General features: G+C 41.8%; 7 protein-coding genes and 2 pseudogenes across 14 annotated transcripts; 7 read left to right on the top strand and 2 right to left on the bottom strand.

Moving 5' to 3' along the window:
- Positions 1-24,834: 24,834 nt before the first annotated feature.
- On the top strand, positions 24,835-24,934 carry LOC112428231 (U6 spliceosomal RNA; annotated as a pseudogene).
- Positions 24,935-29,755: 4,821 nt separating this feature from the next.
- Positions 29,756-52,917, top strand: LOC105490848 (glial cells missing transcription factor 1). Of its 2 annotated transcripts, none has more exons than XM_011756804.2 (6): positions 29,756-29,894; positions 32,876-33,087; positions 45,634-45,886; positions 47,820-47,932; positions 48,976-49,104; positions 50,958-52,917. In XM_011756804.2, exons 2-6 carry the CDS (start codon positions 33,013-33,015, stop codon positions 51,696-51,698), a joined length of 1,311 nt encoding a protein of 436 aa, XP_011755106.1. In that variant the 5' UTR covers positions 29,756-29,894; positions 32,876-33,012; the 3' UTR covers positions 51,699-52,917. The 2 variants fall into 2 exon arrangements, with proteins under 2 accessions (XP_011755106.1, XP_011755108.1); XM_011756806.2 differs by lacking the exon at positions 29,756-29,894 and adding an exon at positions 41,528-41,607 and having other exon boundaries at positions 33,022-33,087; positions 50,958-52,911.
- On the top strand, positions 30,718-30,823 carry LOC112428230 (small nucleolar RNA U3; annotated as a pseudogene).
- Positions 52,918-81,553: 28,636 nt separating the features above from the next.
- Positions 81,554-115,255, bottom strand: LOC105490850 (F-box protein 9). The gene is made up of 13 exons (XM_011756815.3): positions 115,124-115,255; positions 109,764-109,850; positions 107,264-107,422; positions 104,683-104,740; positions 102,662-102,761; positions 100,478-100,608; positions 98,973-99,087; positions 87,330-87,448; positions 87,054-87,144; positions 86,317-86,412; positions 85,900-85,993; positions 84,249-84,400; positions 81,554-82,155 (listed from the first exon to the last, which is right to left on the bottom strand). Exons 1-13 carry the CDS (start codon positions 115,124-115,126, stop codon positions 82,047-82,049), a joined length of 1,314 nt encoding a protein of 437 aa, XP_011755117.1. The 5' UTR covers positions 115,127-115,255; the 3' UTR covers positions 81,554-82,046.
- On the bottom strand, positions 115,243-115,527 carry LOC139363386 (uncharacterized). The gene has a single exon (XM_071096940.1). The coding sequence runs from the start codon at positions 115,510-115,512 to the stop codon at positions 115,243-115,245; it is 270 nt and encodes an 89-aa protein (XP_070953041.1). The 5' UTR covers positions 115,513-115,527.
- A 558-nt stretch (positions 115,528-116,085) lies between these two features.
- Positions 116,086-140,005, top strand: LOC139363387 (uncharacterized). 5 transcript variants are annotated; one of them, XM_071096943.1, is made up of 3 exons: positions 116,086-116,183; positions 127,242-127,380; positions 139,733-140,005. In XM_071096943.1, exons 2-3 carry the CDS (start codon positions 127,362-127,364, stop codon positions 139,873-139,875), a joined length of 162 nt encoding a protein of 53 aa, XP_070953044.1. In that variant the 5' UTR covers positions 116,086-116,183; positions 127,242-127,361; the 3' UTR covers positions 139,876-140,005. The 5 variants fall into 5 exon arrangements, with proteins under 5 accessions (XP_070953044.1, XP_070953043.1, XP_070953042.1 ...); XM_071096942.1 differs by lacking the exon at positions 127,242-127,380 and adding an exon at positions 123,957-124,041 and having other exon boundaries at positions 116,096-116,183; XM_071096941.1 differs by lacking the exons at positions 116,086-116,183; positions 127,242-127,380 and adding exons at positions 119,032-119,307; positions 123,957-124,041.
- On the top strand, positions 139,869-179,630 carry CILK1 (ciliogenesis associated kinase 1). 2 transcript variants are annotated; one of them, XM_011756808.3, is made up of 13 exons: positions 139,869-140,005; positions 143,146-143,200; positions 148,293-148,414; positions 149,674-149,753; positions 161,007-161,139; positions 161,864-162,035; positions 164,588-164,755; positions 166,864-167,184; positions 168,638-168,828; positions 168,948-169,096; positions 171,438-171,566; positions 174,480-174,602; positions 175,609-179,630. In XM_011756808.3, exons 1-13 carry the CDS (start codon positions 139,905-139,907, stop codon positions 175,761-175,763), a joined length of 1,899 nt encoding a protein of 632 aa, XP_011755110.1. In that variant the 5' UTR covers positions 139,869-139,904; the 3' UTR covers positions 175,764-179,630. The 2 variants fall into 2 exon arrangements, with proteins under 2 accessions (XP_011755110.1, XP_011755115.1); XM_011756813.3 differs by having other exon boundaries at positions 174,546-174,602.
- A 3,834-nt stretch (positions 179,631-183,464) lies between these two features.
- On the top strand, positions 183,465-199,414 carry LOC105490851 (glutathione S-transferase A4). Its single transcript, XM_011756818.2, has 7 exons — positions 183,465-183,571; positions 184,527-184,631; positions 189,949-190,000; positions 191,792-191,924; positions 192,790-192,931; positions 194,663-194,794; positions 198,793-199,414. The coding sequence occupies exons 2-7, from the start codon at positions 184,545-184,547 to the stop codon at positions 198,913-198,915; spliced, it is 669 nt and encodes a 222-aa protein (XP_011755120.1). The 5' UTR covers positions 183,465-183,571; positions 184,527-184,544; the 3' UTR covers positions 198,916-199,414.
- Positions 199,415-221,732: 22,318 nt separating this feature from the next.
- On the top strand, positions 221,733-235,650 carry LOC105490852 (glutathione S-transferase A4-like). 2 transcript variants are annotated; one of them, XM_071096084.1, is made up of 8 exons: positions 221,733-221,880; positions 222,884-222,934; position 223,667; positions 223,699-223,831; positions 226,772-226,913; positions 231,556-231,690; positions 233,141-233,150; positions 235,378-235,650. In XM_071096084.1, exons 1-8 carry the CDS (start codon positions 221,794-221,796, stop codon positions 235,485-235,487), a joined length of 669 nt encoding a protein of 222 aa, XP_070952185.1. In that variant the 5' UTR covers positions 221,733-221,793; the 3' UTR covers positions 235,488-235,650. The 2 variants fall into 2 exon arrangements, 1 of the variants encoding a protein (XP_070952185.1); XR_011623118.1 differs by lacking the exons at positions 221,733-221,880; position 223,667; positions 226,772-226,913; ... (1 more) ...; positions 233,141-233,150; positions 235,378-235,650 and adding an exon at positions 224,018-224,127 and having other exon boundaries at positions 222,880-222,934.
- The last annotated feature ends 18,399 nt before the right edge of the window (positions 235,651-254,049 follow it).

Raw genomic sequence — 254,049 nt, forward strand, 5'->3', positions numbered from 1 at the left:
GCTGGTCTTCAACTCCTGTCATCCTCTCACCTTGGCCTTCCAAAGTGTTGGGATTACAGGCATGAGCCACCACGCCCAGCCTTTTTTGCTTTTTCGTTTCTAAAACAAATAAGATCAGACTGAATGAAAAGAGGAAGGTTGAGCCTTAAAATATGCATCGGATAGGTGTGGTTGGTACTGTAAGGTTGTTCTAAGGAGGGCTAAGGGAGAGAGGTCAGCAAGCCCTTGGTCAGTGACCTGAACAGGGAGAGGTGTAGGTTCACGCCCCTCAGGAGAGGGAAAGAGCAAGCCAACATTTTTTACTAATTACGAACTCTGCACTGCTTAAGTGTGCACACGTCCCCCTTCCACATCGTGTATACAGGATGTGACTGGGATTTGGAAACAAACTGGAAGTCAAAGGAGGACACGGAGGGGGCTTTAGAGAAGTTAGGTTTCCAAATGACAGTTTGCTCTGCAAGATGTTAGGCTAAGATGTGTGGCCACTTAAGAAAAAGTAGGCCAGTCACGGTGGCTCATGCCTGTAATCCCAGCACTTTGGGAGGCTGAGGCAGGCAGATCATCTGAGGTCAGGAGTTCAAGACCAGCCTGGCCAAAATGGCGAGACACTCTACTGAAAATACAAAAATTAGCCAGGCGTGGTGCGTGCCTGTAATGCCAGCTACTCTGGAGGCTGAGGCAAGAGAATTGCTTGAACTCGGGAGGCAGAGGTTGCAGTGAGCCAAGACTGTGCCATTGCACTCCAGCCTGGGCAACAAAGCAGGACTCTGTCTCAAAAAAAAGAAAAAGTAATATCCATTTTGGCATCCAATCACAAATGGAAAATTATCTTTCCAACTTATTTCCATAAGTTATTTGCGTAATTATAAGATAAAATAATTTCAGGAAAAGGCTACAGACTTAGCAGGAGTGGAAAACCAACAGTATCTACAGACATTCTTATGGAGCCTGGAGGGGAAGCAAAGCCTTCTTGAAAGGGAACAGGTGACTGTCAAGAACTCTCCAGTCTAACCCTAGGGACTAAGTTCCCAGAGGACAGAGGAGACGTTTGTGCACAACTATGTCTTCAACTGCACAGAGCTCCTGGCACAGTTAGGAGGACTATCTATATAATAATAATAATATATATCTAAAAATGTTTTTTAAAAATATATATATATATTTTTTGAGACAGGGTCTCACTTTGTCATCCAAGCAGGAGTGCAGTGGTGTGATCTCAGCTCACTGCAGCCTTGACCTTCTGGGCTTAAGTGATCCTACTGACTCAGCCTCCCAAGTAGCTGGGACTACAGGAGCACACGACCATGCCCTAGCTAATTTTTAAATCTTTGTAGATATAGGGCCCTCCCTATGTTGCCCAGGCTGGTCTCAAACCCCTGGGCTTCAGCAGTCCTCTCACCTCTGCCTCTCAAAGTGCTGGGATTACAGGCATGAGCCACCATGCCTGGCTAATAAATACTTTTTGAGTGAATTAATGAGTACAAAATAGTGAAAGAATACCTTAGGAATCTCCTAGGCTAGCTTTGGCCATTTACCCGGATATTGGCCTTGGGCAAGTTAATTAGCATCTCTGAACCTCAGTTTCCTCATGTGAATGAGACTAATTTGGGCCAATATCTCTTGGCCTTTTGCAAACATTAAATGACACAGCACCTAACACTTACCAGTAGTGATTGTTCTCGTTACTGATAGGAAAAGAGAGGGGGATTGCCAGATTTCACCGGTGTTCAGGGAGAGGGCCCTTGCCTACAGCCTTGGCCTTTGCTTTTAGCTCCTGGGTTTCTTCTGCTTCTCCTTTTTTTTTCTGTTTGGAGGCCTCATGTTCCTCGTCCATCCCCTTGGCTTGCTTCTTGGGTTGTTTCAGGGGCTTCTTCCCACCTTTGAGGCCGGACATGGCACCTATCACCCATTCCCCAGGCCCTGCCATTGGAAATCAGAATTTTTTTTTTAAAGGAAAACTTTGAAAACTTTTGGAAATCTTAGAACCTAGGAGAAAATTTTCCAAGTAAAGTTTATTATTTATTTTCTATTATATGTCAACTCATATGGAAGACAGTTTTATATACATTATTTCATCTGATATTAGAAAAAATCCTTGGGGATAGGCAACATCCTAAAAAAATGTAACATATGCAAAAGGCTAACCAGGGCTGGGCATGGTGGCTCATGCCTGTAATCCCAGCACTTTGGGAGGCCAAGGCAGGCAGATCACGAGGTCAGGAGATCGAGACCATCCTGGCCAACATGGTGAAACCCCGTCTCTACTAAAAATACTAAAATTAGTCGGGCATAGTGGCACTCGCCTGTAGACCCAGCTACTCAGGAGGCTGAAGCACAAGAATCGCTTGAACCCGGGAGGTGGAAGTTGCAGTGAGCCGAGATCGTGCCGCTGCACTCTAGTCTGGTGACAGAGTGAGACTGTCTAAAAGAAAAAAAAAAAAAAAAAAGGCTAACCAGAAGCAGGCTAAGTGATGGATGGAAGAGGATTTCAAACCCAGACTGCCTGATACTAAAACCCATACTATTTCTACTATATCAAAATGTAGGCTAATATCTTAGAATATTAAAGTTAGGGTTGGCTTATGAGGTTTAATTTAACCTCCCATTCAGTGCCCAAATCTTCTCAGTAATAATTATTTCTAGATTTGGGACAATCGTTGCACCTCTTAAGACAGTCCAATTCATTTTGAATGGAGCTGGTTATTCAAAAGTTCTTCTTTCCAAAAAAATTGAAATCAGTTTCTATCAATTTCATACTTTTGACACCAGGGCTGCTCTCCGGAGCTGCACAGAGGAAACCCAGTACCAGCCCGAAGGTGAGGCTAGGTCCTAGTGATGGCTCCCCGCAGACATGTGCGAAAGTTACAGCCTTGCACACAGTGGACACTCAGAAAATGCTTGCTGCATTGAATCTAGCTTTGCCCTTTCTTGCAATGATTACTAACAAACAAAATAGCTCCCATTTCAATCACACCAAGGTCACTGCTGCTGTTGTGCTATGTGAGACGCTGGCTCTGAGCCCTGACCTGAAAACCCTCTGGGAAGATTGATTTAATCTCTCATTACTTTGTTCAGTCCAGAAGTGTTTATTGAGTACCTGCTATGTACCAGGCACTGTTGTAAGTGTTGGGCCCATATTGCCAAACAAAATAGACACCTTCCCTTGCAGAGCTTATCTCTAGTGTGAGAAAACAGAGAGCACATCATGAATATACACTCTTTTAGAAGGTGCTAAATGCTAGAGGGAGAAATAGGGTGCGAAAGAGGAATTAGGAGTGTCAGAAGGGGACGTGTAGTGGCTATCATTTAAACTGGTTGACCATGTGAGCAAAGATGACAAGATGTGAAGAAGGCAGCTCTATGGATATTGGGGGAAAGAGCAGTGGAGACGGAGGGAACAGGCAGTGCAGTCTCAGGCATACCCCTTGGCTGGAGCAGAGTGAGCCAGGCAGAGGGTAGCTGAAGGCACGATCAGAGAGATGATCTGAGAAATGTGGTCTCCGACTGTATAGCCTGATACGGTCATCTCTGGCCACAGATGCCGCTCAGCACTTGAAATGTGGCTGGTCCAAATTGACATAGGCTGCATGATTTTTTTCCTTTCCTTTTTTCTTTTTTGAGATGGAGTCTCTCTCTGTCACCCAGGCTGGAGTGCAGTGGCATGATCTCGGTTCATTGCAACCTCCACCTCCCAGGTTCAAGCAATTCTCCTGCCTTGGCCTCCCGAGTAACTGGGACTACAGGCATGTGCCACCACACCCAGATAATTTTTGTATTTTTAATAGAGATGGGGTTTCACCATGTTGGCCAGGCTGGTTTCAAACTCCTGACTACAGGTGTGAGCCACTGGGCCTAGCCTGGCTGCATGACTAAATAATACACCATGTTTCAAAGACTTTGAATGAGAATTAGTCGTAATTTTTCTCAATTTTAGGTTTTATTCCATGTCAAAATAATGTTTTAGCGATATTGGGTTAAATGAAATACATTATTAAAATTCATTTCATCTGTTTATTTTTACTTTTTCATTGTGACTCCTGGGAAATTTAAAATGCCCCGTGTGACTTGCATTCTATTTTGATTGGACTTTGTTGGTCTAGAATCTTGCATGCCTTTCTAAGGATTTTGGCTTTTATTCTGACTAATGTGGGGAGGCCGTAGATAGTTTTGAGCAAAGGAGTGACGTGGTCTGGCCTTTCTAAAAGAGATCACTCTGGATTCTCAATTGACAATAAATTGGAGGAGATGTAGGAAGACTACTTCGGAGGCTATTGAGTAATCCAGGGGAGACATATTGATGGCTTGTCCCAGAGTGGTAGTGGGTGTAGGTGGTGAGACATGGTAAGAATTCATATATATATATTTTTTCTTTTTTTTCTTTTCTTTTCTTTTTTTTTTTTTTTGAGATGGAATCTTGCTCTGTCCCCCAGGCTGGAGTGCAGAAGCGCGATCTTGGCTCACTGCAACCTTTGCCTCATGGGCTCAAGCACTTCTCCTGTCTCAGCGTCCTGAGTAGCTGGGATTACAGGCGCACGCCACGACGCCCGGCTAATTTTTGTATTTTTAGTAGAGATGAGGTTTCATCATATTGGTCAGGCTGTTCTCGAACTCCTGACCTCAGGTGATCCGCCCGCCTCACCCTCCCAAAATGCTGGGATTACAGGCATGAGTCACGACGCCTGGCCTAATTTTTTTATTTTTAGCAGAGACAGGGATTCACCATATTGGTCAGGCAGGTCTCAAACTCCTGAACTTAAGTGATCCACCCGCTTCAGCCTCCCAAAGTGCTGGGATTACAGGCATGAGCCACCACACCCAGCCTGAATCCCAATATATTTTGAAGGTACAGCCAGCAGGATTTCCTGAGGGAGCTGATACGGAGGGTGAGAGAAAGAAAGTGGTCACCACTGATGCCTGCAGTGATTCTGGCCTGAGAGCCTGGAAGGATGGGTAGCCATTAACTGAGACAGGAAGACTGTGGGCAGAGCAGGGGAATATCAGGATAACAGTTTGGGGGCCGATTAAATGGTCATGTAGAGAAGTTGAACAGTTGGGTGTCAGAGTATGGAGAGAAGTCTGAGCTAGAGGTATAAATAAGTGCAAGGACCATGCCTTAGAGAACTTGGTAATGATAGACTGGGGAGAAAAGGCAGACTCCACAAAGAACTAAGAGGAGAGGAGAAACCAGTTGATGGTGCCCTGGGAGTCGGTGAAGTGAGGAGCTAGCAATCAAGTGCTGTTTATAGATAAAGTGAAGATGAGGACAGGGTTGGCCAATGGATGTAAGTGATGCAGAGGTCAAGAGAAGTTCCTTTGGGATGGTCTGAACAAAAGCTGATTACAGTGGGTGTAGCTGAAAATAGCAGGGAAGGCTTTGGAGTTGGTGAGTATCAGCAAGTATGGAAAACCCCAGGCATTTTACTGCAAAAAAGAACAGAAATAGGGTCATACCTGATAGAAAATTGGGGCCCAAGAGGAATGATAAATAACGATGGGAGAGATAACAGCAGGTTTCTGTGCTAATAGGAATAACCTAGTAGAGAAAGGAAAATTGATGATGTGGGGAAAAAGGTGAAAATTTTCTGGAGTCATGTTTCTGTGGAAGTGAGAAGGGGTTTTATCTCTTCTCACGGGAAGGGTTTCCCTTAGGAGCCAGGACAGTTCACCTACCTTCACTAGCAGGAAGGCCGACCATACCGGTGTGGTCATGGTAGGGCACTGTGGAAGTTCCATCTATCTGTTTCGTTTTCTCAGTGAACTGGAAAGCAAGACTGTGAGCAGAGTGAGGTGTCAGAGCTCAGCTGAGTGAGTTGCAAGTGTGAAACAGTGTGAGAATGAGCAGACGGGGGGATACAGGGTAACATTCACGGACATGGGTGTAAAGTGATGACCCAGGATTGTGGTACCTGCAAAGGTGTTGAGGGTGCATTCAAGAGAGTGATCTTAATGATTGACATAGAGTCAACTCACTCAAACAAATATTTGCTGAGTGCTTATCACAGTAGCAATGCATTATAATAAAAACTGCTTTTTAGGCTGAGTTGCTACACATCTGCGTGCTCCTGCACTGCCTCCCGATGGCCCTGACAGGAACTGCGGCTGAGGCACCACCCGGGACAGTGCTGCCATCTCCCGGCCAGTCCCTGCTACTGCAAATACAGCAGGTTCACAGGCGCTGCTGGACTTTCTCAGTGCCCTGGATTGGTGACTGGTAGAAAAGAGGACCCAGCCAAAGGCTAGTCCTGTGTGGCCATTACCTCTGCCTTTGCCTACCCTTCACTTTTCCATTCTTGTTCTATTTTACTTATTTTTAAAATAAGCTTTTAATAGAAATTTCTTTTCTCATTTTATTTTATTTTGTTTTATTAGAGACGGGGGCCTTGCCATGTTGCCCAGGCTGGACTTAAACTCTTGAGCTCAAGCTATCCTCCTGCTTCAGCTTCCCAAGTGACTTGGATTATGGGCACAGCTGCCATACCTGGTTCCCTTCTTATTCTCAGTTACAAGCAGGTTACCCCCTACTAAGGGGTGTTCCTTTCCTGAGAAAGTTCCCATCTCAGAAAGTTCCTTTCCTGAGAAAGTTTCCATCCCAACTCTAAATATCAGAAAACCCTCGAGAACCAATGAAATGAAACTGTCATTGAATTTCAAGCATCTGTGGAATATAAATGCAGGAAATCTTTTAGATGCAAGGGTCCACACTGCCCCCAATATCCTACCCCGTAGGTAGGGTACCACACTCAGGGTAATGAGTTTCGTGCCCTTCTGTCACAAATCCCATTAGATGTGAATTGAGAATCCATGATGCTCTAGGCTCTGGATAATGTACTCATTGCCCAGTGATTTGGTTTCGGAAAACTCAAATATTCCCCACTCTTCACACTTATTTCCTGTGTTGATTAAAATTTTTACAATTAGTCATTTTAGCATAGAAGTATTGGAGCCCTTGAAAAATTAAGTAAATTGGCCGGGCGCGGTGGCTCATGCCTGTAATCCCAGCACTTTAGGAAGCCGAGGTGGACAGATCACCTGAGGTCAGGAGTTCGAGACCAGCCTAACATGGTAAAACCTTGTCTCCACTAAAAATACAAAAATTAGCCAGGCGTAGTGGGAGGCGCCTGTAATCCCAGCTACTCAGCAGGCTGAGACAAGAGAACTGCTTGAACTCGGGAGGCGGAGGTTGCAGTGTGCCAAGATCGTGCCTTTGCACTCCAGCCTGGGAGACAGAGTGAGACTCAGTTTCAAAAAAGAAAGAAAGGAAGGAAGGGAGGAGGGAAGAAGGCAGGCAGGCAGGCAGGCAGGCAGGCAGGCAGGCAGGCAGGCAGGAAGGAAGGAAGGAAGGAAGGAAGGAAGGAGAAAAGAAAAGAAAAATTAAGTACATTATCTTATAGGGCTAGACAATATTATCAGGCTTTATTTTGCTAATATGTCGAATTAGTTACCTGACACTACAGTCCAAAAGAGACAGAGCTGTAAGTGGGCAAATATTTTTCATTTCTATCAAAGCAATACCTGTATATAAATTCAAGTAGTGAAAAAGGCTTGTCATGAAAAACTGCAGATAGCTAACTGCCTTTTCTTTTCTGTTTTGTTTTGTTTTGTTTTTTTAGACGGAGTTTCACTTTTCTTGCCCAGGCTGGAGTACAATGACGTGATCTTGGCTCACTGCAATCTCTGCCTCCCGGGCTCAAGTGATTCTCCTGCCTCAGCCTCCTGAGTGGCTGGGATTACAGGCATGCACCACCACGCCCAGCTATTTTTTGTATTTTTAGTAGAGATGAGGTTTCACCTTGTTGACCAGGCTGGTCTCGAACTCCTGACCTCAGGTGATCCTCCTGCCTCAGCCTCCCAAAGTGCTGGGATTACAGGCATGAGCCACCATGCCTGGCCAGCTAACTGCCTTTTCTTATCTTGTAGCCCTGCACCCACAGAAAATTATCCTTATCTCTTTTAGGAATTTCCCTAAGCATTTATCTCCATGTTTCTGAATAATATGCTTATATTGTGTTTCTCAATTTGTTAGTTTTAGACTTTACTGATTCATTCGCCCCTCCCAAGGTAATTATATAAATATTTTTGTTAGTGGTTGGCATTTACACTACTTTGACAAATATTGTTCATTGCTAAGATATGATTCTTTGTTTTTCCTGGAATTAATAATTGCCTCACTTTTTCATTTACCTCCTTTTCCATGTAGTCATAATTAATTTAATTTTGTGACTCTCTGACACACATTGAGCAATGATCTTCCTTCCTTCCTTCCTTCCTTCCTTCCTTCCTTCCTTCCTTCCTTCCTTCCTTCCTTCCTTCCTTCTCTCCTTTCTTTCTCTCTTTTTTTTGTGAGATAGAGTCTTACTCTGTTGCCCAGGCACAACGTTCTAGGCTCAGGTGATCCTCGCACCCCAGCCTCCCAAGTAGCTGGGACTACAGGCCGCACCACCATGCCCTACACCGTTTTGTTTTTTTTTCTGTTTGTTTGTTTGTGTGTTTTTTGTTTTTTTAATGGAGTCTCACTCTGTTGCCCAGGCTGGAGTGCCGTGGTGCGATCTCAGCTCACTGCAACCTCCGCCTCCCGGGTTCAAGCAATTCTTCCTGCCTCAGCCTCCCAAGTAGCTGGGATTACAGGCGTCTGCCACCACGCCTGGCTAACTTTTGTATTTTTTAGTAGAGATGGGGTTTTGCCATGTTGAACAGACTGGTCTTGAACTGATCTCGGGTGATCCACCCGCCTTGACCTCCCAAAGTGCTGGGATTACAGGCATGCACCACCACACCCAGCTAATTTTTGTATTTTTAGTAGAGACAGGGTTTTACCATGTTGTCCAGGCTGGTCTTGAACTCCTGACCTCAGGTGATCCACCCGCCTCAGCCTCCCAAAGTGCTGGGATTACAGGCATGGGCCACTGCACCTAGCCAAGTTTTGTATTTTTTGTAGAAACAGGGTGTCACTATGTTGCACAGGCCCGTCTCAAACTCCTGGGGTCAAGCAATCCACCTGCCTCACCCTCCCACAGTGCTAAGATTACAGGCATGAGCCACCATGCCCAGCAATAATATTTTCTATATTCACAAAGCTTTGCGTTCCATTTTTTTCCTGTATGTAGTACTGGTCAGAGTTCTCCAGGGAAACAGAACTGATGGAATGTGTGTTACGGGAAGGTGGAGCAGTGTGAGGGTGTGTGGGGGTGGTGGAGGGAGAGGGGAATTCAGTTTGAAGAATTGGCTTACATGATTGTGCAGGCTGGCAAGTCTAAAATCTGCAGGGTAGGCTGGCAGGCTGGAGACCCAGGGAAGCGTGGCTGCTGCAGCTCCAAAGGCAATCTAGAGGCAGAGTTTGTGTTTCTTTGAGGGTCATCAGTCTCTGAAGGCTCTTAGGGCCTTCAACTGATTGAATGAGACCACGTGATGGGGGGTAATCTGCTTTACTTAAAGTCTACTGATTTAAATGTTACTCTCGTCTAAAAATGCCTTCACAGCAATGTCTAGACTGGTGTTTGACCAAATATCTAGTTATCATGGCCTAGCCAAGTTGACACATAAAATTAACCATCGTAGCTTTAAAAAAAATTAACCATCATGACCTCTCTCCCAGATTCTCTGTTCATGAATACGGCCTTCTGCATTCCTGCCCTGCTGGAACATCCTGAGCTTTTCTTTCTTGCTCTCTGGAATGCTTTTTTTCATTCACTTGCCCCCACTTTGATGGAACATATCCTCCAGTAGCTTCCAGTGCACAGAAAGTGGATTTTCAAAGCCATAGTATGTTTCAAAATGTTTTTATTCTTCCCTCACACTTAACTGACATGGGTCACTCCAGAATCGTGGCTTACTCTAACAACTCTGGGTTGTACATACTTTTCCCTTGGAATTTTGGAAGCAATATGCCATTTTCTTCTCGTTTTCTGAAGTTGATGCTTTTGAACAATCCAGTGAAATTCTGATTTCCCACCTTTTGCTTATACTTTCCTTTTTCTCTCTGGGAGTTTAAGAATGTTCTCTCTTGATTCCCAGTGTCCTGAACTTTCACAGTGATGTGTCCAGGGCAGGTCTTTTTTCACTTACTGTGTTGGGCACTCAGTAGAATTTTCATTCTGGAATCTCATGTCCATCAAGAAAATGTCTTGTATCACTTTATTAATTTCTTTTTTCCACTTCCAATGATTTTGTTTTCTGGCAGCTTTTAATTTTAGCTGAGTGGACTTTCTGCCCTGATCCTCTAAATTTGTTTCTGTTTTTCTTCCCTTTGACTTTCTTTCTTTCTTTCTTTCTTTCTTTCTTTCTTTCTTTCTTTCTTTCTTTCTTTCTTTCTTTCTTTCTTTCTTTCTTTCTTTCTTTTCTTTCTTTCTTTCCCTCCCTTCCTTCCTTCCTTTTCTTTCTTTCTTTTCTTTCTTTCTTTCCTTCTTTCTTTCCTTCTTTCTTTTCCTTCCTCCCTCCCTCCCTCCCTCCCTCCCTCCTTTCCTTCCTTCCTTCCTTCCTGCCTGCCTTCCTTCCTTCCTTCCTTCCTTCCTTCCTTCCTTCCTTCCTTCCTTCCTTCCTTCTTTCCTTCCTTCTTTCGAAATGGAATCTCACTCTGTCACCCAGGCTGGAGTACAGTGGCATAATTTCGGCTCACTGCAATCTCCACCTCCCGGGTTCAAGTGATTCTCCTGCCTCAGCCTCCCAAGTAACTGGGATTACAGGCGCCCACCACCATGCCCAGCTAATTTTTGTATTTTTAGTAGAGACGGGGTTTCGTCATGTTGGCCAGGCTGGTCTCGAGCTCCTAACCTTGTGATCCGCCCACCTTGGCCTCCCAAAGTGCTGGGATTACAGGCGTGAGCCACCGCACCTGGCCCCCTTTGACTTTTTAGTTAACCTTTTGGTTGGTGGGTTTCCCTGATTTAATTTTCCTACTTATTATGAATTTTTTATTTACACTGTTACATTTACAGTTTTCCAGAACCCTTTCTTGGTTTCTGCTGTTTGTGTGTGTTTTTTTTTTCCTTGTTGTATCTCAGTTGCTCCATTCTCAAGGACCTTAATGGCATCATTGCTGCGTCTTCTTGCACTATTTCTCTTTCCTCCAAGGCTTAGTTAGTTAGTTGGTTATAAATCTTTCTCTTTTATGTTGGAGACTTTTCCCAAATGTGTAGTCATCCCTGACTGTCTGTTTCTATTTAAGACAGTGAGGTCGTTTTTTAATAAGCAGATGTGAAGTTCTATGTGGGACTTACTCACGCGTTAGTGGGTTCTCTATTAGGGAATCAATCAGTGAGCCACCCTTTTCATGGGGGAGCCCTAAGCTCTTTGCCCCTGATCTTCCGAGGATGGGATGAGGGAAAGAACTGTGGTCCCCACAGTTTATCAGGAGACTTTCATCATGCTGAATTCAGTCTGCTGCTCATCCCAACCTTTTTTTTTGAGATGGCAGGGGGGTGGAGTCTCGCTCTGTTGCCCAGACTGGAGTGCAGTGGCACGATCTCGGCTCACCGCAACCTCCGCCTCCTGGGTTCAAGCGATTCTCCTGCCTCAGCCTCCTGAATAGCTGGGATTACAGGCACACGCCACCATCCCCAGTTAATTTTTTGTTTAATTTTTAGTAAAGACAGGGTTTCACTAAGTTGGCCAGGCTGGTCTCGAACTGACCTCGTGATCTGCCCGCCTCAGCCTCCCAAAGTGCTGGGATTACAGGCATAAGCCAACGTGCCTGGCCTTCCCTGTTCTTTATGTCCCTAAATTCAGAACTTTTCCAAATCCAAAGCTTTGGTTATTCAGCTTTTTCCTACGCGTCAGGGAGGGACTGTTGTCTTATGAGTGGATACAGGAGAATGACCCAACTGCTCAGCCCTTCAACATTCAGCCAGTGCTTTAGTTTCATTGAAGTCTTTCTTCATGGTACTTGGGAAATCCAGGCACTAAGTCTATGAGCCAACTGGCTTTCTTCTCTTCCATATCTGCCTCTGCTTAGGTTGTAACATTCTCCCTTGTTAAGTTGATTCCTCTGGTATCTACTTTGTCTTTCAAAAATTCATTGAAATCTTTCTTCCACTGTGATCCTGTAGGCTCTTTTGGCAGGGGCTTGACATTATTTTTTTAGAAATTAGATTCAAGGGGCACATGCACAGGTTTATTACATGTGCAGTTATATTGCGTGATGCTGCAGTTTGGGCCTCTGTTGATCCCGTCACCCAGGTAGTGCACACAGTACCTGATAGGTAGTTTTTCAGCCCTTTCTCCCTTCCCACCCTCCCCTCTTTTGGAGTCCTCAGTATCTATTGCAGTCTTTTTTTTTTTTTTTTTGAGATGGAGTCTCACTCTGTCACCCAGGCTGGAGTCAGTGGTGCGATCTTGGCTCACTACAACCTCCGCCTCCTGGGTTCAAGCGATTTCCGGCTAATTTTTGTATTTTTAGTAGAGGCGGGATGTCATCATATTGGTCAGGCTGGTCTCGAACTCCTAATCTCAGGTTATCCACCTGCCTTGGCCTTCCAAAGTGCTGGGATTATAGGCGTGAGCCACTGCGCCAGCCTATTGCTGCCATCTTGGTGTCCATGTGTACTCAATGTTTAGCTCCCACTTATAAATGAGACTATGCAGTATTTGGTTTCTGTTTCTGCATTAATTCATTTATAATAATGGCCTCCAGCTGCATCCATGTGGCTGCAAAGAATATAATTTCATTTTTTATGGCTGTGTAGTATTCTATAGTGTATATGTACCACTTTTTAAAAAATACAACCCACCATTGATGGTCACTTGGGTAGATGCCATGTCTTTGCTACTGTGAATAGTGCTGCCATAAACATATGAGCGCAGGTTCCTTTTTGGTAGAACAATTTATTTTTCTTTGGTTATATACCCAGTAATGAGGCTGCTGAGTCAAATGGTAATTCTATTTTTAGTTCTTTGAGAAGTCTCCAAACTGCTTTCTACAAGGGCTAAACTAATTTACATTCCTCTCAAGAGTATATAGACATTCCCTTTTCTCTGCAACCTTGCCAACATCTGTTATTTTCTGACTTTTTAATAATAGCCGTTCTGACTGGTGTGAGATGGTATCTCATTGTGGGTTTTCTTTGTTGTTTTTTTTCTTTGTAGAGATTGGATTTCACTATGTTGACCAGGCTGGTCTCGAACTCCTGGCCTCAAGTGATCCACCCGCCTCAGCTGCCCAAAGTGCTGGGATTGCAGGCGTGAGCCACCATGCCTGGTCTCATTGTGGTTTTGATTTGTAACTCTCGATTAGTGAAAGATGTCAAGCATTTTTTCATGTTTGTTGGTCACTTGTATGTCTTTTTTTCAGACAGAGTGTCGCTCTGTCACCCAGGCTGGAGTGATATCGGCTCACTGCAACCTCCACCTCCCAGGTTCAAGCAATTCTCCTGCCTCAGCCTCCCACGTAACTGGGATTACAGGCATGTGCCACCACACCTGGCTAATTTTTGTATTTTTAGTAGAGATAGGGTTTCGCCATGTTGACCAGGCTGGTCTTGAACTCCTAACCTCAAGTAATCCACCGCTTCAGCCTCCCAAAGAGCTGAGGTTACAGGCATGAGCCACCATGCCCCGCCTGTATGTCTTCTTTTGGGAAGTGTCTGTTTATGTCCTTTGCCCACTCTTTAATGGGGTTATTTTGGTTTTCTCTTATTGGTTTGTTTAAGTTCCTAGATTCTGGATATTTGTCATTAGATGAATAGTTTGCAAATATTTTCTCCCATTCTGTAAGTTATCTGTTTGCTCTGTTAATTTTTTTTTTTTTCTGTGCAGAAGTTTAATTAGGTCCTAATTATCAATTTGGTTTTATTGCATTTGCTTTTGAGAGCTTAGTCATAAATTCTTGGTCTAGGCCAATCTCCAGAAGAGTATTTCCTGGGTTTTATTCTAGGATTTTTATAGTTTGAGGTCTTGCATTTAAGACTTTAATCCATCTTGAGTTAATTTGTGTGTATGGTGATAGGTAAGAGTCCAGTTTCATTCTTCTTCATATGGTTAGCCAGTTTTCCCAGCACCATTTATTAAATAGGATATCCTTTCCCTCAGTGATTATTTTTGTTGACTTTGTCAAAGATCAGTTGGTTGTGGGTATGTGACTTTTTGTGTGTGTTCTCTATTCTGTTCCACTGGTTTGTGTGTCTATTTTTGTACCAGTGCCATGCAGTTTTGGTGGTTACTATAGCCTTGTAGTATAGTTTGAAGTCAAGTAATGCGATGCCTCCAGCTTTGCTCTTTTTGCTTTGGATTGCTTTGACTATTCACGTCCTTTTTTAAGTTCCATATGAGTTTTAGAATTTTTTTTTCTAATTCTGTGAAAAACTGTGGTTGAGCCTGGTGGCAAACACCTGTAATCCCAGCACTTTGAGTGACTGGGGTGAAAGAACCACTTGATCCTAAGAGTAAAAGACCAGCTGGGCAACATTTTGTAGAGACTTTGTCTCTACCAAAAAAAAAGAAAAAATTGTTGGCCAGGTGCGATGGCTCACGCCTGTAATCCCAGCACTTTGGGAGGCCAAGGCAGGCAGATCACGAGGTCAGGAGTTCAAGACCAGCCTGGCCAACATGGTGAAACCCCATTTCTACTAAAAATACCAAAATTAGCTGGGCGTAGTGGCAGATGCCTGTAATCCCAGCTACTCGGGAGGCTGAGACAGGAGAATTGCTTGAATCCAAGAGGCAGAGGTTGCAGTGAGCTGAGATCGTGCCATTGCACTCCAGCCTGAGCAACAAACCAAGACTCTGTCTCAGAAAAAAAAAAATTGTTAAATTAGTTGGGTGTGGTGGCATGCACCTTAGTCCTAGCTACTCAGGAGGCTGAGGAGAGAGGATTGCTTGAGCAAGGGAGGTCGAGGCTGCAGTGAGTTATGATCACGCTACTGCACTCCGGTCTGGGCAACAGAGCAAGTCTCTGTCTCAAAAAAACTTATGTTGGTAATGTGATTGGAATACCATTGAATCTGTAGATTGCCTTGGGCGATATGGACATTTTAACAATATTGATTCTTCCAATCCATGAACATGGAATGGTTTTTCCATTCCTTTGTGTTGTCTCTGATTTCTTTCAGCAATGTTTTGTAGTTCTCCTTGTAGAGATCTTTCACATCCTCGGTTAGATACATTCTGAAGTGTTTATTTTATTTTATTTTATTTATTTTATTTTATTGTGGCTATTGTAAATAGGATCGCTTTCTTGATTTGGTTCTCAGCTTGAATGTTATTGGTGTATAGAAATGCTGCTGACTTTTGTATGTTAATTTTGTATTCTGAGGCTTTACTACAGTTGTTTTTTCATGTCTAGGAGTCTTTTGGTGGAGTCTTTAGGGGTGTCTTGGTATCAAATTATATAATCAGTGGAGAGAGAGAGTTTGACTTCCTCTTTTCCAATGTGGATTCTCTTTATTATTTTATCTTGCCTGACTGCTCTGGCTAGGACTTCAAGTACTGTGTTGAGTAGGAATGGTAACAGTGGGCATCCTTATCTTGTTCCAGTTCTTAGGGGGAATGTCTCTACCTTTTCCTGGTCAGTGTGATGCCTAACACTATTTTACCCTGTTTTACAGTTACTCTAGCAGGGTTTTGGGAAGGAGGGGAAATAAATGTGTGTGAACAATCTGTCATTTTTAACCAGAAGCTCTAAGTAGCCAAGTTTTCATGAGGAAACAGAGGGTGGGGCTTTATCTGGGAAGAGGGCTCAGATGGTGCATCGCGGGGCTGGGCACACTGGGTAGCTTGAAAGTATAGAGCCCCTGGGTAGAGCTGAGAAAGGTACATTCCAAGGATCGGCAGAGAGGAAACCCAAGAAGGCTGGAGCACTCGAGGAGCACTCATAGTTTTGCTCTAAGTAATCCTGCTTGAACCAATCACCATACCTATAATGAATTTAATACCTACCTTTTCTAAACTAAGCACAAGAATCAAAGAGCAATCAATGTTCTTCCTATCTAACCTATATAACCCCTCCTTTCCTTGTCACTTTTTGTTGGTTTTCTCTCATTTTGCAGGGTCTTTCACAGAAGTTGAGGTCATTTTATTATTTTCTAAATATACGTTAGTAGGTCTGATCTCACATAGGCATACCTTCATATTCAAAAATAAGTATTTGCTCTCAGGGAGACTGTCACATAAAATTGTATGATCACTGCGTGCAGGGGCTCACGTCTGTAATTCCAGCACTTCGGGAGGCCGAGGTGGGTGCGTCACTTGAGGTCGGGAGTTCAACACCAGCCTGGCCAACAATGATGAAACCCTATCTCTACTGAAAATACAGATATTAGCTGGGTGTGGTGGCACATGCCTGTAATCCCAGCTACTCAGGAGGCTGAGAATCACTTGAACCGGGCAGGCAGTGCTTGCAGTATGCCGAGATCACACCACTACACTCCAGCGTGGGTGACAGAGTGAGACTCTGTCACACACACACAAAATTTCATGATCAGAAGGATCTTAAGATGTTGTCTAGCTTATGTTTCTGTGTCTGAAGATGAAATGATACTTAGGAAGTGACTTTACATACTCATTCACAACTGCTGAGAAACAGAGGGACAGAGCTGGGAATGGCATTACAAACCTCCGTTGGCGTCCGTGCTCTCACATTGCCTGGAAATGAGCTAATGGCTGAGATCCTCAGCTTCTTTGTCCACAAGATTGCACAAATACTTGCCGTGCCCATTTTGTCAGGTTGTCGTAAAATCAAATGTGGTAATTTAGATGAAGATATTTCTTAATTGTACACTATGCTGGTGTATTTATAGATAAGTTAATGGTGTTTTCCAGGAACTTCGCAAGGTGTAATATGGAATGTGCAGTTAAAAGTTGTACAGTCTCTGACCTTATGAAACTTACAATTTAGTAACATCCCTTTAGAGAAAAACAACAGACAAAAATCTGGCTTCATTTTTTTTTTTTAACACTGGAATTTCCTTTTCAAACTTGAAATAACTCAGTGCATACTTCTCTGATTCATGCCTACTGCCATTAACTCTATTTTGTTTTTTTCTTTACCTCTGTACAGCACATTATATTAGTACTAGATTGTACTTCAACAGTTTTCAGGAGTTGCTCTAATCTGCAAATGAAGGCTTTAAAATAATTAAATGCAATAGAAACAACCCAAATGTTCATCCATGGGTAACTGGATAAACTAAATGTGGTATATACATACAATGGGATATTATTCATCCTTAATAAGGAAGAAAATTCTGATACATGCTACAAGCATGGATGGACCTCAAGGGCATTATGTGAAGTGAAATAAGCCACTCCCAAAAACACAAATACTATGTGATTCCAATTATCTGAGGTACCTACAGACATAAAGTAGAATGATGGTTGTCAGGCACTGGGAGGAAAGGGGGGTTATTTAATGGACTGAATCTCAGTTTTACAAATGAAAAGAGTTCTGGAGGTAAACAGTGTTGATAGTTGCACAACAATGTGAATGTGCTCATTACTGAACTTAAAAATGTTTAACATAGTAAGTTTTATGTGATTTTTATTTTGCCACTTAAAAAAAAAATGAAGTACTGATACATGCTACAACATGGGTGAACTTTAAATACATTCTGCTTGGTGAAATAAGCCAGATGCAAAAGATCACATGTTGTATAATCCACTTACACGAGATACCTAGAATAGGCAAATTCATAGAGACAGAAAGTAGAATAGTGGTTCCCAGGGGCTGGGGACTAGGGGGAAGTGGGAGATTGAGAGTTATTACTAATGGGTACAGAGTTTCAGTTTGGGTTGATAAAAAAGTTCTGGAGATGGATGGTGATGATGGTTGTACATCAATTTGAGTGTAATTACCGCCACTGAACTGCCACTTAAAAACGTTTCAAAGAGTAAATTTTATGTTGTGTATATTTTACCGTAATAAAAAATGAAGAAAAAGCTTAGAAATAAAATCAAGTGGCTGGATGCGGTGGCTCATGCCTGTAATCCCAACACTTTGGGAGGCCGAGGTGGGTGGATCATCTGAGGTCAGGAGTTTGAGACCATCCTGGCCAACATGGCGAAACCCCGTCTCTACTAAAAATACAACAATTAGCTGGGTGTGGTGTCATGCGCCTGTAATCCCAGCTACTTGTGAGGCTGAGGCAGGAGAATTGCTTGAACCCAGGAGACGGAGGTTGCAGTGAGCCAAGATTGCACCAATGTACTCGTCTGGGCAACAGGGCGAGACTCCAAAAAAAAAAAAAAAAAAAAGAGAGAAAGAAAAAGAAAGAAAATGAAGTGTGCATGACATCTGCTACAACATTACCGAACTTAAAACTCGTGGGATGTGTTGAATTGCATTGGATTCCTACATACCTGCTTTTCAAGTGATTTCAAGGCTGAAATTATTCTGAAGCCTGAGTTTTCTGGACAAAATTTGAAGGAGTTAAAGAAAAGCTGACTAAAATTGCTTTCAATAAATCCTAAATTCCAAATTTTACATTAGAGAAAACAGCAAAATTATGGGGACTACACTTTCAAAAGGAGAGTCCATCTCAGTTGAATTATATTCCTAACCTTCTAAATGACTGGGATTTTTGGTAAATGACAGCCTTTCCACTGGGAGGGATCTTGGGCAATCATCCGATCCAGCCCATGCCTTCAGGCTGGTAAGAGATCATCAGCTCATTTTTCAGATTAAGCAATCCTAGTGCCCAGAGAGGTAAAGCCACCTGTCTCAAGTCACACAGCAAATGGGGGACTGGCATCCAGACTTCAGGACTCCTGCCTCCCAAGATTTGTGCTTTTTTTCGGTTGTCATGCTGTTTAATATAACTTCTTTGGATCTCTATTTTTCTACCACATTCTAGAGTTAAAATATTAGCCATTCTAATCATTGTGTAAAAATTCCTTGAGTTTCCCAGGCAGTTGCTTATCTAGGTAAAGGTGAGTGATCAAAAAGCTTTTACAGGGGAGATGTCGTAGTTATCTGGAATCCAGCCCTAGATTCAGAGTATAAACACAGAAATCTGAGCTTGTGATCTGGATGAACTGGTTAATCTTTCTAAGTCTCAGGTTCTTCATCTGTTTCAAAACATGCCCAACTAAAATATTTTTGGGAGAGTTGAATGAAATTTGTGAATGTATTTTGTAGAGCATAAAGCAATGGTGTGGTCCAGGGAGTCTTGGGGCTCCCCAGACCCTTTAGGGAGGTTTCTGAGATCAAAACTTTTTTTTTTTTTAGAGATGGAATCTCGCTCTGTCACCCAGGCTGGAGTGCGGTGGCGCAATCTCAGCTCATGACAACCTCCGCCTCCCGGGTTCAAGCGATTCTCCTGCCTCAGCCTCCCAAGTAGCTGAGGTTACAGGCGCGCACCACCACGCCTGGCTAATTTTTTGTATTTTCAGTAGAGTCGGGGTTTCACCATGTTGGCCAGGCTGGTCTTGAACTCCTGACCTCAAGTGATCCACCCGTCTTGGCCTCCTAAAATGCTGGGATTACAGGCATGAGCCACCATGCCTGTATTTTTTTTTTTTTTTTTTTTTTTTGGTGACAGGGTCTCTTGCTGTCACCCCAGCTGGAGTACAGTGGTGTGATCACAACTCACTGCAGCCTTAACTTCCCCAGGCTCAAGTGATTCTCCCACCTCAGCCTCCTAAGTAGCTGGGACTACAGGTGTGTACCACCAGACTCGGCTAACTTTTGTATATTTTGCAGAGACAGGGTCTTGTCGTGTTGCCTAGGCTGGTCTCAAATTCCTGGGCTCAAGCAATCCTGCCTGGGCCTTCAAGTGCTGAGATTACAGGTATAAGTCACTGCACCTGGCCCCAAGATCAAAACTACTTTTGTGATAATATTAAGATGTTATTTGCCTTTCTTTTTATTTTATTATTATTATTTTTTGAGACAGAGTCTCACTGTGTTGCCTAAACTGGTGTGCAGTAGCATGATCATGGCTCATTGCAGCCCCAACCTCCTAGGCTCATGTGATCCTCCCACCTCAGCCTCCCAAGTAGCTGGTACCACAGGCATGTGCCACCACGCCCAGGTAATTTTTTGTAGCTTTTGTAGAGACGAGGTCTTGCTATGTTGCCCAGTCTGGTCTCAACTGCTGGACTCAAGTGATCCTCCTGCCTCAGCCTCCCAAAGTGCTGGGATTATAGGTGTGAGCCATCCCACCTGGCCTAGTTGCCTTTCTTCACAAGTATGCAACAGAGTTTCCAGAAGCTATGGGACATGTGATATTTGTAACAGATTGAATGCAGAAGGAGATGGAAGATATCCAACTGTCTTCTAATAGGTCAGACATTCAAGATATTTTGCAAATATGTTAAACATTGTTACTCTTCTCATTAATTCTTTTGGAGATAAAATATTTTCCAGAAAAATGTTATCTATGTTAAAATGTAATGTGTTATTACTATTGTTTTAGATTAATTAATAATCTAAAAACTGTTGCTTAAAAATTTTTCTTTTTTTTGAGACGGAGTCTTGCTCTATCACCCAGGCTGGAGTGCAGTGGCGCGATCTCAGCTCACTGCAACCTCTGCCTCCCGGGTTCGAGCAATTCTCTGCCTCAGCCTCCCAAGTGGCTGAGATTACAGGCACACACCACCACGCCTGGCTAATTTTTGTATTTTTAGTAGAGACAGGTTTCACCATGTCAGTCAGGCTGGTCTTGGACTCCTTTCCTCAGGTGATCCAACCGTCTCTGCCTCCCAAAGTGCTGGGATTATAGGTGCGAGCCACTGCGCCCAGCCTAAACATTTTTTCAATTCTAATTTCTGTTATGGTACATATTGTCAGGTATAACCATATAAGCGAAGTTCTTTAAGGCTCTCAAAGCCTTTTTTTTTTTTTTTTTTTTTTTTTTTTTTGAGACGGAGTCTCGCTCTGTCACCCAGGCTAGAGTGCAGTGGCCGGATCTCAGCTCACTGCAAGCTCCGCCTCCCGGGTTCATGCCATTTTCCTGCCTCAGCCTCCCGAGTAGCTGGGACTACAGGCGCCTGCCACCTCGCCCGGCTAAGTTTTTGTATTTTTAGTAGAGACGGGGTTTCACTGTGTTACCCAGGATGGTCTCGATCTCCTGACCTCGTGATCCGCCTGTCTCGGCCTCCCAAAGTGCTGGGATTACAGGCTTGAGCCACCGCGCCCGGCCTCTCAAAGCCTTTTAAGAGTGTAAACTGATCTTAAGACCAAAAAAATTAAACACTGCTGCTATAAGGTACCATGTAAATAGTATATATTTTTACTTTATACCATTGATTTTTAAAAAAGTATCACATTATTAAAAGGGGTGCATGCTTCTTATAGAAAATTTAGAAAATTATAGAGAAATATAAAAAAGGAAATAAACATTATCTGTAATCTCATCATGCAAATAACAAGATACTTTTGTGTTTTTTTTAGATGGAGTCTTACTCTGTCGCCCAGGCTGGAGTGCAGTGGCATGATCTCGGTTCACTGCAACCTCCGCCTCCTGGGTTCAAGCAATTCTCTTGCCTCAGCCTCCCAAGTAGCTGGGATTACAGGTGCATGCCACCACACCCAGCTAATTTTTGTATTTTTAGTAGAGACAGGGTTTTGCCATGTTGGCCAGGCTGGTCTCGAACTCCTGATCTCAAGTGATCTGCCCACCTTGGCCTCCCAAAGTGCTGAGATTATAGGCATGAGCCACCATGCCCAGCCAAGATGCCATTTTGAAAGCATTTTTCTTAATATTCTTTAATTGTAAACACCTAATCTGTAATTTAACCAGGCTTCAGAGTTGAAATTGGGGTAGGAGTTTTAGACTGCATTTTGCTGGCTCTAGGATCCACCTTCAGGACCTCATCTCTGTTCCAGGAATTTTAAATTTTGTCTTCAGTGGATATCTCCTATGTGCTCGTCAATGAGTCTTCTCAGTTACCACGTGGCGTCCACCCTTTTATTCTTCTACTGTTGTAGCCCTCTTTGGTGATGTTGGTTGCTAAGGTCTCAATGGCCTGCCAAAGGAGATACCTTGGTTGCCCTTGGTGATGCCATCTCCTATGGGCTGTGCTGGGCACCTCCACTGATGATAGTTAGGAGCTTGGACTATGGGAATGATGGGGTGCTATGTCTATTGGAATCAGTCCTGGGTGTCCCAAAGCCTTGCTGTGGTCAGGCCCTCCCTCCCATTGATGGAAATTTTGTCGTATAGGTATTGATAGTGTGCAGTTTCACTGAAAACATCTCTTTTTCCTTGTCTTGATTCTTGTGTCTTTCTAGTCCGGAGATAGGAGCCTATGGAAGGCAGGAGATGGGGCAGTTTGCACTCAGAACACTGAATATCATCAGAAACAGCCCTCTTCTTTGATGATCAAGGCTTAATATTGTAGTACTTAGAGCTGGGCGCAGTGACTCACGCCTGTAATCCTGGCACTTTGGGCAGCCGACATGTGTGGATCACTTGAGGTCAGGAGTTTGAAGCCAGCCTGGCCAACATGGTGAAACCTTGTCTCTACTAAAAATACAAAAAAATTAGCTGGATGTGGTGGCGGATGCCTGTGATCCCAGCTACTTGGGAGGCTGAGGCAGAGAATTGCTTGAACCCGGGAGGCAGAGGTTGCAGTGAGCTGAGATCACGCCACTGCACTCCAGCCTGGGCAACAGAGTGAGATTCTATCTCAAAAAAAAAAAAAAAAAATTAGTACTTAGTACTTTATAGCACCAGTTCTCAAACTTTTTCTTTTTTGGTCTCAGGACCAGTTTGTACAATTAAAAATTCATGAGGACCTCAAAAAGCTTTTACTTATATGGCTATCTCTATGTTTAGCATATTAGAAATAAGAAAAATATTTTGAAGTATTAATTGATCTCAAGTAACAGTAACAACCCATTTTTATATATATATATGTATATTTATGCGTATATATGTGTATATATGTATATATATGTGTATATATGTATATTGTTTTTGTTTTGTTTTTTGAGATGGAGTTTCGCTCTTATTGCCCAGGCTGGAGTGCAATGGTGTGATCTTGGCTCACTGCAAACTCTGGCCCCTGGGCTCAAGTGATTCTCCTGCCTCAGCTTCCCGAGTAGCTGGTATTACAGGCACGTGCCACCATGCTCAGTTAATTTTGTATTTTTAGTAGAGATAGGGTTTCTCCATGTTGGTCAGGCTGGTCTCGAACTGCCAACCTCAGGTGATCCACCCACCTTGGCTTCCCAAAGTGCTGGGATTACAGGAGTGAGACACTGTGTCTGGCTCAACCCATTATATTTTAGCATAAATAATATTTGTATGAAAAATAGCCAGGACTGGATAGCTTACTGCCTCATGGAAATGGTAGGATCATATTCCAGCTTTGCAGTGAGCTGAGATCCGGCCACTGCACTCCATCCAGCCTGGGCGACAGAGCAAGACTCCGTCTCAAAAAAAAAAAATAGTTGGTGTTGATTTCCCAGTTTGTAAAAATATTTAAGAAATGGATTCAATTCTGATTTTAGCTGCATTTTTATTAACTTATAGGACACCCCATTTTTTGCCTTTTAGCACAAAACAAAAGGACAGCAAAGAATTTACAGGAAATTAGAAATCTACCACTATGAATTTGGGAGCTTGTTTTTTATGTTTTCCTTTTTTGGGGTTGACTCTTGGGTTCATGGTTCATGATTTTGATGTTGCATATACGTATGTTAGTCATAGTTTCTATTGGTAAAACAGTTCTCAAGTCTTATAATTACATATTTTAAAGTTTCACAATATTTTCCAAAGAGGACCATGACATTCAGGAACATTCCCACAATCATCTAAGGATTTTCACAGTCAGCCAGGCTTGTCTTGTCTGCCCAGAGATTTAGAAAGAGAACACTTCTTGTTTCTCAGAACAGACACAGCTCAGAATCCAGTTTAAGATGATACAATTGGGTCTTGAGCACTGAAGTAAATTATATAGAACTTGTGGAAAGTCCACATGAGAGCCACGAATGGCTTCCAAATTGAGAAACCCTAAAGGAAAAATCCAAAGTTCAGTTTTACACAACACAGAAAAGTGATCTCTGAGTGGTACCTTGATTACCTGCTTTAGCAACTGCGCATGCTGGGTAGGTGTAAACTGAGGCCTACAATGACTATTCCCTGTGTCCTGCACATTGATCCCAGTGAGACATTACAGAGAATTTTCCAATTTTAAGCAGTGTCAGAGAAGTCACTTTTGATGCCCACTTCACTTTCATCACTTTCATTGAAGTATCAATGAAAAGGAGAGTGGTTTACTTTGAAATCTGGGCGAGATGCAGGCTTACCGAGATTAGGAGGGTGGGAAGTGTGTTAGTAGATCTCTCATAGGGGTAAGTTGAAGATACCCACTTCCAAGGAATGAAAGCATAAATGATATTTGTTGGGTCACATAACTGGAAGAGAGAGGATTGGAGCTGGCCTCGGGCTTGGCTGTGTTCAGTGCTCCCTCCTTCCTTCCTTTTTCCATCACTCGTCTCTTGTTGTCTCCATTCTCTCAGATTCTGCCATGTACAGCAGAGATGACCATCACAGGACTGAGGTCAGGCTTACAATTTGGCATCTGAGATGAAAGAGCAATTCCTCCACCTCTAATTTGGAAAATTCCAGGGAAAGACTGAATAGGTCAGGCTCTATGTCAGAAGGGACAGAACGTTCTAATGGACAGCCTTGGGGGAAAGGCAATTTCCTAAAAAATGGTGAGGTAAGGAGGCAGGGGAATGTTGACACCAGAAGGGATCAGAATGTTAGATAGACATACTCTCCCACGAAGGAAATGACTTTTAACATCATTCTTCTCCAGTTCATATTTTTCCTTTGACTTATGTCAGTTTGCTGATGCCAAAAGTTTGGTTACACCACCTTGTAAACATCAAGCTACTTTACCTCTCTGTGCCTCAGTTTCCTTATGCTATTTTCATACTTATATAGCTTAATAATACCAGTACTCCCTTCAACACATATGCTAATTGGAATGATAGAGAAGGTTAGCATGGCTTCTGTACAAGGATGGCATGCAAGTCAGTGAAACATTCCATGTATTTCTTAATATATTCAGTAGCAGACTACGCTGACTATAGTTAATAACCATGTATTGTATGTTGCAAAATAGCTAGAAGAGAGGACTTGAAATACTCCCTAACACGTGAAACAGTAAATACTCAAGGTGAGGGATACCCCAAATACTCTGACTTGATCATTACACATACTATGCGTGTAGCCAAAATATCATATGTACCAACAAATATGTAGAACTACTACAAATTTATAGTACATTTCATGAAGAGGTTGTGAGAACTAAATGTTTGGAAAGATGCCAGATACACAATAAGTGATAAATAAAAGTCCACAGTAGAACAGCTGGGCACAGTGGCTCACGCTTGTAATCTCAGCACTTTGGGAGGCTGAGGTGGGTGGATCACCTGAGGTCAGGAGTTCGAGACCAGCTTGGACAACATGGTGAGACCCCGTCTCTATTAAACATACAAAAATTAGCTGGGCATGGTGGCACATGCCTGTAGCCCCAGCTACTCAGGAGGCTGAGGCACAAGAATCGCTTGAACCGGGGAGGTGGAGGTTGCAGTGAGCCAAGATTGCGCCACTGCACTCCAGCCTGAGCGACAGAGCAAGACTCTGTCTCAAAAAAAAAAAAGTCCATAGTAGAAGAACTGGGCAAATGGATGAAACTAGATAGGGTAGATACCAGAAGGATAGAACTGTAGGTATAGAAGTTCATCCATTAGGTAGAACAAGGTATCTCGTAGGCTGTGAATTGGAAACCACAGGCAATAGTCTAGGCAAACTTGTCAGCCCTGAGAGTCTGGCATGGTCACCCCAAACCAAAGGCAGCACAATAATGCTCCCTCCCTGGTTCCCGAACATGTAGAAATATGAAGGTGTGGGTTATGGTTGATATTGTGACTGGGATGTGGCTGGCATCTTGCGTCTGGGAATTCTGTGCATGGGACAGTCTGACCCAAATAATTATCCTGCTTAAAATGCCTAAAGCATCACTATTGATGAAAAAAAAAACAAAAAACAAAAAACAAAACCCCAGAATGATCTCAATAGGCAGGCCTCAGAGTGTCAGGGAATGCAAGAGTAGAGATACTGAGAAATCCAATCATTAGTGGTTGAGGTCAGTTCCCAAGTAATAGGGCCTCTAGCCACCTGGCTTAAGGCAGGATTCCTGTCTCTAGGGGAGGAGGCACAGGGTGGAAAGAGTGACGTAGAACTCAGATTTTATAGGAGTGGAGACAAAGACTCCAGATGCCGAACACGGCTCCAGGGCTCTTCATGCAGTACCGTGGTCAACAGGCATGTCTCTGAGTTCTACCCCAGCTCTGCTACTACTTACATTTCTGTGTGATATCATTTGTCTGAGTCTTGATCTCCTTCTCCACAAAAGAGATATAAGAATAGTACCTATTTGATAGGGATGCTGTATGGATCAAGGGTGATAATACAGACAGGTGCTTAAGCGTGGCGCCTGATTCATTCTAAGTGTGCAATCAAGGGAAGCTACTAAGATTATTGTTATTAATAACAATGACAGAGATCCAATTAGGGAATGTGGCCAGGCAAGGTGGCTCACACCTATAATCTCAGCACTTTGGGAGGCTGAGGCAGTGGAACACTGGATCCCAGGAGTTCGAGCCCAGCCTGGGCAACACAGTGAGACCCTGTTTCTACAAAAAGTTTTTTAAATTAGCTGGGTGTGGTAGCATGTGCCTGTGGTCCCAGCTACTTGGGAGGCTGAGGTGGGAGGATAGGTTGAGCCTGGGAGGAGGAGGCTGCAGTGAGCTGAGATTGCGCCACTGCACTCCAGTCTGGGTGACAGAGCAAGACTCCGTGTTAAACAACAAAACAAAACAAAAACAATTAGGAGAATTTGGGTAATAAGTTGGGACCTTGGCCTTAAGAAAGCAAAAATACCCTTACTAGACTGGGACATCATGTTCACAGCTCTATCAGAATGTGGAGCCAGAGCTTCTCAGCGCCCTCCTGTGTCCGAGCAGGGTTGGTGCTTGGGACAAGGATGGCTGTGATGCTGCAGCTGGAAACCCAGCAGGTCTTTCTATGAGGAGAGGGAAAGTGGAATATCCCAACTTGGTCGTGAAGGAACTAGCAGCCTCGCTGGGGAGCCAGAACCAACACTCATCAACAATGAAAAGCAATAGCCCAATGTGGTGGTGGGCACCTGGAATCCCAGCTGCTTGGGAGGCTGAGGGGGGAGAATGACTTGAACCCAGGAGTTTGAGTCTACCCTGGGCCACACAGGGAAATCCTATCTCCAAAAAAAGCAAAACAAAACCAATCAACCGAACAAATAAAACAAAACAACTAAAAGCAATAGCATGTAAAATAGGATTGCAAATAAAAATGATATCTTTTTGTTCTGTATGGGAACAAAAAGATATAGGAAAACAAAAGTTTGAAAGGACATGCCCAATATGTTAACAGTGGAAACCTATGGGAGATGAAAATATGAGTTTTTTAAAAATCATGAATTTATTTTGTAATTTTAAAACACTATTAGTTCCAAGTGATACAAGACAGCATATAATTCAGAGTTAAGAGTTCAACATGGCCGGGCACCGTGGCTCATACCTATAGTTCCAGCACTTTGGGAGGCCAAGGCAAGCGATTTCTTGAGCCTAGGAGTTCAAGACCAGCCTAGGCAACATGGTGAAACCCCATCTCTACAAAAAATACAAAAATTAGCAGGATAGCGGGACGTGGTCAGGTGCACCTGTAGTACCAGCTACTTGGGAGGCTGAGGTGGGAGGATCACTTGAGCCCAGGAAAGCAAGACCATAGTGAGCGATAATCACACCACTGCACTCCAGCCTGGGTGGCAGAGTGAGATCCCGTCTCAAAGAAGAAACAAAAGAGTTCTACAGCATCACAGAAATAAGAAATCATGTGTTCTAGAATAGTGTGGGAAGCTCTCATAAGGAGCTCTCGTAAGGATTTATTGCCTGTTGACACTAAATCCACTCTTTACTCTGCTTTGTGATTCTGGTGCTAGACCCTGTAGACATCCTTTTTCACCAGCTGGCATAATTTTAGGCTTTGTCCTCATACAATGTATCTGAGGGATGGAGAAATGTCCTCCTGACCAACAAAGGGATTACAGAAAGGAGACCAAGACTGGCCAGATAAAGTACAATAAGATCAAGCAGGGTTGGCCAGGCGTGGTGGCTAACTCCTGTAATCCCAGCACTTTGGGAGGCTGAGGCGGGTGGATCACCTGAGGTTAGGAGTTCAAGACCAGCCTGACCAACATGGAGAAACCCTATCTCTACTAAAAATACAAAATTAGCTGAACTTGGTGGTGCATGCCTGTAATCCCAGCTACTCGGGAAGCTGAGGCAGGAGAATCACCTGAACTCAGGAGGCAGAGGTTGTAGTAAGCCAAGATAGCGCAATTGCACTCCAGCCTAGGCAACAAGATCGAAAATCCATTTGAAAAAAAAAAAAAAATGAAGCAGGGTCTTAAACTTCAGGCAGGAAAGGAATTTGTTCATGAACTGAAAGACAAATGGGAACTCTATTAGGGGCCGCTGAATGCAACTATGAGGCGTTCCAAGCCTTTTGCCTTCTGGTCTTCTCATCTCTGCCTCCTAATCCTCATCCTTGAGAGTCTGGACCTTCCTGACAGGTACTGATCCCTCGTCATGTTGTCCAAGATATTGTCACTCCCCTAAACACCCTCTTCCAGTCCTTCGTGCCTTGATAAATATCTATTTGTCCTTCAAAAGGCTCATCGAGCATCATTTTGGTGGTTTTCTCTGGTTCTCCTCCCTCCAGCTTAATAGCCTTCTCATTTATATTACTTCTATTCTATGCATCAATTTTAAATGGCCTTATTTAGTAGCTTTGTTCATCTTTTCTACTAGAATGAACTTCTTAATGGCTTTCATTCTCTCTTGTGTTGCCAAGGCCTAGCAGACTACCTAGAACAAAACAGATGAACTGAACTGATTTAGGCTGTACTGCGGATGTCACTGAAAGGAAGAATAGCACTGAGGGTGTCTCTAAAAGAAAGAATTGGGGTTTTTTTGTTTGTTTTTTTGTTTGTTTGTTTGTTTTTTGAGATGGAGCCTTACTCTGTCATCCAGGCTGGAGTGCAGTGACGCGATCTCAGCTCACTGCAACCTCCGCTTCCCGGGTACAAGCAGTTCCCTGCCTCAGTCCCCCAGGTAGCTGGGATTACAGGCGTGTGCCACCACACCCGGCTAATTTTTGTATTTCTAGTAGAGACGGGGTTTCACCATCTTGGCCAGGCTAGTATTGATCTCCTAATCTCATGATCCGCCGACATCAGTCTCCCAAAGTGCTAGGATTACAGGCGTGAGTCACCACGCCGACCAAGAATTGTGTATTTTTAGGGGATTAGAACACTCAGAAGTAGTGGGACATTATTGCTAGGGTTAAGATAGCATTTCAGTATTTCTGGTAGAGAGGATGTTGGCTGTCCACTGTCTATACCAGTAAATTTCCTCACCATAATCTCTCTCTCTCTCTGTCTGTCTTCTCTCTCTTGCACACACGAGAGAGAACTATGACCTGCCGCGTAAACAGTGGGAGAATTAGGACCTACTGTGAATCGTCTGCCTGGGGCCCAACCTGTAACATCACAAGAAGAAAAACTCTGTACTTCCTCATGAGGTTCTTTTCAACGTCCATTTTAGTTCGAATGTCCTCATAACATAAAGGGAGGGGGAAGTTCAGAGATACATCATAGAATATTCATCACATTGCTGGCATTCTGAGAAGAATCAGGCTGGTTAAGTGACTCCCAGGCTGCTCTTACCTATCCAGAGCCTAGAGCATCTAGATTTTGATTGGACCATTGCCAGAACTCATTAGCATAGTGTACCCTGACCTGGAGTAGGGAACAGCGTCTGCTCAGAAAATGACCAGAGCCTGCTGGGACTTGAACCAGCAGTAAGATTTTCACGACACAGTTCTGTCTGCTTCTCCGTAAGAAGTTAGAAGGTAAGGAAGCCAGAAATCCCGTGGAGAGGCAAATGTAAGGGATGCGGCAACGACCACTCCATTCCTACAGGGTTTCATTTGTTCTAGTTCATTTTTCTGTAGAAATGATGAAAATTGAATATAGTTTGCGCAAGTCGCTTTTAAAAAAGTAGTCTTGACAAGTGTAGTTTTTCAGTCCTAGAAGAGGAAAACAGAGTTTACTTAACGGCTGTAAAATGGTTTTTTCTTCTTTCCTATGTTTTGTTCTTAACTTTTAGGGAAATATTAAATTAATGCTCATTCGCTTAGCAAATGTTAATATCGGGAGAAAATCTAAAAAATAACATAGTTGTTCTGTAATGAAATTTTCTGTATTATTCTTCCCTTAATTTAAAAACAAAAGAGTTATGTCTATATTGCCTAGGCTTTATAGCAATGTTTTTGATTTTTGAAAATATGAATCTTATTTCCCAAGGTTTTTAAAAAGTAGATCTATTCTAATTAGTTATAACAAAATTTGCAGCATCAGAGACGATATCGTTACTGTTCGGGGTAAGTACATGGAACTGCTGCTTGATATCTGCTTCTTCTATACCTGTTATTTAAGTCCTTTGAATTAGAATCAGTTTGCGGCAATATTTCTTCAGTAACACAATGTTTGTTTCCTAAACATAGAATTTTACTTAAAATCCATGAGGATTTAGTCTTGAAAATCAACATTCAGTTGGGGAACAGAAACTTCATGCTCTGCAACCACTAGGTTGTAGCTCAGTACGGGTATGTGGAACAGAAAGGAAGAGACTCTGATTAGCTTGTCATTTAATGGTCAAGAATTTCATTTATAAAGACTGTACTTTCAAGGATCATTTCTATAGTTTGTTACTAGAGAAATTTCTCTGGACATCTAGAGCACACACGTAAAAGAAAAAAAAAAAAGGACTTCATTCTTATGTTCAGGTCAACAGTCTTCTATATACATACACTTTCCCTTGGTAGAGTTCAGTGATTGACAAGTACTAGGATCATATAACACTAAATAACTAAAGAACAGGCCAGGCACGGTGGCTCATGCCTGTAATCCCAGCACTTTGGGAGACAGAGACGGGTGGATCACCTGAGGAAAGGAGTTCAAGATCAGCCTTTTCGACATGGTGAAACCCTGTCTCTACTAAAAATACAAAAATTAGCTGGGTGTGATGGTGCGCGCCTGTAATCCCAGCTGCTGGGGAGGCGGAGGTAAGAGAATCGCTGGAACCCCGGAGGTGGAGGCTGCAGTAAGCTGAGATCGTGTCACTGTACTCCAGCCTGGGTGATAAGAATGAGACTCCATTTCAAAAAGTAAAACAGAAACGAAAACAATAAAAACTAAAGAACAGAGTTCATGGATCTTGCCAAAGCTTAGGCTATTAATCTGCCTTGCAGTTTGAGTTCCCTATTAAATAGCTCTACATAACATCATTATGTCTTTTGTTTTATAAGAGTACCAATAAATGAAATGTTACACATGTGAACATGTTTCACTTCATAGCCTACTAACAAGTACCTTTCATCTGCAAAATTATTCATTTTTTTCCTCAGGGTAGAACATTTCAAATTTTCTTTCTTTTTTCTTTTTTTTTCTTTGTAAATCTCCTTTAGCCAATTATAGTTAGAAATTAGAGCAGTATTTCTCGTGAGGGAAGAAATGCCATTTGAACAAACTTTTACTTATTCGTTCATTTATTTACTTATTTTTTGAGACAAGGTCTCACTCTGTCACCCAGGCTGGCTTGCAGTGACACAATCTTGACTCACTGCAGCCTCAACCTCCTGGGCTCAGGTAATCCTCCCGCCTCAGCCTCCCAAAGTAACTGGGACTACAGGCACGCAACACCACGCCCAGCTAGTGTTTTGTACTTCTTATACAAACAGGGTTTCTCCATGTTTCCCAGGCTGGTCTTGAACTCCTAGACTTAAGTGATCCATCTGTCTTGGCCTCCCAAAGTGTTGGGATTACAAGTTGCTAGCACCTAATGGGTAGAGAACAGGGATGCTGCCAAACAGTTTACAACATGCAAAATCTCCCAACAGCAAAGAATTATCTGGTCCAAAATGTCAGTAGTGCCAAGGTTAAGTAACCCTGTTTCAGATGAATCAGATATAAGCATATTAGTTGATAATATTTGAAGATATATAGTGCACACAGGATTTATTGCAGGGACCAAAACTAATCTTTATGGTGATTTGGATTTTCAAATATATTTTTTTCTGGCCATGTGCGGGGGCTCACGCCTGTAATCCCGACACTTTGGGAGGCTGAGGTGGGTGGATCACTTGAGGTCAGGAGTTCGAGATCAGGCTGGCCAAGAGGGTGAAACCCCGTCTCTACTAAAAATACAAAAATCAGCTGTGTGTGGTGGCACATGCCTGTAATCCCAGCTACTGGGGAGGATGAGGCAGGAGAGTTGCTTGAACCCATGAGGCGGAGGTTGCAGTGAGCCGAGATCGCACCATCACACTCCAGTCTGGGTGAATAAGTGAGATTCTGTCTCAAAAAAAAAAAAAAAAATATATATATATATATATATATATATATATGTATGTATATTTTTTCTAGATAAATTCAATGTGATGTTCCCCTCTTGCAGCTTCAACCACACATTAGCTAATTTATGAAGGCATTTCTGTGGAAACAACTCCAAGCTAGTATCCTCCTGCCCTAGCAGGAAAAGGTCCTAGCCATTGTTTACAGATGACAACTGTCTCTGCTAAGGCCTTCACTACTCTGCTAAGGATCTTGCAATGAGAAAGTAAGCCCAAACCCAAGGGTGAAAGCAATGATCACATGCTTGTAATTCCCGATGGCCAACTTTTAAGTAAAATCACTAATGGCTCCTATGTTTTGCTTTTTATTAGTATGTTGGTACTTGCAAAAATGTCAGTGAAACAGGTTTTTCTGGCAGAGGAGCACTGATTTTTTTAAATCTCTTTAATGGCCAATACTAATATAATTTATTTTTTAGCCCTAGAAAACAATCTCCTGGTCTAAGGTGCTTGAGTGGGCCAATCCAGCTATATCAAGAACCTTTGAGAACAAAATTCTCAAGCACTTCTGAGGGGGAGTCGAATAGGTGAAAACCTTGGCTGGCCTGACCTTATCATGGAACCTGATGACTTTGATTCTGAAGACAAAGAGATATTAAGCTGGGATATTAATGATGTGAAGCTGCCACAGGTACGTACTTGCTATAAAAATCTGCCTTCAACGTTGGGCTATGAAGTCTTGACTATTAACATGCGGAGACCTGGAAGGCAATTGGTGAGGGTTCGCTGGGTAAATTCCTCTCCCCCAGAGCTTCAGCTGGACAGCTGACTGAGGGATTTTAAGAAGAGACGGCAAGACCTATGATTGGAGTGGGTCTTTACTTACCAGACTCCCACACTTAGAGACTGATGCAAAGAAATTTCTACTTCCATTGTCTTTAAAAGTTGGCTTGACTCAGGTTGCCCTCGCTCTGGCTAGATGGTATGATAAAACCCATGATAATTTATTTGGCCATAAATTGACTCTTTTTTATGCGCAAGTCCTCATACAACCTTATTTGCTGTAGTGATAGTTTTAACTCAGATTCATGTCTAACTGGAATGTGCTGGAATCCAGATGATATTGTTCTCTTGTGGAATACAGCATGCTCTTCTTCCTTTTGTCTTTTTCCTCTTCTTTCTTTCTTCTCTTTCCTTCGCCTTGCCTTGCCTTCTTGTCTTCCTTCCTTCCTTCCTTCCTTTCTTTCTTTCTTTCGCTCTTTCTTTCTTTCTTTCTTTCTTTCTTTCTTTCTTTCTTTCTTTCTTTCTTTCTTTTCTTTCTCTTTCTTTCTTTTCTTCCTTCCTTCTTTCCTTCCTTCCTTCCTTCCTTCCTTCCTTTCTTTCCTTTTCTTTTCTTTCTCCACTTTTTCTTTTTTTTTTTTTTTTTTGAGGCAGGGTCTGGCTCTGTGAACTAGGTTGGAGTGCAGTAATGCGATCTCAGCTCACTACAGCCTCAGCCTCCTGAGTTCAAGTGATTGTCCCACCTCAACCTCCCAAGTAGCTGGGACCATAGGCACATGCCAACACACCTGGCTAATTTTTGTATTTTTTGTAGAGATGGGGTTTTGCCGTGTTGCCCAGGCTGGTCTTGAACTCCTGGGCTCAAGTGATCCCCCTGCCTATCTGGGACAACAGGCACACCAAGCTAATTTTTTTTTTTTTGGAGACGGAGTCTCGCTCTGTTGCCCAGGCTGGAGTGCAGTGGCCGGATCTCAGCTCACTGCAAGCTCCGCCTCCCGGGTCTACGCCATTCTCCTGCCTCAGCCTCCCGAGTAGCTGGGACTACAGGCGCCCGCCACCTCGCCCGGCTAGTTTTTTGTATTTTTTAGTAGAGACGGAGTTTCACCGTGTTAGCCAGGATGGTCTCGATCTCCTGACCTCGTGATCCGCCCGTCTCGGCCTCCCAAAGTGCTGGGATTACAGGCTTGAGCCACCGCGCCCGGCTAATTTTTGTATTTGTGTGTGTGTGTATGTAGAGACAGGGCTTCGCTGTGTTGCCCAGGCTGGTCCCGAGCTCCTGGGCTCAAGCAATCCACTCGCTTCTGCCTCCCAAAGTGCTGGGATTACAGGCGTAAACAGCCTGGCCTCTTCTCCTCCTATTTTGTAAATACCATACATGCACTGAAAATAGAGAGACTTCATTTCACATTTTATTTGGCAACTGACTTTTTTTTTTTTTTAAGATGGGATTTGCCTGGTCTCCCGGGCTGGAATGCAGTGGTACCATCATAGCTCACTGCAGTTTCAATCTCCTGGGCTCAAGTGATCCTCCTGCGTCAGCCTCCTGAGAAGCTGAGACCACAGGCATGTGCCATCACTCCTGGCTAATTGAAAAAAAAAATGTTTTTTGAGAGGAGGGTTTCACAATGCTGCCCAGGTTGGTCTCAAACTACTGGCCTCGAACAACCCTTCTGTCTCAGCTTCTCAAGTAGCTGGAATTATAGGCACACATTACTTGTTTAATACTGATTTTCCATATGTATCATTGTTTACTTCCTTGGCTTCCTTTATTAACATTTAAGATATTTTCACTAGAACTTGTTTGAAAAGGTGACTAGACCAGTACCAAGTCATGAAAAAGTCAGTCCCATCTGCCTGATTCTGGGTGATAAGGAATCTGAGTTATCAGAAGCAGAGGAGAGGGAATAGAGATTCCCCTATCTTTGTAACTGATCCAGAATTTCTAACGAAGACTTCCTTTTGTTTCTCTTTATGCTTTTTCTTAACTTCCAACCTCACCCCCTCTACCCCTCCCACCACCCCCGACCCCACATCTATATCCTCTCTTGGTAGGTCTTGGGACAGATCTGGAGAACAAAAGTGTGCCCCACTTTCCATCCATGGTTCTAGAAACCACAGTTGAATCATATGCAAATATCTATTTTAGGGATTTGTGTTTGTTGTTGCTCTTAATTAGTATTACAATTATTGTCACTGTTGTGGAGATACTTTAAAGTAAACCTTAATTGCTCTTGGCTCCAGGACCCATATTTTCACCTATTTCTAACTTCATGATTGCAACACCCAAATAGAAGTTGGACAGACATGAAATCAAGAGTTGAAGTAAACAGATACGTAGAAGACTTTACAGTGTCACATTCTATAGCAAGAGTTTTAGTGAGTTTGAGAACCCCATGAAATGGTGGGTGACACTGTGTCTTAACAGGCATTTTTTTCTGGGACACAATTCCTCATCAGATCCATAAAAAAGAGATGAAGACCTCTTTCCTATAGGGAAACCTGAGGCTCATAAAAGTTCATGTTCCAACGTGAATTTCCAAAAATGAAAGTATTTGCAGCTACCTAGGACATTAAACTGAGAAATTTATAGCAAAAACTGCACATTTGGTTTTAGAAATGTATTTATAGTTCATTAAAAAGTACTAAGATTGCTCATGGAAATAGCTAAGTGTCTTCCAATTTGTTAAATATGTCAGGGAAATGATTAAAAATGCAAATATTCCTTAGTATTTTCTGAGTAGAGAGAATACCAGCCTCATCTGGGTTTATGCTAGCTTTATCATAGGACCAAGAAACACTTGAGCTCTTGGAAAGATTTCCAGGCATTAGATTTTATATTGTGTGAGCATATCTGGAGACAGAGGGGTATACTATGAAAAGTACAGGACTTGGAGACAAATGCCCTAGATTTGAATTTCTAGCTCCACCTCCTTTTTTTTTTTTTTTTTTTGTAGAGCCTTGAGTTGTTTACCTTTTCTGAAACTTCCTTTCCTCTCTGAAAATGAGGGGGTTGCGCCAAATGGTCTGGTATGTACCTATTAGTTCTAATAGTCTAGAATTCTAGAAATGTCAGCCTTGTGCCTAGCACAGTGCCTGACGTGTATGAAACAACAAATGTTGAATATGGAATTCGTTAATAAGTGGCTCCATTGTTTAGAATCTGTGTGAGACTGGAGAAATTGATTTTCTTAAGTCTTAGCTACCTCCTGTAGAATGAAAATAGTAATTCTCCACATATCCTGCCTCAGTCTCTAAGATGTTTAGAATACTGTTCCCTAAATATATTCTGTAGAGTACAAGTTACATGGAATTTTAATAGGTACTGTGAAGAAAGAAAAAGAGCAATACGAGGTTCAACAAGGTTAACCAGATTTCTTGACTGCAGGCATGGAGTCTTTCTCACCATCCTGTGCATTGGTGGGTCTCCCAAGGAGGCTGTGTTAGGCAGTGTAAACCCAACTTATTTTTGACCAGGAAATGTTTTTCCTGAAGCCCTTCAGGAGTTGATGTTCCCCAGACTACATATTTGGCATTTAACAAATGTGGTTTAAAGGATCAAATGTAATGGCTTATTATGATTATAAATTTTTCTAATTGCACTCTCTGCCCCATCGATCCAAATCATTTATAATTTATATTTCATAATTTTATATTCTTGCCAGAATTATTAGTTATAAAACACGTAGGAGAATTCCTTTTCTGTTTATCCTTTCACATGCTTCAAGTTTCAAGTTTCTTTTCCTTCCTTCCTTCCTTCCTTCCTTCCTTCCTTCCTTCCTTCCTTCCTTCCTTCCTTCCTTCCTTCTCTTTCTTCCTTTCTTTGTTTCAGATGGAGTCTCATTCTGTTGCCCAGGCTAGAGTGCAGTGGCGCTGTCTAGGCTCCCTGCAAGCTCCACCTCCCGGGTTCAGGCCATTCTCCTGCCTCAGCCTCACAAGTAGCTGGGACTACAGGCGCCTGACACCACGCCAGGCTAATTTTTTGTATTTTTAGTAGAGACAGGGTTTCACCATGTTAGCCAGGATGGTCTCAGTCTCCTGACCTCCTGATCCACCCACCTCGGCCTCCCAATGTGCTGGGATTACAGGCGTGAGCCACCGCGCCTGGCCCTTCAAGTTTCAAAATGATTACCAGTTGCATCTTCTGATCTGAGAAACTCCATGTGTCTTTAAATAGTTCAGATACATCAAGGTTTATGGGTTAATTTTGACAACAGTGAGCAGTAATATCCTCACTAAGATATCAGACGTTTTTGAGAAACTGAAATGTGGGAGACACTGCAGTAGGCTCAGGGATACTGGGGCCATTAAGCTACGTTAACTTCCTTGGAAATGCTCATGATCTTCTGGGCTAGTGGAACAAGATTACTGCTTAAATAGAGAATCAATGCCTTGTAGAGAAATGCTAGAGGAGTTTGAAAGAAGGAGTGTTTAATTCAACATGACCCTGGCATGGGGAACAAGGCCAGAAGAGTTTGTGTAAGGTTAGAGAAAAAAAAAATTAAATCAATCATCTATTACTTATGTCATTAACTGCAACAACAGTCTGAATTCAGCAACAGTCTGAATTTAGGAAACATGCTGGCCTGGACAACAGGAAGGAAACATAATGTAATGAGTTGCATTACTCTCTGCTTGATACTACACAAGCCATTTCCATATAACCATCCTGGCAGGGGCGTTGACTTTCAAGGTCCTTGTAGGGAACCAGGGTCTGAAGACTCAAATGTTCACATTTTAGAGAGTTGTGCACAAGTGTTCAGCATGAAGATTTTGGGGACTACTGGTGGTTTGGAAGCAGGCCATCCTAAGAGGACTCTGTTGTTTTACAGGTAGTAGAAAGCCGTTAATCTTGGGCTGGAAAATGTCAAGATCAGATCCTAGGGCTTAGAAAGTCCTCAATTCTTCCAGCTTCACTTGTCCTTAGTAAATCTTTCCTCTCTTGTATTTGTTTCCTGTGTGTTGCCTCCTTTATGTTGTGTGTGTCTTTACAAATCCTCATTTCACTTTTTTCTGGCCATTCCTCCATTTTGATTCCATTTCTCTTCAATATAACCTGTGGGAAACCAGCCCAGAAATGCAGGCACTTGACTTAAATTTTTTTTTTTTTTTTTTTTTTTTTCTTGGAGACAAGAGTCTCTCTTTTGCCTGGGCTGGTGTGTGGAGTGGTATGATCTTGGCACACTGCAACCTATCTGTCTCCCGGGTTCAAGCAATTCTCGTGCCTCAGCCTACCATGTAGCTGGGGCTACAGGCGCACACCACCACGCCTGGCTAATTTTTATATATATGTATTTTTTTAGTAGAGATGGGGTTTTACCATGTTGGCCAGACTGGTCTCGAGCTCCTGGCCTCAAGTGATCTGCCTGCCTCAGCCTCCTGAAGTGCTGGGATTACAGGCATGAGCCACTGTGCCCAGCCAGCTTAAACCATTATTGATAAAACTGTCTTTATTTCAAGCCAATTTGCTTTCCCTTCCTATTCCCCTTAAATTACATTTGCACCTAGAAAGTTCAAATCTAATTGCTTTAAGGTTTGCTTGATCCAAGCAGCAAATGTCTGGTGTTGATTTAGTCTTGATTTAAAATGTGGATTACATGGTCCTGGAGAGTGTCACACTCTTATTAGTACTGATTGTAATACTTTAGAGAACTTTGAATCTCTACGAATTATTTTCTTCTGGTTGAAAATTGGGAAGAAATTCAGTTCCTTTTTCTCTTAAATAGTACCCATTTCACTAGTGAGAGGAGAGCACCCACTGTGTTTCAAATACCAGCCAGTTTCTCTCAGTTCAGATTGTGCCAATAGCACTACAGCCAACAAACACCCTGGATCATTTTGTTCCTACACACTGAGCAGTTTGCAGATTAAACCCATGGCCAAAGCCACCCCAAGCCATTAACTCACAAAATTATAAGGTTTAAGTACTTTTTTTTTTTTTTTTTTTGTAGAGAGAACATTCTCTAGTATAGAATAGTAAAGTCAACTGCAAAGGGGCCACAGTTCTGATTAGTTCATTCCTGGACTATGATTTTAGCCAGCTAAATCTGAGTACTACAACTGGCTTGTTCTGATTACATGTGGACACATGGATTCACAGAGAGAGCTCAGATATTCATGTTTGTTTACAATTTTGGGCTTCTCTTTTGCAGAGACAAACTTCCTTTGTGGCATGCAGTGCAGTGGCATGATCTTGGCTCACTGCAATCTCTGCCTCCCAGGTTCAAGCAATTCTTTTGCCTCAACCTCCTGAGTAGCTGGGATTACAGGCATGTGCCACCATGCCTGGCTAATTTTTGTATTTTTGATAGACAAATTTCCTTTGTCTCTGTCCTTGACCTCAAGTGTCATTTGAACTTCCCTGAGACAGCTCTACCTATATGGGCTCCCATGATCACTGGGGCCTCTGCAATTTGGACCAGAATTCTTCTGCCACTTTGTGCTTCTGGTGTGATGCAGATAGGAGCATTACTGCATCTGCTGGTACCCTGCAGCAGGTCCCTTGCTTAGCTGGGTGGAGTGGAAAAGGGAAGCGAAAAGAGAATACAGACAGAGTTTGAAAGCTGGGGTAACGGCCGGGCGCGGTGGCTCAAGCCTGTAATCCCAGCATTTTGGGAGGCCGAGGCGGGTGGATCACGAGGTCAGGAGATCAAGACCATCCTGGCTAACATGGTGAAACCCCGTCTCTACTAAAAATACAAAAAAATACTAGCTGGCCGTGGTGGCGGGCGCCTGTAGTCTCAGCTACTTGGGAGGCTGAGGCGGGAGAATGGCGTGAACCCGGGAGGCGGAGCTTGCAGTGAGCCGAGATCACGCCACTGCACTCCAGCCTGGGAGACACAGTGAGACTCCGTCTCAAAAAAAAAAAAAAAAAAAAAGAAAGCTGGGGTAACTTGGCATAGTTTAGTGTTTTCAGAGTAAATAAGGAACTTTGTCCTGAGTCTTTTTTTTTTTTTTTCAGACGGAGTCTCGCTCTGTCGCCCAGGCTGGAGTGCAGTGGTGTGATCCCAGCTCACTGCAACCTCTGCCTCCTGGGTTCAAGCGATTCTCCTGCCTCAGCCTCCTGAGTAGCTGGGACTACAGGTGCCCGCCACCATGCCTGGCTAATTTTTTGTATTTTTAGTAGAGACGGGGTTTCACCGTGTTAGCCAGGATGCTCTTGGTCTCCTGACCTTGTGATCCGCCCACCTCAGCCTCCCAAAGTGCTGGGATTACAGGCCTGAACCACTGCACCTGGCCTGTCCTGAGTTTTGATTTCTTGACTAAGAAATACCAGGATTAGTCTAAAGAGTAATCAGTAATTTTTTTTTTTTTTTTTTTGAGATGGGGGTCTTACTATCTTGCCTAAGCTGGTCTTGAACTCCTGAGCTCAAGCAACCTTCTGCCTTAGCCTACTGGGTAGACATTCCCCACCATGCCTGCCCTAAGGAGTAATTCTTGAACAAACACAGAAGCATTTTGTTGAATTGAATTTCTTTGCTTGGTAACACTTCAAGTTTTATTTCCAGTTGGCCCAGAAGAGATAAGTTCTTGAAAAGTTGTGTGTAAATCAAAACGTTGGTTGAAGATTTTTTTTCTGTTTTCCATAATATCTGATTTTTGTACCTCTATATAATTTGCTTTAAAGTATGTTTGTTTGCTATTCCTGTTCTACTTGGAAACATTTATTTATAAGTAATGAATAAGCTATATAATTAATGAAAATCTGGAAGGTAATTGCTTTATACAAGTGCAGACTATATTCCAAATGAAAATCAATTTCATAATATGATCGTATGATAATGTAGATATTTTTGATACTTTATTTCAGAATTTGTATTTTACTTTATTAGTTTTATATAACAATACTTAATTTCTTCAGGTACCCTCTTAAAACTTCAAGTAGTTGAACAAATTAGAATGAGGTGAGGATGAAGGGTGTTCTAGGAGTGCATAGAGCTACAAAGATTTTGATTGAGTTAGAGGATTAAACACGTTAGTAAAAAATTGTACCCAGAAGTCATCAAAATATCAGTTAAGCCCCCAATGATGTTACCCAGGAGATTATAAAATATAAATTAGTTAAGTCTACCTGTTGGAAACCTTAGAAATATTCCCTTTCAATTATAAACTTCTTAACTAAGAGGAAAAACAAAGAGTTACTCATGAAAAGTTAGAAATTAAAACAAACAAAGGATCTAAAAAGAAGAAAGTATTTTGTGGGGATTTGCTAAACATGAAGAAATGATTATTGTTTCTTATTAAATTTTACCTCTCTGAGGCCTTGGTTTAAACAGGTTTCAGAAATCACAATCATCCGTCTGACACTTGAGTTCCTTTGCATTATTGAGAGCTGGGTTTTCTCTTAATTTCAGTGTAAAAAGACATCAAAGACCCCACTAAACGTCCAGGTCAAAGACCAGGCATGAATAAATGGCCCAGAGACTAGCTTGATGTGAGTACATTTACTCCTAGTAATGTTCTCAGTCCATACATTGTCTAAATTATTACTGCTTTTTTTTTTTTTTTTTTTTTTTTTTTTTTTTAGACAAAGAACTCGTCACCCAGGCTGGAGTGCAGTGGCATGATCTTGGCTCACTGCAATCTCTGCCTCCCAGGTTCAAGCAATTCTTTTGCCTCAACCTCCTGAGTAGCTGGGATTACAGGCATGCGCCACCATGCCTGGCTAATTTTTGTATTTTTCATAGAGATGGGGTTTCACCACGTTGGCCAGTCTGGTCTCAAACTTCTGGCTTCAAGTGATCCACCCACCTTGGCCTCCCAAAGTGCTGGGATTACAGGGGCGAGTCACTGCACCTGGCTATTACTGCATTATTAATAGAACAGGAAAACTAACATACCAGTGGAGGGACTATCAGAAAAAAGCTTAAAGGATGGTAGAGACCAATTCTTCCTCTACAAGCAAGGAGTCTTTGCTTTAATCAGAACATCTGAGATGTTCTCACAAATACATTCCACTCCTTCTGGTTCTTGAGGTCTATGGCTCTGACCAACCTAAAGAGGCCACTTACCTTTAAAGCATGAAAATCTCAGCTTTCCTCTAAGTCTACCTTGCCCTCATCTCTGCTATCCTGACAACTGTGCTTTATGTTGGAATAATTCAAGTGCACCAGTAGTTTTTTACAGTTCAATATTAGAGGAAAGTACACTCAGAAAAAAAATCTATTTTTAGGGGAGACAGTCTCACTGTGTTGCCCAGGCTGGTCTTGAACTCCTGGGCTCAAGAGATTATCCAGCCTTGGCCTCCCAAAGTGCTGGGATTACAGGTGTGAGCCACTATTCCTGGCCAAAAGTACACATTTTAATGTTTTAACCTACATTATTATTTCAAAAGGTAAGATACTCTATTATGCTTTCTATGGTATTTCTGTGACAGAAAACAAGAGAGCATTGTTTGCAGCTTTGGGTCAGAAAAAGGAAGGAAGGAAGGGAAGATAAGGTGGGTGGAGAGAGCAGGAGGCATGCTGCCTGGGGAGCTTCTCTCACCCCGGGCATTGAGTCTCAGCAAGCCCAAAATTACTAGGGAACTGGGGAGGAGAAGGGACAGTCTGGGAAAGCAAATGGTCCAACCAGCATTCTGGCCTGGCCATCTGGGAATCTCTGCTGCAACTACCTAAAGGACCACAGGGAACTTCTCCAGATGTAACCCTCCTAGTATTTATACCCTTCCCCCTCCCAAACCGCAGTAGTTACAGCACAGCACACAAAGGGCCAGCCACTGTCATGCCGTGAGAAGGAAGTTTGTGGAACAAGAGGTGTACTAATTAAGCTTTTATTTTATAGGGACTTGGACTCTTTTATTATTATTATTTTTTATTGAGACAGAGTTTCACTCTTGTTGCCCAGGCTGGAGTGCAATGGCACGATCTTGGCTTGCTGCAACCTACACCTCCCAGATTCAAGTGATTCTCCTGCCTTGGACTCCCAAGAAGCAGGGATTACCGGCGCCCACCACCACACCTGGATAATTTTTTGTATTTTTAGTAGAGATGGGGTTTCACCATGTTGGGCAGGCTGGTCTTGAACTCCTGATCTCAGGTGATCCACCCATCTCAGCCTCCCAAAGTGCTAGGATTACAAGCATGAGCCACCTTGCCCAGCCGGGACTTGGACTCTTATCTTGCATTCGGCTTGGCAAGGTTTAAAGCATGAAGTGACCTCTACTGGGTCTTCTCTCTCCCGAAAGCCAGTGACTCTTAAAACTGCATTGACTGGCTGAGGGCAGTTCCAGATCTGATAGAATAACAGTTAATATTGAGGAGGAACCTGCTGCATGCGAGGCACTGTTTTAAGTGTATCGTGTATGTTAATTCAGTAAGTCCTCAAAACCTCCCTCTGGGGACTCATGTTACCCCATTTTACAGAGCTGGAAACAGAGGCACTGAGGAGAAAATAACTTGCTTAAGACTCATACCCAGAAAGACAGTGTACCTCCAGAGTCCAAGCTTGCAGCCAGGAATCTCAGACTCTTTGTGAAGCGTCAGATAGTAAATATTGCAGTCTTTGTGGGCCATAGAGTCTCTGCTGTGGTGGTGTAAAAACATCCATAGGCAACACTTAAGTGAATGAACATAGATCAGTTTCTATAAAACTTTATTTACAAAAACAGGCAATGGGCAGGATTTGGCCTATGGGTCCTAGTTTGCTCACTGCAGCTCTTAACCACCAAATAGTACTACCCTGCATGTACCTAAAACCTCTCATTTATATTTCCTCAGACCACCTCAGGCCCTGTGACATTCCATTCAACAAGTATCATTATATGGAATCTATAGTTTACAACACATCTGCTCTTCACAGCACTTTTGTGAGGCAGGTTTAATCAATGTTCCAGTTTTAGAGAAGAGCAAAACAGGCTTTAAAGACAAAGTTACTTGCCCAGAGTCTCAAGTTACAAAGTTCTTTGGCACGTTCTAAATTTGAATTCTAACTCAATAAATGCCCATCAATCCTGACACTTTTACTTTTTTCTTCTAAAATTTGTCTTCTTTTATATTGTGGGCTATGCTTTCTGGTTGGGAAAGCAAAGAAGAAGCAACCTAGTCTCTTCTTCTGGACCTTCTAGAATCTTCTATTTTGACCTTCTAGAACCTTCTAGATGAAAAATGTTCTTACACCATGCTAAGTCTCTGAAAGCCATAGGGCATGGACACAGCCTAAGTTTGACTGCTGACACTGCTTACTGATTCTCATTCTAAGAACAAGGGAGGGTCTGTCAAATGCAGCATCTGTGCACCAATGTAGGGCCTAGGAATATGAGCCACAGCATCAGTGACTAACAATTATTTAGAGCTTACAGCATGCTAGGTGCTGTGCTAAGTATTTAATATATATAAAATCGTATTTAATCTTCAGAACAACTCTTCAGGCAGGCAGGTCTCATCCCTATATTACAGATGAAGAAACAGAGGGACAGAGAGCAAAACAATGTGTGCTATAAGGACTGAGTGTCCTGTGTCCTTGGCCTTTCTTAAATTATTATTTTATTTTGGTCAAAAACACAACTTAAAACTTACCATCCTAACCATGTTTAAGTGCATAGTATAGTCATGGTAATTATATGTACACTGTTGTGCAAAGGAGCTCTAGAACCTTTTCATCTTGCAAATGGAAACTTTGTCCATTGAATGACAACTCTCCTTGTCTCTGATGTTTTAAAGGAGAGTTTAGTCAAATGTTCATACACAGGGCATAGCGCCAATCCCGGGCAATAACAGAGACGCTTTCAGTCAAAACAAGCTCTTTCTTACTCTCCATCATGTTTGAGGCACATGAGTGTAGGGTTAAAGATAAAGGAAGAAAATCTCTGGGGGAAAAGTGGCTCTTTGATCTCTCTGAACCAGGGCTTTTCCTCCCTCCCACTGCTTATCTCTGGTGATATTGCATAAACCTGTGTGACTCCCAGCAAGGTAACCACAGCGTGGTACGAGACATTATCTCACTATCCCACCACAATGTTTTCCACAGTTTATTTTGAGTTTTTAGAGAAGGGGTCTTGCTACATTGCCCATGCTGGTCTTGAACCCCTGGCCTCAAGTCATCCTCCCACCTCAGCCTCCTGAGTTGCTAGGACTACAGGCACACCCCACCACACAGGGCCCTGTTTTCCACTGTTATTGTGTCAGAGCATAGCATTACTTAACCTTCAAAAATTCGTACTGAGAAATGGTCATTACTTGTGTCACTGAGGGCTAGGGAAGCGTCAATCAGATGGAACTCACAGGGGCTACCATTTATTTTGATCCAGCGGCTGAATGCCTGACAGACATAGCACTCAGTTGCCATGTTGTGCTGGGCTCCCTGATCCCACTGTCAGAATTAAATGTAGGGAGGCTTTTGCCAAAGGTCTCTTGCCCAGCTCCTGAGTGCCAAAACATCCTTCCCATCTACTCCCTCCACAGTGGGTGACAGCTGTGTTTTCTAGCTTAAACTATAGTCGTATCTTTTGTGTTTCTATCAGAACGTGAAAAAGACTGACTGGTTCCAGGAGTGGCCAGATTCCTATGCCAAACACATCTACAGCTCGGAGGACAAGAATGCACAGCGGCACCTGAGCAGCTGGGCCATGCGCAACACCAACAACCACAACTCCCGCATCCTCAAGAAGTCCTGCCTGGGTGTGGTGGTGTGCGGCCGCGACTGCCTCGCAGAGGAGGGACGCAAGATCTACCTGAGACCTGCCATCTGTGACAAGGCCCGGCAGAAGCAGCAGCGTGAGTAGAGCTTGGTGGCAGCAGCAGAAAAGCTGGCATCCCTCAGACGCCCCTACCGGATGGGTCACTATGTCCCAGCACCGCCCAAGGGCACAACGCTCACCCTGGAGTGTAGTGGCAGCCAAGGCTGTTCTGATACGGAGCATATGGAGGGGAACCAACCAGACCCCTTGTGCTCCAGCAAGGACCCCCTGTATCTGCCATACCCAGAGCACCTACCATCAAAAATGCCCCCTTTGGTTAAGGCAGTGGACTGAAGTCTCCTGTTAAAGGGTAGATGGCAGGCGTGGTGGCTCACACCTGTAATCTCAGCACTTTGGGAGGCCAAGATGAGAGGATAAATTGAGCCCAGGTGTTCCAGACCAGCCGGGGCAACATAAGGAGACCCCAACCCATACAAAAAAAATTTAAAAATTAGTCGGGTGTGGTTGCACATGCCTGTGGTCACAGCTACTCTGGAGGCTGAAGCATAAGGATTGCTTGAGCCTGGAAAGTCAAGGCTGCAGTGAACCATAATGGAGCCACTGCACTCCAGGCCGAGCAGCAGAGTGAGATCCTGTCTCCAAAAAAAAAAAGGGAAAATGGCTGGGCGCGGTGGCTCACGCCTGCAATCCTAGCACTTTGGGAGGCCAAGGTAGGCAGATCACCTGAGGTCAGGAGTTCGAGACCAGCCTGGCCAACAAGGCGGAACCCCATCTCTGCTAAACACACACACACACAAATTTGCCGGGTGTGGTGGTGTGCACCTGTAATCCCAGCTACTCGGGAGGCCGAGGCAGGAGAATCGCTCGAACCCAGAAGGCAGAGGTTGCAGTGAGCCAAGGTTGCACCACTTGCACTCCAGCCTGGGTGACAGACTCCATCCAAAAATAAAATGAAAAATGTATCACTGAAGGGGTTAATGTTAATTTGTCAATGACCCATGTAAAATTTAGAAGAAAGTAGTTTATTGGACTTGCCACTGGACCTCTTGTGGGTCCCTAAGTGATCTCAATGTGTGCATTAATGTGGAATGGCAGCTGTGAAAGGTTAGACTCAATTCCATTCATTTAGGTTCACATCATAATCACGTGCTGAGATATTTGTTCATTTTCTTAGACACGTTCACTGGATTATGAAATAGATACATTCAGCGTGCCCTGTACCTCGCCCACTTCAAACCTCAAGTTACCTTATATTTTTCCCAGTAGTTTGTCTTCCAAACTTGCTCTTAGATCAGGACCTGGCATCAGTCATTTACACCTCTGTGAAAATGTAGTAGCTGCATTCACTCTCCCATGTAGCTTGGCCCCTTGACCCTTAGTTCTAATTGTGAGTTGAAAGAACTTCTCTTTTTTATTTTTTGAGACAGAGTCTCGCTCTGTCACCCAGGCTGGAGTGCAGTGGCGCGATCTCAGCTCACTGCCACCTCCACCTCCCAGATTCAAGTGATTCTCTTGCCTCAACCTCCTGAGTAACTGGGACTACAGTTGTGCACCACCACGGCCGGCTAATTTTTGTATTTTTAATAGAGACGGGATTTCACCATATTGGCCAGGCTAGTCTTGAGCTTCTGGCCTCAAGTGGATCCGCCTGCCTTGGCCTCCCAAAGTGCTGGGGTTACGAGTGTGAGCCACTGTGCCTGGTCAAAATTTCAAATATCACTAAATAAGTAGGGAGGGATTTTCTGCTCAGAAGAGCTCCTCCCTGACCTGTGAAATATCCTACTTGGTAGGCAACCACTTCCCCTATGTATGTGTGAGACCCATCTGGGCCATTTTGGGGGCCAGGCTTCCGAGGGTCAGGGGTAATATCTAGTGGATGGGAGCTCATGAGACTGTGCCCAGATTTATCCTCTACCATCCTGCAGTCGGGGCTAAAATCTTCAAGGCTGCCCAGGAGTCAGCCGACATGGTTCAGCCAGGTGTAGTCATTTTCCTCTGCTCTTTTGTAGGGAAACGCTGTCCCAACTGTGATGGGCCTCTGAAGCTCATCCCTTGCCGAGGTCACGGGGGCTTCCCGGTCACCAACTTCTGGAGGCACGACGGACGCTTTATATTTTTCCAGGTTGGATTTTTGAGTTAGTTACGTGAGAGTTTCATTACTGAGGAGTTTCACCAGAGGCTAGAGATACACTGGTGAATGAGATCCTGCACCATCCCCGAGGGCTCACACTCTGAGAAAGCAAGTTTGTCTGTCCCCTGCACTTCTAATAGATGTTTGAAGTGCTGGGGAGCTCTAGAAGGGGAGCTGGCTGCTTCCACTCCTCAGGAGAAGTGGCAGCTAATCTAGTCACATTGAGGTTAGCACAGTGCTTCTAAGCATGCCACATGCCACTGGTAGCCTTCAGCAAATCTGAGTTCGAACACCAGCTCTGACTTTTTACTTGCTCTGTAAACCCGAGCAGGTGACTTTCCTCTTCCACGTCCCAGTTTTCTGTAGAATGTGTAAGAGTACTAATGGGGCAGTGGCACCTACAGGGGTGAAGAATGGACCCTGACTCAGACTGCCTGGGTTTGAATTAGTGGGATGCTGGTAAACCAGCTCTCCAAAAAGAAAATGTCCTGATTTGTAGCATTTGCCAGCTTGGGCAATGGAAATATTCCCACGGTGGCTGATTTCAAGCCTGCAGTCATTTTTAACAATCAGCCTAGAAAATTCCTGAATGTTTAACTATTGACTCTCAGCTTTGGCCAGCTCCAGGTAGGGGAATCCTATCTCCCTCACTTCTAGAGGAGGTTACCCAGCTGGCATAACCACTCCGTGCCTCAGTTTCCTGTTCTGTAAACTGGGGGTGATAATAATAGTATGTACCTCAAGGGTTGTGCTGAAGACGAAATGAGATATAAGGCGCACAGGGTGTTTATTAGTGTCCGGCACATACCACAGGAAGCATTTAATAAGTGTTACTTAGCACTGTGATTATGGCTTTGCTGGGTGGGTGAGAGGCAGGCAGGCAGGAGCGTGGTGGGCTTGGGAGCGTCTTCAGAGGTTCATCCAGTCTTGTTACCATAGGAGACTGCAACACCACTCCGGGGGCAGGACACAGAGTGAAGCACAGTCTAGTTAGTGTTATATCGTTTCTTTTCTACTTCCTTGTCTCATTTCAGTCAAAGGGAGAGCATGATCATCCAAAACCAGAAACCAAGTTGGAAGCGGAGGCAAGAAGAGCCATGAAGAAAGTGCATACAGCACCTTCCTCCGTCTCCTTGAGCCTGAAGGGGGGCACAGAGACCAGGGTAATCCTTCATTATGTATGTTCAACACATGCAGTACCTTGCCACGCCTGTGCTGGGAGCGATTTCCTGGGTCCCTTGCTGACACAGGAAAAGCCAGAAATCATGGATTATCAGGCTCATCTGCAAACAAACATGTGCCAAAGAAATTAAATCTGAGGCTTTACTCTTACTTTCTACCATCTTTGTAGCATGCTCTGAACCAAGTCCATGTAGTTGGAGAATCATCTTCCCTACTACAATTACAAAGAGAAAGTTGAATTAGCACTTAACTTATATTTGACAAGAACCAAAAACAATTGAAACGATCTCCACAAAATAGTAACCTCATGCATTTCACCGCCCGCCCCCTCCCTGCCCTCCTGAATTTCCATACATCCCCAAACAGATCGTTTTCTTAGCGTATTCTATCAAGATGAAATAAGCAAGCAGTTTCCGAAAATGATGGCTGTCCTAGGGTGGCAATAGTGGAGTGGAGGCTCTTTCCCACAGACAAACTGTGATGTGAAGTCCACTGCTTTATGGGCAGCAGTGCATAGGTTTTCTTGCATTTGTCTGTTTAATATTTATAGTAGTTCCCATACTTTTTCTACTGTTCAAAGTTGCACATGTCTTTTTGGGAGAACAGAGATGGAGCTGGTCCATCCCTAGAGGCTCTAAATGTACTTTATTTAAACAAAAATTGTAATGTGGGTCCGTTGTAGGGAAATGCGAGCCCCCCAAACCCAAATGGCTATTTCCTCATCCTTTCTCCCAGCCATGGGACAAGTCAAGTGGCATTTCAGTCTCTCATCCAATCTACCTGGTCACAGCCCTTTTTCTCTACCCCCTAAAAGTATCCCCTTAACAGCAAGTACTTTTACCTAAACAAGAGCATAACTTAATTCTCAACCAGATCCTTTTTTAAAATAATTAACTAAAGAATAATATACTTCTTCCATTTAGAAAAATAAATGAATGTACCACTCATGTTCTAGAGGTCTGATTTATGGTTCAACAAAATTCCCATGAATTCACAGAAAAATCTCTTGAGGAAAGGAAAAAGAAAAAAACAACAGCAACCATGGTCTCTCACACTCCAACGAGCACTAAGAAACAGAAAAGTCAAGGGAGGAAATGATGAGAGCGAGAGACCCCTGAGAGTTGTGCTGAGTATAATATAAATCTTTGAAGTTATACTTTGATATTTTGTGAATAGTTCCTTATAAGTCTCTCAAAAAGGCAATTAGAGGCCAGGCGCTGTGGCTTATGCCTGTAATCCCAGCACTTTGGGAGGCCAAGGCGGGCGGCTCACTTGAGGTCAGGAGTTCGAGACCAGCCTGGCCAACATGGTGAAACCCCATCTCTACCGAAAATACAAAAATTAGCTGGGCGTGGTAGCAGGCGCCTGTAATCCCTGCTATTGGGAGGCTGAGACATGAGAATCGCTTGAACCCGGGAGGTGGAGGTTGCAGTGAGCTGAGATCGCACCACTGCACTCCAGCCTGGCTGGGCAACAGAGCGAGACTCCATCTCAAAAAAAAAAAAAAAAAAAAAAAAAAAAAAGGCAATTAGGATATCAGATTTGTGTTTGAGTGTGAGACATCCTAAGTACCCTCATGTCTCCACAGAATGTAGGGAAATGTGGCTCTTACTGGTTAGTAAGCTTTAACACGGAAACAGGCAGCCTTTGCCTTTTTCAATGTGTCGTGGTTGTGGTCAAGCTGCTGCATGTATTTCTGCGTCAAGTATTAATGTGTAAGGAATGAGGAAAATCTGACGGAGCTCTTATTTGTACAGAGTAACTCGTGGATGCCTGTGGTAGTGGTTTGGATTTGCTTAACTTATTAACACGAGCATTTCACTTTCCTTTCCAGTCTCTTCCAGGTGAAACACAAAGTCAGGGGAGTTTACCTTTAACTTGGTCTTTCCAGGAAGGCGTCCAACTGCCTGGTAGTTACAGTGGACATCTAATAGCTAACACTCCTCAGCAGAACTCACTAAATGATTGCTTTTCCTTCTCCAAGAGTTATGGTCTGGGAGGAATCACAGATCTCACTGACCAGACTTCCACTGTGGACCCCACGAAGCTCTATGAAAAGCGTAAATTGTCCAGTAGCAGAACCTACAGTAGTGGAGACCTGCTTCCTCCTTCTGCCTCCGGAGTCTACTCTGATCACGGCGATCTGCAGACGTGGAGTAAAAATGCTGCTTTGGGGAGAAATCATCTTAATGACAACTGTTATTCCAATTATCCTTTTCCTCTGACCAGCTGGCCTTGCAGCTTCTCTCCTTCCCAAAACTCTTCAGAACCCTTTTACCAGCAGATTCCACTGGAGCCACCTGCAGCCAAAACTGGCTGTCCCCCATTATGGCCAAATCCAGGGGGGAATCTTTATGAAGAGAAAGTACATGTGGATTTTAACAGCTACGTCCAGTCCCCTGCATACCATTCACCTCAGGAAGACCCCTTTCTCTTCACCTATGCCTCTCATCCTCATCAGCAATATTCACTGCCAAGCAAGAGCAGCAAATGGGATTTTGAGGAAGAAATGACATACTTGGGTTTGGATCACTGCAACAGTGAGATGCTTCTGAACCTGTGTCCTCTGAGATGACCCGAATCTTTCACTATGTGCACCTCCGCCCCTCAAAAATGGGGAAGGGCTGAAAGAATTTCTGTAGGAAATAATTTTTAAAACATAACCATAGATAAATGAGAATCACGATAAGCAGTAGACAAGGCTTTTTTTCCTTTTCTTTTTCTTTCTTTTTTTTTCTTTTGAGACAGAGTCTCACTCTTTTGCCCAGGCTGGAATGCAGTGGTGCAATCTCGGCTCACTGCAACCTCTGCCTCCCGAGTTCGAGTGATTCTCCTGCCTCAGCCTCCCGAGTAACTGGGGTTACAGGCGCCTGCCACTGCGCCCGGCTAATTTTTCTATTTTTAGTAGAGACAGGGTTTCACCATGTTGGCCAGGCTGCTCTTGAACTCCTGATCTCAAGTGATCCGCCCACCTCAGCATCCCAAAGTGCTGGGATTACAGGCGTGAACCACTGCGCCTGGCTGACAAGGCTTTTTTTTTCATATGAGTAATTTTTTTGGCTCCTTCTCCTCCACTCTAGTACTTCCACCCTCAGTAAGGAATGGAAACCTGTCCCGTCTGGGATGTGAAATGCCCTCTGCTTTTTCCCCCACATTGTTTGGGGCTCCCAGCACCTCAGCCACATTGCATGCTGGATTTTCATTGTCATTGTTGCAAATGAAATGGAGCAGACATTTGACATGCCCACTTATGCAGGACCTGATCTATGCCTTCCTGGGAACTGAGAATGAAGAAACAGAAGTAGATGGTAGAAGAACTGCATAAGGTGTGAAAAGCTGAAGATTCTACCACTGCAGTACTGAATATGTTATCTAGTTGTGAGATTAGTGTGTAAAATACATGTTTTCTAGATGATTTCTAAGACTTGTGATGACAAGGAACCTGACCTAACCCCATTATTCATAAAGGCAAAGAACAGCAATGTTAAATTGCCATACGAAGAGAAATACTAGTGATGTGCATGGTCTCCTTGCCTCTCACTGACTTCCCCTTGCACAGGGGCTTCTGTTTTGTCCCATTTATTATTTCTGGCACCTATATGAATGTGGGGTTTGTAATAGGTGAGAAATATTTGCTTAGAGAAGCTCTTGGGCAATTAGCCTGGCAGTGATTGGCCGGCCATGTTTGAATGCCAGTTTCTCTTCTTTGCTGAAGTACTTCATAATAAATAAAAGTAAGCCTAGACACAAAATCTGGAGAGAACCATGCAATAAACAAGTATTTTTAAAATAAATGATTCCTTCTCCTTTATTAGAATAGTAACAGATGCACATGATACAAAATTCAAAAGTGAAAAAGAAGTCTCCTATTTCTATTCTCCTCTCTCTAACACTGACAAGTTTCTTGTCTATTATTCCAGATAGTAGAGATGTTCTCTGCATATATATAATTATATGTAATGTGTATGAAATACATTACATAAAATACATACACATAAAATATGTTTTTATATATATATATATGAGAGAGAGAGACGACATAAGTGGTATCATATCAGACTCATTTCTAACATGGTTTTTGTTGTTTTAGGACCCAATTTGAGCATTAGGTTCTTATAAGCATATAGGATCACAACTGCTTCATTTTTAATAGTGCATTATGCATTACATGACTATTATAATTAAATAGTCCCTATTGATAAACATTTAGATTTGTTCAAATCTTCTAAATTCCTTTGTTTAAGTGGCAAGACTATATATAAAACTTCTATATTGGCCAGGCATGGTGGCTCACACGTGTAACCCAGCACTTTGGGAGGCCAAGGTGGGTGGATCACTTGAGCCCAGGAGTTCAAGACCAGCCTGGGCAACATAGCGGGACCCCGTCTCTACAAAAAATTAAAAATTAGCTGGGTGTCATCATGCATACCTGTAGTCTCAGCTACTTGGGAGGTGGGAGGATCACTTGAGTCAGGGAGGTCGATGCTTATCAAATCAGTGAGCCATGATTGTGCCACTGTATTCCAGCCTGGATGACAGAGTCTCAATCAATCAATCAATCGACAAAAACCTTATATATTCAGTTTAGCAGAATTGTAAAGCGAATACTTTGGTAAACACTATCTGGACCAAGAAATAAGATCTACTGGCACTGCAGATGTTCCCCTTATTGTGGATTTCAGTCCCACCCACTGTTGATCACAACCCTCTCCCTGTATCCCAAAGGTGATCACTAGACTGGCTGTTTACATTTTTACTACCTTTGTATATATTCCTAAACTATAGTTTGGTTTGGTCTTTTTGGGGAGCCTAAGAAATAGAATCGTATGGTGTACTTTAAAGAATTAATTGAAGTATAATGTGCATATAGAAGAGTGCACAGGTCATAGCATAGAGCTCAATTGTTGTAAGAACACACCAGTCTAGCCATCATCTAGTTAGTGTACATTTTTTTATGATCTTGCCTTTTCTGGTCAACACTGTATCCATAAGAGGGTAGCTGTAATTTGTTATTTTCATTGCTGTAATACATTTCTTTATTCTCACCCAAAATGAAATGAAAGAGCTAAGGAAACAGTAACTGTCTGAAGGAAACTTTAGCTCCTGTTGGTCCAAGGCTTTCTGGGTATTGCAAACATTTTGCCTCCACCAGACTAGGCATCCTGTTATTCCAAACCTTTTCTCATTTTCAAAAACTAATCTTGGCCAGGCATGATGGCTCATGCCTGTAATTCCAGCACCTTGGGAGGCCGAGGTGTGAGGATCGTTGGAGCCTAGGAGTTTGAGACCAGCCTGGGTAACATAGCAAGACTCTAAAAAATATTTTTAAAATTAGCTGGGCATGGTGGTGTGCACTTATAGTCCCAGCTACTCGGGAGGCTGAAGCAAGAGGATTGCTTTAGCCCAGGAGGTCGAGGCTGCAGTGAGCCGTGATTGTGCCACTGCATTCCAGTCTGCGCGACAGAGCCAGATTCTGTCTCAAAAATAAATAAACAAAATCCAAAAAACTATTCTATTGATATTTATCAAAGTGAGAACATATACGTAGCTCAAAGGTCAGCTAGTATCACAAAGCTTACTATGAACAACAGCTGTCTCTGCTCCCAAGTCCTATTCCCAACCCTCCAAGAGGTTTCCACTTTTTAACTCCTTGAGTTATTTCTAGTACTTACTTCTGTATTATTAGAGAATGTGCTTACACGTCTTTTAGTTTTATATGTCTATTGTTTTCTGACTATAGGATTTAGGACATATGCACCACTCCCTGCCTAGATCATGCATTCTTCCAGCAAATTACAAAGATCAGTTGTATTGAAAAACAGTTTACATACAATAAAACTCAACTCGGCCAGCATGGTGGCTCACGCCTGTAAATCCCAGCACTTTGGGAGGCTGAGGCAGGTGGATCACCTGAGGTTGGCAGCTCAAGACCAGCCTGACCAACATGGAGAAACCCTGTCTCTACTAAAAATACAAAATTAGCCGGGCGTGGTGGTACATGCCTGTAATCCCAGCTAATCAGGAGGCTGAGGCAGGAGAATCGCTTGAACCCCGGAGGTGGAGGTTCAATCTTGCGGTGAGCTGAGATTGCGCCATTGCACTCCAGTCTGGGCAACAAGAGCGAAACTCTATCTCAAAACAAAAAAACAACAAAAAAAACTCAACTCATTTTACAGAGTTTTGAACACTGTACATGTGGTCATTGTATACAGTGAAACCTCACCAAAATCAATATATGGAAGTTCCCCTGAAAAGTCTTTTGCAGCTAATTCCCTCTGGGATCCCCAGCCCCCAGCAACTCCTGGAGCCTTTTATCTCTGAACAAGTGTGGGCAGGCTGCTCTCTGATCCTGCTGCTCCTTCGTCTTTGGGCTTACTTTCCTCTCCTCTCGATTGGGTTCGTGTCTTTCTCATTCTGGGTGTATTCCATCATTTTGGTAGCGCACACACCCCACTAGTTCTCTAAGAAAAGTTGCATGGGAGATACATTTTTGAAGCACTTGAATGTCTGGAAATGTCTTAATCATATACTTGGTTTTTGTTTTTGTTCTTTTACTTGACACAGAGTTTACCTGAGATTAGAAGTGCAGGTTGAAAGTAGTTTTCATTCAAAATGGCCAGGTGTGGTGGCTCATGCCTGTAATCCCAGCACTTTGGGAGGGCAAGGTGGGTGGATGACCTGAGGCCAGGAGTTCGAGACCAGCCTGGCCAACATGGTGAAACCCCATCTCTACTAAAAATACACAAAAAAATTAGCCGGGTGTAGTGGCACATGCTTGTAGGCCCAGCTACTGGGGAGGCTGAGGCGAGAGAATCGCTTGAACCTGGGAGGCGGAGGTTGCAGTGAGCCGAGATCGCTCCATTGCACTCAAGCCTGGGGGACAAGGCAAAACTCTGTCTCAAAAAAAAAAAAAAAAAAAAAAAGCCGGACACGGTGGCTCATGCCTGCCTGTAATCCCAGTACTTTGGGAGGCCGAGGCAGGCGAATCACAAGGTCGGGAGTTCAAGACCAGCCTGGCCAATATGGTCAAACACCGTCTCTACTAAAAATAATTTTTAAAAAATTAGCTGGGTGTGGTGGCCCATGCCTGTAGTCCCAGCTACTCGGGAGGCTGAGGCAGAAGAATTGCTTGAACCCAGGAGGCAGAGGTTGCAGTGAGCTGAGATCGTGCCACTGCACTCCAGCCTGGGCAACAGAGTGAGACTCCTTCTCAAAAAAAAAAAAAAATCATTCAAAAATCTGAAGTTACTGCTCCACTGTCCTCTAGTATTCAGAGCTGCTGTTGAGAAATCTGGATATCATTTAGATTTCTGGTCCTTTGAACATGGCCTACTTTTTCTTTCTAGGAGCTTTCAGATAGTTTTATTATTTCTTGTTACTTGAAATTTCATGACAATAAGGCTTGAGATGGGCCTTTTCATTTCTTATTCATTGTATAAGGCCCTGAGGCTTTTAATATAATCATTCATATTTTTTAGTTCTTGGATATATTCTTGTATTTTTCAAAAATATTTTTTTTCTTTCTTTTTTCTGGTTGTCTTTTTGGAACTTTTTTCAGAAGAGTATTGCATTCAACAAATTTTCACGGAGCACCTAAGAATGCTGTCATCCTGGGCACTGTGCTTTTGTGGGCTGCTCTGCCAGGCAAAACTGCATCTGCTCTGTTTAGTGAGCATTGACTGAGGGCAAGAACCACACTTGGGCCTAGAAAATGTTACAGGATATTTCACCTGACTGTGAGGATTCAAACCTGTTACGGTTAAGATAAAATACAAACAGAAAAATATAATAGGGACCAGGCATGGTGGCTCATGCCTGTAATCCCAGCACTTTGGGAGGCCGAGGTGGGCGGCTCACCTGAGGTCAGGGGTTTGAGACCAGCCTGGCCAATGTGGTAAAACCCATCTCTACTAAAAAGAAAAAAATTAGTCAGGCATGGTGGCTCATGTCTGTAATCCCAGCTACTTGGGAGGCTGAAGCAGGAGAATTGATTGAACCCAGGAGGCGGAGATTGTAGCCGAGATCGTGCCACTGCACTCCAGCCTAGGCAACAGATTGAGACTCCGTCTCAAAAAAAAAAGAAAAAAGGAAAGGAAAAATATGAAAGGTAAATAAAATGGGAACATGGATATTACTACAGCACTAAAATGTATTATATTTGATACTGTCTTGATTTGTACGTGTAAATCATTTCCTGTTTAGCACCTGGCTCAATGCCAGACTCCTAGAGATGCTCAGTGTGCATAACTGCCTCAGAATGGACCAAATGTAAAGAATTATCAAAGGCCAATCAAAAGCAACTGTTGGACTGGGTGCAGTGGCTCACACCTGTGATCCCAGCACTTTGGGAGGCCGAGGCGGGCTGATCACTTGAGGTCAGGAGTTTGAGACCAACCTGGCCAACATGGAGAAACCCTGTCTCTACTGAAAATGCAAAAATTAGCTGGGAGTAGTGGTGTGCACCTGTAATACCAGCTACTCGGGAGGCTGAGGAAGGACAATCGCTTGAACCCAGGAGGTGGAGGAGGTTGCAGTGAGGTGAGATTGTGCCACTGCACTCCAACAAGTCTGGGTGACAGAGCAAGACTCCGTCTCAAACAACAACAACAACAAACCACCGTTGGGACTATTACTCTGATCTTAATAAAAATATAGTATGAATAAAATATCCAAAGTAGGGACTTGTTTCACTGCCTATTTCGTATAAAAAGTCATTTATTATTTAGCTTAAGGTAGCAGACCAAATGTATGCCTTTGCTGGAAATCTTAATTGTCAATAATGAGGCATAAAAAAATGAACCAAGAGAACATAAGGGAGATAATAAGTGCATCAGAAATGTTGACAAATTTCTGGGAGATGGGAAATGGATGGAGTATATGGACCTATAATGAGGAGTCACAGAGAAGTGAAATGGAAAGGCAGGACCCTGGAAAGGCTGTGGGCTGACGTCACTGAGCTGAAGGGTAGGAATGAGGAGAGATGGGCACGGGAAACAGGACCAATACTTGAAAGTTTCTGCAGATCAACTGCTACCAGTCAGGACTTCACCCAAACATGCATCCCAGGGAGTACAGTTAAAAATAATAAAAATATAAAAAAAATAAAAGTAAGACTTGTCTCGAGAGAAATTGAATTAACTATTCTAGGGGAACTGAGGCTTCTACTTGGGTTCTTGTTCCTGAGAATAAAGCACTTTGTATTGTTGCATTTTGGAAGTGAAGGTCTAAAGGCACCCTGAAGTGAAGTCTGTCTGACATTTGATCTTGATGCTGGAACCTTTAAAGCCACAGATAAGAAAAGATGGCCCTTGCTACTATGTAGCTGTGTCCTAAGCTACTTGCGTAGACACAATTAATGGCTTCCAACTTTTTAATTAACTGCAGATGAAATACAGAAGACCCCATAATAGTTCCAGCACAGAATGTTACTGTGGTAAAGGTGTAGTTGACAGAGGCAAAAGAGAAAAAAAAGTGGAAGAAGATCTGGGTAGGGTCAACACATCTGTGTGTGCTGGCTAAGGATAGAAGAATAAACAGTGGTTTAATGTTACTTTAAGTTGCAAAGATATCTAGCAGAGGCATGGAGAATAATCATACAACAGCATATGACTGCAAAAAGTCAAGAAGAAGAAGGTAGAGACAGGGAAAGGAACAAAAACACAAGTGAGGAAAACCCCATTTTTCATCCTGGGTAATCACTAGAGATCCAGATTTGATACATTAGGAAACTGAGGAATGAGCATGTGATTTAGAAAGATGAGGGTTACCTCAGAAAAACCAAAGTTAGAAAAGGTTTAAATTTGCTTTGTCTTGGGGAGCACTGGGGGAGGGGCAGTACTTTTTAGTATAAACTCTGTGTGTACTATCGTATTTCTTTACCATGTACAAATGTTTTTGATCCAAAAATGAAATAAAAATCACTAGATGAACTTATCTTAATGTGAATTTGTCACACATATTTTTAATGGCTTGTGTTGTTAGTTGCATATGATTAGTATATTTGTGGAGGTTGTTTTGTTTTGTTTTGTTTTGGTAGAAACAGGGTTCTCCCGTACTGCTCAGGCTGGTCTGGAACTCCTGGGCTCAAGGGAGCCTCCAGCCTCAGCCTTCCAAAGCACTGGGATTACAGGCATGAGTCACCACACCTGGCCAACATTTGTGTTTATATGCAGGTAGTAACAGCTGTACTACTATTCAGTATTTTTCTACGAACTACTGACATATTAGCTGATCCCAAGGGCACTAATGGCCCTCCATTTAGGGGAGTGCTTTGCTGTTCACTTGTGGGTACTATTTAATTAGGAAATGGGTAAATGGAGAGGACTAAGCTCAGAGAGGCAAGGGAGAAGATATTCCTGGCCTGGTCAATGGGGTAGGATGGGGGTGAAGGCAATTGGCTGAGGTGCTGCCAGACTGTATGTGGCCTTGACCCCAGATGGCACCTTAACAGTCGTTGCTTTTGTCCACCTGCCTCTGCCATGGAGTCCACCAGGAGGGGTCAAAGCTAAGCTGGACTTGGACATCTGGGCTGGGTTGGTAGGTAGAAATGCTGTCTTGGTGGCCAAATGGGTCCTTCCAAGCTCCTGGGATGAGTGAGAGAGAGAGACCTTCAAAAAGTAGGGAGAGGGGAGGACTGGGGAAGACAGAGTGGAAGCTAAACAATTGTATGTCGCAATGAAGGGGAAAAAATGGGACAAATTTTAAAACCAGAACCAACTCCTAAACTTTAATTCTGATGTTCACAACAGAAAGAATAAATTTCAGATTCTGACTAGAATCCCTCCCTTAAATTTAGAGCGTTGTCCTGGGAAGAGAGAACGTGTCAGGCCCTGGGTGACTTCAGCGGTTTATGTGCTCATTCTGCAAATATTTACATAGAGGCCACTTCCACAACAGTTTTTTCTGGCCAGGAGAGAAGACACATCCCCATAGCATTCTTTTCCTAGCTATTTTTTGCCTTGCCAGGAAAAAGTGATTTTGGAATCTAAACATTTCCCTGCTAAGCCTTGGGATTTTTGATTTGTCACAGATCACCTGTGTTCCTTTTGGTTTCACATAAAATGATAATTGGACTGTAACCTAGAGACATAAGGTTTTGTGGGCTGATGGATGGTAAGATTTAAAAGCCTGAGTGTTCTTGTTTCTTCACCTTCCCTTTGTGAGACTTCATGCCAGCATTTTTCTCTTTGTGCGTACAACAAAAACAGAATTGCTATCCTCTTCTCTGAGGATAGTAAATCACTTGTATCTAGATCCCTGTCAGTCCAGGGTCTTCACATGTCCACATGTCCATGGGATTGTTTTTCTCCAGGCTGTTTGGACCCATTGGTATTTGCTCTGAACATAAGAGAGATGGAGAACATTAATTTGGGGAACTCAAGTCCCCGAGCTGTTGAAACTTCGTTTTGAGATGCTGAACGTTTTCTATGGAGGTTGGGACAGGAGGTTAAATATTCTAATACATTTTAATTGAGAGTGTGGAGTGTGGCAGACATTGTGCCAAATGTTTTATATAATTATTTAATGCTTATCATGATGACGAAGAACACGTTGTTTTCCTCACTTAACAAACAAGGAAACTGAGCTGTGAGATACAAGGAGGTAACTTACAAGGATGCCTGAGAGATAGTATGAGTAATGGTTAGTGAAGAGTATAAGCCTTCAAACCAGGCAATACTGCCTCGTGTGTGTGTGTGTTTGAGTGGGTAGATGGGGTACCCAGACACCTTTCTTTTCAATTTTGGGAAGAATGTTCGAGGCAGTCTTTGCCTGAAGAGGAAATGGCAGGGGTATTTGCTGCTGCAAGTAACTGTGCTCAAGGCTAGCCTGGAGGCCAGGCACAGTGGCTCACACCTGTAATTTCAGCACTTTGGGAGGTCAGGCAGGAGAATTGCCTGAGGACAGCAGTTAGAGACCAGCCCGGGCAACATAGGAGGACCCCTTCTCTACAAAAAATCAAAAAGTAGCCTGGTGTGGCGGCACACTAGGTGAAGGATGGCTTGAGCTCGGGAGTCCGAGGCTGCAGTGAGCTATGATTGTGTCACTGCACTTTAGCCTGGGCAATAGACTAGTACCTGGGCAATAGAGCATATATACACACATATAAAATAGAGCATATAATATATATAAAGAATATATGAAAATATATATTCTTTATATATATAAAAGAATCTTATATATAGATATATAATCATATATATAAAAGAATCTTAATGTAGTTTTCCTTTGCATTTCTGTGATTATAAGGTTGAATATCCTGAAAAGAGTTCAAAAGGGATACTGAAGTAGGATATCAAAAATAAACTTGTGTGATTCACACAAATCTATTCCAGGCTAGCCTTTATATATATATATATATATATAAAATAAATAAATATTATATATATATATAAATATAATAAATAAATATATATTTAATATATATATAAAGGGCTATATATATATATATATGGCTAGCCTGGAATAGATTTGTGTGATTCACACAAGTTTATTTTTGATATCCTACTTCAGTATCCCTTTTGAACTCTTTTCAGGATATTCAACCTTATAATCACAGAAATGCAAAGGAAAACTGCATTAAGATTCTTTTTTCACCTCCCAGATTAGCAACAATCCAAGATTTTGACCATACAGCCTGGTGGCCAGGTACTCTGATATACATTGATGGTGAGGGGATTCATTGGTACGACCACCAGTCGCCTATCTTCTTTCAAAATTTTTTTCACGGCCGGTCACGGTGGCTCACACCTGTAATCCCACTACTTTGGGAGGCTGAGGAAGGAAGATCACTTGAGGCCAGGAACTCGAAACCAGCCTGGCCAACATGGCAAAACCCCATCTCTAATAAAAAAAAAAAAAAAAAGTAGCCAGGCATGGTGGCATGCGCCTGCAGTTCCAGCTACTGGGGAGGCTGAGGCAGGAGAATCACTTAAGCCCAGGGGGCAGAGGTTTCAGTGTGCTAAGATCACGCCACTGCACTCCACCCTGGGTGACAGAGCAAGACTCCGTCTCAAAAAATAAAAAATAAAAAATTCTTTTCACAAACACAGTCCCCATCTGTGCTTCCTTGGAGCCAGTCTGGGTGTGTCCTTTCCTTAGGACCCAGGAACCTGCCCCACAGGGTTGTGTGAGAACTACCCTCCACTTCGGTGAAAACTATCGTCTTTGTTTGTTTTCTGCCAAAGGTCATAACGAGTTACCCTTGCAAGATTTAATGACTGCATGCTAGTAGGGGCCCTTGTGGGTCAACAATTTGGGCCTGGAGGGACTTGGATGAAAAGTCTACCTTAGCAGGATGCTGAGACATGCTAGGACCAGGCGGTGCTTTATAGGTACTCCTCAAAATGCACTCCATCACGTTGGCCCTGCTTATTTTCTAGCTAGTGGTTCACATTTACTAAGCACCTACCACATGCCAGGTTCTGTTTTAAGGACTGTATATTCATTTACCCAGTTAAGATTTACAGGAACACTGTGAGGCTAGTGCAAGTATCATCACTCCCATTGTATAAGTGATAAACTGTGGCTCAGAAAGAACTAATATTCCCAGGAGCATTTAGTTCACAGTTTGACAAAGCCAGGATTTGGACCCAGGTAGTTGTGTTCAAAGCTGACGTTCCCTCAAAGCTCAGTGATGTCCAAAACCTTTGGAACGAGGAGGAATTGCTCATGGGTAAAGGAGAAGTGCATACGTCCAACAATTGCTCTGACACCATTAGGGTGTAAAGCATCAGCACTTGGCTACCTCTCCACCTGCTCCTAGTCACCAGTACTCAGCAATCTCTCCTAGAATAGGGGCAGACCCTCTCCTTTTCACACACAACTTTTCCCAGGGAAGTCCCACTGCAGAGATGCTTGGGCTGAAGGCCCAAGTCAGTGGTGGGAGTGGTGTCTAGGGTGTGCTGCCTTCAGAGTTTCTTTGAGGATCTGGGTCTTGGTGCTGAATCTGGCCTTTCTGCCACACTCCTTAGCAGTCACGGAGTTTTCCTAGGATCCCCATTCTTCCTCCTTGTAGCCTCACTTCCTGCAAGCCTCCGCCACCCTTCTCAAGTCCCTCATTCATATTTGTACACACCTTTATCCTAGCCATGGAAGGATTTTATTCCACTCCTGTAGAGCTCCTGACCACCTGCAGGGCTCCCTGGCTCAAGAAGCAGAAGAAAGATGGACTGCTACATAGCAGGTGGAGTAGACTTCAGGGTAACTACCAAGTGACCAACTGTAACTGACATTCAAGCAGGTAAGCCTGAGGCATACCTGGGTTACACCTGTCACACAGTGCTTAGGGACTCAGACACTGTGGCCAGGTGGGTGCTCACAACATCCAGTGACACTTACCTAGGTCCCACCAATAGGACCCAGCAAAGCCCCCTCTGTAATACTTGGAAATAAGAATTCTTTACATTCCGTGGTGTCCCCAAGGTTCCAATAAATACATACATTTGCATATCAGTTGTCACTCCATCTACCTCAGCCTGTTTAATCTACTAGTGTTGTGGTATCTCTGGCTGGATTTTATTGCTTCTGTAGTAGCAGAAGGCGCCAGGGCTTAGGATAGAGACATGGCACACTGGGCTGAGGTAAAGAATTCTGGGCCTAGATGTGGAAACATGCTTTGCATGAGCAGAGGTCAAAAGCTGACTTTAAATGATAGCTTTCATAGAAATGCTTGCCATTTCTTAGAAACCATCAAAGCTTGGCATTGTTTGTGTCACGAAGAAATTGTAAACAAAACACAATTTGAACCTGTCTCTCTCTCTGGCTTCTGGTTTCCCTTGGCTGGGCCACATCATCATAATGTTGATGAGATATGGGCCGCAGCTTGCTTTGGGCTACTGACGCTGAAAGATGCTGCCAAGAAACCTACAAAATGCTGGCCATGAAGACTGAGATCTCAAGCCTCACCTCACAAAATAAAGCCCATTTAGGAAGGCAGACAGAGGGGTGAGAAGGTCAGGTTTGGGTAAAAGGAGCACATGAGGATTAAGAATGGAACAATCTGGTAAATGTCAGTCACTGCTGACTCAGGAGTGTGGTATCAACATCATGAAGTAGAAAGGGCATAAGTTTAAGTGCCAGAAGATTTTGTAGGGGAGGGGAAAAAGCTTTTTTTCTCTATCCTTTTCAATTCTGCAGCTGTGGCCCTGGAAATTCAATTGACAAAAGCCATAATTACAGGAGAAAAAAAGCGTATTTCACGTGCACATAAGGTACCTCAGAGAAACGAAATGAAAATCCCAAAGACATGGTCAGACTTGGAGGTATATACACCATTTTAACAAAGAGCGATGAATTTCTGGAGAACTAACAAGACAAATGAAAAGGCAGTTGAGCTTCTAGAGGCAGGAAGCTGTGAGAAGGTAAATATATGGGGAAGCTAATGGAAGGTAAGTGTTATTTTAGTAGAGTTTGTGTTACAGATTCCTTTTGGTGTCATGTTTGGGATGAAAAGAATCTAGAGTTATCTCTGGTAACTAAGACTTATTCTGCCTTTCCTGGTATGAGAGAGGGAAGGATAACACCTTCACAAAGAAAAATACATGCCCTGCTTTTAAGCAAATAGGGGAAAGTAGAGAGCCTTTCTGCAGTCTGCTCTTCCCCAATTGCCTTCAGCTCAAAACAATCCTTCTACGAAGGTGATACACTCTGATCCCTCTCAATTTTATATAATTTATTGACGGTCTCTTTCCTGCTAGGCTGGAGGCACTTTGAAGGCAGGAACTGTGTCTATTTCACTCACCTTTGTATCTGCAGAACCTAGCATAGTGCCTGGCCCATTTATTTGACTAAAAATTAACAGATGAATGATTTTGAACATCACTTTGAGTACAACTACCTGGGTCCAAATCCTGGCTTTGTCAAGCTATGAACTAAATGCTCCTGGGAATGTTAGTTCTTTCTGAGCCACAGTTTATCACTTGTACAATGGGAGTGATGATACTAGCACTAGCCTCATGGTGTTACTGTAAGTCTTAACTGGGTAAATGAATACACAGTCCTTAAAACAGAACCTGGCAGATAGTACGTGCTTAGTTTGAGTTGCCCTGAGTCTCAGTTTCCTTATCTGTAAAATGAAGGTAATGATCTTGTCTTAGTACTTCAATAGCTGCCTTCCTCCATTGACTTACTCTTCAGCAGAGAGTCCCATGATGGCATGAGAACAAACAATAATCTCTTATTTTGAAAAAGTAGTGTAAGTGTAAACTATCTTCTTTTTTTCTCTTTCCCTTTTTTCTTAAACCAGGCAGCCCCTGACCCAGAATAGGTTTGGAGAGGCTCCCAAAATGTCTTTTCTTGACTTTCATGGCAGCTATTCCTCATTTGAATGTTCCCAGGGAAATATGGCAACTGTAGGAGACCAGAATATACCTCCTCAAAATCTGAGGATTGTTGACCCGAAGATAATTAAGATGCTGGGGAGCTCTGTGTCTTCCCTTTGCTTGCCTAAAATCGGGACAGAGATTTACAGAGACAAAAGGTCTTTTTATCCTCCCTGTCTCTTTTCTTACCTAAAGATAAGATGTACATTCTTCGTTACTGGAGACAACGCTGATCAGCTCAGAGATGGTGCCAGCGGGACCTGTGAGCAGACTTGACTCCACTAGTGTTTGCCCATATATTTTCCTTCCCATAGCTTCCCATCTTTGGAAGCCCAGGGCTACTTTCCTTTGTCTTGTCACTTCTCTGAAATTTATTGTTCTTTATAGACATGCTATATACGCCAGACTCGTAAACATTGCCTTGCGTTAACGCTTCACTGAGGTTTCTCCCACGTGATGTGCCCTGTACGTATTGATAAGCTGGACTGTTCTCTTGTTAATCTGTCCTTTGTTGCAGAAGTCTGTCCCAACTACAAACTTAGGAAGGTTGAGAAAGAGAGCAGACCAAGAGACATTGCAGCAAACTACCAGTGATTATTCTCTCATTTTATCTGCTTCTGTGACACGTTCTCCGGGGAGTTTGAAAAGTAGAGACAAGCACACAGACACATACCACGCATCTTCCTAAGCTAAGGAAATTACACTGAGATCAGAAGTGGCTGGAGCAGCAAATGTCACGCTCCAAATGCCACATTCACAGAAGCAGAAAGGACAAGAACAAATCGGCAGCCCATTTGTGCACAGCTGTGAGACGGAGTGTCTGAAAAATGTAGTCATGAGATATCTCACTTTGTTTTTAGCAGAACACTTCAAATGATAGCAGCAAAACTTTGACTTAGTGGAAAAACGTCTCCAGAGTTGGAGTTAGATGTCCTGGATCCTATCTAGAGTTCACCCTTATCTTGTCCTGGGGCAAATCACGCTTCTCTGGGTTTCAGTTTCCTCCTTCAGTCTAAATGGCTCTATGGCCTCTCATGGCCCTAACACTGTGAGACGATAATAGTGGTATTAATTTGGATTAGTCAAACAAGGGACGGCTGCCTCAGGGCATCACTTTCTGCTTCCAGGTGATGCTGGCATCCCTCTACCAGCACCTGGATCCACTCTCCCAGGAGGAGGAGGGTGTGATTTGTACATCCAGCTCTCCTAGCCTGAGACCTTGAGTGACCCAGGATGCAGCTAAGAGATGCTGGCCATGCCCACGAAGAGAGCAGAGGGGCTCAGAAGGGGCTGCGGAGAGATGGGAGAGTTTTGCTCTGCTTGCAGCAAGCCCAAGAACTTAATTTAAACCTAGTGAGTTAATCAGCTGCAGTCTTCCAGTTTAATCCCTTAGAGCCAAAGCTTTCAAGAATCCTTGACAGTCTTCCGGGACCTATGAGACACTGTCCTGGATCTTGGTGGTGGTGGGAGGAGCTGGGGCGAGGAGCTGGCGGTGGGGGGGCTCTGCAGACAAGTTGCTTATGATTTAGTAGGAGAGAAGTGACACAAGCCAATTAGTCACAATTTTTCTCTGAAGCCTTCTGAGGTGTGGCACAGGCCAGGATGTGGTAGAAAGTAAACACAGGTGAAACAGAGCTCTTTGAGAGTGCCCTGGAGGCCCAGGGGGAGTAGATTGTGTGTAATTATTTAATCATTCATTGGCTGGAGTTAAACTGTGAAAAGCCTCCAGGAGGAATAGTAGAACTTCCAGGAGGAGCTGGAGGGTGGGGAAGGTGAGAGAGAGAGCATTCCAGATGCCAGCAGAGCAAAGGGGCAGGGGTAGGGAGGGGCCGCGGGTGTCCTGGGAACCAGAACCACTCTTGGCTAGCAGCAGACCTGAAGGAGGAACAGGAGGTGAGCTGGAAAGGTAGGTCAGTGTCAAACCTGTACAGACCTAGAATGCAAAGTTTATGATTTGGGCTTTAACCTGCATACAAAGGGTCAAAAATTGGCCGATTCCACTCATCCTGCAGATGGCTTTTGTTTGATCTGTATGGTGTTTTTTTTTTTTTTTTTTTAATTTGAGTTTACTTAAACATCCAACATTTCACATACAACACAGATTTCCAGCTTCTCTTTAAAAATGGGAAGGCCAGGCCTTACAGAGAATCTTCGAACGAAAGCTGAGGAGCTGCTTCCCTTTCAGATGAGAGACACAGAGTCTGGCTTGCCACTGTCTGCATACCTGGTCCACCTCACTCACTTGTGGTGCCCTCTGGACCTTCATAGGTGTTTAAGTTCATCACCCTTGCCAGAGAGAGCAGGCTGTAGAAAGTTTAGAAGGTCACAACTTGCGGATAACAGAGGAAGGTTGTGCCTCAGTTAGACTAACCTGAGGTCAGCGTTTTGTTTGGGCAGTGGCGAGAGTAGAGGCAGAATATCTGATAGGAAACTGTTTTATAGGTTCAAGCCAGAGGTGGTAAGGTCCTGACCCAGGCAGTGGCAGTGAATGAAAATACAGAGGTGGCCTTATATGCAGAAGGAACAGGGGCTGCCCAGTGCTATGCTTTGAGGGCCAACAAGTTCTCTGTCTCAGATTCATGCTCAACAAGCTTGAAGCCCATGCTCTAATAAGAATACTACCTCAGCTAGATCAAGGCTGCAGTGAGATATGATCGCACCACTGCACTCCAGACTAGGCGACAGAGTGAGACCCTGTCTCAACAGAAAGAAAACAAATGACCTTAGCTCTAGGTAGTGAATAACACTTTAACACTTTTATCCAATGAGATCAGGAATGTCATTCCCCACCAGAACCTTGTGAGCTTGGTATTGTGACTGTCATCTTCGTCCTGCAGATAAAGAAATTGAGACTCAGAGATGATCTATTATTTGTCTACGACCATTCAGCCAGCAAAATGGCAGAACCAGAACAAACCTTCACTCCCAGTCTGAATCCATCTCCCTTGGGCAGGGTGTACTCCTCTGTGTGACACAAAGCATCACTGTCTGTGCTCTTTAAAACTGCAAATACATCTAGGAAGGTAGGAGAAAGCACTTCACCTCCCAGCGATGGTCTGAATATTATCACTGGATCTGTATTTGTCTAGAGGCACGCTAGCATTAGGGACAGAGTGTAGGCTCTGGAGCCAGCGCATCTAGATGTGAATCCCGTCATAACCACTCACTGGGAAAGTTACTAAATATCTCTGTGCCTTAGTTTCCTCACTTTTAAGAAAAGGTGATGACACCCACTTTACAGGGATGCTGCAAGGATTCAATGAGTTAATGTGAATAATGCATTTAGCACATAGAAAATGCTGTGTGTTTGCACATTATTTATTTTATTTTTGAGACAGTCTTGCTCTGTCACTCAAAGGCTGGAGTGTAATGGTGTGATCACTACTCACTGCCGCTTCAACCTCCTGGGCTCAAGTGATCCTCTCACCTTGACCTCCTGAGTAGCTGGGACTACAGGTGGGCATCACTGCAGCCAGCTAATTTTTGCATTTTTTGTACAGTGTTTCGCTATGTTGCCCAGGCTGGTTTCGAACTCCTAGGCTCCGGTGATCCACCCACCTCGACTTCCCAGAGTGCTGGGATTATAGGCATAAGCTACCACACCCATCTGTTTGCACATTATTATCCACATTTTTCATAAGCCAGTCTGCAGTCCCAGGTGTCTTGTGATGAGGAGAGAATTGGAGGGAGGGAGTTGCAGAGGAGTTAGGAGAGACATAGCATGGATGTGGCAAGATAATTGGCACAACTCACTCCCCATGGTGTTTGCCAACAGCAAGACACACCACTGCATCCATCTGGGTTGTTATCTGTGGTGGAAAGTGAGCGGAAGGGATAAAATGGGGGTGGACCTTTCTTTAGCCCTCCCTACCTGAGGGTCAAGCACAGTGCTATGTATTTCTAAGCCAGCCAGAGGAAAGGGATTGGGAGCTGATGGAAGTGCCAAAATGCAAATGTCTACAGGTGCCTGAAGGAAAACTAGATATCTGAAGCTTGCTGGGATAATCATGGGTGCCAAACTGCTGGTATTGTGCTGAGGCTAATATTAATACCTACTCTAGTGACACCGTCTTCTAAAAACTCTGAGCTCATGACCTGTGTCCAGATCCCTAGAAGTGGAGGCATAGAGTGTGAGCAGTGTTGCTATAGCCCAGGAAGTCATGGCTATGGTAGGCAGAATGATGGTCCCTCAAAAATGTCCATGTTCCAACTCCTGGAACCTGTGACAAAACCTTACGTGGCAGAAAGGACTTTATAGATGTGATTACGTTGAGGACCTTCAGATGGGAAGGCTAGCCCAGATGATCCAGGTGGGCCCAATCTCATCACATGGGTCCTGTTGTTCCTGGTGAGTCCTGAGGAAGACACCTTGCTCCTCTGACTCCTCATTGAGAGGCAGCCACCCCTCAATTCAGTCCTCTGAGTCCTGAAAGTCTTGTGGTCAGTTTTTCTGCACACAGGTAGATGCAACCACAACTCAGGCATTTATGAATGGCAGTTACCTGGGTAACTGAAAGGAGATAGTTTTAATTTTGAATAGTCACTAATTGCAAAGGGGCCATCTTTCTAGAAAACACCTCCTTATCTTTTTGGTGAGTGTATCTACTGTTTCTCCTGCAGTGTTTGCACCATTCTGGCAATTATCCCCTTGACGACATCTTCCCAGGACTGAGCAGAGAATTCCAAAGACTGTTCCAATGATCAGGAACTAGAGCTAATCTTAGAACAGCATCTAATGAGTCTTTCTCCCTCTGTATTCCATCACCTCTACCAATCCAGGTAAATCGGGCAGTCACTGCCTAACTAGAGAAACGTGGCCTGGTAGAGGGCTGGGACCCAAGGTTGAGATTTAAAGGCACTATTGGCAAAATCTCACTGTGTGTCCTCTGTGTCCCATAAACTGATTTGAAACAATTACTTCATTTCTAGGTTGCAGGGAACTTTGCATAATTGATCTGGTGTAAACAAAGGTCTTGAGGAGTGAAGAAATTAGGCCTTGAAAGATGTTTCTCAAACTGTGAAATACTTCTTCACCTACCAGAACACATCAGAGAAGACTAATTGTCACCAAATTATTCCCCCGTTCAACCATTTGTGTTGCCACATCTATAAGCATAATGCGTTAAATTTACACCATGCTCACAAATACTTTCCATTCTGCCCCCCAACTTTTCAGCATTGTAGTGATCACTGTTTTTGTCCCCTTCTTCTGCCTCCCCCATCCTAAACCCTGCCAGTACTGCTCCTGGTGAGAAAGTGGCAAGGAGACACTAAGAATCCCTTCCTAACACACCAATGTCCCACAGCACGTATGGAGAAGGATGACCCGGGTACCCATTAGTCAGTGATATATACTAAGCCAGTGAATGTAAACAGTGGTTATCTCTGATGGTAAGTTTATGGGCAATTCCTAATTTCTTTTAATGCCTCTCTGCATTTGCCAGAATTGATATATTAATGTTTGCCAAAAAGTTTGAAAATGTCACAGGTACTTCGCAGTCTGCTGTGGCACTGGAAAACGTAGGAAGAAAAGATAAAAGAATATTGGCTGTCTCAGAACTACTTCAGTGGGAATGGTACCAAAATTAAAAAGATTTACAAAAAAAAAAAAATTAAAAAAAAAAAAGAAAGATTAGGGGAAGAGATGGACCACGCCCCTCCATGCAGCTGACCCTCGGGGTACAAGCAACAAAGTGACCACATGAGCAGCTGTCCTCACGTCAAGAGAAACCTGCTTAATGACAGTCTTGGTAGGAGAAGAAGAGCCTGTTCCAAAACTTGTTCTTTCTTAAAGTTAAGGCTCTTGATCTTTACTTTTCTCCTGACTCTTCAAGTTCTTCAGGATTATTTTTCCTAACTCAGAAGGTCTGCTTCAAACGCTGCTATTTCTTGTTGAGTCGGGGCAGGGGGCACGCAGGGCTAGGAATAGGAATTTGCTATTTATAATCTCCATGACCTCTATAAAGGTCATCTTTTCTACTCTATCATTAAGAAAGAAACAGGCTGTACTTACTCAATTCTGCTCAAGATTAGAGCTCTCAAAACAGATGTATTGAGACGTCATTCAGCAATTACAGGAAGGCCATTAGATTTTTGGAAGGAGCATTACTTTGTGGGGCATTTAAGGCTTTCTTGCTTGCGACCATTTTGGTTGTTTCCAAGCTAGTGCTTTTTTTTTTTTTTTTTTAAGATGGAGTTTCGCTTTTGTTGCCCAGGTATGATCTCGGTTCACTGCAACCTCTGCCTTCCAGGTTCAAGCGATTCTCCTGCCTGAGCCTCCCACGTTGCTGGGATTACAAGCATGTGCCACCAAGCCAGCTAATTTTTTTATTTTTTAGTAGAGACGGGGTTTCACCATATTGTCCAGGCCGGTTTCGAACTCTTGGCCTCAGGTGATCCACCAGCCTCAGCCTAAAGTGCTGGGATTATAGGCGTGAGCCACTGCTCCCAGCCCAAGCTACTGCTTCTTAATCGAATGTTTCCAAAGACAAGGTTGGGCATTTGCTTTAATTTTACCTTATACTCTGTTGCTCTTCCCATCTCCTCCTGCACTTTAACTCACGCTCTGTGGACTGATTTAGTGTTTCCCAATATTCAGAATTTTCTCTTGGCTCTCAGAGGCAATTGCTCAGGCCCTTTTGACTACCCTTGTGGGGCTGTCCCTGGGTAGAGTTAGGAAATCATTGAACTTTGCCTACATACTATCAAGATTTCCCACGATCTTCCAAACCTTCCTATTTGCATCAGTCTCTGGTGCATCACTACCTTTCATTTATTTCCCCTAAGCTACCCAAAGCCTGAGTGCTGTTCTAGACTTGCAAATTCTTCCCTGTATTAAGAGCAGTCTCATCAGCTGGTGGGTGAGGAACACAGGGTAACTATGTGGTATGCTTGCTTCTGCTTCCCAATCCTGTGCCCAGAGCAGGCATCGCTGATCAGTCAGCCACGGCACGCGTCCCCACTAAGTTGACTCAGCAGCAGAATATTTCTTAACCAGCATTTCAGACAACCACTACCAATGAATCAAGCCCAGCCATTGATTTAAGTTGAAGCTTAACTTGCTGTAGTGTAAAGGGATTTCTCCTATAAACTACATAGTTGAAATGGCTCACAAGTACAGTCTTAGGGTTGTTGTTTTGAGATTTATGATTTTAGAGTCTTCTTTCTGGCATCTTGCAGTCACTGGTTCCTTTTTAGTATAGAGCTATTTTCTCAAGTGACCCTAAGTGTTACTGTCCTTTTAAATAATAATAGATTCCATATGGAGAGTCTATTATGTGCTGGAACCTAACATCTGTAGTATTTTGTTGCCATAGCAACCCTGCAGGTAGTTTTCATTATCCCCAGTTTACAAATGAGGCGCCAGGTGTTAACTGACTTTGATTAAGTAGATGCTGGTAAGGGTAGGTGCTCAAACTCAGGGCTGGCCGGGCATAGTGGCTCATGCCTGTAATCCCAGCACTTTGGGAGGCTGAGGCAGGCAGATTACCTGAGGTCAGGAGTTCAAGACCAGCCTGGTCAATATGGTGAAACTGCGTCTCTACTAAAAATACAAAAAAAATTACCTGGGCATCGTGTCCCTGTAGTCCCAGCTACTCAGGAGGCTGAGGCAGGAGAGTCCCTTCAATTCAGGAGGTCACACCACTGCATTACAGCCTGGGCAACAGGGCAAGACTACATCTCCAAAACAAACAAACAAAAACAACAACTAAAAACCCAGGGCTATCTAACCCCAAAGTCCTGATTCTATCCACTGTTTTATGATACGTCCTTACTTCTCCTGTCAAATTCTGAGTTAGAGGAAGGCTTAACTTTTTCATGTCTGGGTAGAATATGATCCTTTCTTATTCAGGTCCCCAGGGACCTAAAGGAATCATGTTTAAGATTTAAAGGATCCATAGCTGAAAGATCCTTGATCTGTAGAGGCCTCGGTGTTGGTAGTTCTCACTTGCTCTGGATGGTCCTAGCATCTACTAGGTTTGAACTGGGGGGCACCCAGGCAAAGAACTCTTCTGACACAGTGTTGGTAGAAGCCACAGAAGTCTCCCCTCCACTGCAATGGTTAACTAGAATGATCTGATTGGGAATCAGCTCACATTTACTGAGTATCTACTAGGGGCAGGATCTGTACTAGGTTCACTGATCTCATGTCTTCTGATCCAGTGTGTGGTCTTTGCACCACACCATGCAGCTGGCTCCTTGTATCGCAGTGCTCAAAATCAATCCACTCCTCTAGGAGATCATGCAGAGGTACACACCCCTGCTGGGGATGAAGGAACAAGCAAGGAGAGGAGACTTTGCTTTTAGCCATACGCTTCAAGGACATACAAACTATAAGGCAAAGAAAGATAACTCTCTGCAACTGTCCACATTAATTTGGGATTATAGGTCTAGGCCTGGAGGAAATTAGCTAGTCTTTAAAGAAATCAGACGGAAATAAAGAACAGATCATGAGAAAAGTAGAAACTGCTATCTGATATGGATTCACTTTTTTAAGCTGTCGGGAATTCCTGGTACCAAAGCCTCTGTTAGCCAAATGCAGAGTCACTGAGAATTCCGAGGGACTTCAGAATCCACTGCAGGGCAACAGATACGTTGGACCCTTCTGCAAAGTGGTTTTCCTGGTAAAATTATGGAAATTAGTGAGGTCTAATCGCAGTCACTCTGCTCATCATACACTAGGAAACACCGCTGGTATTTTCTTCTGTTGAGGAGGAAAAATAGCCAGAACAGAATGGATAACCTTCATTCTGAGTTACATCTGACAACAAGCTGAATGTAGGGCACTGGCCACGCCTTGTATATAGAGTGACCATCCATCCCAGTTTGCTCAGGAGCCTCCCGATTTTTGCTTGCTGTTCCAGTGCAATTACAAAAACACACTACTCTTTCCTCTGAAAAGTGTCTTGATTTTGACAATAAATTGACTATTTGACCATCCTACTTATATAGCAGGTTTCAACTTACTGCTCCTTTGGCCTGAATACAATAAATTGGGCTGGATATATTTCCAGGACTCGAAGAATAGTCTGCACAGAAAAGCCATTTCAGCAGAAAGAAGCCTGTGTTGCTTATGCAATCTCCACACTATCCTTCTTCAGTCTACCATACACACACATGCACACCATGTCCAGAATTGGCCAGCATTCTTAGGATAGTCTTGCACAGTTTTCTGAATCTCAATTCTGCTGCTAGATATTTACTGGATTCATAAGACGAAGGTGCAAATATGGAAGCCTTGAGTGGATTTAACAGTGGTCCCCCCAAAACTCTGCACTGAGCATTAGACCACAGCAAGAGGGGCTGTGGGCCTCCCAAGAGAGTCACAAATCAGGCCACTTGCTTGTCAAATGGGGACAGGTTGGCCCCTCTTCTGGCTCTCAACAACCCCAACCCCAGATACTAATCCCAGGATCCCTTTCCTATTCATTCCAAATCAGGATATTCAATTTCCTCACGCAGCCAGGACAAACTGGCCAGATTTAAAAAAGCAAAACAAAACAAGAAAACTGAGATTTCTGGACTGCTTGCTGAAGAGCTGGCATGACAGGAGGTAGGGCACTATCACCAATATGGCATTTCCCTTTGAATATACATCTTAAATCTTAGATCCTGTCACTTGGAGCTTTGAAGGTCAGCCAGAAAGATCTGGGATGCTTCTATTTTCTTGTGAATGTGAAAATCAGCTTCCCCTAACACTATGAAGAATAAGAGCAAAAACAAAAAGCCTGGGACAAGAGTGTCACCTAGTGACAAAGGCATGCTTTTGTTTGTTTCTTCCAATAGAGCATCAAGAGCCCATGAAATGTATCCAGTGCTTTATAGGGATTCTTTTATCTCATGTTCACAACAGAGAGGTGCTTTGGAATCAGAGATTTAAAAGAAATGGGCCCTGTCCTCAACCCAAGTTTGATGGAGGCCATTAGCATGTAAAAACAGAATTAGCATGGAGTGTGATAACTGCTGGGATAGAGGCAATGTGGAATATTTTGGAGACAGACAAGGGACACCTTCTGGTGGAATCAGGAAAAGTATACATAGGCACTGAGCCTAACAATTAATTGGGCATTAGCTCCCCGCTCAGCTTACCTATCCCTAGGCCAATTACACGAGGAGAGAAACTGAGGTTGAACTTGGCACAAACCATCCTCTGACTCTCTTTCTTATGATGCACCCCTGGGTTGATGGCTGCGCTGTCCATTGCAGTAGTCACTGGTCACATGTGGCTAGGAGCACTTGAAACATGGCTAAGCCAATCGAAGTGTGCTGGAAGTGTAAATTACACTCCAGATTCCAAAGATTGAGAATTTTTTAAAGTGTAAAAAAATTCCATTAGTAATTTTTGAGTACGTGTCAAAATGATACTGTTTTGGATAGTACTGGATTAAAATAAATTATTAAAATTAACTTCACCTTTTTAATAAAAAATGGCTCTAGAAACTTAAAAATTACATGTGTGGTTCAAATTATATTTCTACTGGGCAGCACTGGTCTAAGCTTCAGTAGGAATTGTAACATATTGGAGTTTTGATATTATTTCTTTAGAACTGGACTCTACTCCTGGCTCTGGCTATGAGAAAGCATTCTGGAGTTAGCCTTGCTTCACTATTCAGTAATCAGGATGAGCTTGACAGGTTTATTTAAACTCTCTTAATCTGAAATTTCTTATTTATAAAATAGGAACAATAATACCTGTGTGTTGTGAGCACAACTGAGATAATCCATATAAAAGAAGGCCTTCTGCCTCATACTTAACACATAATCTCTCAGCGTTTTTAAACGACTTTATTATTACTTGCATATAAGTTCTTTCTTTATTTTGAAAATAGGGTTTACTCTGTCGCCCAGGCTAGAGTGCAGTGGCATGATCTTGGCTCGCTGCAGCCTCTACTTCTCAGGCTCCCGAACAGCTGGGACTCAATTTTGTTTTTCTTTTTTCTAGAGATGAGGTCTATGTTGCCCAGGTTGAACATATAAGTTCTTGATTCTCTGCATTGTTAAGTTAGCAAATAATGGTACATATTCGTGGGGTACAATGTGATGTTTTGATACATGTACACATTGCAAAATGAGCAAATCAGATTAACATATCTATCACCTCATATACTTATCCTTTCTTTGTGGTGAGAACATTTAAAATATACTCTTCTGGCCATTTAAACATATGCATTGTTAATAACTACAGTGAGCATATTGTGCCATAGATCACTAGAATGTATTCCTCCTAGCTGAAACTTTACATACCCTTGGACTAAAATCTCTGCTTTCCCCATCCACCCTTCCCTCCAGCCCCTGGTAACCACCACTCTACTGTCTTCTATCAGCTTGACTTTTTTAGATTTTACAAATAAGTAAGATCATTCAGTAACATCTAAGTTCTTAATAAACATTATTAAGACTAGAATTTACTGAGTGCTTACAACTGCCAGGTCCTCTGCATGAATACACGCCTTTAATTTGTGAGGGTCCTGGTTTTACCACCTGAGGCAAACAACTTCACCCTTCGTGAGCCCCTATTTCCTCACCTCCACATGGGGATAGTTGGTCAGTAAATGACCTCTAGGGAAACTTCCAGCTTTGACATTCTATGTGTCATCTGACACTTAAAAATATTTGGCTATCGCGTATGTATTATTCAAACGATCTGACTTCCAATGTTTTCTAATAGCCTTTTGTTCTTGTTTCTTCTTGCATGTCTCTGAAGAAATAGAATTTTGTCTTTCAGATTTCTTCTACTACCTGTATTTTTTGATTGCCATCACATCCCCTTTCTCTGCTTACTTAAAAAGTCTGATTTCTCTGTCACTCATTTAGACTTTCTCTTCAAATGCCTGGTGTTCCTTGCTTGTCCATTGATAGCCAAGCAGCAGCCAGTATGATGTTGACTATAAACTACGTGGGTAGGTGGTACTTGCTGACTGAGAGGCGTGGGAGAGGACCTATTTTGTTGATTACTAAATGTCAGTATCTGCAGGTCTTTTTTCGGGGGCGGGGGGGGGATCTTTTCCTAGAGGGGAAGGCTCCACTTTCCTGCCTGATGGTGTGAGCCTGACAACTTGAGTTCTGGGAATTGGCTGCGGATTCTTCCCGCAGGGTCTTGCTGTTTCCATGTGGTGCTTTACCTTCTGTGGGAGGCTACTTGAGTTAAGTTGCCCTTTTTAGCTTCCCCTGCTTCTGGCTGATGTCTCAGATCTCTCTGGAATAGCAACAGTTATAATACATATAATGGCTGCTATTTACTGAGCACCAACTCAATCAGGCATTGTCCTAAGCAATTAACATGGAGTGTTATCCGTTACTCCTTTCAACTCTGTGGGTAGGTACTATGATAATATTTCCTCTAATTTATTGTGACATGGAGAGTTAACCAACTTGCTCAAACTCAGTCGTGGATCTAGCACTTCAACACAGAGCCCATTCTTAATACCACTTTACCACTTGCCCACCTGCTTTCTATTTTCCACATCCTAACCTGTCTTGTCTGCTTTCAGCACCTCTCCTCTTCTCCCTGTCTTGACGGACTTAAGCCTTTTCTTTTTTGTTTTTTTTGAAAGATGGGGGTCTCCCTATGTTACCCTCAAACTCGCTATGTTGCCCTCACTCAAGTGATGCCCTGGCCTCAGCCTCCCAAAGTGCTGGGATTATAGGCATGAGCCACCGCACCCAGCCCTTTCTATTTCTTTACTACCATTTTAGTGGAATTTCAGGAGACAGTGGAGATAAATGTGCAGGTGTTGTTCACTATACATAACCAAAGACTGAAATCACTTTTTGGATGTGGAGGCTATCATGACTGGTCACAGTGACTGATGGATGGTCACTGTGAAACTGGGATCCCACTGCCTCACCTTGGCTTCTGTTTCTGCTCTGACTGCAGTTAGATTCTCTGTAGCCAGAGAAGCCTTGCGAGCCTTAGCCCATACATGTCATGGTTGCCAACTTACCTAGAGCTGTTGCTGACACTCAGCATCCATTACTGGGGAAATGATTGGCCAGGTTTCAAGATCCAGAGCATGAAAGCATCAGATAAAGGAGACAGAACTGGCCGGGCGCGGTGGCTCAAGCCTGTAATCCCAGCACTTTGGGAGGCCGAGACGGGCGAATCACGAGGTCAGGAGATCGAGACCATCCTGGCTAACACGGTGAAACCCCGTCTCTACTAAAAAATACAAAAAACTAGCCGGGCGAGGTGGCGGCGCCTGTAGTCCCAGCTACTCGGGAGGCTGAGGCAGGAGAATGGCGTAAACCCGGGAGGCGGAGCTTGCAGTGAGCTGAGATCTGGCCACTGCACTCCAGCCTGGATGACAGAGCCAGACTCCGTCTCAAAAAAAAAAAAAAAAAGGAGACAGAACTGGAAGTGTTTCAATGTATGACTGAAAAATCACACATACGTGTGAAAGGCCAGGATGATTAAAATCAAAAAGTGACTACAGGTGATTTATATTTTCTTATGTCTGCTCATCTATTTTCCAGTTTTTCTAGAGTGTATATATTATTTACCAAAAATGTATATTTTAAGGTATTTTAAAATGTTCATTCTTTGATTCAGTCATTCTACTTTTTGGAAACATCTTAAGGTAATAATTCAAGAAGTGTACAAAGATTTAGCCACAGGAATGTTTATTCCAAAAACATTGACACTAGCATTAAATTAGAAAACCAAAACGCATAAAGAGGAGTATAAAGTTGGACTCTAAAGTCATTAAAAATATTTAACAAAATGCTTACATGGCATTCTTATGTGGGGAGAGAAAGCTTACAAAGCATTATTTACAATATAGTCCCATTTTTAATAGATGCACAGAATAATCCAAAGATAAATACCATAGGTTGAGGGCGTGGGATTGAGGATTCAAAGCTAATGCTTTTCCCTGGGGTCTGGGGGTGTAATTGAAGTCTACACCCACAGCCCCTATGGGCCCCAAGCACTCTTACCTGGTCCTCTGCTAAGGGGCAGGAAGGGGGCTGGGAGGAAAATGCAAGACAGGAGGAGGCGATTATACATGATGGTGCTCAGGCCAGATTCCCTCTGAGGGTATCTCCTGAACACAGACAGTTCCAGCACTATCTGAAATGAAATTTCTGTAAAATGCTTTCATTGTTTTTAAAAAGTTAATCCAGATACTGCTGCCAGCTTTCCATAGTATTGATTTCTGTAATGTCATAATAGAGCAAAGGAAGGACACTCCTGAAGTTAAAAAAAAAAAAAGCTTCTATGGCAGGATTTGCAGAGACCAGAAGAAAAAGGTTACATAGCAAAAATTTCTTCTGGTTATCTTTGGGTGTTTTTTTAAATTTTATTTTTAAATTATCTGTGTATTCTAATTTTCTCACAACAAATATATATTGCTTTTGTATTTTAAAAAAAGACATTTTAAAAATATACAGAAAATGTAATCTGGAAAAAAGTTCCTTTTTCCAGTTCCAAGTTAAATAAGTGAAAGTCACTTTACCGCTTACAAAGAAATCTTTAAATTTGAACTTGGTATGCATTATCTGCAACAGATCATTCAGTCTAGGGATGCTGCAGAACAAAGGGATTCCTCAAATCTCACTTTCCTTAGGAATATATTTTTCTAGCTATATTTATGTCCTAATCATGTTCTATTTATTTGTATATCAAAAATAATAGTCATATCATGAAGAGCTACCTTATCTTAGGCAAGTTGCTTTTCTCCCTCTTTTCCAACTTGAAAAACACACTTCTCAGATTGCTACAAAAGGTCAAACTAAGAACTTTTTTTTTTTTTGAGACAGGGTCTTGCTCCTTCACCCAAGATGGTGCACAGTGGTGCAATCTTGGCTCACTGTAGCCTCAACCTCCTGGCTAAGAGCAAGCTGGGACCACAGGTGTGCACCACCATGCTTTTTTTTTTTTTTTTTTAATTTTTAGAAGAGATGAGGTCTTGCTATGTTGTCCAGGCTGATCTCAAACTCCTGACCTCAAGCAATCCTCCTGCCTTGGCCTCCCAAAGTGTTGGGATTATAGGTGTGAGTCACCACACCTGGCCAATTCTCTTCCTTCTATATGCACACTTGATGTATGGTTTTCACCTTTAACATAACATGTACTATCATTATTTTTTTGAGATAAGGTCTCACTGTGTTGCCCAGGCTGGAGTGGAATGGCATGATCTTGGCTCACTGCAACTTCCACTTCCCAGGCTCAGGCAATTCTCCTGCCTCAGCCTCCCAAGTAGCTGCGACTACAGGCATGCACTACTGTACTTGGCTAATTTTTTTTTTTTTTTTTTTTTTTTTGTAGAAACGGTGTTTTGCCATGTTGCCCAGGCTGGTCTTGAACTCCTGAGCTCAGGTGATCTGCCTGTCTCCACCTCCCAAAGTGCTGGGATTACAGGCATGAGCCACCACGCTTGGTCTGTATTTACTTTTTAAAAAGCCTAACCCATACTGAATTGTGGGAACTTACAAAGCGTCTTTTAATGTCAATTAAAAGTAACAGTGGCTGCAGATATTGATTTCTGAAAGTACATGAGAAATTGTCTCTAACTATGGTTGAAATATCAAAACCAAATCTGAATCAGGTAGAGGTCTACCAGACACAAACTCTGAAATTAAACACTAATAGGACTGTTACTGGGAAGGGGGACTCCTTTGAGTAAAAAGGTAAGATACAATTTTCTTAGGTGGCTGGTGCTCTCCCCCAAGTTTCATACTGGAACAAGAGTCAGGCTCAGGTTTACGTGATCCTCTACTATTCTTTTGTGAAGAATGACAACTGAGTCAGTTGGTTGAGCTTGAAGTGTTCCAGTCCTAAGGGATTCCACTCTCACTTAATGTCATATATTAGTAAGGTGCCTACATGAGGTCAGTGTTTGTGGCTGCATATGAAGACCAATGATGAAATGAGGAAATTATTTTTTTTCTTTTAATAAGAGACAGGGTCTTGCTATGTTGCCCATGCTGGACTCAAACTCCCAGACTCAAACTCCTGGGCTTAAGTTATCCTCCTGCATCAGCCTCCCAAATAGCTGGGACCACAGGTGCAAGCCACCACACCTGGCTAGGGGCAATTATTCTTAAAGTCTCTGCTGGCTATCTAGGACTCTTATTAAATATCCTGTTATTTTTAAAAGGCCATCCAAATATATTTTCTTGAAAGAAGCATTTATTTATGATCTTTATTGGTGAAACAATTTCAAACAAATCCAGAACAGGTTCTCATACTTTGAGCCTTTAGTGCAAAAACATTATGCCATGCGGGAAATAAAATGCTTATCCAGTGGAGCTCTCCCCTGATGTATTTAAATATTAGGATGCTCAAGTAGAAGACGACTTATGTGACAGAAATCTGCTCATAAATCTGCTTGAAAAAGGGCATGATAAACTTCATATGAAGGTTTCTCACAACATAAATATGCTTAAGCAAATTAACTCCAACTTAATTTTAAAACACCCCAAGAATCAACTATCCCTTTAAATAAAAAAAATAATCAATTTATACTCTTCTTAAAAGAACTCCAACAATTTAAAATAAGTTCCAATTCCATATATATATATATATACACATTTATAACTTAGGTGCTCTTTTGCGCTATATACTTTAATTCATGCAAAAGTGATAGAGGACTGGACTTGAGGCTCTACAGAGGCCTTTCTGAGAAAGCTGTGTAGCTCCTTACTCTGGCGAAGAACAAGGGGGTGTACATTTTGTCAATCTCAAAAGCACTCACTGCAGTCTCACCAGTTGATCTGTAAAAACAAAGCACAAAATTACTAGTACGAGGAAATTTCAAGTCATTTAAAATCCTGTGTGTTTGGGGAAGGTTATTCTATGCTTTAGCCTTTTTTATTTTAATTCATCTTAGGAAATTCTATGTAATATAGGCATACCGTAGAAAACTCAAAAAATTTAGAAATGTATACAGAAACATCACTCATAATTCCAACACCCAGATAGAGCCATATGAGGGATATTTTCTAGTGTTTCTTGAGATCAAAGTTAGTAATTTTGCTTTTTATTTCATTTAATTATTTGCATTTTCCCACACCATTATTTTTCAGAAAACATTTTTAGTGAGGATGATATTTCACTGTCTGCTTGTACCACAGTTTACTTAATTGGAGATTTAGATTGTGTCTACTATTTCTCAATTTAAAATTATGTTATTTTGATGTCCTTCAGAGACTCCTAAGAGTAGAATTTTTAAGTCAGAAGCTATAGACATTAGGTTCTTGTTAAAATATTTCAGAAAGAACTATATTCCTAGAATATAATTTGATTATTTAACAATTGCATGATCAACAGCATAATTATAGGCATGGGGGAGGGAAAGTAGGTGGTAAGTTATACTACCACTGCCTTTTATTCTTTTCCTTCTGACAGAAAGAGAAACAAAAGCAGAGAATTCAAGTGATTTTATAAATATTACAGGAAGTCAATGTGATAATTAGCAGCTACAAATAATGCGTATTGTAATGTCCTTTTTTCTCCTAAATAAATAATGTTTTTCTAATGGGTCAATATAAATTATAACCATCCATTGTTCATTTGCTTGGTTCTACTTCAGGGTTTGGTTTCTTTTTTTCTTTTTTGAGACAGGGTCTTGCTCTATCACCCAGGCTGGAGTGTAGTGGTATGATCAAGGCTCACAGTGGCAGCCTTGAACTCCTGGGTTCAAATGATCTTCTCACCTCAACCTCCAAATTAGCCGGGACTTCAAGGTGCATACCACCATGCCTGGCAAATATTTTTATTAATATTTTTATTTTTTGTAGAGATGGGGTCACCCAGTTTTGCCCAGGCTGGTCTCAAACTCCTGGCCTTAAGTGATCCTCTTGCCTTGGCCTCTAAAAGTCCTGGAATTACAGGCATAAGCCTTCACACCTGCCCAGATTTCTTTCTTTGAAAAGTAGAAAAAAATTCCACAGCATTACAGAGAGAAGCAAAAAGGAGATATAGTAGAATTGGTAGGCAAAAGTGAGAAAGAAAAATGTTCTGTTGTCAGGACCTTCCAAATGAGCGGGGAAAAGTTATTTGTAAAGTGGAAATGTGACACAGTTTTCAACAATGTGGTTAAGGTTGCAAAGAGGCTAATGAAAGCTGACCTCAAAACTTCTCTCTCAGAATTTTGGATTCAAGCAGAACGAAGAGCCTTCAGTCACGTACCAATATTCTTTCAAATCGAACAAGAGCTAATTAACCTTAATAGCCACAGGACTTGATATTTCACTTCCTTTTTAAGTTTTATGTATTTCTGTATGGTGGCTCCTTTCTCACACCTCCCCTCTTCAGTTCACTGATTATGATGTACAGGTAAATGCTACTGCATAGAACAAAGAGTTTTAAATAGGAATTACCTAACAGATTTGGCTTTGGAATACCTGCGATCTTATTTTTTTAGTAGACTTACTTTCCTAACTATAATTTTATTAAATCAGTGTATAAGCCCTGAGGATAAAACAAAGGAAATAAAGCAAAAAATGGTAACTGAACTGTGGGAAAAGAAAAATGTGGTATTTTAAAATGGCTTTAAGTCATGCATGGACAGCTCACAGCTGACTAAGTACCATTCTCCCCATGGAATGCTACTTTTATTTCCAAAGTGATGGTACCAATTCACATTCCAATGGGCACTATATGAGTGTTCCAGATGTTCTCCTTCCTCAAGCATGCTTAGTCTTTTTCATTTGGGCCATTTTCTTGGTTTGTAGTAGTTTGTAGTAGTATTGGTTTTAGTTTGTAATGTAACTCAGAGAAATTAGAAACATATCTGAAATTCTTAAGCTGGATATGAAGTATACATTTATAGTGTAACCTTGTTATTTTTATTGCATTCACCTACTTGTAAGTAATGTGACAAGAATGATGTATCCAGATGAGTTTGTTGAACCTCTGGTGGCCACTGGAACATAGCTGTAGCCCCACATGAAAACTCTGATCTGCTTCTTGTACAGGGACACGACGAAAATATCTGTATTTATAGTCGAGTGGTTTCTGCAAAAGAAAAGATGCATAAACCTATAATGAAACCTTACCTCACTTCTACGTTTATAGAAATATTATGCAACAGTGACACTAAAAGTAACATAATATTTGCATGCAGTAAAGAGTTGTTTTGAATATTACCAGAACATATGAGTGCTTTAAAAATTGTTAAATACTCTAAAAATATCAAGTTTTCCCCATCATGATCATCTCAGTTAATCATCACAATAACGTCATGTGTTAAATATGATTGCATTATTTCTATTTACTAGCTAAAAAAATGAAGATCCAGGGAGGTAAAACTACTATGTAACCAACGTTACATAGATGGGATGTAAAATTATTATCTCCTACCTTTAAGCCTAGTATTTCCTTCTACTGGAAAACACTTGGACATTTTTTAAGAGGGAAAGTGATAAATTGGTGGAAGATGTAGAAAAAGCACAGAGTATAACTTATCTTTTGCAATAACAGTAAAATAAGTGAGCAAACAGCTGTGACAAGTTTTATTAGAATTACACTTCTGCAAATACTGCTGCTAAAACAAAACAAAACAAAACAAAAAAACCACTATGAATGTTTCATCATATTCTGAAGAGAAAATTGACATTCTACATGGGAGTTCCTAAACTCTTTTATTAGATAAAACCTAAGCAACTAAGGCCTTCCAAATTCCCAATTTTGACTTCAGGAAACCTGCAGTCACTGTCAAAGCAACTCTCTCTGTCTGCCCAGGCTCCAGGAACCCATCAGAGGGAACTGGGGATGCCAGCAACAGGCAGCCACAAGGTTATAGGACTCGCAGATGAAATTCTGTCCTGTCTTGATATATGATGTTAGAGAAGGGGGGATTTCATACAAGAGAAATATCCTTCAAAAGCTGTATTAATTATAAAGGCAACAAGTAAATATTAATATTTATTTCAAATACCATACAACTAGCTTCTTGGGTACATATAACAATTTTTAACCAGGATTGAAAACATGCATATGGAGAAAGGTTGTAAAAAAATTAGGCTACCAATCTGTTAAGAGAATTTAAAGCACTCTAGAATGTCAGTAATCATATTTGCTTGGCATTTTTTTCCTTTTATAAGAGCAGGAAGAAAATTATCTGAAGTTACGTTATTTCCAGTAGAAACTAAAGTTTTAACAGTATCCTTATGGAAAGAACTAACTGTATGAGCTAATTTAGGAAGAAAAAATCCCTGTGATTCGAAACGAGCAGAGCCAAAAACATATTCAGGTATAATTTTACTAGTTATTTCACAAGAGATTTCAGCTTTACATTTTCATATATAAAAAACAAACTATCTGGTAAAAAACAAGCTGATCCAATAAAAAATAACCACATTTTAGAAAACTCTCCAGCTTTCTTCAGTGATTGCTAGAAGTTAATATACATTTTATAATAATCAGACAGGGTTTCTTTGTCGTTCTAATCGAGAATGCTTGGATGAATAGGCTATTAAGGTAAGAAAACTATTAATTCCACCTCGTATACTCACTTCTTCTTTTTTCTTAGTTATTACAGCAAATACTTTGGTCTGATTGTCTGTGTCTTGTGACAAGCGATAGTGACCCAGTAGAATTGCATCAGTCCTTAAAAAAACCACAAATTGAATCTAAATCAGTTATTAAGTGGATTTAAGTAATCTAAGAAGTAACAAATTATAACAGTGTTTATTCTTGCTTGAAAAGAATCAGTTAAGATTGAGTAAACCTCAATTCCAAGGCTCCAAAGACCTACTGAAGTAGATTTTCTAAGGAAAAGCCCAGAAATTGGTATTTTTCCTAAGCCCCTGAATGACTGCTTTTAAAATCATCCAGTATTAAGTGAAGGAAGCACTGGGTTACTTTAATATGCAAGCAACCATATAAAACATAGACTGGATGGAAAGCCATTAAAAAAAAAAAAATACTACCTGGTATTCCTAGTTCTTAAACGGGGAACAATGGACTGAGGCTCTTCAGGGGTTGTCAACATCATCACATGGCCGTCAGGAAAGAATCTTATGTACCTATGTAATAAGAAAAAGAAGACCAAAACACAACCCACACACGAAGTATAAAATATGTCCTTACCTATCAGTACCTACACCTATTCATAGCTATGAAACCAACACTGAAATACCATGGGCTAAAGAACTGCTAAAACATTAAAACAAATATGACTGACTACCTGTTAGTCCAGCAACAAAGAACCAAAGATACTTTATCATCTTCCTCAGGGAAAACTGTCGAACTTTTAAGTTGTACTCATTGAATAAAAGTCAAATATTGTCTTATCAAAGTTCTGTGCTTTTTCCAAAGCACAATTTCAAACAAAGTGAGATCCACACACAATGGTTAACATGTCTATTTTTTTCCTAAATGCCAGTAATATTTGGCAAGCAATAAAATGGAATAAAAGCACAAGGTATTTGAAAAGGCAAATATACCCAGGGCAAAAGACAAGGAGAAATCTAAAAGAGGCCAGAAGAAATTCTGTAATTTATATTAGCCTATTGGTTTTTTGAGTGCAATTCTTATATTGTAGTACTAGATAAAAATACTGAGAGCCATTTTGTGGGTCAATTAAAAGCAACAAAGAACAGATGTCCATTTAACTAATACATGGAGAGAGAGAATTTTCCACTCACTCAGTGTACTACAGTGGTACCTGTAATATTCCACTTGGTGCCAGGCTCTATAGAAACCATCAAGAGACTGTTCCCCTTGACGAATATATGTGGTTTTACTGATATACACTCCTATGAAAATAATTGTAAAAAGTTAAAAATTATAATATTAAGACATTTCCAGCATTATTTTACTGTGGTTTCCTTTAAACATGCTTACAGTACTCACATTCATCATGGAAAATTGAAATGGCATATTTATCAAAATCAGCATTACAGATCACTATTTCTGCTGAGTTCTACAGAATCCAACCTACCATCAAACCGAACACGAGGCCGTTCTAAAAACATCTCTCTCCAGGATGTGTATGGAACAAGTTTAATACAGCTTCTGCCCCAAACTTTCAAGCAGGCCAGACGCCATATTTCAGGGTCTCTAGGGAATAAAAGCACAATGTCAATAAAGACCAAGTCCCTACACATAGACATAAATCATTTTGCTATCAGCCATCTTCTATTTAGCAAGTATTTGTTGAACACCTGGGAGGCACTGTTCTGAGGAGAAACTAATGGACAAGACAAAGGCCCTGCTCTTTTACTGTGGGAAAGCAAATTGAGAGAAAAGCTTCTGGTAGTATGCTTAGTGCAAAAATCAACCAACAGACAAAGTAGAGTCAGCAGACAGAAATGATGCTGATGAGGAAATAGAGGCTATCTCAGATAGGGAAGCCAGGAAATGCCTCTCTGGGAAGGTGATCATAGTGATGGGGATAAGTATCTCAGGCAGCAGTCAGAGCACGTGCAAGGCCCTCACGCAGAAGTGTGACTGGTGGGCTCGCCCAAGGGTCAGCAGAAGCACACAGCTGTGGCAAATAGGGCATTGTGCAGAGGGAACTATACAATGAGGCAGCTGGGGCAAGTGAGGTGGCATCATGTAGGCAGGAGTGGTTATTTACATGAGATGGATGCCACTGGAGGGTTCTGAACATAATTTATGCTTTTATTTTAGAAGATCACTCTGGTGGTTTGTGGAGAATATGCTCTAGGGATATAAGAGTGGAAACAGGAAGACCAGGTAGGATGCCACTATGTAACCCAAACCAAGCAGAACAGTGGCTGAGTCGGAAGGGTTGTTGCAGAAGCCGTAAAATGGTCAGACAGGAGATAAATTTTGAAAGGGGCACCAACAGGACTTTGTTTAAAAAATTAGTGCAGGGACTGGGCACGGTGGCTCATGCCTGTAATCCCAGCACTTTAGGAGGCCGAGGCAGGTGGATCACGAGGTCAGGAGGTCGAGACCAACCTGGCCAGCATAGTGAAACCCCTTCTCTACTAAAAATACAAAAATTAGCTGGGCATGGTGGCAGGTGCCTATAGTCCCAGCTACTCAGGAGGCCGAGGCAGGAGAATTGCTTGAACCTGGGAGACGGAGGTTGCAGTGAGCCAAGACTGCACCACTGCACTCCAGCCTAGGCGACAGGGTGAGACTCCGTCTCAAAACAAACAAACCCCGCCCCCCCAAAACTGACATGATTCTGCTTAACTAAAAATATTTTTAACTCCATCTCTAACTTAAAATATTCAGGGTTTGTTCATTTTGCTTTTTTGAAGTGATGAGGTCTCACTATGTTGTCCATGCTGGAGTGCAGAGACTATTCAAAGGTATGATCCCACTACTGATCAGCATGGGAGTTCTGACCTGCTGCATTTCTAACCTGGGCTAGTTCACCCCTCCTTAGGTAACCTGGGGGTTCCCAGCTCCTGGGAGTTTACTACACTGATGCTGAACTTAATGTGGACACCCAGTCAGCATAGTGCACTAGAGCTCAGAACTCCTAGGCTCAAATAATCCTCCTGCCTTAACCTTTTGAACAGCTAGGACTACAGGCACGTGCACCACCACACCCAGCTAAGTATTCGGTTTTAAAGATGCAAAAACTAGCCTGGGCAATATAGCAAGACCCTGTCTCTTAAAAAAATTTTTTTTTAATTAACCAGGGAAAAATACAAAATGAAAAAAAAAAAATTAAACAGGCATGGTGACACATCGCTGTAATTCCAGTTACTCAGGAGGCTGAGGCAGGAGGGTGGCTTGAGGCCAGGAGTTTGAGGCTGCGGTGAGCCATGATGGCGCCACTGCACTGCAGCCTGGGCGACAGAACAAGACCTTGTCTTGTTCATTCATTCATAAATAAGTAAATGAAGCAAAAACTACTTATCAGTGTCAGATTGAAAACGATAAGTCCTCTCAAATTTATGTTAAAATGTGTATTTAAAACGTTTGCTTTTAAACAATTACTTTTATGATGACACATGAAGTTTTATTCCTGAATATTTGCTTAACCAATTCTTTTTTTGTTTTTAGGCTAGGCAAGTTAAGCAGTGGGAGTGGGGAAGGAACAAACAAATCTGTAACTGGTTGTGAGCAATTAGATGTAAACGACCACTGCACTCAGACCAACCCAATTCCTTCTTTATAGTATTTTCTCACATACAAATACAAGTTAATGGAATAACTATGAAAGTTGTCAAAATCAAAATGAAATCACTAATGTGAAGAAAATCCTGACAGAGCTGGGAAAGGCCATGAAAATAAGGTTCTCATGCTTGTATGCCTGATAACAAAAAAGACTACAAAAAACACAACCCTGCACGAAGGCCATTAAACCTTATACAAAAAATGCTTCTACAAGGACATCTGCCCAGCAAACTGCCTGTGCAAACTTGAACTGGCATTACCCTTGTTAATGATCTTTGTAGCCAAGGATAATTATTTCCAAAACAATTATGTAATCCTTCTCATTTTTTCCTTTAAAAACCTGCCTGCCTTTACCTCCCTGAATAAGCACATGGTTTACTATGGCATGTGTATTCCCATTGTGATGCTGTAATCCCAAATAATTTTTGGGAATTTGTTATTTAGGTGGTTTGTTATTTAGGTTGACATATCAAAGTGTCAGAAGTGGGATCTGAAAAGAGTATTACCTGAAGGAGTCAGAGATTCTTAGAACCAGTGTGCAGTACTGACTTGAGTGCTCTGAGCACTCTACTTCCATGGCTTGCCTTTTCTGCCCTGGTGAATTTTCTCTCAGGCTGAGCCTCCTTCCTTTTGGTAGAGGCTTCTTGATATCATTTGGGATCTGGTTTGGATAAGGTCACCTTAATAAAGGACCATACATCCCTTTTTGAGATGATAAACTTTATGTATTTCCTGGTAAGTCCTTTCTGGTGTAAAGAAAAATGTCTTTTTAGATTGGGTATTCTTGGTTTCTACAGAATTTACATTCTGTTCACGTCTTCTGGTGAATTTACTTTTGATTTTGTCTGTGTACTCAGTTTAATATTTTGTTTGATCTGCAATGCCTGGGCTAAAATATTTGTGAACATCCTTATTTTGGCTTTTGATTTGGTTTGACTCTTTTCCCTTGCTGCTTCTGAAAATCTTCCATGAGCAAAAATAAAGATTCTGAATGGTGGGCACAAGATGGCTAACTAAAAACCACTAGGGCCAGGCACAGTGGCTCACACCTGTAATTCCTGCACTTTGGGAGACTGAGGTGGGCGGATCACCTGGGGTTGGGAGTTAGAGACGAGCCTGGCCAAAATGGTGAAATCCTGTCTCTACTAGAAATACATAAATTAGCCAGGCGTGGTGGTGCATGCCTGTAATCTCAGCTTCTCAGGAGACTGAGGCAGGAGAATCGCCTAAACCCGGGAGGTGGAAGTTGCAATTAGCCAAGATCATGCCACTGTACTGCAGCCTGGGTGACAGAGTAAGACTGTCTCAAAAGAAAAAAGAAAAAAAAAAAAAAAAGACAAACCACTAGGGCAGTCACTGCCACCTAAAGCACAGGTCTAAACTCCTGACTTTCCCTGACAGGATTTGCAGAATTTTCTTTCCTCTCAAGAGAGTAATAAGAACAGAATGGGATTCTCAAATGTTAAAACATGCCAGGTTTTCTGGGATTCCAGCAGACTACATCTTACAGCCTATTCTTGTGCACATTTTTAAACTGATGAGCAAAATTACATCAAGAAAAATTTACAGCTCAAATTATCATCATTCAAAAACCTGCAACTATAGAATATATTTGATCTAAGTTCTTTTTTTCTTTATACTTTGAAATCTGCTGACTTTTCCATTCATGTTGAGATAAAACTCACTGCTTATGACATGTTAGCCAAGATTAAATAAAGAAGAATTAATTCGAAGGTTATTTAAAGCCTATTTCAAAATATGGAATAAGAAACAAATCAGTCAGTAGGAGAGAGAGATGTGAAGAAAGTTACAAAGATATATTTTTGGTTAAAAAAAAAAAGGTGAAAAAGAGAATAATTTTGTACACAAAAGAATCTTGTATCGTAGATTTTTGTCCTAAAGTAAAATGACTGGTTAAGAAAGAGGAAGGTATACAACAGAGCAGAAAGTCCAAGCATGTCATCAATGTAAGCTGTGATAAGGTTCATAAAAGATTTTGTGTGTGGTCAAGTTGGCTATAATTGAAGAGAATTGTTTACAAGTCTTTCTAAAGATTGAGCTTTGCTATTATAAATACACTAATACAAAACTAAAAAGCTTGGTCCTCTGTTAGAACAATAAGGTTTTCTTAAAGTATTAATTTGCTCTTAGTATTAATAAAACTGAAAGAGGTTTTGATTTTAAATTCTAAAATCTGTTGAACAGCCATCTGCAAAACCACAGTTTCTATTTCTTCCTGGGATCTAATTAATTTCCCTAGTTCCAGGTTGGAAATGCTATCTTTTTCACTCAGAATGGTAATTTCACTTCTCAAGGTAAAATTGTTCTTTCTGAAACTTCTCAGATTTATATCAGAAGTTCAACTTTGGCTGTACCCCTCCTGCACATGATTTGCAGGTCATACACCATTGCCTTCTGTTCTTTCTACCCTTGAAAAAGTGTATCTTTTTGCTTGGCTAGGGTGATAACTCTCTCCTTCAACCTTTTTGTCAGCTCCACTTAATTTTTTCCCTCCAGTTCTCACTCTGCTGTTAATAGCCTGACATTGAAATGTTTATCTTTTTTTTTTTTTTTTTTTTTTTTTTTTTTGAGATACGCTTTCACTCTGTCATCTTGGCTGGAGTGCAGTGGCATGATCATGGTTTATTGCAGTCTTGAACTCCTGGGCTCGGGTGATCCTCCTGCTTCAGCCTCCTGAGCAGCTGGGACCGCAGGTACACAAACCATGTCCAGCTAATTTTTCTATTTTATCCTAGACATGGGGTTTCACCATGTTGCTCAGGCTGGTCTCGAACTCCTGGGCCCAACCCATCAATCCACATCAGCCTCCCAAATTGCTAGGATTATAGGTGTGAGCCACTGCACCTGTTTTTTTTTTTTTTTTTTTTTTTTTGAGACAGGGTCTCACTCCATCACTCAGGCTGTTGTGGCGTGATCATAGCTCACTGCAGCCAGGCTCCAGCCATCTTCCTGCCTCAGCCTCCCAAGTAGCTAGGCGTGCACCATCACACCTGGGTAATTTTTTTGTTTTAGTAGAGATGTTGTCTAGGTTGGTCTTGAACTCCTGAGCTGAAGCAATCCTCCCACCTTGGCCTCCCAAAGTGCTGGGATTACAGGCATGAGTGACCATGTCCGGCCTGAAATGTTTAGTTTAAGGAGTGACCATGTCCTGCCTGAAATGTTTAGTTTAAGAGCAATGTTTTCCTCCAACATAACTTGATTCTGTACTTTTGGCTTTACATAGTATCTGAATTATTCCATGTAACCAGGAAACTTCCTATGCTATTTGAGAGCAAGTTACTAGTTTTCTCGTTTATATTCCTCTCTAATGTAGATACGTAACCGTGGACACTTCCTGTCCCTAATTAAATTCAAGTACCCTTTTTATCAGGTTTAACTTCCAAGTTACCTAAATAGGTTTCCCACAAGGAGAAGCAAATACCCTACAAAAGGTATTTCTTTACCTTCTTGGCAACTGGCCTAAAAAAAAATTTAATGTTTTATCAATATAACACCTGTGTTTTCTTTATTAGGTTTTTGGTTACTTAGGAAAACTGAGCTTTAAAAGGATTAAGGCTTTTACATCCATGTAACTTTTTGCATTGCTTTTAAGATCTTTTGATTATCAGTATGGTTAAATGAGTAACTTCACAGTAGCCTGCAATTTTGTTTTGATCAAATGTTTTGAACCTTTGACATCTCTGGCAGGTTTCCCCAGAATCAAGATCCTAAATTAAGGCCTTCCAATCTAAAAATAACTTTGAGATTTTCTTTTCTTTTTTTTTTTTTTTGAGATGGATTTTCGCTCTTGTTGCTTAGGCTGGAGTGCAATGGCGCGGTCTCAGCTCACTGCAACCTCTGCTAGGTTCAAGCAATTCTCCTGCCTCAGCCTCCCGAGTAGCTGGGATTACAGGCATGCACCACTACGCCCAGCTAATTTTGTGTTTTTAGTAAAGAAGGGGCTTCTCCATGTTCGTCAGGCTCGTCTCGAACTCCTGACCTCAGGTAATCCGTCTGCCTTGTCCTCCCAAAGTGCTGGGATGACAGGTGTGAGCCACCACACCCAGCCAACTTTGGGGATTTTCTAGTTGGGATCCTGGAAAGCCTCAAAGAATGTATCTCTCATCCTGTAGATATATCAAATGATTAACCTCACTTGGTAAATTGTATAGGAGGCACTGCTAAATAATAACTATTAGATCTTCTTTCAGTTACATTTATGGGTATGTTATTGATATAAATGTTTCAAAAACTATGTAAACTCATAAAAATCTAGTATGCTATTAGTTATAAATTTCTATTATATCAAAAATTTTCTAAAGTTGTATTTGTATAGATGTTATTAATGTGAGTATTCTAAAGATTTGATGAAATTTATATAAAAGTCTGATAGTCCTGATGTGACACTGTCAGTCATGATTCTGGTTATCTTAAAATGCTACATGTACTAAAAATAACTACATTTCCTTGTCAACTGAGAACTTTCACCAAATTTTACATGGCTATTCTAAGTTTTTGTCATCACAATTATTATTTTGAATTCCCTAAAAACATTTGCAATCAGCTACAGTCCAAAGCTGCTGTTCATGGAAAAGACTCTAGCAGTACTCTTGAACAAAGATTTCTGGTAACTTTAAGATCAATGGACTAAATAAAAATTTCCAGAACTCTAATAAATTCATGAGTTCATAGAACTGCTAATAAAGATCAAGCAGCAAAACAAAAAATTACATAAAATTGATGTAAATTATGAAGAGAATGTCTTTATGATGTTAGTAGACTTTGGTGAACAAAGGTGGAACCATTTGCTTTTTCTCCCTACTTGATTTCTCCAAAATTCAGAAACTATTCATATTATTTTTATTTATATAAGTTCAATAAAAATCTACTCTCTTTATATAAGGATACAATTAGAAACATTAGTTATGTTACCAAGGCTTTGACTGAAAATGCCATATTTAAGAATGTGCATAAAACATCTGGCTTCAAGAGTTCTCAGCCTTATCCTGAGTAAAACCTGTCACTTCCCAGCAGGCCCAAGAACCTTAAGACCCTAAGTGAAGTCTAAAGTCTACCTGTCTTTGACTTTCTAACCTCAAGAGATTTTTAAATCTGAAATTCCTCTATGATCAATGTAGGAAAAAAATTTCTTAAAAAAAAAAAACTACAATATACCTGTTGTTATCCACACGTACACTGGACTGTTTCATGAATTCTCCTAGTTTCCTTCAGGATTGGACCACAACACTCCAACTAAAAACAAAAACTTCTGCTCCTAAAGCCCTATAAGCTGAAACTATTCAAAGTTTAAGAAACAAGTCTCATGCCTGATCTATGAGCCACACAACAATATCATGACCAGAGACATTCAAACATAAATTAGGAGGAGAAGCTGATGTTTTTGTGAAAGCTGTAGACAGCTTTTCCCATGACACCAGAACCATTTCATAATAAGACTTTTACCCCCATTTAATGCTACTTTTTTCACTTCACAGGATAATGGTGTAATTGAAATTTCATAATCAATAGCTTCTGCTGGTAACTTAACAGAACCTAACCCAAGAAATCCTTTAGTATTCATTGGTTAAAAAAGAAAATATCTGTGCTATCACTAGTACTACATGCTGTACCTAGATAAATCCCTCTGATAAAGCTGAGACCCATGTACACAAAATAAGAAAACAGATCTCATGATTACATGGTCTCACCTAATCCCCTGTGGTCACTGATCTACTCAATTAGTCGTTTTTAAGCCTAGGTTCATGGCTCAAAACCATTATGCAAATTGGAATTATATATTACTATTAACTTTGTATCTGTTACTTGTTAAATTTCTGCAGAAGTATCACAATAATGCTAACAATAATGCTGGCCCAGCATTCTGAGTAACAAAAGACTATGGAACAGACAAAAATCAAACTTAATAATGGAATCCAGGTAGACACAGCCTGAGAGTCATTCCCTTCAAACGTCCCTTCTTGCCCAAATGCAGCTTAAAAGGGTTTTGACACGGACTCCTAGTCGTTAATCTTTCTCCCCAACATGGGATGAGATTAGCAACCAGGATCCGTCTATCCTGGTACTATGGGATGTCAAAACCTAACTACAGTATGACTGATCAGAGAAAGATACTGATCAAAAGGGGAAAATGTGAAAGTTGTTAAAATAAAAATGGAGTCACTAATGTTAAGAAAACCCTTACAAAGAGAGCTGCAGAAGGCCATGAAGAGAAGGTTCTCAGGCTTCTATAATAAGTATGGTTAACAAAAAAGACTATAAAAAACACAACTTTGCACAAAGGCCATCACAACCTTACACAAAAAATATTTTTGCTGCAAGGACATCTGCCCAAGAAACTGCCTGTCCAATCTCAGACTGGCGTCACCCTTGTTACTGATCTTTGTAGTCAAGGATTACTTCAAAACAATTATGTAATCCTCATTTTTTCCTTTAAAAACCTTTGTTTCCCTGAATAGTTTAATATGGCATGTGTATTCCCATTGCAATGTATTATTCTCAAATAAATTTCTTTTATAGAGTCTCTCTGCTTGTTACTTAGGTTGACACAACAGTGCTAGAGACCCTAGTGGTAATCCACTAGGTGTTTAATAGGTACTTGTTAAATAGACAGCACACAGAATTGTGAAAAAGAGTCTTCAAGAAATTCAAACATTTTATGAAAACTACAAGATTCCAAATGGAATTAATTTAAAAATAATGCATCTGAATTTTAAGAACAAAAGTTATTTTTAAAAATTCTATATAAGGACTAAGTATATATTTTTATATAAGGTGTCCATGACAGACTAGTCTCAAATGACCTTATATTAAACTAGAATTATTCTTTGCATAGCAAAAAAAATTTTTTTTAACGTTTTAGTTTCGGGAGTACATGTGCAGGCTGGTTCTATGGATCAATTGTGTGTCATGGGGGTTTAGTGTATATGTTATTTTGTCATCCAGGCAATAAGCATAGTACCCAATAGGTATTTCTGATCCTCACACTCCTCTCACCCTCCACCCTCAAGTAGGCCCCAGTATCTATTGTTCGCTTGTTTGTGTCAATGTGTGCCTAGACATTTAGCTCCCACTTATAAGTGAGAACATGCGGTGTTTGGTTTTCTATCCCTATGTTAATTCACTTAGGATAATGGCCCCTAGCTTCATCTACGTTGCTGCAAAGAATATTATCTCTTTTTTTGAGACAAGGTCTCATTTTGTCAGGTTGGAATGCAGTGGCATGAACATGGCTCAACTCACTGCAGCCTCGACCTCCTGGCTCAAGCAATCCTCCCACCTCAGTCCCCTAAGTAACTGGGACTATAGGCGCACGCCCCCATGCCCAGCTAACTTTCATATTTTTTGTACAGATGGGGTTTCACCATGTTGCCCAGGCTGGTCTCAAACTCCTGAGCTCAACTGATCCTCCCACCTTGGCTTCCCAAAGTGCTGGGATCACACATATGAGCCACCACATCCGGCCTGCAAAAGTTATCTCATTCTTTTTTATGGGTTTGTAGTATTCACTGGCATACATGTACCACATTTTCTTTATCCTGTCTACTGCTGATGGGCGTTTAGGCTGAGTCCAGGTCAGCCTATTGTGAATAGTGCTGCAACGAACATACGTGTGCATGTGTCTTTATGGCAGAATGATTTATATTTCTTTGGGTATATAAAATAATGGGATGGCTGGGGTCAAATGGTAGTTTCTCTCCTTTTTTTTTTTTGAGACGGAGTGTCACTCTGTCGCCCAGGCTAGAGTGTAGTGGCGCTATCTCGGCTCACTGCAAGCTCCGCCTCCCGGGTTCATGCCTCCGCTTCATCAGCCGCTGGGACTAGCAGGCGTATGCCGCCAGGCCTGGCTATTTTTTTGTATTTTTAGTAGAGACGGAGTTTCACCGTGTTAGCCAGGATGGTCTTGATCTCGTGACCTCATGATCCTCCCCGCCTTGGCCTCCCAAAGTGCTGGGATTACAGGTGTTAGCCACCGCGGCTGGCCGGTAGTTTCTCTTTTAAGTTCTTTGAGGAATCACCAAACTTGCTTTTACAGTGACTGAACTAGTTTACATTCCCACCAACAGCACAGAAGTGTTGCCTTCTCTCAGCAGCCTCACCAGCATCTGTTTATTTTTAATAATAGCCATTCTGACTGGTGCGAGATGATATCTCATTGTGATTTTGATTTGCATTTCTCTAATGATTAGTGATGCTGAGAATTCTTTCACACACTTGTTTGTCACATATATAACTTTTGAAAAGTGTTCACGTCCTTTGCCCACTCTTTTTTTTTTTTTTGAGATGGAGTCTCGGTCTGTTGCCCAGGCTAGAGTGCAGTGGCGCGATCTGGGCTCACTGCAAGCTCTGCCTCCCAGGTTCACGCCATTCTCCTGCCTCAGCCTCCCGAGCAGCTGGGACTACAGGTGCCCGCCATCTCACCTGGCTAATTTTTGTTTTTTTTGTATTTTTTAGTAGAGACGGGGTTTCACTGTGTTAGCCAGGATGGTCTCGATCTCCTGACCTGGTGATCCGTCCGTCTCGGCCTCCCAAAGTGCTGGGATTACAGGCTTGAGCCACTGCGCCCGGCCTGCCCACTTTTTAATGGGGTTGTTTTTTGCTTGTGAATTTAAGTTCCTTATAAATTTTATTTATTCTTTTTTTTTTTTTTTTTTTTGAGACAGAGTCTTGCTCTGTCCCCCAGGCTGGACACACCCAGTTGCTGGCACAACTGCAATCTCCATCTCCTGGGTTCAAGCAACTCTCCTACCTTAGCCTCCCAAGTAGCAGGAACTACAGACTCATGCCACCACGCCCAGCTAATTTTTGTATTTTTAGTAGAGATGGGGTTTCACCATGTTGGCCAGGCTGATCTCAAACTCCTGACCTCAGATGATCTGTCCGCCTTGGCCTAAGGGTTTTTATAGTTTTAGGTTTTACATTTAAGTCTTTAATCCATCTTGATTTGATTTCTGTGTATTGTGTAAAGAAAGAATCCAGTTTCTACCTTCTGCACATGGCTAGCCAGTTATCTCAGCACCATTTATTGAATAAAGTCCTTTCCCACACATAGAAAAATTTTCAAAATATAGAATAACTTTTAATGAGCCACAAGAAAATTCGAGTGCTGTTTTATTCTAAACCATTACCACAATGGATTTACAGTTACTATAAAGATGACTTGAATATATTTTTCTAATATAATTCTTTTTCCCAAATCAGTTAGGCTGGCATGCAAACCCTATGGAAGCAGTATGGGTTACTACATCTGTCCTATATATTATTCTATACCCTAGAAACCCAGCATATTCTAGCCTTTAAATTCTAAGTTATTTGAGAAAATTAAGTACAGCTTAGCAAAACTTGTTTATTCTAAGCTTTAACTCAGAATACCAATCAAGTAATTTTATCAAAATTGGCAAAGGAGCATCTTTCTTTTCACCGTTGCCTGAGTTGTTTAAAAAACAAAAACAAAACTTAGTACCTGGCACAGATGTAGAATCCTCTGCATACCAGTGACAACTGCTCCAATGATCTGAGGTCCAAGTCACTGGACACCACCCATCGGAAGATGTACATCAAGACCTCCATTGGCAGCACTGCAAAAGAAAATCAGCCTTCAGCGACTCTTCTGTATGTCATTCTGTTGGCACAACCACATTCCCAGTACATTTATACCTTCCTAGAAATTTATAAATGACACCCTCTGTATTGCTCAGAGCTGAAGCATGAGTGTATTTAGCTACTCAATAATAATAATGAATGGTTCTTAACATCAAGACATAAATATCTTTTTTTTTCAGTATAGATCTAAAACTACTTTTTATAAAACACTATTTTCCCTCATACCAGATATATTAAATGTTTTACAAAAATAATCTACTGTGTGTGATCCATATTGCATCTATTAACACTAAAGTTATTTTCATCTCCTTGAAAACTTTCAATTGTCCTCCTCTGAAAAAGCCCCGAGCCAAACAATATTTAACATATTAAAAATACATTAATTTCTTTCTTTTTGTTTTGAGACAGAGTCTTGCTGTGTTGCCCAGGCTGGAGTACAGTGGCGCAATCTCAGGTCACTGCAGCCTCTGCCTCCTGGGTTCAAGTAATTCTCGGCCTCAGCCTCCCAAGTAGCTGGGACTACCAGTATGCGCCACCACGCCCAGCTAATTTTTGTATTTTTAGTAGAGGTGGGGTTTCACCATGTTGGCCAGGCTTGTCTTGAACTCCTGGCCTCAAGTGATCCTCCCACCTCAGCCTCCCAAAGTGCTGAGATTACAGGTGAGGCATGAGCCACCATGCCCAGCCAAAAATACATTAATTTCTAAACATTCAGCCTGTCTTAGGACAATTGTCCAACATGGTTGAAATGCTTCATGATACCAGTATTCCTCCAGTTTTCTTAGGGCTACCTCAACAACTCAGAGTTATCCTGTTAGATCTTTACTGAAAAAGGTATGGCAACCTTAAACAACAGCATTACAAACTGTTCTGCTTTAGATTTTAAAACAGCTTACTAGTGGGTTGGGTGTGGTGCCTCATGCCTGTAATCCCAGCACTTTCAGAGGCCGAGGCCGGCGGATCATGAAGTCAGGAGTTTGAGACCAGCCTGGCCAACATAGTGAAACCCTGTCTTTACTAAAGATACAAAAAATTAGCAGGGCGTGGTGGCACACGCCTGTAATCCCAGCTACTTGGGAGGCTGAGGCAGGAACCGCTTGAACCCGGAAGGCAGAGGTTGCAGTGAGCCAAGATTGCACCATTGCACTCCAGCGTGGGTGACAGGGTGAGACTCTGTCCCAAAAAAATACAAAACAAAACCACAAAACAGCTTAATAGTATATGCAAATGATAATTATAACTAGATCTTTCATCATATTCTGAACTAAAGCAGCAGTTACCTGGCAAATTATCTGACCTTATAAATTTGGAAATCTTTAAGGTTAAGATATTTCTCACTGAGTTATAAAAAACAAGTATTCACACCTGATATATGAGTCTGACTGCTCTCAAGCTCAGGCTGACACAGTTTAAGCACAGACTCCTGAAATGTGAGTTGCTGCTGGAAGTAGGACAAGAGATCTGCCATTTTGCTATCATCATCATTATCTTCAATGCTGAAAAAAGGAAGGTGAATAAATTAAGTGCCTCAGTCTATAAGCGTATAGTTTAGAACTGATTTTTCATAGCATTTTCAAATTTGCTTTACAAAAAGTCACCTAAAGCTTATTCAACATGTGATACATTTTTAAATGTGATGAATTTCTCCTGCCTTGCAAAGGAATACCATACCAGTTTTTCAAAGAAAAAAGCTTCAGTAATTATCATCCAGAAAGAATTAGAATTTTTGGATACAGGTGTTGAGATTTAACTAATTTTATTGTAAAGTAGAGATTTTATGAGTTAGTGAAAACTTTCAAATGATTTCAAAAATCTTAACGTAATATGTTCTTTAACCTTAATTTATTCTAACTGGATAAAAACCAAATCTACAGATGTCATCTGAGGTATTTACTTGCCAAGGGTTTTCTAACAGATTTGCCTTATCAGCCTACCTTCAGAGAGGAAAATATCTACTTTCAAAACATCTTAGGGTTCACAAATCATCTATCAATATATGCAAATGTGTAGTGAAGGGTGCTAGAAAAAAGTCTGAGCTTTCTATTTTTACTGAAGGTAAACCTTAAAGATGATCAGACTTACAAAGAGGATTGGATGAAGGCGAAGTTAGAAAACCAGGAAGTTTCAAGTGATGCAGACTTAAAAAAAAAAAAAAAAAAACACGAAGGGCATTTTATAATACAACAAAATATAAGTGTGGTTGAGGCTAGATGGACTCAATGGCTATTCTACAAACATGTTACAGGAAAAAAAAAAAAAAGGCAAACTTTTAGGGCTTGTCAGATCTTATTAAAAAAAAAAAAAAAAGATGAATCCTTAAAGAATTTTTGTAGCCTCTGGGTTTGTATAAAAAATGGGAAAGAAAAGAAATGCCTCTTTAATATTTTAATACAATCTTTCTTAACAGCATCTGGCACATATTTACAAAACTGGCGAAGAGCTGAATCTAAACAACTCTACCCAAATATAAAGAAGATTTAGAAAAAACCCAAGTGATTCATTTTAAGTATGAACTATCTCACACTGTTAACTGATTTGGTGAACAATATTATTAGCTGAAAATTTAAACACTTCTATTAATATTGACCTCGTTGGGATGTTTTTAATATGACTTATTCAAAGCTTAAGTGTTAATACCATATGCAGTTAAAAAACATTGGCAATAAGCATATGTTATCAATAAAGGTGACAATTATTTCATGACAGAGGGAATATATTAATAGCTAATATTTCATTACCAAAACTTTTTTCTCTGTACTATTTTTAACCTGACATTCTCTCATTGGTACAGACCCCCTTCCCTTCTAATATCAGCAAATTGAGTTTTGGGAGACAGTGGAATTAAACCAAAACAATTTTATAATTGTCTTGCAAATAGCTTCAAAAGTATTGCCTTAAAAATATGTTTTCTTGATCTTTATCCACACAAAACCAACGCTACTTCATGGCTTTGATGCAAGTGGCAACTATATAATTGAAATATGATTTCTTTTAGGAATATATTAGCACCTGTGTTTTTAAATAAATGTTAGAGTTTTAATGTTCTACTAAAAACATTAAGAGAATAATAACGACTTTTATAGTTCAGCATTTTCCTAATAAAATTAGAAGCCTTTTTTAAAATGTAAAATTTCAAATATATACAAAAGGAAACTAGTGTAATAAAATCCCATCAACCCATCACTCAATTTTAACCATTATTAACATTTTGCCAAATTTAGCCTAATTACATTTTAAAACTTTCTACTTAAAATAGGTTTCAGAAAGTTGAAATGTGTCCTTTAATTTACTCCTTTCAGGAACTACTGCTTTTATTTTTTTAAACCGTTTTCATTTTATTATTTTTGTATCTGTTTAAAAGGTGCATTTCCATGTCTTAATCTTTCAATTTCCCTAATTAAAAAATTTCTACAACTTTATAAACAAAGATATACTAAAGAGTATAGAGCTTAACAGAATTAGCACCATCTTACGTTAAGAGTCAACAGGACAAAAATGCTTAACTTTAACAAACTCTATGCATTACTGTCTATCAAATTATATACGCACTAGCTGTTTCCAACGCCATCACCATCTGGAGACCGGGTGTAAGTAATCTTGAACTCTATATCAGGTACAAGTTGCATAGCCCTACGATAAAACTTGATGGCTAAAAGAAGAAATAAAGCTAAATTAGCTATGACCACATATTTTTGTCATTTCCTTTGATTACCCTTAACTGTGGTTTAATTTGGTAACTTTCTCTACAATCAGCCAAATTCTGTTTTTCTACATGCAACGGTAGTTCAGTGACACAAAACTATTTCCAAACCTTACTGCTCAGAAAGAAACTTTTCCCTAAACTTTAGATGTTGTATTTTACTCTTATATATTAGCCCTTCCCATCTTTTTCCTCACCCTCTTATGTATCATGATTTTTAAATAGTTGTCTTTCTTTGGGCTCTGAAGATGCAATTGCTATAGCCAACAAAAATACTTCTTTTTTTTTTTTTAAGACAGGGTCTCACTCTGTTGTCCAGGCTGGAGTGCAGTTGGCACGATCTCGGCTCACTGCAGACTCCACCTCCCAGGCTCAAGTGATTCTCCCACCTCAGTCTCTTGAGTAGCTAGGGCTACAGGCATGCATCAGTCAGCACTCTCAGCTAATTTTTAAATTTTTTGTAGAGACAACGTCTTGCCATGTTGTCCAGGCTGGTCTTGAACTCCTGGATTCAAGCGATCCTCCTGCCTCAGCCTGCCAAAGTGCTGAGATTAGAGGCATCAGCTACCATGCTTGGCCAAAAACACTTCTAAGCAAACTTTTCTAAGACACAAAGTTGAGGAAAATTAAATGCTTCCTACTGGGTGGAATAAATAATAGTTTTTTTGTTTGTTTAATTATCCTTTAAATTTAACTTCCTTTAGCCCAGCTGCCTCTTATTTACATAAGCAATCTTCAAAACTTTTTTTTTTACAAATCTAGACAAGTAGTTTAGAGCTGTAATATTCACTAACTCTCCCCACAGAGATACACCAGTAGAACTTGGAGCTGTAGAGGCTGACTAGTTCTTTTTCCCTACAAAGAAGTTTATAATTCAATATATTCTGCCATGTTCTATTATTCTGGATGAATTACCATACACTAAGTGGAGATGCGAATTTCACAAACCAATGAAGGCTGCACAGGGACTTGACCAATTGGGCCTTTCTAAAAATCTAAAGAAAATTATCACTAGAAGAAACTTGCACATAAATCAGTAACTCTGAATGATGTAACTTTTGGGGCATTTTCAAATGATTCAAGCGCAAGAATTTTTCCTATGCCTCAATTATTATCTTTGCTATCACAAAATGAAAGCATAGTTACAAACTTAATATGGTAAATAGTCCTATCACTTTATTTACACATTTCTATTGGGTTAATAAAAGACACAAAGCTGACACATATTACCACATATTTCTGTTAGTAATATGTAAATTGGAACTTAAAAAGAAAAACATGTATTTTTTCCTCAATTTATCCTTTATATTCCCATCCTCTGAAGTAATTTTCACCTATAAAAAGAGCATATTGTAAAATGAACAATATTAAATACTATATTAATGAAGAATAACTAAAGTTAAATGTAAAAAAAAAAGTTATTTTGCTTATCCTACCAATATGATGATGTTTCCCAGCAATATTTTTTTGCAAAAAGACAGGTTATATAGAAAAACAATTTCTATTTTTCATTTCTTAAAAAACAATTTCAAATATAGTTGGCCCTCTGTATTCATGGGTTTCACATTCTCTGATTCAACCAACTGCAGATCAAAAATATTTAAAATAAAACAAAAAAATACAGTATAACAACTATTTACATAATAAGTAAGTTATATGTAAATATTAGACCATTCATATAAGGGACTTGAGCATTTTGGTAGCTACAAAGGCTCCTGGAACCAATTTCCAATGAGTACTGAAGGAAGAATGTATTAAGAAAACTGATGTTCTATACCAAATATGTTATAGTAAAAAAAAAATATGGTTAATAACAGAGTCATTATTCAGAAATATTATGATGATATGAACCTGGGCTCTGAATTTTTACCTTCATAGAGAGCTCCATTTTGTTCTTCTTCTACTGCTTTTAGGAAGAGTTCTCGAGCCTATAAAAATATAAAGTAAAAATTTTTGAAAACCTGCATTAAAAATTAGTACAGATGGCAGAAGGAGGGCCTTTTTAATAAATTGTGTCAAATAACTGGACATTCATAGGCAAAATAATGAACCTTGACCTAAACCTCATACTTTACATAAAAATTAACTTGAATGGATCATGGACTTAAATGTAAAACCCATAAAACTTTTAGAAGAAAAGAAAACAAAGAAAATCTTGGCGACCTAGGACTCAGCAAAGAGTTCTTATATTTGACACCAAAAGCACCATTCATAAAAGGAAAAATTGATAAACTGGACCTCATCAAAATTAAAAATTTTTGCTCTGTGAAATGCCCTGTTAAGAGGATGAAAATATTTACAAGCCACATATTCTATAAAAGACTTGTATCTAGAATACAAAAAGAACTTCCAAAACACAACATTGAAAATATTAGCAATCTGGCTGGGCATGGTGGCTTACGCCTGTAATCCCAGCACTTTTGGAGGCTGAAGCAGGTGGATTGCTTGAGGTCAAGAGTTCGAGACAAGCCTGATCAACATGGTGAAACCCCGTCTCTACTAAAAATACAAAAATTAGGCCAGCATTACTGGCGGGGCCTGTAATCCCAGCTACTCAGGAGGCTAAGGCACGAGAATCACTTGAACCTGCGAGGCAGAGGTTGCAGTGAGCTGAGATCACGCCACTGTACTCCAGCCTTGACGACAAAGCGAGACTCTGCCTTAAAATAAATAAATAAATACCAGCTCTTTGGGAGGCCGAGACGGGCGGATCACGAGGTCAGGAGATCGAGACCATCCTGGCTAACACGGTGAAACCCCGTCTCTACTAAAAATACAAGAAAATTAGCTGGGCGAGGTGGCGGGCGCCTGTAGTCCCAGATACTCGGGAGGCTGAGGCAGGAGAATGGCGTGAACCCGGGGGGGCGGAGCTTGCAGTGAGCCGAGATCGCGCCACTGCACTCCAGCCTGGGGCACAGAGCAAGACTCCGTCTCAAAAAATAAATAAATAAATAAATAAATAAATAATAAAAATAAAATTAAAAAGTAGAGCAACACTAAATGCTGATGAGGATGAACTGGATCACTCACACATTGCTGGTGGGAACTTAATATAAGATACTCTAGAAAACACTTTGGCAGTTTCTTTTAAAATCAAACATGCACTTACTATAGAACTTAGCAACTGCACTCTTGGGGTTTCATCCCAGAGAAATGAAAATTATGTTCGTGCAAAAACCTACACATATATTTCCATAGCTCCATTCATAATAGCCAAATATTGGAAACAACTCGAATGTCCTTCAACCAATAAATGGTTAAACTGGGGGTACATCCATACCATGCAATACTATTCTGCAATAAAAAGGAACAAACTACTGATACATAATAACTTGGACTGATCTTGAGGGAATTATACTTAGTGAAAAAAGCCAATCTCAAAAGGTTACATACTGGATGATTCCACTTATACAACATTCTTGGAATATCAAAATTACAAAATGGAGAACAGACCAGCAGTTGTCAGTGGTTATGAATGACTAGGGAAAGGAGTATATAACTATAAAACAGTTCTGTATCTTGATTGTGGTGGCGGTTACATGAGGCTACCTTGTAATAAAACTGCAAACAACTATTTATACACATACACACAGACAAGTGCTTATAAACCCAGGAAATCTAAGTAAACTGTGGATTATTCCAATGTCTATTTCCTCATTTTTGATATTGTACTATAGTTATGCAAGTTGTTACTATCGGAGAAGGCTGAAGGGTACACCAGACTTCCCTATACCTGTGGACTTGTAATTATTTCAAAATAAAAATTAAGAGGAGATAGAAGGTAAGTCATTATGGTAATGCCAATTATTTAATGACTAATTGTAAACACAAACTTGGATCTGATGGTAAAAAGATGGCAGCCTCTATGGAAGAAGAATAATAAGAAATGAAATGGTATGCTGTGCCTGCTCTGTGTAAGTACCAGAAGAGATATGAATATTAGACAGCATTCAAAATATGATCAGTGTGAAAATATTTCAAAATTTCCCAGAATAAAAGATTAATGCATTATTGTAAGCTGATCAACTCAAAATATAACAAAATACTGCATGAAATTAAGACCTCTGGAAAGACACTAACATGTGAGCAATCTTTTCAGTTCTATTAATAAATTCAGAAAATTCTGTTTTTTCTTTTTGGTTCTGTTAATAAATTCAAAGACATCGATCTTTTAGAAACCACATGAATCCCAGAGGTCTATAAATTAACAAGACAGCTCAATGAAGACAGTGTACCTACAGAGAAAAAAGCCATGCAGGAGTAGTGGTACCATCCAAAGTAGCTAGAAGAAATTGTGAGAAATAGCATACTAGTCAAAATTTTTATTTTACAAGATACGTGTTTATGTCCCAAAAGTCTGGTTTTAATGACTATTGTGTCAGAGAAAATGTCCATGTGCCAAAATAAAATTTAAAAAAAAGGTAATTTGTTATAACATCTATAATACTTAACTTTTCTTCTTTTGCCTGTTCTTGTTTTCCTTTGGTATCTGCTGCTGTTTTCTGGAGAGAGCCTCTTGCTGCTCTGCAAGGTCGATTTTCTAAATTGCTAGAGCTTACACCTGGAGCAAGTTCAAACATCCACTGAGCTCGGAACATTTGGAGTTGTGCCTACCGGGAGAACAGCATTTTAGGACTCATCAAGGAAGGGTAGCTCAACTCTGGAACAATGTATCAATATGTCCAATATGTCCAATACCTACTTCCATGTATATACTTATTACTCTAAGTCCACTGTCTTCTAAATTATTAAATATCCATTAAATACATGTTATCTTTTAAAATAGTTTTCTGCTCAAAACTTAAAGAATCAAGAAATTAGCATAAAATACATGTCAATACAGCAAAAGTCAAATTATATTAAAGAACCAAATTTTAATTAGGATGAAAATATAAGCCATCACTTACAGGCTGAAGTTATAAGCTTCCAATAATTTTTTAATGACTATATCATCTAGTAGATATTAAGAATGCTGCCAAAAATTCTATAGGTAAGCCTTAAGTCTTTCTCTTAATTAACATTCTGTATTTCAAAAAGAAAATATTTTTTCAAATATTTATTATTTAAAAAATTTAAAGGCCAGGCACAGTGGCTCATGCCTATAATCCCAGCACTTTGGGAGGCCAAGGCAGGTGGACCACCTGAGGTCAGGAGTTCAAGAACAGCCTGGCCAACATGGCAAAATCTTGTCTCTACTAACATTGCAAAAAAAATTAGCCAGGTGTGGTGGCAGGCACCTGTAATCCCAGCTACTCAGGAGGCTGAGGCATGAGAATTGCTTGAACTTGGATAGCAGAGGTTGGCAGTGAGCTGAGATCGCACCACTGAACTCCAGCCTGGGTGATGGAGCGAGACTCCATTTCAAAAAAAAAAAAAAAAAAATTTAAAGCACATAAAAAGTAAACCCTATAAGGTAGACTCTGGTGTGTTGCCCAAATTCCCTTTTAGAAATAAAGAACTTGTTACCCAAACTGCTGAGAGTTTTATCTGAAAACACTTGAGTTTTTTGGGTACTGCCTCTGCAAAATCACACTGTCCTCTCAATCCCCACCCAATGACTGATCAATGGCTAATAAAGGCTTGGCTCTCTGCAACTCAGGTCAGCCCTGAAAGGGTATTTCATCTTCAGAACTCCCTGGAGGATGGCTAAGCCGTCCATTAAGACTGCACTGCAGCTGGTCTTCTCCCTGCCCATTTGTTTCCCTCTCTCCCTTCCACAAGTGTTGATCCCAAGAGTACTCCTTAATGAACTTCCTGCACAGCAGTCTTCACCTAGTCTGCTTCCTGGGGAACCCAAACTGGGTTACACACTCTGCCCAAAGGCAGCCATTGCATATGTTATTCCTGGCTTCCTCTTTTTTTTTTTTTTTTTTTTTAAAAAGACATATCTAGAAGGTTTTAAATTAATTTTTCTCTATTCTGTACACTGCTTTGTTGCTACGCTTTTACCATGTTACACACAGATCTCTGACCTGCAGAATCTTTAGTAGCATTCAATGTCTACTAGACGATCCATTCCAATTATTAACCTTACAAGTGCAGTGAGACACACTTAACTAGTTAGAGCAACTTTTTTTCTCTTTTAATGCATATTTACTTCATCCTTTTAAATGGCTGTAGTGTTTTCACTGTATGGATGTATCACTACTTAATAACAGGTAACGAATATTTAAGTTGTATGTATGATGTTTTTCCAGATAAACAATGTTATACCAAACATCTTTATACTTGCATATTTACTTACTTTCCCCACTATTTCCTTAAAATTAATTTCCTGGAAGTAGAAATGCTGTATCAAGGGAATGCATGTTTTTCATTTTGATACATATTACCAGCCTGCCCTCCAGAAAGCTGTAGCAATTTACATTTTCATGTACACTGCATGAGTGTTCTCACAGCCTGGACAGCAACACACATTATTCACCAATCTGATTAAATTATTAATGAGGCTAATTATCGCTTCAAATATTTAATGGCCATTTGTATTATTTTGCCATTAACAGTCCATTCATAGCTTTTTATCCTCTGTTCCTCCAAATATATGAGTGCTCTATGTAATGAGAAGATGAACCCTCTGCCCATATATGATAAACAGTTTTTCCAGTTGGCTATTTCTCTTAACTTTACTTATGATGCCTTGCCTTTTCTTATACACAGATTTTAAACTTTTAGGTGGTCAAACCCATCAATCTTTTTAAGATTATGGGTTCTGAGTCATATGTAAGCCTTAGTTTGAATACTTTAAACCCATATGTTAAACTACAAGCAGTCATTATTGATACTTCTTTTCACAAAGCCATAACATAGTTTAAGTATTCTACAAACCAATAAGAAAACAGTTAAATTCAATGCAAACAGTAACAACCTACAAATATCCATGATTACGATCAATTTCTGCATACGTATGGGAACAATGGAATGAAAATCAAAGACACAATTGAAGAAACATGCCTGCAGATCTGTTTCAGCAGGACTTTCGTTTTCTTCATCATCTTCTGCTCTGACAGTATCAGAATGACAATCTTCCTCAGCTTCTGCCTGAGGGGAAAAAAACCCAAATAACATCAGAAATATACACACACCAGTTGCCCTCTGTAACCTACATTTCCCATTCAGCCACTTGCTATTTAGTACCATACTGTCAACACTTTGTGGAACCCACTTGGAGTAGCAAGGCTGCAGGGTACACTTGAGACCTGACTATTAATTTCCAAAGGAAAATGAGTCTGAAAAGCATATTCTCTACTCCAAACCACAGCACTCACATTATCGTGAATCCTAACATTCCCCCCCTCGCTGCCCCTGCCAAATTTAACATCAGTTGCGTCCATCCAAAAATCAATTTAATTACAGTTGTCCCTCAGTATCTACAGGTGATTAGTTCTAGGAGCCCTCAGGATACCAAAATCCCTGGGTGTTCCAGTCTCTCATATGGCATATTTGCATATGACCTATGCACATCTTCGCATATACTTTAAGTCATCGCTAGGTTCCTAATAATATCTAATACAATGTAAATGCCATGTAAATAGTTCTTGTAGTATATTGTTTCGTAATTTGTATTATTTTTTATTGTTGTATTGCTTTTTTTTCCCCCAAATATTTTTGATCCACAGTTGAATCCCAGGATGCAGAACCTGCAGGTACAGAGGGCCAACTGTGTTATAAAAAGTAACAATTCAAGTTAATTACTATTCATAAATGATTTATGATTAATCTAATTAGGTAAATGAAGCCAAATCCTTCATTAATATACATAACTACTGATAATCTATAATAAAAATTATTTTCTCTTCTTCTGGCCAGGTGTGGTGGCTCACACCTGTAATCCCAGCACTTTGGGAGGCTGAGGCAGGAGCATCACTTGAGGTCAGGAGTTCAAGGCCAGCCTGGTCAACATAGTGAAAACACATCTCCACTAAAAATACAAAAAATCAGCAGGGCATGGTGGTGCATGCCTGTGGTCCCAGCTAATTGGAAGGCTGAGGAGGGAGGGTTGCTTCAGCCTGGGAGATGGAGGTTGCAGTGAGCAGAGATAGAGCCACTGTGCTCCAGCCTGGATGACCAAGACCCCATCTCAAAAAAAAAAAAAAAAAAAAAAGAACGAAAGAAAGAAAAAAAAAGAAATAAAACAGGAACATCTTTGGTATTCTTTTAGTTCTACAAGATTTTAAAAGTTTTTATGACAAAAATATTTAAAGAGAATTAATCCCTAAGTACTCATGACCCAACTTCAATAATTATCAATGTAATTCCTTATATCAAATACCAAGTCACAGTATTCATATTTCTCAAGATGTCATATGTAAAATACATGTATTTTAGTTTGTGAAATCAAGATTCAAATAAAGTCCACATTGTAATTGACTGATATGTCTCAAGTCTTTTATAATCCTCACTCTTTTTTCTTGTAATTTATTTGGGATGAAACTGGGTCGTTTTTCTGTAGAAGCTAGATTTTGCTGAAGTTTCAATAAATACGTTCCTTTGACCTCTTACTCTTATTTTCTGTAAATTGTGGCTGGATCTTGAGAGGCTAGATTAGATTTTGCCAAGTTTTTTTTTTTTCTTTTGCAAGACTACCTCATAGGTCATGTTGTATTTTCCGTCAGGAGGAGAAATGTTCTGGAATGCAGGTGACAAGGTGCTGTGACAGATGTTCTAAACATAATTGAGTCTAAGGCAAAAAGCCCAAATAATTTTAGTGTCCATAAACTTCTACAAGTACTAAAACAGAAAATACTATAATGTTTCATGCTAATGAAATACAACATCGCTTCTTTGTAGATATCTTCTTCACAGGTAAGTTTAACAGTGCCAATCAGATATAACTTGATACTTGAATTTTTTTGATACTGTAGAATAAACAAATTCACTGGGCTCTAGTTTAAAATGTATTGTTAGGTGGCTAAAAATAACAACTTTGTTTCAGAAAACAGTAACATTTAGTTGTCCTATGGAGTTCAGCAAATAGTTTGTTTTCTTGTGACAGAGTCTCCTAAGGATGGCCTCAAGCTCCTGGGCTCCAAAGATCCTTCTGCTCCACCTCTTGAGTAGCTGAGACTACAGGCTTGTGCAGTCATGCCTGGCTGTAGCAGATAGTTTTTGTTTCATGGATCACTTAAGAAAATATAGTTCAGGCAGGGTATGGTGGCTCATGCCTATAATCCCAACACCTTGGAAGGCTGCGGTGGGAGGATTGGTTGAGCCCAGGAGTTTGAGACAAGCCTGGGCAACATGGCAAGACCCCGTCTCTACAAAAATTACCAGGGCATGGTGGTGCATGCCAGTAGTCTCAGCTAATTGGGAGGCTGAGGTGAGAGGATCGCTTGAGCCTGGGAGATGGAGGTTGCAGTGAGCCGAGATTGCACCACTGCTCTCCAACCCGGGAAACAGAGTGAGACCCTGTCTCAAAAAAAAAAAAAAAAAAAAAAAAAAGAATATAGTCCATAAGATGATGTCACTTCTTTTATACAGCTAGCATGTTATTAAATGTGTTCTATGCAAATAAAACTTCTGTGTATTTTATATGTACTAGGAAAGCTTCTTAGTCAGACTTTTAATAGTAAATGCTTTTGTAAAGAAACCCCTTCTATTTTATCTGTCTATAAATTAAATTTTTATATATTGGATTGGCTTCAGTGTAATAAAGCTAGACTGGAATTACTGTGTGTGACTTGGGACTTAATAGAGGTTTCAGTCAGATGACTTTCATTTTATCCTTTTGTTCTCCATAAATGTTTGCTAAATTAAACTAAATCCTACCTTTCAGTGAAAATGGCATGTTGCCTCAGCTCAGTCTGTTAGCTAATAGACTTATTAGCAAATGAAACTTACTCCACACTTACTGTAAAGAAATGTGGCAATCAGGGAAATGCCCTTAAAGGTTAGCTAGACAATAATAAAACCCATTTCATTTTACTAGTTCCAAAGATGGTAAGTTTTACAATTGCAAATTTTAGTCATATGTTATTTTGGGGCAGGACAGGGTGGGGGGGGGCGGTATTTATATTAACACAGGTCTTTAACACAGCTACCAGATATACTTGCACTATATTACAGAACATAAATTAGCCTTGCCTCCTATCTTATCTCTGGCAAGCAGACTCAAAGCAGAGGTGCCTTTCATACTTGAACCAGTTAGTATATGGTAAAATACTATAAAACACACTGTAAAACATATATCTGTGAAGAAATAAATGAGATCAAGAACTCAGATGCATTTCTAGAAAAATGGAAAATTTAAGGATTAATGTATTGTCAAATACATTGCTTTTTAGTCTCTTCAAGTTGGGAGATTTTCCTACTAAGAACACCACCAGCAGGAAAGTATGTAATGAAAGACTGAATGTATAAATCCCACTGAGAAGTGTATTTCTCTCTCTTCTCAAGTAAGAGTCTGCTTTATTATTGTAAACTCTAAGTAGAGGTAACGGGAGGGGACCTGAGTTCTGTGAGGCATCTTTTGTAATTTAGTTTTCTAACTCTTGCCTAGTAGTCATTCTAAACTGACTTCAAGAGCTTCCCCTGCTCTGTCCAGTTGGCTTGCATAAGCTGCTTGCTCTATCTGGAATGCCTTCTTCCTCACTTAGCTATTTCTTCTCACGCTTCAAGATTCAGCTCAGGGTTCATCTTAGAAGCATTTTTCAACCTTTCTAATGGCCTCTTTTGTGTTCCCATAACACTTGTGCTTCTTATTATGACAACATTTGTACTGAGGTTGGCTGTTTCATTTACTAGAGTTAAGGCGTCGAGGACAGGAACACATCTCAGTTACCTCTGTAACCATAAGGCCAAACACATTGCTTGATTTGTAGTAAAGGCCTGTCTAGGCCTCAGCTGTCATGTCTGTGCGACATCAGTAAAAAGATATGGTGATCTACTGAGGTCCTTTTTCATATGTGACATTCTCTGATTAAAAGTTTATCATAAATCACCTTGCAGGTTTGGTTATACTGAAGATCTAGTATTGTACCAGAGTCTCACACTATGCCAGGCTGATAATAGGTACTCAAAAATATTGAATTGACAAAATGTCATGTGGATAATGTGTATCTGAAGGATGAGGAAAGGAAATGGGAGAAGTGTAATATAGACAGCACCTTTCTTCTCCCCTGTGTCATAGTGGAACTCTAAACCACTCTTTGATTTTGACAGTATGATCACAAAAACAAACTATTGTATCTGGGATCTGGCTGAGTTGACATTTGGTCAATTCAACGACTACTTGAAATAAGTAGGGCCTCAGTTACCACTTGGAAGTTTTCCTTTTATTTTTCATAATCGAGTTTGACCTAAATATCACCTTCACTTGAGTAGTTCATGTGTATGAGTAGCCCATGTCTTCATCATGTTACCTCCGTTTCACAGGTGGGATTAATAAACCCATAAAGGCTAAGTGCTTAATCCTGGTCAGAGAACTACTTTTGAGAGTTTAGGAGCAGGAGCAATTGACGCCTTTTCCATCCTCCAGATTAATTTAATAAAAATAAATTCAGCCATTCATTTATGCAATAAATATTTGAGTCTACTATAAATTAATTCGTTTGGAATTATTTCATCCCTGATTCTTTAAGCCCCAGTCAGAGATTAGTTTCTCAGATGAACAATTTATTCTAAACCAAAGGAAGGCACAGGGCAGAGAATACGTATTCCAGTAGGGAACAGTCCCATGGAATCTGCGCTGTCAAACTCTGCAACTTAGCTCAGTCTCTCCATTTGCACCGCACCGACGCCGCAGAGACGAACCCTCCAACCCCACTCCGCCAGGACCACCTGCCAACATACTACCCAGGGAACTGACGCCTCGCGGGGTAAATGCGTCCTCCACGCAGGGCTCTTCAAGGTGCCGGCAGGGCCTGTCGGTGGGCCTGGCTTTTCGGCAGAAGGACAATCAACAAGTGTCTCCGCTTACCAGAGCTCCCTTCCGAATTCAGGCGCTGTGACAGCTCACCTCAATCTATGCTCAATGCTTCTGATAAAATCCCTCGAGAGGACCGAGACTGGTTCAACATACTCAGAGAGCCGAGAAGGGACATTTTCCCCGGCTGTCCTGCAAACCCTCCTCCTCACATCGAGCCCGGCGGGGGTTGGGGAGGCTCAGCAGGAAGGAACCCTGGGGAGAAGCCAGGGTTGGCAACCCCCGCCCCCCGACGCACTCCCTGTCAGGCCAGGGCCCTCTAACGGGTGGTGGCCGTGAAGCTCCCACTCCTCCCAGAGTCCCCGCCGACCCCCAGCCCTAGGCCCGGCCCCTCCTGCACACCGCGCTCCCGCCCCGCGGCGTCCACCCTCGAGCCCCCTGGCCAGGTTACCATGCTGGCGGGGCGGCCTGCTGCGCTCGAGGGGCTCTCCGTGCCCCCACTGCACCGCCCCCCGGAGGAGGGGTGCTGGGTGTCTGGGTGTCTACTCCTGCCTGTCTCTGCAGCAGAGCTTAGCAGAGTTCTCGGTCGGAGAAGCGCACCAGGCAGCGGCAATAACTGCGGGCCCGGCGTACGGCAGCCATCTTCGCGGGGCAGGGGGCCAGATCGGGGCGCGCTGGGGTGGCGGCGGCGGCCGGGGACTCGGGGAGTGGAGGGACGCCCGTTGCCAGCCGAAGCAGGGGATTATGCGAACACCGAAGCGTCAGCCCTACTGGAGACCCCGGACGCCGCTGCGGTGCTGCCCCCTCAGCTGCGCAAACCTGCGCCGACGCGCCGAGCATGCGCAGTGTCGGTGCTGCCCGTGTGCGCTGCCCGGCCACCCAGCCCCGCGGGCTGCCTCGTGGTAGGCTAGGGGTCGCGGACCTACTGTAGGCGCGCGCCTGACGCTGGGTGAGGCTGCCCGGGTGCCGAACCTCAAGTTCAACCCGCGTGTTGGGCTAAGTGAACACTTAAGCGAACTTGAACAAGCACTACCTCAAAAATGTTTACAACCCAAATTTAGGGGTGGGCCCCTAAGGCAAGCCGCCCTGAGAAGCATCGAACTGGACGCTTGGGACAGTCGCAACAAAGTCCTCGGAGCCTCTGGCTAGAGTCCCGCGCCAGGAATGCGGGAAAACAAACTTCTCAACAGTCACAGTTGTTATAACGACTAAAGTTTTTGAGAGCACAGACAGACTGGAGGTTGAGGAAAAGACGCGCTTTGGTGCCCAGCAGGAGGAAAGAGCCAACGCAAGGCACGTCTCACTACAGATCCCATAATACAGTGAGAGAAGGGCTTGCGACTCCATGGCCCTGAAACCCAAGTGCAGTGGAGACGGCGCCCGCGAGGCACTCTGGGATTTGTAGTCGGCCTCTCAGGTTTGAGCACCGGAACTTACACTTGGTCCTCCGCCCCACCTCTTAAAGCCCAAACTACCTTATTTCTTCTCAAGTGAATATACTTGTTTATCAGGTGATACTTTGTTTTTACACAATTTAAATTTTTTAACTACGGGTTTGCCTGTGAAAACTGACAGTCTTCATATTACCTTCATTTAGCAAACATATACTGAGTTTTTAAAGTTTTTACTGGTGCCAGGAACTAATAGGCTTCCAAACATTCAACGAGTTTAGAGTTTAAATTTCTAATCCATTCTATTCTGGAGAGATTATAAATGCGGTACATCGGCTGGGCGCGGAGGCTCACGCCTGTAATCCCAGTACTTTGGAAGGCCGAGGCGGGTGGATCACGAGATCAAGAGTTCGAGATCAGCCTCGCCAACATGGTGAAACCCCCGTCTCTACTAAAAATACAAAACTTAGCCGGGCGTGGTGGCACGCGCCTGTAATCCCAGTTACTCAGGAGGCTGAGGCAGGAGAATCGCTTGAACCCGGGAGGCGGAGGTGGCAGTGTTCGCGCCACTGCACTACAGCGGAGGTGGCAGTGTTCGCGCCACTGCACTACAGCGTGGGCGACAGTGAGACTCCGTCTAAAAAAAAAAAAAAATGTAGTACATCTTTGGCACAGAAATGGAGGTGAAAGTGCTGGGGGAGAGGGGAGAGAGAGAGAGAGTGAAGGGGAGGGAGAACGAGCTACAATAAGGTAGTCCAAATGCCATGTTTTGTTTTGTTTGGAACGGAGTGTCGCTGTCGCCCAGGCTGGATTGCAGTGGCGCCATCTCGGCTCACTGTAACCTCCGCCTCCCGGGTTCAAGGGATTCTCTTGCTTCAGCCTCCTTAGTAACTGGGATTACAGCGCACGCCACCAAGCCCAGCTAATTTTTGTATTTTTAGTAGAGACGGGGTTTCACCATGTTGGTGAGGCTGGTCTCGAACTCCTGGTCTCGTGATCCACCAGCCTCGGCCTCCCAAAGTGCTAGGATTACAGGCGTGAGCCACCGCGCCCGGCCTGCCATGTTTTAACATTGGAATCCACCCTTCGGATACGTGTGTTTTTATTTGCACGGTAAGTCAGGTACCTATAAAAGATGCCTTAGTGTTTAAAAGAAGCCAAAAATTTAAGTTTTTAGTTTTAAAGGAGACTCTAAGGCTTAAATCTTTTTAGGGATAAATTTCCTCCCAAAGAACTCCTTAAATTTAGACTTTGAAATTTAAATTGGGGGGAAAGGTTAAATCTAAAGATTTACAATAGAATAAAATGATAAATGTGATTCTTTTACAAACTGAGAATGAAGTATTGAAATAGTTTCAGAACAAATCTGTTTCATTTAAAATGTTGAGTGCTAGTTTAAAATAGCCTGGTCAATTACACAGATGGTTTCTTTTCTTCTAGCAAGTAGTTAAAGCTTAATAAAATAATATTTGTAAAGATAAATTGAACATTAAAACACTATTATGCTTCATAGCTACTAATTTTCTATTTTCAGTCAATTCCACAGTATACACTAGACCTCATTACAAGGTTATATTCTCATATTATATTTACAGGATTGTAATTTCCTGAGGCCAAAACTACTGATCTAAGCGACTTACTAGCCTAGCAGACTCTTGCTAAAAGGTAGACCTCTGTTTGCCAGGTAGACCTGCTTGGACAATTTGACTAAAACTGATCATTTTACTTTAGAAATTGCTTTTCATGGCCGTAGTATATGACTTGTTAGATTCCTTGTCATGTCTCTCTATCTTTTCACTGATAATGATTTTCAGTTTTCATTTGCCATATGGGCTGGCTGTTAAATAGGTAAGCACAAAGGTAGATATCAATGTTATACATACGTCAAGTGACCCGATGACCTTTTTCCATTTGGGAGAGGAAATCTAAAGAAGCTTGACTATCTTGTATCTTGCATGCTTCTTCCACAAGATCAAGAGGAGAGAGGGATTCAGGCCTTGGTATAGATTTTTTCAGTAAAAAACAATCTTCAGTCTGTAGAATTAAAAAATAAAAATAGTGAGAAAAAACTGATATGATGATCAGCTGGGAATTGTAAACTCAGAGAACAGTCCACGAAGTGTTAAAGAGTTACTGCTTTATTGGTTAAATTTGTGTTGCTTATGGCAGTGTGACCCAGCAACATTAGCACCAGAATCTGAGAGTGCAGCCCGGATACTTGTTTTAACAAGTCCTCCAGGTGGTTCTGATGCTTCCCGCTAATGTTGAACAACTGTTGGCTTAGAACAATTATGTAAATTTAAAAATCAGGGACCTGGAAGCAACTTCTTTATTCAAAGTCCTGTAGCCTCATAAAGATGATTTTAGGTAATGTCTACCATATCACTTATGACATAAATGAATTTGTTATAAAATTACATGTTATAAAATTACATGTTGTGTAGAGGATATCTGACTAGAGTCAGTTTCCCATCTGGATAAAAGTCTAGTCTTTACAACTACTTGCTAACTACATAAAACTGTTAAGAGTTCAAAGGAATGCTAACAATCAATTGGGTTTTCATTTTATTTTTCTATAAAGGTAACATGAAATTTGCTGTTTAACCACTTTGAATCCAATTCAGTGGCATTGATTAATTAGGTGGCATTAATGTCGTGCCACCTCAGCTACGTTTTTTCAAATAAGAAAAATGTTTTCACAACGATTACCTTTCATTAAATGTGCTCAGAACGTCCATCGACAGCCTCCATATTTCTAAGTCTTGATGGTTGATCGAGCCGATCAGCAACGAGGCGTTCGTTTGGAGTCGGAGATGGCCTTGTGGTCAGCAGGCGTTAGGGGTCCCTGGGCTCTGTGCCGCCCTTGGCCCACAGCTGCGCCGCGCGGCTCGGCCGGGCGAGCCGGGGCGAACGGGACGCGGTGCAGGGACGCGCAGGGCCAGCGAGGGGAGCTGCAGGGTAACTTTTCCCAGGGAAAGCAGCCGGTCGTCCCCAGTAGAAGCCACCCAGCCTTTTGTTTGTTTTCCTGCCGGAGGCTGGAAAACGGCCGGGTTCCTGCTGCACTACCATGCGCCGTGCGGCCCGTGCGACTCGGCGGACCTCGCGGGCGTCCCTGCACGCATCCCTCGGCCGGTCTTAGCAGGGATTGTCCCCATTTCCAGCTCCGGAGCTGGCGGCTGTGCCCCGCTCGTCGAGGAGCTGCGCTCACCGCAGGGGCGGGCCCCCGCCTGAGTTCGCGGCGCCAGTAAGTGGGGCTCCGGGATTTGGGGGCTTATGCCGGGCGACCTGTCACTTTAGTAGCTGCTGGGCTGGGGCGGCGGGGAGACCCCTGGCCGGTGGCCCCCTGACGGATCGGAGGCGCAGGAAGAGGCTAATGGGTTATAGTTTCTTTCCGCGATCATATGGGTCTCTCCTTCCTGGTATGAAAACTCGGAGCCTAGAGGATTTTGATGGGTGTTTATCTTTTAGTCTTAAAGAGAGGGAAGACCCTAGCCCATTTGAAGCCTCGTTGCGGGGCACGTTGAGGACTTGCTCTTGGAATTTCCCTGACTAGGCCCTTGGCTGTCCCACAAGGGGTCTGAGCAAAAATCCTCGCGTACTTATTTTGCAACCATTTTTTTTACTGGATTTCTTTCTGCTCTGATTTCTTTCTTATTAATCTGAGTAGCTGTTATGAGAAGGATATTGAAGGATTTTTCAGAACAACTGATTCTTTTGTAATGTTAACCTTTTAAAGTTTGACTTTGACACTAACATTAAGGACTTATATGTAAGGTAGCTAATGCATCATTCTGCAGAGAAGAGTATTCCTTTCCACTTATAACTAAATAAGACCTGCTTTTGCTGGAGCTGGGCTAGGCTGAGGGATTTCCATACTGAATTTTACAAGCGGGACTGGATTTCTCTAAGGTATTGGCGCTTGTGGGTTTTTTTTTTTTTTTTAAACCGGGAGAACTCTTTGTAGTAACAGAAGTTTGATAGTTACAGTTTTCATTTCTCACATTTCCCAGTGAGTGGGGTTTCAGGGTGTGCTTCAATAGTGAATGGCACCATTGCCGAATATAAAGTTTAAATGAGCTTTAAATTTCTGTAGTCAACATATAAATTATTAAGAAGAATTTGTGTCTCAGTCATATGCTGAACTGTGCTGGGAGTTAATATATGCATAAATATGCACATTTAAAATAGTTTCTGAACAATGCGCTACAATTTGGTAAAGACTCTTTAAGGCTTTCCTATCTACTTGAGATCAGGACTTGTAAAACACTAGGAAGTAAGTATAGAAAGGAAAGCAGTCCTGGGATCCTTTATTTAAAATGACATCCGGTACCATTCCCCATTCTCTAAATGACCCTGCCCACTTTTTATTTCTCCCTTTCCACTTTGCCTTGTCCCCTTCTCCAAAGTCAAAACTGGCGGCCAGGCAGCGGCGAGGCCGCCACATTTCCTAATGGAACCAATCTAGGTTCAGATGGTGGAGGGGGTTGCTGGAGGGTTGATGGAGCCTGTCTGATTAGGCAGACCTCTGCTGTCCTTGCCAAGGGAACTCAGCATTTAATCACAAAAAAAAGGTCTTTTCACTGAAGTTTCTTCTCCACAGACTAAGTGTAAATGAACTACTGGGATGTCAAACAAGCCATTTAGGAGTTTTATTTATTGACTGTTCAATATCATCAGAGCCCTTTTTATACTTTATTGTTTGTTACTCTCATTGCTTTTTGAGATTCCTAGTACAGTGGAAATTACGTTAATCTTGAAACGTTGGAATTATCTTTAACCATCTTTTCCTTCGTTTCCTTCATCCTCTGTATCAATGAGTCATCAAGACCTTTGAAATATGTTTTATATAGATCCCTCCTTCTATATTCTAATCTAGTCCTCACTCTTCCTCTCCTGCAGTACTGCAACAGCCACCCAAGCCTGACTCTTAGTAAGCTCTCATTAAATGTTTGCTGAATAAATGAATGAGAAGCTTCCCTCTGGTCTTTTCAGTGTTCTCTTGCCTGTCTAATCTTTAAAATGACCACTTCATCATGTCTATTCTGGATGTGCAACCTTCAGTTTCTCTCCATTATGTACTATCTCAAGTCTAAAATATTATGCCTGACTTCTCAAGGCCTATCATAATCAGCCTCGCCCTTCCTGTCTAAAATTCTCTTTTCATTTCAGCATGCATCTTTGCACTCTAAGCAGTCTGGTTTTCTTGCTGTCCTGCTAGTGGTGCCAGGCTCCTTCCCACCGCAGTGCCACTGCTCATAGTGCTTTCCCTAGAAACCCCCTCCCTTCTCTTCACTCTCCTGTGTGACTCCTACCTGTCTACTTCTCTTACAATATTTTCTCTTTCTGTTTCTCAGGATACTTGCTTGTTAGCCCTTCATTATACTGGCTGTATTGATCTCTGATTGGTTTAGGTTAGTTTAAGCCTCTTTAGGGCCGGAGCCATATTTTATGCATGGTAATGTGGTATCATGGGCTTTGAAGTACGGCAGAATTGGGACAAGGGCCTGACTCCACTTATTAGTTGTGTGGCCTTCTGTAAATCTCCTAGTATTAATCTCACATGCAAAATAGGGAAAATGCTTCCCTGCAGTTTCACCCCTGAGTTGTGGTGTGAAGATGGTCTATAGTGCCTACCCATAACTAGCATATACCTGATAAAGATCTGCTTGTCCCTTGACAGTAACTTAACAGGGTCCAATTCCTGAACACTCAGCCTGGAGGCCTAGAGAACCAGGGTAACCATGCAGTGAATCCTTAGTAAGTATTATCCTGCCCTTACTTAAAATGGCTTGAGCTTAGGTTATTCCTGGCTGCAGCTCTGCTTCTGGGATCTGTTGCTGTTTTTCCATCTGAACCTTGCCAGGAACACTACTGCTTAAATTTTTTTTTTTTTTTTTTTTTGGTACTGCTGCTCTTGCAGCAGTCTCCTCGGTTTCATTTTGTGGGATCTTGCAGAGCTGGAGTGGTCTCTAACCCTTCTATTGATGTTTGCCCTGATAAAATGAATGTTTCTGCTTGTGGGATCTGTGTGAGTGTGTATATTTGCCTGGTGGTTCCTTGGGAGAATTCTGGGTCTAATGACCCCTCTGTATGTTGATCTGAAAGCCTGTGAATAGTATCTCACTTAACTGTTGAGTCTTTCACCTGTGGTCTTTGATAACTGTCGCTTTCTGAGAAGGGCCTATGTTTAGAGTATTAGAAATCTCCTATCTGTGGACCTCAGTGTTTATGGCTGACGTGGTTGACAGGGAGAATGTGCAAACAGAGGTGTGTGCCAGATGACTTATACACATGTTTTGGGATTATAGTATAATTGTATCTTAGTTTGTGGTTGTGCTTACCTTTGAAATACAGTTTTAACTTCCTCATAAAAACACATGTGTTCTAGAAAATTACCTAGTAAAAAGAATTTAGTGAAACAGATCATTTTCTGGGGTGAATTGCATTAAAATGCTAAGGAAATGTTGTGGCAGTAAGAGAAATGTTGTGGCAGAAAGAAAATCAGAGATGCCTTTGATTGCAACCAAAGAAGTAAAAGCAGCAGTTCAGGTCTATGTCAAGATGGTACCAAGGTTGATGTGGGCATCCTCATTCAATCTGTCTGCTCCTAGTGAAGTGCTGTCCAATATTAGGAAAAACTACTACTCAACAGGTTTTAGGGAAACGCTCAACCCAAACAGTAGGCTTCTATTCCTGATTTTCTTCCAAGGAAACTGAACTATCCTTGCACATTAAGTACCTGACTCACTGTGCTTTGAAAGTCTTCCTGGGTAGGAAGAGTGTCTTGTCGTGGCACTTACTTGAGCAGGCTGAAATCAAATCCAGCATATGTTGACATGTGAAGTCATCTTTGAGTCTGAGGATAGCACATCTTCAAAGATCTGCTCCCCCTTTTTTTTTAAAACTATGTGGGCTCAGAATTAGCAAAATATTCATATGCTTTTTACTAAGGGGAACGTGGGGAACATTTGATACATCTTTAGTTGGCTAGAAAACATGTATTATATTCACACATTTAAAAAATATGCTACTTGGGGCGGGGCGAGGTGGCTCATGCCTGTAATCCCAGCATGTTGGGAGGCCGAGGTGGGCAGATCACAAGGTCAGGAGATCAAGACCATCCTGGCTAACACTGTGAAACCCTGTCTCTACTAAAAATACAAAAAATTAGCCAGGTGTGGTGACGGGCGCCTATAGTCCCAGCTACTTGGGAGGCAGAGACAGGAGAATGGCGTGAACCTGGGAGGAGGAGCTGGCAGTGAGCCAAGATTGTGCCCCTGCACTCCAGTCTGGGCGACAGAGCAAGACTCCGTCTCAAATAAAAAAAAAAAAAAAAAGGAAAAAAAAAGCTACTCAGAAGATAACAAGGATTCTGTTCTTCTTAGCTGGGTCTCTGGATCTCATCTGTAAAGTGAGGATGTTGAATAATCATTAAGGTCCTTTACAGAAAAAAAAAATTATAACTATTGTCTGAAGTTTCTTCAACATTAGGCTTTGAACATAGGTCCTAATGAATTTAGCATTCAAATCTATATTAATTAGCATTCAGTTATATTTTATCTTCAAATAAGCTAATCATGGCTGTATAAAAAATAATGCCTCCGAACCAAATGATAAAGTATTGTAGTGTGATGTCCAACTGTATTTGACAATATCATGAAAGTAACTATCTGTGTGAACTTGTAGTTCCTAGCAAATGATTGTCATCCTCACTCACTTTTTTTGAAATGAAAGGGCCAAAATGGTGCCTGACTTTTCATTTGGTGCTTTTCCCACCATGTCAAGAACCCTTAGTAGCCACTTGATAAATGTACAACAATGGCCCAGAGCTTATGAGAACCACACTTTTTTTTAGGAGAGATCAGTGTGAGTTATTTTTTTACCTTTCTATAGGTGAAGCATGACCTGTGATAAAGTATTGATAACATGTAACTGCCCTTGTGACTACCATAAAAGATGATGCCTGAGAACCAGAAAGGTAAAGTACTGCTGTGTAATGCCCAGCTACATGTTTGGCAATATCATGAAAGTTACTAGCTGCTTGAACTTGTGGTTCCCCGAAGATAGTTATTAATGGTTTTGCCCTCTTGGACATTGCCTTTGCTTTAAAGGAGAATTTACTAGAGAATGATTTAACTAAGACAAAGGTGAGGGAGAAAAATGTAAGATATACATGCCTTCATGTTATCTTAGCTGTTGAAAAGCAAATTTTTTCCTAAATAAGTGTAAAAGTTTTTAGGAGGAGTCATAATTTTGGTACCGTAGTCCCAATACAGTTGTCCAGTTTGCAAAGAAGTGGGGCGTGACAGGATGGCAGTGAGGGTGGACATGGTAGTACAGAAAAATCACCTATGGTCAGGATTGCCTTTTGAAGCTCCATAAGTTGTTCATTCATTAGTTAATTCATTCAACCTGTCTTTATTGTGAGTCCGTACTTGTGCCAACTATGCCAATTCTCTGGGAACTGAGTACTAGGAATACAGTTGTGAACACAGCAATGTTTCTGCCCTCACAGAGCTTATATTCTAAGGTTAAACACAGCTTGTATGTAGCCCTGTAACCTACGGGTAAATGAGGGTTCTATGGAGAGTACTAAAGTGCTTCTGCTTATTTGGGAGGTTTCCTCATTTTCAGGGCTTGACAAACTATGGCTTGTGTGCCAATCCTTCCTGCTGCCTGTTTTTGTAAATAAATTTGTACTGGAACACAGCCATGCCCATGTATTTACATATTGTCTTTGACTGCTTTCATGCTACAATGGCAGAATGAAGTTGTGACGGAGATGGAGAGCCTGCAAAGCCTAACCTGTTTACTGACCCTTCACAGAAAAAGTGTGCTGATCCCTGCCCTATTTTATTTTTACATTTAGCCTTTACTTCCTTTACGTTAATTCATTTTGATTTTTTTTATACATGCTAGGAAAGCATCTTACCCTGAGATCAGCTCCTCTGTCAAATGTGTTGTAATATGTATATAGATACTGATAATATGTTGCTGACCTTGTAACTACCATAAAAGATAATGCTTTAGAACCAGAAAGGTAAAGTATTATTGTGTAATGTCCAGCTACTTATTTGCCAATATCATGAAAGTTATTATCTACATGAACTTGTATGTGATATGCTCTTAGTCACTCCCCTATCTTCACTATCCCTTATCTTGCCCACCCCTGAAACACAGGCAAGCAGGACTGTTGCCACCCTCGGCAGTTTTCATTAAGCTGGGGACTCTCATTCTAGCTCATCTACAGTTTCACACATGGCAGGGTAAAGGTTTGTTTTTCTGGCTGTGTTATTTTTTATTTTTTTAACATTTCACCTTTACATCAGTTCTTTACAGTCCACTAAAGCCAACTGTGTGTCCTAGTTTAAAAATCATCTGCAAGCGATTGAAGAATTTTTTTAAGGTTCAAGGCATGAGCACCTTTGATATTGTAAGAGAAGCGACAGGGAGTTGTGGAAGCTTCTCGTGGGATTAAGGACCTAGTGCAGGATGAGTTCTTTTTTCAGAAGCTGGGATTGAAAGAGGAGAGGGATGGTAAAGGTATGAAGCAGTTTCTGGGGCACAGAAGAGGGCACATGACGTAACGGATTATCTTCTCTTGTTAGCATCCAGTTGATGCAATAGCTGAATGCATCTTTAATTCACTCCTCTGTCAGGGTAAAGACAAAGCAAGATCCATGTAAAGAAGGTCCCTTTGGCTTTGTAGCTACTATTCCTTATGCAGAAAAAAAGCAGTAGTCCAAGAGGCAAAATGCTTTACAGTTTTGCTTGCTAAAATGTACAGAGGCAGAAGAATTAGGTCCAGGAGAAAAATGAAAACCCAGATGTACTATTTCTAGTAACTTTTTAAAAGAAATTAACAGTGTTCACTGACTTTTGTAAAGTTAGGACACATTCAAACCTAGAATACAAAGTGTAATTATAAACCTGTAAAGGTAAAATGGAACTCAGAAGTACCATGAGAAGGGTCATCTAATGATTTCGCATATAATCCACTTTTCCCAGGAGGATAAATGAAAGTAACAGAATCTTTTCCATGTAAGATAATTAATGCAAAGGGCGACAAGCTTCTTCTAAGGAACTGAATGGTGTCAATGGGCCTGGTAAACCACAACTCCCAGAGAACGCCAAGTTTGTTGTAATTTTTTGTCTTCTGTCTTAGAAAATGTGTAATGATGGCATTAATTCATTGATTAAGATTTCAAAATAAAGAATGAACTACAATTTTCCCTGCCCCTCGCCTCCGTTTTTTAGGCTGTGAATGAGCAAGGCACCTGATGCGAGCTGCTGGCCATGAGCAGATGTTCTTTGCCTGCACCGAGGATTGAAGCTGAGGGGAGGGAATTGGGGCAAATCACAGGAAGGTTTTTCCCAATGTCACCTAGCCAGGAACATCCTAACATTGACTTCAGACGTTTGCTGGAACTCTTTGAAAGAGAGATAAAGCTGTCTTTCTTTGTTAGTTGGGTACAGCCTTACCCAAAGGCCAGAGGCCTGATCTGACTGCATGGAGGGGCCTTTCTGTGACTCTCTGAGACTCAGTCGTCCGGGCATTGTTGTGGGAGGGCCCAGGCTGCCTCCCTGCCCCAGCTATTCTGTGGTATTCACTGTTCTTCCACTTCAGAACTTCTAAACTTTTAGTTGGACCCAACAGTTTATCTTTATTTTGCGTATGACAAAATAGAAGCACTGAGAATTTTGAGGTACTTAGCCAAGGTGGTACAGAAAATAAATAGCAAAGACTAAAACTCAAATTTGGGCCCTTCAAACAATCTTTGAGGACTTGCTACTGCCAGTGGAGTGAGAACACGAAGATAAAGGAATCTTGGAGAGTGTCGAGGATGAAGCAGAGGGTGCACCTGCAGGTCACTGCCACGGGGAAGGGGCCGGCAGTGAGGTGAGGACAAGGCACTATGGCATCAAGGGAGAGGGGCCATTCTCTGGGTCTATATGTGTGGGTTGGGGCAGGAGGCTTAGAAGATGTGATGTGTGATCTCGGAAGAGAAGGAATTGATGTTTAATGTTCACTGGGGCCTGGCTGAGGCAATGGGGTGCTTGTGCGTCTCTTGAAAGAAAGGTATGTAGCATAGGGGATCCTTCAGTGGTACTGTCTTCTCCGCTAACCTTTGTTCATGTGATGCAAAAAGCAGAAATATTTATCCGTTTTTTTCTTAGACAAATACTAGCTTGATTCCTGATACAGAGTCACAGAATCACACAGCTTTAGAGGAAGAAACCACCTTAGAGCAAGTCCAATGCCCTGATTCCACCGAAAGTAAACCCAAGGACCAAGAGATGCCCCGAGGCACAGCAGGTCAGTGCTGAGTGGAAACTGGGACCAGTCCCTCACTTTGCCTCCACCGTGGGCCTGTTGGTGCTGCTGATGGCTCCAGTGGATTCGCTGATGTTTAATTGCAGAATGAAGCCAACAAGAGCATAGCCATATCACTGGTTTCCATATTTGGGCTTTGAGATACAAAGTACTACTTCTGTTCCTCTCATTTTCAGATCCTCCAAAGATTTCATGATCTTTTGAAACCTTTTCCTTAAGTTTGGTACAGTCAGCCTGGGTTCCTGTCTCATTTCTGCCATATTAGTCGTATAACCTAGACATGTAACTTGTGTCTCAGTTTCCTTCTCTGTAAAATAGGGATAATAGTAATAGTACCTACCTGGTAGAGTTACGAGGGTTAAATATACTAATAATATATGCATAAGCACTTATAATAGTACTGTGTACATACTACTAAAATTACTATGTTTTGGGCATATTTCATATATTAGGGTGCTAAGTGTAGATTCATTATAGTGAATGATTTATCCAAGTGAATTCTTAGAGTCAAAGTAGAATTTAGAAATACTGCAAGTTAGAAATACATGCTAATTCTCAAGGTAATGGACAGGCTGCTACATTCCATTCGTTTCTCAAGCAGTGTTAACTGTCTGTACCAGAAGCTGAATTTAAATGCTGTCAGGGCAGAGGAGGAAAATAAAAGACTCAAGGAAGCTGGGTGTGTGCTTGTCAAACAGTAAGAAATTGCTCTTCTCTTCTCAAAAAGAACAATTTTTGTTCCCTTCCAATTTTTCTTTAAGCAAAAGGTGTTTTTTTTTGTTCTTCAGGCTTTTACTTTGTCACTTTTGATATAGGCATAGGAACAGAGAAATATTTTTCATCCAGTAAAACAAGTGGCTACGAAGGGACACACAAAAAAGGACAGCTTAAAAAAAAAACGGCAAGTGACAACAAGGAAAAAATGGGGACTGTGGTGAGCTGCAGAGCACACACCCAGCCTGAAGAGGTGGGGACATTTCTTCCATTTCTTATTACCATGAAGGGCTAAGGACCCCAGGTGGCTCCAAATCGGAATTTATATAGGACATTCCATTTTTTCTTTTGAGACGGAGTCTCGCTCTGTCTCAGGATGGAGCGCAGTGGCGTGATCTTGGCTCACTGCAACCTCTGCCTCCCTGGTTCAAGCAATTCTCCTGCCTCAGCCTTGCGAGTAGCTAGGATTACAGGTGCACACCACCATGCTCGGCTAATTTTTGTGTTTTTAGTAGAGACAGGGTTTCACCATTTTGGCCAGGCTGGTCTCGAACTCCTGACCTAGTGATCTGCCACCCTTGGCCTCCCAGAGTGTTGGGATTAGAGGTGTGAGCCACTGCGCCAGGCCGAAATTCCTTATTTTTAAATCTGGGATTCAGCCCCCCGAGTGCCAGTGTGCCATCTCTGGTCCACACAGCATGGAATCTCCATATGCTAATGTCGTATACTCAGAGATTTCACGCTAGAACTGTCAAGTCTTGTTCACTGTGCAAAGTTAAAGAGTAGTACACTTCGATAAAGAAAATGTGGTACATACACACCATGGAATACTTCGCTGCCATAAAAAGATATGAGATCATGTCCTCTGCAGGGACATGGATGAAGCTGGAAGCCATCATCCTCAGCAAACTAACACAGGAACAGAAAACCAAACACCGCATGTTCTCACTCGTAAGCAGGAGTTGAACAATGAGAATACATGGACACAGGTAGGGGAAACAGCACACACCAGGGCCTGTTGTGGGGTAGGGGAGCAAGGGGAGGGAACTTAGAGGACGGGTTAATAGGTGTAGCAAACCTCCATGGCACACGTATAGCTATGTAACAAACCTGCACATTCTGCACATGAATTCTGGAGCTTAAAGTAAAATCAAAGAGATGAGTACATTCTATATTTTAAAATGGAATGTTCTTGTTCACTGGGTAAGTAAGCACAGATTTCTGATTTCATTTCTAAAACACCCAGCTTTGAATGAATGAAAATCGCTGCTGTGCAATTTAGATGACTGTGTAAAAGTCTTTGGGATGTTTTGCTGGGGAGCGATAGGCTAAATAATAACCTGCAAATATACCAGGTTTTAATCCTTGGAACCTGTGAGTGTTACTTTATATGACACAATGGACTTTGCAGATGTGATTGAATCAAAGAATCGGAAATGGAGAGATTATCCTGCAGTATCTTGGTGGCCTTAAATGAAAACACAAGTCCTTATAAGCGAGAGACAGAGGAAGATTTAAAAACAGAAGACAAGAAAATGTGATCATAGAGGCAGAGATTGGAGCGATGTGGTCACAAGCCAAGGAGTGCTTGCAACCACCAGAAGCTGGAAGAGACAAAGAATGGATTCCCTGTAGAGCTTCTGAAGGAAGTGCCAGCACCTTTACTTCAATGCAGGAATGTTAGTTTCGGACTTCGGACCTCTAGAAACCTGAGAGAATAAGTTTCTGCTCTTTTCAGCCATCAACTTTGTGAACATTTGTTGGAGCAGCTGTGGGAAATTAATATAACTGACAAGGAAAACTTTGTATAGTTTTAAAAAATTAATTTTTGTTATCTATACCTGGATTGGAATATGGATAAGTGACATGTCCTTAACAAGAAAAATTAGCTGTAGTTTAGAAATTGGTGGCCCAGAGCCTTCCTTGAGATTCCTAGCCAGTGATCCACAAAGTGACTCCTTCCTTGTGCACCAGTAGCACTCTCATCTCCACTCCACGTAGGAACTTAACAACCCAGTGTCCATGTCTCCTGGTCATTTGTGTATTTCCCACCTCTCCAACTGCATGAGAAGTCCCCAGAGGCCAGATCTGCCACCCACAGCTCTGTGGATCTTCTATCTCAATACTGAACATAGGGCCTTATACTTAATTTTTCACTTGAGTGATGCTTTGTTGATACTTTAGTGTCTTGAGCGTATTTCACATATTGCTGTATATCAAAAATGTTTATTTATATGCTTTTTTAAATAAAAAAAACCTTTTTTTTTTTTTTGGGACGGTCTTGCTCTGTTGCCCAGGCTGGAGTACAGTGGTGTGACCTAGGCCCACTGCAACCTCCACCTCCCAGGCTCCAGCAATCCTCCCACCTCAGCCCCATAAGTAGCTAGGACTACAGGAATGCACCATCACGCCCAACTAATTTTTGTATTTTGTAGAGATGGGGTTTTGCCATGTTGCCCAGGCTGGTCTTGAACTCCCGGATAAGCAGTATGCTCACCTGGGCCTCCCAAAGTGCTAGGATTACAGGTGTGAGCTACCACACCCAGCCTATATAATTTTATAAAATAAATATCACATATTTACATATATATTTATATATAATATACTTATAATATATGAATATTATATTTATATGTATGTGAATACGTGTATAGATACACACACACACACACACAAATGCGAGTAAACCTCACAACCATAGAAAAGACAATAGTTGGCTTTTTTAACAAATTGTAAAGAATCCAACAGTAGACACAGCCTTCTACTTATGGACTGAGGTCTCAATGGAGTGACTTATGGGTAAAATATTATGCTGCCAGTGTGTGGTGTCTGGTCTACACAGTGTGAAATCTTTGTATGCTAATGTCATATACTCAGAGATTTCAGGCTGGAATTGTGATGTCTTGTCAAGTATCAAATTTTTGATATTTGCCTGCTTCTTTGAAGCACTGACTCTGTAGATGTAGATGTCTCCCATTAAGTATCAAAGAAGGATGTATTAATATTAATACACTAAAAATAGTCATTAGAGTGCTGAAATCTTTTTTCCTGTTAGAACTCCGACTGAGGCTGGGCACAGTGGCTCCCACCTATAACCCCAACACTTTGGGAGGCTGAGGAGGGCAGAGTGCTTGAACTCAGGAGTTCAAGACTGACCTGGGCAACATAGCAAGTCCCCGTCTCTACAAAAAATACAAAAGTTAACCAGGCATGGTGGTGTGTGCCTGTAGTCCCAGCCAATTAGGAGGCTGAGGTGGGAGGATTATCTGAGCCCATGAGGCTGCAGTGAGCCATGATCACACCACTGCACTCATCTGGGAGACAGAGCAAGACCCTGTCTCATAAAAAGAAAAAAGAACTCAGCTTGAGAGTTCTGTGCTTGCCTTGGTTGTCTTTGACTGAAGCTCTGTGGCTGTCTATAGTAAATGTCACTATCGATGACATGCAGAGTGGTCCCCACGGTGTGCCCCACTTGTCATGCAAAGTGGAATCCTTTCATGTTTCCCACCTGCCATGTTACAGGCACATGACTGGTTTCCACAAGGTCACACAGCTTCAGCTAGCTAGTTGTCCAAGCAACCTGGAGTGATACCGAGTGCTGTTTTTGGACCTTCTTTTACCACAATAGGTTTGTATCTTATTTGCGTCATATTTTCTTTCAAAATGGAAGCAGATAATGGAAAGGAAATGAACATCAGGCTGACAGTTACTTCTAATTTGTCTCCAGCTGTATACCTCTTTCAGTCTTCAAAACTATGCTAACCATAAAGGTCTGTCACCTCCTGTAGAGAATTTTGTATTTTGTCACCTAAGTTAGCATAACCCACTGTATCAGGAATGCCTTCAGCTGTACTGGATAGATTAACAGTGACTTCTTCAACAGAGACCTTCAGTTAGGTTGCAAAACAATAAACCCAAAGGCATATATTTTCAGGGTTCAAGCAGCAGCCCACTGATGTCATCAAGGACTCAGCCTCTTTCTATGAATACATCCTTCACAGATGGGATTCTCATCTTTAGGGTTGATGTCTTGTAGTCGTCTCTGCTTCAGCCCTTAATGTCACAACTTTACAAAGCCATGTTCAATGCAGCTTCTTTGTCAACTGTCTTTATTAGGGAGTAGATTCCTTCTCAGAAGCTCTTCACCTTCCTCACCAGCTCACTTCACTTTCATTCTCATAAGTCCGAGCCATGGCACCACTCCTAAACAGATTTTAGTAAGGAAGTAGAATTCCTTTGCTTGGCTTAGATCTATTGTAGTTCATGCCCTGGGGTGGCTGCCGTGCCTGAGTATGTCGAATCCTGAGTAAAATCAGGGTCCTGTAAACTAAGCAAGAAGGGGAGCATTGCTGTGGAGTAGAGCAGCAAAGGTGCTTGCCATGGCTCCCTTCTTTTTTCTAGTGCGTTGTCCATCGCCCTGTTTTCCCAGAGCAACAGTAGGTTTTTGTTCTTTACTTTCAGATTATGACATGAGTCATCATATTTGGGCAACCACAAAAAGGATGAATAACTGAACAACACCATTCTCAAGTGTATTTAACCACATCCTGCTAGGATATGCTCAGATTTGACTATGAGCTGACTGGTGCTTCTTGTCTAATGCTAGTTTGGCTAATACCATTCACTTTTTTTCAGTATGGGAAAATTCACTAATGTGAATTAATAGAAAGCTCAAAGAGTGGTCATGGTTCTGTCCTCTGGATCCATATCTAGTGTAACTAACCCTTCTCTCTGATGTCCCTTTGTACACTTGGGACAGTTATCATGGCTTTCCAAGTCTCCTTTGCTTCCAGCATCCGGTGTTTCTTCATCTACCCTTCTTGTACTTTCATTTAGATGCCACACTACGTTCTTCAATATTTATCTTGAAGCATCTGGAGCAGTAAACCAAGGGTGTGATGGGACTATTGCATTCCTTATTCTGAACACAGGCTGCCTTATTGAACAACTCCAGTGGGCACCTTTCACATTGTGTTCTATGTGAATGGAGTACCCTGGAGTGATACGGTGTATCAGCCTTGTCTGAATGCTGTGTTCCCAATAAGAGCTCCAATAATACTCTGTCTTTGAGGAAAAATAAAACAACCTTAGAGCTATTTGCTTATTGAGCATCTCCAGTGAGAGGTTTGGTACATACCTCAAATTCAGCCCCCAGAAAACAGAACCCATATCTCTGTACATTGTCCAAATAACACAAGCACACACATTCGCTATCTCAAACCCATAGTCTCCTGTTGTATCTAAGACTCACCCAGTCCAGTGCCTTTGTTCGGGCCTTCATCATATTTCACCCGGGCTACTGGAGTAACCTAATTAGTCTCTGCCTCTGATCTCTGTATGCTAACATCTATGTAGTCTCCAGAGGAATTTTATTCATGCTGTTTCTCTGCTTTAAAAACTCTGAGGAACTCCCTTCTGTAGGACAAAAATCAGACTCCTGCGTGAGGCCAGGTGCACTCATGCCTATAATCCTAGCACTTTGGGAAGCCAAAGTGGGAGGATTGCTTGAGCCCAAAAGTTCGAGACCAACCTGGGCAAAAAAAAAAAAAGAGACCTCATCTCTTAAAAAAAAAAAATCATGCCTCGTATTGTACACTAAGTACCCCCAGCTACTTGGGAGGCTGAGGTGGGAGGATTACTTGGGCTTAGGAGGTTGAGGCTGCAGTGAGCTGTGATTTTGTGCCACTATACTTCAGCCTGGGTGACAGAGTGAGACCCTGTCTCAAAAAAATAACAAAACAAAAGCAAAAACAAAAAATTCCTGCATGACACACATACACATTCATAATTGGGCCCATCCTAACTTTCTAGCTATTTCCTGCAATTTCCCCCACTGCCCTCTGTTGGATTGATTTTATACCCTAGCCTTGTACTTATCCCTGGTTGCACATTAGACCTGGAAAACTTTCAGAACTCTCAAAGCTCAGCCCCCATCCCGACCTGCTTCTTGGGGCTGGGGCTAGGCGTGAGTAAATGTTAAAGGTTCTCTAGGTGATTCCGTATTCAACCAGGGTGAGAACAACTAGGCTGTGCCTGCCCTCTTGTGAACATACTAAGCTCTCGTATTCACCAACATTTTTACAGTTTCCTCCACTTGTAATTTTCTTTCTCTCCTTTTCTGCGTAAGAAAACCTTTTTCATTTTTTAGTATCTTGATACTACCTCTTCTCTGAAGGATTATCAGATCTCTCTCCTCCTCCCAAAAGTTGGTTGTTGTCTACTGCATCCTCATAGCAGTTTCTACATTTTTTGTGTATTTGTCAGTTGTGAGTGATTTAAAGGAGAGACCTAGCCTTATCCATAGTGTGCCCAAGAACCTTGCATAATGCTTAGCATCTCATTAAAATTTAAATAAAATTATACCATCTGCCATCAATGCTTGAAGAGACACTAGTCTGATCCATTGTATAGTTGTTAGGTAATTACCAGAAGTAGCATAAGAAATTAGAAAGTAACCAGCATGGTATGGTGAGAGTCATATCTTGCCAGAGTACGTAGATTTTGTTCCTTGATAATATGACAGACTATAACAAGGAGGAATTGTTGGGGTGACTGTGCATTGAATGAATCCAATCTATCTGGATTTCAATGAAGCTCTTAATTCTTTCATAAATAGCTTTCTCAGTGATAATCTAGGAAACCATTGTTCCCATTGTACAATTTAAGTGGATGATGAAGGGACATTAACTATCCAAAAAAGACTTTATTATTAATAACTGACATAAATCAGTAGAATAATACCATTGCAAAAAGCATGAGGGAAACCCACATGCTACTGTAATATAGGTTACTATTAAGTTTTGGTCACTATAGTTCATCAAGGAGATGGAGAAATGAGAAATGTGTGAGGATTCAGAGATGAATGCCAAAGGTAATTAAAGGAGTGGAAAATGCTTCCTCTGAGAAAAGGTCGTGTAATTAAGGCAGGAGAAGGCTGAGAGACACATGCTTGATTACTAATTTCATGTGCATAGACATTTTTATCACATGGCTTTTTTATATCCACAGAAAACTAGGCATGAAGAAATTTGCTTAAATTAGAATATGCAAAGTTTTGGTTGGACATGAAGAAAAATATTCTAACTGGATTACAAAATGCAGATCTGATCATGTTAGCCCCTAGTTACAAAACTTGAGTTGACTTCCCATTGTCTCTAGGGCAAAGCCTCCTTTAAACAAAACATTGTTTATCAGTTGGCTGATTTTTTTGACAAATCAAGTTTCCAGTGATTTTTTTTTTTAGGAAGATGACATCCAACAATGGTTTGGGAGTCTTAATTTGTTAGAAAGTGAAATAATGAATGATAGAGAATTCATACACAGATGTGTCTCAACTGAGAGTGGGATTACATTGTAAGTTAAAAAATCATTGGAAAAAAATACATTTAATTCACCTAACCTACTGAGCATCATTGTAAGCCTCCCCTGTCTTAAACATGTTCAGAACACTTACATTGGCCTGTCCTTGGGCAAAATTATCTAACACAAAGCCCATTTTATAATAATACATTGAATAGCTCATGGATATATTGAATACTTCACTGAAAGTGAAAAACAATAGTTGTACAGGCACCCGAAATATGATTTCTACTAAATGCATGTAGCTTTGGCGCCATTGTAAAGTCAAAATATCATAAGTCAAACCATCATAAGTTGAGGACTGTGTGTATGCTATATGAAAAAAATAGTTGAAGATAAATATTAAGAAGAAAAAGGGGAAAACAAATGCAGAGCCAGAATTGCTTGTGCTGTGGTCCAAATGTGCTTTTTGGGTTAAAGCACAGCCTGAATCCAATCTATTCCATAATACAGTAATCATGAAGTGAAGGAACCATGGTATATGATAGTGTTCTGTCTTCTCAACAAGTTGTATTAAATAAGTCTGCATTTGTATATTTTGATCTAAAATAAAACATTTAAGATGCCTGTATCTTTTAAAAATTTCCCTTCTACCATTTTAGGGATAATTGAAATTTTTAATCTATAATAATTATAAATTTACATAAATTGCAAGAATACTAAAAGAATACCCATACATCCTATCTTAGTCTGCTTGGGCTACCATATATAACATAATATCAAAGACTGGGTATCTTAACAGAAATTTATTTTTTTCACAGTTCTGGAGGCTGGAGAGTCCAAGATCAAATGGTTTGGTTTCTGGTGAAGGCTGTCTTCCTGGCTTTTAGATGGCTGCCTTCTTCCTGTGTCCTCGTGGTAGGGGGTGTGGGGGAGAGGTACAAGACACTAGCCCTATTGTATCAGACCCCTATCCTATGACCTCTGTAGCCTAATTACCTTTTCGTAGGTCTGTCTCCAAATACAATCACATTGGAGGTTAGGGCTTTAACATGTGAATTTGGAGGAGGGATATCATTCAGTCCATAGCATACCCTTTACCCAGATTTACCTGTTGTTAACATTTTACCCCATTTGTTCTCCCCGCCATGCACTTAAAAATTTTGTTCTACCCACTTGAGAATAAATTGCATACATCATGGTCCTTTAACTGTAAACCCCTCAGAGTGTATTTCCCAAGAATGAAACTGCATTCTTACTGAATCACAGGACAGTAACTACAGCTACACTACTTTAACACAGATAAATATTTTTATCTAATATACTGTCCATGGTTTCAGGATGAAACTGTTCCACCTCACATCATCAGGCATTAGTGTCCTAAGGAGCATGCAACCTAGATCCCTTCCATGGGCAGTTCACAATAGGGTTCGTGCTTCTGTGAGCATCTAATGCTGCCGCTGCTGATCTGACAGGAGGCAGAGCTCAGGCAATAATGCTTCCTCACCCACTGCTCTCCTCCTGCTGTGTGATCTAGCTCCTAACAGGCCACAGACTGGTTCACAGCCCTGGGTTTGGGGACCCCTGCTTTATAGCATTTTCTTCTCCAGTGCAGATTCCAGTCAAAACCTGTATTTTAAAAAATGGCATCTGGGTTCCTCCATAAACAAAACTCTGCCAACTCTTTCTACAAGCTCCCCCTTTCCCACCCCCCAATTTCAAGCCCCTGTCTCTTAGTTTCTGCTTCTTGGAGTACTAGAATCCCATTTGCCCTACAAAACACCTGCTTTTCTCTTTTTTAAGACAATTTTTTATGAAGATTTTTTCTGCCCTCCCCTAAGCCCAGATGGAATTGACCCAGCTGGAAACCAAGAGGGCTTTCTCCTTAATTCCCCTCCACATCTTGTGCCCTAAGCATACTGGACATATCTTAGTTTGTATTCATGATTGGTACATATCTGCTTCCCCCTTCCCATCCACACCCCATCCCCTGCCAGGAGACTCTAAGCTCTTTAAAAGAAGGGACCATATTTTATTGGTCTTTGTATCCTCAGAGCTTAAAGATAGGATCTGTCACACAGAATGTACTTTATAAATATTTATTAGTCATCAATGGAATACATCACCCAAAAGAGCTGCTGAAGGAGGTTGTAGGGAGTCTGATCCTGAAGAGTTTCAAGAAGGAAAATGCCCCTCCAGCCAGTGGTTCTAGGGGAAAGGGAATGCGCGCAGGGTGGGTAGAGCGGGGGTTTGATCTGTAAGCTTGTTTGATTCTGTGATAAAGCATGATGAAATCAGGCAGGACCTTTATATTTCTTAAGATTTTTCAAGCTCACACACAGCTTTCAGGAGAACGTAGTCTGGATGTATTTATTTATTTATTTTATTTAAGAAAATTGTTTTTGAGAGCGAGTCTCACTCTGTTACCCAGGCTGGTGTGCAGTGGCGTGATCTTGGCTTACTGCAGTCTGTGCCTCCTGTGTTCAAGCGATTCTCCTGCCCCAGCCTCCCGAATAGTTGGGACTACAGGCACATGCCACCACCCCCAGCTAATTTTTGTGTTTTTAGCAGAGACGGGGTTTCACCATGTTGGCCAGGCTGGTCTCAAATTCCTGACCTCAGCCTCCCAAAGTGCTGGGATTACAGTCGTGAGCCACCGCGCCCGGCCTATTTTTAAATTTTTAATCTTGAACTAATTTTAGACTTACAGAAAACTTGCAAAAATAGTACAGAGTTCCTAGAAACCCTTTACTCCACTTTCCCTAATATTAATAGCTTACATAACCATAGAACATTGATCAAAACCAGGAAATTAGCATTGGCACAATACTACTAACAACAGATCTTACCAACTTTTTCACTAGTGTCCTTTTCTATTCCAGGGTCCTGTCAAGGATCCCACATTGCATTTAGTTGGCATGTCTGCTTAATTGCCTCCAATCTCTGACAAATCCTTAGTCTGTCCTTGTCTTTTGTGATCTGGACACTTTGTAGGAGTACTAGTCACTTTACATTATTACTATAGTTTCTTTATTATAGGCAGACTGAATTATATAAATGAAAAATCAGTGACATTATTTTTAAGACACAAACTGAATGACGTTAAAAGGAGCACACCCTGCACATAGGCCTTGAATTCCTAGTTCTTTGTTTGGCTTCTGAATATCTAGTAGTGATAATAATACCATTGATGCTTGACCACACATAGTTCATGGAGCACACATAAGTTCTCTATCAGGAGAACTTTAGTTTAGCATTTCTTAGCTTTTGTATGTTTACATTGTTAATTGTAGCTCAAGTGTACAGAACACAGTATATTTAGCAGAAATTTTCATAGCTTGACAATTCTCATCGACCACAGTTATCTCTCAGTGTTTGCCCAGAATGGTTAGTCAGCAGAAAAGCATTGAATTGGAGCTGATTCATTTCTGAGTCAGTGACAAATTTACTTTCCAAGCATAATATCTCTAGTTGTATAAGAAATTATAAAAGAGCATTATTTAGACCAAGGGTTGGTGAACTGTGTAAAGGGCAACATAGTCAATACACTAAGTCCTCATTTAACCTATCAGTAGGTTCTTTGGAAACTGCAACTTTATGCCAAACAACATATAATAAAACCAATTTTGCCATAGGCTAATTGATAAAAACAAGAGTTAAGTTCCTACAGCATATTTCTGGTCATAAAAACATCACCAAACTTCTAAATAAAGACTAAAACACTTTGAATATTAAACATTGGAATAAATGTAAGTTATAAATACATTTAAGAAAGATAAAAAAAAAAAGGTAAGGTAATTATTACCTGCTTATTCCAGTTTACAGTTGTGGGTGGTAAACCTAAGCCTATCCCAGCAGCTTAGGGCCCAGAGTGGGAACCAACCCTAGACAGACACCAATTGCAGGGCACATTCACACACACCCCCTATACTCACTCAGGCCTGGGACAGTATAGACATACCAGTTCACCTAGTGTGCACCTCTTTGGAATGTGGAAGGAAACTGGAGCACCTGGAGAAAACCCACACAGACACAGGGAGAATGTGGAAGCTCCACATGGACAGCAGCCCCAGCTGGGAATCAAGTTTTTTTCCCTCATCAACATTATAACGAAACAACATTGTTCCAAAACCTGCTGTACTTTGGGCTTTGCAGGCTATACAGCACCACACAACTATTCAGCTCTGCTGTTGTAGTCATGAATGGTATGCAAGTATGTGGGTATGACTGTTCAATAAAACACAGATTTAGACTTACAAAAATATATATACTCCAAATGTATATATTAGCATTTATCCTTGTCTCTCATTTTTCTCTGCAGGCAGAAGACTGATTTTTGAAAATATGTATTTGGGAGATAGTCACGTCCTATTGAATACCTTGTGCTGGTGCTGCCATCGAAAAATCTGGTTACATTCTGGGGAGGACTGCTACCACTGCAGGACTGAACCGCTTCGGCCGTGAGATGAGTGTCTGGCCTGAGCAGGCACACCATGAATAGATACACAACAATCAGGCAGCTCGGGGATGGAACCTATGGTTCTGTGCTGCTGGGAAGAAGCATTGAGTCTGGGGAGCTGATTGCTATTAAAAAGTAAGTTTGATCCTTCACTCCTGTGATAATTTTATCTCTACCCTCACCATTTCCCGTCTTTGAAACAGTTGTAGAGGGGAGTGGGTGGGATGCCTGGAGAAGAACCTTAGATAATGATTGCTGTGGGTTAGATGATTATTGATTCTGTAACACTCATGTTAGAGGTATTAAAAACATTTCCACTTTACATTTACTACTTTGCGCATAGTAAAGTACTTGTTATCAAAGTGTTTTCTCATATTGTGAGGTAGTAACAAGCAGGTTAATAAACATCATTTTACATGAGAGGAAACTGAAACTCCAAGAAATTAAGTGACTTTGTTTGGGCCATCTACATGCATGTGGTGGTCTGGTGACTGCTGTCTTGTTCCCTCTGCCCCCTTTGCCCTTCACAACCTGAGTCCAGACACATTGTATTAGTTATCTGTTGTTGTGTAACAATTTACTCCAAGACTTGGTTGTTTAAAACAACACACATTTATTATCTCCGTTTCTCTGGGTCAGGAGTCTGAACACAGCCGAGCTAAGTTCTTTGCCTCAGTATCTCTCATGAGGCTGTAGTCAAGGTGTTGGCCAAGGCTGGGGTCTCATCCAGAGGTTGGACTGGGGAAGAATCCACTTCTGAGCTCATTTTGTGATTGTGGGTTGATCTATGGGTTGTTGGCCTGAGGGCCTCAGTTCCCTGCTGGCTGTTGGCGGGAGGCTGCCCTCAGTTCCTTGCCATGTGGGCCTCTAAAGAGCAGCTTACAACATGGCAATTTGCTGCATCAAGACATGGGAGTCAAGAAGGCAATGAGAGACTTGTACTAAGATGGAAGTCACATCTTGCTTTTGTAAATTAATTACAGAAGTGACATCCTTGTCAAATTGCTATATTCTGTTGGTTAGAAGCAAGTTGTTGAAGGAGAGGGGTTCTAAAAGGCTCTGGGTAGCAGGAGGTGGGAGTCTCTGGGAACCACATTGGAGACTGCCACAACCATCTCTATCCAGTTGCCTTATCAGCATCTATATTTGGATGCCCAGCAGACATTTCAAACTCACCATGCCCAAAACTACACTCATATTTAGCATATTTTCTCACTCTTACCCCAAATTTGTTTCTTGTTCAGTGTTCCCTATTTCAATAATTGGCACTATACCCTCAAAACCTGGGAGTCCTCCTGCCTTCCCTCCCCATTATGCCTCACCTTTAGTCATCTAGTCCTGTCAATTCTACATAATATTTATGTGATCCACCTACTTCTGTGTATTCCCACTGCTAACCTCCATTCAACCCATTACCATTTGCCACCTCCACCATGAGGTCCTCTGCCACTAGGGCTCCTGGCTTTTTTTCCCCCTATTCATATCAGACCAAAGGGATTATTTTAAACATACAACTTCAATCATCTAAAACTACTTGACCATATGTTCTTTGTGTTCCATGAACATATCCCTTGCTCCCACCTGATGTCAGTGCAGTTGTAGTGCACAGCTCTATGCCCATGCCAGCACCCCTCCCCAAGTGCATGTGGGAGACCAAGGTGCATTCTGTCCAGCTCCTTAAAAGGTCCCCAGCAGGCCTGAGCCAGTTGCCAACCCTGTTATTGACTTACTCATACACCCGTTATTGGGTTCCCTACCTCTCTTTTCTCAGTCTCCTGCTCCTTGCCTTGCTTCCTAGAATCACCTGCCAAATAAACTACCTGCACCCAAGTTCTCGCCCAGGCCCTGCTTTTGGAGGAATCCAAACTAAGACAGCTTCCAATGTCTTCCTGTCTGTTTTAGGATGAAGCCCCAAATGTTTAATGTGACCTACAAATTGCTGCATCATTTGGCTGAGCCACTGCTCCCTTCAGGTTCACTTTTATAGGCTCTTTTCCTTTCTTCATAGCACTTGGTACAGAAAATTATTGTCTACCTTCCTGCCATGATGTCAGTTTCATGAGGGATGTCTTTCTCATCATTGTCTCTCCATTGCCTGACAAAGCACCTACTGTACCACATAGCAGGGGCTAAATAATATTTGGGGCATGAATAAAGGATTTGATCACTCTACCAGGAGACAGTGTGGCAAGGACAGAGTGAGCTGGAGAGATGGGAAGTTTGTTACTGGCCAGCAGTGAGACCTCGGGAAAGTCGTGTACCTTCTCTGTTTCTCAGTTTCTTCAGCTGTCCTATCTGTTTCACAGGGCTGCTATAAGACAAATGAGACAATGTGATTGAAATGCACTGAAAAATATAACCTTGAAACCTGGATTTCTGATTAACTCATGGAGTTTTCTTTTCTCCACTCAGGCTCTAGACCAGGGGTTGGCAAACTTTCTCTATGAAGGGCCAGGCTGTAAATATTTTAAGCTTCACAGGCCATATGGTCTCTTGCAACTACTCAGTTCTGCTGTTGTAGTTCGAAAGCAGCCACAGGCAGTATATAAATGAATGAGTACGGTTGTGTTCCAATAAAATTTCACTTATAGAAACTGGAATTTGAATTTCACAAAATTTTCATATCATGAAATATTATTCCTCTTTTGACTTGTCCCCCAGTTTAAAAAGGTAAATGTCGTTCTTAGCTCATGGGCCGTACAGAAACAGATGGTGGGGAGGTTTTGGCCCATGGGTCATAGTTAGCTGACTCCTGCACTAGAGGGTCTAGAGCTCTGCTGTCTAGTATGATAGCAAGTAGCCATATGTGGTATTTAAATTTCAATTTAATTAAAATTAAAATTGAGTTCCCACATTGTGCTAGCCACATGCCAAGTGCTCGGTAGCCACATTTGTCTGGTGGCTACCATCCTGGACAGCACAGAACAGTTTCATCAATATAGAAAGTTCTACTGGACAGCTCTGGTCTAGATTGAATAAGCCTGAGCAAGTTCCTTCCAGGGCAAGGTTAGCTGGTTAGTATAGAGCAAGACAGTAGTCCAGGCCTCTCTGGACTGCACCACACCACTGCTACTGGCAAAGGTTGTGACTTAGGATTGATTATTACACTGCCATTTGAAAATAAATGCTAGTTTGGGATAGTATAATACTGGGTAGACATTTAAACCCACTTTAAGTCCTGTTAATTAGGTTCAGAAGGAAAGCATTTTTCTAAAAGCAAAGTTTAATCTATTACTGAGAATAAGTGTGTTGTTTGTTTCTTTCTTCTCTTCTAGAATGAAAAGAAAGTTTTATTCCTGGGAGGAATGCATGAACCTTCGGGAGGTTAAGGTATTTATTAACATACCAAGGAATAATTTATGGATGATTAAAATAGCTTTGTACATGCTTAGATTTATAGTTGATATAGTCATTTCGTTTGAATTTTTTCACTAATGCTGGAAAGGGAGGCAAATGATAACATTACAGCTGAAGCAGAAGATTATGATGTAATTGTATATACTGTTATTAGAAAGCTTTCATCTTTAATGGATCTCTTATATCAATATATTTCAATATAAAGAAGTTGAATGTGTTGATTTAGTGAATTATTATTGCCTAATTGTTTTCTTAATTATTAACATAAGGGAAAATCTATTTGATTTTGAATGTTTTTCCCTAGACATAATAGCAGTACTTACTTCAGTTTCTTGCTCTAATAATTTGCACTCCACTCTCTGTGAGGAAATTCATTGATCAAGGTACACCCATGTCAAGCACTGTGGAGCACAGATCTTTACTTTTATTCAGCCTTCTGACTGGATTCACTATTCTCCTCCTTTCCCCCTGCACCTTCTTCTATTGATTTTGTTCCAATTTTTCTCTCGGTCAGAGTAGATTGACCACATTGAGTTTTACATGCATAATTCTCTTCCTTGTGCAGTGGAGTGGCGCTTCATCTAATTTTAGTCCTCTCACCCAGCCCTGTTTGAAACACCTAATAGAATATTGAAAAACACCCTTTCTTTTTCTCCAAAGGAGTCCTGTACATGGAAGTGGGGTTACAAGTCTAAAGCAGGGATCGGCAAACGTTTTCTGTAAAGGGCCAGATAGTCAGTCTCTTATGCTTCTAGGACCAAAAGGTCACATTGAAGATGTTATATAGATACGTGTGTAACAAGAGCAAAAACAAATTTCCATAAAATTTTTATTCATAAAATATAAAATTTAATAATAATTTAGTATAATTTTCTGTATTAGAGGTCTTCCAATGAGAAGAATGATATTCTTTTTGAGGGGAATAATATTTAACTTAATTGGAGTTCAAAGTTAGTGTTCCCTATCATCAAACTGACGGCAACCGTTCATTTATAAAAGTATTCTTTTTTATCTTTTTTGGGTGGGTGTGGTGGCTCACACCTGTAATCCCAGCACTTTGGGAGGCTGAAGCAGGTGGATCACTTGTGGTCAGGAGTTCGAGACCAGCCTGGCCAACACGGTGAAACCCCATCTCTACTAAAAATACAAAAATTAGCCAGGTGTTATGGTGGGCACCTGTAATTCCAGCTACTCAGGAAGCTGAGGCTTGAACCTGGGAGGTGGAGGTTGCAGTGAGCTGAGATTGTGCTACTGCTCCAGCCTGGGTGACAGAGCAAGACTCAGTCAAAACAAAAACAAAAAAACCAAAAATATTCTTAGCTTGTGGACCATACAAAAACATGTGGTGGGCTGGATTTCACCCATGGGACATGGTTTGCCAACCTCTGTTCTAGAGAATAAAAGTTCGAGATGATCCAAAAACATCAGATATAAAGAAACAAACATCAGAGATAAAAAAACAAAGATAATCCAAGGACATTTTCTCTGTGACATGAAGTTCTGAGAGGTATCCATGGCTTGGATGTTAAACCTTTATTTTTCCATATAGCTAATTGTGTATTAGTTCTCATGCAAAAGAGATTACTCATATAAACAGTTTAGAAAAACTGGGCACATAGCGTCTTAGGAAGCAAGTGACTGCCTCAGCAAGGTAGTTGAAGAAACTGCTCCTCTAGCTGATGACCACCAGACAACTCCTACTCTTTTTCCTTGCCTGCACAGATGCCACATCGGCTGCCAACTGGGATCCTCCCCACCCCCACACCCCCGCGCTTGTTGAGCCTCACACAGACTTACCAGCGCTGGGCCACAGCCTAACCTTGAACACAGGGGAGGGAAGGCGGAAGCGGGTAGAAAGGAGGCACCTTACAAGATTCCTCATCCCTTCCTTCCTGCCTGCTGAGGTCCTTCTTTTGTGCCTACTGACTCAGAAGGGGAAGGGAAAGGAAGATCACTGAAGGCCTCTTGTCACTATCATTTCTCATGTCCTGCCAGCTGCTTCATTCCAGCAGCAGAGGGAACTGAAGGGAAATTTTGGTACTCACCACATCACTGTTCCTTCTTCATTTCCTTTCTCCTTGTTGCCACCTGTCTGTACATTTCCGTGTCCGCTCGTGAAGACCCTGTGGACTTCAGGGAGATTCTGCACCTGACGGCCACGGCAGGGAGGGGAATCCCTGCTCCCGTGATGTCCTGCGGGAATGGCACCTGGTGCTATTTTTCTTAGAAGCACAGCCTTACATGGCACTATGCTATTCTAGACACCATCTTGAAACCATAGGCTGCCTATATTCTGCCTACTGTGTTCCTTTGCTGTTTCGGGTTTTTTTTTAACCATCTTAATTTTTTATGTCGGTAGGTTCTTGCTCCAACAATTTCCCCCTCCTTCCCGTATCTTTAAACTCTTTTTTTTCTACCCGCTCATTCTCTTTAGTCTATAAATGTGCCCACCATTCTCTCTAACCCAAAAAAGTCCCAAACCTCTCTCCCCTTGAGTTTCTACCTCTTTCCTTTTCTTACATTACCTTCCAAACTTCTTTCTTCAGTGCAGCTTTCCCACACCCCAGTTACTTTTCAACCTCATCGAGTCAGGCATCTCCCTCTGCAACTCTACTTAAGGCAGCAGATTCACCAGAAGAACTCAGCAGGTATATACCTGGCATCCAAATGGTTTGCCCCCTGCCTTCTTCTCCAGCCAAAGTCTTACAGATGAGTCTCCCTCAGAATCAAATTAGGTTGATTCTCATCCTTCATCCCCCAGACAGAGTCCTGCACTCAGTTTCCAGGCCTCAGCTGCAGTGGGCTTCCCTCCTGACATGCCCGCTGCCTCCCAGCAAGCTCATCCAGGTGTCACTCTTTCTTCAAGTCACATCTCGGTTATGCTCCCACTGACCACTCAGGGTTTGCTGATTACTCCTTGACACATCTCTGATGGTCCTTGTTTCTGTCATTCCCTTGGCACTTAATATGATCTTTCTTATTTTATTAGATGTATTTTGTATCCATGTCGTGACTTTCCAATTAGGTTGTTTGCCTCTTAAGAGCAAGCACTGCATCTTAAGCCTCAGTATACCCTGGGGGCCCAGTACATTGTTGTTTTAATAGTTAGAAACTGTTGATCAGTCCCTGATGTGGACAACACTGGTAATATCCAACTGAAAGCTTCATCCATGAGGATAAACAGTCTCCATTTGGACTGTTGATCAGGCTTAATTTCCTACTTTTGCTTCTCCACTCTGACACAACTGACCTGCCTCTATCTCTGCTTTGGAATCCTTTCCTGAGCCAAAATAAGATGCTTCTTTGGAAATACATCTTCATAAAGCCAGTCACCTGACATCCCCCACACAGAATTAATTCTTCTTATTTTAATCTACTATGGACTTTCTTGTTCATGAGCCTCACCTAGAAATAAGAGCTGTGAGCTGCTATAGAGCTGGGCCAGTAATTCATGGCTCCAAACACACTTCAGGCCAGGAGCTGAAGGCACACCACTCCTTGCCTAGAATTCTCTCCCAGAAAAGCTTTAAAACCACTTCGTTTTCCACTGAATGAATTTTCCCCAAGGCTGCTCATCCACTAGCTTCCTCAGGCATGCTTGTGATGCGTTTTAAGCAAACAGGCAAAAAAAAAAAAGCTGCGATCACTGAGAGTTTAGTGAATACTTACAAGTTAAGCAATGTTTATATTTGTTACTCATGGAGAACCAGGAATCCAACTCAACTAAAAGAAGTAATCAGCCCCTTTGGTCCATACTAGAAGGATCTAGCAAAACAATTGACCAAAACAGCTGAGGATTCCCTGCCAGAGAAGTATCTTGGCAGGAACTATTCTTCTGGGGAGGAAGCTCCAGAGAGTCTTATTTTGTTCTCTTTTACCGACCATATTTCGTCTCTCTTGCCAGCTGCTTGAAGTAACTGATCATATTACACATTCCCAAGCTTTGAACCCTGGGTACTTTATCACTGAGTGTTCTTCTAGATGAGGATATTCATTTTAACACTTTCCTCTTCATATGTTTTCTTTGTTTTATAAAAAAGGATGTTCTTTTTAGTGAAATTCAAAGATATCAACTTAATATTGGACTCCCTTCTCTATGTATGAGGAAAGGGCTATTTTAATTAAAGGACTCATCTCACTGGCCAAAGTGACACTTGGAGGCTTTCATGAAGGAGACAGTCGATCAGATTCTGACTATCCAAAGCAATAGTTTTTAGGTATGTCTGCTGTACAAGAACAGGGATGCTGCTCACTAATACAGAAGTGATTTGTTCACTATCAACGGAACTAAGGATACAAACAGAAAACAGTGTGCACATGGCTATACTCACATGTACGCATGTGTTCAGGAAGACGAAAGGTATATATGTGTGAAGATGAGTAATCGGAAGGCCATGCACCATTTTCTGAGCCACCCTCTAATTCCTCATCCACTGCCTGACTTTTTGCCTTTGTTCTTGGAAGCAGAAGGTTTTCTGTTGTCTTACTTCAGGGTCCTCCTGTCTCCTTCTGGTCCTCTGTAACTCAAACTCACATTGTAAGAAGAAGTGCTCTATGCCTTGTGGACACACACGAGTCCGACAAAAGTCAAGAGAAGCAGGCCATCAACCCTTCATCATTTTGAACAATTTCCTATTCAAAGTGTCTGCAGCCTGTTATCTGGTGATCTCAGCCCAACACAGCTGCATTCTCCAGTGCTAGAAAAATCTAAGCTTCTTTTATTGATTCCTCTCTGGCTACTTCCACAGCCTGAATTCCATCATCTGGAGGGGGTGGGCCCAAAATAGCCCTGATACATTGCCTGGTGCTAGGGGCAGCTAGAAATACCAGTTACTGGTCGAATATGTACCTTTTGTCAGTTCATTGAAGTAGTTTTTCTATATAAGGTTACTATCAATTTCAGAGATATACTGTTTATTAAATTGTCAATAAAATATAATTTAGGACATTGCTGTTGTTCTAAAATTAGATGTTTCTTTCCAAGTATACATAGGATTACTTTTCTGTTTCAACAACAGATTTTCTCTAATATTTGTTTTATTTTGTTTTTCTTCCTTGCCTTTAGTCTTTAAAGAAGCTCAACCATGCCAATGTAGTCAAATTAAAAGAAGTTATCAGGGAAAATGATCATCTTTATTTTATCTTCGAGTACATGAAGGAAAATCTTTACCAGCTCATTAAAGAAAGGTACAGTTTGGTCATCATTATCTTATTATAGAAATAAATAGGCAAAGCAGATGTGTTTTCTTTCTCTGTCTCTTCTTTTCTTACTGCATTATTCTGATTCTTTCTCCAATCCTTTAACTTTCATGCTACTGGGCTTTAATGTTGAAAGCTGCCAGTTAGATTTGGGGCCCACCCATATTTCTACTTTAGAGGCCCTCTGTTAGATTCAGGGAAACTGTTCTCAATGCAGTCATTTTCTTGTTTTAAAGAGTTATTCATCCAGGCTGGGCGCAGTGGCTGGCGCCTGTAATCCCAGCACTTTGGGAGGCCAAGGTGGGCGGATCACCTGAGGTCGGGAGGTCAAGACCAGCCTGACCAACATGGAGAAACCCCGTCTCTACTAAAAATACAAAATTAGCCGGGATGGTGGGGTATGCCTGTAATCCCAGCTACTAGGGAGACTGAGGCAGAATAATCACTTGAACATGGGAGGTGGAGGTTGGCGTGAGCCGAGATCGCACCATTGCACTCTAGCCTGGTCAACAAGGGCGAAACACCATCTCAAAAAAAATAATAATAATAATAAGAGTTATTCATCCAAAGAAGCTCAGGTTTAATAGACATTGCAGTTTTCCATTCCCACTAGTACATATAGGCAGAGCAACTAGAAGTCAAGGATAGACACAGCTTCCTGGATTTTGAGACCTCTGTTGAAAAGTCCTAGGTTTATTTCAGTTCCTCTCTTGCTGCGGTACTCAGGTGCTTGCATGCTGGCAAAAGGAGGCTAATAAGAAATTTACCTGTGACAGTAATTTTGAACTTTAAAGGTGAACCATGTGGAGCCTCTTGGGCACATTTTTTGTGGCAGAATGAATGCCATTCTCAGCACCCCTCTGAGTGATCTGAGTAAACAAATATCATCTTTATTGACAGTGACAGCAGTGTGCTGTGTGTTTTGCTCATCCAGGAGGAAAATATTAGCCATTGCATTATATAAGGGCTTCATCTGGAAGACCTCAAATTTTCCCCCCCAAATTATTTTAAAGTTTTAGTTTATATCATGGAGAGAGGAGATTTTTTTATTTTTATATGCTATGTTGGAGGAAAACCTTTTTTTTTGGCTTACTATCAAATGTTTAATCTTTTCATTTTTGTAACATGTGAATATATTTGGTGTTTATAAGGTAGCCCCCCTGTATAGACAAATGGTATTCTTTAGTATTTATTATCAAAGGATCTGGCCTTTGATTTATAACTTTGTTTTCCTCTGCCTCATACAGAAATAAGTTGTTTCCTGAGTCTGCCATAAGGAATATCATGTATCAGATATTACAAGGACTTGCATTTATTCACAAACACGGTAGGTGATTCGGAGTGTTGTGCTTTTGAAGAGCAGTGAAATGTTGTTATCAAGTAGAAGTTGTAGGAAACATTAATATTTTTGTACCTGACTGCCAGAAAAGGTTAAAGAGTTAAGAGGCTGACAAGGGATTTTAAAATATATTAACTTTTATAACTTGATCTCTGAATTTCCCTTGTTACTTATTGTGTCTTTATGTTTTTATTCTGTAGGCTTTAACATTAAGCTTGTTGGTTATAGATCTAAATATTATTCCTGACCATTGACTAGTATGTTAAATGAAAAACTTACAATTAGAATTCTGAGAAGTTTCATGTATTATGTTTGGTCCACTAACAGTGCTTCACTGTTATTTCTCATTTTTCTAATGTATTTATATTTCAACTTGTTTCAAACGGGTTTCAAAGTAGTCTAACAAAATGTATGTGACACAGGAAAATAGAATAAATTTAAAATTAGCAAACTATAAAAAGAGACAAAGGCAAAACAAGGTGTGGATATAGCCAGAGGTGAGGTTAGTCCTCAAAATACATGCCAGCCAGTTTTATTTCAGTAGAAGAAGCAGGCTAAGATTTGATTGTGAGCTCGTTGTCAGACCATGCAAAATGTGAAATAGTACCAGTTACAACACACGTAGATAAAAACAGACCAGTTGCCCAAGAAAAGCAGAACTATTCTTGATGCCAAGACCAGGGAGAAGCTTTTTTCATGGACCCTTTAGAAAGGATGGTATGTAACATGACTTTATCATAAACACAGTGACGGGTTTTAGAGGGCAGTTTGATGTCAGTCATATCCCTCAATGGAGGCCAATTACATCACCTAATCAGAGAAAACATCTCTACAGGGGCCAGTCTGAGTTGTTCTACAGATGGTCTGGTTAGGCTGGGGAGAAATTTAGAACATCCGAACGAACGATGACCACATACTATTCTGGAAATCCCCCATCACTGTTGTTCTTAGCTGAGCTTTTGAAAGGTATTAAGAAGCAATGAGTTTGAGGTTCTATTTTCCAGCAACTACCTGGAGTATTGCTGCTTGTCGTTACTAATTAGACACAGACCCAGCTGGGGTTGGATCAATACTTGTGAGCACAGAGCCACCAGATGGATGTATCCACAGGTGGGTCAGAAGTCTTCGCAGGAGGTCATTTGAGGTCATTGTAGTATACAGACAGATGGGCCAAGCTGATTTTGCATAGGTAGAAATCCATTTACTCTCAGTCCAAAGATGTTGTTGCCATTGTCAATATTGTACCAACAAATGAGTTTTATTACTCAATAAGGAGACTGGGTTGAAGCCCTTTGATAATATAGTCAGTTCAGATTTTTAAACTTTAAGAGATGGTCTCTTTATGCTGCCCAGGCTGGCCTTGGACTCCTGGGCTGTAGCGATCCTCCTGCCTCAGCCTCCTGAGTAGCTAGTTTAGATTTGATGTAAATTGACAGTGAGTAGAAAAGACCTTGTGCTGAAGAAGGTGGCATAGTACATTTGGGATCATTACTAGCCTGTCCTTTACTTCCGAGGTAGCCCCTTCCAATTAGAGACTAAATGAAACATAGACAAACTTAGGCTATCTACAAGTCCTAGTCTGCCTCAGGCACATACTGAGTAATCAGCATGTCATGCGCAAGACTGAGTCAAATTGTGAACCAGTTCTAGTCAAAAGTTTCTAGTACAAGTTTTCTCTGATTCCACTGACATTTGTAGAACTAGCACTTGGGCCTTTATTCACAAGAATTCACAAGAGATAGTGTGAATTTGCAAAGCATTAAAAACTTCTGGCATGGTATCTTAGGGACAAATAGGAGAAAGGTCACTTATTAGATTAAGAGCTCAGGAAAAAAAATTAATGAGAACTCAGTGGGATTCGCAAAAGAGACAGCATATTTTCAGATAGAGATCAGTCATTGTGTCTCAGTTATTCAGGCTATTTTCTCAGTACTGGGAACTGAATGGTAGACTTAAACAAAAGTTAATATTCTTTGGTTTTCTTTTCTTTCTCATTTTTGTTGCTATTCTTTAGACCCAGATGCTTGTTGCCAGAAAGTAGCCTTTTGTCCAGGCTTCTACCTAATCAAATGTATGCATATATATACACACACACACACACACACACACACACACATACCCACACAAACACATAGACCACACATAAGCACCCCAAGCCCCAAGACACGTGCATACACATGCAAACATCTACATGTACACATACCCACATGCATATATACCTATATATACATTCATCTTACACACACACACACACTCTCATCTGTAGTACATAATTTAGCATCCATATATTACTGTGTCAAAACAGTCTGTTGGAACTGCACTGTGTTTCCCTCTCTGCACTAGACACTCAGACCACAAGGTACCAGGGAAGGCTCAGTTTATGGAGAAGGTTGGACTTCGGCTTTTATAACCTCAACACCATTGCCATTATCAGAGATTCTTGTTGACACTTTTCCTCAGCAATTAAGTGCCCAGTTCCAGTTTGAGCTTAACATTTTATCTGTTACCTTATTTCACTGCCAATTTATCAGGTAGAACGAATAGGTGATATCTAATCTTTACAAAAAAGAGGAAACTTAGGTTCAGAGAGGTTCAAAAACCTGTGAAAGTTCCCATTGCAATAAAGTGGTTGAGTGAAGATTCAGAAAGCCTATGCCTGTTTGCCACGCTTGATTAGAAAAACTGTCTGTGCTCAGAGAGAACAAGAGAATAAGAGGTGAAGAAAATAATAATCATTATAAGTGGTATAGATACTAATTTCAGTCTCACTCTGTCACCCAGGCTGGAGTGCAGTCATGCAATCTCAGCTCACTGCAGCCTCCGCCTCCCAGCTTCTAGTGATTCTAATGCCTCAGCCACTGGAGTAGCTAGGACTACAGGTGCGTGCCACCACGCCCGGCTAATTTTTGTGTTTTTAGTAGAGATGGGGTTTCACCATGTTGGCCAACCTGGTCTCGAACTCCTGCTGTCAAGTGATCCACCCATCTTGGCCTCCCAAAGTGCCAGGATTACAGGATTGAGCCACTGCACCCAGCCCCTATCCTATTTTCACTGATAATGATTTTTAGAAACTGTTTCATGGTTTTTGTGTGGTATTGACTTTGGTTAAGTGCACATGTACCTCTATATTCCTTTCCTTCAGCAATGGAAAAAAAGCACTTAAAGCACTTCAAAGTCACATGAATTTCCGGCTTGTCTCTGGTAGCCCATTCTCACTGTGAGGAGGTGCACTCTGCCCCTGGGGAGTAGATTCCTCTGAGGGGAGAACAGTGCTGCCGTTAGTTGCTATGGCCATACTTCGTGTCACTGAGTGTTTTCCTCCCACAGGGAATGAAAATGCAGCTCTACTTGGTACTGATTGAGCAATGCCAAAGCATATGTCCTTTGCAGGAATTAAATAATTAATGCAAATAGTCTGTTTCAACTCTGACTTGACCTTACAGATATCCAGGTCACACTTATCCGTGCCAGAAATAGAAATGCATTGGGCAGTCTGAAGGACAATGTTTTGCACCAAGAGATGGTTCTCTGCCTCTGTGTTTCCTCACTGTCTTGCTGTGCATGACCTTGAGACAACCCGTTGCCTTTCTATGCATTGCTGTCCTTGTAGCCTTCTTGATAAAAACATTATAGGTTTGAATTTAATAATATCTGGGAAATTAAAGTTTCCACAGCAGGAAAGTGTCCTATATAAATTCATAGTGTTTGAAGATTCTCTGGTTATTTCCATATATTCATATCCGATTCATCAATAACAAAATGTGGTAGAGGGGAGAAAGCCTTCTTTGTAGCTTGATGTTTTCCTTGCCCAAGGGTTATTAATGAAAAAGTAAGCACACACATTTTCTGCCAGGATGAAAGAAAATCCCTGTGTTATTCAACTGGCATATAGGACTCTGAAATTAAATTGAAGGTCTGTTCCTGTCTTCTGGAAGTCAAACAGTTTTGAACAGGAAAGTTCTTATCATAACAGCACTTTGCTGTTGCGTGATCTCTGAATGACCCCAACTAAAAGGGTTTCCATTGTGAATCAGAAGCCCAGGGGAGGAAGTAGGCTTATTGTTATAGGTCACATTGCACACATCAGCAGAACTGGAACCCTGCTACAAATCAGTTTTAGTACCACCTCCTCACCGATGGGGCATGCCAGATGTAATTCTTATTGGCAAAAAATGGAGCCATGTCTGCCTCCGTACTTTAACAGGTTATGGGAGGGTAAAATGAGAGAATGTGTTAATAGTAGTACTGTTAATGACCAGCTCTCGCAAGATATTAATGTGCAAGCACTGTCAAAAAGCTTTACATGCTGGGCACGGTGACTCATGCTTGTAATCCCAGCACTTTGGGAAGCCAAGGTGGACGGATCATCTGAGGTCAGGAGTTCAAGACCAGCCTGACCAACATGGCGAAACCCCGCCTCTACTAAAAATACAAAAATTAGCTGGTCATAATCCCAGCTATGCTGGAGGCTGAGGCAGGAGAATAGCTTGAACCCAGGAGGCAAAGGTTGCAGTGACCTGAAATGGCACCGCTGTACTCCAGCCTGGGTGACAGAGCGAGACTCTGTCTCCAAAAAAAAAAAAAAAAAACTTTACAAATATAACGTATTTAATCCTGCAGAACAACCCCATTAGGTGCTATTATTTCCCCATTTTACAGATAAGAAAACTAAGGCACAGGAAGGATAAGTACTTTCCAGCCAGTGAGTAATGGAATTATGATTTGAAATCAGGCAACTTGGCTGGTCTGCGCACCAACCCACTATGTGACATTGCTACTTATAAGGAAATACTAATGTCATGTTAAAATAGACATGAAAAGTACCTGTATATGCTGTATATGACATAAGGATCTTATACTTTTAATTACCAGGAATAGATCTTGTGTGTATAAGGCTGATAATAGCCCATTGCTATATTATTCAGTACTTAACAGAGGGCTAGATAGTCTACAGATATATTCACAAATTTATTATAAAGGCTTCTACTTGAAGACAGTATAACAAATACAGCATATGTCAACCTACAGATACAGTCTTTCATCAGTCATTTTTATAGTCTGTTAGCAATTAATTTTCTTTCCCAGCCATTTTCCCTCGCTTGTTTTGAGCCTGAAGTATGGCCCATAAAAAGAGAAGCTGCTTAAAGAGATATGTGAGGAATTGGAATCTTCCTTCCCCTCATTTCATTAGTGTGCATGTCCTCTGTGGAAGTAGGATTAAAGAAGAGTTAGCAGTGAGGGAGACGATAAAGCTTGGCTGATGGGAGGGGTGGCCAGTGTTTACAGGAGCATGACTATGGTGGAAACAAAGAACGAGGTCTGGAGTATGAGCACGATACTTGCATCTGAGTACGAATTGATGATAAGATGAACTGAGCAGAGAGAAGACACAAGTTTGTTGTGGTGGGTGTTCCAGATGATGCCAGAGGAAGTTGCCGTAGTGGGTAGGGACTGCAGAACAGAGGACTCATTATAAGGGAACTGCCACATAAGTTTGGAAATAATAATTACCCCAAGTAAATGAGAAAAAGGGAGTCTCTGAGGAGAAACAGCATTAATCTAGGCTTGAGAGGGTCAAAACAACAAATCAAGATTTAGCTATATGGGCCAGGCACAGTGGCTCACGCCTGTAATCCTAGCACTTTGGGAGGCTGAGGCGGGTGGATTACTTGAGGCCAGGAGTTGGAGACCAGCCTGACCAACATGGCGAAATCCTGTCTCTACTAAAAATACAAAAATTAGCCAGGCGTGGTGGTGCAGGCCTGTAATCCCAGCTACTTGGGAGTCTGAGGCACGAGAATTGCTTGAACCTGGGAGGTGGAGGTTGCATTGAGCTGAGATGGTGCCACTTCACTCCAGCCTGGGTGACAGAGCAAGACTCTGTCTTACAAAGGAAAAAAAAAAAGATTTAGCTACATGCATTGAAAGGGAGAGTAGAGCTGGACACTATAACAGCTATGACACATTTCTTGGTGGAATTGGGAGTAATTCATCTACCGCCCCCTGCCACCATGACTCAGTTTTCCCATCTGTTCAGTAAGAAAATGATGCCTGCCATTCCTTTTTTTCACTGGAATGTTTTGAACGCTCTGAGTTTTTAGGAAGACAAACCATGGTCTCACAATTCATCTATTTTCAGAGGTCGCAGGTGCATTGACAAAAGATCACTGTAATCACTGCTTGTATCCTTACACATTCTTAAGCCAATTCCAAAATGGAAACACACAATCAGGCCTTCTGCAAGCTGGAGGGTGCTCTGAAGAACGGAGGGTCCAAACACAATGACTCAGTTATACTAAGTCTTAGAGATGTCACCCACTGTGGTAGGCATGAATAAATCTTCATTTAATTAGGCTGATCATAAGCATCCAAATGTCTCCATATCAGAAATCTTCTCTTTCATTTTAAAGGCCATTCTTGACTGATACTGAATGCTCTTTGCATTTATTGAGTTGACAACCTCAAGTTTGGTTCTTATTGTAATTTTGGTTTAATTTACTATTAAGTTCACTAGGATATTTCAAGGAATTGTATGAGGAATGCCATTAGGTATGTACCAGTACAATGGCAGGATAAAGAATGAACAATGGAATATATATTCATAAATACTTCACAATATACATACAAACCTGTGTATGCATGTGCTATAAAATAACAAACTTGCTGCGCCTGTCTCTGGTTTAACCCATGTCTAACTTTTTTGAACTCGTCAATGCCTTGGATTGTGGAAAATAGAAGCAACCCCGTGATGGGAAGGAAGTACTTCCTCCTCTCACTTATGCCCTCTTGAATGTATCTGATCACTTCTATACCTTCATCCCCTTCTGTGTTTACTGGGTTCTAGGCTCTGTAATTACATTCACTTTGTCCATCTAAGCCAGCTACTTCTCCTACAGATCTGCCATTATGCCATAGTATAATACTATCCATTTGGAACTTGACCCAGTATTAAGTACTGTTATCTTTAGAATGATGAACAGAGAGGATTGTCCTTTTACTAAAATATTGTTCGTTTCCATGATAATGGCAATTAGTATATTTTCACATATAACCACATCACAATCACCCTCCCTTTGCTCTAGGGCAGAGACAGAAAACAACTTTGACCAATAGATTTAGTCCTACTAGAGTTCCTGCCTTCATTCATTCATTCAACTAATACTAATATAACTCCCTCTGTCACAAAGACAACAAGCTCTGGGCCCTCATTGTCCCCCGCACTACTGGGTTATTGTTCTCTCTCAGTTCTCAGTGCTGTCTCATGGATTTCCTCCCTCCTATCCTCCTCACAGCTCTGGTCTGCTCTCTGGTTGACCCTGGCATTTGGCTCAGGTAGATGTGTTGACATTAAGCTGTTTATGTTCCCTACAGATGAAAGTCCTTTGTTCAATGAACAAGAATATATTATGAGACCACTGTGTTCCTGCCACTGTGCCAGGCATTCACAAGAAATATAAATGTGGCCTCTGCCCTTAAAGTGCCTCCATCTAATTCATAAAAAATAGTTAACATACCTGAAGTTGATAGAGCTCAACTGGAGTTAGAGGGGAGGGCCTATTATGTCCATGAGGGCAAGAGTCATGTCCATTGCATTGTTTCTGAATCCTTAGAACCTAATCTGTTGCCTGGCATGGAGTAGATGCTCAGTGAAAATTTGTTGGTAGAATGAATGAATGAATGAAGGCTAGCATATTAGAATGGCATCATGCTGTAGTCCCAGCTACTTGGGATGGTGAGGCAGGAGAATGGCATGAACGTGGGGCTTGCAGTGAGCCGAGATGGCACCACTGCACTCCAGCCTGGGTGAAGACTCCGTCTCAAAAAAAAAAAAAAAAAAAAGAATGGCATCCTGGAAGAAGCAAAACTCAATACAGGTGTTGGAGGATAGCAAAAGTGGGGATTGATATAGACAAAAAGGAGCAAAGGGCACATTATTAATGGAAATAAATACAGTATGCATAAGTTGATGACTGGATATGTTCTGAGAAATGTGTGGTTAGACGATTTAGTTGTTGTGCAAACATCATAGAGTGTATACTTACTTAGACACAGCTAGATGGTATAGTCTACTATGTAGCTAGACTATATGGTATAGCCTATTGTTCCTAGACTGTAAGCCTCTACAGCATGTTACTGTACTGAGTACTATAGGCAATTGTAATACAATGGTAAGTATTTGTGTATCTAAACATAGAAAAGGTATAGTAAAAATATAGTATAAAATATTTTTTAAAATGGTACACCTGTATAGGGCACTTACCGTGAATGCAGCTTGTAGGAAATGGCTCTGGGTGAATCAGTGAGTGAGTATGAAGGCCTAGGACACTTTATAAACATTGTACACTGAGGCTACACTAATTTTTAAAAATTTCTTTCTTTAATAATTAATCTTAGCTTGCTGAAACTTTTTATTTCATAAAAATACATTTTTTAACTTTTTGACTCTTTTGTAATAACATTTGGCTTCACACACATACACATTATATGGCTGTACAAAAATATTTTCTTTATATCCTTATTCTATAAGCTTTTTCTGTTCTTAAATTATTACTTTTTAAACTTTTTTGCTAAAAACTAAAACACAAATACACACATTAGCCTAGGCTTACACAGGGTTAGGATCATGAGTATCATTGCCTTCCACCTCCACATCTTGTCCCACTGGAATGTTTTGAGGTGCAGTAATACACAGGGAGCTGTCCTCTCCCATGATAAAAATACCTTCTAGGTACCTCCTGAAGGGCCTGCCTCAGGCCATTTTACAGTTAACTTTTGTTTTTCATTTTGTTTTGTTTTGTTTTTTTAGTAAGTAGAAGGCGTACAATTCTAAAATAATGATTAAAAGTATAGTATAGTAAATACCAGATAAGTATTTTTCAGCTTCATTATAATATTATAAGACCACCATTATACATGCAGTCCATCATTAACTGAAACTTCGTTATGTAGTGCATGACTGTACAGTGAACTTAAAAGGAATGAGGAGTTGTACCTGATTGGAGCACACTTTACATGTATTAATAAGTGTTGGAAAATAAGTTTCTCTCTTTAGGTAGAGTGAAAGGAGTTCAGCCCTGTTAAATATAAAAAGGAATCATGGATGGCTTTTGTGGGTGAATGAGAGAGTGACAAGGGAAAGACAGTGTTTAAATGATCAGGATTATAGGAGAGAAACTGGAGCAAGGAAGATCTGCAAGAAAGTAGTGGCAATGCAGGCATAGGCAGTGAGAAAGTAGAAAGAGACAGATATGAGATTCCCGCTCCCCCAAACCCCCTGCACTGCTCCAAAATGAAGTCTTGCTTTGTTGCCCAGGCTGGAGTGCAGTGGTGTGATCTCAGCTCACTGCAACCTCCACCTCGCAGGTTCAAGCAATTCTCCCACCTCAGCCTCCTGAGTACCTGGGATTACAGGCATGTGCCATCACGCCCAGCTAGTTTTTAAAATATTTTTAGTAGAGACGGCGTTTCCCCATATTGGCTAGGCTGGTCTCAAACTCCTGATGGTCAAATGATCCGCCCACCTCAGCCTCCCAAAGTGCTGGGATTACAGGCGTGAGCCACCACGCCTGGCTGATATGAGATGTTTTGATAGAAAATACAACACAATATCATAACTGGGTAAGGTTGGATCCAACATAACTACAAGGTACCTAGAAATCTTATCCAAAGTTTAGGAAGGAGAGATGATTTGGGAGAGGACAAAAGTGGTTTTGGATAAGTTAACATAGGGATGATAGTGACATCCAGTTGCTATCCAAATAGAGATTTAGGTCTTCAGAAGGGTAGAGAAGGCACATTAGAAATGTAGACTTGAGCATTGTCAACATACAGGTTGTCAAGGAATCACGTAGATCTTCAGTGATCGCTTTTAATTTCTCCCATAATGTGCTAGTTAGAATCCAGCTTTCACAACATTGATACAGATTGAGTATCTCTTATTTGAAATGCTTGGGTCCAGAAGTGTTTCTGAATTTGGGGTTTTTTCAGATTTTGGAATATTTGCATTATATTTTACCAGTTGAACATCCCTAACCCAAAAATCCAAAATCCAAAATGCTGCAATAAGCAGTTTCTTTAAGTGTCGGGTTGGTGCTCAAAAAGTTTCACGTTTTGGAGCATCTCAGATTTTGGATTTTCAGAGTAGGGAATACTCAGCCTGTAATGATAGCAATGATAACATGTAACAAAGAATAGCAGCAGCAGCAGGTGAGTTATATTTCCAGTGTTGGTGTCCCATTGAGATTTGGAGCCACATTGAATGATGTCTAGGTTGGTGATACTCTCAGGAAGTGGGAGGTTTGGGGTTTTCAGTGACATATATTGCAATTCACTGGGTGTTTGAGTGAGCTTGGAAGATTGCCACGTTGACTATCTCCTGCCTGTACCTCCAGAGCTCTGCTATAGCTGAGACGGGCTTCCCACGTGATGAGTTATCTTTGCCTTTCATGTGAGCTGTAGATGTACCATTGTACTTCCTCATTAGGCAAAGTAATAAGTACTTAACATTTAAACATATGTTGCAACATACTGCACAATCTCAGATATGAGTAGGTCGTATTCATAAATTCTTTCTTAAACAAAAATTATAATTGTGTTTCTGCTGTGGTATAAACTCTCAATTCCCATCAGACAGTTATCTGGGCCGGGCATGGTGGCTCACACTTATAATCCCAGCACTTTGGGAGGCTGAGGTAGGAGGATAACTTGAAGCCACGAGTTCAAGACAAGCCTGGGCAACAGAGCAAGACCCTGTGTTTACTACAAAAAAAAAAAAAAAAACTAGCCAGGCACCATGGTTTGTGCCTGTAGTCCCAGCTACTTGGAAGGCTGAGACAGGCGGATCGCTTGAGCCCACACTGCAGTGAACTATGGTTGTGCCACTGCACTCCCACCTAGGCAATAGAATGAGATGCCATCCGTGATATTTTTCCCTTGAGTGACAGTTTATTTTTGCAAAGTTATCTCAGCCTATGATCCAGTTTGATATTTTAAAAGAAATTTTCTCTCTTGTAAATAAAATTATGAAGATCACCTTTGAATGATTTGCAAAGGGAAATGAATGTAATCCTATGAGAAGTTCAAAGGACTGTACATTATCTGTGGGAAGAACGCATAAAGCCTTTGGTGCCATGCTAGACTACTTTTTAAATTATAAGTATTTTGCAGAGAGCAATACAATTGCAAAGAATAATATGGAAGCAAACCTGCATTTGGATTTCTTCTCCTCTACTGTCTCTGTAGGCTTCTTTCATCGAGACTTAAAGCCTGAGAACCTCCTCTGCATGGGACCAGAACTTGTGAAAATCGCAGACTTCGGTTTGGCCCGAGAAATCCGATCAAAACCTCCATATACAGATTATGTATCTACCAGATGGTGAATACTATTTTTCTCAAAATTATTTAATTGCACTTCTTTAAAAAGATATCATTATGCTAAGGATAATGTTAAAGTCACAAACGTTAACTTTTCACTAAAAGAAACAGTGCAGTCTGAAACACATATTTGTAGATGTGTTGGTAGTGTATAAGGTTAAAAATCTTGTATTCTAAATCATGTTAAAAGAAAACCTATTATGCTTTTCTATAATGTAAATCAAATTTTATATATAGGCCTTCCTGAGGACAACTTCCCAAAAGAATTGTGTAAAATATTTTGCAAAGACCTGTCTGAGAACCATCTAATTGCTATTGTGAAAACTTCGAGACACTGGGAATTTGATTTAAGCAGTTTGCCGTGACCAAGTAGCCTACACACAAGTTGTAGGTTTTTTCCTTCCTCTCCCTTTCTCTCTTAGTTTTACCTTCCTCTTTCTCTTTTCTCTCTTTTTTCCTAATTCTTACTTTTTCAGTGTTTCTCAAAGATGCCATAGAGAAGTCTCCTGTAGAGAAATGCTCAATAGAAAATATTGTGAACTAGAGAGGCACTACTTGTCAACAGCAACCCACGGCAATTGCCAAGTTCTCACAATTCCATTACACCACAATGAACTAGAGAGAAAATAGGAACATATACACCCCCTCACTGAGAACTGATTGTTATTTAATTTAATGTCTGAGCAGTGGAAGCAATAGCTAGCAGTTAACCTTTGTTCCTCCAGGTACAGGGCTCCAGAAGTACTCCTGAGGTCTACCAACTACAGCTCCCCCATTGACGTCTGGGCCGTGGGCTGCATCATGGCAGAAGTTTACACCCTCAGGCCGCTCTTTCCTGGAGCCAGTGAAATTGACACGATATTCAAAATTTGCCAAGTGCTGGGGACACCAAAAAAGGTAATGATACAGAACAAAGGCCGGTGGGCCAAAGGCAACAGCCTGCCATGCTCTCTCCTCTCAGCCCTGTTCAGCACTGGCACGATTGAGCACCTGCCCATTCTAGACTCTTTCTCTTGACCTTAGTCATTCTCCACTGCCCACATTCTCAGACACAGCCGACTTCTCTTCTTCCTCCTGTTCTTAAGTATGACATCTGTCATGGCTCCTTCTGCCCTCCTCTCTATATCATCTCGCCTCCCTTGCAGAACTTCTCAGTTCTCATTGCTACAACTCTTATGCCTATTCAGAAGTCTCCTGAATGTAATCCTTAGCCCCTGCCTCCCTCCATTATTACTCCACTCACATGTTTATAACTCTGTACGGGATTTTCTCCTGACTCCCTCACCATCACCTCAAACTCATCATTGCCTTTTGTTTGCCACCCTACTAGCTTCCTTCTTTCATTCTCCATGTTCATTTGTGGTCTGATCATAATCCCAGAGCCCCCAACTTGAAGCTGAATTTCAGCTTTACCTTCTGTCTTTCTCCTACTCCCCGTTCCCTTCATCCAAGCGGCTGGTGGGTAAATCCTGTTGAATATTGCCACATTACATATCTCACGTGGCTCTTGTTCCTTCAAGTCCACTGCTGACATCACAGACTGGACCACAGTCACCTACCTGTGTCTAATGGCATCTTCCCCATCTTTCTGCCTTCAAGTATTTTCACTCTGGCTTCTTGTCCAGTCTGTGGCCAGATTCAACCTCCTTAAGAACAGCTCTGGTACTGACTTGCCCTCATAAAAGTATTGGTTGACTCCCCATTGCCCAGCCTCGTAACTCCTATTCCTATCGCTCACTTCATTCATTCGTGTGTGTGACTTGGTTGGCGGCTGGGCAGGAGGGATTGGCTTAATATGAGGAGGTGGGCCTGCCTTTTCTAGTATGCCTTTCTGTGGTTTTTCTGAATCCTGAAGGTTCTCTGTGGTGCTGCCTAGTGGGTGTCCAACTTGGAAGTAAGGATATCGAAGTGCCTGGAATGACAAATAAGGCTGGACTTGAAGCCAAGAGTTCAAGACAAGCCTGGGCAACAAAGCAAGACCCTGTCTTTACAAAAAAAAAAAAAAACAAACTGCGATCCTCCTGTCTCAGCCTTCCAAGTAGCTGGGACTACGGGCACAAACCATGGTGCCCAGCTAGTTTTTTGTTTTTTGTTTTTTGTTTTTTTGGTAAAGACAGGGTCTTGCTCTGTTGCCCAGGCTTGTCTTGAACTCTTGGCTTCAAGTCCAGCCTTATTTGTTGAAGTGCCTAGAATGACAAATGTACCCCTAACAGCTGCATGCCCTGAAATTTCTCTGCTTCTGTGCTCTGCACATAACACCCTCTGCCTGAGTGATATCTGTCACATGGCCATCAGTAATCCCCCTCCTCACTGTTTCTCTAATCCCCTCCCCATCTTCATCTGTGTCGTATGTTATTAATATAATTATTTGTGTACATAGTTGTTTCTTAGACCGTAAGCTGACTCAGGACAAAGATTTGTTGTACGTTTATTTTCCCAGGTCCCTGCACCATTGCTGGTACAAACTAGATCCTCAAAAAAATTTTTTAATCATTTGAATGAATTACTAATGCCACCTCTTCAAGAAAATTTCCTGAGTCCAATGCTGGAATCTTTCTCCTCTGCATGTCTGTACCTGTACCTCTCTTGCAGCTTTTGTCACTTTTTACTCTGCATTATTACTTTGTTTTTAAATAAATACTCTTTTCTCTTTTAAGAACAGTTAATACTCTTAAGCACAGGATTTATATTGGATCATTTTTGGATCTCCAACAACACTAAGCATATAGTAGGCATTCCAGAACTGTCAAGTGAATGAATGATAAAAGCTATATGTATTGCCACTTGGCTTTAAAAAAGAGTGGAGGAACAATTACCTTAGGCTGTGTGTTATAAAATAGTAGAGTGTTAGAACTAGAAGGAACCTTAAAGACCATTTCTTTAGCATTTTCCATCATTCACTCCAGCATTTAGTGTCCCACAGAAATGATGCATGAAAAAGTGGAAAGCTTGAGACTGGGTGAAACACCTTTCTTTGCTGCTGGTCTTCACATGTGTAATTTGAATTATCAAGTTGAAGATAGCGTAGGTAGAGTTTCACAAATTTATTTATCCAGGAACGGGATTTTGTTTTATTTTGTTTTCTCTAAAAGAATATCTCATTTGCAGTTTCAAAAACCTCTGTCTCATGGAACACAGTTGGGGAAATATTAATTTGTTTCAATCCCAAAATCTTAAGAGATGGACTATCTTATGTAAAGATTATTAAACAAGTTGGCAAATCCAGTGTCTTTTCCACTATTCCCCCAATTTCATGATCTTGATAGTCTCTCTATTAATCCAAATCTATGTCTCATTCCACACAGTGCCACGGTAGTGAATGTGGGTGGTTAATGAATGTGGGTGGGTAATGGCATGGTTGCCTTTCCATTTGAGGCACACATGCCAGAATATAAACTTATATCACAACAATTGGCTGAGCAAGATTTTCTATCTTTTCCTTCTTTCAGACTGACTGGCCTGAAGGCTATCAACTTTCAAGTGCAATGAACTTCCGTTGGCCACAGTGTGTACCCAATAACTTAAAGACCTTGATTCCCAATGCTAGCAGTGAAGCAATCCAGCTCCTGAGAGACATGCTTCAGTGGGATCCCAAGAAACGACCAACGGCTAGTCAGGTTTTCTTCCATTTTCTTCTGTTATGGAGTTCATATCTAACTCTGAATAATTTCTATAAATTGCACAGGAAATATTTAGCATTTAGTATTATGGGTGAGAAATAGTACAGAATACCACTAATGGTGTAATATACAAGGTATGAGAACTTAAAATATTTTGAAACTTACTGAGTATAAAGTAGTTACGATGTAAACAATACAGTTGCTTTGAAAATGGGCATATAATTCACATGATACATCACCATTTATATGAAAATGGAAATAAACATATATTTATCTGTCTTTGGAGAATGTTTTCAAATCTATTCTCTAAGAGTTTCAATTATATAGTAGTTGGTTTATAAGCCAGTACTGGTTGTTGAAAGGCAACTTCTTGTTATGTAAAGTCCAACTGACTCATGACCTAAAGAGATTGACAGATGAGACAGAGCTAGGATAGTAACTGCACTTAGCATTTCAGAGCACTTTACACTGTGCAAATGCTTGAGTATATTTTATATGACTTTTAATCCAATGAAGACTGCATGAGACAGGCATTATTGTTTTCAATTCTGTAAGTGAGAAAACTCAATCTTGGAAAGTTTAAGCAATTTGCTGTAATAACTCATCTGCTAATTAGTTCAAATAGTGCAACTAACTACAATTAAACCAACTGACCTGAAGTATGAAGTCAGGTCCACTGATTTCATAGCTCCTGCTTTCCCAATCCATCTTCCCATGGGCCACTTAGACTTAAATAATGAAATATACCCAAAAGCAGTATAGTAATGCTGTGGTCTCTTATCACTCACAGGCCTCTTGCAAGCCTCCTTTTGTGGTAGTTACATCTGGCTCCTTCTCAACTTGTCTCACTGACAGTTACTTTGCTCAGAGGATCACATAAGCGACCAATTCTAATCAGAGAAGATGATTCAGGAGAAGAAGAGTGATGAGGGTATTTGAAGAAAGTGCCAATGTGGTGGTAGAATTTGTGATAGCTGGAGAGATGATAGTTGGAGGAATAATTAAGGAGCGTAGAAAAGCAATTTTTCCGAAAGCTGAAGGAAAAAAGAACTACAGTTTGGTGTCGTAAGGCTTTGGATGGCTCAAGGGTTGGAAAGCTCTCAGGAATGCACTTCTGGTGGTGAAATTCACAACTGGCCGAAGGGCAGAGAAGAAGCTTTTCGATGAAACCAGTTTTTTAATGGATGCATATTAGAAATGAAAAGAAAAAGATTCTGTAGCAAGGAACCAAGAGAGGAATGTATGCTTTTAAGAATAGTGTGAAAAGCTAAAAATACCCCCCAAATCAGTTAAGACTTGCAAAAATGTCTGTGACTACAGAGAAGGCTCTCAAGTTATAATAGATGCTAGAGTCTGGGACCTCTACCAGGCTATTCCCATTAATTGCCTCTGTATCTACACTTGCATATAATCATTACAGATGTTTTTAACTGTCCCAGGCCTACTCAGAAAGATTATGTTATGCTTAATAACTTTCATTCAAAAAGACAAGAGAATACAGGGAATATTTCAGAAAGAATTGTAAACCTCTAAACTTTAAGTTATCTCTTGGCCATCCAGAAAACTCAGTTATCTAGAACAACTGACATGGTTTTGTTCTTGATAGGGAAGGGTTAACTATATCATGTGTTACACTCCTGGCACTTTTGGAATAAAAGCATATGTGCCTGCTTATTTTGTACTCAATTCTTCAGAGTCTTCCAGGATCATTATGTTTGGCTCTTTTGGTTTTATATTATTTTTTTCTTCTTCTGTGGAATGAGGAAATAGGCTTGGAAGGATGAAATACCCTATTTAAGACACATAGCAAATAAGTTACAAAACCAGGATCTGTGTTGATCCAGAATGCTTTTTAGAAGTAGCCAGGGTAACAGCAGTGTAACTGACTACTATATATAAATAACTTTGTGTTGCAATCATTACATATATTTTATGGTATCTTAGATAAGAAAAATCACAAGAGGTGTTAAAAATTCAAGATGCTGTTTTTTAGTTGGGCTAAGAAACAGTAGTAAACTGGTCACAATGAAATATAGCCCAGTAATCAAGACAGTGGTAACTTTCCTGGCTAGATTTTTCTCCTAAAGCCTTTTTTGTCATTCCAGGCACTTCGATATCCTTACTTCCAAGTTGGACACCCACTAGGCAGCACCACACAGAACCTTCAGGATTCAGAAAAACCACAGAAAGGCATCTTGGAAAAGGCAGGCCCACCTCCTCATATTAAGCCAGTCCCTCCTGCCCAGCCGCCAACCAAGCCACACACACGAATTTCTTCACGACAACATCAAGCCAGCCAGCCCCCTCTGCATCTCACGTACCCCTACAAAGCAGAGGTCTCCAGGACAGATCACCCAAGCCATCTCCAGGAGGACAAGCCAAGCCCGTTGCTTTTCCCATCCCTTCACAACAAGAATCCCCAGTCGGTGAGCAGCCCAGATTCACCAGTGAGCTTCGTGTCTGTTTATTCCTCTTCTGACCCCATTATTGGGTGAAATATTTTCTTTCCGTTATACAGAGTGCAATCATTGTAGATTTATGTTTGCAACAGCATGGAATTGTGAAAAGACACTTGGCTTTGGAGTGAAAGATCTAAATTCAAGTTCTGGCTGTGCCTGTTAATAACGTTGTCACTAATGGGGGCAGTGTAGGGTAGTTGTTGAGAGCTGGCTTCTGCAGCCAGACTGCCAGGGGTTCAAATCTCAGCTCTGCTGTTTAGTAGCTTGATACTTGTGCAAGTGATCTGGCCGCTCTGCTCCTGATTTTCCTCATCTGTAAAATAAGGATAATAATAGTACTTACCTGATACAATTGCTTTGAGGACTAATGAGTTAATACTTGAAAAGAATGTAGAATAATACCTAGCACCTAGTTACAACTCTGTAAAGGTTAGTAATTGTTATTAATCCCTATGGACTCAGTTTCCTCATTTGTAAAAGGAAGATTATAGTACATGTCTTACCTACCAGACAGGGTTGTTCATAAGGATCAAAGGTCATGATGTTTTTAAGATGATTTGAAAAGCATAAAGTGCCATATTAATATTTTTAGATTGTTATCCACATTATTGCTGTTAATCGATACTGTTAATGCTGGGCTATTAACTGAGCCCAGATCTTTCTGCTCCTCTTGGGCTGGTTTTCAAAAGAAAACAATGAGTGTTAGATTTAATAAAATAATAACTTGCCAGGGGGTTCTATTTTTCATTAACTTTGCAGTGCTGTCTGAAGAGGCCAACTGTCTATCCTTTATGAAAAAGTGGCACTTTCTATGTCAGTTAGTATTTGCTGAGTGCTGGCTCCCAACCACTGCGATGTGAGACACTGCCAGAAGCTGCAAGGGTGGTATCTCTGGCCTGCTCACTTTATTGCAGTGCACAGTTTAGAAGTGGTGTGTGTATGGAAATGTCCTGTTGTAGCTAATTCTTTATAGCTAAGAGATAGTAACCATATCTAATGAGAAGGCAAAAAAAAACATTGTTTGCATTGATTTCTATAGAAGGACAAGCTAACTGACATCTTAACCTTAATTTCTTACATCCATATTTATAATAGTGGAGATCGTATTAACTCATCTAGGATGAGACTGAGTATGAATTTAGCCATCTTCCTGGTGTGTGAGAAGTATCTTAAAATTTTTTTTATCCTTATTTTATACAACTTTAACATTCTCCATGGATGGCAGCCGATGTGATCCGTGAAGGATGAGTGAGACAGAAAGACTGGGAATGTGTTTTCCACAGTTGCCCCTTCAGATAAGTCATGTTATGCCCCAGGATCCTCCTTTGTGTAGCAGAGGAAGTTCAGAATGGATATTACTCATGAATGAGTTCTGTTAATGCCATATATTGCTTCCCCCCAACCCAATTTGTTTACACAGAAAATCACAGCTGGCCTGGAGCACAAAAATGGTGAGATAAAGCCAAAGAGTAGGAGAAGGTGGGGTCTTATTTCCAGGTCAACAAAGGATTCAGATGATTGGGCTGACTTGGATGACTTGGATTTCAGTCCATCCCTCAGCAGGATTGACCTGAAAAACAAGAAAAGACAGAGTGATGACACTCTCTGCAGGCAAGTGTGCTGCTCACATTTGTAAACAGACTGATTCTGGGATTTGTGAGATTATCGGTATGTATCTGAGGATACACACTGTCTCTCATGCTGACCCAAGCCATGCTCTCTTCATTCAGGTTTGAGAGTGTTTTGGACCTGAAGCCCTCTGAGCCTGTGGGCACAGGAAACAGCGCCCCCACCCAGATGTCATATCAGCGGCGAGACACGCCCACCCTGAGATCTGCAGCGAAGCAACACTATTTGAAGCACTCTCGATACTTGCCTGGTAATATAAATGACTTGGCTTTACTTTGATTATTAATAAGAAACCCTGTCCTTGCAATCACACATTCACGAAGGTTCTGTTTTAGAAGGCAGATACTAGGGGGCTTCCCTTCAGAACTGAGGGGAACATCATAGAAATATTTGCTGAAGCCCAAGCCTCACTTTTATATATTTATTTATTTTTTTTATTTTTTTTATTTTTTTTTTGAGATGGAGTCTCTCTGTTGCCCAGGCTGGAATGCAATGGCGCCATCTCGGCTCACTGTAGCCTCTGCCTCCTGGGTTCAAGCAATTCTCCTGACTCAGCCTCCTGAGTAGGTGGGACTACAGCTGCCCGCCACCATGCCCGGCCAATTTTTATATTTTTTAGTAGAGACAGGGTTTCACCATGTTGGCCAGGCTGGTCTTGAACTCCTGACCTCAAGTGATCCACCCGCCTCCGCCTCCCAAAGTGCTGGAATTACAGGCATTAGCCACCGTGCCTGGGCCCAGGCCTCACATTTTTATCTTTTATAGTCACCCAAGATAAGAAATATGGTATAGGAAACTGGGTCCAGCCTCCAGGGAGGGAGGAACTGGCAAAAGCTGGGCAGCATGTCTGAGGCTCCTCTACCAGACCAGGTTTAGGGGAAATGGCCACTAGGGAAACCAGGGTGGGAGCTTAGTCACACCATCCTGGCAGTACTACAGGGGTTAAATGTCAATGCTATTGTTTGGTGGGTACCCAAGCCTCTCTTCTGATTTTCTATATTCCAAACTTACAACATTAGTGAATCATTCATTCAGTACATATGTATTAAGCATCTACTGCGTGCCAAGCACTGCGAATATTATTGTAAACAAAACAGCCAGGCAGGGCCACTGGGTCACGCAACTCTGGGGAATTCCTTCACTCTGTAGTCTACACAGTGGCTTTATATAGCAGCTTTGCAGACAATATCCTCACCCTCACACAGCTTATATGCTAGTGGTGGGAGAGAGACTTTAACAAATAGACACACAGTAATCACAGATTGTTAAAGAATGGTCTCAATAAGCAACTTGGCTGGGCCACCAAAGAATGAGAAGGAACCAAATGTGCAGAGAGCTGAGGGCAGAGCACACCAGGGAGAGAGTAAACAGTGAGTGCAAAGGTCTGGAGGCAGGAGAGGGCTTGTCCTGTGAGAGGAACGGCAGAGGCCAGTGTGGCCAGAGTGTAGTGAGAAAGGAGGTGACGTAGTGTGTAGTATGAGGCATCTTTTAGGGCCTTGTAAGAAATTTGGATTTTGCTTCATGAGTGATGAGAAGTCCTTGAAGGGTTTTAACTGAAGGAGTGATGTGGTTGTATCAACACCTGTATGCTGAATAGGGGAGGGGCCAGCAAGCTGGAGCTGTCGTCCAGGTGAGAGGGGGTGGTGGCACAGGCTGGGGTGCAGTCAGAAGGGAGGAATGGGGTGAGAATGGCAGGCCCTCTTGATGCATGAAATTCCTACCCTCTGATTGGGAATATGGCTTCTAAAGATTGCTAGACTTCATCAGGATTGACATTTTGTTCTTAGAAGACTGGCCTGACAGGCCCCAGGGTGAGCTGGAAGAAGAGAGATCCAGATGACAGGTATAGAGTGATCCAGTATGAGGGGCCAAGCCTTGAATTACAGTGACCACAGGCAAAAAGGAGCAGGGAGTGAATCAGAGAGCTATTTTATTTCTTTTTGGTTGTAGGGGAAGAAGAAGAAGGATAAAGGGGGAATTTAAACTTTCAGTTCTGGAAAAAAGCCGCAGTGCCTGTGGGAATGGGAGTGATCTGGATGAAAAGTGGCTTTTGTCTTGAGGTCAGGGTCAAGGCAATCCTGTTTTGGGAAGCCTTGAGTGTGAGAGACAACAGTTGGTGAGGGTTCCTTGTACATATCAGAGTCATCAGCATACGATGGCAGTAATGGTCCAGGTCGGGTGAGAAGATGGAACCCTGGGGACAAGACAGAAAGAGGAGAGCAGAGGGCTGCAGAGTTGGAGGCTGGGGTTGGGGGATGGAGAAGAAACTGAAAAGGTGACTGAAAGGAAGTGGTCTGTGAAGGGGAAGAACAGCATGTCCAGTAGCAGTGAAGCCCAGGATGGCACCAGAGGGTCAAGATGTGGGACAGATCCATTGGTAGAAGCATAAGAGGCCTCTCTTGGGCCACCCACCAGTGAGATATCTTTCCTCGGACATCTGTCAGATGACATCATCACAGTCAGTTTTTGCTTTGATTATTGCATCATACAGAAGTTTTTGACAAATTGAGTTCTGCATTAATTTTATCTTTGTAGTCTGGTGTAAGATTCATTGTGTGTTTTGCATTTTAAAATCATTTCTTCTCTATTAGGCATCAATATAAGAAACGGCATACTCTCGAATCCAGGCAAGGACTTTATTCCACCTAATCCATGGTCTAGTTCTGGCTTGTCTGGAAAATCTTCAGGGACAGTGTCAGTAATCAGCAAAGTAAATTCAGGTGAGTAATGATCATTAACCCCTAAATGGCAAAAAGCAAATTCCCTGGATGCAGCAAGGTGGGCAAAAGGAGCCATGGGACGAGCTTTGGCAGCACAGGGGCCTTTGTGGTCTGAAAGCTCAGTCCTCTTTTCCAGCCCTACCCTCCTCTTTTTCTTGGCAGCGGTCCCTCGGGACTCAGCCAGCTCCCATGGGAGTCTGCCTTCAAGGGTAGCTGGAGAGTAGAGCATAGTCTTTGCTGGCTCAAGGGAAAAACAAAAATACCTTTACAGACTCCTACTAGGCCTGACAGCTAAGGCCCTGGCTGCAGCAGACACCCTCTTCCTGAGGTGGAAGTCACCCTTGGCTGTGTCTGCCTTGTTCCAGCCTGTCCCCTCCTTCTGATGACCCAGCCGCAGGCCCAGAGTATCAAGATCCTTTCTAGTTGGAAGGTGGACAGTTTGGAAGACCCTCCCCACTTTTTTTGTTAAATGGATGAATGAATTTCCTGAGTCCCAAGGCTGACCAACCCTGTTCACAGTAGAGGCATTTCCTGCATCATTTTTCCCTCACACAGGCAGCCCCTGCTATGTGCTGCTTCCCCTCTGCACTTCCAAGTGCACTGCCCTCATCCATTAGGTGTTTGTTTACTTTAAGGAATACAAAAAAGAAGGAGATAATATAGCAACACCTGTGTAGCCACCACCCAGCTTAAGAAGTCAAACTTTGGCCAGGTGTGGTGGCTCATGCCTGTAATCCCAGCACTTTGCCCGGCTGAGGCTGAGGCAGGCATATCACTTGAGGTCAGGAGTTTGAGACCAGCTGGCCAACATGGTAAAACCCTGTCTCTACAGGCGTGGTGGCAGCAAGCCTGTAATCCCAGCTACTGAGGAGGCTGAGGCAGGAGATCACTTGAACCTGGGAGGTGGAGGTTGCAGTGAGCCAAGATCGTGCCACTGCACTCCAACCTGAGGAGATTCTGTCTTAAAAAAAAAAAAAAATGTTAAACCTGGCAAATACACATGAAGCCCAGTCTCTGTGCCTTTCCCGCCTCCCTGTTTCCCCTTACCTCCCCACATGCCAGCCTGATCGGCTGTTTATTTAGGTTTGTATAAACTTCATAGTGTGGTTTTGCAGGTTTTAAAATTTATTTGAACATAATCTTAGATTACTGCTACATGTATTTAAATAGATATATGTGTAGCAATTATAGAGATATATATCATATATAACATATACAATATACATCTATACAACACCATAACATTATATAGACCATAATTTATGTATGCCTTCTCTTCTTGATAAATACATAAGTTGATTGCAATTTTTGCTATTAGAAAGAGTGCTGAAATGATTATTGTACCCCTATTGTTATGCACATGTGTGAGGATTCCTCTGGGTACGAGAACTAGGAGTCAACATTTTATTTTATTTTATTTTATTTATTTATTTTTATGTATTTATGTATTTTAAGATGAAGTCTTGCTCTGTTGCCCAGGCTGGAGTGTAGTGGCGCGATCTTGGCTCACTGCAACCTCTGCCTCCCTGGTTCAAGCAATTCTCCTGCCTCAGCCTCCCGAGTAGCTAGGATTACAGGTGTGTGCCACCACACCCAGCTAATTTTTTTTTTTTTTTTTGTATTTTTAGTAGAAACAGGTTTCACCATGTTGGCCAGGCTGGTCTCGAACTCCTGACCTCAGGTAATCTACCCGCCTCGGTCTCCTATTGTGCTGGGATTACAGGTGTGAGCCACCATGCCCGGCCAGAGTCAACATTTTAGGTTAAAGGGTGTGCTCATCTTCAGCTTCACAGATATTGCCAAACTGCTCTCCAGAGGGATATGGGAGTTGCTCTACATCCTTAATGACACTTGGTACTGTCAAGACTAAAATTTGTGCTAATCTGATGAGTGTGAAATGGTATCTATTGTGGTTTAAACTTGCATATCCTGTTTACTAATGAGGTTCATCACCTTTTCTTGTGTTTATTGACTATAAGTTTTTTCTCTTTTGTGACTTACCTGTTCAAATTCTCTTCCCATTTTTCTTCATATTTCTTCATTCACCAGAGTGCAAAATACACCCCAGCTGACCAACACAACTCCTCACACAGGCATTCTAGACTGTGTTTCCTACTCTGCCTTAAGCAATTGCTGAAAAGGCTCTGTGTTGTGGAAACAGAGCAACTCTACCACTTACTGACTTCTTAATGGTTAGAACTTCTGTTTCTATAATGAGCAATAATAGCAGTCTTCATTATTCCATGTGTACCTTTAAGCCTAAATAATAAGAATTATATTCATTCACCTATCCAATCTTAATTGATTATCTGCTATATGCAAGGTATTCCGTTATCCTTCCCAGAATGCAAAGAGGAGTAGCATACAGTCCCTGCCCTTAAAGCACTCTCATGTGGAAATGACATAAAAAGTGAAGGTATTTAATATTTTAAAAAATGGTTAATTTTTCTGATGTGGATAAGAATATTTAGTGTGTAATTACTTGTCACAGCTAAATAATTGAATATAACCTGTGTTATTTATATGTACTGTTATTTATATGTACTGACATGGAAGGACAACTATTCTATATTATGGAGTGAAAAAAGCAAATTTTAGAACAGTCTAAATCTACTTTTACAAAAGAAAATAAAGAACAAATGTCACCTTTCCCTTTTTTAAAAAAATTTCACAACCAACCCACCCTCTATTTGGTTGCCCCCACGGGAGCAGCACTGTCTTTGACCCTTGCAGTCTTTCTGACAGGGTGGTATGGTGGGATGCTTGGCTCTGAACTCATTTTCATCATGATTTGCTCTTTTCCCTAAAAGTAAAAACTTAGTTTGTTATTGCTCTGCAGTACTGTTATTTAACCTTGTTGGTGTCCTGGGTACATGTCTTTGTAGTAAAGAGCTTTTTGCTTTTTCAAATTAGTTGGTTCCAGCTCTACAAGTTCTAGTGGACTGACTGGAAACTATGTCCCTTCCTTTCTGAAAAAAGAAATAGGTTCTGCTATGCAGAGGGTACACCTGGCACCTATTCCAGACCCTTCCCCTGGTGAGTTGTATTTTAAATTATTCATGAATTGACTCAACAAATGGCTACTCAACAACTGCTTTGTGCCAGGCATGTTTTAGGCCTGGGATCCACCAATAAATGAAACTTGCACTCTACAGACAATAAGTAAGCGAAATAAGTGCTATATAACATATAGTAAGTCAGATACTTACTGACTTAGTGCTAAGGAGAAAAATACAGCAGACAGGAGGTAGAGATTGTGGGGGCTGGAGTGTGGGGTACAGGTTGCAATTTTAGCTAAAGAAGAGCTCACTGCAAAGGAGTTGTTGAGTAAAGACCTGGAGGAGGTGATTGAGCAAGCGTGCGTTATGAGTGAGGCTTTTCCAGACAGGAGATTCTTCTGTGCTTGAGCTTTGAGGCAGAACTGGCCTGGCAAATTCAAGGAGCATCAAGGAGGCCAGAGTGCAGGAGTGACAGGAGTGAGAAGGGGAGTAGCAAGATGAGGTCAGGAGCGATATGATGCCTGTAAGCACATTGTCATGGATTCTGAGTGACGTGGAGTCCCTGGAGTGCTTTGAGTCCATAAGTGAGGTGATCTGACAGCCATCTCCACAGGCTCCCTCAAGCTGCTGTTGTCATGAGACTGAAGCAAGGGCAAGGTAGAAAACAGGGAATCCAATTAGGAGGATGTTGCAATTATCCAGGTAAGAAATGATGCTAGCTTGGGCCAGCGTGGCAATAGTTCAGTTGGTAAAAAGTTACCAGGTTCTGTAAATATTTGGAAGGTAGAACTAATAGGATATCCTGACAAATTATATGTGGGATATGAAAAAAAGAGGGGTCAAGAATGATGCCATTATTTTTAGCCTGACAACTTTAAAACGTTGTCTTTAACTGCAGTAGAGAAGATTGTAAGTAGGAGACAAGATGCTCCTCTTGAATGAACTCCTTATTTTCTCATGTTTTTGTCACCAAAATGCATTTATTTGCACTTTACTTGCATTGGCCCCGTATCAGTCATGCTGGCCTTTTTCTTTCATTGCAGGTTATTCCTCCCTGAAGGCCCTGAGACCTCATCCTGGGCGACCATTCTTCCACACCCAGCCTAGAAGCACTCCTGGGTTGATACCACGGCCTCCAGCCGCCCAGCCAGTGCACGGCCGGACAGACTGGGCTTCCAAGTACGCGTCTCGGCGATGACTATCTGCCTTGGTGATGAATCTCTACATAGGGAGAAGCAGGACACTTTCCCTCAGCTGACTGGTGTTCTTCCTGCAAGATGTACAGAGGACAGAAAAGCAAATCAACGCTTTATAGTTATTCTTCTGAACTAAGACATGTCAATATTCTTTTTTAAAGTTTTTTTTAAAATATTGATTTGAATGCAGTACGCTTTTTTGTATAAAATTATTTTATTCTAAAACTGGGTCCCGTTATTTTCTTAAACAACAGCATTTTGTATATATGGATTATGTTTTAGCATTTTATACAGTCAACTTTGTAATGAACTTTTTAAAGATTAATTGATTTTCCTTTGGGGTTCCAGATAATATTTTCTACAGACTTTGAAAAATGTAATAATATTAATGCAGTATTGCAACAGGGGTGCAATTTAAGGCTATGTGATAGAGGGTTATTTACTCAGTGTGTGCAGATATTTATGAAGTGGTTAAATTTTAAGTGTGGCTCACTAGGTACTTCAGGCCTTCTTGGACTGTTGTTAGAAAAGTGATCCTCTGCTTTTCTTAACAGGTCATTGGTTTGATTTTTGGATACCACTCTGCTGTTCTGAAAGGACTATTATATAATTCACTTTATTTTACTTTTGTTCCCCAGATGAAAGAACTCTAAGTAAATACGTTTTAAAAAACCATTTCAACACCCTTTAATGTGGTTGCAGATATCACATGAAACCAAGCTTAATCATTCTATGCCATTGTATTCTAATTTATTCCACTTTTGAAATCAAGTTGTATGTGTACCAATAAAAGGAGAGCTTTTTGTTTCAAAAGGCTCTCAACATGAAGCTTAACACAGTCAATCAAAATTACATTCCTGCCAAGATGCATGGCCAAAAAACTAAGTATCAAAGCAGCAGAAAGTTTTTGATTATAGTAACTGAGATGGAATTTTGCACCTAGCTCAGTTCTCCAGATCTGGCTAGGAGCAGTCAATGACTAATCTTCTGTCCTAGCCAAATTCTCAGGACAATTTGGGGAGCAGAAAGAGTTATGGCAGAGGTTCCACTCATCTACGAAGTCACAGTCACATGCCACATTTGATCTCCTAACCCTGGTGTAGTTTCTTTCAAGAATGAGAACTCTATTTGTTGGGCAGAGGCTGTTCCATTGAGAGGAATGTTTACAGCAATTTTGAAAATGACAAAGCCAGTTTGGAGACAGAAAAAGACAAAAGGTCCAGTCTCATCCACCTCTATATGGTACATTTGCCTCACTTATGGTTGCCTTAAAGGCAAGAGGGAAGGTCACCATCAGTGAACGCAATGCAGTCTGAACAGTGTATTGACTCATATTCTCCTAGGGCTCAAACTACTTTCTTGGTTCCAGGATAATGACAAGTTGAACCATATGTAAGTAATCTTTTTTTTTTTTGGTTTTTGAGACGGAGTCTCACTCTGTCGCCCAGGCTGGAGTGCAGTGGCGTGATCTTGGCTCTCTGCAACCTCCACCTCCCAGGTTCAAGCGATTCTCCTGCCTTAGACTCCCAAGTAACTGGGACTACAGGTGCCCGCCACCACGCCCAGCTAATTTTTGTATTTTTATTAGAGATGGTGTTTCACCATGTTAGCCAGGATGGCCTCGATCTCCTGACCTCGTGATCCACCCTACTCCACCTCCCAAAGTGCTGGGATTACAGGCATGAGCCACCGCATCCAGCCAAGTGATCATTTTTATAGGTTAAAATGATAGGTGAAATGAATCTAGACACTTTCATATGGTTCAACCCAATGACTTGGTAAATTATTGCTTTGGTATATTAATAATATGTTGCATTCATTCTGAACAAATTACCATGGCTTCCAAAGAGCCTTAACCTAAAATCAGAGAGTAATTTACGCTTTGGAGAATCTGACTCAAAAATATACTTGACCAAGCACCATGGTCCCTAGGGGCATGAGAAAAGCACATAATGGATGTGGATGTGATAGGTGGTCTTTTCCTGTTGACAAGCTGGCAGCAAAGCTTCAGAAAATATATATGCAAGCACAACTTGAAGCTGAATTCATTTCTGTATTATATTCTCAACTCATTATCTAAAGCATCAGAAAATGTGTTTTCAGAGATGAGTCCTTTACTATAAGGTTAATATTTATTTTCATTTTCTGTATTATATATGAAAAGTAAATTAATGTGAAACCTTGCCCAGCTTGCTGGAAAGCAGGTTTTAAATTGTAAATATTCCTTAGAGGAGCAAATGGATTGTTTAATACCATAGTCTCGGTAATCTAGCTTATATAAGGTCATTACATTTTTTAATTGAAAAACCTAGTTACCTGATTATTACACATTATAAAATTGTTTTTCTTCTAATACTTTATAGGGCCCAACTTCAGAAAATACTTTGCTTTCTTCCTTTTACACTTTCCTTTGTTTACCAGCAAACAACTTCCCTGGGGAAGCCAAACATATTTATAAAAAAATCAAGTAGCTGATGTGCAGTTGAGAAAAACTAAAAGACGGAGAAAACAAATTCTAACTAGCAAATGCTGTGAAGTACTCTTCCTCCCCCTCTCTGAAATGGGTAAAGGACCAATTGTGTAAAAAACCTATGCGCTATAGAAGGGAATAGTAACCATTTCTTTTGTCTCTCTGTTTTTGTTCTGACTGAGAATCTGTGCAGCCATTTCTTGTTATATGAAAACAAAATGCTACTTGTGACCTCTATTTTTGTTACTGTAGAATTATAAAATGTAATGTAAGACACCAACAGAAATGATATACCTGTAACTGTACCTATCAGGACTATACCTCATTTACAGTCAGAAAGCTTACTGGGACGTCAGGAAATGATACAGGGTTGGTTCTCATTTCGTGCTGAAATGAGACAGAAGTTCAGTGACAAAGGTGCGCTGTGGGGGTATCGAGGTCCCCCAGGTAGAGCCAGCAGAGCAGGGAAAACTGCATTTGCATAAAAACTACTCTTAACATGATTGTTCATTTTACAGTAAAATTCCATTAATTACCAAGCCCTCACCCAGCTCATGTATGATAAAATTTATGTTGGAAGAAACTTGATTTTCAAATAATTTTTTAAATTTATCTCTTGCCTAAAGGACTATATACATCTAATATGATAACACTATGTCATCTTCTGGAGTTATCAAAAATTGTATGCAATCAAGACAACACAAAATAAGAATTATTTTATTTTTAAGTGCACATACAGGTACTGTTGGAGTTGATGGGCACCATGCTTTCTCATGAAGTAGCATTTCCCTACCATCAAGCCATTGTTTTGTGCCATTCAGCAGATGAAAAAAAGGAATTTATGCTGTACATTTCAGTTCAGTGTATGACCAAAAGCAATATGTTTATAAGAAGATGTTTGACATACTAATTATTTTATATCATTTAAACCATACTGTAGCAACATAATATATGTAGCTAATTTTTAGAATTATTTTTACAATTTCCAACCAAATGTACTGTACTGCTATATAATTTATTGTGAGGATCTTCTCATGGAAACCATTAGGAAGACAAACTGGAGGTAAATATCACATTAATCTGTATTATCAATTTCTTATAGACACTGTGCTAATGTGAATTTTAAATGACCTGCATCAAGTCTTCTGATTTCAGATAACTCAGTACAGATAGCAATTAGTCACCTGATTTGATTACAATGGAGTAACTGACAATATATTTATTTATAAAGCAAATATTCATAATAATGAGAAGAATTCAGAGTAACCACTTAAGCAAGACCCTTCTGAAATAAAAATGTTGCTTTTTAAATAGTTTGTCCTAAGGTGTTTAAAAATGTCAACTTTATGTAAGGAAAAATTTCCTGCTCCAAATAAAGTTGAAGTTTAAGAAAAATTGATTTGAGTGTTCTGTTTTTGTTTTCATGTTCTTCCATTCGTGTTTTCTAATTTTTGTCCTTTGTTAGTTCATTTGGAACTTTGATGTTTTATAACTTCTCCTGAATGCTTAGTATCGTGTTACTGCTATGAAATTAGATGCATACACTTTGAGTAGCAGAATGAAGAGTTATCCTGCAATGTGGAGGTTTTTTTAAAATTCAGCTTTTAGAAAGTTAGGCGTCTGGAAGTGGTGGCTCATACCTCTAATCCCAGCACTTTGGGAGGCGGAGGCAGGAGGATCCCTGGAACCTAGGAGTTGGAGACCAGCCTGGGCAACATGGCAAGACCCTCTACCAAAAATCTCTACCAAAATTACAAAATTTAGCCAGTGTGGTGGTGTGCACCTGTGGTCCCAGTTACTTGAGGGGCTGAGGAAGGGGAATCGCTTAAGCCTGGGAGACAGGTTACAGTGAGCCCAGATCACCCCCCTGCACCCCAGCCTGGGCAACAGAGCAAGGCCGTGTCTCAAAAACAAAAACAAACAACAACAACAAAAAAAGCAAAAGCAGGTGGAAACAGTTTCTTGTTCCTGATTTCATCATTTTAACTTGCCTTGTATGTCTTTTAGCTTTTCACAGCACATTCTCATATACAATATAAACCTTTAAAAGAAGTTCATAACTTCGTGAACTACAGAAAGAATGTCACAAGAAATTCATTTTCTAAACATTCTTTGACTCCTTGACAGGATTTTCTAGGAACATGATCTACCAATCAAACTTGCATTGGTGAATCCCTAACTGTGCCTCTTGCCATCAGAACACAGTGACTTTACTGTGTAATCATGGGCATTTGTCTTTTTGGCATCACGCTGGGCCCATGGCTGCCCCTTCAGAAACCCTGAAGAAGCCATTTCAAGCTCTCAAGCATCTTTCCTGATAAGAAAACCCACTTGTTAGAATAGGGTCTTACACCGATCACTTATAGCTAAGGCTGAATTTAAGTCAAATGTTTCCCTCTTCTGGGAGTATACAAAGCTCTTAAACTGAGATTTGAAGCTCTTGACTTTTGTGCAAGCAGTTTTACCTACTACTGAGCAGATGAGTGAAGGGTTGAGACTAAGAAGATTTCCCAGGGCCTCTGAAAATGTATCAGGTAGGTAGGTGGATAGGTAGGTAGAATAGATAGATAAAATGAGTAAGACTGTCTCAGGATGAGGGCAACTCTAAGGGTCTTCAAGAATAAGCAGGTTGACGATGTCAGGGGCTTCAAAGGAATAAAATGCCTTTGGGGTATCTGTCATAGAATGCAGAACTATTATAACAGGATTTTTCATTTCTCCCCAAGCCTGTGTAATAACAGAGTCATGCTGCTACCTTAGTTACACTTTCAGGTGAACAAGGCTGAGTGTTGCCAGAAAAAGGTGTCCTGATCCAGATCCTAAAAGAGGGTTCTTGGATCTCGCACAGGAAGGAATGTAAGGCGAGTCACAGAGTGCCATGAGAAGCAACAGTTTATTGAAAGCTACTCAGTTACAGAGTAGAGCGTCCTCAGAAAGCAAGAGGAGGAATGCCTCCTCTTTGTTTTTTATTCGATAGGGGTCTTATCTATGTAAAAGGTAAGCTAAGCAATGTCTACGTGCAAGTAGGCTAACAGAATGAAAAAAATTAGTACTTTGTTAATTTAAAGAAAGGTATCCTTGGCATTTCCATGCGTAAGTACGTGAAAGCATGACTATAATTACCTTAAAGGCATTTAGCATTATGCAATATTGGAACATCTGGACATTCTACTGTCATAGGAATTTGTCCTTCCAGGTATCATTAAGCTATTTCCTCAGCTATAGACATCTTAAGATGGAGTTGACTTTTTTTTTTTTTATTTTACTTTAAGTTCCAGGATACAAGTGCAGAACAAACAGACAAGAAGTGTGTGTGTGTGTGTGTGTGTGTGTGTGTTGGACAGGGCATCATTCTAGACTTTTCTTCCTCCTCCCTTCCCTTTGACCTGATTAGTAAATCCTTTACCACCTACCTCTTTACTATTTCACCTTTTCTTACCCATTTTCTTCAAACGCATGGTGCTACTTTAATTTACACAGACACAACAGGTTTCTTTCTCTACCCCTACTACCCCAATTCATTCGCCTCACTTTGGCCAGAGAAACCTACTGAAAATAAAATCTGATCATGTTAGCTAGCGGCTGCAATTGTTCAGCACCCAGGCTTGTCAAGCAAGGTACTCTCGAGCACCCCTGTGGGTGAAGAAAATAGCATCTATAGCCTGAGAAATAGCAGAAGCTGCCTCTAAAAACAAGATGTATTTTCGAAGGCATGTATTTCAAACTTTGAAATCCATGTGAATTTCGCAATTGTTCCATAATATAGCCCTGATAGTTTTAAAATATTTTCAACGTTTTAACTAACTTGCCAGCCAAATTAGTTTTTTTTTTAGCACCACCCCCAACCCCAAAGACCCCCCTTCCAAGCAGGTGCTGACTTGAGGCCATGACTACAGAGCACGTGACTCTAAAATGTACAAAATGAAGAAAAATCTCAAGATGTCCCACTGAGATGAAGAAAGAAAGAAGTTAGGGTCTACTGCTTAAATTAAATAAGGGTTGACGGCTCTTTCGATTTTAATCTGTATGTGGTACTTAGCCTACTTAACACCCATATGTGGATTTCCTGACGGACTTAACATTCCTGTCAGGAAAGCATTGCGTACTTGCTGTTTAAAACGCATCCAAGGGCCGGGCGCGGTGGCTCACGCCTGTAATCCCAGCACTTTGGGAGGACGAGGCAGGGGAATCACCTGATGTCAGGAGTTCAAGACCACCCTGGTCAACATGGCGAAACCCCGTTTTTACTAAAAAAACAAAAATTAGCCGGGAATGGTAGCGCGCACCTGTAATCCCAGCTACTTGGGAGGCTGAGTCAGGAGAATCGCTTGAATCCGAGAGGTAGAGGTTTCAGTGAGCCAAGATTACAGCCTAGAGGTGGGCCTGTTGCCTGGAGCTGGGGTCCTTCTTGGAGTGTGCGTATTTTTTTTAAACCCCTTCTGAGGAGTCTGAATGCATTGGTGGAAGGTGGGCCCAGATGGGCCTGACTGGGCGGCCGCTACGCCCCTGCGTGGGCTGGGCTGGGAAGCCGAGCATAGGAGAGTGCAGTCTCATGTGAGACTCCGTCTCAAAAAAAATAAATAAATAAATAAATTAATTAATTAATTAATTAATTTTTAAAAAGGGTCATGGATCAAAAGAAAGGCAGACTGCCACATGCAGCGCCTCATTTGGATGTGTCTGGAGTCTTGGAAGCTTGACTACCCTACGTTCTCCTACAAATGGACCTTGAGAGCTTGTTTGGAGGTTCTAGCAGGGGAGCGCAGCTACTCGTATACCCTTGACCGAAGACCGGTCCTCCTCTAGCGGGGATGGTCGTCCTCTTCGACCGAGCGCGCAGCTTCGGGAGGGACGCACATGGAGCGGTGAGGGAGGAAGGGGACACCCGCCTAGCCAGCCAGATCAGCCGAATCAACCCTGGCGATCAATGGGGTGACAGATGTCGCAGCCAGATCGCCCTCACATCCGAGACTTCGTTGCGGCGCACAAGCTATATAAACCTGAAAGAAATTCCAACTTTACACTTAGGTTAAGTTATTTATCGCACTAGAGCTTCAACAGGTAATTTTAACTAAAATCAAATTTAACCAGCATAGCAAATATCATTTATTCCCCAAATGCTAAAGTTTGAGAGAAACGTACTTGATTTCGGGCTGTTTTGACACTATCCAGAATGCCTTGCAGATGGGTGGGGCATGCTAAATACTGCAGTCTCTATTGGTGAGGTCGTTCCGGAGCCTCGCCCAGCTCCCGCGCGCTAGAGCCGCCTGCTGGTCTCGCCTAGCCGCGGACTGCTGGCCTTGCGCTTTGTGCGGCTCCAGGTCTCCGAGCGGACTCCAGGTCTGTCTCCCTCCTGCGGTCACCCCCTTCCCCGCCCTTTCTCTCTTCTTTTTTTCCGAGTCTCACTCTCACATTCTTCCTTCATCCCCCCAATTCAGTCCTTCTTTTTTCTCCCTCTTGTCCTTTGCCCTCCATCTCCAGTCTGGGCAGAGGTGGGCCTGTTGGCTGGAGCTGGGGTCCTTTTTGGAGTGTGCGTATTTTTTTTTAACCCCTTCTGCGGAGTCTGAATGCATTGGTGGAAGGTGGGCCTGGATGGTCCCCAGGGCCTGGTGGGGCGGCCGCTACGCCCCTGCGTGGGCTGAGCGGGGAAGCTGAGCATGGGAGAGTGCAGTCTCAGATGGCCAAACCCTGGCCCCGGCTCATTTTACAAGGCCGGGGGCTCATCTCCCAGTAGGGGTGGGAGACACGTGGGACCCGGGGGGCAGCCCCCGCATGCGTGACGATGGATGCACATTTTGCAGACAATAGTAGTACTCGGCCTGTTCACCTTCCAGTTGCCGTGATAATAAAATATGATGTATGTAAAAGCATGAATACTTGAAGAGGTTCCTGTGGCTGTGCAATTTTCCTTCGCGACCCTCTTCAACGCTTGCCACCCCCTATCCCCAAGCTGAATCTGGAAAATCTGAGATTCTCAAGGTCAAAATATATAATGTTCTGAATTTGTGAAATCCTGTACTGCTAGCACATATGTTTTTACAACAAATGGCCCCAGCTTCCCAAGATCCAGGATAAGAAGTCATAAATAGAAATCATATAAAAGCCAAGGTTTTTTTTTGTCCATGTTTTAAAATGGTGGTATGTTTTTTCTTGAGTGAGGGAAAATGCAAAAACAAAAATAAAGAACAGTTTCCCGTGCCAACATCCTGAATATTCATTTCGCCCCTGAGCACTGGGTTGAAGACGCGAAATTGGGACTATTGGTGTGCGAGGAGCTGCTGCATTTGTTTTTCAGAAAGCCTGAAAAGCTATCATGGCAGCAAGGCCCAAGCTCCACTATCCCAACGGAAGAGGCCGGATGGAGTCCGTGAGATGGGTTTTAGCCGCCGCCGGAGTCGAGGTACCTTATGTGCTGTTTCTTTACAGATTTGTTATACAGTTTTTGAGACCTTTGAAAGAAAAATAGGTTTTGAAGCACCATTCAGGTCTCGTTCTCGTCCACCAAAATCACAGGCATGCTTCACTGAATCAGATTCCATTCCTGAAGGGACTTTTCTTTATCATTAGAATGTAGTTGGTGGAATTCTATTTTCCTTTTGACTGTTACTTAATTATTGGCTTCTGATCTAGCACCAATGAATATTTATTAATAAGAAGAAAGGAAATGTACCTGGAAATTGTCAGTTACTCTGAGCTCTTATTATGCATTCTTAGGGTAAATTTCGTGTTTTCTTCAGTAGCTTCAAACTGGCAGCCTTGGTATCTTGCTTGCATATTGATTTTATACTTTAGATTATAGTCCAATGACCTAAATTGCCTAAATTGTTTCAGCTTTGGCCACGGTGCTCTTTCAGGTTTACCTTTTTTTATTTCACATTGGCCTCTTTTTTGTTCTCAGCACTTTTTGACACTATAAAATGCTCTGTGCTCATCTTGTATTAATATTTTCCCTGCCCTAGCCCTAGAATCAGGAATTTCTTAGATAGAAAAATGGTATTAACAGGCTGGCACGGTGGCTCACACCTATAATCCCAGCACTTTGGGAGTTCGAGGTGGGCAGATCATGAGGTCAGGAGTTGGAGACCAGCCTGACCAACATGGTGAAACCCCGTGTCTCCCCCAAATACAAAAACTAGCCAGGTGTGGTGGCGCGCGCCTGTCCTCCCAGCTACTCAGGAGGCTGAAGCGGGAGAATCGGTTGAACTGGGAGGCGGAGGTTGCAGTGAACCAAGATCAGGCCACTGCACTGCAGCCTGGACTGCAGAACCAGACTCGGTCACAAATAAAAAAGAAAAAAAAAAGAAAAGAAAAGGTATTAACGTCAAGATCTGGGTGCTACAAGATCTGGGTGCTAGATGTCTACGTTTGTTTCTAGTGCCATTTGTTTGTGGAAGAAACTGCCCTGTAAAATTTTCCCTATTCTGGATTTGGTTTACTTACCCTCCAGGTGTTGCCTTGAGGTAACATAGTAAAGTGAGGCTACCCTTATTTGAACATGCTCCTCTATTTTCTGTACTTCCCATAAATTACTAGCTGGACCCAGAGGCATGATCACTTCAGGCTCCTTTTTTCTCTTTATTTTATTTTTTTTCCTGCCAGACTATGTCAGAGGAGATACTGTGAACACACTTCTCTTGTACCATGTCAGGGGCTGTCTGGTGTCTGGTTGTCTCGTTTTCAGTGATGCCGAGCTTCTTCGGTGTGTTCCTGTGATGTCAACCCCAATCCACACATTATAGTTTCTCCCAGTTTCTTTTCAACTTGTGGTTTTAGCAGCTATTGATCATCATCTCTGTTAGGGTTTACAAAATGGCAATTCTTTTCATTTCCATCATTTCACCTAAGTTTATGAACTGTGATTCTCTTCTAAGACAGTACTTATCACTCATTAACTTTAAAATGTGTAAAAATGTTATGTTTAAATCATAAACTTTAAAACTCAGTTACTTTAAAATGTGCTTCATATAGGAAAGGCAAGGTAAATGCTTGATTATAAATTTTCACAATAATGTGTTGTTACCCTAGCAACCTCCAAAGATGGCAAATGTGAGTTGTTGGGTTATGGGTTTTGTGTTTGTTTTTTGTTTTTATTTTTTGCATATGATAACTTGCCACATGGTGTTTTACAATTTTCTAAATGAGTTGACATTATGTTCATATGCAAATTCTGATTTCTGACTTGTCTTTAGAAATTGGAAGATGTGGTGATCCTGAGTCCTTATTTTCACAGGGCAGCAATTGTTGGATCTGAATAAGGACTGCCCCACCTCGCCCTCTTGTCTCAGGGTGTATTTGCTAACTATTAAGAGGAAAGTGAAAAACATTCAAGGTCCCAGGACCTGAACCTGCCCGACTTCACTCGTGTCTGTCATATGTCTAACCCCCATAGGCTTCTGAGTTTGTAATTCTTGGTTCATTTCATAGGTTTTGAATGGATATAACCCTTTGTCAAATCTTCTCTCTTTCTTCATTCTACCCTGCCCCTCCTACTCACCTATGAGTCAACATTTTTGGTTACAGTAATAAAAACCCAACCTTAAATAAGTTAAACAAAAAAAGAACATGAGTTATCTGACCCACCTACCCCAGTCCAATCTGTGAGAGGAACAGGCTGATCTGGTAGAGTAATGAGCCCACTCCTCAGACCAGAGTGGAGGAAGCTGCATTGGTCTCTCTCCTAGGGCAACCACATGGTTTACAAGGTGGTGGAGAGGGGGCCCCTCCCCATCTCTTTGCCAGTTAAGTTTGTGCTCACATAGATCTGAGACAGTCAGGAGGGACCAGCTGGCAGCCACCAGACAAGTCCATGATTCTCAATATCCCATGATTGAGTTGAACCTAAAGTTGAAACACACACATCTGGGTAACTAGGTCACTAAAACCTACTGAAAAACAGCCTGTTCTAATTCAGGGAGTCCTCAATGTTGGTCAGTCACTTAATTTGAGTCATCATTGACATTGCTGTATGTTGGTTGTTTCTTCCATGCTTGGAACTTTATTTGCCTGAAGACCCCTTAAAACCCAGGCAAATCCCCATTGAGACGTGGGAGATGTACACCATTTCTACCATTAACTAGGAGCATCAGTTGAGCACCTTGTCCCTGCATATATCCTATAAACTTTCTGAGCCAAATGTGGTGGCTTGAGCCTATAATCTCAGCTTCTTGGGAGGCTGAGGGTGGCAGCATCCCTTGAGCCCAGGAGTTTGAGGCTGCAGTGACCTGCGATTGAGCCACTGCACTCCAGCCTGGGTGACAGACCTCTAAGAAAAAAATAAATAACCCTTTCTGTTAACTAATATGATGTTTTAACTTTTGATTTTAGTGTGTCGTAGTACAAATATCCAGGGACAAATTCCTCAACTGAATCTATCTGAGAGACATTGTCAATTGATCCAGGAGTACTGCCTGCACCACATCTGACCATCTAGGCTTTGAGCATTGTTGCCCCAAGGATACTGTTCATGAGCATTAGATGAAGATCCTCTGGGAGCACTGAGTCTCCTTTCCTCACACCATGAGCACCCACCCTGGCAAGCAGCAGAAGCCAAGCCTCCACCCTATGATCCTGATTCTCCCCCACCCCTCCAGGTTGAATGTTTTTCAACTAAATTCACCAGTTCTTAACATTTTACTAATTTGCTTTCTCCTTTCCTTTTTTTTTCTGAATTGTTTCAAAGTAGTTGCAGACATCAGCATGTGTCTTCCTCCCAGGGTTACAGGAAAGCGGTCCTGATCCAGACCCCAAGCGAGGGTTCTTGGATCTCGCACAAGAAAGAATTTCGAGCGAGTCTGCAGTGCAAAGCAAAAGCAAGTTTATTAGGAAAGTAAAGGAATAAAAGAATGGCTACTCCATAGAGCAGCCCCAAGGGCTGCTGGTTTCCCATTTTGATAGTTATTTCTTGATAATATGCTAAACAATGGGGTGATTTATTCATGCCTCCCCCCTTTCTAGATCATATAGGGTAACTTCCTGACATTGCCATGGCCTTTGTAAACTGCCATGGTGCTGGTGGGAGTGTGGCAATGAGGACGACCAGAGGTCACGTTCATCACTATCTTGGTTTTGGTGGGATTTAGCTGGCTTTTTTAATGCAACCTGTTTTATCAGCAAGGTCTTTATGACCTGTATCTTGTGCTGACCTCCTGTCTCATCCAGTGGCTTACAATGCCTTAACCGTCTGGGAATGCAGCCCCCAGTAGGCCTCAGCCTCATTTTACCCGGCTCCTATTCAAGATGAAGTTGCTCTGGTTCACACGCCTCTGACACCAAGGCAAAATAAATAATTGTCGTAATAACCACAATACCATTGTCACCACCAAGAAAATTAACGCTGCCTTCACAACATCTAATATGCAATCCATATTCAGATTTTCCCTATTTTCCCCCAAATGTCTAACTGTTACACATCTGTTTAGCAGTTATAACAGTTTCCTCTCCTCCGAGATCTACTTCCAATTTGGTTGTTAAGTATCTTTAGTTGATTTTCATCAACAGGACCTGACTTTTTTTCCATGCCCTCTACTCTTGAGAAGTCCAGGCCATTATGTTTGTAAGGTCCCACATCCTGAATATACCTGATTTTCACCTTTCGCGTAGATTCAGGGTAAATATTTTTGGTACTGTTTTAGCAGGTGTGACTGTGCCTTTCTCACTGTGTTACAACAGAAGGCTTAGGATGTCAGAGTGTTCTCCACTGGGGAGCCAAGTTTGATTGTTTGGTTAGACCGAGGGTGAGAGATCTCCCGATCTCTCCATTGTAAATTGATACTTTCCCTTTATCATAATTAAGTAACTTAATTAAGTCTTCTGTAAAAAAGAGCTTTTTCTTCTCCTTACCTTTTTTTTTAGCATCATCATTTATGGACATAGATATTTTGTTGTATGTTATAATCCATAATTGACATCATTCTTTTTGATGCTTAAATTTTCCCAAATTTGGTAGGGAATTCCCCTCACAGGGCCCTCCATGCCTTTCTGTTTCACCTTTGAGCACTTCCTTGCTTCGGCATAACAAAATCAACCTTCTTTTATAGGAGCCCTAGTTCCTTTTAGGGGGCAGTGATATTTAGAAACCAAGATGTGGATGCTAAGTCTGCTCTTTCTCTCTGCTTCTTAAGACTGTTTAACTTGGTATTTTTAGTCCTGAGTCTCTATGATGTTTACCTCCTTTTGGAGGGTGAGGATATCTTTTTAAAAAATTGATACACAATGTACATATTTGGGGGATACATTTGATATTTTGATACATGCATATCATGTGTAGTGATCAAATCAGGGTAATTAGGATGTCCATTACCCACCTCAAACATTTATCTTTCCTTTATGGTGGAACATTCCAATTCTTCTAGCCATTTTGAACTGTGTAATACATTATTGTTAACTATAGCCTACCATACTATTGAACACTAGATCTTATTTCTTCTGTCTAGCCGTATTTATGTATCATTAACCAACCTCTTTTCACATCCTCTTCCTCTCTACACTTCCCAGCCTCTAGTAAGCACCAATAACTTTCTATTTCCATGAGATCCACCTTTTTAGCTCCCACATATGAATCAGAACATTCTGTCTTTGTCTTCCTGTGTCTGGCTTATTTCACTTAACGTAATGACCTCTGTTTCTGTCCGTGTTGCTGAAAATGACAGGATTTTGTTTTTTTAATGGCTGAATAATATTCCACTATGTTTGTATACATTTCTTTTTTTAAAATTTAGTTTGATGAAGAATTTCTGGAAACAAAAGAACAGTTATACAAGTTGCAGGATGGTGAGTATGAAAATGAAACAACTGCCTCTAATACTGATTTTCCTTTAAGAACTGCTGTTTATGTGGAAGGGCAAAAATATTCAATGACACTGAACATTCAGAACAGTATCCTAAAACCAAAAAAAGCAAGAGGGAATAAATAGTTGAAATTGCCAGGAAATCACTTCTTATTCAATAGTTCCATAAAAGCTGGCTGAAGGGGGTGAGTAGTTCCTTCCCCACCCAAGTGAACAGCTCTCCTCCATCCCTTTCTTCTCCCCTCTCTCCCCTCTAATCTCCTCCTCCCCCTTTCTTTCTCTCCCTTGCCCTTTCCCTCCTTCTCATCTTTCCCTACTTCCTTCATACTATCTGAGGCATCCTGGCCTGTTTGAAGTATGCAAATAAATACCCCCAATGGGGATACTTTCTGAAGTGAATACCACACAGAAGCGAAATCGACGAACTGCCCCTCCCTTCACCTTTAATTCCTGGTCAGCCCTGCTCCCTCCTTGACCATCCATTATAGCAGGAGCCACCAGTAGACCCATAAAGAATGCACCCATCAACCTGTGAGCAGCCTCCCTCCCAGCCAACAGCAGGGTCCTCAGGCCCAGCTGGAGGCTCCCTTGTATGGTACCAGCACTCCAGGGCTGTAAGGCCACCTTTTGTGTGCGACGGTGGCTGGAAGCCACTAGGCATGTGCTAAGTACTCCTTTCCCCTCTACCCTCACCCGTTCAGAATGCCCAAACCCTCAAGGGCCAAGCTGTACCCTATACAGGCATCTCTCCCCAGGGTTTGGTATGTGGAAACTGTTGGATTCAGATTTGTTAAAGAAAACAATGGGTTGTTTTTTTAACTAGTGACAGCGAACTTGGTAGTAAACAATCTGTTCTGTGGCTACAGAGTAGCCACAGAGTATACATGAGCCAAAGAGTATACATGAGTCTCAGCTAGTTACTTAGGTTTCATGATCAGATTCTCTAAAAACAGTGCTGTCCAGCAGAACATTCTACAGTGAAGGAAACATTGTATTCTGCACTGTCCAATATGGTAGCCACTAGGCACGTGTGACTGTTGAGTACATGAAATATGTCTAGTGCAACTGAGGAACTGAATTTTAAGTTTTAAAAATTGTAATTAATTTAAATTTAGATTTATATAGCTGCATGTAGCTTTGACTGCTGTATTGGCCTGTGTAGCACTGAAGAAATATCTTCACTACATTCCCCTTAATCCCTTATCACTGTGGATAGGTATTTTTCCTGGGGTGAAAATGAAAAGGGAACGTTTATAACAATGCTAGTTTTCAGGCTTCTTTTTTTTTTTTTTTTTTTTTTTTTCCCCGAGACAGAGTCTTGATCTTTCGCCCAGGCTGGAGTACAATGGCATGATCTCGGCTCATTGCAACCTCCGCCTCCTGGGTTCAAGCAATTCTCCTGCCTCAACCTCCCAAGTAGCTGGGATAACAGGCATCAGCTACCACACCCGGCTAATTTTTTTATTTTTTAATAGAGGCGGGGTTTCATGATATTGGCCAGGCTGGTCTCGAACTCCTGACCTCATGATCCACCTGCCTCGGCCTCCCAAAGTGCTGGGATTACAGGCTTGAGCCACCGTGCCTGACCCCTTCAGGTTTCTTTTGTGGCTAAATCTGCTCTCCTGAATGAAGTTAAAGTTATCTGTCATCTGGAAGCTTTACACTATTTCCTAAGGCCATGATTCCACATTTCTTTTCATTCAACAGAGCATTTTTTAGGGGTTGGGGGACAGAGAAGAAGAGATCACTTCTAACTCTGGGCTTCCATTCTCAGGTAACCACCTGCTGTTTCAACAAGTGCCTATGGTTGAAATTGACGGGATGAAGTTGGTACAGACCCGAAGCATTCTCCACTACATAGCAGACAAGCACAATCTCTTTGGCAAGGACCTCAAGGAGAGAACCCTGTACTGTGGCCCCTCTCAAGTGTTGTCACTTGTCAGCTTACTGATGCCTTAGCTGATTAGCAGTCCTCTGCAGCACACCACATTTACTTTATGTCTTACATAGTTATGAGATCAGGGAGCAAAAACCCAAGAAGGTCACGAAGACCAGTTGGAACTTCAGTAGAGAGAGTCTGAGTAAAACAAAAGAAAATAATTGGATTCAGATGTTGAATACTATATCTAGGGTGTCATTGTTTCAGATTTCAACATTTTTAAATGCTTTGATACTGCTTTTTACCTTTCTTACACATTCACTATTGTTAAGTATTAGGAATGAGGAGCTGCTGTGATGTTCAAGGCCTGGGAGAGTGACCATTAGAGACCATTAGATTATAATTTGAATTCAAAGCCTGGTCCTTGCACCCCTTAGATGTATGACCCTGGGCAACGTGGGTATAAGAATAGTACATTTCTCATAGTGTCATGTGATTTAATGAGATAATGAATGGAGAGTGTTTAGCACCATGCCTGGTACACTCTAAGCACTCAATAAATGGTATTCACTACTTTCATGAAGATGAAGTTTGACCCATACTAAGAGACCAAAACACAGATGCTGGGGTGAAAGTGGAGGAGTAGGATGCCAGGAAGAAAGCACTCGTGACTCTCAAGCTGTCTGATCTGTGACAGATTTTTGTGAGTTACAACTAGAATTGACCTTATCTCTTTGCTCTTAAGAGACAGGTATAGGTAAATGCTGCTAGGGACTTAAGTTGCCAGCATCTTAAAAAAAAAAAAAAAAAAAAAAGCACTCTGAATTCTTAGTTGTGGAAACCAATGGCTTCAAAGAGAGGAGAAACTGAGACAACTGCTCTTTTGTTTTAAGGATTGACATGTATGTGGAGGGGACGCTGGATCTGCTGGAACTGCTTATCATGCATCCTTTCTTAAAACCAGATGATCAACAAAAGGAAGTGGTTAACATGGCCCAGAAGGCTATAATTAGATACTTTCCTGTGTTTGAAAAGGTAGGTGGCAGAGATGCCTGTATACACAGAGTAACCAAACCACAAAGAAGCTGCCACAAACACCCTTTTCTGTCCAAGCATTTTAAAACTGAGCCCGGTTGGACTAACCTAAGAGCTAATGGACTCCTAAGAGCTAATAGTAGCCACAGCACAAAGCTGGTATCTTAGAGCCCCTCAGACTCTGCTAGGACCACATGATTCAGGAGTCTAGAAAAAGTATGGGCTCCCTGCCTGTGTCCCTTATTGTTCCTTGCATTCACCAAGTTCCCACCTTGTGTGGATACAGCAGAAACTTCAGAAGATACAGAAAACAGAAACTGCCTCATTCATTCATTCAACAAACAGTTGTTGAACAGCTATCTCATAGCTGACATCCTCCCTGATAATTTGATATGAGGAGAAGAACATTTCCATTTTATTTGTCTTCCCTTTGCTCTTTTTGTTTTTGGTTTTGTTGTTTTTCTCTTCTTGTTATATCTGCTTTTCTGAGCTTCCAATTCTTTATTCCTGAACTGGGAGGAGTATTTTTAGTGTTTCAGTGCAAACACTAAATAAGAGGATGTGAAAATATGGGAAGGCCTATCTGGCAAGCTTCCTCTGACCATCTTTGTGGAACTAGATTTAGGAAAAAGGAGAGGTATTTTCTGGGGTTTCTGTAGCTAGGTTTTATGGTATCTTTCCCACAGGCACTTTGTGAATGTAAAATAGGATAATGCAGAAATGTGGTCTGGAAAGGGCACAGAGGACATGGTGCTTTGGCAAAGGGTCACTGCTCATTCTTAGGTCCCAAGGGCCCAGACTGTGTCAGGGTTTCTTGCAACACGCCTATGAGGTGAGAACTGTTGTCCCTTTTACACATAATGAAGTCATGGAGAGATTCAGTGGACCTGTCCAAGGTAACATGGCCAGAAAACGGAGAGCAGGGTTGAAACTCTGGCCTCTGACTACAAATTCAGGATACATTGTACTATGCCACTCTGACTCCAGCAGCTATATTTGACCTGGAATTGCGTTCAGAATTCCTGTCACACACACACTTGTGCACATGCAGACACCCATGGGCATCCAAGAGTTCCCTGTGAAGGGGATCTCCCCGTTGCTACCACTGCTCCTTGCCTGTCCCTAATCACAATCTATTCTTATAAAGCCCCACACTTGTATGTTACCCTCAGAATGGGAGTCAAGATGAACTCAAGCTTTTAATTTTCTCTGTTTTGGGACATGTAAGAGGAAGCCTAATTTTTAATTGGGTTGAGTTTATTACTACACGTCTTGATGTTCTAGCAACAGAACTGGGAAGTAAGAGTGGGCCCCTTAAAGATGATCTATCACTTAGATTTCTTAAATCACCCCGCCCTTCCCCAAGCCTCCTGCATGCATTTCTGTAGATACATTTTTGGAGTAGATGCATCCTTTCAAAACACCAGATGCTAAATCCAGAAATAAGGAATTTTCCCTTCCCCACTTCAATGTCTCATTCAGATCCACAGCAGATATTTAAGGATGCTTTCATTTCCATGCCTTTTTTGTACTTTCTCTCTCTCTCTCTCCCCTACTCTCTCTTGCTCTCTCTGTCAGAGATAGGGCATGTTCTCTTACTTGATGTTATTTATGAAAGCATGAAATGACAAGGTCATAATTTCACCTCTTCTCAGTTACTGCACTGATTCAATAGCCTCATCGGTCTCTCTATGTGGAATATTATGACTGATGCACACCATTTCCTTACAGATTTTAAGGGGTCACGGACAAAACTTTCTTGTTGGTAATCAGCTGAGCCTTGCAGATGTGATTTTACTCCAAACCATTTTAGCTCTAGAAGAGAAAATTCCTAATATCCTGTCTGCATTTCCTTTCCTCCAGGTAAATAAAACTATGTGTTAGAAGATTGTCCTAGAACTCTTAGGCCTCCCTTCAGTGCCTATTGTTTGGTTGGCTTTGGGGGAGTGTGTGTGTGTGTGTGTGTGTGTGTGTGTGTGTGTATGTGTAATATTTTTAAGATTCTAATTTGGCAAATGAAATGAAAGTAAGGACCCGAAGTTGTTTTTCTGGTCCTTAAATCCTTCAAGTTGAAAGATCATTGATGTGTAAAGATTTCTTTTTTTTTTTTTTTAGATGGGATCTTACTGTGTTGCCCAGAATGGTCTTGAACTCCTGGGCTCAAGAGATCCTCCCACCTCAGTCTCCTGAGTAGGGGGCACTATAGGCATGTGCCAGCACACCCAGCTCAGAAATTTTCATCTTAATTTTGTTCCATCACTGCACTCCTGGAAAAAACTCCATACACAGAGAGTTTGCCACTGGGGACTTTCCATAGAAATAACCATAGAGGTGAGGTGCTCTCACACTCACATATATCTACTGATGGGATAGTGGGCAAGATAAACATCAAAACAGTCTCATTCATCAGGCTATGACCCCCTTTCTCAGAAACAGTATGGTCTCAAGTTAGGAAATTGTAAGCCTGAGCTCTGAGAGCAAATGAAAGATGATAGCACCCTAAACATCACCCCAAAGGGTTCCTACCATTCTCCTGAGAATTCTAAGGAAAGACTTGTGTGGTTCAAATTATCCCTCAGGGTTATTCTGGCAGGATTGATCTTAGAACTTTAAAGGAGAGAAGGGCCTTTTTAAAAAAACATTTAGTGACCTCAGTATTCACTTGAGGGAGTAGAGACCCAGGATAAAGAAATCAGCCGCCAAGCTGGCTTAGCCAGTGGATGCTTGAGTTTTGTCTAGAACCTTAGCCTTTTATCTCCAAGTCTAATGTGCAGACTGTAACCCCTGGGCCAAACCTGGCCTGCCACCTGTTTTTGTGAGTTAAGAATAGTTTTTACATTTTTAAATTGTTGAAAAAAATCTGTGGAATAATGTTTCATGACACATAAAAATGATATGAAATTCAAAATGTATTCATAAATTTCATTGGTACAAAGCCATGCCCGCTCATTTACACAATGTCAAGTTTGCTTTTGTGCTTCTACAGCAGAGTTGAGTAGATCTGATAGAGACCATATGGCCTGCAGAACTTAAAAGTTTTGCTGACTGGTCCTTTATAGAAAAACTTTGCCAATCCCCGATACAGTGCAGATACGGACCATATTGCTGTATGTTTGACCAAGTTATCAAAAGCCAAGAGAGATACACTGACTCCCCGAAGAGTAACACACATACTTAAAACCATTTTTTGCCAAGTTTGTTAAATATTTTGATGTACTAATGAGGGCAGTTACCACCGGTTCAATAAATACACCCAGAAAATGAGAATAAAAATCTTCAAGGCAATAAACCACCATATCATTTATGATGTTATAGTTTATATAGTTTTTTTTCTTTTTTTTTTTTTCATTTACTCTTGCAGACACAGAGATCGGCTTTCCTTAATTTGATTTTATTCATTCAGAACTGACTTAGGATACTTTTCACCTGAAGTATTCTTTTGCACTGTTAAAAGAGTTATTTGTTTAGCAGAGAAGGGAAATCAGAGGAAGGGATCTGCAACTTATTGAGAGCCAGCTGCGTTCCAGTCAGTCTGCTAGGCACTTAACATGCATTTGCTCATCTGGCCCCTCAACCCCACCCCAATAACCCTAGGAGATGGGCTTCACTATCTCCGTTTTACAGATGAAAATTACAGATTTGGAAACATTACATTCTGCATAAAGTTGCAAGACTGTGGATGACTGAGTTGGGAGCCACAGAGGAGTCTGGGATCTAAGTCTGTACTCTTTCCACTAGACTGTGTGGTTTCTGAAAAACACATTTAGAAGTACTAGAAGTACCTATGGCCCTAAATAGGTGAGATGCTGAACCCAGAAGTAGGTAGAATGCTAAACTTATTAAATGTGAAATCTAGGCTGGGCGTGGTGGCTCACACCTGTAATCCCAGCACTTTGGGAGGCCAAGGCAGGTGGATCACTTGAGGTCAGGAGCTCAAGACCAGCCTGCCAACATGGTGAAACCCCATCTCTACTAAAAATAAAACAATTAGCTGAGCATGGTGGTGCGTGCCTGTAATCCCAGCTACTCGGGGGCTGAGGCAGGAGAATCGCTTGAACCGGGGAGGCAGAGGTTGCAGTGAGCCGGGATAATGCCACTGCACTCCAGCCTGGGTGACAGAGCAAAACTGTGTCTCAAAAAAAAAAAAAAAAAAAAAAAGGTGAAAGCTTTCCAGGCATGCATATATATACATGCTGTGTACACATGCACACATACCTCACAGGCAGTAAAGAACTTTTCACTGAATAGACACAAAATATCTAAAAAGTCTAGGGTAAATGATAGAGATCAAGGTTTCTTGGTAAACTGTAGCACCAGGACCTATTGGTATTTTACATTGATGATACTATGATAACAACCCCTTTTTAAACCCCAAGGCATTATCTGTGTAAATACAGTTTTAATCTCTGATCAGATTGAGGATCAATATTTAAATCTTCAGAATTGGACACCAGATCGGTGTTGAATTTAAAGGGTTATTCCTGTGTTGATTAATGGATTTTAAAAGTCACAAAAGTTTTACTATACATGATAACTATGAACCCCACGTAAATCTTGAAACAATACATCATTTGGATCAAGCTTCTAAATTTTGGTATGATATTTAAAATCAGATAACACAAGTACATAATGAAAAGAGAAAATTGTCATATTTATATATAATTAATTGGCATAATTATTAGGGTTTTTGTTAATATTAGTGGCATATGTATGTATGTTTGTGTGTGCTTAATTAAGGCTGTGTCTTGCACATAATAGGCAATTAATAAATAGTAGCTATTTAAAACAACCTCTTCACTTTTAAATAAATGGTTTTATTTAAATAGCTTTAAAAGGTTTTATTAGAATAATTATATATGATGAGCATATGCTTCTTCATATAGTTCAGATTTTTCACTAGATAAAATGGGCTTTTCTTCTCAGTTACTGAGAATTGGTAAGATTTGATTCTATGAATGAAAAATATAATTTTTTTTTCTATTCCAGTTTACATAAATATTTGGTATCTGGGCCAGAGGCTATGAAAAAATGCAACTGGCGATTTCCTGAACATAGCCAGAAAGAGGATTCATTTACTGATAGGAGTAAAAACTCTGAAGAAGCTGAATCTTAAAATATAAATTGTACCGTCTGGTGACTTTTTAAAGCACCTTTACTTAAGTGGCTCATGCATTTTCTCCCAGCAGATCAGTGCACTTCAGGTGGTTAGTCCGAGTGGTGTTTACAGCTTATTGATCACAACAAGTTACAGATTTCTTTGTTCCTTCCCCACTCCCACTGCTTCAAATTGACTAGCATTAAAAAACAATACAGAAAAATACACTGGAGGTGTTTTCAATGAGTTTTCCCCTTCCTTTTTTTTCACCTTAAGTGTCATAATTCTATTTTGAGTATGTTTTTACTTTTGCCATTGCTGTAGAGTTCTTTTTGTGAACCTGGAGATTTGCCTAAACTCCGATCTTGATACGGGTGATTGATGACAGCGATTGTAAATAAGCATAGAGATCAGATCTTAACCCAGCCTTGTCCAACCCATGGCCCATGGGCTACATGTGGCTCAGGACAACCTTGAATGTGGCCCAACATAAATTCATAAACTTCCTTAAAACATTATGATATATTTTGGGATTTTTTTTTCCAGCTCATTAGCTACCGTTAGTGTTAGTGTATTTTATGTGTGGCCCAGTGAAGCCAAAAGATTGGACATCCCTGCTAAACAAATGCTAGATTTCAGTTCTGCTTGGAACCTTTCAACAAGTATTTATTGAACAAATTTTGATGGGCCATTTTGCATAACCATATCTTCGTAGTAACTAATACCTTTTTTGTTAGCCTTAAACTTTTGGGTTTTCCTTTTTCAGGAGTACACAGTGAAACTAAGTAATATCCCTACAATTAAGAGATTCCTTGAACCTGGCAGCAAGAAGAAGCCTCCCCCTGATGAAATTTATGTGAGAACCGTCTACAACATCTTTAAGCCGTAAAACAACACATCCATCTGTGAGTGAGAGCGTGTTCCTACAGATGGTTCTGTCCACAGTCATGTCTTAATGGATCCCAGCTCTGTCATGGTGCTATGTATTACGTTGGGTCCTAAGTTTGGTCTTTTGTGTCAAAGAGATCATCTCTTTCTAGAAATATCAACCTTTTTTGTCCAGTAAATAATTGTTAGGGGATCTTTTTTGGAAAACTTTTTTGGCGAGGCTGGTATTTAAGTTAGATCTGATCAGGCTACTAATGTCCTGTAGCCAGTTCATCCTCATAATGAGAATGGGCAGGATCTCTTGTTCTCTCCTGAGTGTGTTTCTGCTCTCCTTATCCTGTTCTCTTATCCTTATCCCCTCCAGTCTTTGCCTAATTTTTAGTGTTTAATAACAACCAAATGTCTAGTGAATGACTCTCATCTGAACTGTAATAAATAAAATGGTAGTAATGAATGCAATCAGTATTAGCCAAAATAAAGAATTTATGAGTCATTGCTCATTGCCTTGTTGCTAGAATTTTTTAATTTTTTTCAAATAAAGAATACATTTGCACTGTTCAAAAATCAAAAAAGTATAAAAGGGTCTACAGTCTTGGAAGTCTTTTCAACCCTGCTTCCCCACAACCAAGTCCTGCTTCTCACAGGCAAACGCAGTTACTATTTGTGTACCCTTCCAGTTACATTTGACACATGTATAAGAAAATGCAAATATATATTATTTTTATCTTCTTACTACCCAAATGGTTATTTGTAGGCTTCTAAATTTTTGCATTTCAGAACTAAAAGTATGGTCTGTTAATATAATGCTGCTGTTAAACAGGCATTGATTCACGTCTCAAATACTCATCAAGCCTCAACTGGACACAGTGACTCACGCCTGTAATCCCAGCACTTTAGGGGGCCAAGGTGGGTAGATCACCTGAGGTCAGGAGTTTGAGACCGGCCTGGCCAAGATGGTGAAACCTCATCTCTACTAAAACTGCAAAAAGTAGCCAGGAATGGTGGCGCACCCCTGTAATCTCAGCTACTTGACAGCCTGAGGTGGGAGAATTGCTTGAACCTGGGAGGCGGAGGCTGCAGTGAGCTGAGATCACGCCACTGCACTCCTGCCTGGGTGACAGAATGAGACCCTATCTCAAAAAGAAAAAAAAAGTACTAATCAAGCACCTATTACATGCCAGGCAGACTGCCAGGAGGCAGAATCGTAGAAGAAAGCCCCTGCTTTAGAAGAATTCAGCATAGTGAGAGGTGACAACGTGCTAGTAGCCCTCACTCTCAGCGCCTCCTCCGCCTCAGCGTCCACTCTGGCAACCTTGAGGAGCCCTTTAGCCCGCCACTGCACTGTGGGAGCCCCTGTCTGGGCTGGCCAAGGCCAGAGCCAGCTCCCTCTGCTTGCTGGGAGCTGTGGAGGGAGAGGCAAGGGTGGGAACTGGGGCTGCAGGCGGCTCTCACAGGCCAGTGCGAGTTCAGCCTTAGCGGGCTCAGCTGGCGCAGCACTTGGAGCGGCTGGCCGACCGGCGCTGCCAACCCAGGGCAGTGAGGGGCTTAACACCCAGGCCAGCAGCTGTGAGGGTGCGCCAGGTCCCCCAGCACTGCAGGCCCGCTGGTGCCCCACTCGAATTCTCACCTGGCCTCAGCCACCTCCCAGTGGGTCAGGGCTGGGGACCTGCAGCCTGCCATGCCCAAGCCCCCTGTGGTGGGCTCCCACGCGGCCGGAGCCTCCCTGACGGGCACCGCCCCCTATTCCGTGGCACCTGGTCCCATCGACCACCCAAGGGCTGAGGAGTGCAGGCGTGCTGCGCTGGACTGACGGGCAGTCTGCAGGTGGCCCTGGTGTGGGATCCACTAGGTGAAGCCAGCTGGGCTCCTGAGTCAGGTGGGGACTTGGAGAACTTTTATGTCTAGCCGGAGGATTATATATGCACTAATCAGCACTCTGTCTAGCTCAGGGTTTGTGGATGCACCAATTAGCACTGTGTATCTAGCTAATCTGGTGAGGACTTGGAGAACCTTTATGTCTAGCTAAAGGATTGTAAATACACCAATCAGCACTCTGTCTAGCTCAAGGTTTGTAAACACACCAATCAGCACCCTGTGTCTAGCTCAAGGTTTATAAATGCACCAATCAGTGCTCTGTGTCTAGCTAATCTAGTGGGGACTTGTAGAACTTTTCTGTCTAGCACTCTGTGTCTAGCTAAAGGATCGTAAATGCACCAATCAGCACTCTGTGTCTAGCTCAGGGATTGTAAATGCACCAATCAGCACCCTGTGTGTCTAGCTCAAGGTTTGTAAATACACCAATCAGTACCCCGTATCTAGCTAATCTAGTGGGGACTTGGAGAACTTTACTGTCTAGCCTCTGTGTCTAGCTAAAGGATTGTAAACGCACCAATCAGCACTCTGTCAAAACGGACCAATCAGCTGGTTGTGGGTGGGGTCAGATAAAGGAATAAAAGCAGGCTGCCCAAGCCAGCAGTGGCAACCCTCTCCAGTCCCCTTCCACGCTGTGGAAGGTTTGTTCTTTTGCTCTTTACAATAAATCTTACTTCTACTCACTCTTTGGGTCCATACCGCCTTTAAGAGCTGTGAAACTCACCACGAAGGTCTGCAGTTTCACTCCTGAAGTCAGCGAGACCACATACCCACCAGAAGGAGGAAACTGCAGACACATCTGAACATCTGAAGAACAAATTCCAGACACACCATGTTTAAGAACTGTAACATTCACCGCGAGGGTCCACGGCTTCATTCTTGAAGTCAGCGAGACCAATAACCCACCAATTCTGGACACAATAGGGTAGGGCAAGATACACATGTAAACAGCAGAAGTAATTTTAAAAAGGAAAGAATTGCCGCTCTTTGGAGTATCTACTACTCAGAAATTTTAAAACCAAGGAAACGCAAGTTTTTGATGAGAGTCTCACTCATTTATCTCTCATGACAGAAGGGATTTTTTGCTCAGTGGAAACAAAAGAAGAAAAGACAAGTGGGAGGTGATCATTGTCTGATGTAATCAATACAATTTCCATTGTTTTCATTACAGGAAAATAAATCGCAAACATCAAGGCAGTGATTTGCCTTCATATTTAAACAATGTGAGCACTCTGTTATCACCCTGATATTTAAAATTCTTGCAAGAGCAAAGGCCTGGTGGCAGGTGCAGCCCTGAGGCAGGCCTGAGGAACAGTGCTGACCTAGGCTGCTGTGCTGAGAAAGAGGCCCAGCGTGGCCAGGCCCCTGAGTGCAGTAGACAACAACAAAAAAAGAAAACGGGAAGTGTGTGGTAAAGACTTTCACCTTGCCCCTCCAAAGGTCTGGCCTTTGCTTCTGGAAGGCAGTCTCTTAAGTCCTTTGAATGCTAGGCCTGACAGGAGTGTCTTTGTTTGCCTGGGGGTCTTGGGCCAGTCAGCTAGTAACAATGTGATGTAGGGTGAGAGCTTTGAGTCACACCAGCAATGCGATACTGAGTGAGAGCTCTGGGTCACATGGTATCAGCTCAACTCTGGAGAGAGTGAAAACAGATCACCTGTTGGGCAGTCAGCCATGCTTACCTGATGGACCCCCCCGCAATAAAAAAACCTAGGTTCCAAGGCTCAGGTAAACTTCCCCAGTTGACAATACTCCATGGGTATTGACACACAGTGTTGCCAAAAGGAGTGAACGCTGCCCATGGCTCCACAGGAGGACCTCTGGAAGCCCGTGTTTGGATCCCTCCTGGACGCTGCCCCACACACCTCTTCCCTTGACTGGTTTTCATCTGTATCCTTTCCCTGTAATAAACCATTGCCGTGGGTATCACAGCTTTCAGTGAGTTCTGTGAGTCCTTCGAATGAATCATGCAACCTAAGGGTGGTTCCCCTCAAACTTCCCTCTGAACTCTTCAGGGAAGATAAACATTTTACACACATTTAGAGACTAATTTATACCTGGGAACCAGACAGTTGACTTGACAATCCTCAGGGGTCTGTATTACAGGTGGAGCAACCCAAATCTGAAATCCGAAATGCTCAGAAATTCAGAATGCTTTAAAATCCGAAACTGAGTGCTGACATGGCGCTCAAAGGAAATCTTCCTCGGAGCATTTTGGATTTGGGATTTTTTGGTTTGGGATACTCAGCCAGTAAGTATAATGCAAATATTCTAAAGTCCAAAAAAGTTCTAAAGTCAGAAACACTTCTGGTCCCAAGCATTTCGGATAAGGGACACTCAAACTGTACTGAGTTTTGTGGGATGGCAGCAAATTTGGGCTAGTTTATATTACTGTGTTGCTATTTTTACTACCCAGTGCCACTGCCTGATAATTTTAATCAAGGGCTGTCTATATAGACCTTAAGCCATTTTGCAAGTACTTGCTTTTGGGTTTTAATTCTCTTAGACACAAGGGGGCCCCTGAATCTGGTTCTTTTAGGAAAAAAACAGGGAGGAAGGTTGGCTTCTGCATTGAAGTAAAGGATTAGAGAAAATAAAAACAAGAGACAAGGCTCTCTCCAACAAGAAGTTCCCATGTTTCTCGTGTTCATAGTTGCATGACCTTAAATTGTGCATTTCACTTCCCATGTTGGAAACCAGCCCCCTCCTGTCCCGTTCTGCCTCAGGTGGCATCACCCCAGTTTCATAATTTCCTTTTTTGGTGCAGGCTCCCACCCTTTAGTCTCAAACCTCCAACCACCACCACCACCACCATTACCCCCCACAATTTTCACGAGTTACCAGACTTTGGTAATAGAGTCGGAAGTCAGAGACAGGATTGTTTATCCTCAAAAAATATCAACATGCTGAGTGTTCAAGGCTAAACCCAAAGTCAGCATGAGTGAGACAGGGTGCAAGAAAGAGCAGAAGGAAGACAAGAGGCTCACTGAGTAAAAGCCACGACAGGTGAACCAACGGGGTTAAAGTGCACAGCCATGCCTAAATGGGGCAGTTGCAGAGGCTTCAGTGTCAGGGACAAAAGAGGAAAAATGGACAGTGTGGGACTCTGGTATCTAGGACAGAAGTGCCAAGGGACCTGGCCGGGCTCAGGTGCTCATGCCTGTAATCACAGCACTTTGGGAGGCTGAGGTGGGCGGATCATCTGAGGTCAGGAGTTTGAGACCAGCCCGACCAACATGGAGAAACCTCATCTCTACTAAAAATAAAAAAATTAGCCGAGTGTGGTGGCGCACGCCTGTAATCCTAGCTACTTGGGAGACTGAGGCAGGAGAATTGCTTGAACCTGGGAGGTGGAGGTTGCAGTGAGCTGAAATCGCACCATTGCACTCCAGCCTGGGCAACAAGAGCAAAACTCCATTTCAAAAAAAAAAAAAAAAAGAAGTGCCAAGGGACCCAGAATAAAAGCCACACTTTCAGAGAGGTTTTGGCAGATTGAATACCTGACTCTGACTCTCTTCCTGTCCTCACCTGGCCGAGGCAGTTCTGCAGCGTCCAATCTCCCTAGGGGACGGAACAGAGCAGAAAGTGAATCCCACTGGACAGGGGCTGCAACAGACAATAACCAGCAGGGGATTTTGTATTTACTAATGTTCCCTCATGGCTGATTGTGCGTTTTATGCCTTTAACCCAAATAACAACCCTCAGAACATTGCGTGGCAGGCTCTGTCTTATTCCTTTAGTGCTAACATCTCCACGTGAGGGAATCCTCTCCTGACCATAAGATCTACAGAGCTTCCCCGCACTGCTGCCCCGACCCCCCATATACCCATATACCTCTCTCTCTCTCTTTTTTTTTTTTTTTTTTTTGAGATGGAGTCTCACTCTGTCACCCAAACTGGAGTGCAGTGGTGCAATCTTGGCTCACTGCAACCTCCGCCTCTCAGGTTCAAGCCATTCTTGTGCCTCAGCCTCCCGTGTAACTGGGATTACAGGCATGCACCCCCATGCCTAGCCAATTTTGTATTTTTAGTAAAGACATGGTTTCACCATGTTGGCCAGGCTGGTCTTGAACTCCTGACCTCAAGTGATCCACCTGCCTCAGCCTCCCAAAGTGCTGGGATTACAGGAGTGAGCCACTGCGTCCAGCCCCTTCATACCTCTTTCTTATCCTCTTATTTTATTTTCTTCATAGCACTCAGCACCCTCTGGCATGATTTGTTTAATCAATCTATGTCTTTATATATGAAGTGGCTTGCTTATATATGCACAGTTGAGTCTTGTTTTTTTTAATCTACTCATGATAGTCTTTGTCTTTTAATTGGTGTATTTAAGACCATTCACACTTGAATTATTGATGTAGTTGGATGTATACCTACCATGTTTGTAGCTGTTTCCTATTGTTGCTCCTTTATTTCTTTTTTTTCTTCCATTTGTATGATGTATTAGCCTACAGGGACAGAACTAATAGGATATATATATATAAAGGTTAGTTACTATTAAGTATTAACTCACATGATCTCAAGGTCCCACAATAGGCCATCTGCAAGCTGAGGAGCAAGAAGAGCCAGTGTGAGCACCAAAATTGAAGAACTTGGAGTCTGATGTCTGAGGGCAGGAAGCACCTCGTGTGGGAGAAAGATGATGGCTGGGAGGCTAGGCTAGTCTGGTCGTTTCACATTTTTCTGCCTGCTTTATATTCTAGCTGTGCTGGCAGCTGATTAGATGGTGTCCACCCAGATTAAGGGTGGGTCTGGCTTTCCCAGCTCACTGACTCAAATGTTAATCTCCTTTGATAACACCCTCACAGGTACACCTAGGATTAATACTTTGCATCCTTCAATCCAATTAAGTTGACACTCAGTATTAACCATCACATATGGTTATATTATTTATATGATTCCATTTTCTCTCCTCTCTTGGCAAATCAAGTATACTTTTTAAAAACATATTTTTAGTGGTTGCCCTAGAATTTGCAATATATATGAACAACTAATCTTGACCACTTTCAAGTAACACTACATCACTTCTCAAATAGTGCAGCTACCTCATAACAGAGTGCTTCTAATTGCCCCTTCCCATACTTTGTAACTTTGCTTTCATACATTAACTCATACACAAGTTATAATCATCCAATACATTGTTGCTATTATTTTGAACAAACTACATTAAAAATATGTATTTATGTACTGCCTGTCTTCCTCCTCTAGAATGTAAGCACCATAGGTGCAGAAATGCAGTCATACTCACCTTTGTAGAGCCAAATCCTAAAACAGTATCTGGCAGAAAAGGGTATTCAGCAAACAATTGTTGAATGAGCCAGTGGAATGTTACTTTCTTCTTACTTAGTTAGCTCAGTGAGCTATCAAATATTTTTTAAAAAGTGAATGTAAAGTGAAACCCCAGAGGTGTGACCCAAACTGGAATGACTGTTGGTTGATATTTTGAGTGGGTAGAGCTTTCAATAGGAAAGGAGAGGGTTATAAATCCTCACTTAATCTCCCCCCAGCACCCTGGAGAGATAAGGTGAGAAGTGAAGTTCTTATCTACTCTTTGGGGCCTGGTTGGACAGTTATAGTATTTTGCTGCCCAGTTTTTAACTTATACTCAACAACTGTTTTAACTTTGTGGTTAATTTAATGCATATTATTTCCAAGCCTGTGTCTATCGAATGAAATAAACAGATATTGTTTTCCGCAGAGTAGATAATGTAAATGAGAAAGAGCAAATGTACGTATAGAGAAGGCCTATTGAAGGTTTTTATTGTCTATGCATGATATACATACTATCAGACATATTAAAGTATCCTCACACCTGCATCACACATTAAATATAATTTTAAAAATTATTTAAGAGTTAAGTGGTGTTTCAGTTGATTGGTTGACATAATATGCTTAATAGAATTTAAAAATATTTATTATTTGGACCATTACATTTTTTCCACCTCAAGCAAATGTCAGATAATTTTGTACCCAGTTGAAAAGAACATAGGCCCCAGCCACATTGTGCTATGGTGTCTAATGGGTAAACTAAGTCTCCTTGCACCTACAGATCTACTCCATGTATGTTTGGAAGATTTAATTCAAATGATCTGACCCTGGGGTCTTCCTTCAGGGTTCTACGTCCCCAGGGAACTATGCCAAGATGAGAACTCAAAGTTCTCACACAAGTTTTTCTAGGACTCGCTCCAGTCTTTTGACAGCAATGAGCCATGTGATGGCTCACTTTATTTATTCTCCAAGAAGTCTCAAAAACCTGGGTAGATAAAAGTCTCTTTCTTGACTCATATATTTTTCATCTAAATACATTTGTAAGCCTTGGAGGTATAAGTCAATCTCTTGTGGGTTTTGGAAACATGAATCAATCCATTAGGCCCTAGTTAAAAGGAAATTTAGTTTCTGAAAATGAAATATAGGGCTCTCTGGAGAAGATGCTTTCTATACAAGCTTGCAGTAGACCTCCCTCCTTAATCATTTTTACAGTGTAAGTGACCATCACCTCCTCCACAGTAATATTGTTTGGTTGGTTGTGTACTAAAAGTGCCATGTAAATACTTGAGATCTTTTTTGGAAGGGCTGGTTCTATATAGGAGACCATGTTTGTTGGTAACATGTCAAACTCAACTAATTCAGTCTTTTGCTAACATGTCATATGTTAGAAAAGTAGAGAGAAATAATTTATAATCAATCACTGTAAATTTAAAGTTATACTGAAGCTACAATAAAGCTATACTTTAAAGCTGTACTGGAACCCTTGGTTGTGTTTTTATCATTGTTATCTTCCAACTTTAAAATATTCTTTCTTTGTTGTATTATATACTTAAAGCAAAAATAAGGCTACATCTTTCTAAACTAGCAAATCTAAATTCAGGACTAGCCAGGAGAGTTTTTAGTTCCAGTGACACATTCTTATCTGCTGGTTGTAATAAAGATAGGCCATTCTGATCCATTAGTGAAGCTAAGGTAAATGTTAAGGATATTTCTATTGATAATATATTTAGAATTGACATCTCATATTCTGGCCCAAAACATCGCTAAAACTGGCGGTCTCCTAAATTAACTCCTTATAATTTTATTATCTAGAAAACTCACTAAAAATCTGCTTTTGCCTAACTATTTCAAGTAATTGAGAAAAACGTGCTTGTTTTGCCTCAATGATCCAGAATGACTGTTAACATTGTCAGTAGAATGTCACTGCAAAGAGATTGGCTCCCTTTCCAAGGTGTATTCAGCAGATAAGAGCACAGGGCAAAGTATGAATGCATGGGAGGAGGAACAAGATTATGAAGACCCTTGAAGGCTGGGTGTCATGGCTCCCACCTGTAATCTCAGCACTTTGGGAGGCCAAGGCAGGAGGATGGCTTGAGCCCAGGAGTTCAAGACCAGTCTGAGCAACACAGGGAGACCCTATATTTAAAAAAATAGAAAAATCAACCTGGTGTGGTGATAAGCACCTGTGGTCCTAGCTACTTGGGAGGCTGAGATGGGAGGATCCCTTGAACCCAGGAGGTCAAGGGCCCAGTGAGCCATGACCACACCATTGCTCTGCAGCCTGGGCAGCATAGCAAGACCCTGTCTCAAAAAGAAAAAAAAAAAGGTGGGGGGTGGGCAGTTAAAACTGGAAGAAACTAGGGAGATGATCTGATTCCAAATCAATTCCTCATTTTATAGTTGAGGAAACTGACATCTCTTTGTGACCCTGCCTCAGGGCTGGAACCCACACATCTGGCACATTGTTAAATTTGGGAATTGAAGGTGGGCCTTGCCAGCTTGGACATCATGTCCCTGGCTGGGCCCAGTGCTGGGCGGGGCAGCTCTGAGGGAAGCTGTTCCCTCCTCAGCTTGGTCACTGTTGGGAAGCGGGCCCAGGAGCACGTCCCCTATGGCATGTCGGTGGTGGAGTGCAACACTTCCATGATGAAGTGGTTGTATGAACTAAGAAAGGCACGGGAGACCCGAGCAGCTGAAGGCTGGACTTCCACTGGACTCGGAATTTGCCACAGGACAGATCTTAAAGAAGCAATTGACCCCTTGTCCTCTGTTGCATCCATTCCCTGGATCTGGGCATGCCAGAGGCTGCTCCTTGGTGTAAACTTGGTATGGAGACAAAACCTTGGAGGCTGAACCGGCATCCTTGGGCAAGGACTGACCCTGGAGGGAGTTGTTCTTGACTTTGGACATCCTCACCCCCCAACCCCATATACAAGGTTTTTGACATGAGTGTACCCCTGCTTAGTTCCTCTTGTGGGGCTGCATTTGGGGTGCTTTGCCCTCCACAATGAGAGTGAAGGGCCAAGGGATCCCTGAAAGGCTGTCTCCCTGGTGGCTTTGTTTCTTCCTTCCTTCCTTGGCCTCTGACCTTTGCTGACTTCCTCTTCCTTACTCAGCAGGCTCTGGCTCCCTGGGAACTCACCTTGGGAGGAGGGGGCCTATCTATTGCTTTTTCCAAACCTTCCTAGTGAGAGGTGACAACGTGCTAGCAGCCCTCGCTCTCGGTGCCTCCTCGGCTTCAGTGTCCACTCTGGTGGCACCTGAGGAGCCCTTCAGCCCGCCACGGCACTGTGGGAGCCCGTCTCTGGGCTGGCCAAGGCTGGAGCTGGCTCCCTCTGCTTGCGGGGAGGTATGGAGGGAGAGGCCCACGCAGGAACCGGGGCTGTGAGTGGCGCGAGTGGGCCAGCACAAGTTCTGGGTGGGCGCAGGCCCGTCGGGCCCTGCTCTTGGAGCAGCCAGCCAGTGCCCCCGGCCCTGGGTAGTGAGGGACTTAGCACCAGGGCCAGCAGCTGTGGAGAGTGCACCAGGTCCCCCAGCACTGCTGGCCCACCCTGGCCACACTCGAATTCTCACCGGGCCTCAGCCGCCTCCCCAGGGAGCAGGGCTCAGGACCTGAAGCCCGCCATGCCTGAGACCCATACCCCTCCCTGCCCCCGCCCTGGGTGGGCTCCCGTGTGGCCTGAGCCTCCCTGACAGGCGCCGCCCCCTGCTCTGCAGAGCCCAGTCCCATCGACTACCCAAAGGCTGAGGAGTGCTGGTGCGTGGAGCGGGACTGATGGGCTGCTCTGCCTGTGGCCCCAGCATGGCATCCACCAGGCAAAGCCACTGGGCTCCTGAGTCAGGTGGGGACTTAGAGAACTTTTATGTCTAGCAGGAGGATGATAAACGCACCGATCAGCATTCTGTGTCTAGCTCAAGGTTTGTAAATGCACCAATCAGCACTCTGTATCTAACTAATCTAGTGGGGACTTGGAGAACTTTACTGTCCAGCACTCTGTGTCTAGCTAAAGGATTGTAAATGCACCAATTAGCACTCTGTGTGTAGCTCAAGGTTTGTAAATGCACCAATCAGCCCTCTGTGTCTAGCTAATTTAGTGGGGACTTGGAGAACTTTTCTGTCTAGCACTCTGTGTCTAGCTAAAGGATTGTAAATGCACCAATCAGCACTCTGTGTCTGGCTCAAGGTTTGTAAATGCGCCAATCAGCACTCTGTCAAAACGGACCAATCAGCTCTCTGTAAAATGGACCAATCAGCTCTCTGTAAAATAGACCAATCAGCTCTCTGTAAAATGGACCAATCAGCAGGATGTGGCTGGGATCAGATAAGCGAATAAAAGCTGGCTGCCCCAGCTAGCAGTAGCTTTCTGCTGGGGTCCCTTTTGGGGGTGTGGAAGCTTTGGTTTTTTTGCTGTTTACAATAGATCTTGCTGCTGTTCAGTTTTTGGGTCCCCGCAATTTTTAAGAACTGTAACGCTCAACGCGAGGGTCCACAGCTTCATTCTTGAAGTCAGTGAGACCAAGAATTCACCAATTCCAGACAGACTAGTTTTACTGACCTAGATGGGTAGATTACAGGAGGGACTGGTTAGTAGGCTGTACTGCTCTGACTTCCGTACCCTTGATTAGTAAACACAAATGCTTATTTTTCTAGGTGGGGGAAAAAAGAAGGGAGGCCTTGAATACTAGGAGTTCTTCTCTTAAAAGAGGGTTAATGCAGATGATTTAAGGGGAGGAATTCACTTAAAATTCTCCAGTCTTTCCTCTACTTTTCTGTATCCACAGCCACATATGACTCCACCACTTTATTTAGCCCACCTCTTAAAACGTTATGTCCTGCAAAGTATGCCTGCCCAGCAGTTCCGGGGGAGAACAACCCAGGGCCGGACACTGAGCCGCAGAGGCAGGTTATTGGTTTTTTTTCTAGCCGCGCTTCTCAAATTTAATTTTCATACACATACGAATCTCCAGCAGATGGTGTTAAAGACACAGGCTCGCTCACTCAGTAGGCCTGACTCAGGGACTGAGATCCTGTATTTCTAAAAGTGGCTCCCAGTCACCACTGCTGCTGTTCCAAAATCATACTTCCAGAGAATGCCCTGTACTTCTATCGGAAGCAAGTTTGACTGCTTTTCTTTCTTGTGAATGTTGCTGTAATCTGGAGTTGTATGTGTGTGTATGTAGCATTTTTTGAGTCCTTACTATGTTCAACAGTTTGCACACATTATCTCTTTTCAACCTCATACCAAATGAATTAAGTACTATTAGCCTCATTGTGCAAATAAGGAAACTGAAGCTCAGAGAGATTAAGAAACCTGTTCGCGTGAGAGAGAGAGAGAGACCTGAGATTTGAACCTGGGTCTTTTCTCCAGTACCCAGAGCCTCACTCAGATTAATGTGTTCGGGTAAATGTGTTCTTCCACATTTTCAAAAAGATCTTGGGCTTTTTTTTTTTTTTTTTTTTTTGAGATGGAGTTTTGCTTTTGTTGCCCAGGCTGGAGGGCAATGGCACGATCTCGGCCCACCACAACCTCTGCCTCCCGGGTTCAAGCGGGTTCTCCTCCTTCAGCCTTCCGAGTAGCTGGGATTACAGGCGTGCGCCACCACACCCGGCTAATTTTGTATTTTTACTAGAGATGGGTTTTCTCCATGTTGGTCAGGCTGGTCTCAAACTGACCTCAGGTGATCCACCCGCCTTGGCTTCCCAAAGTGCTGGGATTACAGGCGTGAGCCACTGTGCCCAGCTGCGGGCCTTTTTTTTTTTTTTTTACTCAAAGGCTCTTCTTCAACTAGCCAAAGGTCATCAGGCTGTCTTCACTGCTTCTCAGCCCACCTTAGATATGTACTCAGGGCTGGGGGTGGGGGAATGCATCCCCACGGCTGGCTCATCTCAGGTGAAGCTGCGCACAGGTGAAGTTTTCAAGCCCTGAGAGATGGGAATTAATTTCCAATGTTATAAGACCCATGAGAGGACACACCTGTCGGCCAATATCCGCATCAGAAAAACCAGAGGTGAGGAGATGGGCTTGAGTATCTGCTCATCTTAGCTTCTAAGGTTCTGGACCTTCCATCAGCGGAGTTTTCAGAGTGTTTGCATTTTGGATGAAATCCAGAAAGCACTGCTCCTCCGTTCCCTGCTTCTTCATTTCCCACAGATGAGGTACATACTTACATTGCACCTGTTCTTTTAAGTTTTGACAGTATACTTTTAAACAATCAGAATAATTGGGTTTACTTTTTGAAGCATAAACAAACTTGGTCTTCTATATTACTAAGCTGTGATTTAGCCTAATCTTTGTTGAAATTCATTAGAGGTCAAGGAAAAAGGATTAAAGGACCTGGTTTAGGCCCTTAACTTACAATGCCATGGGGAGGAGAAGCATGAGAGGTCAGACAAACAAATTTATCTCTGTTTGTACTCATTCAGAAAGGCTCTGTTCAATTCTTAATACCATATTGTACTTTCATGAAACACTTATTTCATTCTGACTTACCTTATAGTAGTCTGAATTTTTCGATGGCAGGAAGTACATCTTACTTATCTTTCAGTGCCCAGAGTACCTACCCTAGTACTTTATCCATCCAGGGGCGGTGGCTCACGCCTCTAATCCCAGCACTTTGTGAGGCTGAGGCGGGCAGATCGCTTGAGGCCAGGAGTTCCAGACCATGCTAGCCAACATGGCAAAACCCCATCTCTACTAAAAATACAAAAATTTGCCAGTCGTGGTGGTACACGCCTGTAATTCCAGCTACTTAGGAGGCTGAGGCACGAGAGTCACTGAACCCAGGAGGTGGAGGTTGCAGTGAGCCGAGATCGTGCCACTGCACTCCAGCCTGTGTGGCAGAGTGGTACTCTGCCTCAAAATAATAAATAAATAAATATAAATAAATAAAAGGAGCTTAATAAATGTTGATGTTGAAAGAAAAGAATAAAAGACTGAACACAGGAATATTATCAAGTTTAGAAACTGGTATCCCAAAGTAGTACATTGACAGTATCCACCATATGTATTGCACAGCCGCTGTGCAATATAGCACAGGGGGATGGATGAAACATGACCTGACCCTGCCTTCCAGGAGTTTGCCACCTCCTCAGAATTTTGCAGTGTAGAATCCAGAGAGAGAAGGTGGCTTTTCCTGGGCATGAGACTGTAAGATGTATGGGGCCCCTTCTCTGCACTCAGCTGTTCTACAAGGAAGAGCTCTGCCTGGGAGGAGCTCGGGGTGGGGAATGGAGTCCTGCTGAGGCTTTTGGACACTCTCTAGTTCAGTCCATTCATCATGCCTCCTGAGAGCCTAGTTTATTTATTTTTATTTATTTATTTTGAGACAGAGTCTGGCTCCATCACCCAGGCTGGAGTGCAGTGGCGCGATCTCGGCTCACTGCAACCTCTGCCTTCCAGGTTCAAGCAATCTGAGTGCCTAATTTAGAATCCCATGGAGCCGAGGCTGAGAGACCAGGTGCGGTGACTACTTGGCCAGAGCCAGCTATTTATGGGGCATACAAACACTTGCTGAGATTTTTACAGCAAGTGGTAAGTGCTTATCATTTGAGGTGCTGGCCTTCAAAGTTACATCCTTCTGTCTCCCACTTGCCTCGAGAACATGCAGGGGACAGGCAGGAGTGAAGTGGTGAAAACTATGCTGGCCCAAAGCCGTCACACAAAATGCCAAAATTCACTACCGTAAAGCACCAAACAATGAAAATTCTCCAATTACGCTCATAAATCACAAAATGAAGGCAAAAGTCACTCCAGATCTTTCTTTTAACACACCTTTTATTGCAATACCTCGTCAAATTTACAATAGCTTTAGCTTCCTTTTACAAAATATCGATTGCATTTACAACACACATTTTTCAAAAAACATGGAAAACTAACAGACAAGCTAGTCTTAGTAAAAGACAATCTAGAAAACACTAAATCAGTTTGTAATACCTTTAAAGAGACATGGAGGACTCTCTTTGATATAGGTCACAGAGTGCAGCACTTTTTTTTTATGTTTTTTTTCTTTTTTTAAATTTATTTTTTTATTATTATACTTTAAGTTCTAGGGTACATGTACACAATGTGCAGGTTTGTTACATATGTGTACATGTGCCATGTTGGTGTGCTGCACCCATTAACTCGTCATTTACATTAGGTATATCTCCTAATGCTATCCCTCCCCCCTCTCCCCACCCCACAACAGGCGCCAGTGTGTGATGTTCCCCTTCTGTGTGCAAGTGATCTCATTGTTCAATTCCCAGAGAACATGTGGTATTTGTTTTTTTGTCCTTGCAACAGTTTGCTGAGAATAATGTCCCTATGAAGGATATGAACTCATCCTTTGGGTTGGTTCGAAGTCTTTGCTATTGTGAGTAGTGCTGCAATAAACATGTGTGTGCACGTGTCTTTATAGCAGCATGATTTATAATCCTTTGGGAATATACCCAATAATGGGATGGCTGGGTCAAATGGTATTTCTAATTCTAGATCCTTAAAGAATCGCTACACTCTCTTCCACAATGGTCGAACTAGTTTGCAGTCCCACCAACAGTGTAAAAGTTTTCCTATTTCTCCACATCCTATCTAGCACCTGTTGTTTCCTGACTTTTTAATGATCGCCATTCTAACTGGTGTGAGATCGTGTCTCATTGTGGTTTTGATTTACATTTCTCTGATGGCCAGTGATGATGAGCATTTTTTCATGTGTCTGTTGGCTGCATAAATGTCTTCTTTTCAGACGTGTTTGTTCATATCCTTTGCCCACTTTTTGATGGGGTTTTCTTTTCTTGTAAATTTGTTTGAGTTCTTTGTGGATTCTGGATATTAGCCCTTTGTCAGATGTGTAGATGGCAAGAATTTTCTCCCATTTTTTAGGTTGCCTGTTCACTCTGATGGTAGTTTCTTTTGCTGTGCCGAAGCTCTTTAGTTTAATTAGATCCCATTTGTCAATTCTTGTTTTTGTTGCCATTGCTTTTGGTGTTTTAGACATGAAGTCCATGCCCCTGCCTATGACCTGAATGGTATTGCCGAGGTTTTCTTCTAGGGTTTTTTTGGTTTTAGGTCTAATGTTTAAGTCTTTAATCCATCTTGAATTAATTTTTGTATAACATATAAGGAAGAGATCCAGTTTCAGCTTTCTACATATGGCTAGCCAGTTTTCCTAGCATCATTTGTTAAATAGGGAATCCTTTCCCCATTTCTTGTTTTTGTCAGGTTTGTCAAAGATCAGATGGTTGCAGATGTGTGGTATTATTTCTGAGGGCTCTGTTGTGTTCCATTGGTTTATATCTCTGTTTTGGTACCAGTACCATGCTGTTTTGGTTACTGTAGCCTTGTAGTATACTTTGAAGTCAGGTAGCATGATGCCTCCAGCTTTGTTCTTTTGGCTTAGGATTGTCTTGGCAATGTAGGCTCTTTTTTGGTTCCATATGAACTTTAAGGTAGTTTTTTCCAATTCTGTGAAGAAAGTCATCGGTAGCTTGATGGGGATGGCGTTGAATCTATAAATTGCCTTGGGCAGTATGGCCATTTTCACGATATTGATTCTTCCTATCCATGCAGCACTTATTTTATCTATTGCTTGGTTCCATCCTCAGGCCCCACAATAACGCTTCAAGGTGGGTAGTTCAACCACCACCCCCCATTTTAAAGATTAGGAGACTGAGGCTTAGGTGGAATAAGCTTGTGTCACTATAGTGAGGACTCATGCCCCTGAGCCCCCAGAGACCCCTGCCTTTGAAAGAAGGAGATATTAACACTCACTTATCACTTCCATTTGAGAATTGTACTGAACATGGTCCTGTACTTGGCATGGAGCAGATGAACAGGAGTGGATCCACATCTGGGTTTCTCAGTGTTCATTCCCTTGGAGAGGTCAGAGCAGCTGTTAGCCCACATCCAGAAGGTTATGTTCCAAGGAGCAGAGGTTTCCCCTTTCACCCTGTGACTCCAGCTCTCCCAAAGGAAAAAATGCATCCCATCTCTAGTACCCAGACTGTTGTCCACTTGTCTGATTTTGCCAGACCCCACTGGTTTATTCCAGCATATCCAAGGGCCCATATCTCTGCATCCCTTTGAATGTTGGCTCTGCAATCCCAGCAAGAAGCTTGCCCTGTTTTTCTCATTTGATAATGGCATTTTGCTGCTGCTCCTATCATCTGGGAGATTTTACTATCACTTGCACGAGGTATAGCCATTGCTATCTCACCATCTTGACCAGGCCTCTGGGACAGACATAATATCTAGAGCTAGATAATCATGACACTCAGTGTTACATTAGGGACCCATCTCCTGTGGGCAGCCCAGAGCTGAGAGTTTTCATTACCAAGAGAATAACTAGAGAGAAGAAGGACCAGCCAGCCTGCATTTTAAGAGACCACTGCCTAGAAACAGCTTTCTGACCGGGAGCGGTGGCTTACACCTGTAATCCCAGCACTGTGGGAGGCCGAGGTGGGCAGATTGCCTGAGCTCAGGAGTTTGAGATGACCCCAGGCAACATGGTGAAACCCTGTCTCTACTAAAATGCCAAAAATTAGCCTCACATGGTGGCGTGCTCCTGTAATCCCAGCTACTTGGGAGGCTGAGGCAGGAGAATTGCTTGAGCCTGGGAGATGGTGGTTGCAGTGAGCCGAGATCACACCACTGCACTCCTGCCTGGGCAACAGAATGAGACTCTGCCTCAAAAAAAAAAAAAAAAAAGAAAGAACAAAAGAAAAAAGAAACAGAAAGAAACAGCTTTCTGGAGGCTACTAGAAGTGACTTTATCTGGATTCACAGGACAAACCAAAAGGTAACAGTGTCTAACTGGGGGAGCTGAATACAACCACTGTATAGAGGATTTTAACAGTATTTCTTGTGCCCATGTTCTTTCACCCTAGGATTAGTTTCAAATACAATTTGGTCTAATAAAGGTTTTAGTGAGACAGAACCACAGGAATTAAACAGACCAGCCCTCACCAGCTTTACAGATTTATTCCATCTCTCAGAGCAGGTGGAAAGGGAGAGATGGCACTTCCCAAGTGGGCTGCTGATACTGAACTTCAACAGTACTGCTTTATCTTTTTTGTTTTTTGTTTTGTTTTGTTTTAGAAGGAGTTTTGCTCTTGTCGCCCAGGCTGGATTGCAGTAGTGTGATCTCAGCTCATTGCAACCTCAGCCTCCTGGGTTCAAGTGATTCTTCTGCCTCAGCCTGCTGAATAGCTGGGATTACAGGCACATGCCACCATGCCTGGCTAATTTTTTTATTACTAGTAGAGACTGGGTTTCACCATGTTGGCCAAGTCTCTAACTCCTGACCTCGGGTGATCTGCCCGCCTCAGCAGCCCAAAGTGCTGGGATTATAGGCATGAGCCACTGCACTGGGCCCAGTGCTGCTTTATCTTTCTCAGAAGGCAGCTGGGTGGAGTGAGGCATCACTTGTCAATGGTCCAGTGGCTTTTGCTTTGCTGGTTGCCTGTCACCTGGTCAGTACCTGGAACATGGCCGATTTACAAGGTGACTTTGCCAGTGCTGGAAGCCACCAGGTATGCTGTCCCGTGGTGCTTTTGGCATGTCTGTGAACTCCTTAGCCACCCCGCTTTTGACCTCTAAATGTGTGATAACTCCTTTAGCATCCTGCTTGGGTCACTGCAGGGGGCCAGGGAATTGAAGAATTCTCTCGTTGAGGAGAGATTCACAACAAGGCAGAGTCTCTCCTCTCCCTCTTCTCATGTTTTCTCCACATTCATTTCATTGTAAGGTTCATGTTAAGGTGTATTGGGATTGAGTCACTGAACCACCACATGGTTTCTCTAATCAGGGCATTTGGGTTAGCAAAGTGCCTTTTTATCAGGGTGTCTCCCAAGACAGTAAAGTCATAACTTTTTAGGAAGTTCCTGCAATTTTCAACATGCAATAGCTCAAGAGTCAATGTAAAAAGGACTGAATCTTAATAGCAACTCAATAGAGATGGTGCCCAGAGGGTGACAAGACTGTGGCAAGAAAGGAATAAGTTCACTTTTCTTAGTATCAGACCTCACTCTTGTTAATTGGACTCTACACGTGGCAAGTAACCCACATTTCAGCGACATGACTATGCAATTTTTGCCAAGGGAGGAGTACACTTGTATAACAAATGTGATTTTTTTCTGTCTTTCCCAAATCACCTCAAAAACATTTTTCTTCTCACCTACCTGATACTGCCAAGACCAGCTTGGTCAGGGAAACCCTAACCCAGCAGCGCTAGAGGAATTAAAGACACATACACAAAAATATAGAGGGGTGGGGCCAGGCACAGTGGCTCACGCCTGTAATCCCAGCACTTTGGGAAGCCAAGGTGGTCGGATCATGAGGTCAGGCGATCGAGACCATCCTGGCTAACACGGTGAAACCCCATCTCTACTAAAAATACAAAAAAAAAAAAAAAAAAATTAGCCGTGCATGGTGGCAGGTGCCTGTAGTCCCAGCTACTCGGGAGGCTGAGGCAGGAAAACGGTGTGAACCCGGGAGGTGGAGCTTGCAGTGAGCTGAGATTGTGCCACTGCACTCCAGCCTGGGCGACAGTGAGACTCCGTCTCAAAAAAAAACAAAAAAAGAAAGAAAGAGGTGTGGAGTGGAAAATCAGGAATCTCACAGTCTCAGAGCTGAGAGCCTCAAACAGAGGTTTACCCACATATTTATTGACAGCAAACCAGTGATAAGCATTGTTTCCATAGATTATAGATTAACTAAAAGTATTCCTTAGGGGAAACAAAGGGATGGGCCAAAATAAAGGGATGGACTCTGGCTAGTTATCTGCAGCAGGAGCGTGTCCTTAAGGCACAGATCGGTCATGCTATTGTTTGTGTTTTAAGAACGCCTTTAAGTAGTTTTCTGCCCTGGGTGGGCCAGGTGTTCCTTGCCTTCATTCTGGTAAACCCACAACCTTCCAGCGTGGGCATCATGGCCATTATGAACATGTCACAGTGCTGCAGATATTTTGTTTATGGCCAGTTTTGGGGGCAGTTTATGGCCAGATTTTGGGGGCCTATTGCCAACATGATGCAACAGTCCTAGGACTGGGGCTGCAACTACAAGTGCTGGAAGCAGGGATTTCTAAGCAAGAAACTGTCAGTGTTTTTCAGACCTTATGTCAGAATTCCTAAGGGCCTGATGGGGAAGGGTTGTGCCTTCATCCTGTCTAGCAAAATTGTGGTGAAAGAATGCAGCTATATTGCCTGGTGGTAGAAATAGCTCACTAGTTCTGCACCTATGGAACTGTACCCCACCTTAATGGCAGTCCAACTGAGGAGGAGGCACTTGCTAGACTAGTATTGCTGCTTGCAATCTAGACCAGCACAGTGGCGGTTCTAATGTTCCTCCCAAAGGTGAAAAAGTTTAGGTATTAACGGAGCAGGGGAGAAGTAGCTGAGCGCAAAGGAATGAATAAATCGGTTATAAATGGAGGGAAATCCAACATTACATTAACACCTTGAAAGGGGCTCAGAGCAAGAGATGACATGTCTGTTAGTTCAATTACAACAGATGTCTGAAAGGATGCAGCTATGTTTGTTCCTACTTTTGGAACTGAATGAAAGGAAACCTGCAGGCCCCAGTGACTTCCCTCTAAAGACATTAATACAATATGATGGACTGGACTAATTCTTACTGATTGAATGGGATTCTAGTAATGTGGCAGTAGTTTTTAAATTGTATGTCCTTTTAATGTTCAAACACCTTGGTGTTCAAAGGTCGGGGAGGGTAGACTGTGCTATTGCGAAATACATATTTGGTCTTCCTCTTATTGTAACTGAGCAAGTTATAGAGAAACGCCACACTCTGAGACAAATTCAGGAGTCTTTTATTAGCCAGAGACCGAGAGATGGCAAAGAGGCTAGATTTTCTTTTATACTTTGGTTTAGAAAGGGCGAGGGGAGTCTAGTTAAAACAGTCTTACAGAAGTAAAGCAGGCAAAAAGTTAAAAGGATTAATGGTTACAGGAAAGCAAACAGTTCCAGGTGCAGGGGCTTTAAATCTATCACAAGGTGATAGATGCGGGGCTTTGGCATTATCAACCGGACACAAACGCCGGGACTCTGAGTGCTATTAGCCAGGTGAATTCCTGGGAACTGCGGATATAGCTTGCCACAGTATCTTATCAGTTAATTGCATTCTTGGCTGTGCTGGGAGTCAGCTTGAACAAGTTAAGTCCTTGAGGAAAGAGGGCGGGTAAGGGGCTGCAAGTGAAGGAGCCAAGATGGAGTCTGTCTGGCTCTCTTAGCTAAGGGAGAGTCAATTCACGTTAAAACAGGGTAGGGTGCGGGGTGCAGTGGCTCACGCCTGTAATCCTAGCACTTTGGGAGGCTGGGGCGGGTGGATCACAAGGTCAGGAGATCGAGACCATCCTTGCTAACACGGTGAAACCCCGTCTCTACTAAAAACACACAAAAAATTAGCCAGTTGTTGTGGTGGGCACCTCTAGTCCTAGCTACTTGGGAGGCTGCCACAGGAGAATGGTGTGAACCCAGAAGGCAGAGTTTTCAGTGAGCTGAGATCGCGCCACTGCACTCCAGGCTGGGTGATAGAGCGAGACTCCCTCTCAAAACCAAAAAAACAAGGTAGGGTATCACACTCTGCTTTACTGGCATACAACTCCTAAATTCAGGGAATCTCCACAGTGCTGTCTTTTGTATGCTAATGTTGACTGATAGTTGCAGGATGGGGCTGGTTAATTGGAAGGAAAAAGACATGGTTAAAGGGTTGGGACTTCCAACCCGTGGTTAAAGGGTTGGGACTTTCAGCCTCAAACCCCAACCTCTATGTAGGGAAGAGGACCAATGGCTTAATGAATCATGCCTATGTAATGAAGCCCAATAAAAACCCAGGACTGGATTCCAGGAGTTTGCGGACAGCTGAACAGGTAAAGGTTCCTGGAGGGTGTTGGGCCTGGGGAGGACGTGGAAGCTCCATGCCTCTTCCCCACACCTTACCCTATGCCTCTCTTCATCTATATCCTTGGTAATACCCTTTATAATAAACTGGTAAACTTAAGTGTTTTTTTTTTGAGTTCTGTGAGCTGCTCCAGCAAATTAATTAAACCCAAAGAGGGGGTTGTGGGAATCCCAACTTGAAGCTGACTGGTCAGAAGTTTTGGAGGCCTGGACTGATGACTGGTGTCTGAAAGGTAAGCAGTTTGGGGACAGAGCCCTCATTCTCTGGGATGCGATGCTGTCTCCAGGTGGATAGTGTTGGAATTAAATTGGAGGACACTCAGCTGGTGTCTGTTGCAGAATTAATTGCTTGCCAGTGGGGAGAAATCCCCACATATTTTGGGGTCACAGAAGCCTTCTGCGTTGACTGTTTTTTGTGTTTCTAGCAGAGCAATATGGTTTGAGAGTTTTTTTTTTGAAACAATATACATAATTTGTTCTTTCTTTTTTCTTAAATTGTGAGCTGGAGCATTTATAGGGTAGGGTGCAAATGCATTATGTGCAATTTTAAGACTAATTATAAAGACCACTAATTCCACTTAAGAAATAGAACATTGTTGGCATGCCAGAAACCTTAAGTGCTCCTCCCCATAACAACCCCATTCTCCTCACTAGAAATAACCATTATCCTGCTTCCTTGGTAATTATTTTCTTGCTTTGCTTCATAGTTTTACCTCCTATGTATGAATCCCTCAACAATAGTTTTGTTTTACCTGTTTTGGAATTGCTATAAATAGGGAAGAAATACCACATGACTTGTCAGTATATTGTTTAATTTTTTTTATATCCTTTAGAAAACTTTGAGCCAGGAATCATGGCAGCCAGACCCAAGCTCTACTACTTTCATGGCAGGGGCAGGATGGAGTCCATCCGCTGGCTGCTGGCTGCAGCTGGAGAGGAGGTTGGTTCCTGACTGGGATTGGGAAGGATGGTAATTTGGGTGGGAATGAAGTAGCCTCCTTTCCTCTTCAGGCTTCGGAATGGTGCCTACAGGCTGTATCTATTATTTTCCTTTCCTATTGTCTTCCTTTGTAAGAGGTGAGGGAGGGATCATAGGATGATGGAGGATTAGGGAGGATTTGGGGAGCTGTCAGGGGAGGTGGTGTTCCAGAAGCTTCATAGGGGCTAAAAAGATTTTTGTGGATCACAAGACAAAGAAGAGAGAGGAGACCCACATCTGCCTCATTCTCTCCATTGGGACTGGCTGATTTTCTGGGGTCTTTCATCTCTGCCTCAGCACCTTAGTCCTGTAGTACTCATGGCTGCCAGCTGGAATGTTAGGCCCAGCTGCAGTCTGGCCTCCCCTTTAACTCCTCCCTTGAAACATCTACCCTATGGGATCTTTCCTTAACTCTGAATTCCCTCCACACTGACTTCTTCATAGATTTTTACAAGTGCCTTGGAATTGTTTTATGCAGGTGTAGGCTTCCTTTTCCCTATCTGAATGCTATCTCCTCTAGAGCAAGGACTCATTACCTTGCTTATTTTTCTCTATTTCCTTTTAGGGACATCTCCCCTTACACTGCTTACCCACATCTCAAGGTTTGGGGGGACCAAAAAAAAAAATCAATCTTTCTCACAAAAGCTTTAGAAACATCATCAATAAATCATGATAATCTCACCTGATTAAAGATCTCTGGATTCCTTTCATTGAATATATGAGCATTAAAGAGAAATTTAACTTGTCTTTATATGAAGGGAAAATAACAGACGAGGAAGAAGAAAAAGAAGAGGAAAAATCACTGGGGAAGTTGGAGAAAGGACATGAGTTTGGAAGGAAGGAAGAACTTAGGTGATGAAAAGGAAAAAGAGGAATGGGAGCAAAAATAAAAAACCAACAAAAAACAAAATCTCTTTGTTGAGGACTTTAAAGTTGGAATAATATCTCTTTATCTTTTATTTAGTTTGAAGAAGAATTTCTTGAAACAAGAGAACAATATGAAAGTTGCAGAAGGGTAAGCCTAGATTTGTTCAATATTATCTTATTAGAGAAAAATGGAAACCTGCTTTGGGAAGTATTTGTTTTGATAAAAGAGACAGAGCTCTAGAATGGCTACTGTTAGAAAAGGCAAGCACATAGCATGACTGCTAACATTGATTGGCTGTTCATCATGTTCCTGATACACAGCTTAATTTGCGTCAGCAAAGGCCACACCAATTAGCCTTCAGAAACTCTTATCAAGTAGGTCATGACAGTGACTTTGGTTAAGAGGATAGAATGAAAATCGTATGTGTCCGCAATAATTGGTTTAATTCTTCCCATCTCACTGAAGAATCCTTTAAGAATCCCCACATCCCCACTCCCCCCACCTCCCACCCCCCCCCGCCATGCTGGCCAGACTCGTCTCAAACTCCTGACCTCAAGTGATCCGTCCACCTCAGCCTCCCAAAGTGCTGCGATTACAGGCATGAGCCACTGCACCCAGCCAACACCCTAAACTTTGAGAATCAGAAGCACTTATACTATAACATATTTACAGTAATGCAGAAAATCGTAAATAATCACGTTAACCAACACACAAAAATGCATGAGACTGCCAAATGAATCTCAGATTTTACATGAAGCAAATGGTAGCCATTTCCTCAACAACTGGGGTCTTTAATTAATCACTTTGGATAGAACCTAAAAATCACAGAGAGAAATTAGAAGTGAACCATCCTTAGATTTACTGCAACTACTGAATAAGGGTATCTTAACCCCTCTTTGCTCAAACCACAGATGGACGCTTGCTTTTCGGCCAAGTGCCTTTGGTTGAAATGGATGGAATGGTGCTGACACAGACTAGAGCCATCCTCAGCTATCTTGCTGCGAAGTACAACTTCTATGGGAAGGACCTGAAGGAAAGAGTCAGGTACTATAGTGTTCATTACTCTACTTGATTCTTAGCCAAACTTCTTCAGTTCTCCACCAACTGAGACCTGGTTCAGGTGTACCTTTCAGCCTGGATTGAGACAAAAAAGACAAATGGGACAAAGGGGAAATGACTTGCTAGACCTGGCATGCCTTGTACTTATACTTTTTTCTTCTTTTGAGACAGGTCTCACTCTGTTGCCAGGCTGGAGTGCAGTGGCATGATCGCAGCTCACTGCAACTACCGCCTCCTGGGTTCAAGCAATTCTCATGCCTCAGCCTCCTGAGTAGCTGGGACCATAGGCATGCACCACCATGCCCAGCTAATTTTTGTATTTTTAGTAGAGACAGGGTTATGCCATGTTGGCCAGGCTGGTTTCGAACTCCTGGCCTCAAGTGATCCACTTGCTTTGGTCTCCCAAAGTGCTGGGATTATAGGCATGAGCCACCGTGCCCAGCCACCTTGTACTTATTCTTAATAAGTACTCCACATCCCCCTTTTCTGTGTACTACTGATAGTGCACTGAATGTTGCATTCAACATTCTCATATTCTCTCCCCACTCCTAACAAAATATGTTCTTAGAAAATAAACTGGTAAGTTATTCTACATGAAGGTAGAAATGACTGATTTATCACACATACTGAGCATTGTATCAATGATCTATTGACTATAAATAATGCTCTAAAACGTATCTTGAAAACTCTAAAACAAACCTGAAACACATTGACTTAAATCAGCAAGCATTTGTTATTGCTTACCTGTCTATAGGTGAGCAAGTATCTGGGTGGCCTATGTGAGTCAAGCTTGACTTAGCTAGACTGCACTCACTGATGTCTGTAGTTAGCCAGGCTCTGGTCATGGGTGTTGGCTGACTATCAGTTGGGATACGAATGGACCATGTGTCTCTCATCCTCTCATCCTGAGCTTGTTCTCATGGCAGCGAGGCAGAGTTCTGAGAGCGACAGTGAAAGCATACTGGCCTCCTAAGTTCTGGGTTCAGAATTGGCACCTCATCATTTCTACCTCATTCCACTCATTAAAGGAAGCCACAGATAGACTGGGAAATAGACCCCATCTATTGATGGGAGGAGCTGCCAAGTTTCATCACAAATACAGGAGGGTGAAGTTTTTTGGCCATTTTTTGGCCTCTGTATACCACAGACATCTATGCTACGCTGGGCATTGTGCTAGGCCTGGCAGAAAATGATTGGGTAATTATTCACGGGGATAGTTTAGTTTCATAAGAAATAACTAGACTTAAGACAAAACAAGTACTTGCAACTATAAAATCTTACCTGGATTTGGGGTCATGGGGCCTGTTCAGAGGTCCCTAAACAGTCATCACTATAAGCATGGACACAGTGCACAAGGTCAGTATACACAGAAGACGCAGTGGGAGAAAGACCAGGGCTCAATTGTTCAGAAAAAGGAGAAAGAACAACACAGGAATGAGCAAGGCCCACAAAAAGTAGCAGCCCATGCCAACTTTCCCATATCTTCATCTTTAAAACAGGCTTAGTCATTCCAACCTGTAATTCCGAAGGTATATGGCAGGAGAAGCAATGTCAAACAGTATGTGAACATGATACTTTTGTAAATAAGTACAAATATGCAAATGCACTCTGCTTCTTATTGTTTTGATGCAAAGTTTTTAATTGGTCTTTAAAAATCTCGTTTTTTCTAAGACAAGCCCTGAGCTATAGATGGTGTTGTTAATATTCTTTTTCTTTGGGTTAGCCATAAACTACAGTAAACTAAAGCAAGTGGACTAGGTGACACTAACATGAAAGAAACATTATTTGTAATTCAAACAGGACAATGAAAGTATATTATTAAATTTTTTCTTCTTCTTTTTCATTCATTCTTTTTTTTTTTTTTTTTTTTTTTTTTGAGATGGAGTCACGCACTGTTGCCCAGGCTGCAGTGTACTAGTGTGATCTCGGCTCACTGCAACCTCTGCCTCCTGAGTTCAAGTGATTCTCCTGCCTCAGCCTCCCAAACAGCTGAGACTATAGGCACGTGCCACCACACCCTGCTGACTTTTGTATATTTAGTAGAGATAGGTTTCACCATGTTGGTCAGGCTGGTCTCAAACTCCTGGCCTCAAGTGATCTGCCTACCTTGGCCTCCCAAAGTGCTGGGATTATAGGTGTGAGCCACCATGCCAGGCCTTTTTTTTTTTTTTTTTTTAAATTTTTAAGAGATGGCATCTCACTATGTTGCCCAGGCCAGACCCAAACTGCTGGGCTCAAGCAATCCTCCCGTCTCATCCTCCGGCATAGTTGGGCCATAGATGTGCCACTAAGCCTGACGCCATTATTCTTTATATGCTGTTAAAAAGAAAAAGACTACAGAAGACCATTAAAACAAATTCATTAAGCAATTAGCATATAATGGGGAATACAAAGACACTCTTGAAGAGATAACTAGCACAGCATGAACATATAATAGGCCAGTAAATAACAGCAATAGAGATACTATGATTTGTTTATTTATTTAGTGTTTGGCAATGAAAGGAAAACTTTAAAGGAAATTAAACATTTCTTTCTCAGTTGCCAGGTCAACAGAAGACCTGTTAAATTATCTATCTTCTCTAAATAAGTGAAAATGTTCTGGTACTAATTGTTTTGTAGTTTTAATAAACTTCATTGAGTTTAGTTTTTAAAGCCATAATAATCAATTATTTGTTTATGGTAGATTTCAACTTAAGGGCATTCGTGAATTCTTTCATACATCCTTTTATTCAATAAACATTTCCAGAGACTCTACTATATCCTGGGCACTTGGCTGGTTCTGGTGCTAGAAATCATTCATGAGAGTGGAAGCTTAAGAGGAAAAATAAACATTATTTGCTCCTGCATCCATTTATACCAGAGAAGTGTTGGAGTAAGAACCCTACGCTCAAAACCTCCTTGATGGTCAAATGGTTGTTTTGTCAGGATCAACATGTACATTGATGGCACCCAGGTCCTGATGATGATGATAATTATGGCCCCCTTCAAATTCCCTGAGGAAAAACAGGAGACGCTTGCTTCCATCATGCAGAAAGCTAAAACCCGGTACTTGCCTGCCTTTGAAAAGGTAGGCTTCAGGTATCCAGGGCTTTTACATTTTGTTTCTGAGAATATTTCAAGAGTGAATATCTGAAAAGAGACACAGAGGCCATGTTAGAGCTTTACTGCCTTTGGATCAAAACTTTAAAAAGGATCCAGAACAAATTACAGGTAAAATTATGGAACCTCCAATGAAATGGAGTTGGAATATACCAAGTACAATGAAAGCATACAGCATTTCTGTTCTGTCTTTTAAAATAAGACATCAGCCTAAGGTGTGACCACCGTGAATACTATCAGGTTTTTTTTTTTTTAGGTCTAATACTAGAGGCTAATTGTGCCTCAATCAAAAGACAAACTCTCTCTCTCTCTCTCTTTTTTTTTTTTTTTTAAGACAGAATCTCACTTTGTCACCCAGGCTGGAGTGCAGTAGCGTGATCTCGGCTCACTGCAACCTCTGCCTCCCGGGTTCAAGTGATTCTCCTGCCTCAGCCTCCCTAGTAGCTGGGACTATAGGCGTGTACCACCATGCCTAGCTAATTTTTGTATTTTTAGTAGAGACCGGGTTTCACCATGTTGGCCTTGGTCTCGAACTCCTGGTCTCAAACTTCCAACCTCAGATGATCTGCCCGCCTCGGCCTCCCAAAGTGCTGGGATTGCAGGTGTGAGCCACTGCACCCGGCAATCGGCCATTTTTTTAAGGAGCTCTGGTTTCTTTTATGCTTAACTTTTTCGTGCCATAGTAGTCATAAAGAATGATGATCTCTGTATGGCATCGGCACAAACAGGCAAAGCAGCTGGCAGCTGGAAGAGACTGCTTTGGGGGCTCCATCACTCCAGGCCTCTTTTGACAACCTCAAGAGCTTGCAGTTCAAATTCTCTCTTATTGGCTAGGTGCGGTGGCTCATGCCTGTAATCCCAGCACTTTGGGAGTCCGAGGCAGGTGGATCACTTGAGGTCAGGAGTTTGAGACCAGCCTGGCTAACAAGGTGAAACCCTGTCTCTACCAAAAATATAAAAAATTAGCTGGGTGTGGTGGCGGGCTCCTGTAATCCCAGCTACTCAGGAGGCTGAGGCAGGAGAATCACTTGAACCCGGGAAGTGGAGATTGCAGTGAGCTGAGATCGCACCATTGCACTCCAGCCTGGGCAACAGAGTGAGACTCTGTCTCAAAAAAAAAAAAAAAACAAACTCTGTTATTGACACACAGCAGTGAAGTGTGGCACCTGGGTGATGCATTCTGGCCCAAATAACCCTCCTTAATCGGATGTTGGATTATTTAGAATGCTCATTTATAAGACTATTTTATTTAACTTGGAGTTGGATATGATAGTTTTTGAAAATGTACCTTAGTGTCTATTATAGTTTGTTCCCAGAGAATCTTTTAAGAAAGTGGAATGATATGATTCATTTATATCATAGTTGTTATTTCTGAAATAAGTAGATGCTTAATACTTGGGTCTAGTCTTTGGCCAGGACTATGTTACTTCTATTCTGTAAGACACAATGTACTGAAGAGTTTTGATTGTGTTTTGGATTTAAATGCAAAGTTACTAATTTCCTTATGTTAAGTTAAAGAACTGGGAACTATTCAAAATGCGACATCACCCTTACTTGCCATTGAGGCTTGGGCTTGTGTTATTTTTTTAGTTGCCAAACCATCTTTTCATGATATTCCTTCTGATCAAGAGAATATATCCTGGAGGCTGCTGTTTCAAACAAAGCATCTCTCTGGGGCTTTGGGATAGATCTTTTCTCTGAGTGAAGAGAATGATACTGAGCAGAAAACAAACCCTGCTTCTCTTATTCACCTATTACTGGGTAACTAAACTGCTTTTTCCAAATCAAAGAATACTGTACTTCAACATAATACTTCAACTCAATAATGTAGATGCTGTATTTCAAAATATGTTAAGTCCAAGTTTTTGTATTTAGATATCAAATTTTATTTCTGAAAATGAGGTGAGTTTTAAAAATTATTTTATAAGAAGTAGATGTTCATTATATAAAAAATTAGACAACACAGAGCTGTAGAATGTAGAAAGAAACCACTACTATCCTCACACCCAAAGATATATCTCAGTCAGTATTATTTTTATATGGTTCTTCCTAGTTTTTCCCATATAAATACATTTTTATTTGTTTTTTGGACTTTTAGATAATTATGATTATACAGGAGATAATTTTGCCGGGTATTCCATTACAATTAACCCCTGATCAACATGTGAATTGGGGCATATAACTTTTGACCTCTCAAAAACTATGAATAACCTACTGTTGAATGGAAGCCTTACTGATAACATAAACAGTGGATTAACACATATTTTGTAGCTATATGTATTAAGTACTATATTCAAAGTAAGCGAAAGAAAAAAACTTTATTAAGAAAATCATAACGAAGCGAAAATATATTTACTATTCATTAAGTGGAAATGGATCATCATAAAGGTCTTCATCCTCATCATCTTCACGTTGAGTAGGCTGAGGAGGAGAAGGAGGAGGGGTTGGTCTTGCTGTCTCAGGGGTGGCAGAAGTGGAAGAAAATTATGTATAAGTGAACCTGTATAGTTCAAACCTGTGTTGTTCAAGGGTCAACCGTATTTAAAATATTTTCAGAATCAGAACTGCTATGTACCTACTACTTGGCAGTAACAAATGTCAGTACTTTTATTTTCTTGCTTAAGAATTTTACTTTCTCATTAAAACAAATGTATATAGATAGCCGAAGTCTCCTTTGAACTGTACTCAACCATTATACCCTTCCTCTCTCCCTTCTCAGAGGCAACCACTATCGGAAATTTGATGTAAATTCTTTCTCTTCATTTTTAAAAATAGAGACCTGGCTTTGAGCTGTTTTAAAAGTATTTACACGTGTGGATCTTAAAATATTTTTATGTACATAGCATCATACTATAAGTTTGTTCTACTACTTGTTTTTATCAACCAACTTTATGTTTTTGAGCCTTATAGGCAAATATCTTGTCATTGCTAATACATTTGTATTTATCCTTTTTGCTTTATTTATTCTATTTACAAAAACAAAACTTTTCTTTGAGTTTTCCTTTGTTTTTCTAGATCCTGGCAGATGATCTGGTTTTCTTTATCTCTAGCTTTTCTTCTCTGGTTCAGAAGGTAAACATTTCTTTCTGAAACTATTAATGTTTGTCCTTCTCTTGATAGGACAAAGATTCAACTTTTCTCCAAACTTCCTGTTTCTGTTTTTGTTAAATAATATTTTATATCCAACTTGTTTTTAAACTTCTTCTAATTTTTTTTTTTTAGCTACAACTTATGTGTATTTATGAACACATTTAACTGATTCCTTAGCTAACCATTGCTCCTTGCTTCTCATGCCTTTCTTCTGGGTGCTTTTTCCTTCTAAGGGAAGCACGTCTTTTTTGGAGTTCTTTCAGGAAAGGTCTGTAAGTGGTTAGCTCTTTCAGTCTTTGCTAGAAAATATCTGTATTTTTACCTTTACTCTAAAATAATGATTTAGATGTTTATAGAATTCTAGATTAATAAATTGCAAACAACTCACAATCTTTCTGTGCCCAACCATCACCAGACACCTGCACGTTAGCTCACTTCAATCACGGCATTATCAGTACTGCACAAAGCCCTCTTTTGCAGACAGCATAGACACTATCTATAAAATCTTCAGCAAGCCTTTGTTTCTTTGCAGTCAGCTTCTCTTCTGCAGATCCTGCCCATTGCCTCCTCGCAACATAGTTTATTCCTACTTTCTTGAACAAATCTGCCTTTCTTTACAACTATCTTGGTAAATTCTTTGACCCGGTGCCACCAGCCCAGAGAGTGGTTGCTCACCCACAACACCTTTTTATCATCTCTTTGATTTGAAAACATTTTTATCCCTTTACAGAATCGACTCTTATTTTTGGCTCTGTGGTTCAAAATTCTTTTTCATCAGTTTGTTACCTCTGTCTCATAGATGACTTGGGTTTCCTTATATGCTGTGTAATTTTTAGCTGTGAGTTTGTCTTCAGCAGGAGTCCCATTTCATTTATTTGATATATCTCATCAAGTGTTTGTACTATAGAATTCACTGATTCTGGCGATTTTTCCCCATCCACACTAACATTTATTTTTATTCTTGCATGTATCACAAGAAGAGACATAGCACTTGAATTTACCTTTGCTCCTTATTTATCAAGTGAACCCACATTTAATGCATCTGGTACTCACAGATGCACCTGAGAGGTTTCTAAATATTCACTCTTCACTGGATAGTGAAAAATTAGCTTTCTACGTGGCTCTGCTTTGGACTTCTGGGATCACATTTGTCACTTGTTTCTATTGGTGGTATAGCCAGCAGGCTTAAGCTAGTTGTAACTTTTGTGTCTCTCTGCACTGGTGGATACAATTTTACTTAGCCACCTCCAGGTTTATAACAGGAGTCCAGTACCAGCATTTCACCACCCAAAAGGCCTTGATAATCACTGACAAATTACCCCCACCAAAATTGTGCCAGTTTACAACATGTGTTAGAGTGTTGGTTTCATCCTATTCTTACCAGCCCTGGAGATTTTTTGTTGTTGTTGTTCTTTATTAAATCTAATCAGAACAAAGGCTTCATGCTCTTGTTAAGTATTTAGACATGCAAAATGGTTTTTACTCTCATTTGATATTCTTTATTATTTTTCTTTCTGTAGATTTTGAATAACCATGGAGAGGATTTTCTTGTTGGCAACAAATTCAGCCGGGCAGACATACAGCTGTTAGAAGCTATTTTAATGGTGGAAGAACTCAATGCTTCTGTTCTTTCTGACTTCCCTCTACTAAAGGTAGTGTATTAACATCCACACAAAGCCCAGAAAAAAATGAACAAAGACTGAAGCAAAATATGCCTCTAGGCCAATCTCAAAAGAAACTTAAGAACACTGGCGTGTGTGTGTGTGTGTGTGTGTGTGTGTGTGTGTGTGTGTGTGTGTGTGTGTGGTGGGGTTTTGTTGTTGCTGTTATTGTTGTTTTTGTTTGTTTTTTTGAGACAAGGTCTCACTCTGTTGCCCAGGTTGGAGTGCAGTGGCATGATCATGGCTTACTGCAGACTTGACCTCTTGGACTCAAGCGATCCTCCCACCTCATCCTCCAGAGTAGCTGGTACCACAGGTGTGCACCACCACACCTGGCTAGCTTTTTTTCTTTTTTTTTTGTAGAGATGGGGGTTTCTCTGTGTTACCCAGGATGGCCTCAAACACCTGGCCTCAAGCAGTCCCCTGGCCTTGGCCCACCAAAGTGTTGGGATTACAGGCATAAGCCACCATGCCCAGCCCAAGAACACTGTTTTAAAAATCATTCTGACCAGGCGCGGTGGCTCACACCTGTAATCCCAACACTTTGGGAGGCTGAGGCAGGCGGATTGCGAGGTCAATAGATCAAGACCATCCTGGCCAACACGGTGAAACCCAGTCTCTACTAAAAATACAAAAATTAACTGGGCGTGGCGGCGTGTGCCTGTAATACCAGCTACTTGGGAAGCTGAGGCAGGACAATCGCTTGAACCCGGGAGGCGGAGGTTGCAGTGAGCTGAGATTGTGCCACTGTACTCCAGCCTGGGGACCCAGTGAGACTCCTCTTGAAAAAAAAAAAAGTAAATAAAAAATCATTCTTTTATTCATTTTGGTTATTTTTCTCTTGCTTATCTATAGGATCTGTTACGAAATAAAACTTTATGAAGGGGGAAAATAATTAATTATTTTGATGTCTAGCATGAACATTTAGCATGATGCTAAACATCATGATGTTTAGCATGAACATTAAAAACTTTCCTGTTTTTAGTGCTTTTAAAACTTTTCTTCCTGGCAAAGCAAAGCTCACACGTCTGTCTTTGTTGTTTCTCCCTCTAGGTCCTACCAGATGACCCTGCCTGCTTTTAGTCCCCCTGATTGTGGGTTCCCACATAGTTCCTCCATTGTTCAAAGCATTTGCTTAGGGGGTGCTGTCAGTCTCCTGTGGCACTGCCCCAGCCCTCAGACAGAATTCCCCTCCTGCCAGACCTTACCTGGCCTCTGTTCCAATTCCTGAGAAACATTTTATCTAATAGGTAACCACGGGTCTTGTGGTTTAAGAATTAGCAGTTTTTCTTACAATAAAAGAAATGCAAGTTCATATAGTTATGTTAGACGTTTGTGTAAACCAAAAGAAGACAAGAAAAAAGACTGGCCAGCTGCGATGGCTCACGCCTGTAATCCCAGCATTTTAGGGGGCCGAGGTGGGCAGAGCTCCTGAGGTCAGGAGTTTGAGACCAGTCTGGCCAACATGGTGAAACCCCTTCTCTACTAAAAATATAAAAATTAGCTGTGCGTGGTGGTGCATGCCTGTAATCCCGCTACTTGGGAGGCTGAGGCAGGAGAATTGCTTGAACCCGGGAGGTGGAGGTTTCAGTGAGCCGAGATCGCACCACTGCACTCCAGCCTGGGCTACAGAGCAAGACTGTCTCAAAAAAGAAAAGAAAAAAGACCTATAATCTCACCAGCCAAATGTTATCTGCATGAGATTTCCTGACCTATTATTTTGCATTTTCCCTCCAAATAGGGTCATACTGAAGATTGTTTTGTGGCCTTCATTTAACATCCTTTTCAATTATCATGAATAAGTTTACAGGTCAACAAATATTCTTTTGCAATAGTATGCTATTTTATTTTCATTAATCAATAGAATCACATCTTCTTAAAAAAAAATCAGAGCTATGGCCGGGTGCGATGGTTCATGCTTGTAATCCCAGCACTTTGGGAGGCTGAGGCGGGCAAATCACTAGAGGTCAGGAGTTTGAGACCAGCCTGGCCAACATGGTGAGACCCCGTCTCTTCTAAAAATATAAAAAATTAGCCAGGTGTGCTGGTGTTCACCTGTAATCCCAGCTACTAAGGAGGCTGAGGCAGGAGAATCACTTGCACCCGGGAGATGGAGGTTGTAGTGAGCCAAGATCATGCCATTGTACTCCAGCCTGGGCAACAGAGTGAGACCTCATCTAAAAAAAAAAAAAAAAGTGAGAGCTATGTAAAAAGAGCATAAATTCAGAAGTCTTATTCCCACCCCTTCCCTCCCACCACCCTGCTCCCATAATCACTTTATTGGCATCCTATGTATACTTCCAGTGTTCCTATTTATGCAGATAAAAGCAAATTAGAATATATAGTCATATTCTTTGCAACTCTCAACTTCCTTGCACAAAACAGAAAATAGTGTATATTCTGTTCTGCCCTGGGCTCAAGGACCTTCCTCTTTCCTATTACATAAGAACATTTTAAATTACTAGTTTATACTCCTTGTAGAGTATCATAATTTACATAACCAGTCTCCTTTTCCTAGAAACAGGTTCTTTCCAATTTTTACCATGTTAACATTCTTTTTTTACATTTTTTGGTGGGGGACAGAGTCTTGCTCTGTCGCCCAGGCTGGAGTGCAGTGGCACGATCTCGGCTCCCTGTAATCTCTGTCTCCCAGGTTCAAGCGATTCTCCTGCCTCAGCTTGCTGAGTAGCTGGGATTAGAGGCTCGTGCCACCACGCCCGGCTAATTTTTGTATTTTTAGTAGAGACAGGGTTTCACCATGTTGGCCAGGCTGGTCTCAAACTCCTGACCTCATGATCCATCTACCTTAACCTCCAAAGTGCTGGGATTACAGGTGAGAGCCACCGCACCTGGCCCCTGTTAACATTCTTACAGCTATTTCTTTTATTCAAAAAAAGTTTTTATAGAGATGGGGGTCTCACTCTGTTGTCTGGGCTGGTCTTGAACTACTGAGCTCAAACAATTCTCCCACCTCAGCCTCCCAAAGTACTAGGATTACAGGTGTGAGCCACCACACTTGGCCTCTTATAGCTATTTCTTTGCTCATACCCATACTTATTCCTTTATAATAATTCCTAAAACAAGAATTGATAGGTCAAGAATATGAATGTGACCAGATGTGGTGGCTCATGCCTGTAATCCCAGCACTTTGGGATGCTGAGGCGGGTGGATCACTAGAGGTCAGGAGTTCAAGACTAGCTTGGCCAACATGGTGAGACCCTGTCTCTACTAAAAATACAAAAATTAGCCAGGTGTGGTGATGTGTGCCTGTAATCCCAGCTACTTGGGAGGCTGAGGTGGGAGAATTGCTTGAACCCAAGAGATAGAGGTTGCAGTGAGCCAAGATTGTGCCACTGCATGCCAGCCTAGGCAACAGAGTGAAACTCCATCTCAAAAGAAAAAAAAAGAATATGAATATTTTAGGGGTATGCACTGCCTGATTGTGACTTTTTAATAGATAAAATAACTCATGCTAAACATGTCAGCAGTTGTATTATTCTCCATTTCAGAAATATCCAGCAAAGACTTTTTGAGGGATTAATGCAGATTCAACACACTGGACTTCATAAACTGAGGTCTAAGCACCCTTCACTGATGACAAAGTTGAGATTTTTCTTAAAGGTTGTGACTGCTATTAAGGCCCTGATTTTACTGTTTCTCATTTCAGGCTTTTAAAACAAGAAATCAGCAACATCCCTACAATTAAGAAGTTCCTGCAGCCTGGGAGTCAGAGGAAACCACCCCCTCATACCCACTACGTTGACTGTGTCAGGAACATAGTGCTGCTCTAATGGCAGCAGGTTGCGTGATGGCAAATGTTATGATCCAGTCGCAGCACCAGCATGTGCTGTCTGCAGAGGATAATAGAAGCGAACTGTAGATCCCAGGAGTAAAGTGTCTGAAAAGAACCAAACAATGCTGCCATTAACAGCAATGCTGATTAAATGTAGTATAAAACCATTCGGATGTGTGTGGCTTTTTAAAGCTTGTCAGTTATGGATGATAGTCTACAACTTTTATGAAATAAATAAATAGGAGCCAGATATATGTAGGGCAGGGGTCCACATACAACCCTGTTCTGTCTGCATCAAGATTGGGACCATTGAGGGAAGAGGGCCCTGCAATTTGGGGGGGAAGGATCTCTCCAACACCCACTCTAATTGCTGATTACTTGGGATAAGAAAAAAAGTGGCAAATGACAAATTAGGAGTTAGACATTGGCTGATGCTAGTAAATCTTACAGGGATGTGTGGGGAACAGAAAATGTTCATTCTGAAACCCTGAAAAAAAGTTGGATATTTAGACAACACTCTTCCACCTAACAGAGCCACCCGAGAGTGAGTTTTGCTGTGATGAAACGATTCCAAGCAGCACTGAGATTAAGATATAATACTATAACTGACAAATACTACTTATACAAGCTGAGCAAAAGACTCCCCAGCCTGGATACATTTTTTTTTTTTTTTTTTTTTTAAGATACAGGGTCCTCTGTCACCCAGGCTGGGGTGCGGTGGTGCAAACATAGCTCACTGCAGCCTCGAACTCTGATACACTTTCTTTAACGGTACCTATTATGTTCCAAACTGTAAAATTTGGAGCTCAGCCTTATATTGGGGCTTGTTTGATGGGAGATGGAAGAGCTGACTTAGTCACAGAGCATCTATTCAGGATGATGTTGTAGGCACAATTGTAGTTCCTGGTGGCCTCTGGTCTGAAGCAAGGTCTCTGGTCTGCCACATGGTTTGGGGCACACAACTCTACCAGCTTCCAACTCCTGTTGGGACATTCCGTCCCAGGTTGCACACTTTATTGTGTGTATCCAGGTATATGTCCTTCCTTGTGAAATGACTTAATGACCACCAGACTTCATGCCATTTCCTCAGGGCCACTACACGGCATAACCATTCCCTATATTACCTTCTTCCCCATTCACTCTTCCTCTTGTCTTCAGATGATGGATGGAGCAATAGGGTTTTTTTTGATAACCTGGGCCATTCAGCATCCCCGCAACACAGTCCATGTAGACCTGAGCTCCAGCTCCCAGAGTGGTCAAATCCCAGCCTGATATCAGCATTCAGCTTGTCATCCCCCCTCATTCCCCACCCTGAGCAAGCCATTGCCAGCCAGCTACCAGATGATGAAAATGACAGAGTAACATGGATTGGGAGAAGAGGCTTTCACTGGAAACCCTGTGCCTGCTTCCTGTGTGGGATGACTTTTCCCTCTGACCTCCAGCGAAGCCAGGGATCTGAACTTGTAGGAATTGAACAGAAAAGAAAAATTCATTTTTAATAATTCAAAACTGTAAACCCAATTTCTTTCTGTTATAGTTACATGGCCTTGGTTAATAATTCAGACAGTATAAAAGGCTATATAGTGAAAAAGGAAATCCTCCTTTCTCTGAATTGCTTTCAAAACAACCACGTCTGGGCCTTTACTCCTTGCTCTAATGCCTCCGTTTGGTCTCCAAGTGCTGCGTGATTGAGTTCCCAATGCTCCAAGCCAGTTTTCCTTCGGGTCTACTTCATAGGTTTTGAAAACAAGTCCTTAGGCCTGACCTCAACCTGGCATGCTGGCATGTTCTCACAGAATTCCCCAAAGTCACCACAGACACAGCCCGCCAACCAGTCAATGCCAGAAGCACGTTTCCTTGTCCAATCATCTCATAAGTACAAGTTGATGTCTTTCTTGTAATAGTCTTCAACTCTTCGTTCTTCCCTATGTGGTTTTATTTGGGCCCATTCCCTAGCTTCTTGGTTGGAGTCTCACCCAAACTAGTAGAGGTAACCATGGATGCCCAAGGAAAACTGAGCCTCAGAGACCCTGATAGCACACAGCAGACATTCAAGGCCCCACTACGGCGCCCCTCTGTCACCAGAAAGCCTTACTTTTGGACAGAGAGAGAAAGGCAAGTGAAAGCATCTAGCTCAGCATACTCATCAAAATGGAGGGCTGGGGGCTTAAAAGGGCCTTGGTCCTTTATTCCCAAAGTTACTGGGATAGAAACACTGCTACTAGTCTTAGTCCTCCATTTAACGCTCTGGCAAGTGAAAATTTCTTTTCTTTTTTTTTCTTGGTGGCTATAAATATCTCCTGTTTCAATGAAAGCCTATTTTTGTCATTGTTTGGACATCAGTGTACAAAGAACTCAAACTTGAGCAGCGGCCCCCCTAATGACCCCTTGATGTTGGCAATTACTCCTCCCTTTAGACTCCTCTCTAAACTTTAAACGTGTGATGGCTGCATGAGTTTCTTGGCACAGGGCTAGAGGGAGAGGCTAAGACCAAGCCAGACACGGTTTGCTTCCATTGGCTGCCAGCCCTGAGCAAAACTGACAGAAAGAAGTTTGGCTTTGATTTTGGTCTTTGATTTTCTTTATCAGGAGTGCAGGGGTCAGCGGGGAGTTGTAGTTATTACTTTCAAGCAAAGATGGGGGTTTATTAATACACACATTTGAAAAGATGAGTGTGAATTCAGGGACATTCAGACCATCAGGATGGCCCATAACTCATTCTGACACCTGTGTTGGCCTGAGGTCCTTTTGTGGTTCTGTTATTGGCTCACTCTTCCTTGGTGCACCTGCTGCTGTCATGGAGGTCCTTATGCAGCCAAAAGTAACCACGTGGAGGAGGCAGGAGAAGTCCCTCAGAAGAGTGGGGCTGGTATTACCAGAGGAAGAGGAGGAGAGAGGAGGGGCCGACAGAACCACAAAGGTCTACTGTCTCCCCAGTTTCCAGTTAGGAAAGTGAGGATCAGCGAGTGCCTTACCCCATGAGCCACGATCCTACTGTATGGTGTGGCCAACGGGGATCGCATCCTGGTTTTAGGGAAGGGAAAAATTAGACCAAAAGGAAGAAGACAAATTTGCCTAAGATCATAAGTTAATGAGTGGCTGGGCCAGAGCCTGGATCTAGAAGTCAGGACTCAAGGTTTTAAAATATATATGGCAGCAGCCTGTTGTTCAGCTTGGGAGACTTGAAATAGCTAGGAAATAGGTCTCTCCTGTTTCTAAGGGGTGGCAAATTTGAAAATGGTGTTTCCACTCAGAGTCCTTGCAGCCATTTTGTGTTTGTTTGTTTGTTTTGTTTTGTTTTGTTTTGTTTTGAGATGGAGCCTCTCTCTGTTGCCCAGGCTGGAGCTCAGTGGCACGATCTCACCACAACCTCCGCCTCCCAGGTTCAAGCAATTCTCCTGCCTCAGTCTCCTGAGTAGCTGGGATTACAAGTGCACACCGCCATGCCTGGCTAATTTTTGTATTTGTAGTAGAGACGAGGTTTCACTATGTTGGCCAGGCTGGTCACCAACTCCTGACTTCAAGTGATCCGCCCACCTCAGCCTCCCAAAGTGCTGGGATTACAGGGGTGAGCCACTGCACCTGGCCATTGCAGCCGTTTTAATACTATGAGTTATTGTATATCTGTTTTTCCCCTAAGTCCATTTCCTGTAATCCCAGCACTTTGGGAGACTGAAGCAGAAGGATTGCTTGAGCTCAGGAGTCTGAGAGGGCAATGTGGTGAAACCCCATCTCTACTAAAAAATACAAAAATTAGCCTGGCATAGTGGCACGTGCCTGTAATCCCAGCTGCTTGGGAGGCTGAGGTGGGAAGATTGCTTGAGCCTGGGACACAGTGTGACCACGCCACTACTCTCCAGCCTGGACAACAGAGCAAGACCCTGTCTCAAAACAAAACAAAACCTTGCATGGAATAGAACTTTTTTTTTTTCTTTCAAATTATAACAACTTTGGAACTTACGCATTTTTTTTGACAAATTTTTTATCAAAGTAAAACAAACATACAGTAAAGGGGACACATCTTAAATTTATAGCTCAATGTTGTTTTTGTTTTTACAAATGTCACATTTCTTTTTTTCTTTCTTTTGAGACAGGATCTTGCTCTGTTGCCCAGGCTGGAGTGCAGTGGTCAGTCACGGCTCACTGCAACTTAACTTTCCCAGCTCATGTGATCCTCCTACCTCAATCTCCTAAGTAGCTGGGACCAGAGGCATGCGCCACCATGCCTGGCTAATTTTATTTTTCTCTTGCTTACCTATTGTAGGTAACTCATGTAAGTGGAAGCATACAATATTTGTCCTTTTGTGTCTGGCTTATTTCACTCTGCATGTTTTCAAGGTTCATCCATGTTGTGGCATGTAATAGAATTGTATTCCTCTTTAAGGCTGTTTTGGGTGTTTATAATGGAAGTAAGTTTCCCCCTGTTGTGTTATCCCCAGAAGCAGTTTGTCCCATTGTGTTTCGGGACCTGCAGAGTTGACACACAGTCCCTGAGCTTGATGGCCCAACAGGATGTGGGCCATCTTTGCCTGAGATGCTATCTGGGAGTCTGTTCTTTCTGGCTTCTTTAACTGCAATGCTCTTCCCCTTCATGATTAGTTCTCAGATTTATGGAACCTCTCTGAACAATTTGTTCTTTGTACCCCATATTTAATTGTAAAAGAAAAAACAAACCAACTTTGTCTTTTCTAAAAGGAATTTCAAGTGTCAGGAAATAGGTATGGTTGTATCAGGAGTAAAGGGTCCTTCGTGCTGAAATTACACCACATAGAGATTGCTTTTGACAAATGTCATGGAAAAAAGTAACATTTGTTGAGTACTTTCTATAGTCCAGGCTCTCTTCCAGGTACTCTATATCCATTATATAATTTAATCCTTTCAATAACCCTCCAAGAGACATGTGATCATTCTAGTTTGCACAGGTGAGGAAATTGAGGCCCTGAGAAGCTGGGGACCTAGGTTCCCAGAGACGTGACCACAACTAGGGCAAGAAGCCAGGCCTACTCATGCCAGGCCCCAGGCGGTAAAAGCAAATATTTGTAAAGCACAAGGCTTTGTCTACAGCCATACCACCCTAAACATGCCCGATCTCGTCTGTAAAGCACAAGACTTTAGAAAGATCCAGATGCCAGCTGAGGAGAGTATTTCACCTTGTTTCCCAGCATGGCCTCCAATAACATTCAAGAATCCAGTCCTGCAAGGACCTCCCTGCTTGGCCCAGCCCAAGTGAGAGCCTTCTAACTAGCTAGAGCCACCAGGCCAGCAGCCCAGAAAGGGGCCAGAGGAGCAGTTTGCTTTCTAGGTAGTGGTGGTGGATAACTTCAAGAGTCCTCAGGTGGTAGATCTGTGCGTGTGGCCCCATTCTCCCTCACAGCATCCCCAGGACCTGCCAGGTGGACTCAGGCTGGCTTCCTAGCCAGACTTCTAAACTTGGGGGACAGTAGCCATTCCAGGGTCTGTGGAGGCAATCCACGCACCTCTCTCACCCATACTTTCTATTTTCTTTTTTTTAAGTGTAAATATCTTTATTATATGTCTTTCTTAGTTTTTTGTTGTTGTTGTTGTTGTTGTTGTTTTGTTTTGTTTTTTTGAGACAGAGTCTCACTCTGTCGCCCAGGCTGGAGTGCAGTGGTGCGATCTTGGCTCACTGCAAGCTCCACCTCCCAGGTTCATGCCATTCTCTTGCCTCAGCCTCCCGAGTAGCTGAGACTACAGGCGCCCACCACCATGCCCAGCTAATTTTTTTGTATTTTTAGTAGAGACAGGGTTTCACCATGTTAGCCAGGATGGTCTCAATCTCCTGACCTCATGATCCTCTGGCCTCGGCCTCCCAAAGTGCTGAGATTACAGGCATGAGCCACTGTGCCCAGCCTATATTTCATTTTTAAAATTTAGATTACCTTGTTTTATTTTTTATTTTAGAAATATTTATTAACCAAATTAATACATTAGTTGTCTCTTTTTTTCATTCTATAAAATTTATTCTCCTAACTTCAGCAAAAATCATTAATTACCTGATTTTCACATAATTTGGGTCCTATTTATAGTGATCATCTAAAGGATTAAAAATCTAATTGAGGCCGGGCGTGGTGGCTCAAGCCTATAATGCCAGCACTTTGGGAGCCCGAGGCAGGTGGATCACCTGAGATCAGGAGTTCGAGACCAGCATGGCAAACGTGGTGAAACCCCATCTTTACTAAAAGTACAAAAATTAGCTGGGTGTGGTGGTGGGTGCCTGTAATTCCAGCTACTCAGGAGGCTGAAGCAGGAGAATCACTTGAACTCAGGAGGTGGAGGTTGCAGTGAGCTGAAATTGTGCCTTTGCACTCCAGCCTGGGCGACAAGAGTGAAACTCTGTCTCATTAAAAAAAAAAAAAAAAAAAATTAATTGTATTCCAAATATACAAAAGCTGAATGTATTTTCATGCAAAGGATTTAAATAAATAAAAATTTAAAAATCTAGTAAAGTTTAGTTAACTTTTCAAAAATTAAAATTTGAGATGTTAGCTATATTTAAGTGATCTTGTTTAAATTTTTTGAAAATACATATGAAAAGAATTCTAATTTAAAATTTTGACTTTGATGTTTATCTTTTTAACACATTCCATTTCCAGTCTTCAGTGTGTATTCTCAAATTCTCTTTCCACAGCCTCTTGCATTGTTAATGAAACAATAAGCCTCATGGCTACCATTTTTGAGGGCCTGATCTGTGCCTAGGTTTGCACTAAGCAGCTTTTACTTCTTACTTAATCTTCACAAGTACCTTATAAGGTAGGTCCCAAAGATGTTAAGTAACTTTCCACAATCATAGATCCAGTACGTGCTTGAAACAAAGTTTGAGCACAGGTCGGCCTGGCTCCAGGTGCCTGTTGTCAGTTACCCTAGCAGAGGAAGGTCAGGGAAGGATCTGCTTTGTTAATAGACTGTGCGTAACAAAGATGCCAGTACAAATGGGAGGTGGGATGTGGAGAATTCTCAAGTGTTACTTAAGCCATGTCCCCTGTTCATAGAGCTGTAATATATACTTAAAAGTAGCTGCTATTTCCCAGAATTCTAAATGCCCCCATTTCCCTTTACAATTGCAAAAGAATCCAATAATCTAGTTAATTCCATTTTCTTTTCAGGTCTTTGTGGGTGAATTTAAAACTATAATTTAGTTACATTTCTTCCTCTCAGAAGGCATCACAGAGAGTAGCTCTGTGTAGTGATAAAATGCCCTGTGAAGTATAAAGCATACAGACAGAAGAGCCCCAAGACTGGAAGGGAAGCCAGAGCTCATCGAATCAGGTGATACCCTGGAGACACAGTGGAGATACCTCTGGTGAAGGGGGGTGCAGCCCCCCAGCCTCTTCCGGGAATGAAATTGCAAAGCCTTCTCCATGTAAATTTCCATGAGCAATTTCCAAAATCATCTCCAGTTTAATCAGGGCATCCACATCAAGAAAGACAAAAAGATGTCCTTGAAGTGTTTGGTTTATCTGCAGACTCTTAAGGACAGACATTATAATTCCCACAAATGGAATGAGTTCAAACCAAATGAAAAACCAGGGGCTGCTTTCTGACTCTTTCTTCGACACCTACATGTGTGCATGTGTGTGCGTGTGTCTGTGAACCAAGTGATGGATTAGACACAATGGATCTAAGACACAACACCTCCAACTTTAACAGCAGTGGCAGTGGACAAGATTACAGTAAAGGGCCCACCCTATATGGGTCCTAGAAAAATTAGATTTTACTTTTTAACTTAAACAGAGTCACTAGATTTAAAGGGGTGTCAGACTTATAGGTATTTGTATGTATTTAATTATAAACACTTTGTATGGCTATTTCTAAAGCCTGCATTCGCTTTCTTAAGGTTAATTCCTTTAGTTCCTCGAGGTCACCTTTAATTTGACCTATGATTTGGGGGTGGCCAACCGAACAAAATCTTAAAGGGCAAATACCTAGTTTGTTTGGTGGAGGTGCACCAGACTTGGAGGAGGACCATAGGCAAAAACCTGATTTTATCTTAAATGAATTTCCTGGCAATGTTTCTTCAGTGGCTGCTCAAGTGTCCAGTTCATGTGTTCCACCTTTTCTTGAACTTTGCAGCTGATAGGCTGTGTGTAACTTCTATTTTATTTTTAACGGTCTTGTTAAATCTTGAACTATTTTAGCTACAAATGCTGGCCTATTGTCTGACTTTAAAGTTAGAGGCAGTCTAAACCTGGGGTAATGGGGTAATGTCCTTTTTTTGTGTGTGTGACGGGGTCTCACTCTGTCGCCCAGGCTGGAGTCCCCTGACGCGATCTCGGCTCACTGCAAGCTCCGCCTCCCGGGTTCACGCCATTCTCCTGCCTCAGCCTCCCGAGTAGCTGGGACTACAGGCGCCCGCCACCACGCCCGGCTAATTTTTTCTACTTTTAGTAGAGATGGGGTTTCACCACATTATCCAGGATGGTCTCGATCTCCTGACCTCGTGATCCGCCACCTCGGCCTCCGAATGTGCTGGGATTACAGGCGTGAGCCACCGCGCCCAGCCCGATAATGTCTTTTAACAGTACTTTAGTTACTTCTTGTACTTTTTCTATCCAGGTGGGGAAAGGTATAACTGACCCTGAAAAGGTGTAAACAAGCACTAGCATGTACCAATAGCCTCTGGCATGGGGCAGTTCTGTAATGTCTATAAACAAATTTTCACAAGGTATGGCTCTTTCTCCTGTTTAAGTTTCTTACAGAAGGGGTTCTTTTTCTTCTCCCTACTTTGTAACTCTTATCTAGTGGCTTAGCCGTCAGTGAGAAATTGGAATCCAGATACGGCAGAATCTTGCTGCTTTTAACTTTTAATACGACCATGGGCTCCTGGGAGCCTAATGAGAAGGTGGCTGGTCTGATCTAGTCTTTACATTCTTCAGCTCCTGCCAGCCTGATCAGATCAGTATTTGGTTCCTCCAAGGTGCGGCAGCCCTTGGCCGATGGCCTGTTTGTCTTGCGGCCTTGGCCATTTTCCTCATTGTCTTCTGAACATTTATCTTTCTAGTGTCCTTTCTTTTTGTATCTCACACATTAATCTCTGTCTAGCCTTGTCTGGCTCTTGAATCCTTGCCTAACTTGACTTCTTCTACATCTACATCCATGTCCATGTCCTCTCACATTGCTAATCTCTCTTTTTATAAGAGCTGTTGCCAACAGATTGGCTTTTTCTTCTTAAGCCTTTTCTTTTTCTTTTTCTTCTTAAGCCTTTAATTAATTTTTTTTTCCCTTCCTGCTCCTACAGTCAGTTGGCAGGGCCAGGCAATGGCACGGGCCCTGCCCCCGTGCACTGCTGTCTGTCTCTCCTATTTTCTTCTGATTCTCTTTTTCACACTTAGTCTTTCTTTTCCTTTTGCTCTTTTCCCAGCGCCAGTCCCTGGCTCCTTCTTTTTTTAGGTAGAACCGAGCTGGGGAGAGGGACTTAATCCTTGGCATGCCTAGCTGCCGTGCTTGTTGCTTTTGCTCTTTCCAGTTTTGTTCCTCGGTCACAGTTAACATACACCTTGGTGTCCACTTTTATAGACTGGGTGGTATTCATGCCTGCAGCTTCTGCTTGATGTTACCTTGGGCTTGCTTTACAAATGAAGTATTCATATATACTGATTTTCAGCAGCCTCAAGGTTAAATGGGTGTAAAGTCAAAATGCTTTATAGAGCCTCTTATAAAACTGACAGGCTCTTGTCAGCTCCTTGAAGCACTTCTGAAATCTTTTTTATATCAATTGCTTTTTTTTCTACTAACTGTTAGCCTCTGCAGAAGTGCCTCTCGGTACCTCTGCAAACACTGAAGCTGAGTTGCATTCTCTGGGTCTTTTTCCTCTTTTTTCTAGAGTTTAACCAGCCCTTTTCTTTATATAATTCGCCATGCACTTGGAGGGTTAAACAAGCATACCGAGAGTCAGTGTAAATGTTTACAGTCTTACCTTGGCTAAGTTCTAAGGCCCGAATTAAAGCAATGAGCTCAGCTTAACGACAGTATCCAGGGTTGTCACTGCATATCCTGCACATCTCTCTCTTTGTGGGTTGATGAAGCTGCTCCCGTCCACGTATAGCTCCCAGTCTGCTGATGCCCAAGGCTGGACGTGGAGGTCAGGTCTGCCAGAGTAAACTGAGTCCAACACCTCTACACAGTTATGCTCAACAGGGCTCTAGCTGACAGAGCAAGGTGGCGGGTTCAGGGTGTTTCCAGTTTAGTAGATCAATGGTTGAAAAGGGCTGATAGATGAAAGTCTGCTGCCCCCCGCCGGATGTGGGCCTGGTCATTGTAATAGACAGGTCCTCGCATCTCCCTGAGAGGCATTTGCATAGCTCCAGCAAGACCAGATCTGAGAGGACCCACTTGAGTATCTTGACTTCCTTCCTTGGCCTCTTGAAACTCCAATCCTCCCCTTTGAGGTGAGACCTGGGGCATGTTAGCTCCTGAATCTGGTTTCTGAGAGGGCTGTTGGCCTCGGTAAAGGGGGTAGGCTGAGACATATGGAGAAAGAATTTCTATTATCTTTGGTGGCTCCTGCAAAACTGGCTTCTCAACTTCCTTTTTAACTCTGTGTCTGCTGGCAAAGCTGCTCTTACTTTTACTTTTGGCTTTCTTGCAATAAGCTGTAAAACAGGGCTAAATTTATGCTGGTTTTGTCTATATTATATTTAACCAAGAATCAATATAAAGGTATTTGATACAGGTACACTGGCTGTCCTCTGACCCCTGTCACTGAGAGACAGGACTAGCTGGATTTCCTAGGCCAACTAAGAATCCCTAAGCCTAGCTGGGAAGATGACCGCATCCACCTTTAAACTTGGGGCTTGCAACTTAGCTCACACCCGACCAATCAGGTAGTAAAGAGCTCATTAAAATGCTAATTAAACAAAAACAGGAGGTAAAGAAATAGGCAATCATCTATTGCCTGAGAGCACAGCGGGAGGGACAATGATAGGGATATAAACCCAGGCATTTGAGCCAGCAACGTAAACCCCTTTGGGTTCCCTCTCATTTTATAGGAACTCTGTTTTCACTCTACTAAATCTTGCAACTGCACACTCTTCTGTTTCGTGTTTGTTACGGCTCGGGCTGAGCTTTTGCTTGCCATCCATCACTGTTGTTTGCTGCTGTAGCAGACCCGCTGCTGACTTCCATCCCTCTAGATCCAGCAGGGTGTCCGCTGTGCTCCTGATTCAGCCAGGCGCCCATTGCCATTCCTGATCGGACTAAAGGCTTGTCATTGTTCCTGCATGGCTAAGTGCCTGGCTTTGTCCTAATCGAGCTGAACACTAGTCACTGGGTTCCACGGGTCTCTTCCATGTCCCACAGCTTCTAATAGAACTATAACACTCACGCATGGCCCAAGATTCCATTCCTTGGAATCCATGAGGCCAAGAACCCCAGGTCAGAGAACATGAGGCTTGCCACCATCTTGGAAGTGGCCCGCCACCATCTTGGGAGCTCTGGGAGCAAGGACCCCCCAACTTAAAACCAAAGTGTTAATAAAGGCATGCCTGTTTAGCAAGCAATTCAAGTCAAGTCATAAACAAAAACCAAAGTATCAAGCAATTCAAGTCAAGTCAAAAGCAAAAACCAAAGTGCCGGTACAGGCACACCATGGGTGATCAGGCCACACTTCCACTCAAATGGAGTGGGCAAGTTCCAAAGATCAGTCTTACCAAGTTTCAGATGTCTGGACTTAAAGTGCCCATTCCTTCCTGGTGTTCAACCACTGCATTGATCCTCTGCAGGGGCCTGCCATGCACCGCTCTGACAAGGTGTTCCACCAGGGCAAATGCCTACCCGGGAGTGCTCTCAAGATCCGTGTCACTCAGGCTGGCTGGATTCCCCCACAGGGATGCTCTACAGGGCAGGCATAGATGCCTAAGGGGCTGCCTTGGACGTCCGTTAATCACCTCGCTTCCGGCCTGGGAACCAAGAAATGTAGCAGGACGAGCTGCAGACAAAACTCCTCAGACACTGGATTAAAGAAGGAAGAGGTTTATTCAGCCGGGAGCATCGGCAGACTTGTGTCTTAAGAGCCAAGCTCTCTGAAAAAGAAATTCTTGGCCTTTTTAAAGGCTTACAATTCTAAGGGGTCCACGTGAAAAGATCACAATAAATCCAGCAAGCATGGGAAATGTAACTGAGGGTACATGCATCAGCTAACAGAACAGAAAGTTTTGCAATACTTTTTCATACAATGTCTGGAATTTAGAGATAACACAAGTAGTTTAGGTCCGGGGTTGATATTATTATTATTACTTTTTTAACTGCTAGGGCCGAGTGGTGGTACCAAGGTTGTCTGGCTATTTATCTTACTTTTGTTTCTTTCCAACTTTTTGCTTTCTCTCTTTCCTCCTGTCTTGTGAACTAGGCAAGGTTTGGGGGAGGAGGGCAGCAGGAGTAGTAGTGGTCTCCTTCCTTAGAACCATGTAGTAGTTGGGGGATAAATTGAGATAAACACTCTCTTTGGAATGCTTTGTTGAAATGAATTTGGAATTTTTAGTTACCAGTTGTAATATGAGAAAACAAGCTGGGTTTTCAATACAACAGGCAGAAGTGATAAAACCAGGCTGTTGTTCACATGTACCTTGGCAAGTGTCTCTAAAAATACTGGAGAGAAGCATCCTTCACAGTCATTTTGTGGCTTTCTCTCTCAACTGGACTCTCACATTCTGGAAAGCTACCAAACACTGGAATCAGAGGTTCAAATGGTCACTTGTCAGATTTCAGGCCTGCTGAACACTGATCTAAAACCTTTAGAACCATCCAGAAGGAACCCAGTTTCCCCATGGGGAATAGTTTGTTTTTCCCCAGGACTGGAAAAGCCTGGCAGCCCTAGACCTGCTCTGCCTCACATAGCACAGGCATTCCTTTGGCTAGCCTTAGCTCTCTCTTGGAATCACTTGCAGATCCAAATTATGCATTCTCCTAGCCCAAAGGAAATGTAGGGATCATCTGGTCCAGACTCTTATCCAAACTCTCATTTTATGGATGTAAAAACGAGCACATGGGAAGGTTAAGAGCTTCGCCCTATTGAGAACACAGAGTGAGCCAGTGATAAAATCAGGAGTAAAATGAAGGTCTCCCAACTTCTGGTACAGTGGCTCAGATGCTGCTTCACCCTTTGCTCAAAAGAACGGAGCTCGCATCTCTCTGGGCTAACTGGCTTACATTGCCAATGTTTCTATGGTTGGTGTGATCCTTTAAAGCAGTGCTACTCAATGTGTGGTCCATAGACCAGCTCTCTTGGCATCCCCAGGGACCTTATTAGAATGGAAATCATTTTTTATTATTATTAATTTTAATTATAGCAAAATACACATAACATCAGCTTAACCATTTTTATTGATACATAATAATCATATATATTTACAGAGTACATGTGACATTTTGACACACACATACAATGTGTATTGACCAAATCATGGTATTTAGGATATCCATCACCTTGAACATAGATCATTTGTTCAGATTGGCAACATTACAAATCTTCACTTCTAGCTATTTTAAAATATGCGATAAATTGTTGTTAACTATTGTTGCCCTGTCTAGAACTTATTTCTTCTCTCTAACTGCATTTTTGTAACTATCAACCAATGTCTCTTGATCTCTGCCTCTGACTCTTCCCAGCCTCTGGTAATCATCATTCCACTCTCGACTTCCATGAAATCAAATTTTTTAGTTCCCACATATGAGTGAGAACAGGTGATATTTGTCTTTCTGTGCCTGGCTAATTGCACTTAAGAACCTCCAATTCCATTCATGTTGCTGCAAATGACAGGATTTTACTCTTTTTTAAAATGGCTGAATAATATCAATTGTGTATATGTATACCACATTTTCTTTATCCACTCATCCACCAGCTTAACCATCTTTAGGTGTACTGTTCCGTAGTGTTAACTACATTCCACATTGTTGTTCTACTATCACTACCTTCCATCTTCAGAACTATTTTCATTTTGCAAAACTGAAATTCTGCACCCATTAAACGCTAACTCCCCATTTACTTTTCCCCTAAACCCTAGGAAATCACCACTCTATTTTCTGTCTCTATGAACTTGACTACTCTAGATACCTCATGTAAGTGCAGTCGTACAGTATTTGTTCTTTTGTGAATGATTTATTTCACTTAGCTTAATATCCTCAAGGTTCAACCATGTTATAGCATGTATCAAAATTTCCTTCTTTTTAAAGGCTGAATAATATTCCATTGAATATATATACAACATCTTGTTGCTACACTTGGTCTTAGCCAAAAGGCCGTGAAGAAATGATGATATCCTGTTTACGCATTCATCCTTCTATGTACACTTGGGTTGCTTCCACCTTTTGGCTGTCATTAATAATGATGCTATGAACACGGAAATACTAATAACTCTTTGAGATCCTGCCCTCAATTATTTTGGATATATGTCTACATACAGAACTTCTGGGTAGAAATGCAAGAAGCCTTTTTTTGCCTCAAGAGCCCCATCTGCAATGACTAAACCAGAATCTTTCCTCTTGTGGTGGCTCAGGAGTCTGTGATTTTGCAAGCTCTCTATCTCCAGATGTTTATTTTATATGAGGCACTGCTCTGAAGGACTTCCCACTGGAGACTTGCAAGGGAAGAGAGGAGATAGCTTTATCTGAGGCGGGACCTGAGGAGGCTGCTCCACCAGCCTGAAGGGAAGAATGGACTTTGCTGCTGGTTAGACATGAGTTGTGACTTTGGAGTAATGAGGTAGCTGTCTCCCCGAGAGGATTTTGAAATCAGCCTTCTTACTTTTGAACGTTAATTCATTTGAAAATGAAACAGTGTGGATTAATAGGTAACGTCTAAAAAAAAAAAAAAAAAAAAAAACCTAAGAAGAGACTGAAAAAACAAAAACACCAATGAACTCTGCTTCTCAGAAAAAGAAAAGTGGAAATGAATAATAAAAGAACTATGAGGATTCTCTGATAGATCCAAAATTGCAATATAAAATGGCCCAGGGTGCATGTGGGCCAATAAATGAAGTGGGCCAGTGGGTGGAGATGCCCCAGTGGATGCTCAGGGGGCATGTCTGAGTCTGGGTAGTGGACAGGGCTCAGGACCCTTAAGGCAGGCCGCCACTACTCAGCTCCAGTCAATTGCTGATGTAGCTGAGCCTACCCAACTTCTCCAGTTTTTCCAAAGTTTTCCAAAACAAGCCTGATATCTGGAATGTTTATGTAAAATTTCCCAATTTTCATGGTTGGTTTTGTATAGGTTTATTATACAAATTGGGTTATTCTTGTCATACCCAACTAAATCAGAGCCAAGGGTAAAAAAGCACTCAGGAGACATAGAACCTGCCTCCAAAATTAAATTTTCCGCAAGCTCAGCTGCTGAAACGGCCTGCTGTAACTCTAAGACTATTTTACCTAATGGCTGCCGAACCAACCTGCTGTGACTCTGACTGATTTTACTTACCACTATCACTCACTAATCAGAGCTTGCCAGTTCTCAAAAACTTCTCTAGTGCCAATTAGCTTTTTTTGCAAAACTATAGCTGAGATTTTCCTTTCTAATAAAACTCCCAACCCTCTCCTTGTTCTTTGGACATACTGAAGACCACCCGTTCTGTGTGTATGCCTCAAATTACAATTATTACTTCACAAATAAAATGTCTTCAATTTAGAGTTTCATCTTTTTTTTTTTTTTTTTTTTTTTAACAGAGCCTCACTCTGTCGCCCAGGCTGGAGTGTAGTGGCATGATCTCGGCTCATTGCAACCTCCGCCTCCTGGGTTCAAGCAATTCTTGTGCTTCAGCCTCCCGAGGTAGCTGGGATTACAGGCATGTACCACCATGCGTGGCTAATTTTTTAAATTTTAGTAGAGACAGTGTTTCGCCATGTTGGCCAGGATGGTCCTGAACTCCTGGTCTCAAGGAATCCATCCACCTTGGCCTCCTTAAGTGCTGGGATTACAGGCATGAGCCACCACACCCAGCCAAAGCTTCATCTTTATATTTTATTTGACTTTGACAGTTTAAATGTTTTAAAAATATTGTGCAGGACTGAGATAAATATAGACCCATGGATTACCTATTAGATTCTACCTCTTTACTAAAATTGGAAGGCAGTATAATGTGTTCAAGAGAGAAGGCTCATTTTCCACTATCCTCTCTAGCTCTAACCTTGGGTAAATTGTTTAAACTTTCTAAGCCACAGTTTCCACATCTGTAGAGTGAGGATGGTAATGCTATCAGCATAAAAGGAGGATTAGTAGGATTACACAAGATGATACATGAAAAAGCAATTAGCATGGTACCTGCTACAAAAGCAGCTACTTAGTAAGTCTTAGCTAGTAAAATTATTTTCAACATTCATTCAGTTAAAAAATTGTTCTTGGCTGGGTGTGGTGGCTCAGACCTGTAATTCCAGCACTTTGGGAGGCCAAGGAGGGACAATTGCTTGAGCCCAGGAGTTTAAGACCAGCTTGGGCAATATTGTAAGACCCTGTCTCTACAAAAAGACAAAACAAAAATTAGCTGGGTATAGTGGCATGTACTGGTGCTCCCAGCTGTTAGGAAGGTTGAGGCAGGAGGATCGCTTGAGCATGGGAGTTTGAGGCTGCAGTGAGGCATGATCGCACCACAGCACTCCAGCTTGGGTGACACAACCAGATCCTGTATCAAAAAGAAGGAAAGAAGGAAGGAAGGAAGGAAGGAAGGAAGGAAGGAAGGAAGGAAGGAAGGAAGGAAGGAAGGAAGGAAGGAAGGAAGGAAGGAAGGAAAAGAGGAGAGAGAGGAAGACAGAAAGAAAGAAAGACAGACAGACAGAAAGAAAGAGAAAGAAAGGAGAGAAAGAAAGAAAAAGAAAGAAAGAAAGAAAGAGAGAAAGAAAAAAAGAAAGAAAGATAGAAAGATAGAAAGAAAGAAAGAAAGAAAGAAAGAAAGAAAGAAAGAAAGAAAGAAAGAAAGAAAGAAAGAAAGAAAGAAAGAGAAAGAAAGAAAGAAAGAAAGAAATTCTTAAGTGCTTCCTACTTTGCTGGATGCTGGGCTAGGGATGCAGTAGAGATGAAAGTAGACATGGTCCCTGCCCTCAAGGTGCTTATAGTCTAATAGGGAAGATACTCAAACCACTAATAATGATAATAACAATAATACTATGTGATAAGAATGATGATGTGGCTAGAACAGGTTCCTGTGGGAGTTCATAACAGGTGTAGGAAGCCTGGATGAGGAGGGGATGGGGAAGTAGTGACATCTAAGCTAAGACCTTCACCCCTATTTTCACTACATATACAGGTTTTCAGCTGGAGATTAATAGATTTTTTTTCTAATGCTTTACAGTATCCTCTCTATATTGATGACCACACCATCATTATATATACTCCTGGACTCTGAAATAGACCCCAACCCCTCATCTTGTCAGGGCAGTCCTGCCGTCCCCTAAAACTCCAGATGGCAAAATCTTTACCCCACAAAGTTTTTGTTCCCACCCAAATGGCACTCCCCACACAACTTTCTTCCTATCAAAATTATTCCACTCATTGGCACCATTTTTGACTCCTTCCTCTCCTTTACCCTTTTGTATGCAACTGGTTCCACTATAACGATAGATGAAGTCATTGAAAGCTCACTTCATGGCAACTGGATGGAAGGTGTAGCAGCTACAAAGACCCATAAGATAATACACATGATCTCAATGCTCTTGTAGTTTAGTAAAGAACCATCACATAAGCAGATAATTTTAATGTAATATTATAATTGACATGATGGATGGCAAGAGTGTTATAAGAGTAGGGTAATGTAAAATGTGCTTAACAATAGATTTTAGGAAGGGCAGGGACTAATCAAATTGGATACCCAAACAATCAGAATGAAAGTCAGCCCTAAACAACCACTGTGGTTGTCTCCACAGTGGGTGGGTAAAGCCTTGCATGGGATTTTAACTAGGAATATTTAGCCCAGTTTTGGGTGAGAAGTGAGGTTATCTCTTTCAGGAGAGTCTGGAAGGCTCAATGTGAGCACGAGAATAAAAGAGGTATAATGTAGGCACAGGCGTTGAAAAGAGTGGCATGTGTAGAAATATTTTGAAGTTTATGCTCCTAGAACGTAAAATGAGGGCCTTCAATCACCAGGAGCCACTGAAGGGCTTTAAATCTGAGTGTAATAGATTAGATTGCACTAGGGAGTGAATTTTGTGCAGAGGAGCTCAGTGAGGAAGGTGAATGATAGCAGGCGCATTTGGTGGCCCATGTAACAGTCATTTCTCAGTTTTGTTCTGGCATCACCCTCTCGTGGAATCAGTTCCATCACTGAATTTTGATTAGTCTAAGACAATCATGGTCATGTGTTTATGTGTCCATGTACAACCTTGACTTAAAAGGAGAGAGAAGTCAGCTGAGAAGCTTGCAGGAGAAGTTTCACTTTCTCACAAAAAGACATGCTCAGGAGAAACCCCCTCCTGCCAAAATGTGTCATGGGAAGGCTGTGGTGATCCTCGTCTGGCACAAGTCACAACCTTGATGAAGCCACTCAGTGGAATCACAGGGTCCTGGATCACGTTGTGTTGCCAAGTTAATCATCTCTAGAGATACTTCCAGATTTATTTTGCTT

The sequence above is a fragment of the Macaca nemestrina genome, chromosome 5 (genome assembly GCF_043159975.1).
Source record: "Macaca nemestrina isolate mMacNem1 chromosome 5, mMacNem.hap1, whole genome shotgun sequence".
Lineage (NCBI taxonomy): Eukaryota > Metazoa > Chordata > Mammalia > Primates > Cercopithecidae > Macaca > Macaca nemestrina.

Excerpts from the sequence above, each read along its gene's own strand:
- LOC105490848 (XM_011756804.2), top strand. The coding sequence starts at position 33,013 with ATGGAACCTGATGACTTTGATTCTGAAGACAAAGAGATATTAAGCTGG. Across the intron at positions 45,887-47,819 it reads GGCCCGGCAGAAGCAGCAGC|GGAAACGCTGTCCCAACTGT; the intron begins GTGAGTAGAGCT and ends GCTCTTTTGTAG. Across the intron at positions 47,933-48,975 it reads GACGCTTTATATTTTTCCAG|TCAAAGGGAGAGCATGATCA; the intron begins GTTGGATTTTTG and ends GTCTCATTTCAG.
- LOC105490852 (XM_071096084.1), top strand. The coding sequence starts at position 221,794 with ATGGCAGCCAGACCCAAGCTCTACTACTTTCATGGCAGGGGCAGGATG. Across the intron at positions 223,832-226,771 it reads GACCTGAAGGAAAGAGTCAG|GATCAACATGTACATTGATG; the intron begins GTACTATAGTGT and ends TTGTTTTGTCAG. Across the intron at positions 226,914-231,555 it reads ACTTGCCTGCCTTTGAAAAG|ATTTTGAATAACCATGGAGA; the intron begins GTAGGCTTCAGG and ends TTCTTTCTGTAG.
- CILK1 (XM_011756808.3), top strand. The coding sequence starts at position 139,905 with ATGAATAGATACACAACAATCAGGCAGCTCGGGGATGGAACCTATGGT. Across the intron at positions 148,415-149,673 it reads TACCAGCTCATTAAAGAAAG|AAATAAGTTGTTTCCTGAGT; the intron begins GTACAGTTTGGT and ends TGCCTCATACAG. Across the intron at positions 169,097-171,437 it reads GCACTCTCGATACTTGCCTG|GCATCAATATAAGAAACGGC; the intron begins GTAATATAAATG and ends CTTCTCTATTAG.
- LOC139363387 (XM_071096942.1), top strand. The coding sequence starts at position 124,020 with ATGATGCCTGAGAACCAGAAAG. Across the intron at positions 124,042-139,732 it reads GATGCCTGAGAACCAGAAAG|GCAGAAGACTGATTTTTGAA; the intron begins GTAAAGTACTGC and ends TTTTCTCTGCAG.
- LOC105490851 (XM_011756818.2), top strand. The coding sequence starts at position 184,545 with ATGGCAGCAAGGCCCAAGCTCCACTATCCCAACGGAAGAGGCCGGATG. Across the intron at positions 184,632-189,948 it reads TAGCCGCCGCCGGAGTCGAG|TTTGATGAAGAATTTCTGGA; the intron begins GTACCTTATGTG and ends TTTAAAATTTAG. Across the intron at positions 190,001-191,791 it reads GTTATACAAGTTGCAGGATG|GTAACCACCTGCTGTTTCAA; the intron begins GTGAGTATGAAA and ends TTCCATTCTCAG.
- LOC139363386 (XM_071096940.1), bottom strand. The coding sequence starts at position 115,512 with ATGCTCGGCGCGTCGGCGCAGGTTTGCGCAGCTGAGGGGGCAGCACCG.
- LOC105490850 (XM_011756815.3), bottom strand. Across the intron at positions 102,762-104,682 it reads AAATGGAGCTCTCTATGAAG|CCATCAAGTTTTATCGTAGG; the intron begins GTAAAAATTCAG and ends TTCTTCTTTTAG. Across the intron at positions 82,156-84,248 it reads TCTTGTCACATTACTTACAA|ATCAACTGGTGAGACTGCAG; the intron begins GTAGGTGAATGC and ends TTGTTTTTACAG.